The sequence below is a fragment of the Brienomyrus brachyistius genome, chromosome 5, assembly GCF_023856365.1.
Source record: "Brienomyrus brachyistius isolate T26 chromosome 5, BBRACH_0.4, whole genome shotgun sequence".
Taxonomy (NCBI): domain Eukaryota; kingdom Metazoa; phylum Chordata; class Actinopteri; order Osteoglossiformes; family Mormyridae; genus Brienomyrus; species Brienomyrus brachyistius.
In genome coordinates this window covers 967,202-1,253,691 of record NC_064537.1, presented here as the reverse complement: position 1 = coordinate 1,253,691, position 286,490 = coordinate 967,202, and the positions used below count along the sequence as shown (strand labels likewise).

The 286,490-nt window shown below is 46.4% G+C and overlaps 12 protein-coding genes across 26 annotated transcripts in view; 5 read left to right on the top strand and 7 right to left on the bottom strand.

The window, feature by feature from the left end:
• The window catches only part of LOC125741769 (tumor necrosis factor ligand superfamily member 14-like), an 8,099-nt gene extending 4,689 nt beyond the window's left edge, over positions 1–3,410 (bottom strand). Inside the window, exon 1 of the mRNA XM_049013085.1 lies at positions 1,869–3,410. Coding sequence (XP_048869042.1) covers positions 1,869–2,072 — 204 coding nt within the window. The 5' untranslated portion in view covers positions 2,073–3,410. The remainder of the gene's footprint in view (positions 1–1,868) is intronic.
• Positions 3,411–18,501: 15,091 nt separating this feature from the next.
• On the bottom strand, positions 18,502–49,738 carry LOC125741755 (dynamin-2-like). 2 transcript variants are annotated; one of them, XM_049013058.1, is made up of 20 exons: positions 49,277–49,738; positions 43,859–43,932; positions 40,528–40,677; positions 40,233–40,436; positions 39,916–40,014; positions 38,168–38,328; positions 37,740–37,882; positions 37,505–37,640; positions 37,142–37,209; positions 35,184–35,322; positions 33,400–33,486; positions 33,193–33,263; positions 33,057–33,102; positions 25,820–25,930; positions 23,341–23,450; positions 23,151–23,262; positions 22,566–22,730; positions 21,239–21,465; positions 20,349–20,561; positions 18,502–20,265 (listed from the first exon to the last, which is right to left on the bottom strand). In XM_049013058.1, the coding sequence occupies exons 1-20, from the start codon at positions 49,435–49,437 to the stop codon at positions 20,202–20,204; spliced, it is 2,541 nt and encodes an 846-aa protein (XP_048869015.1). In that variant the 5' UTR covers positions 49,438–49,738; the 3' UTR covers positions 18,502–20,201. The 2 variants fall into 2 exon arrangements, with proteins under 2 accessions (XP_048869015.1, XP_048869014.1); XM_049013057.1 differs by lacking the exon at positions 35,184–35,322 and adding an exon at positions 36,392–36,530 and having other exon boundaries at positions 49,277–49,733.
• Positions 49,739–69,924: 20,186 nt separating this feature from the next.
• Positions 69,925–138,171, top strand: LOC125741753 (potassium channel subfamily T member 2-like). The gene is made up of 30 exons (XM_049013050.1): positions 69,925–70,279; positions 95,209–95,288; positions 96,184–96,286; positions 97,880–97,933; positions 98,409–98,457; positions 102,728–102,787; positions 103,606–103,680; positions 104,025–104,108; positions 106,377–106,471; positions 107,770–107,950; positions 109,805–109,969; positions 110,603–110,739; positions 111,021–111,084; positions 112,666–112,774; positions 119,412–119,520; positions 119,907–119,963; positions 120,054–120,206; positions 121,776–122,026; positions 123,482–123,767; positions 124,343–124,448; positions 124,534–124,706; positions 125,483–125,554; positions 125,913–126,047; positions 128,410–128,521; positions 129,732–129,833; positions 129,941–130,024; positions 130,113–130,241; positions 134,461–134,809; positions 135,329–135,413; positions 137,260–138,171. The coding sequence occupies exons 1-30, from the start codon at positions 70,191–70,193 to the stop codon at positions 137,366–137,368; spliced, it is 3,657 nt and encodes a 1,218-aa protein (XP_048869007.1). The 5' UTR covers positions 69,925–70,190; the 3' UTR covers positions 137,369–138,171.
• Positions 138,172–149,994: 11,823 nt separating this feature from the next.
• On the top strand, positions 149,995–158,126 carry LOC125741760 (beta-1,3-galactosyltransferase 1-like). Its single transcript, XM_049013067.1, has 4 exons — positions 149,995–150,272; positions 152,055–152,113; positions 155,352–155,428; positions 156,800–158,126. Exons 3-4 carry the CDS (start codon positions 155,391–155,393, stop codon positions 157,878–157,880), a joined length of 1,119 nt encoding a protein of 372 aa, XP_048869024.1. The 5' UTR covers positions 149,995–150,272; positions 152,055–152,113; positions 155,352–155,390; the 3' UTR covers positions 157,881–158,126.
• Positions 158,127–161,395: 3,269 nt separating this feature from the next.
• On the top strand, positions 161,396–174,095 carry LOC125741767 (CMRF35-like molecule 9). 2 transcript variants are annotated; one of them, XM_049013081.1, is made up of 7 exons: positions 161,396–161,840; positions 163,428–163,751; positions 163,855–163,974; positions 165,239–165,313; positions 165,452–165,559; positions 169,855–169,910; positions 173,784–174,095. In XM_049013081.1, the coding sequence occupies exons 1-7, from the start codon at positions 161,804–161,806 to the stop codon at positions 173,955–173,957; spliced, it is 894 nt and encodes a 297-aa protein (XP_048869038.1). In that variant the 5' UTR covers positions 161,396–161,803; the 3' UTR covers positions 173,958–174,095. The 2 variants fall into 2 exon arrangements, with proteins under 2 accessions (XP_048869038.1, XP_048869037.1); XM_049013080.1 differs by having other exon boundaries at positions 169,852–169,910.
• Positions 174,096–181,805: 7,710 nt separating this feature from the next.
• LOC125741766 (CMRF35-like molecule 5) lies at positions 181,806–189,834 on the top strand. 2 transcript variants are annotated; one of them, XM_049013079.1, is made up of 6 exons: positions 181,806–182,129; positions 185,536–185,862; positions 186,759–186,914; positions 188,039–188,137; positions 188,576–188,628; positions 188,733–189,834. In XM_049013079.1, the coding sequence occupies exons 1-6, from the start codon at positions 182,111–182,113 to the stop codon at positions 188,979–188,981; spliced, it is 903 nt and encodes a 300-aa protein (XP_048869036.1). In that variant the 5' UTR covers positions 181,806–182,110; the 3' UTR covers positions 188,982–189,834. The 2 variants fall into 2 exon arrangements, with proteins under 2 accessions (XP_048869036.1, XP_048869035.1); XM_049013078.1 differs by lacking the exon at positions 181,806–182,129 and adding an exon at positions 182,155–185,412.
• A 6,788-nt stretch (positions 189,835–196,622) lies between these two features.
• LOC125741768 (CMRF35-like molecule 5) lies at positions 196,623–209,032 on the bottom strand. Of its 7 annotated transcripts, none has more exons than XR_007397847.1 (9): positions 208,738–209,032; positions 207,591–207,917; positions 206,811–206,933; positions 206,163–206,609; positions 205,106–205,805; positions 203,562–204,147; positions 198,224–198,328; positions 197,657–197,706; positions 196,623–197,493 (listed from the first exon to the last, which is right to left on the bottom strand). XR_007397847.1 is itself a non-coding variant. In XM_049013083.1 (7 exons), exons 1-7 carry the CDS (start codon positions 208,775–208,777, stop codon positions 197,320–197,322), a joined length of 855 nt encoding a protein of 284 aa, XP_048869040.1. In that variant the 5' UTR covers positions 208,778–209,025; the 3' UTR covers positions 196,623–197,319. The 7 variants fall into 7 exon arrangements, 2 of the variants coding, with proteins under 2 accessions (XP_048869040.1, XP_048869039.1); XR_007397848.1 differs by having other exon boundaries at positions 203,562–205,805; positions 206,163–206,405; positions 206,574–206,609; XR_007397845.1 differs by having other exon boundaries at positions 203,562–205,805.
• Positions 209,033–220,419: 11,387 nt separating this feature from the next.
• Positions 220,420–239,766, bottom strand: LOC125741764 (CMRF35-like molecule 3). Of its 3 annotated transcripts, none has more exons than XM_049013074.1 (6): positions 239,112–239,766; positions 226,771–227,094; positions 224,787–224,957; positions 221,986–222,084; positions 221,495–221,547; positions 220,420–221,390 (listed from the first exon to the last, which is right to left on the bottom strand). In XM_049013074.1, exons 1-6 carry the CDS (start codon positions 239,146–239,148, stop codon positions 221,142–221,144), a joined length of 933 nt encoding a protein of 310 aa, XP_048869031.1. In that variant the 5' UTR covers positions 239,149–239,766; the 3' UTR covers positions 220,420–221,141. The 3 variants fall into 3 exon arrangements, with proteins under 3 accessions (XP_048869031.1, XP_048869030.1, XP_048869032.1); XM_049013073.1 differs by lacking the exon at positions 239,112–239,766 and adding an exon at positions 227,218–230,143; XM_049013075.1 differs by lacking the exons at positions 220,420–221,390; positions 221,495–221,547; positions 221,986–222,084; positions 224,787–224,957; positions 226,771–227,094 and adding exons at positions 230,164–231,926; positions 232,031–232,083; positions 232,522–232,620; positions 235,491–235,661; positions 238,662–238,988 and having other exon boundaries at positions 239,112–239,741.
• Positions 239,767–242,028: 2,262 nt separating this feature from the next.
• LOC125741762 (dnaJ homolog subfamily B member 1-like) lies at positions 242,029–246,007 on the bottom strand. Its single transcript, XM_049013071.1, has 3 exons — positions 245,172–246,007; positions 244,115–244,665; positions 242,029–243,594 (listed from the first exon to the last, which is right to left on the bottom strand). The coding sequence occupies exons 1-3, from the start codon at positions 245,389–245,391 to the stop codon at positions 243,364–243,366; spliced, it is 1,002 nt and encodes a 333-aa protein (XP_048869028.1). The 5' UTR covers positions 245,392–246,007; the 3' UTR covers positions 242,029–243,363.
• A 569-nt stretch (positions 246,008–246,576) lies between these two features.
• LOC125741761 (very-long-chain enoyl-CoA reductase) lies at positions 246,577–262,136 on the top strand. 2 transcript variants are annotated; one of them, XM_049013070.1, is made up of 12 exons: positions 246,577–246,694; positions 252,870–252,920; positions 254,450–254,501; positions 254,684–254,728; positions 256,114–256,217; positions 257,837–257,952; positions 258,200–258,305; positions 258,551–258,623; positions 258,782–258,825; positions 258,921–258,978; positions 259,106–259,194; positions 261,666–262,136. In XM_049013070.1, exons 1-12 carry the CDS (start codon positions 246,680–246,682, stop codon positions 261,837–261,839), a joined length of 927 nt encoding a protein of 308 aa, XP_048869027.1. In that variant the 5' UTR covers positions 246,577–246,679; the 3' UTR covers positions 261,840–262,136. The 2 variants fall into 2 exon arrangements, with proteins under 2 accessions (XP_048869027.1, XP_048869025.1); XM_049013068.1 differs by lacking the exon at positions 246,577–246,694 and having other exon boundaries at positions 252,666–252,920.
• Positions 262,137–263,408: 1,272 nt separating this feature from the next.
• Positions 263,409–277,741, bottom strand: zgc:136908 (Transitional endoplasmic reticulum ATPase). 2 transcript variants are annotated; one of them, XM_049013059.1, is made up of 18 exons: positions 277,583–277,741; positions 276,552–276,663; positions 273,911–274,083; positions 273,597–273,739; positions 273,142–273,272; positions 271,514–271,645; positions 271,196–271,298; positions 270,752–270,885; positions 270,185–270,320; positions 269,762–269,874; positions 268,467–268,631; positions 268,093–268,215; positions 267,590–267,802; positions 266,757–266,935; positions 266,321–266,450; positions 265,965–266,123; positions 264,150–264,301; positions 263,409–263,848 (listed from the first exon to the last, which is right to left on the bottom strand). In XM_049013059.1, exons 1-18 carry the CDS (start codon positions 277,603–277,605, stop codon positions 263,743–263,745), a joined length of 2,427 nt encoding a protein of 808 aa, XP_048869016.1. In that variant the 5' UTR covers positions 277,606–277,741; the 3' UTR covers positions 263,409–263,742. The 2 variants fall into 2 exon arrangements, with proteins under 2 accessions (XP_048869016.1, XP_048869018.1); XM_049013061.1 differs by having other exon boundaries at positions 276,552–276,686; positions 277,583–277,714.
• Positions 277,742–280,843: 3,102 nt separating this feature from the next.
• samd1b (sterile alpha motif domain containing 1b) overlaps positions 280,844–286,490 on the bottom strand; it is a 9,824-nt gene continuing 4,177 nt past the window's right edge. For both annotated transcript variants that reach the window (XM_049013062.1, XM_049013063.1), the window contains exons 3-7: positions 285,937–286,049; positions 285,786–285,840; positions 285,576–285,681; positions 283,799–283,913; positions 280,844–282,821 (exon numbers count right to left, since the gene is read on the bottom strand). In XM_049013062.1, coding sequence (XP_048869019.1) covers positions 282,672–282,821; positions 283,799–283,913; positions 285,576–285,681; positions 285,786–285,840; positions 285,937–286,049 — 539 coding nt within the window. In that variant the 3' untranslated portion in view covers positions 280,844–282,671. The remainder of the gene's footprint in view (positions 282,822–283,798; positions 283,914–285,575; positions 285,682–285,785; positions 285,841–285,936; positions 286,050–286,490) is intronic.

Here is a 286,490-nt window from a genome sequence, read left to right as displayed (position 1 = left end):
CAGACATGCACACACATGATTGGACTTGGATATCCTTATGGGGCCTGTCTATTCATTTCAATGGGAAAACTCTACTTCCAACAATCCCAGAACTCCACTTTTCTGCTTTACTTCAGTGTTTAATTTAGTGTCATGTATACCAGATATTTAATCACTGGTCATGGAAGCTGGCAATTGGGAAGAGGATTAGGGGACATCTGAGTTACCAGGAAGAGAAAACCTCAGCTATGGCCTGAATTCCATCATTTCTCTCACTTTTTGTCATTTGTGGATGACGGCACAGACCTTATGCTCATCCGCGCATCACATTTTAATCTTTCTGACTGAGATTTTCATTTGTAGCAGCCAACACAGTTCAGACTTTAAGAATTATGGTGGTCTGTTGTCTGTCTCTCTGCCGTTCTCAGACTTCAGGTCAGAGCAGAGCTCATTATGTTTTCGGTGGTCCAGGAGCCCTCAGGTTTGGGGGTCTTGCTGAAGGACCCAGCAGTGCTATTACTATTGCTTTGCCAGCAATAGGATTTGAACTAGAAACCTTCTGAACAGACCCACATCTCATGCAACACCCCCCCAGGCCAGACCAGTGAGGGCATGGAGGGTCAAATCCTCCACCATTTTAATGGACCGTACCTCAACTCCTGCGATATTCCAGCACTGAACAGTCACAAAACCGCTAACTAGTAACAGCCAAGGTATATCTTCCTGCTGAAGAGCACATTCTCAGGAAATACAGTCAGCTTTACTAATAAACACGTGTGACCAAAAGCAGAAGTGCAGCGTTGGCTGCCCAGGCTCCACTACCTCTCCGCTGACCTTTGACCTGATGTCATGATGATAATCCAGTCACATTACGACACGAACGCCACTGTTCTCAAATTGCCTCGCGTGTTCACCCCGCCGCAGATGCCTTAGCCACTATCCTACCACAAGCGACAGCCAGGTGTCCGGAGCCCCTGCATTAACCACACGTGACACATATATCACAGCCCTCCTGACTCCCAGGTTTAGTGTGAAAGCACGACAGAAAACAGCGACATGCTTGTGTGTGGGCCATGCTGTCAAAACCCCACCTTGATTCAGGAAGCCGTTTCACAAGTGTGTCGGGCAAGTCCTGCCCCTGTGGGCGCCCTAGTAATGGGGGGGGGGGGGGGGGGGTACTGACAACAAAACAGACAAATGGGCTGATCTTATCAGTTCCGGGAAGAAGCCGCCTCCCAGCACATCAGTACTGATAAGGGCTCACCTTTACGCTCAGGGCCAGGCAGCCCTGCAGAACCTCAGCAAGACACCATGCTGGGCAAACAAATTCAGAAAATCTTACGTAAATCTTAAGTAAGTAGTTACACTTACTTACTTTCAGTTCTGGACACATTCAGTGTGACCTTGACCTCAGTGACACTTCCTTTTCTGCAGATAGCATCCAACAGATGTAATACCTTAGTAATAAGTCACACGGATTCTCACACCGAGACTCATACTCTAAGCCATTCATGAGCAGACGGTGAAGTTTCCAGTGGAATAAGCGGTTGGCGTGTGCATTGTCTGCCCGAGAGCACTGCCGCCTGATGCATGCTCACACCCCCACCTGCTGCACACTCGCACCCCCACCTGCTGCACACTCGCACCCCCACCTGCTGCACACTCGCAACCCCACCTGCTGCACACTCGCACCGCCACCCGCTTGCACCTCCACCCGCTTGCACCTCCACTTGCTGCACACTCGCACCGCCACCTGCTCACACCCCCACCCGCTTGCACCTCCACCCGCTTGCACCTCCACCTGCTTGTCCCACTGCTTCTTGCTCGCTCACACGGCCCCTGAAAAGCAGGGAGGCAGCATGAGCACCCTGAGAGACGGCTGGGCTCACCTGCAGCAGTGCTGGTGAGTGCTTGTAGAAGTAGTAGATGAAGCAGGCCTCCACAGCCACGCCGAGTAGAGCCAGGAAAAGCAGCAGCAAGAGGAGTCTCCAGGCCGTCTTACTGAGCTGCCAGGGAGAGGCGGTGGGGCGCGATGGCAGGCCGACCTGGCTGTCCACCACAAACACCTGGGGAGATACGGAGGCTCCCTCCATGGGGCCGACGGGCGGAGCAGGGGCGGTGGGTGCAGTGCAGTTTGTAAAAATAACAAATACAAATAAAGATGAATCCCCAGAAAGTGGAGATGATCAGCAGGCGTGAGAAGAGCTCCTGTCTGCAGTGCTGGAGCCGGGCACAGTGTTGTCTTTGAAAACACTGGTGTAGCCAGTGCGGTAGAGTTCGGCATAGAGCACGCTGTAGTGTGCACGGCGTACAGCAGGGCAGCGTGGAGTGCTAGCACATGTGCGAGTGTGTCTGCCGGCCTGACCCTGCTGGGCTTTTTTAAACCAGCCGGCCACGCCTTCACACTTGTCTCGTCCGTTTCATGACACTTCCTGTTTCACTCTCTCGCTCTCTCCTTCCGTCTTACAGCCTGAGTCTTTCTGTCTTGTTTCACTACCTATTCAGTAAATATGAGCTGGAGGTGGTATCAGTTGCGCTGTGTTGCTCCCTCCTGCCCTTCTCCCCCCCCCAGTAGGTCAATGATCAGCAGAGACATTCTGTGACCGATGAAGAGATACAGGGAAGAGACAGAGATGAAGAGAATGCTGGTGTGAATTTCACATCATTATAAAAAGTAATTTTACTTATTTATTTAGCAGATGCTATTATCCAAAGGGACGCCCTGAAATCAGCTCATAATCGGGAGCTACCTGCCTTGCCCAGGAGTCCATCAGTGACACCATTCTGCCGATGGGGGAATCCGCAGCACCGCCCTTCTGATCACAGACACACTGTCCTAATCATTTACTGTAGCTGCATTCATTTTACCATGTCTTCCTGGCAGCTGTTAGTGAATCATGCAGCAGAAATGTCCTGTAACATTTTCATACGTGGTACAATCACTAACATTAATGTAGTCCATCCATCCCTCCATCTATTATCCAACTGCTTAACCTTGTCCGTGTCGCAGGTTAATGCAATATCATATATTTAATATGCTTTTAAATGAGAATACCACATAATCTTTCCAGTGACTCCTTTGAAACACTGTAGTTTTGATAATTTCCTCTAGACTTTCCTATACAATTTTGACTTAATTTCTCTGTTTCACATCACTACGTATTTCAGTAACGTTCCTTAGGTCAAGAGCATCAGACCTGAATGCCTCAGGTGACTTCAGTCAGCAGACCTGCCAGTCCATCTTCTACTACCCACAATGCACCTCTGTGGCCCATGCCACGCCCTCCAGATGTAAAATGACAGTTTGCCAAAAGCGCCATCACAGCACCATGCCTGCTGGCCACCTCTGTGCCTATGCTCTGGGTGACAGATCCATCCCAGGATAACCAGTGCACACCCAGAAAAAGAGGCCTGCCGCACCCAGTGCACACCCAGAAGTGGCCTGTTGCACGCAGTGCACACCAAAAAGAGGGCTGCCACACCCAGTGCACACCCAGAAAAAGAGGCCTGCCGCACCCAGTGCACACCCAGAAAAAGAGGCCTGCCGCACCCAGTGCACAACCGGAAGAGGCCTGCCACACCCAGAGCATACCCAGAAGTGGCCTGTTGCACGCAGTGCACACCAAGAAGAGGGCTGCCACACCCAGTGCACACCCAGAAGTGGCCTGCCACACCCAGTTCACAACCGGAAGAACCCTGCCGTAAGCACTGAACACCCCTAGGAGGCCTGCCATAACTAGTACACACCCAGAAGAGGCCTGACATAACCAGTGCTGGCTTCTAGTTTATTCCATGTTGCATGGAAAGCATCCAAGCCAATGTCGAGCATGGTTCAGAGACCGGAATGTTCACCAACATCGGACTGAAACTGGGCAAAGTGAAGTTTCCTGGGTGGTGCTGAAGCTGGCCTTGGGCACAAAATGTTCACCAGCTGCTGTTAACCAAAGATGCCTATAGATCAGGGCCAGCAAAGAACATCAGCAAAGAGGGCATTTCCAAACCTCAATGCCCCCACAAAAGCCCTGTCAGGCAGGCCAAACCTCCTACTGCCCCCCGAACTCCCCCTCCCACTGCACGCTCACTGTGTGTTTTTTTAGATATGTGCCATTTCCTTTGCCATTGTGGCTGGGGTGGGGGGGGTGATCAGATTAGATGTTTAGAAACCCCCCATTGACAGGTGGTCACTACCCATATAACAGAGTGGGGCTGTGTCAGCTGGCGAGCTATATATGGGCGTCTGATCGTGACACATCAGAGTGCAGTGTGTCATCGCTGTGGGGGACAGTGCAGTGACTTGTGACAGACTGGGAAATCACACGTCACTGATCTGGAGCACAGGCACCTCATCTGCATGGACACTCACACATCACATCCTGCATTAAATATCTATAAATGGTCATCTAGATGGTCATTGGAGGGGGCAGATAACAATGTTTGGCCAGATCCAGGTCTTGGGGGGGGGGGTGGGTCCTCAAGGTCTGGGGAGGGGGGTCCTGAGGCTCAGGGATTCTCTGTCCTGTTGATTATATCTCTCTAATTCTTCTGCCTTTCCACCTTCTTCTGTGACTGTAGCTACTATAACTTTGCGCTCTGCAGGCAGACTGGACTTTAGACTGGTACCGTGTTACATTAATAAAATGATTGGCATGTACATTCACGTTTGAATGACCGCGGATTTCAGGCTAACCTCCAATGGGTGTCAGTACTGCATAATAACAATAACAGTAACAGTAATAATATTAATAACAGAGTAATGTGGCAGCAGTACTCAGTCATATGAGTATCTGTGGGTATAGCACTGGAGAGTGTTGTTCTTTGAAAGCATCACGGCGGAGATATGTAGCCCCCAGTATCACGCATCATGTCAGCCCCCACCCCCCATCTCCCTGCCAGATACTTTCTACTTTCTGGTTGCCCCCCCCTCCAAGTAAGGGGTTCCCCAACCTTTCGACAAGAGGCTGCAGAGGAATGTGAAGCGAAAACAGAAAGAGAAGCAAAAGCGAGACTCAGTCTCCCCTGCACACACGAGCGAAAGCCAGAAAGGAAGGTGTACAGGAGGCCCCCCCCAGCACGCAGGGGGAGTCACAGTCACACGAGGTCATCGTTAGCATTCAGCGACCTCTCTGTGCTACAGGAGTCGCATCACTGCACCACACTTCGCTAAACTCAGAAAGGAGAATCGATACTGCAGGGCAGCTGACTGTTTCTCTGGGGTTACTCTTTCTTTTTTCGGTCTAAATGTCACGTTTGGGAGATTTTGTCCTGGAAACACCACATGAAATTAGTTTGGAATCGAAAGTGTTACATGGAAAACACATTGTAGGTCTCGGGGGGCAGAAAGTCACAAACTGACATCATGCTGCAGGGCGTGGGGCAATGCCAGTATTATTATTACTGAGGTGGTGCATGCAAAATTACTGACATTAAGACTTTGTAACGCCACTTTTCAGAACAGAGATTAAGACTGACAGAAACATTGAGCTGCACTTAGGATATTATTATTGTTGTTGTTGCTGCTATTTATTAATTAGCAAAATAAAGGAGTGATTGAAAAGAGCAGTATGTGTAGCCTGTGAGGGTGGCAGCTGCGCTTCTCTCTTAGAGGTGGGCATGTCTTTGTGCCTGCATTGGGCATTTTACTATTGTATCACATGACATCTCCTTTGACATGACCAGCAGTTTTGTTGCCTTTCATTTGCAAATGCAGTGAGATTCCATTATGTTGGACAGCAAGGCACAAATTCATTCCTTCTTCACTTTACCTTTTTAGTCTGTTTTATCTTGCTACCCCTGACGTCTTCGGATTGTGGCTTTTCGTATCAGAATTGACACAAACAGACATTTCCAGAATGCACATTGACACACACACAATGTAATGAAAACATTTTTAGTTTTTTTATTGCATTCACAGATCTTTGTTGGGACCTGAAAAATGGAGAGAGAGATTCTAAGCGTGTGACTGTGTATGGAAGCACACACACGTGTGTCAGAGAGATACTGCAGTCACACACACGTGTGTCAGAGAGATACTGCAGTCACACACATGTGTGTCAGAGAGATACTGCAGTCACACACACGTGTGTCACAGAGATACTGCAGTCACACACACATGTGTCAGAGAGATACTGCAGTCACACATACGTGTGTCACAGAGATACTGCAGTCACACACACGTGTGTCAGAGATACTGCAATCTGTCTCTTTTTCCAAACATCTCAGCAGCTTCGCTGCACAGCAGCAACAGCAGCAGCCTCAGAGAGGATGTGACCATGCATCTCTGCAAACTGCACACCGAGCAAACGGGTTTCCATCAAGCGCATAAAAGAAACTTCTCCGTTTTTCAACATTTGGCTTCTTACTGTACTGCCTCTCGCTCACCTGAAGGAAATCTTCATTTTACCACACCATTCACTTTAATTTTGTACATGTGTGTTCTCAGTAATAAAGATCTGTTTATAATAAGACACCAATCTTGGATCCACCCAGCTGAAATTCTCAGGGACCAGGACAGAAGACACTTGTAGCCTTGGGTGACAGTCAATGTTGGACCAAGTCTTGTTTCATCCCATGAAGGATGAGATCTTTGTGTGATACAATCATTCCACCTCTGGAAAACATCGAGATCTTATTTTACAGACAGACAGCCTGCGGCATCTGTGCAAGTTAGGCATTTGTGGATGCAGATTTGATTTTTATGTGACTTGAGATGTTAATCATGATAGAACACTGTGTTAGTGGGATGTATGCAAAACAACAGTGTGCTTTTAATGAAAGTTTTTCAGATGACTAATGAAGTAGGTGTCATTCTATCATTCAGACTACGGCACAGCATCATGGTGAACCAGTGGAACTGTGTTGTCAGTTTCTCACTAAATTCAGTTTATGACCATAGTTGGGGTAAATGTCCCAATTCTGTGTAGCTTGTGCAAATAGTGACAGTCAGTCTGGTCACGTGCTTCAGGCGGTTTGCTCATTATTGTTCATTACTGAGCACAGTGCCTGATTAGATTAGGGAACCACCACATCCATGCAGAAGTTCATGTAATCCGTCAGACAGTGTGTCAAACCCTCAGTGTCCTCCGCATATGAGCCCTATATTACACTGCAGTCTGCAGATTCAAAGCAGTCTCTTAAAGCATCCCCAGCTTCAGGGGACCATCTCCTAACGCAGCGTGTAGCAATGGGCTGCCTTTGCACCAGGGGGATGTACAGCGACTGCAGATAGACTAGGCTGGATAAGACATGGGGTGGAAAAGACGCTTGTCCCTCGCTTCCTGGCTGGGACTAATGTTGCCGGTGATGTAGATGAGATTCTTTGGCCAGATCGATACCGGAGACACGATGCTGTCGCAGACTAAGTTTTTGATTTCTGTATTCACTTTTTTCATTTATACTTCACTGTATATTGGTTTTAAAGTTCTCTGTCTGGGGGAGTACATGAAAAATATAAAAATGTGTAAATATGAACATTTGTGGTGTCTTATTGAGTTCATCATGTAAAGCAGTTTCTGTGAAGCAACACAAGCAACATTAGTCATTGGTGGGTTTTTTTTGTGTCATACGGTGTTTTTTGAGGGCTTGTGTGTTACGTCTGATGGCAAAGTTTAAAGTTTCAGTGAGCATGCAACGAGGGCGCGGCAGGGTGCAGGTTGGAACAGAATGGAGACAACCCGCTTGCAGCTCACTGGACAAACGGGGGTTATTAACGAAAACAGAAAACACTAGGAACACGAGAAAATAAAAAGGACCAAGAGGGGTCAAAAGTAAAAGGGTTTAACAAAGACTAATGAGGAAAAGGGTCAGGCAGGTTACAAATAACAGAACATTCAACATCATCAAAGACTCCCACAAGAACCGAACAGGACCAGGAACTTAAATACAAAAAGTTAAGGATAATACAGGACAGGTGAAAACAATTAACCAATCAGAGAGGGAGCAGGACAACGAGCAATCAGGGGAGAACAAGGACTGGCACAAGAAAACATACAGCAGGTGAAACTAATAACGAACTCAGGGAACTAGGGAATCAAAGAGAGAACCTAAGAAACTAACAGAAACAAGGAAACAGAATCTAACACAGAGGTAAAAACACAATCACAGGCACAAACGCAGAAACCAAACACAAACAAATACAAAATCAAAACACAGGAGCAAGAAAACTGATACAAATGAAACGCAGGTGAATAAAATCCACAAAAATACAGAAACAATGGAGGTGAGATTAAACACAATGCTAAGGGGTTATAGCCACATGCTAAGCTCATTGAGCTCTGTGGCCATTGGGGAAGAAGGAGAAACACTAAAGACTTGGACAATAGGTGAAGACAGGAAAGACAAGCAGGTGCTGATCCTGACAACTGCATGGTTATGAGTGGAGGTTTGGTTTTGACCTGAATGGTGGAAGTTTCAGAAGTTGAATGAGCAGTTGTGTTCAGAGTTTCAGGAAATTGAGGTATAATTTCAAGAAATGTGCTTTAGAAATTGAGAAAAACTGCAAACCACAGACTAACACTGAGGGAGCCTAACCTAAGCAGGTACACGGGGGCATCGGCCCAACCTAAGCAGGTACACGGGGGCATCGGCCCAACCTAAGCAGGTACACGGGGGCATCGGCCCAACCTAAGCAGGTACACGGGGGCATCGGCCCAACCTAAGCAGGTACACGGGGCATCGGCCCAACCTAAGCAGGTACAACAGTTCTGATGAAACAACTGTATCGAGTGCCATTTGAGAAAATTCAGACAGGGTGAAAGTCCTGCAGCGTGAATATGCAGAGGTAAGTTTTGTTCACTGACTATGGTATTGTGCACTGCACACATAACCTTTTGTAACTGTACATGTAATTTTATTGGATGGCAGACCTACAGTATATATACAGTCACTGGCCACTTTATTAGGCACACCTGTCCAACTGCTCGTTGACGCATATTACTGATCAGCCAATCATATGGTGGCAACTCAATGCATTTCGGCATGTTGATATGGTGAAGACAAACCGCTGCAGTTCAAACCGAGCTTCAGAATGGGGAAGAAAGGTGATTTAAGTGACTTTGAACGTGGCATGGTTTTTGGTGCCAGACGGGCTGGTCTGAGTATTGCAGAAACTGCTGATCTTCTGGGATTGTCACGCACAACCATCTCTAGGGTTTACAGAGAATGGCATGAAATCGGAATTATCACAATTATCAGATTTTAAAATTAGGTTAAATCGGCAAAAAAATAAACCATGTCACCTTACTTTGTTTTACCTGCATCGGGGGCGTGTAGCACCGCCCTCACCTGAAAATCGCTATTCGCATTCTAAATAGCCGCATTTCCACGTATTCAAACCGCATTCGCATGGTAATTAGATGAACAGCGCAGCGGTGAAATGCGATCCAGATACATCCCCATCAGCACCATAAAGGGGGGGGGGGGTGTGTGGCCAGGTGTGAATGGCTCATTCATACACATGAGAGCTCCTACATATTCAATGGAAGGAGCCCCGAAATAGTGACATGAGTTCAGTTTTTCTTATTTATTTATCCAGCTGAATGTTGCAGCTACACCATTTAGTCATCTTCATGTAGCCAAGACTTTGGTGATCAGATATCTGGGATCAAAACAAGCTGGCACTATTGCTTACTATGTATTTTAATAATGTTTCCGCAAGTGTTCCAAAGTGCATTTTGCAATGTCTATACTTTGATGTCAAATTACAGATTTCACATAAATCTGACATATTTACAAAGTACACTAAGATTAACATAAGTTTAATGCCAAAGCAAATATATAAGAAATAATTTATTTGCCATGAATTAAATTTATGATATTGAATGAAATGTGTACCCGTGCCCCGGTTGTGTGAAAGTGTGTTTCTTACCCCTAGACCTCAGAGGGTCAAAGAGCCTCATAATGAAGAGTTTTTATTTACTTCAGCTTTCAACGTGACTCCAGGCATGTCCAGCATGTTCAGCAGCAGTGTTCGGTGCGGTCACTCTGCACCCATTAACCATTTACAAATGCAGGGTGTTTCTGTCCTTCCCTGGAGGTTTGTGTGAGCTTAGCCTACTCACTTTGCCTGTGTGTGTGTTGGCTGATTATGCATCATTCAGAGTATTCTATACTTACATCTAAAGCAAACTTAGCATACTGTATTTGGATAATCACTACCCTATTTAAATAATTAAGTTAATTACGTAAAGTGAGCTGGTGGTGAAATTTAAAAATTACATGAAATGGCCGGGCTGCCCCTGAGAAGAAGTTTGGAACTGAATTTCTGTTGACCTTTTGGAGAACAGAAGATATTCTTGTGGTTTTTTACTCTGCTACTCTTAATTTGGATATTGTGCTTTTTTGGAAGCATTCTCTTTGCTTACTTTGCCGTATGGAGATATATGCATGCGTGTGTGTGGAATTAGATGCTGTGAGAAAAGAGAGAGAGAGAGAGAGAGAGAGAGAGAGCTCACACAGAAAGCAGGGTACATGCTTGTTTCCCAATGTCAGTCAGTTTCATTTCGCTTTTCTGTCGCAACTTGGGTTTGGCTGCATTATTTACAAGCTTAGACTCTCTCTAGATATAAAGCATTATTCTTTCTGTGTATTACGGATTTTCTTGACTGCTATCACACATTTCTCAAATAACAATTAACATTTGCAAAACAACTAGTGTAATCCCCACACCATAATGTCACTTGTCACTGTAGAACGTCATTTCTCATTGCATCTGCCATGAAACTCACGCTTTCAGGTTCTCACGTAAGAAGTATTGCGACAAATGTATATTATTCCACTTATAAACCTAAAATTGTCAAAAGCTTTGGGGTAATTTTCAAACCCTACAGACTATTATTTATTATTATTGTTATTTATTAAGGTAATAAAATCATTACATACATGTAAATGCGTGTGCATGTGTGTGCAGACTGGTCTTGAATTGAAAATCTCACTCCAGCCAGCTGACCAAAGTTGGCAGCCCTGCACTGATATGAACGTCATGTTAAATACTGTAGAGTCCCGTATCCACGGGGGATGCGATCCAAGACCTACTGTGGAGATCCATCGAACACTTTATAGCAGCGAACATCATAAATTACTCGTTTTCCATGTGCTTACATATCCATGATAAAATTTTCTTTACCAATTACATTGAGACCATGGTTACCAACTCAGCAAATATGGCGGTTCCACTGTAATGTTCTAGTGAGCTTCCTAGCCAACAGTAATGTTAGCTAGCTAGTTAACTATCTAAGAATTAACTACACCACTACTAGCAAAGATCCTTATTCAACACAACATTGCAACAAACTACAGCAACAAAAGATAAATTTTAACAAGAAGGAGCTTTAATAATAATAAAGTGACATTACTCCTCCATCGTGAAACGATCCATAGAAGAATATCTGATGGGACTCGAAATAAACGTGATTAGCAGATTCAGGCGACACAGGCTAATGCTACCCAACTGGGTGGGAAGAGCTGAAATTTGTGTGAGCATTCTAATGTACTGCACAGTTCTGCGGGTTTCCATTACCTAGTATTTACAGGTAAAGCGGGTGTGCTATACTATAAATACTCACCTTTTGCAGGTGAGCTATGGTGTTGTGCCACTGCTTTACCTGGGCGTAGTAAGGTAGGGGAAACCCACAGCACTGTGCAGTGCACCAGGTGTAGTACACACCACAGCTTTATCTGCAAATACTAGGGAAGGGAAACCCACGGCATTTTGCAGTGCACCAGGTGTAGTACACACCTCTGCTTTATCTGTAAATACTATGGACAGGAAACCCTCAGCACTGCGCAATACAGCAGGTGTAGTATACACCACTTCTTTACCTGTAAATACTAGGGAAGGGAAACCCAGAGCACAGTATACTAGGTATAATGCACACCTATACTGTACCATATAAGCTGACCTTTTGCAGGTGTGCTATGCTGTACCATATAAGCTGACCTTTTGCAGGTGTGCTATGCTGTACCATATAAACTGACCGTTGGCAGGTGTGCTGTGCTGTACCATATAAGCTGACCTTACCAGGTGTGCTGTGCTGTACCATATAAGCTGACCTTTTGCAGGTGTGCTATGCTGTACCATATAAGCTGACCTTAAAAGGTGTGCAATGCTGTACCATATAAACTGACCTTTTGCAGGTGTGCTATGCTGTACCATATAAGCTGACCTTTTGCAGGTGTGCTATGCTGTACCATATAAGCTGACCTTCTGCAGGTGTGCTATGCTGTACCATATAAGCTGACCTTCTGCAGGTGTGCTATGCTGTACCATATAAACTGACCGTTTGCAGGTGTGCTATGCTGTACCCTATAAGCTGACCTTTTTCAGGTGTGCTGTGCTGTACCCTATAAGCTGACCTTCTGCAGGTGTGCTGTGCTGTACCATATAAGCTGACCTTTTTCAGGTGTGCTGTGCTGTACCCTATAAGCTGACCTTCTGCAGGTGTGCTGTGCTGTACCATATAAGCTGACCTTCTGCAGGTGTGCTATGCTGTACCATATAAGCTGACCTTCTGCAGGTGTGCTATGCTGTACCATATAAGCTGACCTTTTTCAGGTGTGCTGTGTTGTACCCTATAAGCTGACCTTCTGCAGGTGTGCTGTGCTGTACCATATAAGCTGACCTTCTGCAGGTGTGCTGTGCTGTACCATATAAACTGACCTTTTGCAGGTGTGCTATGCTGTACCCTATAAGCTGACTTGTTGCAGCTGAGCTGAAGTGTTGTACTATACACACGTGGACAAAATTGTTGGTACCTTTCGGTCAATGAAAGAAGAACTCACAATGGTCACAGAAATAACTTTAATCTGACAAAAGTAATAATAAATAAAAATTCTATGAAATTTAACCAATGAAAGTCAGACATTGCTTTTCAATCATGCTTCAACAGAATTATTAAAAAAATAAACTCATGGAACAGGTTTGGACAAAAATGATGGTACCCCTAACTTAACATTTTGTTGCACAACCTTTTGAGGCAATCACTGCAATAAAACGATTCCTGTAACTGTCAATGAGACTTCTGCAGCTCTCAGCAGGTATTTCGGCCCACTCCTCATGAGCAAACTGCTCCAGTTGTCTCAGGTTTGAAGGGTGCCTTTTCCAGACGGCATGTTTCAGCTCTTTCCAAAGATGCTCAATAGGATTGAGGTCAGGGCTCATAGAAGGCCACTTTAGAATAGTCCAATGTTTTCCTCTTAGCCATTCTTGGGTGTTTTTAGCTGTGTTTTGGGTCATTGTCCTGTTGCAAGACCCATGACCTGTGACTGAGACCAAGCTTTCTGACACTGGCCAGCACATTTCTCTCTAGAATCCCTTGATAGTCTTGATACTTCATTGGTTCCTGCACAGATTCCAGACACCCTGTGCCAGATGCAGCAAAGCAGCCCCAGAACATAACAGAGCCTCCTCCGTGTTTCACAGTAGGGACAGTGATCTTTTCTTGATGTGCTTCATTTTTCCGTCTGTGAACATAGAGCTGATGTGCCTTGGAAAATATACTGAACAAAAATATAAACGCAACACTTTTGTTTTTGCTCCCATTTTTCATGAGATGGACTTAAAGATCTACAATTCATTCCAGATACACAATATTACCATTTCTCTCAAACATTTCTCACAAATCAGTCTAAATGTGTGATAGTGAGCACTTCTGCTTTGCTGAGATAATCCATCCCACCTCACAGGTGTGCCACATCAAGATGCTGATCTGACATCATGGGTAGTGCACAGGTGTACCTTATACTGCCCACAATAAAAGGCCACCCTGGAATGTGCAGTTTTTTGCTTTATTGGGGGTCTGGGGACTCAGAACCGGTCAGTATCTGGTGTGACCACCATTTGCCTCATGCAATGCAACACATCTTCTTCGCATAGAGTTTATCAGATTGTCAATTGTGGCCTGTGGAATGTTGGTCCACTCCTCTTCAATGGCTGTGCGAAGTTGTTGGATATTAGTGGGAACTGGTACACGCTGTCGTATACGCCGGTCAAGCACATCCCAAACATGCTCAACGGGTGACATGTCCGGTGAGTATGCTGGCCATGCAAGAACTGGGACATTTTCAGCTTCCAAGAACTGTGTACAGATCCTTGCAACATGGGGCCGTGCATTATCTGTCTGAGTGGCTGGTCTCAGACGATCTTGGAGGTGAACCTGCTGGATGTGGAGGTCCTGGGCTGGTGTGGTTACACGTGGTCTGCGGTTGTGAGGCCGGTTGGATGTACTGCCATATTCTCTGAAACGCCTTTGGAGACGGCTTATGGTTGAGAAATGAACATTCAATGCACGAGCAACAGATCTGGTTGACATTCCTGCTGTCCGCATGCCAATTGCACGCTCCCTCAATGCTTGTGGCATCTGTGGCATTTTGCTGTGAGACAAAACTGCACATTCCAGGGTGGCCTTTTATTGTGGGCAGTATAAGGTACACCTGTGCACTACCCATGATGTCAGATCAGCATCTTGATGTGGCACACCTGTGAGGTGGGATGGATTATCTCAGCAAAGCAGAAGTGCTCACTATCACACATTTAGACTGATTTGTGAGAAATGTTTGAGAGAAATGGTAATATTGTGTATCTGGAATGAATTGTAGATCTTTAAGTCCATCTCATGAAAAATGGGAGCAAAAACAAAAGTGTTGCGTTTATATTTTTGTTCAGTGTAGTTCAATTTTCCTCTCATCTGTCCATAGGACGTTCTCCCAGAAGCTTTGTGGCTTGTCAACATGTAGTTTGGCAGATTCCAGTCTGGCTTTTTTATGATTTGTTTTTAACAATGGTGTCCTCCTTGGTCGTCTCCCATGAAGTCCACTTATGGTCAAACAACGATGGATGGTGCGATCTGACACTGATGTTCCTTGAGCTTGAAGTTCACCTTGGATCTCTTTAGAAGTTTTTCTGGGCTCTTTTGTCACCATTCGCTTTATCCGTCTCTTTGATTTGTCATCAATTTTCCTTCTGCGGCCACATCCAGGGAGGTTGGCTACAGTCCCATGAATTTTAAATTTCTGAATAATATGTGCAACTGTAGTCACAGGAACAGCAAGCTGCTTCGAGATGGTCTTATAGTCTTTACCTTTAACATGCTTGTCTATAATTTTCTTTATAATCTCCTAAGACAACGCTTTCCTTCACATACTCTGGTCCATGTTGAGTGTGGTACACACCATGTCACCAAACAACACAGTGACTACCTGCAGCCCTATATATAGGCCCACTGACTGATTACAAGATTGTAGACACTTGTGATGCTAATTAGTGGACACACCTTGAATTAACATGGTCACATTATTTTCAGTCTTTTCTAGGGGTACCATCATTTTTGTCCAGGCCTGGTCCACGAGTTTATTTTTTAAAAATAATTCGGTTGAAGCATGGTTGAAAAGCAATGGCTGAATTTCATTGCTTAAATTTCATAGAATTTTTATTTATTATTACTTTTGTCAGATTAAAGTTATTTCTGTGACCATTGTGAGTTTTTCTTTCATTGACTGAAGGGTACCAACAATTTTGTCCATGTGTGTATCATAAAAGCTATTTTGGCAAATGTACCCAGACTTTTGACAATGTTACCACTGTTTCAAGAAATGAGCCAAAGTGACTGAGAACCACTGTACAGTCAACGTGCTGTGCTACATGCAGAGACCTTTTTTAAGAAATACAGTCAAATACTCTTACAGTCATGAGAATGGTAAGTATGTTTTGACACAGTTCATGAAAAAGCCGAGAAAAACTGCAATGAGGTTTACTGGTGCACCTTTATTTACCTGTTGACTACTCCGTAGCTCCTTGATTAGGCTTCTGTCTGACTTCTTAAGAATTTCTCTGTCCTTTCCGCTGTTTTGAGGGACAACTGTGTCTAGGCAGCGTCGTACTGAGTTCCTGTAACTTCTGCTTCCTGATAACTGAAGCAACAGTGCAGTGCCCTTTATGACATTAAGAGCAGTGGGATTCCATTCCTTACTCTCTTTATAAGCCATGCATTCACTTTCCATTATCTGTGACTTCTCTGAAACCCTCTTCAGTTTCCATATTCAGAGCTGCCCTTCAAGATCACACACTGAATATAAAGCACTACACCAACTTATCCGGTGAATGAGTTCAGGGGCTTTAAAATAAAAATATTGCAGAAATTTCAATGTGCAATATGATACAGTAAGATGAGAAAAGAATTGTAAGATGAGTGTATTTAAAACTTTTCATTGCTTTTGTCAGCCCACATCCTCTGCCATTTAGATTTCCACACACTATTTTTCCACTTGTTAATGATAAAAAATGTTTTCTCCATCTCTCATACTCGTCAACTGCACATTTTGGTCAGGACGGAGTTTTCATAAAAATAGAAATGAATCCTTAAGGATAGCCCTTCTGAATCTGAAAGTCTGCAGAGTAGGTTAGGGTAGGTTAGGGTTATTGCTGATCATTTGTTTTCCTAGTTTCTGGTTCCATCTTCTGGCCATTTTATGATACTGCAGGCTGTCTAAACACATTTCATACGTTTTCGCCAGTCAGGCTATTTGGAAAAACATATCAGTGAAGAAACCTAATCATGCCCAAGTATAAATAATAAATGAAAATAAAACAAAAGTGATAACCAACGTCATATAATTAGGCATTTCAGAAACTATTATTAATCGGCACATTATTTTGCGTAAAAAAGTTATGGCATGATTTTTCCGAGATTGCTAAACAAGAGGAAACCTGGACAGTATAGGCATGGTTATTAACGACATGGAAATCATACAGACAGCGATGAACATAACTGGTACGCAAATACGCATTCACCTTTAAAAACCATACAGACAGCGATGAACATAACTGGTACGCAAATACACATTCACCTTTAAAAACCATACAGACAGCGAACATAACTGGTACGCATTCACCTTTAAAAACCATACAAGCCACAATCGATTGCGGTAACAGTGTAAATGCGCACATGTTTTATGTGCATTTGCGCTGATATGAAAAAATATAATGCATTTTAATCTTTATATGCTACTTCATTAATATGTAAGGCATTTTCTTGTCATAGCAGCACAAATTTACAATCGCACAAGTGCAAGAACTGAGGAGGCAATTTATTTATTTAATAGAAGGCTTTATCAAAATGACTCCGCTATAAGAGGAGGGTGAGCCAGTCCCTGGAGTAAGTGGGGGATGAGGGCCTTGCTCTGGGGCCCTAATGTGGCATCGCTTGGCCGACAATGGGATTTGAACCAGGGTCTTAACCCATGTCCTTGCCCCATGCGGTAGGGGGCTGGATAAATGCGTTTTCTGCACAATAAAATTAATCCAGCCTAAACAATCTAATTGTACACCATCTTACAGTAGGAATGAGATTGATGAGGTTAATCAGCCACAGTGGATGGGATAATCAGACTAGCAGTGCAGCGGTCAGATCACTGGCAGCCCGGTTCTTGTATGAAAAGTCTAAGGAGTTCTCCTTAAAGTGACTTATGTTCTGGCTGTATGAGACGTGCAATTCAAAACAAGAACAACAGAAACTTCCTTGGAGTTTGCTGAGCCCTAAGCAGGAAGAGCAGAGCTGTACACTCCCAAGGTAGGCTAGGTACTAACTGTAGGCTAGGTACTAACTTTGGACCACTCAGTACTACTGGATGTTATTGTTGGCTTCTCAGAATGGCAGTCATCTATGCTAAAACAAAACTGGAAAAACTACCATTAGTGACTGAGATACAATGGGATACAAGCTTATACCTACCTTTTAGCAAGCAGTTTTAAGTAATGTTAGTATGGCCCGGGGGGGGGGGGAATGGGGGGGGGGGGGGGCTTCCTGTCATGCCTTTTTATTTCCTTCCTTCTTCCTGTTCTGTATCTCTCCAATGATGTTTTATGCCTCACAACACAACCCTGTAAAGCACTTTGGGACTCTTGTGAAAGGCGCTATATAAAAACTGAATTAAAGATGCACGTGGCATAAATGAATTTCCTCTGTCGAGTGTCTGGGTTCAGCCTTAGAGATGGGGTGAGAAGCTCTGATGTTCGGGAGAAGCTCAAAGTAGAACCGCTGCGCCTCCTCATGGAAAGGAGCCAGTTCACGTGCTGCTGGCATTTATCTTGGATGCCTCCCTGAGGAGGTGTTTTGGGGATGTCCCACCAGACCGGAGGGCAGAACAAAAAATGCTTGAACAATTAGACCTATCAGCTGGCCTGGGAACACCTTGGTATTCCCCCGGTGGAGCTGGAGGAGGTGGCTGGTGAGGGAGGTGCGGCAATCGCTGCTTAGACTGCTGTCCCTGTGACCCAGATGGCCCATGGATGAATGGAAAGAATACAAAAAGACAATACGACTATTAACACTGCGTCTCACGGCTGTGGTACTGTCTGAACCAGACGCCATGCAGCGAGATGGCTGGTCCATGTGAGTCTGATAATACGGAATCTCATCATGGATACAGAAATGCGGTGTGAGGATAGAGATGAAAAAGGAGCTGAGAGTCAGGAGTCGTACTGGGGGGAGGAAGCTCTGGACCACTGAGCAGAAAGGAGACGACACAGACCAGTGACCATAAGCATTCCTTTATTGGACACTCTCCTTTTATATCAGCTTAGTTTCTCCAACTTTCATTAGAGTTTCAGGGCATTTTTTTCCCGGATGTAATATCTGACGTATCTGAAGGTCCTGCAATGGTCACACAGACACTCAGGAGCCACATTTGATGGACAGAAGAAGAGCTCTGGAGTAGGGCATGGGAGCTGAGAGCTGAGGATGGGGGTATGTGATCCTGAAGGCTGCAGAGAGCATCAGCGCCACACGAGGCAGCAGAGAGATGCAGCTGCGGCTGTCAGTGCAGCCTCATACCCAACACGCGAGAAGCCTGATGGGTAGTGCCAAACCACCAGGAATCAGAGCAGGGGCCCAGGCAGAGCACAGGCCTGAGGCCAGGGGCCTGCTTCTCAGAGGAATGGGCACGGGCCTGAAGGAAGCCAACCTGACGGCCCCCTAGGGTGGCGGGCAGCACCTCGCTCCACAGCATCAAAGCTCTGCATGTCCAGGCAGTGCAGTTACCGTGGATTAGCATGTTATATCTCCTAGTACTGTACTTGTTACTGGAAGTGGGCCAGCTGACCTCACTAATAATTCAGTGTCATTTCCGCTCTGGTAGCAAACGTCTCCCTAATTTTTCTCTACAACAGCACATGTGACTGACGGTCACTGGGGTGACAGAAGCAGGGAATCAAACCACTCAACCTGTACAGGCAAATAACACAATGACAGAATGAAAGGCAGCTCTTTGAAAATGTACGTATGCATAAAATATATGCCATAAAATTCCTTCAGTTACTTCATGTGCCAGTAACTGAGCATAAAGGCAAGTGCTGCCCTGTTTGAGGGAGGTGGGCTGACTACATGAAGGAGCCCATGTAGCTCCTCTGGGAATGTTCCACGCCAGTGTTAACGGAGGTACTGGCTAGTCTACTGCTATGCTGTGCACAGACTCTCCCAGAAGTGCTGCTGTTCCCAGGATCTACTCTGGGACAGGGAGAGAAGTCACTTTTGGAGTGCGTTGAAAAAGAACAGAAAAAGTTTTGAACACAACTGAGGAGTAAAATCACACCCCCAAATCCACCTAACGGACACCCCTTACTTCTCTGTCCTCTTACATCCTGGCATTTAGAAAACTGCTTTAAAGCTAGGGACAAGGTAAGCAGAAAGTTCACAATCTGAGCAAATGAAAAATAAAAAGAATCGTATCATGATAGTGTCGTCATCATCATCAACATCAACAACGTCTATTTTCAGTCTGAAAGAGGTTAGAAAACCAGGGGGGCTGGCTAATGCGTTTCTGAATGTTAACGGAGGTATTAAGGGTCAGAGGTCAGGGCTTTACAGAAGGGGGCGATAGCAGGCCAGGCACTGGGCAACTGATTTTGGGTTTTTTTTTGTTTTTAATGGTTAAATTTAAGAAAGGGCAGAAATGACTCACACAACCCACACTTGTATTATGACTATTCATTCAATCCAAATCTGTCACATTTCACTTTGGCCAGATCATAGGAACATCCCAAAATTAGTGTCTATTTGAAACAGATTACATGGGTAGAGAACTAGACGAATGGGTAGCCAGTAGATGTATGGTTAATTCCACCAGTGGAGTTCCTCACCCAGTGGTGACCCCACCCCTCCATGCTACAAGTCACTCCCCTTTGTAAGACCTGACCCTGCCCCCCATGGAGGTTATTAAGTGCCGAGGAGCGGGATCTAGTCCATCAGGGAGTCTGGCCGGATCATGGTGGGGCGGCTTGGAGCGGCCGGGGGTCTCCGGCTGTGGGGAGAGAAGCAACAAGTGAGTAAGACAAGTCAGCCAGCAGGGGGAGCTAAAGGAGGATTAAACAGCTGACAGCTCACTTGGGCACTCCAGGGGGGAGAGCGGGGGGAATGCGGGCAGGCCGGGAGGGGACCTGTGGGGTGTCCAAGCTGCCCCCTGGCCCGGGCCGAGAGGGGATGGGTGGGGCTCCAAAGGAGTTAGGGGTTGGGGGAGGTCCTGGTGTGGGGCCCCTGGCTGCGGGGGGACGGCTGGGGACTGGGGCAGTCGCAGGGGGCCGGTGCTGGGATGGAGGGCTGGAAAAGAATATAAGAGGTGTGAGAGAGAACCTGTGAAGTGCTGCTCCAATCACCTCAATCTTAGGTTTCTTTCTTTATGGAAGAACAAAATGCTCTCTAAGTTTTGCTATTGCTTATGTTTTGAACAAATAGCTTTTCTAAGCATCCAGTTTATTCAGGAAACAGTAGAACCGTCAGTAATGATAATGTCATCTTGACTCCCAACCGGAAGGCAATGGGATCTACTCCCAACCAGTAGACATTGACATCCAGTCCCAACACACTTTTCCAGAGATGCATTTCCACCATGACACTTCACATTGTGCAAATGCAGTTTAAATGCAGGACATGGGTCTTAGGTTTTTATCATCCTTCACTCAAAGGTCTCGCGCTTCTTTCAGAGTTTCTTCCGTTAGTAAGTACGTGACCCTGTGTCCCACTTAACCCAGAAGTGTGGGCTGTAAGTGCCACACCGTCACTCAGCTAAGGCAGGACCTGCTGCAGGTCTAAACACAGCAGTGAGTCAACAGACCTACTGGCATCAGCAGACAGTGCACAGAGTCAGATGGGACTTAATGCCAGATTGTCCAGCCAAAAGTCACAGCGCGGTCATGGGGAAGAGCCCATACTCATGCATTAAAGCGTAATGGGGGTCCGCAAGACCCCACACTGCTACTACAGGTGAGGGCCCCGACCTGGTGTCCCTCTGGAGCCAGCCGTCGTTCACAGGTGGGGGCACTGGCACAGACACGGTGGAGGTGCTGATGTCCCCGATGATGTGCAGAGCCTCCTTCAGGGCATGGTACATGCGCAGCATCTCATCACGGTGCTGGGCCTGGTCTGCGGATTCCTCCATCAGCGAGTTTTGGTCACCTGCCGAGTACAGGTAGGCCAGCAGCTCCGAGTGGATGAACTCCTTGGTCTGGGGTGTGGAGGGTGTTTATAACCATGAATAAACAAACATTTCTTGCTTTCGCTTCTGACACGAAAGCCCAGAAGGCAAAGCTTATCTACCTGGTATAGGAAGACAGTCATTTAAGACAGCAATTTGACAATAATAGTAATGATTGCTTAAAAAAAAAAAAAAAAAAAACACATTAGAAATTTCATAATTTAATTATATGTATATATATCATCTAGGCAGAAATTTTGATGGCTATAAAGATGGCTTCCTGTCTGTTATTGCATGAACTGCCTGCTAAACATGCTCCGTTTTATGTCGCAGAGGTTAGCAAAAGGGCAACAGCGTAATAGGAGTTAATGAAGAGCATCTGGACAGCAGACAGCACAATGCTTAAGGGAACAGACTGGGTCCAAGACGGCACAATGCTTAAGGGAACAGACTGGGTCCAAGACGGCACAATGCTTAAGGGAACAGACTGGGTCCAAGACGTCGCTGGTTCATGTCCAGTCTGGATTGCTGTTTAGCCCCAGAGCATGGCATTTACTAGTGGTAGGAAATGGATTTCTGATTTGATGTTATATCAAACACTTTTTGCCAATTCGATATGCATCATGAACAGCTTTTGCTGCACAGCACTTAAAGTCCACGCTTGATGTAAAGAAACGGGACATAACAGTAAACATGCCTGTCGTTGCCGATCAGAACACATCTTGACGTGAGCAAAACCTGAATTCCCAAAGCAGATGTTCAAAAAGGAAAACATGCTAACGGCAGCTGTGAGTTGGTTATGCCACATACTGTGGAGCTCAACCCCCCCCCCTCAGTCAGTAGCTTGGGGACACTTTGGTTTTCAGGTAAATTACACCAACACAGAGAACGCAGATCATGTTGGAGGACGCCAACAAGAAGCAGCCCTGGAAGACGTGCCGAGCCCCAGTGCATGCTGGGAGGGGTGGCACACTACAGCCGACTCAACAAGAAGCAGCCCTGGAAGACGTGCCGAGCCCCAGTGCATGCTGGGAGGGGTGGCACACTACAGCCGACTCAAGAAGCAGCCCTGGAAGACGTGCCGAGCCCCAGTGCATGCTGGGAGGGGTGGCACACTACAGTTGACTCACGCTGTTAATCATGATGTGCATGATAGTCTTCGGCATCAGGTCACGGATAGATTTATTAACGATGCCGATGTAGGAGTCCACCAGGTTCCGGATGGTCTCCACCTGCCGCTCCAGCTGGGGGTCCATGGAGATGGTGTCAGCTGGGGCCGCCTCTTCAGTCTCAACCTGAGGCCGGGGAAGAGCATCTCAGTGTTAATCCTCTCGTAGTTGGAGGCGACTAAGAAGAACTATGCTGACAAATGTGCACACCAGGTGTTCATGACTGTCAAGTACGTTAAGTAAGCTTTCCAAAGGCTACATAGGACCCACCTCCTAACCCTGTGCTACAAGAAACTGGTCACTTTACACCAGATCACGTTACAGTAAATACTGCAAGATGGTGAGAACTTAGAGTAACTGTCAGTGTTCCTAAAAGCAGCCACGCTGAAAACATTTCATATATATTTTTGAAGGAGTATGGAAGGAACAAGAACAAGCAGAATAACCACTTAATTTTCTTGATGGGGGGCCAAGTTCCTCCTGGCCATAGATACACAGTGGGGCTTGTGTTTGAGGGTGTATGGAAGGTGCTCGCTGTGAACATACTTGGTCCTTTTCAGGGTAGACTCCTGCTCTTAGGAAGGAGGCTTTCCAGCTGTCCACATCCTCCTGGGAGGCACAGGCCAGTTCAATCTGCCGTAGGTCCTTGTACACATTCCTGAGGACAACTGGCCATCAGGCTGAGGCAGCTCCACACACAAAGTCTAACAGGCCGGGCAGGAGGGCAGCACCATACCTCTGCTCCGTGTTGAAGATGGCGAAGGTGTGCTTGTTGGACATGAAGCCCTTCTCAATATCTCTGATCTTCAGGTTGTCAAGCAGCAGCATGTACTTCTTCTCCTTCTCCTGCAAGCATCCACCCAAACAGCATCACAATCACTTCTCGCTGGTTACCTGCCAGACCCCTTTCCATCTCCCCACAGATGCCACCTGTACCACCCCGCATAACCTACCCGCCAGGGCAAAGTACATCAAAAGGTGTGAGGAGTCAATATGAGGCTAGAACGTGCATTTCCTGCCAGTCCAGCTCATTGTTCTCAATTTCCTTTCTGGACAAGGCCACCCAGTTGGGACGATGGACGGAATGTGAGAGCAGCCCTGCCAGTGTGTGTGTGGGGACGCACCTTGACCTTTCCATTCGTCGGCGATGCCACGCATCTTTTTCGTGTATTTCAGTCCATAAAAATAAAACACGCTGACTAAATCCATAATCTGTCTTCTATTTAAAACGTCAATTGTTGGAAGTATTAAAGTTTTTAAAATTAGGTTAAATCAGCAAAAAAAATAAACCATGTCACCTTACTTTGTTTTACCTGCATCGGGGGCGTGTAGCACTGCCCTCACCTGAAGATCGCTATTCGCATTATAAATAGCCGCATTTCCACGTATTCAAACCGCATTCGCATGGTAATTAGATGAACAACGCAGTGGTGAAACGCGATCCAGATACATCCCCATCAGCACCATAAAAGGGGGGGGGGTGTGGCCAGGTGTGAATGGCTCATTCATGCACATGAGAGCTCCTTCATATTCAATGGAAGGAGCCCAGAAATAGTGACATGAGTTCGGTTTTTCTTATTTATCCAGCTGAATGTTGCAACTACACCATTTAGTCATCTTCATGTATGATGACTTTGGTGATCAGATATCTGGGATCAAAACAAACTGCCACCATTGCTTACTATGTACTTTTATAATGTTTCTGCAGGTGTTCCAAACTGCATTTTGCAATGTCTATACTTCGATGTCTTCACATAAATCTGACATATTTACAATATACATTAAAATTAAGATGAGTTTAATGCCAAAACAATAAAGAAGAAATAAATTTGCCATGAATTAAGTTTATGATATTGAATGAAATGTGTGCCCGTGCCCCAGTCAGTGAACGTGTGTTCCCTACCCCTAGACCTTAGAGGGTTAAGTCCGTACACAATGCACAGTATGCCCACGGACTGGTGACACACTTTCCCCAGTTGTTCAACCGAGCTGAAACCTGCCATGCCCACTGGTGGGTACAGCTAACTGAAAAGTTAATAACCGCTAATCCATTAACTTCAAAGTTTAATTTGATAAAACTAAACCGATAAACCACAACAAATAAATCAATAAATAGAGGAAGCTAATGATAACCTCTAACTGCCAACTTCATCTCTGCTCACTTACATTTAGCCCAGACTACCTTAAACGTCCTCCTTCAAATACCACGGGAGGAAAAGAACTTCATGTGACTCCATGTGAACTTGAGTGTGCACCATTTCCTACCACTCTCCTGTACCTTAAACCAGGTGTTTAAACATGAAAGCAAGCACTCATTTTTGCTGTCTTATGTCCATATCTCAATGTCATGTGTTAATGCCTTACATATTTATATCCATCCATCCACCCATTTTCCAAACCGCTTATCCTACTGGGTCGCGGGGGGTCCGGAGCCTATCCCGGTAGCAATGGGCACGAGGCAGGGAACAACCCAGGATGGGGGGCCAGCTCATCGCAAGGCACACTCACACACCAGTCACTCACACATGCACTCCTACGGGCAATTTAGCAACTCCAATTAGCCTCAGCATGTTTTTGGACTGTGGGGGGAAACCGGAGTACCTGGAGGAAACCCCACGACGACATGGGGAGAACATGCAAACTCCACACACATGTGACCCAGGCGGGAACCCGGGTCCCAGAGGTGTGAGGCGACAGTGCTAACCACTGCACCACCATGCCGCCCCCTACATATTTATATATTCCATTTATTAACGTTTCTTGCACTGTGACCCCCAAGATTGAAATTTCAGCCCAGTGTATGACCCATGCATCATGTAGCTGAAGATGACCAAGATGCACTGGAATATCGGGATGCCAGTGAGGATATTATGAGGAGGCATGCTGATGGACAGCGGTTGGCTTCTCATCAATACAGCCCAGATGGGGCTGTAGCCTTCAGTGAGTTGCTGAAAAAAAACATGTCAGCAACTGTCCACTGGAAAGCAATAACCAACCTCAACCAATTGGAAGAATGGAAAGAAACAGGACATCAACTCTAACCCATGAAGCCCAGAACTGCAGCAAGGCGAAAGGTTAATGAACTGAAGCCCAAAACCAAAGCAAAGATCCAGAAGGGACCTCTAACGCATGGACAAGGAGAATGTCACTATTAAAGGATAAACATTGTACCCACAATGCAGTGCAAGCACGCATGACGCTCCCCCATCCCTTACCTCGTCATCCTTGTACCAGGACAGGGACTCCGTGGTCAGGACAAACCAGTATTCCTTGGATCCTCCCTTCATGATGCTGATGTTGATGGTAAGCCACCCGCGACGGATCGTCTGTAGGGGGAGTGGGATGTGGGACATGTCAGCTTGAACTCTGGTCCTCACAGGACGCTCAGGGCAGCTATTACCTCAGCATCAGGGCTTGTTGGTGAGGGTGGAAGCCAGACAAATGCAAAACCATCAGGTTGCTGATATTTCAGCCCTTTCACAATTGGGGAGCAAATTGTATCGATTGCAGGAGAGAGTTACAATACTTTTAACTATATTTACAGTAAATCGGAAAACATTGGAAGCTGAACTCGAAGAACTGCACATTACATTCCCCTAACCTTGACCCTGCGTCTACATGGCAGCAGGTAAACCTGGACAAAAGGGCCGTTTTCATTGGTATGCACAATCAGTAAAGCAGCAGCACCACCAACTTTACTGATCCCTTGTGGGGAAATGATCTTTTTACCCACCCGTCTTACTCTCCATAAGACATATGTATACTAATGCGCCACAAACAGGAAGTTAATATTACCAACCATTCCCATTTTATTAAGGTGTATCCATATAAATGGCCCACCCTGTAGATTAAACATGATCTCTCTCCTAAAACAATGTCTGGCTATTCTCCAGAATGTTCTCTGAATCCAGGTAATCTACCATTTTCACTTGGATTATAGATTCCTATACTATACAGTTTTGCAAATTAAACTGATTGGCCTATACGTTGATGGATCACTTCTATCCCCTTTTTTGAGTACGTGTGTTATATTAACATGCTTACAATGAGAGTTACCACACCAGCAGATTAGGATTTCTGAAATAGTAAAGGTTGGCAAATAATATCCCTCATCTCTTTTAAAGCTATACATAAGAGGCCATCAGGGCCCTGCGATTTATTGATTTTGAGGTTAGCTGGGCTTTGTAGCACATCAGCTTCAGTTATAGATATATTAGTCAAAGACGAAGCTGGATTAGAAATGAGTCGACATGTTACTCATGTCCTCTGCAGTGAATACCCAAGCTAAACAATCATTAAACATTAATTATATTCAAGTTCATTTTCAGTTACACAACCCTTACTATCCAGCAGATTAGTGATTTCTGCTTTTAGGGCTCTTTTGGAGTTAAAATATTGGAGGAAATTTTAATGTCATCCTTAGCCTCCAATGCAATCTTCCTTTTGACATTCCTCTTAGAGAGTCTAATGTTGTTTTTTAACTCAACCTGTAGACTTGGATACTCCTGCTTTATTCAAAGTTCACTAGATATTTTAAATTTGTGCAACAGAGCCCTTTTCCTCCTGACTGTATCCTTAATTTCTGTAGTAAACACCTTGGTTTGTAGTTTCCTAGATTTAGTTTTGCTGGAAACAGGTATGAAATCCTCTTGCACTTGCAACAATGTGCTTTTTTTAAAAATTCCCATGCCTCTTCAAGTTTTGCTGTTTAACTCCATCCAGTTTACAGTTTCTAGTTTCAGTCTCATACTATTAAAGTTAGCTTTCCTAACATTGCATACTTTTGTTTTGGACTTCGCTCTTCGGACACTAAAATTAACCTCAATTCTAACCATGTTATGATAGCTACTGTCAAGTGGACCTAAAACCTGTAATTTTCCAATCCGATCCTGTTTATTAGAGAACACAAGATCGAGAATGGCTTCTCCCCTGGTGGAGGTTTGAACAAAATGAGTAGAAACACAATCCTGTGCCAGCATCTCAAGTTCATTTACAGAAGAGCCTGAGGCTATGGCCCACTATCCCAAACACATTAAAATCACCCATAACCACCACATCGTATTTATTGCTCATAATCCTGATATCATCATATAACATTCTGCTTCCCTCTGCAGCTACATTAGGTGCTCAATTAGTCCATTTGAGTTTTTAGCATCTGATTTTATCCATACAGCTTCTGTACTTTTATTTTTATCAGTGAGCTCCCTTGCCTGCAAGTTCTCTTTTACATATGCTGCAACACCACCTCCCTTCTCGCCTGTCCGGCCTCTATGGAACACGTAACCATCCATATTATATTCTTTTCCATCTTTGCCACTCAACCATGTTTCTGTTATTCATATAAATGTCACAAGAGTCTGACGAAATAAGAGCCTCTAAATAATGAATTTTCTTTGTAATCTCCTAGCGTTTAAGTACACACAGCAAAGAGTAGGCCTTTTACACTGCCCACTTTCATTATTATTTTGGGCTTTCCGTCTTCCCCCTCCTATATTCTTAACTAACCTCCCTGCTCCATAATCCCTAGTTTTAACACTCAACACAAAACAAGTCTTCTGTTGTAGTTTTAATGGGACGTGAAAAGAAATATTTAAATTTGGCTCTTGGCGGCATGGTGAGGCTCAGATTTGGCTCTGCTATAGAAAATCGCCCAGGCGTGATATAGAGCAACAAATTACTGCGTAAGCTAAATGCTGAAGACCAAGGCGGATGATGTTAACTTTCAACTAAATAAAATGAGGAAGTCGTCTGAATTACTTCTCACAGAAGGATTAAAAGCAGCAGCTTACTACTCTAAATTTGTATATTTAATTCATGTACATTACATTTAATTTCAAAGTGCAGTGCACAGTGCACTGGGGAAGGAGCCCATATTTAGGCAAGCCTGTGAGGTTCATCTCCAGTGCTGCTGGAGGTCCCCAGTGAAAACGCGGCAGGACCAGTACAAATGAGAAGCACAATGCTCAGACAGAGAAAAATCAGGAGAGGTTTTGCCAGACTTGATCTTTCCATCTTGTTTTTTTACACTTAAAATTAGACCATGTGCAACCTTGCATGATTGGGAGTGGCAGGTGTTAGGGGGCAGGGTCAGCAGAGCTAACAGGCTAAGAGGCAGAAGCCAACCTGCTGGCTTAGACAGTACGGACCAGGTGATGAAGAGCTTCAGGGAGCCACCTTTGCTGAGGTGGGACCTTCGGGGCCTATCCTCTTTCACAAAGTGCACGTTAGGCCAATGCTGGAATATAAAATGAAACCCAAACTGAACCTTAACTCAGAGTTTGCCTTGAGATGGAAATGCCTGACCCTTCGTGGTAAAGCAGAGAGTGACAGCATTTATAGTCAGAGCAGCAAACACTGGCAAGGCAAAAGGATCAGACTCGGCAGGCAAAAGAGGAGTAGAAGCAGAGGAGAAACAGATCCAGAGGACGACAAGAACATGACAAATGAGGAAAAAAAAAGAGGAGAGATAATGAGAAGTATAACCGAGATCCACACATGCAGTTTGGTATTCAGACCCATTGCAATGAATGTGACGATACCAACATCAAAAATGGGCCCTGCTGACTTGGGGGCATCTATTAAGACGAGTTAGGCATCTATTATGCATCGGCACATGGACATTTCTAAAGGAGCAAGTAAAAATTGGATTATTTATATCTGGGGTTGGTAACTTTAAGAATTTAAACTTTTTAAATAAAAAAATACTCCATTACTCCATGTATGCGCTTCATGTGGCCAACAAGTTCAAACGGTTCATTTCAAACAGGACCAAGAGTGTGGCAGAGTAAAATGGGTAAAATAGGAGGGGAAACTGCCTAAACTATGAATCACTTGCTGACACAAACACACAGGATTGAGGAAAGGGATCCGGGTTGGATCTGGCCTTTGACTTTCTCATCCCAGCTGTGTGCATGGGCGACATGGCAAAGGGCGCACCAGTGACCACAAGACCAGACATATAGCTGTATTACTGGGGTGCCACCACTGGGGGCACTGCAATGACAACGTTCCAACAATGACACATTGCTGAGGCATTGAAAGCAAACCGGGATTAAGAGAGGACATGAACTCACATACAACTCATTTTCTAACTAGACTCAAAGTGACAGTCATTTGTATAACTATGTAATACCCTAACAGCAACTCCGATTAGCTCTGACAGAGGACTGGTATTAGCAGGTTTTATCCAATTTACAGATCATAAACACAGAGGCACACAGTTATCCAAACATCGTCAGAGCGGTATACCTGCAGAACATGGAGAGTATATGTGTGTCTGTGCAGAGCCAAAAAAAACACCAGATGGCAGATATTTAAGATCAGAAGGGAAACTGATCTCAGTTTAAGTGACTTCCAATAAATGCAGTTTTTGAGAAAATGTGTTTTGTAAACAGAAAGAGTAAGTAGGCAATGACAGTATAAATCACTGCATCACTGAGGCGCAATGAAGCATCACACACGGTTTTAAGTTCTACAAAGGCAAGGCATGCAAGTGTTCAATTACATAAATGTAGATGCTACGGCAACATCTGGAAAGTTTGCCGCAATTATCACATTGAATTAGTGTAATCAGTTAGCTGCCATTATCAATTACAGGCAACTGTGGGGACTTTGTGAATTACACCATTACGTAATTGAACCCAAGTCACCAGCAGGTGAGATATGTGCTACCTTGTCCTCCGCGGTTGGTTCCTGCACGATTGAAATGTGGAAAAACAAACACATGGGAAAATAAATCAGCAATGTGGTCCCCAATTTTGTGCCACATTTCAGTGGTGGGGAGGGTCACGGGCTGGACAGCAAATAGGGCCAGAGCAGAGAGACCATAGGAAGAACCTCTGCCAGATTCAGGATCTTCATTCTCTACCTACAGGATGCAGAACTCAATCACATTACAGCATACAGGACTGCTAGGGGGACAAGAACACTGGCAACAGTATGTGCGGTTTGAAGAGCAGAGAAGACGATCAAACCAGGATGACTAGAGACTTCTTCTGGATTAGAACCAGAGAAGATGGAGCATGACTGGAATGTTCTGCCTTAACATATGACCGTCCAGTAACTAGAATTGGATTCGAACATCAGGGGTCACATTTATCAACCTTTGGTCCAAACAGTTTTGTGCTTAAATTTTTATGCATAAAATTATTTATTCTTCCTGTGCATAAGTCATAAAACGTCCATGGCCAAAGAAATATTACATCACTGTCACTGAATATATGCTTTACAAGACAACTGACCTGTCAGGCACAATTAATTTTCAGCAATACTGACTTGTTGGCATTTGACACATTACTTGCTGCAGCGAGTCAGACCCAGTGCACAAAGCAAGATCCATAAAGACATATTTGGGTGAGTTTGGTGTGGAAGAACTACTCTGGCCCACACAGAGCCCTGACCTCAATCCATTTGGGATGAACTAGAATGGAGATTGTGAGCCAGGTCTTTAAACCCAACATCAGTGCCTGACCTCACGAATGCTCTTCTGGATGAATGGGAAAGAATTCCCAGACACACTCCATAATCCTGTGGAACGTCCCAGAAGAGTGGCAGCTGTTATAGCTGCAAAGGGGGGACCAGCTCCATATCAAAGCCTATAGATTTAGAATGGAATGCCATAAAAATCCCTGTGGGTGTAATGGCGAGGTGTCCCAGTACTTTTGTCCATATAGTGTATTCCTGGTAGTCTGGCTTCAGTCTCGGGTGGTGAAGGTGCATTGTCAGGGTCACCATCTAGAACAGTGGTTCTCAAACTCGGCCCTCGGGCCCCACTGCCCTGCTCGTTTTCCAGCTATCCCTGCCCTACACACAAGTCCCAGCTGTCTTTCAGCTTCTGATTGACTGAACACACCTGATCCAGGTAATCAGCAGTGTGTTGGGCAGGGATAGCTGGAATACAAGCAGGGCAGTGGGTCCCGAGGACCGAGTTTGAGAACCACTGGTCTAGAATGATTCCTGTTAGAGTTGTTTCGCCTATGATGGCAGCAATGGGCTCTCCCTATGGGCCACTCTGTGGCACGGAGATGCCGTCTGGGCTGTGATCCTTTTGGTGCTTCCATTTCCCTAATCGTGTATGCTTTTTTTTTTGTTTTATAATGTTTCATTGCAAAACACAGTTGCAAAATAATACAAGCATATAGTACAAAATGTATTACAAACAGGAATAAGAACACGTCTCAACCGACCCCATTTTGGAAACACATTCTCCTATTTTGCGGTTTAGCGTGTGTTATGTGGAAGTTACATGTCCATATATGGGTCATTGAGAGTGTTTATTTAAATTAGTCTTGCTGTGCCCGTATAGCTGTTTGGTATTTATAACTCGTGGGTACAATTTGCCTCAGCGTACCAACGATGTGTACTTTTAGGAACTGTTCTACACACACTTCGATAAACGAGACCCCTATATGATACCACAGAACCTAAGTCATTACAGACTTTTGACCGAGCAGAACACTAAAGAAAATGGCCAAAGCATTACGATTGGAAACATCTGACTTAACTAGGACAGTAAAAACAGTTGGGTAAGAACAACAGTCAAGAATGACTGAAGCAGGATGACTGGAGACTTCATGGAGCAGAACAGCAGAGAATATGGCTGAAGCAGGAGGAATGAAATGCCCATCCCACTGATGACCCACTGGGGCCTCAGGTCAGTGCATGGTGGACACTAGGTGACATCTGCTGCAGTGTCACATCTATTGGGACAGGATGGGCAATAACATGCCCTGGGGTACTTACCAAAATCTCACAGCAGTGGGGAGAGTAGATATACAGTATCAAGGTGAATTTAAGAGTAGGGAAAGAATAAATGAGAGAGAGAGAGAGAGAGAGAGAGAGAAACAGATGATGCAGGTCAGGTTTAAACAAGGAATGAGGACAGAAGCAGCAACAGAAACAGTTTCATGCAGTTAGATCAGGTGCAGCGCAAGACAATACCAGCTGGTGGGTGGCAGAGGGTGAGCCATGCAGCTTATACACAATAAGGAAGGAATAATTAAACAAGCAAATTTAAGCCAACTGGGTCACATAGTTTTACATTTGCCGATTTGCCTGGCAATGCAAAGCGGTGCACACACACAGAGTGACATTACAGAAGCAGCACAGTACTGCAGGTCATGTGGGAATGTGCAGGAGACAGAGAGACAGCTTCGACGTCTGACTGAGGAGCGGGCATGGGCAACACTGAAGGGTCTCCTGTGCACTCCCGGGTGGTGGGGTGGCCAGGAATGTCCAGAGGGAATCAAACGGGGCCTTTAATTCTGGACAGGTAAGAGAGTCTTTGAGGACAGTTCCTTTAATTAAGGGCCAGGAGGAGGTGGAACAGAAGAACAGTGGCATAGTGAGCAAGTGAGGAGGGTAACCTGATGAGTGTAGGAACATGGTCTGAGCCAGACAGAAAAACTGGCTGAATAGTTAGGAGTGAAAATGGACAGGAATTATGAAGGGTACCTGGTTCGGCACGGCTCTCTTCTTGTTGTTGCTCTTTTGCTGGGCGCTGTCGGGTAACCAAAACGAAGAGAGAAAGGTATGATACAGGGACATAAAATGCATGAAAATGGAGAGTGTCAGGAACTGGAGTACATACTTGGCAAAGCCAATGAAGTCCTCATGGTTGGTGTTGATGTAGGAGACCTCTAGGTCAATCAATAGCAGCACCTACACAGCACAGGACACCCATTAACACTGAGGTGATCTCAGCTGGCACTTACCCATAGGAAGGCTCTTGCTTGTTGTGTGCTGCGCTGGGGCACACCCACCAACACAATGCCCAAGGGCACCCTTCCAGTCTCACCTGATCCTTGGTCTTGCTCTCCCTCTCTCGGACGAAGGTGCTGACAATCCTCTCGGTCTCCTCTCGCAGTTTGGGGTAGGATGCCAGCTGTGAGCGACACACCCATAGACTGCAGCTGCTGGAAAGGCCTCATGCCATCTCCTCTAATCTCACACTCACTCAGACAAATGCACACTATGGATATACACACTGTGTACGCACACACTGGTGCTGATGCGGGCACAACAAATGGCAGATGCATGCTGGACTTTCGCCATCCATTTGGAATGAACCTGCTTTTCTGCGTTTTATTTTATTGATACACCAGAGCAGCGGAACCTGCTTGAACCGGTTTCTACTCCAAAGGCAGGCCTCTGTCATAACATAGCTCATTCAGATCAACTGGAACCGACCATGCATGATTTATACAGCTAGGTGGAACGTGCATTTATTACAAATCATTCCAAGTGGATGGGGAAATTCTGATTAGGCAGTGTGTTAGCTGGGGAGGACAGGAAGAGGGACCAGAGGTGATTTTTCAGAGGAGCTGCAGTTAGAGAGATCATCTGAAAGGAAAGGCAAAGGAAACAGACCCTGCCATTCCATCATTTTCCACAAGGTGGAGACACATGCAGCTGTTGCCACGGCAACCACACAAGTAGAGCACCGAGAGAGAGCATGGCCTTTTGCTTTTTTAACCCACCCCAGAGGGAGCAGGGGAAGGCCCGTGAACTGGCATTTTTAAAACCAAGTTCAACTGTCAACATACTTTAAGCCATCAACGAGGCCATGATGAAAAGAAAGGGCTTTCTCTAGTGAACACTAAAGAGGAGACCTGATTTTCAGCTGAAACACATCACTATTCTCTGAATAGAGCTGAATAATAAAGCAGTCATTTTACCTACACTTAAAGTCTGACAGTGTCCTCTGGGCGCCTCTGAGATGAGTCGTCACTGGGGTTTAGAGTGTCTTGAAAGAGCTGGTCTACAGTTACAGCCATGAAGTAATTATTCCTTTCAGCCGAACTGACGCGTTTTCAGACACTGGCTTTCATCTGACCGTGTGATCATGGAAATCTCGTGCTTTAACGGAGAGCATGATTGACAACAATGTGATGAAGAATGCCTTGCCTAGAAAATCCACAGATTGGGGGCAAACGGCAGCCTACAGGAACGTCCTACAGCTCAACAAGTTGAGCATTCCACTAACAATACAAAGGTTGTGGGTTCAAATCCCAAGGAGTATACTTTAAAAGTGTCACACAGAAATGAAATTACCAAGCAGAAGAGACAGGAACAGTTAGTGTAAGGGGTTTGTGTCCAGGCCAGACAACAGACAACAGGGGGAGGTGTTTGTGGTAACTGATGTACTGGTCTTATTACACTGATGCTTTTTAGCATGTAAATGTAACAGTACAGACCCGGAAGGAACCTGAGCTCTAGCTACAGTGCAGGTAGACACACTAAGTAGACCGAGCAGCCCCTCTAGGTCAGGGAGGTAAATCCATCTGGCTTAGATTTGATTTGGGTCAGGAACAATGACCAGAGCAACAGGATAGCCTCTGAGGAGAGAGATCCTGTAGCTGCTGTGCAGGGATGAGCAGTGAATGACTTTAAAGAGAGACATCAAGGACCAGATAGTAAGGAGGAAGGTAATCAGCAGAGCCGGGGGGGGGGGGGGGGGGACTACACAGGAAAACAGGCCAGCCAAATCAAGGTTGAGGGAAGGCAGGATCTCTTTTTCCTGGTTGTCCTCTCATCCACTCTTCCCTTGACTTACATCCATTCATCCCTTCCTGTCTTTACCTTCTCAGTGCATTTTCTGATGAGAGTGGAGAGCTCCGACAAAACCAGGTCAACACACTTCAAACTAGGCTGTTTAAGTTTGAGGATCTGCTGTTTCACTATGGCCTCAAAAGCCAGGTCAGGCGTAAAGAGGCCTGTCCTGGGGAATTATGGGGGTTTATCACGTGGAATGAGCCGAGTTGGAAAGGTGAGCAGGAACAGAGCGGATGAATAAAATGTACTTACAGCAAAGATAGAGTGAGGACACAAGAGAGACAGAAGACAGCAAGAAAAATAGGAGACAAAAAGGTACTTTGTTTAGTTAGTTAGTTCGCACTTCCACTTCAACACAACACAAACCAACACGTGAGAACCATCACAGGCACAAGCTGCAGGTTCTCACATGAGACCTAATCTCCAGCACTAAAGGTATGGGTCAAGGGCTGAGCTCCTGAAAGGGATGCAACACCACAATAAGCCAAATTCCCACCATAGGAGATGCTGACGGAGGGTATGAACTGGGCTTGAGCCAGGAGCTGCCCAGGTGAAGACCCAGAAAGAGCTGGACTCAGAATACTTGTGGTCAAACTCATAGAATTTGTTTTTTCCAAGGACATAAATTCAGTCTAGACCCATAACGGGGTCATACACAAAGGGCTGGGCACCCCTCAAAAATAAAAGGGGGGGGGGGGGGGGGGGGGGGAACCTGCAGCCTGCCTGAGCAGATACAGTCCACTACTAACTTCCCCAAAACACAACTTTAGCTGGGGTGGGGCACATGGCGCTTGGATTTGTATTAAGCTCAAGATTTTAGAAGGTTAATTTCGTATTAGCTGGGGCAGCTTTTCTACACTGTACGGTAACATTTCCATTAGTGCTTCTCAACCCTGCTCCACTGTGAAAGCTACAATTCTCTCCAATAGCAGGTTATCACGCGGAGGGAAGAGTGTAGCAGTAATACTGTCAGTCACACTTCTGGGTGCACATACATACATCTCCATTAAGGCAGCGAGCAGCACACTGCGGTCAGGAACGCTGGTGCCCCAGACCGGTGCTGAATTACTGACCAACTAACTTCTTCCAGGGACTGTGGGTTGAGAAACACCGATTCATGTCACATATGGAGGAACTGCCCTAAACGGACACACCAAGAGAAGGTATTCGGGGCAGCACGACTAGCTGGCCAGCCCCTGGTGCCCCCCTTCAGCAAAGCCTCCTTGCGGAGATACCTTCATGGTGCACTGCCTGACCGTATTGATGAGCTCTTGAATGACCAGATCAATGCATTTGATGCAAGGCTCTTTCAGTTTAATGATCTGCTTTTTCACAATGGCCTCGAAAGCCAGGTCTGGAGTGAAAAGGCCCGTCCTACACACAGACCAAAATATTTACACATGCGTGTGTGTAGAGTAAACATTTACACAACCAGACATGCAGACAAAACACAGGGGTGCAGACCAAACATTTAAATAACCCCAGTCAGAGGCCACATATTTACACGACATATGTAGAACACAGACAACATACAGAAACAGACAGGTGGACACACAGACAACCAAAGCACATGTGCACACACACAGAAAAAAAAAAAAAAAAACACATGAATGATCACACCCAAACATTATAGACAAAGAACATACAGACAGCAAAGTGGGCGGCGGTGGAAAAGAAGAGGAACGGGGGTGTGAGAGAAGAGAGAAAGGTTTAGAATTCACACAAAAGACAAACTCATTTGTCAAAGCTGGACTGTGTTCAAAGACGACAAACACGGTGGTTTAACAGAGGAATAAGCAGCAAACTCTGGGGTGACAGAGGTGGGGTCAGAGGAAGAGGGAGACGGAGACAGACGGAGACTGGAGGCTGAGGCAGAGGCAGAGGCAGAACAGGAGAGGCCATGGCACAGAGATGCAGAGGGGCTGAGGTGATGGGAACTGTGCAGGACGTGGCAGCGAGATGGCCCATCTAGACCACACACTTGCCTCACTCCGTGGATGTTCTTAATCGCATAGGTGATCTCCCGCCTCAGCTCCTTCTCATCGAACTCCATCTGAAGGTCAAAGAAAAGATCTCTGGCAGCAGAGACAACCAATCAGGGCTTGGGCTCCCACAGCACTGTTTATGTAGCCGTCAAGCAGGCGGTACCTGCTGCTGTCCTGTGGACTGGCAAGTCTACAACGCTCAGCACCCACTCTGAACAGGTGTCAGGGCAAACACAGGCAGTGCAAGGAGACTGTCCAAGCCCCACTAGCAGTAAACACGCCGTATTCACTTTACTACAATGTCTGTTAGGTGTAACTATAGTAACAAACACCAGTACTAATCGGGGGTAACTGGGGATGTACCTTGACCAACTCGAAGGGGAAGCGCTCGTGGAAGATGCGGTTGATCCTGGCACCTCCTGAAAGCTCCACCGTATCCACCTGGTCCCCAGAGCCCTCAATTCGCTTCTCAAAGTCCACACCAAACTGCTGTACCATCCTGTGGGGCAGCATTTCCAAATCCATGCGTGTGCGTCTGCAGACCTCCACAACAGGCCATCAGCATAACAGACCATCGGCAGACCGCTGGAGCACTCACTGTAGCAGAGCTTTGGTCTTGCGTGTGGGGTCATCAGGCCGGAAGTTCTTGTACTGCTCCACCTCCTTCTCCAGGGACAGCAGCTGGCTCTGCAGCTTGTTTCGCAGCCCTGGCAAGGTGTCCCGGATGTGGTTGGTCAGTTGCTATAGTGGTGGGGGCACCGGGGTGGGGGTGGGGGGGCAAGAGGGGGTGAGGGAGGCACCTTCATTCCCTTAAACCATCACAATCAAACACGTCTGTATGTCATCAAAACCGCAGCCGAGTGTCCAAATGTCCATGAGTGGTATGAAAAAGCTGATGATTTAACATTTCATTTTAAGGGAAACGATGGATTAAGACAGCAAGAGCTACGCAAACCATGAGGATTAAATGAAAAAGAGCAGGTCTCAGAAGGAAAAGGCAGTGCAATCACAGGCAGCACCCTCTACCTGGTTGAGGGCCTTCTGTAGGTGAGGTGTGCCCATGCGTTCAGCCATATGTCTGTAACTCGGGTGCGAGAGGAAGAACTTCCTCTCAGCCGCCAGTGCAGCTCGGATATCCTTCCGTCCATCGATGTCCTTTTGGCTGCGGTTGACAACCCCAATGTAACCTGTGGGTGGCAGCATTGAACCTTGAGTCAGGCCTTTCGCTTCCAGCAAATGTGGAAGGGCAGGGCACAAAGGAGCTGGAACAGGGTCTTAGTCACCCTGGGCGGCGGCAGGAAGATGCCATTTATATCAGTTAGCAAAATGGGAAGAGGGAGCCATTACAGCTAAGGCTGTGCGGGAATCAACTAGAACAGGATGTCACCCCTGAAAGGCTTCGCTGACACACGGTTCAGATGACCTCAAGCTGTGGTCAAAAGTTTATATACACTTACAAAAACTGACAAGCTTGTTATGAAAAGTACTGGGCTTTCGATATTCTCCACAACTCCATCGCATTTTCGGTGGCAGAATGATTGTACAACATACATCTTTAATAATAATATTATTATTATTATTATTATTAACAACAACTTCAGATTTAGTTTTATTATTTTCATTTATTGTGGGATTTCTTTTTTTTTTAGCAAAATTTTACTAAATTTTACATTTGCTAAATGGGATCGAAAATACACATATACCTACTTGGATTATTAATTAAACAGCGGTGAAGGTTCCATAATGTCATTTAAACTGGTGTCAAGGCCAATGCGAACGTCCATGGAGTTCAGTGTTGACTGGAGAAAGGGGACTGTAGACTTACGCAGGTCATGAACGTCTCTTGGAACCATTTCAAAACAATTTCAGATGCCAAGATAAGTTGTACTAACAGTTATTAACTGATCTGGTGCTGTAGTCCTTTCCCCAAGGTCTAGAAGAAGATTCAAACCATCACCCTCAGATGACGGGACATTGTTCTGGATGGTCAGATGCAACCCAAGAACCAAGAACCAGGTCTGCTATGAAGTGCAAGCTGCTAAAACACCAGCAGCACTCTGCACAGTCGAGGGAGTTTCACGTCGCCATTGCCTGAGAGGCTGCGATGTAAGAAGTTCAGGCTCGACAGAAGTTTGTGGCTGATCACAAGGACAAAGAAAACGACTCCAAGTGAAGGGTTTTAAGGTCAGATGAAACAAAACAGAGTTGCTTGGAGGTGGAGAGGTAAACCAGCTGTTAAGCTTGGTGACTGCATCATGCCCTGGGGCTGTTCTGCTACATAATGAAGGAGGATTACCCAAGAGTTCTTCAGAACCTCAAACTATCAGCTAGAAGGTATTTATAAATTATGACCCTTTGGTTTCAGAAAGCCCACAAAAAATTCTAAATGTGTGTGACATGTTTAATAATAAAAAAAACGAAGATTTGTGGTTCACAATTATTTCACAACAGAAAAAGAACAGTGAAATTCACTGATACGAGTAGTGCAAGACTGCCACGACATAAATATCTGTGCAAACTTTTGACCACAACAGCATAGTATGTGTGTGTAATCATTTGACGGTATGCGTGTCAGTGCGCAATCAGGCCAGTGTGACCGACACGGTCTACATACCCCTGTTTAGCAGTGCGCAGACATGCCAGCATGACTGACACTGCATTTACGTACCCTTGCACAGCAGGACACAAACATGACAGTGCAAAGGACACTGCGTTTACATACCCCTGCGCAGCAGTGCACATACACGCCAGCATTAGACACTGCGTTTACATACCCCTGCGCAGAGGCAGCAGCTTGTTCTCTAGCACGTCCTTGGCATCCGTACCCTCGTCCATCAGGTCCAACTTGGTAATTACACCGATGGTGCGCATCCCTGAGACATGGGGGGGGGGGGGGCATCAGATACATCACCACCATCACCATGGCAACAGTATTTCTCCCCTAATCATTACATTAAATATAAAGAACAATACTCCTGACATAATGCAGACAAACAGCCCAGGAAATAAGCACTGTCCTACTCGTATATTAATTCTCTTAGGTCCTGTGGTTGCCCCCAGTCCTGCTTCAAAGCCGGGTGGTGAATCCTACCCTGTGGGTCGACCTCCTTGGCAACCTTGAGGGCGTCGGAATTAGCCAGGTCAGTGTTGGCAGGTGTGACAGCCAGGATGAGGCAGCTTTCCTTGGTGATGAACTGCATCAGCATGTCCCTGATCTGATGCTCAATGTCAATGGGCTGGTCACCCACTGCCACCTTGGTCATCCCGGGCAGGTCGATCAGGGTCAAGTTCAGCACTGCGAATGAGCAGGGGCATGACCTGTGTGTGTCTGACTTCAACAGTCGACTGTAGAGGTGATGCTTATGAGGCATAAGGGTGTGTGTTACCGTTGGGGGAGTACACCCTCAGGTTGATGGGGACAGCCGAGATGCCCTTGTTGGAGCCCGTGATCCTGTCCGTCTCGGCCTCAATCTCCAGTCGCACCTCATCAAAGTCGACAAACTTGCGGCCTTTGCAGTGCAGGAACTCAGCATACTCTACAGAGGGCCATCCAGACAGGTGGGTGAAGGCAGGAAAACACACTGACACTTCAATACATGCATGCGCATCACTGTTTGTGACAAACTTGGCATTAAATGAGAGAACGAAGGCCACAAATTTGTTTTGTCGGGTCAGCCCGACAGCATGGCTTCTGTTGGGGTCTTTCAGCACCACCAGAGCTGAGCTTCCACACCCCACAGAGTCTAAATGTTCTCCCAGTGTGGCACCGGTTACGCTGCTGCTATTTTACCTGCAGTCAGGTTAACTGGCACTTCTAATGCAGGGGGGACCCCAGCCCCAAGCCCTATGCTGACATCCTGTGACCCACACAAAAGACACGGCAGGAAGAGAGACACCCAAAGAGAGCAAAGAACTGCACTCAAAACACACAACCAAAATGAGAAAGGGTGACTAAAACTTCATGATCTTTACGGAGCAATGATGTTGTCTGAGGAAGTTCAAGTCAAAGCAACCAAGTTATCCTCCCCCGCCCACAGAATAAATATCTCTTGCCAACATAAATTCTTGAATATTCTTTTGCAGTAACTCATCCCCTGCAGGAGCTTCTGGGAACTGGAAACCTTCAGGGTCCCTAATGAGTGCGCCACCTGCTGCCCTGGATAGATGAGAATCATGACTGAAACACTAATGGCTGACTCCTCTGCGAACGGGATCACGTGACCAGGCTGGGAACACGCAAGAGAACATGTGGAGATGCGGCTGTAGAAACCAACTTGTGGAGACGAGGACTGCTAATCGAAGCCTTCATGTTGCACCCAAAGTTGAAACTCCCGTCATTCTACCAACTTAAGCACAGATTTCCCCAAATAACAAAAGCAGTGCAATTTGGGGACACCAACAGCATACTGGAACACAAGCTTAACACAGAGCAGAGAGTGTCTCGCTCTGCAATCAGAACTGCACCTAGAGGTTACCAGTGTCGAGCCACGGCTGATGGCCTGCCAAGGAGCACAGCCCAAAGGTCATAGCTCTGGCTGACCGGCTGTGAGTGTAAACCAAAACCTGCACCACCGTGAGAGCTGGAAATGGGGACAAGGATAGGCTTTCCATCAACATATAAACAAAAAGGTGTTATGTGACCTGATCCAAATTTAATCACCACCTAACAAAAGGGATGCAGCTTGCAGGGAGAGAGAGCAAGGACATTTGGCCACCAGGACAAACGAGACCACCAACATTGAAGAGAGTAATCATCCGCTTTAAAAAAAAAAAAAAAAAAAAAAAAAGCAATGCAAAAGGTCTCCAGCAATAAAACCAGTAACTGCCCAATTCCTTTATCCCTTACATAACAAGGAAACACCATCACACAGAAAAAGCCAAATAAACAGCAGAGAGAATTTATGGTAAACCTCATATTATGAATAAATAGTATTTATTTATTATTCATTATTTATTATTATTCATTATTTATTATTAGGGCGGCATGGTGGTGCAGTGGTTAGCACTGTTGCCTCACACCTCCGGGACCCGGGTTCGAGTCTCCGCCTGGGTCACATGTGTGTGGAGTTTGCATGTTCTCCCCGTGTCGTCGTGGGGTTTCCTCCAGGTACTCTGGTTTCCCCCCCCACAGTCCAAAAACATGCTGAGGCTAATTGGAGTTGCTAAATTGCCCGTAGGTGTGCATGTGTGAGTGAATGGTGTGTGAGTGTGTCCTGCGATGGGCTGGCCCCCCATCCTGGGTTGTTCCCTGCCTCGTGCCCATTGCTTCTGGGATAGGCTCCGGACCCCCCGCGACCCAGTAGGATAAGCAATTTGGATAATGGATGGATGGATTATTTATTATCATCATTATTATTATTTATTATCATTATTATATTATTATGTATTATTATACAGGGCTCACAAAATTGCTATCCTAATGTCCTTAGACAATCAAGCTCTCTCGTCGCTATTTGCCTGTTGCCGCCACCGCCATCTTGGTGCATTGTCAGTCATGATAATAGATTACTCCCAGCACATTAAGACAAGCAAAATAAGTCAAGTATGGCCATATTAATACACCAATCATATTCAGTACACTACTAGGTGTACTGAACTAACATATAAAAGCAAATTAAAAGCAAAGTATATGAAGAGAAAATGGATATTAGTGGATGGGACTCACACTGAAAGCAAAATGGTTATGAGCCACCCATTACGTGATAAAGATATTGTTAATTAGCTGCTTTTTAAACATCGTGGATAATACCGGAGGTTTTATTCATTTATGGCTGGGTATGAAAACTGGAGTACAAAATTTTTCAGTGTGGACATAGGAAAGTACAAAATAAACCGCCTGCTTATTATTCATTTATTACACACAGACGCTTCTCTACTTACGACTGAGATACGTTCCGAATGGCTGTTCGTAACTTGAAATGTTCATACGTCGTTATTCCACATCATTTTAAGGGTACATGCAAGTACGAAGAACTAGGATGCTGGGAGTACGCACGCTACGCTGCTGCGCGGCGGGAGTAGCAGGCAGAAGTCGTACTGGGCGGAATTGGCACACAGCTGCTTCGGACAGGAAACGGGAGCCCAATGAACACAATTTGGACTTACAGTCCTCATCGTTTGCATGTCTGAAAGTTCGTAAATTGAAGGTTTGTAAGTAGAGGAACATCTGTATTGTTTAGTATCATATTATTTTCATCATGTAACGGTAACGCTAAGAAATTATGCTGCCTGTTATTACAACAAATGTGGCTTAATCACACATAAGTGAATGTGTTTTAAAGGCAAATTCTCAATCGAAATATTATCCCTGGATGTGCAGCTGCAGGGAATGAGGAGTTGTTTCTTTAGGCGTTCCTGTGATGTCCGTGATGCGGAAGGACGCGTCACCACGCTGTGCCCCAGGTTTTTATTTTATCTTTTTATTATTATTATTGCTTTCGAAAATAAATCTAAGTTTTAAATAGTCTTTATTTGGGCCAGTCAAAATTCGTTTTGGGCTACCAAAATCTCAGTAATACCAGGCCGAAAGGTTACCAGGGATTCAGAAGGGATAATTCCTGTAATATGTATTATGAAAACGTAAGTAACCCAGATTATCTGTGATAGGTAGTGCTACATGGGACACAATTAAACCAGGCAGTGGTGCAGAAGGACAAGCAGTGGGAGAGCAGGAAGCCGGGTGAGCAGGCAGGTAGACGTGGGGCGGCAGAAACCCACCTGTACCGCAGTTGACCAGCTGGAGGATGAGAGGCCTGCGGGTGACGATGCCGGAGCCCCGGGGAAGGAAGTCCCTACAGTGGAGCAAGAGGGAGACACAAGGAAGCCCTTTGTCACAGAGCATGGAAGTGCACAGTGAGCCCATTTAGGAAGGCCGGTGCGTTTTTCACCAAGCGCTGAGCTCGGGCTGATAGCCTGCGCAGCCAGCATTCAGCTGGGGCTTAGAAAGCACAGGCGGCCGCATACATCTTCAAACAGAATGGACATGCTCCGCACACCACCAGCTGAAGCCACACCTCCAGGACCACGTGGTGCCGTAACAGACAAATTCCCCACAAAAAAGCGCCACATTTTGCATCACGCAGAGCTTAAACAAAGGACTGCTTAGTTTCCTGGTAAGTATCACCCACTAATTGCCATGACGCCATTGAATCACCACCCACTTTGTGTATCGGACGACGTTCTACAAGTGCGTTCAGTTTTACAGCACAAATAAAATGATACGATACTGACACACACTGACAATGGAGTAAAGCTAGTATTTAACCCCCAAAATTTTTTTTTTTTAAAACCTATAACTAGGTGATATAGGATATTTCTGTATGATAATTTCAGATAAGGCATGACCCGGTTATCTAAAATAACACATTTCCCAAAACAAAAATGGATGGTTCCTCTACATGAATGATGGCATTTATTTACTAACTGCACACATGACCAAATAGCCTGACAAAGGAGTAGAGCTGCTGCTGGGCAGAAACAACCAGACAGGTTGCATGTCCCGAAGCCGCAGAAGTGGGGGCTGGAGTTTGGCCTCCACATATAGCGAGTGATGGTGTCACATAGTCATTGATTGGACAGCCTGATCGGAATTTGAATTCCCATCTCCCTCCCTCCCTCTCTCACACACACACACACACACACACACACACACACACACACACACACACACACACACACACACACACAGTTCTATGACTCTCAGTTCATTTCCATGGGCATAACCCTAATCCCAACATTGACAACATTAACCTCTACCCAGCCATAACCTTAACCATAAGCTACCAAACAAAAAATAGAAGACATTTTTAGTTTATTTTTTTTTTTTTTTTAAACTGGAGTCACAGATGTTTCATTGAGTTTCCCATTGTGGGGACTGAAAATCATAACAGGTTACTAATCATACTGGGGGGACCAAATGTCCACATAAATATGACCACACATGGACAGACAGAAGGACAGACAAACATGCGCGCGCGCGCACACACACACACACACACACACACACACACACACACATTACTGGGCAGCGAGGCGCACAGCTGTGAAAAGTGCTAAAACCCAGTCACCCACCTGCTCTGACAGCCAGGGCGAGTACCTGAAGGTTAATCTAACTTCAAACCAGTCAGTCCCACATAACACGTGTGGAGGATTACTACTGATACAGCGGATTAAGGACACACATTCACATCAGTCAGACATGAAAATAAAGGCGCATGACGTTATATGAGGTTCCCTGGAGAAAAACCATGTTGAGCGTTTCTACAAATGTGTAGTTGATTTAATGATGACCCTAACTGCCAAGAGACTCACACACACTAAAGTACATTATTAATACTAATCCCTACATTGCTGTTAGCTACTTCTCTTTTGTCCTGATCTGTCCCAGGCTCGTAACTTTGCCCCAACACTTATTTTACCATTACTTATTACCAATTCTCTAATATTGCTGCAGCTTCTCTCTCCTGAGCCCTCTCTGCCTGCCCTCCTGCCTGAGACCCCTCTCACTGCCCGCTCACTGTCTGTAGTCTGTGGAGAAGGCATTCAAGTGAGAATTTTATTGTACTTCATACACTGTACAATAAACAAAAAATTAAAAAATCTTGCTGTGCTGCCTGCAGAAAGGGCCTCCAAGTGTCTCTCAGGGGAGATAGGCCTTAATGATTGCAGCCACGATGCTTGATGAACGGCAATGCATGCAACAGCGGCGATCAACCACAAATATTCAGCAAAGATGAAGAGTGTAACAGACATGTAGCTAGAGTGCTGTGACTGGTCAGACTGGAAGGACATCCACCCCAGAGGCGGTATACTGCCCCACCCACTTTTCCACCATGGTTTGAAGACTACCATGCCATGCAAAAAAAAGGCAAAGCATGAACCAAACTGATGCCATCTACAGCTGTTTTCACCATGCGCATATTTTCCAAAAAACATTCCAACTGAAACTGAACTGCATTTTTAAACGTGCTACAGATTAAAACATGCAGAATAAGACTTGCAAACCAAACTCAAACCAGTCAATGCTGGTTTCAATCAACCTTTGTCTTCTCTTCCCTGAAAGAGGGCCATTTTTACACAAACCACTTTAGAGAGCCTCTGAGCCTATTGCATTTTAAGCATCCAGAAGCACAATGAATTATACATGGAAACGGTCACTTCAGACAGTACTGGGACGTGCATGCCATGATGGGAGCAGCACTGGCGGGACCCATTATGGCATCAAGCTGCCGGTCTTCATTCAGACCAGACTGACACGTGGACCGAATGGACAGTCGAGGGGACAGGGAGGAGTTACTGCAGCCCAAAACCAGATGAAAGTGGAAAAGCAGGGAATCCTTTAACGACAATGGATAAGAATGTGAAAGGGAGCGAGGGACTGAAAACAGCAAAACCCGAAAGGCCATCATGACTGATACTCGTGTGTGACAGTTAGCACTCAATGGTGCATTTGCTTTGCATGTCTCTCTCAGAGAGATGCTTTTAACGCCAGTGATGTTCTCCCCTTGAGAGAGATTGCGTCTCACACCCAGGAAGAACGTAAAAAGGCAGGGAAGCCTCCAAAAGCAGCCGGGACAGGGTAACAGCATTCTGATGAAATTCATCCCTTGGTCCTAGACCCAGTTAATGCGACATGCACAGTGCCAAAACTCCAACATCTAGAGCAAGAGGGTCCTCATGCAAATCTTGGCAATACTAGTGCAGAAATTCCATTCCTCCCTATATGCACCCTTTCCTTCCTTGCTCTGGAAGTCATTATTTACGAAAGTCTGATTTTTAGGCTACAGACGGTTAAAGTTTCTACAGTGATGACAGAATTACACCCAGTCAGTCAACATTATAATCCAGGTCAATGGTGCTAAAGGGAAAAACAATCACCACCATAAGCACTGCCAACTGCAAAACCTGGAATGTTCAAGATGGGTCTAACTCACAGAGTATGACACTTCCCTCACATCACAAAGGCAAGAGAAGTACCCAAAATACAATGACTTCCACATAAGTCAATTTAGGTTAGTGGTAAAACATTTTTAAAAAGCAACTTCTCTCAAAAAAAAGAAAAAGCTCTGAAAAAAAAAAACATTTAAATATTTACACTTGGACAGATTAAACAATTAATCTGTGCAAACCAAGTTAGTCCATTCAGCACCATGTCAAATGAACATAGTAACATATACAAGTATGGCCAATTATGTTCAATGTTGTGATAATGCGCTATATAAAAATAAATTTGTTGTTGTTGTTATTTGCACAACCACTATGGCAGCAGCACTTTGCGCAGTTAAGAATCACGACTGAACATAAGAATAGACAAACAAAAAACAGAAGAATCAAAGAGTAATTATACAAAGAAAGACAGAGGCGGCAGACTGAAGGGTCATTGTTCAGGCCACAGTGCCCAGCCAGCACCGCGAAGGGTTCTGACCTCAATCTGTCCAGTTAGTGGCATTATGGGGCTGTCATGCAGATACTGCTGCATCACCTCAGACCGAGGGCTCTGCACATGTGAGATGATAAATCAAAGACACACAGGTAGCCAGGTGATGCATGAGAACGCGCCGCACTCCAAACACGGGTGACCAGCCTGAGGCAGATTAGTTCCACAGATGAAGAGTTTTGCCAGTTATGTATGATTCATTTGAAAAGTAGGAGAGGAAAAAAGAAATGGTTCCAAGAACTGAGAGTCAGTAGTTTCAGAGGTAGGGAGTGTCTGGTTAAGGGTCATTGCTCTTTGTAAAGAAACACCACAAAGAAAGAGAAAAAAAACAAAACAATAAAAGGCACACAGGACAGCATCAAATATGACACCTACAGAGGGAAACGTCAGAACAACAAGCTTACACTGACACTGACCCATTCAAATATACATTTAGACACTAGAGATGGTCCTGAGTCAGTGTCTTCCTCCCATGACGTCACTGTTCATGTGCGCCAGGACCGGGCTGTTCTAGGCCACCAGCTTCTGGGCACCAGGCCCAATCAATTTCCCCGTCACTCACTGATCAGTGCAAACACAAACCATGTACGTAAGCCACCACACCGGGTCGCATGTGCGGCAGTGCACTAAAATGCAAAAGTACAGCAGTACAGTTTCCTTCAAGCGAAGGAGCCGTATTAAAACACTGCTACTTATGCGACGTTGGCCAAAAGTGTCTAGGGGCATTAATTCTTTTTTTTTTTTTGTCGAATGCCTAATATCGACGCGTTTTTCGCTCTACATGCAGATGTTAAATGAGTCTCAGTACACCGTGTTGTGATATGGCAGCATCCGACTTTTCACAGCGTCACAGTTAAGTTTCAGTTAGGCAATTAGATGCCCTTCAAACGCCATCAAGCCTATGTGGTGCGCTTGGGTTGGCAAAAAAAACGACAAACACAAACATTAAAATAACTCAGGTAAATACCTCAACAGTTTGCATGTGCAGCTGTAAAACCGTAAAGGAAGCTTCGCTCACCGCGACCTTCGGAAAAGCTCACTAGGCACGGGGTGGCCGCGGGGACCCGGCTCGAGCCGGGCAGAGAGACCAGAAAGCTCGTGAGTGCAGGCTGGGAGCCGCCAGGGACAGCAGGAGGAACGAGCGTGAGAAAAGTTCCTTAAAACTGAGGAGATGCGCTTACGCCGGCCGGCCGAAAAATTCTAGTCCACTTTAACGGTAGTATATTCAGTAAAGAGCCTTTACTTCAGTAATATATCTAACTATTTAATTTCTACCGTCACAGTTACACTGAGTCCGCTACTTAGTACACTTTAAATTACCGGCGACAGCCAATCTTGCATTATCCGAGAACCCACGCACAACACCGTGCGTGTATAACAAAACAAAAATCATGCCATATTCCCCTTCAAACTTTTTCATAGTTTTCTCATTTTAACATATGCGTAAACAACCACGTCCAGTTTTTTTCCGTTATTTTTAAACCAGCACCCCGCTCCAGCCCGGAGCCCTAGCGCAACTGTGACCCAGGCGGCCTAATACTTTCCCGAGGATGAGAGAAGAAGCGTGGGATACGACCGTGAATAGGGACGCTTCGAGACGGACAGCAGCTCTCCCAGGACGCTCAGCTCGAGGGAAGAATCCGATGCGCCCCGAACGCCATGTCCGCGCTCCCCACGTCAGCACTCGTTCCCCTAATTACCTGCCAACAAAGTTTTCCAAGACTGAGCTTTTCCCGGCACTCTGCCCGCCGACCACGGCGATCTGTGGCAGATCCAAGTTACAGCTCTGCCCGATGGAGCTGAAGGCGTCCTGGAGCTTGTTGATAAGCGGGATCAGATCTTCCATACCCTGGTTCCCCATGGCTTCGCTCGCCTCAGCTGGATTCCTGGCTCACAGTCGGTAGGGGTGCAGAAATATTCTCCGCCTCTCCGTTTTTGTCTCAAGCGTACCCTCCGACGAGGTGGGGATGACGTCGAGGGACGTTTGCAAAGTTATCAAAAGATGCCAGTATATAATTTGCAAACTCCAGGGAATAAAAAAAATATATAAAACAAAACTCCAGTCAGTACCCAAAACTTCAACCATCCGGTCAGGCGACACCCGACCTCCGCTTGGATACTGCGACAACGCCTTATGTCAAACGACCGCTACCTGATTGGCCAATATGGCTGAATGTCTAGCCGATCAGCTCTGTTATTGGCGAAGTGAGGGAGAGTATTATATTTAGCCCAGGACCGCGGAACTCCATAGAGTCTCACGATTGGCCATTTCTCCTGTCACTCGCGTCCTCGGGTGTACATTTTACTTGGGGTGGTTTTGCCTTTTTTTCCAACTAGTTTAATGTAACAAATGAACTTCGATCAGGTTTAGTCAAATTTACAATCTGACATAATTATAGATTACCGGTGCTGTGTTTATTGTACACTTTGGTATTTATTATCAACGATAACCTTTCACTATCCTTTCTGGATGTTTACTAGAAATCTAAGAAGTTATCCATACATTATTCATGTTCACCGAAGTCTCAGTATTTCAAAGACAGTACGTTACCCGTGACCTTTAATTCTAATATGTTCACTTATCTGTATTTTAAATATCAGCGAAGATCCTGTATTGATCTGACAGCAGATATTTTCCTTTGCGATTCAATGGAACATTCTGCCTTGTGTTTTCTGTTTTCTGTGTCCACACGGTGGCAATAAATGACACGTACAATCAGTGGACTTGCAGGTGTTGGGAACCTCGGGTAATATTCAGTAGCGCTCTAATGAAGAACTTGCGCAGTGCATGATGTGCCCTGATATATATAGTCTACTGGAAAGCGCATATTTTCCAGTCCTCGCAGGCGTCAGAAGTAACACAGCAGGTGAAGTTATTTTCTATTCAGATGACGACTTTGAATAAACAAATAAGACATGCATCATCTCCACACAGTGCCGGACTGTGGCCTGAGCTTGGGCTGTGCAGATTATGTTTACATACATGCATAGCCATGCATACATATGTACATGCTTACATACACATGCTTACAGTCATAGTGCAGAGCCGGTGTTCTATCGACCAATGCTGCCTCCAACACCATTGTGAAGTTTGGGGACGACACAGTGGTAATTGGACTCATCACCAACAACGATGAGTCGGCCTACTTGTCGGAGGTGGAGAACCTGCCGGTATGGTGGAGCTCCAACTGCCTCAGTCTGAATGTCAGCAAAACTAAAGAGCTGTTTGTGGACTACAGTAAGAAGAAGCAGCGCTTCTTTTCACCCCTCCAGATTAACAGTGTTCCAGTGGAGAGGGTTGACAACATCAAGTACCTCGGGGTTCTGCTCACTGAGGACCTCACTTGGCACTCACGTGTCAGCACTCTGGTCACCAGGGCGAGAAAGCGGCTGTACAAACTGAGGCAGCTGATGAGATTTAGGGTCACTCCAGTGATCCTAAAAATCTTCTACTCAGCTGCTGTGGACACCTTCTTGACCATGAATGTTACAGTGTGGTTTGGGGACTGTTCTCTAAAGGACCGCAAAGCCCTGCAGAGGGTGATCAGGGTGGCTGAGCGTTGTGTCAGATCTCCTCTGCCCTCCCTGCTGGACACCTACAAAAAAACACTGCAGGTCCAGGGTAACAAAGATAATTAAGGACTCCTTACACCCCGCAAACTATCTGTTCCGCAGGCTGAACTCAGGCAGACGGTTCCGTTGCCTAATGTCTAGGACAGAGAGACTCAGAGAGTTTTCCCCCGGGCCACAAGGCTTCTCAATTCAGCCTAATTCTGGTCCTTCTGTAGGCTTATGTATGTTTGTACTGGAATTCACATATACTGCACATGTTCACTTTACTGCACAAATAACTTTAGTCTGTACATCATCTTGCCATTGCACTATATTTAGATTGTATATTTGATTTGATAGGTTATATTTATGTAATTTTCTTTGTTTTACTTGTACTTTACATTTTACCTCTTCTATTTTTGCACAGCCAAACAGGGTGACTCAGATACACTTCACTATAAGTTGTACTGTATGTGACAAATAAACCTCTTGAATCCTCCTATCGAGAGGCGTTATCGAGCCTTTATGCGCATGTGCAGTTCCACCGTCTTGGGAACAGGGTTAGGTTTTAGGGTTTATTTTCGGGGTTATGGCAAGGGTTAGGTCTATCGATTAGCACTACGGTAGCCTAACTATACAAAGTAGTTCAACTCGTCAGAACACCGGCATGACGGCTCTGTATACCAGAGCCCAGGAAGTGCACTAAGCAGGTTGAGAGGTGTAAATAGCTCCTGCGTTGCTCTTAGTGTTCATACTTTTTGTATCTCCCCTATTGTCATGTGTACATTTACCTGTGTTGTGTAACCCTGACATGTCCCTAGCTGCTGTGTAATTTACCCACCATGTGTGTGCTTTACTACTGTCTAATTTGCAACCTCCCCGCGTTTCCAAGGTAGGTGGGTGTGTCAGGGGTGCTTTACTGCAGTTTTTTTTACTGACTACCGTTAAAAACAGTTTCGTGTTGCACTGTGTTATCTCTTTTATTTCTCGCCAGCGCGATGCCTCAACGTGCCCGATGCTGCAGTATATTACACAAGTATTTATACGTACATGCATGCCTACATGCTTTTCCTAAAATAAGCTCAACATCAGGTACAAATGAATCGTACCTATGTGACTTAGTGACTGAAAGTGTGTTTGGGGGAGTGGGTCATGTGTGTATTACATTTGTTTCATACGCACACACATATATATGTGAGGGACACGAGAGGTTCTGGAACGAGGATGAGGCATTGTGCAGGCGGGGAACAGAGTTTGGAAAATCCACTAATGGCTCGAGGAAACACAAGGGGTTTATTAAGAGAAGCAGAAGACAGTAGGAAACACTAAAACAGAGAGACCACAAGGGGTAAAATAATCAAATAGGAAAAAAAAAAAACTACAAGAAGTCCAGGGAACTAGGAGCAGGCAGGGACACAAAGAAACATCTAACATTTTTAGCAAACCGATTGAAATACACATGCAGATTCTGACATTCAATGACATAACAAGGAACTAACCTAAGGCAGGAATATAAATATACAAAACCTGACCGGGTAACGAGACAAGGACCGTGACATGAAACAATCAACAAATCAGGGAAGGTGCAGGACAACGAGTGATCAGATGAAACACACAAGGATGCATTAAAACAGGCAACAGATGAAATTAATAATTAAATCAAGGAACTCAGAGACTAAGAGGGACAATAAGAAACAGAATCTAACACCAGGGGACTAACAAAGACAGGAAAAACACAATCATGAACACAAAGCAGGAAACCAAAACCAAATCACAAAACACAACTTAAAAAACTGAAACAAATGAAACACTAGGGAACAAAATTGACAAAAAACCAAAACAGAGAAGGAGAGATTTGAACACACAAGTGAGGGGGTTTTTTAGTTGTTGCATACTCAGCTGATTGAGCTATGCATCCATCTGGGCAGGGAGGGGAAACACACTAAAAACTGACATGAGAAGGACAGGCTGGCCAGCGACACCTGCTGGCCCAAACGAAGAAGACTAAGACAAACAGGTGCTGACTCTCACATACACACACACACATATATATATATATGTATCCATCACCGCTTAGTCCCAGCTGGGGTTGCAGGGGGGACCAGAGACTTTCTCAGGAACAAGGGGTACAGGTGGGAACCAACCTTGGGCTTATAAACCTAAATTTAGGTACATCAAAAGCATTGGGGTAGCTTGCAAGGTAAGAAGACTGTGACTGACATACATGTTATACATTGCATTAAATTATGCAAACATGAGTTGAGAACTTCAGTTAATGGTTAAATCCCACATCAGGGGAATCAGTGTAATCAATGGGGAAAACAATGTAATCAAAATGACTCTCCCGTGGCATGATTATTGCCAGTAGAAGGGGTGGTTTGAGTATTACAGAACCCAATCATTTCCTGGGATTTTCACTCAGCAATCTCTAGAGTTTATGCAGAACAGCACACAAGCATCAAATGAGAGGTAATGCTGTAGGTGGAAATGCCTTATCGATGAGAGAGCTTGTATGAAAATGTTGGCGACTGGTTTAAGCTGGCAGGAAGGCTAGAGTAAGTCAGAGGTCCACTATGTACAACAGTGCTGAGCAGAGAGGCATCTCTGAATGTTCAGCACCACAGAGCAAACCATGTTGAATCCAGCTCCTGTAAGCTAAGAACCAGAGACATGGTGTGTCACAGGCATGGACTCACCCAAACTGGACAGCTGAAGACAGCAAACAGTGGCTGGTGTGATGAATCTCAATTTCTATTGAGACATTTGCTTATCGATCAGACACTTTTATCCAAAGCGATGTGCAGTTGAGAATGCATGCTGGGTTAGCCAGTCCCCAAAACAGTTCGGGTTTGGGGCTTCATTAAAGGGCCCAACAAGCAGATTCTTTCAGGATCTCATGATTCCCATCCAATTGACCTTCTGATCACAGGCACTGCACTACCCCATTAAGCCACACACCTTCCTAGCCAATGGTGTGGCCAGCACAAGTCTATGGCTGTAACCTGCCTTATTTCAATAGTTCAGGCTGCTGCTGCTGTAATGATGTGGCACCAATTAAGCATTTTTAATGCCAAGGCCTGCCTGAGTATTTTGTATTTTGACTGATTATGTGCATCCCTTTATGGCCACAATTTGCCCTCATCTTAATGGCTATTTCTAGCAGGATAATGTTGAACTTGAAACGGTTTCTTTGATGCTAATGTGTAGCAGCTAAGCGAGATCTCTATTTATCTCCTCTACAAACATGCAATTTGTGAGTGATGACCTAGTCGGAAGTCCCAAAGTAATGCATACTGGCACCATTCATCCATTACTAAGATGTAACTAATAAATGAAATGATTAGTGATTCAGGTTATGTAAGGCTTGGATGCAGCTGCTCAGCCGTGGAAAGCCATTCCATGAAGTTCTCCATATAATGTTCTTGAGCTAATCTGAAGGCCACATGAAGGTTGGAGGTCTGTAGCTATTGACTCTGCAGACAGTTGGCGATTCTGCACACTGTGCGCCCCAGCATGCGTTTTCCCCGCTCTGTGATTTTATGTGACCAACCACTTCATGGCTGAGTTGCTGTTGTTCCCAATTGCTTCCACTTTGTTATAATACCACTAACAGTTGTCTGTGCAATAGGTGCCCTTTATTACTTTTTTGCCCCCGCCCTACAAACAGCCTGATTTTGCCACTGCATTCCTCAGTCACTGCACTGCCTCATTTACGGTTAAAGCAGGTGGTGAGTGAACATTCAGAGTGAGCTTCCAAGCCTTATCTGTGCCAAAGAATCAATGAAATCATGTTAGGAGATGAGTGCAAAATGTCAATATGTCAGTTTACACGCTCACTGTGGGGTGAGTCATGCTGTTCAAATACGGTCTAGATCCAGCTGAATCTGTTCCAGTCAAAATGTCTAGGAAACGTAAAGCTGGTCACAGAAAGAAATTTGGTGGGGACTAGTTAGACCAGTACAAAATTTCTTCTTTCACGCAATATGAAAGTGTTTAGATGATGGCCTAGCAGTATAGTGAAGTGACAGTCCACTTCATGTGCCTTATAAAATTTGATTTTCTGTGCTTCTGAGTACAGGCACAAGACTCCGAAATGTGAATCACACTGATCAGACACTCCCTGCATCGGCTGTCCCTCCAAGCTGAGAAGCAGGGGACAGGAATAAACTAGTGAGAGGTGTCGAGGTCAGTGGCAAGCCTGAAACAGCTACAGACTGCAGTGTGTGAGACTGGAAATGATGCACATCAGTCAACACGATGCCCAACATGCTTCATAAAATGAGTCTGTTAAAAGGGGCCGAGGAGGAACCGTTTCTTCGGTCAGCCGCATGACTTCATGGAGGTCATAGGAAATCACTTGAGTGATGCTTGAAAGGTTGGTTATATAACAAGAAACTGGAGAACAACTTGGAGTTGAAATGCGTTACTTGGTTTTGGGTGCAGCGTAATGCTCTACTGATGCTATTTCTCGTTAAACACTGGAAAATTTGGAGCAAAAGGTTTGGCAGGAAAACAATCCAAATCAAACTGCATATTAGACAGGTAAAATAATAATAATAATGCATATCATCCTTTGATTGGCGAAATCAAAATTCCCATTAAGTAAACTGCTGTCCTGTTCTTCGGCATTGTAGGCAGCAAGCAGTATTTATCATTCCATCCATCCATCCATCCATCCATCCATTTTCTAAATACTTATCTGGGTCAGTAGCACTGGGCTTAAGAATTTTAGTTACACAATAATAGTTTATCTTGACATTCCTACATGATACATTTATTTACAGCCAGTGTATGTGAACATCTGCCTAAACTGCAGTAGCTTTCTGTAACATGGCATATGTCTAAAAGAGGAAGAGTCATTTGCTGTATTGCGTGTCTGTTCCTCATTCTCACCTCATTCTTTATCAGCATTTGATGTGGTTATTAGCAGAGGTTAAGCTGATGTTGTGACAGCACTTGTCCTCACCAAGCCTTCACTATCGCCGCTTAATTTCTCCTTGTTTGAATACACACTATGCATTATGCATTAACACAGCTCTGCCGTGATCTTGTGGATAATTTAACACTTTGCAGGAGAGCACTGTCAAGGACACTGGAAGAGCACAGAGTTGATAGCTGTTGGATAGCGGTTATGGCCTGCCTTTTTCACTGAGATTACAAGCCATTAATATGTATAGACACTGAAGTGAGCTCGTGTTGTTCCCTGTGAAAGCAGGAGGGCTCTCCCAGGACGCAGTCCATGGTGTTCCCCTTGGAAGAGGACGGGAGGGCTCTCCCAGGGCGCAGCCCGTGGTGTTCCCCTTGGAAGCGGACGGGAGGGCTCTCCCAGGGCGCAGCCCGCTGTGTTCCCCTTGGAAGCGGACGGGAGGGCTCTCCCAGGGCGCAGCCCGTGGTGTTCCCCTTGGAAGCGGACGGGAGGGCTCTCCCAGGGCGCAGCCCGCTGTGTTCCCCGTGGAAGCGGACGGGAGGGCTCTCCCAGGGCGCAGCCCGCTGTGTTCCCCGTGGAAGCGGACAGGAGGGCTCTCCCAGGGCGCAGCTGTGGTGTTCCCCGTGGAAGCGGACGGGAGGGCTCTCCCAGGGCGCAGCCCGCTGTGTTCCCCGTGGAAGTGGACGGGAGGGCTCTCCCAGGGCGCAGCCCGCTGTGTTCCCCTTGGAAGAGGACGGGAGGGCTCTCCCAGGGCGCAGCCCGTGGTGTTCCCCGTGGAAGCGGACGGGAGGGCTCTCCCAGGGCGCAGCCCGCTGTGTTCCCCTTGGAAGCGGACGGGAGGGCTCTCCCAGGGCGCAGCCCGCTGTGTTCCCCGTGGAAGCGGACGGGAGGGCTCTACCAGGGCGCAGCCCGCTGTGTTCCCCTTGGGAGCGGACGGGAGGGCTCTCCCAGGGCGCAGCCCGCTGTGTTCCCCTTGGGAGCGGACGGGAGGGCTCTCCCAGGGCGCAGCCCGCTGTGTTCCCCTTGGGAGCGGACGGCAGGGCTCTCCCAGGGCGCAGCCCACTGTGTTCCCCTTGGAAGCGGACGGGAGGGCTCTCCCAGGGAGCAGTCCGTGGTGTTCCCCTTGGAAGCGGACGGGAGGGCTCTCCCAGGGCGCAGCCCGCTGTGTTCCCCTTGGAAGCGGACGGGAGGGCTCTCCCAGGGCGCAGCCCGCTGTGTTCCCCTTGGAAGCGGACGGGAGGGCTCTCCCAGGGCGCAGCCCGCTCTTTTCCCCTTGGCAGCGGACGGGAGGGCTCTCCCAGGGCGCAGCCCGCTGTGTTCGCCTTGGAAGCGGACGGGAGGGCTCTCCCAGGGCGCAGTCCGCTGTGTTCCCCGTGGAAGCGGACGGGAGGGCTCTCCCACGGCGCAGTCCGCTGTGTTCCCCTTGGAACCGGACGGGAGGGCTCTCCCAGGGCGCAGCCCGCTGTGTTCCCCTTGGAAGCGGACGGGAGGGCTCTCCCAGGGCGCAGCCCGCTGTGTTCCCCTTGGAAGCGGACGGGAGGGCTCTCCCAGGGCGCAGCCCGCTGTGTTCCCCTTGGAAGCGGACGGGAGGGCTCTCCCAGGGCGCAGCCCGCTGTGTTCCCCTTGGAAGCGGACGGGAGGGCTCTCCCAGGGCGCAGCCCGCTGTGTTCCCCTTGGAAGCGGACGGGAGGGCTCTCCCAGGGCGCAGCCCGCTGTGTTCCCCTTGGAAGCGGACGGGAGGGCTCTCCCAGGGCGCAGCCCGCTGTGTTCCCCTTGGAAGCGGACAGGAGGGCTCTCCCAGGGCGCAGCCCGCTGTGTTCCCCTTGGAAGCGGACGGGAGGGCTCTCCCAGGGCGCAGCCCGCTGTGTTCCCCTTGGAAGCGGACAGGAGGGCTCTCCCAGGGCGCAGCCCGCTGTGTTCCCCTTGGAACCGGACGGGAGGGCTCTCCCAGGGCGCAGCCCGCTGTGTTCCCCTTGGAAGCGGACGGGAGGGCTCTCCCAGGGCGCAGCCCGCTGTGTTCCCCGTGGAAGCGGACGGGAGGGCTCTACCAGGGCGCAGCCCGCTGTGTTCCCCTTGGGAGCGGACGGGAGGGCTCTCCCAGGGCGCAGCCCGCTGTGTTCCCCTTGGGAGCGGACGGGAGGGCTCTCCCAGGGCGCAGCCCGCTGTGTTCCCCTTGGGAGCGGACGGCAGGGCTCTCCCAGGGCGCAGCCCACTGTGTTCCCCTTGGAAGCGGACGGGAGGGCTCTCCCAGGGAGCAGTCCGTGGTGTTCCCCTTGGAAGCGGACGGGAGGGCTCTCCCAGGGCGCAGCCCGCTGTGTTCCCCTTGGAAGCGGACGGGAGGGCTCTCCCAGGGCGCAGCCCGCTGTGTTCCCCTTGGAAGCGGACGGGAGGGCTCTCCCAGGGCGCAGCCCGCTCTTTTCCCCTTGGCAGCGGACGGGAGGGCTCTCCCAGGGCGCAGCCCGCTGTGTTCGCCTTGGAAGCGGACGGGAGGGCTCTCCCAGGGCGCAGTCCGCTGTGTTCCCCGTGGAAGCGGACGGGAGGGCTCTCCCACGGCGCAGTCCGCTGTGTTCCCCTTGGAACCGGACGGGAGGGCTCTCCCAGGGCGCAGCCCGCTGTGTTCCCCTTGGAAGCGGACGGGAGGGCTCTCCCAGGGCGCAGCCCGCTGTGTTCCCCTTGGAAGCGGACGGGAGGGCTCTCCCAGGGCGCAGCCCGCTGTGTTCCCCTTGGAAGCGGACGGGAGGGCTCTCCCAGGGCGCAGCCCGCTGTGTTCCCCTTGGAAGCGGACGGGAGGGCTCTCCCAGGGCGCAGCCCGCTGTGTTCCCCTTGGAAGCGGACGGGAGGGCTCTCCCAGGGCGCAGCCCGCTGTGTTCCCCTTGGAAGCGGACGGGAGGGCTCTCCCAGGGCGCAGCCCGCTGTGTTCCCCTTGGAAGCGGACAGGAGGGCTCTCCCAGGGCGCAGCCCGCTGTGTTCCCCTTGGAAGCGGACGGGAGGGCTCTCCCAGGGCGCAGCCCGCTGTGTTCCCCTTGGAAGCGGACAGGAGGGCTCTCCCAGGGCGCAGCCCGCTGTGTTCCCCTTGGAACCGGACGGGAGGGCTCTCCCAGGGCGCAGCCCGCTGTGTTCCCCTTGGAAGCGGACGGGAGGGCTCTCCCAGGGCGCAGCCCGCTGTGTTCCCCTTGGAAGCGGACGGGAGGGCTCTCCCAGGGCGCAGCCCGCTGTGTTCCCCTTGGAAGCGGACAGGAGGGCTCTCCCAGGGCGCAGTCCGCTGTGTTCCCCTTGGAAGCGGACAGGAGGGCTCTCCCACGGCGCAGTCCGCTGTGTTCCCCTTGGAAGCGGACGGAAGGGCTCTCCCAGGGCGCAGTCCGTGGTGTTCCCCGTGGAAGCGGACGGGAGGGCTCTCCCACGGCGCAGTCCGCTGTGTTCCCCTTGGAAGCGGACGGAAGGGCTCTCCCAGGGCGCAGTCCGTGGTGTTCCCCGTGGAAGCGGACGGGAGGGCTCTCCCAGGGCGCAGTCCGCTGTGTTCCCCTTGGAACCGGACGGGAGGGCTCTCCCAGGGCGCAGCCCGTTGTGTTCCCCGTGGAAGCGTACGGGAGGGCTCTCCCAGGGCGCAGTCCGCTGTGTTCCCTTTGGAACCGGACGGGAGGGCTCTCCCAGGGCGCAGCCCGCTGTGTTCCCCTTGGAAACAGACAGGAGGGCTCTCCCACGGCGCAGTCCGCTGTGTTCCCCGTGGAAGCGGACGGGAGGGCTCTCCCAGGGCACAGCCCGCTGTGTTCCCCTTGGAAGCGGACGGGAGGGCTCTCCCAGGGCGCAGTCCGTGGTGTTCCCCGTGGAAGCGGACGGGAGGGCTCTCCCAGGGTGCAGCCAACTGAATCATTCTTTGGATTAATATTGTGTTCCTTTGAAAGGCCTTCATAAGAACATAATAAATTTACAAGCGGGAGGAGGCCATTTGCCTTAAGTTTGTTTGGGGAGAACTCAACTAACAGCTCAGAGTTGTTCAAATCTTATATAATCCTGATTTAAAGGAACCCAGCATTTTAACTTGCACTGCAACAGGAAGACTATTCTATATTCTAACTACACGCTGTGTAAATTAATGCTTTCTGAAATCAAGTTTAAAATGTTCTCCCACTAATTTCTACCTATGGCCATGAGTTCTTGTATTAGAACTAATACTGAAGTAACTATTTAGTTGAACAGCATCAAGACCAGTTAGAATATTATATTCCTGGCTCATATCCCCCCTTTGTCTCCTTTGCTCAAGGCTGTACAGATTCAGCTCAGCTAACCTCTCCTAATAATACATTCCTCTAAGACCAGGAATCATTCTTGTAGCCCTATGTTGAACCTTTTCCAAGGTAGCAATGTCCTTTTTAAGGTATGGTGACCAAACCTCCACCCAGTTTTCAGATTTCAGTGGAACCCATAAAATATCTGTACTTTATATTTCTGCTCTCCGCATGGATTACCTTACATTTATCTACCTTAAATTTCATCTGCCAGGTATGAGCCCAGTCGGTAATTAAATGAAGATCTCGCTGTAGCCTCTGTGCTGCTAGTTCAGTATCTGCTACACCCCCCACCTTGGTGTCAGAGAGCTGGTGACAGCATGCAACGTCCTTAGAGGCCGTTTCACATCCACTGCCTGAGGACCAAGGCAGGAATCTGGGCTTCCACTGGCTCAACGCGCAACAAAGGTGAAAGGGGACTGTTACCCACAATGCTCTACAGCGACTGCTCAGCATCACCAGGGCACCCATGGGCACCCATGGGCACGTTCACCGCGTGGCCTGACTCTGTGCCATGGACAGATTGTGTCGTCCAGGGAAATATGTAAATGAGTAAAGTAACGATGATAATGTTTTTTGAAAAAACCTGCTTGCGTGTCCATGCTGAGCCAAGCAGGGTGACTCATTGCCGGCAGTGTGCAGACATCTATCTGTACAGCAGGCACAAAGCTGTGCTGCAAAACACAGTGAATGCTATGAATTACCACCAACAGTGCACTGCAGGCGAGCTTCACACAACTATAATCATTTTAATGCTTTATATAACTGCAGCCTTTTTATATAGACATTTCTTCATACATTTTAGTTCAGACAGTAATACATGCGAGTACTGTACAGTGAATGCTTCTCCTATGTCACCAGGATCGCATTGCCCAAGCTCAGCTGTAGGGGGCACCATATTTCCTAAAAAATACAAATATAGATGAATAGGTAGGCATGCTGAAGGGCATGTCTGTGTACATTTAAAGGAATATAATTTTTTGTTTCATTGGATGTGCTTTCATAAAACATTTTTGTCCATTATGTTAGAAGCAGGCAAAAAAAGAAAACTCTGGCAGAACATTATTAATTTTAATATTAGCATTGTTCTGCTTTAATGCTACAAGTCCGTTAATACGCCAGATTTTGTGATACGCATAAGCAGTGTGTGACTTTCCACATCAAGACTCCCCAATGTGTGCATGTATATTCATTATGAAAATGCCTTTTACTTTGATGTTTAGCATTTTCTAGCGTTTAAACACCAGAGACAAAGACCTTTGAATGCTTAAAAAAGCAGAATCTCGTGGATCAAAGTCAGCTCTGCTCCGCATGCAGCTCAGCCGTAAGTGCCATTGTGATGCTCTTCACTGCACTGACAGTTTACCATTTCAGCCCCATCAAAGGCTTCCTTTACAGGAGATCAAAAGTGTACCAGTGTTTCTCTCTAGGAAGCCAGAACAGGCACAGCAAATGCTCATATCAAACACGCCTTATTGGTGGAGGTGATCCTGAGAACCTTATAAAAGAGCCGCCCGCTTGCATCTGTACTGTTTTTGCCGCAGTGAGGAGTGACGGTTGCATAACAACCGTGAAAGAAAGACAGACATGTTCTTTTGTTTTACTGTTTGTCTGAGAGGTACCTGTGTGCCTCCAGCATCACTACAGCTTATGCAAAGGGATGTGTGCCCAGTGAGCAATCTGGGTGGGCACTAGGACCTGGGAGATGCTCACTGTGAGCTCAGCAGCCACAGCCCCCAGTGGGTTGCCCAAAACTTCATAGCCGCGTCTGGTTGGTGCTGCTTTTCCTGTGGCAAACCAAAACAAAGATTCTCCACATGCTGAAACATTGGAGGAGCACGGCCAAATTTGGACGTGATGCAGACTGATCCGTTTTTGCCAAACACCTGCTGCTCTCAGGTGTAGACCGCGTGCTGTGGCTTTCTCTCCGTGTCCTGGAATGCCGAAGCTCCACTCCTGCCCACACTCCTATCCCTGCAAGCCTGACTCCGCTTCCCCTTTCCTTTGAGTTGCTCCAGTTTGACTAGGATATTGGTCAATCTCCTTTTGAAGACTTGTTGCTATGGAAATCACCTTTCGGCCGGCAGCATAGGGCATGCGTTAATGGTACCTCTAACGGAACTCCTTCAAAGTGTGTAACTGCTAGCATTTAGCACGGTCCTGGAGGGTGACACGCAGACATTGGGAATGCCTTATCTGCCTGTTGGGGGGGGGGGGGGGGCACAGCAGAAGGTGAACAGGCACTTTGGTGGCATATAGGCAGGTGAGAAAGAACCCATTTGACGTAATGTCTTAGAAACATGGAGGAAATGACATATCCATGCATGCGTAGCCAGGCGCAGTAGAGAAAAGCACGGCTGAATCCTACAGACACTCAGAGCATGTGAATAGGCTCCTCCCCATCTGCTACTGAACGGCGCTCCGCTCCAAGGCGGGCTAGCAGGCCACGCTCTTCCTTAGCTCATATCCCATCCCTTTTTTGTGGGATTTCATTTCTCTGCATAGACTATATCCCGTCCTTCCCCAGACATCCGTTTGTCGATTTAATGTGACACGCTGCACACGCTGGTGGATGCACAATAATAAGAACCAATGGTATTAATCATCTGATAAGGCAGAGCATGGTGTTTTAATATCTTTCCTGGATGCTGTTTGTTTAATAAGACAAACGTATATTTCCCTTTTCTTGCATATAAAAATAGATGTGGAACAGGAGGCCCTGGTTTTAAGTGTATGGAAAAATGAAACATCAAAGCTCGCAGTTAAGACGTTTCCAAAAAAACTGTCCAGCACACAGTAATCTGAGGCTCTTCAGGCGATGTCTGTATGTAGTTCTCACTGCTTACAGCTACCCACTGTCACCACCGTTAGCATTTATACTGGGCTAAATCTCTGCCTGTGATCGGAAGGTTGCCTGTTTGAGTCTGTGGGCCCCTGAGTGAGGCCCTTAACCCCCAGCGCCAGGAGCCCTGCACACTACCTGACCCTGTGCCATGACACCCAAGCCTGCTCATATGTCTGTGTGTCTCATGGAGAGCAAGATGGGATTGGAAAAAAGAGCGCTACTGCCACAGGAATCAATAAAGTATCATAATTCTATTCTCTAAAGCAATATACAGTAGGCAACTTAGAGACCGATGAACATGCTGGGTAACACAGCAGACTATGTGAGGTCAGTGCCCAGGCCTGGTCTCTGATTCTCTCGCAGTGACTCAGTGGCAGTCATGGAATCTGTGATGTGACTGCTGAGCAATCTATCTGATAGCCCTTAGCGCTCAGGCACATGCTCAAATGAACAGGAACAAACACAGCCCCTCTCATGCCAGTGCTAGAAAAATATTAACAGAAGGATTATACTCACTAAACAACAGAACCACTGAAATGTATTAAAATTTGACTGCATATTTTAAACAATACCAGTACAAAGGTGTTGCCTACGATAAGACTATCCACACATGAGAATGAGAAGAGTGCTGCCCTCGTAGGTGCCACTGGCAGGTAATCACTGGCAGACCAGTTCCAGCCTGCCCTGTCTACGCTATAACGAAGGCCCTGGGGCCCGTTGGAGCCACCTGAGCTGGAAAGAGCCTGCCTCAGTGTCCCAGCAGGGGGTCTGCCTCAGTGTCCCAGCAGGGGGTCTGCCTCTGTGTCCCAGCAGGGGGTCTGCCTCTGTGTCCCAGCAGGGGGTCTGCCTCAGTGTCCCAGCAGGGGGTCTGCCTTAGTGGGAGCACCATCCTTCTGGAGCTAAGCGGCTTCCCAACATGCCTCTTTCACACCCATTTTTAATTACAAAGGATGTGTTGAATTTCCTGGAAGGATGCTTTTTTTAAATGAAACACTTTGCCTGTTTACTTTTGCAATTTTAGCTTTATTCATCCTACCCTGGTTTAAAATTGGCTATAATAAACGGCACCCTTCCTCGTCATCACATCCACACGTACGCAGCTTTTGAAACCCTCCCGACTGAGCACTGTGGGAGCCAAAGCAGAAGTGGGGAGAGTGCGTGCACCCCCAGCACCCCCATGGGGAGCCCATGTGGAATGCCGACAGAACACAGCCAGTGGCCACTAACCCTCCCCGCAGGACAGAGGTCCAGAGAGCACTGCTGTCTCTAGCCTGGACCACCAGTGACCCAAAAGTGCAGGGAAGGAGCCAATCTCTCTCCCCCAGGTCTCTCCTAAAGAAAAACTACCCTGAAGCCCATCTGCTATGCCTTCCCACCCTTCACAGTCATCTCAATGCACATGGCCGCTGTACCAGCCTGTGGCGCCCGGCCAGCTACAGAACGTTGCGTGAATCTCCTTTTTATTTTATATGAGAAACCCAGATTTACTGCAGGTCAGGAAATCAGCAGAATTTATGCTCACCCAGCTGTAACAAGCATGCACTTACTGAATTCATGTAGTGGTACAAAAAGCTGCAAACAACGTGTTTTTAGATATAACAAAACATTTGTGAAATATGCCAGTGGTTAAGTATATCATTTCCAAATCCATATTACTGAAATTGGAATTTGGTTCTTTTTTCTTGTAATGCACAAATACAAACATAATTGAAAAATAATTACTGAGCAATGAAAGCAATAGGGATCATGAGCTCAAAGGAAGCAGAGAACATGGGAAGAGCGGTCGTGACCATGATCAACAAGAAAAGCACATTTAGGCACCTGACAGCCGCTGGTGGGGGGAACAAGGCCTCAAACCTGGGCCCGGGCATAAGCATGCATAATCAACCGCTACTCAATTCAGTCTAATTGTACTTTACAGCATGAAATTGGCTAAACTAGAGCTCAGTGACTGGCAGTTCCCAGTGACCGCTCCCATCAGAGGTCAGTGACTGGCAGTACTCAGTGATCCTACGCACTAGCAGTCAGTGACTGGCAGTGCCCAGTGATCCTGCCCACTAGCAGTCAGTGACTGGCAGTACCCAGTGATCCTGCCCACTAGCAGTCAGTGACTGCCAGTGCCTTGTGTCTCCTCCCACCAGAGCTCAGTGACTGGCAGTGCCTGCTGATCGCTCCCACCAGAGCTCAGTGACTGGCAGTGCCTGCTGATCCCTACCACCAGAGCTCAGTGACTGGCAGTGCCTGCTGATCCCTACCACCAGAGCTCAGTGACTGGCAGTGCCTGCTGATCGCTCCCACTAGAGCTCAGTGACTGGCAGTGCCTGCTGATCACTCCCACATGCAGTATTTTGCCTTTTCTTTGCTGCTATGAAGATTGCAGAGACGATGTTGCCTGATACACTGTCAGTTTGGTAGGAAATGTACTTCTTTCTTTGATATTTTGGGCACGTTACGCTGTTACCATGGCTACTGGGCAACTAACTTATCAAAGAACATCCAATTTCCAAGGATTCCACAACAGCCTCTCCTCAGACGATGGCATCTGCAGTGCTTACGACCGGACTGCTTTTGCACATGTGCGTTTGGCCCTTAAACGGGTAAGACAAACACATCAAGCAGCTGTCTTGTGACTTGTGTCCTGGCCCTCCTCTGATACATCTCTGGCACTCAGAAACCTATTTTGTTCTATTAGTTCTTTCTTAGCATCACAGAGAATTCTGATTCAATGCATAGGTTTTAATTCTCAGTGTAGCATCACCTAAGTGTAACTGGTGTTTTTCAGAACCACTGCCAAGAAACAGATTAATGATCTGACATGACAAGCTATGAATAATAAGAACATTAATTTTTCATGTACTCTTTGGCATCTGCTTCCCCCCTCAAGCTAGCTAACAGCTGGAAGAGGTATCTGAGTTTTCAAGGCGTGGTTTTTATATGGTCTAACTGCAAATCCACTGCTGTGACGATTCTTCTTTCGGAAACAGGTGTTTTATTAAAACAGCATGAGAAAAATGTATACAGATATGTGGGTATATGGCTCTGTCATGCATGTTTGCAGCACCGAGAAAAGTGCCCATGTTCCCCCCTCCCTTCATTATTATTTTCACCTTTGCACATTATTCTGGGGTCTTGGTGCCCCGGTCACTGTCTCTGAATGAGCCCGTCAGTGAAACAAAAACCTCCAATGGATTTGGTGAATAATGGACAAGAATCTATAAAGACTATATACTATGTTATACTTCCATATTTATTTACTCTACATTTCAACTCACAACACGGACCTTGAAAAGTGTTGAGGAAATAATATAGCAGCTATTACCATCACTTATCAAGGGTGTGAAAATAGAGGAATTATTCACAGGCGTTCTGTCCACAATGGACCCCGGCATTGTGCCCTATGCTTGCTGGAACCGTCTCTGATCAGGATAAGCATTTGTGAGCTAGAGAGATGTTTTTATTGAAATGAAACTATTATGCAAAGCAACTCCTGTGTTACAAAGAGAGTAATACATGACTGTTACAGGTGTTATCAACACCAGAAAACAGCAGCAAACTGTGAAATTCCAGTTAGGTGCAATTAGTCATGTATTATGGGGTTGCAAAGGGAGTAGGATCATCATTTGGGAAAACAATGCCTTGTTTCAGGCATCACAGGGATTAGGTGCAGATGTGATGGAAAGAACATAGATTCCTTTGGCTGTTCTCATCTTCATCTACCGGTTCTCAATGCAACAATCACGATCATCAGCATGTCTAGACGGTCAACCAAGATTCCAGCTTCAGGTTCTGGGGATCCCAAGGTGTGACCAGACCTGTGGTGGAGTACAGAGCATATCGTATAACCCCAAAGACTTCTCATGGGATGTAATGAAACCTATGAGCAACATCTCATATAAATCTGCACAGAAGTAGCATCTCTTATTAAATTGCAAACAGAAGTTAAATAGGCAAATAATCTTAAACATTAGATGAGATGTGCCTTTGGATCGATATCTACACATCAGACAACCCAAAACCAACTCTTACACTCTCAGACTCATTCTTTCACTTTCTGATCCGCACCTATACTATCAAATCCACACTTACACTCTCAGACCCACATGTACACTCTCAGGATCACACTTAGACTATCAGAACCACATTTTCACTTGGAGACTCACTCACAGATTCACTTTTACACTCTCAGACTGACATTTACAGAAACTCCCACTTACACTGTCAGACCCACGTTTACACTCTCCAACCCACACTTACACTCTAGGACTCATGATTACACTCTCAGACCCACACTTACACTCTAAGACTCATGATTACACTCTCAGACCCACACTTACACTCTAAGACTCATGATTACAATCTCAGACCCACACTTATACTCTGAGACCCACACTTACCCTCTCAGATTTACTCTTATGCTCTCAGACCCATGTTTACAGACTCCCACTTACACTCTAAGACTCATGATTACACTCTCAGACCCACACTTACACTCTAAGACTCATGATTACACTCTCAGACCCACACTTACACTCTAAGACTCATGATTACACTCTCAGACCCACACTTACACTCTAAGACTCATGATTACACTCTCAGACCCACACTTACACTCTCAGACCCACACTTACCCTCTCAGATTTACTCTTATGCTCTCAGACCCATGTTTACAGACTCCCACTTACACTCTAAGACTCATGATTACACTCTCAGACCCACACTTACACTCTAAGACTCATGATTACACTCTCAGACCCACACTTACACTCTAAGACTCATGATTACACTCTCAGACCCACACCTACACTCTAAGACTCATGATTACACTCTCAGACCCACACTTACACTCTAAGACTCATGATTACACTCTCAGACCCACACTTACACTCTCAGATTCACTCTTATGCTCTCAGACCCATGTTTACAGACTCCCACTTACACTCTAAGACTCATGATTACACTCTCAGACCCACACTTACACTCTAAGACTCATGATTACACTCTCAGACCCACACCTACACTCTAAGACTCATGATTACACTCTCGGACCCACACTTACACTCTAAGACTCATGATTACACTCTCAGACCCACACCTACACTCTAAGACTCATGATTACACTCTCAGACCCACACTTACACTCTAAGACTCATGATTACACTCTCAGACCCACACCTACACTCTAAGACTCATGATTACACTCTCAGACCCACACTTACCCTCTCAGATTTACTCTTATGCTCTCAGACCCATGTTTACAGACTCCCACTTACACTCTAAGACTCATGATTATACTCTCAGACCCACACTTACACTCTAAGACTCATGATTACACTATCAGACCCACACTTACACTCTAAGACTCATGATTACACTCTCAGACCCACACCTACACTCTAAGACTCATGATTACACTCTCAGACCCACACTTACACTCTCAGATTCACTCTTACGCTCTTAGACCCACTATTTCACTCCATATGACACCTTCTTCTGCATTGTCACTGTTACCCTTATTTCAGAACACAGGAGAGAATAAATGATGAGTGCTTAATGAGTTGTATGTTTGATTATCAGCCATCTTTAGCCATATGTTCAGAAGGAATTGCTTGAAAGAACTGTAATTAAAAACATAAAGTTAGTTTTTAATGATCCAGCTGAACACGGATTATTGCGGGTCTGCAGTGTCTTGACTGGGCTTGTACTTACTCTAATTTCAGTGTTTATTAAGCTGCTCCCTGCCTCTCACTGTTTCATCTTGTATAATTCATTATTTGGATGTGATGTTTTCATAGGTTTATATTTCTATTTCTCATTAACTGGCTGGCTTTGGCCGGAAGACCCTTAAAAACAGAGAATATTCTGGTATTGTAAATAATAAAGAAAATGACCTCCTGTGAGTCAACTGCGGGAAACTTGTCTCATCAGCCATGCTGAATACAGTTATTGATTATAGTAAACTACTTCATAATTTCTAACAAGAAAGTAAAGATGGCTTGAAAAAAGAAATGAAAATGAAATTGTATCCAAGTGCAAGCGGATGGTGGATAGATAGAACCCAATGTGTTTCTAAGCCCTGCTAGATGCCTGTGTGAATGGAAATTCATTTATACTGAACAGCGTGGAAGGCAGACACCACAAAGAATTCCTGTGGGAGGAGAATGAGATGTGCTGGGAGGAAGGATGCACGAAAAGCGGAGGGGCAGCGGGACTGGAAGCCGGCTCTTCAACTGAGCAGCCTGGCGGTCTGCAGCACTGAGCAGCTCATCAGCCTCCCAGGCTTCAAAATCTTAGTCGTCTCAATGGTGCCTCAGACAGCCCCAGGATGTAGAAACATTCGATATTTCTGTTTCCAGATCCTGTGCTGGCCAATAAGGGCTGAAAATCTGTAAGCAGCATCAGATCATCTCTTGTGGTCCACCTTCAAACACACAAAATGCCCCATTGAAAGACTAAGCTGTAAGCAGTGCAGTGCAAATCAAGTCACATCATGAGATACAATAAACTAATTAAATGAATAATGCCTGATGGGGCCGATGCAGACAATACAGTACATCGCAAACACAACAGCACAACATGACAGCATGCATGCAAAAAGGAGCATTTGGACTTTAAATCCATTTCGTACAATAATATGAACGCCCACCCCCCCACCCCCATCTCTTGCTGTGTGCGTGGGTGTGTGAACTTTAAAAGAAAGCCGGCCACTGACAAGTCCCACTGACTGTCTGTCGAGTGCCGCCGTGTGAGTTCACAGCCCCCCGGGCGCCTCGATAATGACGCCCAGCGCACCGATCGCACGTAACGATGGGCCGCTCCGGGGCACCGGGCGCCGCTAGAAGAGGCGCGCAGCTCCGATCTGCGGCACATGGGACCAGCCCCGACTGGGGAGGAGACCCTCGCTCATCGATGGTCTTAATCCAACAGCACATGAGCTGAGATTTCGGGAGTGAAGAGAGACACGTATCTGCGCCTGCCGCTTATCAAGCCGCCAGCTGTCCGGCAGCATGGTGGAGCTGGAGAAGGACGTTCTGCCGCTGCCGCCGCGGTACCGCTTCCGCGACCTGCTGCTCGGTGATTGGCAAGCAGATGACAGGTAAGAATCAATTCACGCTAGTTCTGTTCTGTTCTGCGTAAAATTAATATTTATTTCAAGATCTTTGTATTCCCTGCATGGAATACACTTCAACCATATGTTAAATGACTTGATCGCGTGGAACCTCTTAAAAGTGAAATGCCCAAGGATTTGCGGCACGTCGTGTACATGTATGTGTAGGGTACATGGAATATACATGATTTCTGTGAGTGTTAATCACACTGCAGCGATGGCGCTCCTTTTTATGGACCGTATTCGTGCAACAGGTCCCAGTCTAGCAGGCTCAGATTGCGAGAGAGATGCGTACGAGAAGCCGCTGCGCAAACCCTTGTGCCGTTTATTGCTCTGATTTAAAACGTTTATTTATTTACTCCGATTTAAAACAATTATTTTACTTTTATACTGTCAGAGCAAGTTTAAACCGTGATGTCGGTGGCCTCGGTTCATGTGCAAAGTCAGTCAGGAGTAAGTGCGACTACCGGGAAAGGCGCACTGATGCCTTCCGATCTCCGCTTTCATTTTCCTCAAAATGACAGAATTATGACCGAATACAGCTGCTATTTAATGCACTTCATTGGGCGCTGGCATATTATACGCGAAAGGGTATTGATATTACAAGTGATTACCAAAGCTTCTTTATGTTATTTTGCAGTCTCCATGAAGTAGAAAGCTAGACTGTCATTGACACTGGGAATGTGATCGACGCTTTGTAGATACAGTAGACTGTATTCATGTTTTATGACGGTTTGCATCAATAACAGGGAGATGTTATAAATGAAATAAAACCAACAACGTTTATTTTTCTCTGGTGATTTCCTATCTAAATCTTACCCAGGATTACCAATGGTCTATTTAACTCTTCATCTTCTCGTAAAAAATATCAGTATTATTTCAACTCCCTGCCTGGTTGGAAAATTAGACCACTTTATGGGCTCTTTGACGTGACCACAGCAAACTTTATGAGGTTTTTGTGATTTCGCGTAAGATGCCATTGATTAAATATCTTGTACATGTACAACATTTAAGACAAATATTTCACTTTCCAGAAAATATTACATAGTTTACGGTGATCTATCAGCCAGGATCGATATCTTTGTTTGCTTTGTTGAACCTACTATTAAAACGGTGAGTAAGAAATGTGTATTTTTTTAGAAGTATCCTGATGTCCCCTTTAATAGTAAAATCTGACCATGTATAGCCAACCAAACATTCAAAATACAGGCAAGAAGAATATATTTTTAGACATAATATGGCTTTCCTTCCTGCATACGGAAGTGGGCCACTATCCATACCACGTGCTTCTTCTGTCAATTTATTTATTCATTAATTTATATCTTTTTCATTTATCTACTACCGGATGGCAGTGTACAATAACTGCCCTGCCTGTCCGGAGTTAATGCACCTTTGCCCAGACAGCAATCCCGTAACACTGGCAGTTAGAGGCCAGCAGGGAAGAACATTCATATGCTGACTGGAGATCCAGGTGTGGAGCTCAGCCAGTCCTACCTGTGCCTGCAGAAGGCTGCTCAGAGAGAGAGACTCAGCTCACTGTGGTTCTCTCAGCCCAGCAAAGACTCAGCTCACTGCGGCTGTCTCAGGCCAGCCAAAGACTCAGCTCACTGCGGCTGTCTCAGCCCAGCCAAAGACTCAGCTCACTGCGGCTGTCTCAGGCCAGTCAAAGACTCAGCTCACTGCGGCTGTGTCAGCCCAGCAAAGACTCAGCTCACTGCGGCTGTCTCAGCCCAGCAAAGACTCAGCTCACTGCGGCTGTCTCAGCCCAGCCAAAGACTCAGCTCACTGCAGCTGTCTCAGCCCAGCAAAGACTCAGCTCACTGCGGCTGTCTCAGCCCAGCCAAAGGACCTAACTCAGGTTTTGACTTAGGTTTTGAAAATAGATGATAAAAGGCTAAATTTGCCAAGAAATAACTAGACTTTTAAGTAAAGCATCTGTGTTAGAGGGAGGTTAGCAGAGGTATCACTTGAAATTTCACAATAACAATCTAATTTCAAAGTGTGCTGAGATGCTTCGTTTGGGGAGAGGGAATCATTTACATCCAGATGGTTTTCCTGCAGAAAAAAGGAGTGATGAGAATCCCAAGGAGGCCTTTCATTGTTGTGATATGCTGGTCATTGTTATATGGTAAAAGTGTAAAAGATTTGCTCAAGATCCCAGTACATTTTCCCTGTCTTCTGGGCACCATCACAGCTCCCTCACAATTGTTATGGCTTTTTAATGATGCTGTTGAAGATGCTCTGAATTATATTCTGCTTCTAAAATATTCGGCTCTGTTATAAACTGTTTAGATGGTGCACTGACTAGCCAATATAACATCATACGGTTGCATTGTGTAAAGTAGGAGGCCTGTCTGTCTCTTGGGGGACGTCGATGGTGATTTGCACAAGAAGTGCACATGTGTGTGCTTTGTGAATAGTGTGTGATTGTGCTTTGTGAATAGTGTGTGTTTGTGTTTTGTGAATAGTGTGTGTTTGTACTTTGTGAATAGTGTGTGTTTGTACTTTGTGAATAGTGTGTGATTGTGCTTTGTGAATAGTGTGTGTTTGTGTTTTGTGAATAGTGTGTGTTTGTACTTTGTGAATAGTGTGTGTTTGTACTTTGTGAATAGTGTGTGATTGTGCTTTGTGAATAGTGTGTGATTGTGCTTTGTGAATAGTGTGTGATTGTACTTTGTGAATAGTGTGTGTTTGTGCTTTGTGAATAGTGTGTGTTTGTGTTTTGTGCATAGTGTGTAATTGTGATTTGTGCATGGTGTGTGTTTATGCATTGTGAATAGTGTATTTTTGTACATTGTATATTGTTTGTGTTTGTGTTTTGTTTTGTGTGTGTTCATACCTTGTGTTTATTGTGTGTTTATGCTTTGTGTTCCCAACTAATGTGACAGTTCTCGGTTATTAAGTGTGAAAATATTTTGTTGTCCTCTTCACACTGTACACTTACCCATTGCCACACTGTGATTCCCCAAATAAAGCTGTGGTCTGTGCTGAAATCCCAGTGTGGCCTGGCTGGCTGAAGCACCCCAAACCCTGACACACTCTTGCCGAGTGTTTCGGGTCCGTAGTTTGCTCACCCTGTGTATTAGTGTGTAACTGCAGTTATGCGCTCACTCTCTCTATGTCTAGCTGCTGTTCCGCATGTGTGTGCTGTGTCAGCTTTGCCTTTACCTGATCTGCTTTAAAGGCTGGAAGGTGATGGCCGACAGTGTGTCTCTGGGTAAACCACCGCCTGTTCCTCCGTATCAATGCAGGTGCACCTGCTTTACCTGCAGTAATACTATTAAATGTCTATTAAGCTGCGTTGTAGTATGCTCCACGGTTTCTAAACACTGCACAATTACCCAAAATGCACTTAAAAATCATGCATCCATGGATTCATCCATCCATCCATTTATTGTAACTGCTTGTCCGGGTTGTGCGGGCGGGGGGGGGGGGTACGAAGTTTATCCCAGAGGCTATAGCTGCAAGGCATTAGCATGAGTTGAGGAGCGTAATGTTCAGGTAGTTCTCCTTACTCCAGGATGTCAGTGTCTCCACAGTGTGAAACAGCATGCAAACAAAACTCCCGACTGTACTGACATACTAAAATGTGATTTCCAGCGGATTAAGGCGCAGTCTGCCCTGGGCTTCACAATGCAAGCAGCACATTCTCCGGGCTACTTTTTTAGCTTCCTGCATGGAGTGTGGAGGGAAGGAGCAGCTCTGGGAGAATTCCTGAATGGGTGGTGTGAGATTTGCGTAACGGGGGAAACGACAGCGCAGTGTGTCATGGTGGAAATGTGGTTTCTTACTAGGTACAGGGAGAAGAATGGGGCAGAGGGTGAGAGGGGCAGGGAGAGATTGTGTGTGTAATGGATGCAGCATGAGTGAGAGCACTACGGCTGGGCTGTCCGTGACCACTGGGGGAGGAGGCAGGCTTACACCCCAAAGCGCCATCAGAGTTTATTACTGTGTGCCCCCCCACGGGTATGAATAAACTCCTGCTGTTCTATTAGTGTGTGTATTTGTGTGCGTGTGTGTGTGTGTGTGTGTGTGTGTGTGTTTGTGTGTGTGTGTGTGTGTGCGTGTGTGTGTGTGTTTGTGTGTGTGTGTGTGTGTGTGTGTGTGTTTGTGTGTGTGTGTGTGTTTGCGTGTGTGTGTGTTTGTGTGTGTGTGTGTGTTTGTGTGTGTGTGTTTGCGTGTGTGTGTGTGTGTGTGTGTGTGTGTGTGTGCCAAAAGTCTCTTCTGTGTGCCAAAAGTCTTGTATTTAGTTTGCTTACTTATGGTTAAAGTTAGGGCTGGGTAGGGGTTGAGGTTGTCATTGTTAGGATTATGGTTGTACCCATAGAAATGAATAGAGAGTCCCCACAAAGGTATGAATATGTGGACTGTGGTAGCAATAGGAAATTACATATTTGAATATGTGAAGGTCCAGCCAGTGCTGCTCTCAGTTACGACATTCTGTCCCTGCTACCTTCGGGATATAGTCCCCATTTTTGTCTTTGTCTTTCTTTTGCGTATTTGCTGACAGTTCAGCCTGTGCTCTGGGCTGCGTGACATGGTAGCCAGAAGAATGCGGCCGGCCCACAGAGAGAGCCGTGGGGAACGCCGGCCGGCAGCCCTGCTTAGGTGGGCCCACACATGTACTCGGCGTCTTGAGAGACTCTGAGGGATGACTCACCATGAGACTGTCCTCGACTCTCCATGGATCGTGTTTCTCACCGTAATCTGGTGTTTACGCGCCATTGCTCTGCCTGGCACCAAGCTTCCTCTGGCCTGATGAGGCTGCTTGGGCCCATGAGGCCTCCTGCATACACCTTAGACATAGCAGTCCTCTCAATGGCTCCTCCCCATTTTTTTCTTCACAAATCCACATCAACGTTGGATGATGATGTCATTCTCCCCCAATTAAGCCGCGCCTGCATTGCCGTAGCCCTTGCAGGATGAGCCACTTTTTACATAGAAAATGTACCCTACTGCCAAATGCTAAAACAGGAGGGGGGGGCAGGCAAAGACAGTAAGGTTGGGGTTATAAGAGTGGGGGGCATTAGACCTTCTCCCTGAGACCCTAAGCCATCAGTGATAGCATTTACCACCTTTCAAACCACTCATAAGAATTGCCCCCCAAAGGTTTGCCCCCCCCGGACACAAACAATCACTGCACTAAATATTAAATAGGAGTTGCTGAAGCAGTCTGTTCTGCTAACCAGCTAGCTAACTATACCATCTTCCCACTCTCCTTGCTTGGCCGTTTGTCTGGTTTGCGAAACATCTCTGGGGAGGGATGAAGCGATGTTTTGAGTAGGGCTCCTGAAACAGCAGACCCGACCCTGCCTGCGAACCTCCTTGGTGGGCGGTTCTGGGGGGCGGGGCTTCTTACCACACCTCCTGCCGTCTTTATGTATGCCGAGTGCCGTATGTTTTCTCACATTTCCACCCCATTCAAAATGGCAGTTTTCCTTTTGTATATCGACCAGTCTTTGTTATTCCTCTGATCAACCCCTGATTCCCATCTGTCCCTCAAAACAGAGGCACACAATAAACCTTTACAGGGTCCTCAGGGTCTGCCTGCGGCTTGGGGGGTCGGGGTGCTTTTCTGCTTTTCCTGTCGAGGTGGTGGTTAATCTGCTTAGCCTGCTTTCTGAACTTCTCCTACACTTCGGTTCAGCATTTATCAACAAGCTGCCATTTCCCCTCAGGGGGGAGGGGCTCTTTAACAGCAGGCTACCGATTGCTCTGCCATAGCAGCTGCTGAGGCACCTTGTGCTGGAAATACTGTTCTGCTGTTTCCATCGTCCTGGACGTGAAACCCAGGAGGAGATGTGCAGCCTGTGTCCTGGCTGATGTTCTCCTGCCTTAATGGTTCTTAAATATACACTTTATAATATGATATCCGTCTGCCGGTCAGGTTTTGACACCTGGACTAAATAACGTTATGATTCTGATACTTTCTGATGTGATACTAAAAAAATCCAGCCTTGTGCTGCCACATTGTTGGCCCATGGACATGTCTATGTGTATAAAATACATGATTGACACTTTGAAGCAGCCAATGGAAACAGGGCTTCTGTTTAAATAGCCCCGTCCATTCCACTTTGAGTATCCAATAAAGGGCTCTTTCGCCCCAGAGCTCTGAGAATGTGGGGCCATAAAGGATGTTTTTAAGCAGACGTCAACGCATAGTACTTCACCCTCATCCCTCTTGTCATAGTTTGCTTCTTTGTTCTGGCGATACAATTGGATAAACCCCCTCACCCCACAGTTTTACACATATCTACTTCATTGCTACTTCTTTCGCAGTTTGTGCTCCTTCGATGCCCTTCCAGTGGCAACAATGTGTTGCAACATAAGAGGAAGTGCGAACGATGTGATTGTGTGAAAAGTCTCAGGGAAATGGAGACGTGGGAACAGAAATTGCCAAGGTTAATGAGCACTGGTTCTGGGCTACCAAGGAGCTTGTGTATGCAAATGGAAGTGTATTCAAAGTAGTAAACTGAAACTCCTTATTTACTTAAGTATTAAGACTTTTCCTCCATGTTGAGCCTGGAATCTCTTTGAGATCTGTGGTCTCATACTTAGATACTTTAAATATCTTGGGGCTATTGGTGCAAGTGGGTCACATGAGCAATTTTTTTTGAGCCTGAAGAGAGAGTCAAAAATTCTCGCCAATCATCTGCGCCAGGGGAGTCAAGGTGCCCCCTGGTTATCTACCTCAGAGAAATTCAATTGATTGGACCAGACAGTCTCACTCCTCTACATATAAAACAACAAGCCATGAATTCACAGGGACTCTCTGTAGTGCTCTGAGATATAATTACTGTCATTGCATAGAACTGGAGAAGAGGTTGAAGAAGATTAACCAATGCTCAAAAGTTTTAAGGAGTACAGTGGAAGAAGTTATGAACCGCCAAGATTATTCCCAGAACTGTCTGTCTGAACTCTGAGAACACAAGGAAAACGATTCTCTGGTTTGATAAGATAAAAATTGAACTGTCTGACAAGGTTCAGGTAGTGCTTGTCATCTGGAGAATAATGTTCGTACAGTGAAGGAAAGTGCTGCTGATATAATGCTGTAATGTATCTCAGCAGTACAGACAGTGACACTGGTCAGGACTGAGGCAATGATGAATGGAGCCACCTACAGAGTGACGGAACATGCAGCGAGAACCTTGGACCTTAGCATGAAGCACGTGGCCAAGCCTGCTTTCGAGTAGCTGTAGATCCCTGATTGCATGTGATGGGGGGCCTGAGGCCCCCTCCCAAAGAGCGGGCAGAACACCATAAGAACACTGTGCAGAGACGTGAAGCTCGTCGAGACCACCCATCCAACCTGACAGAGCTTCAGAGGATCTCAATGTCGATAATTATCACATTATAGTTATAAGTCATTATTTCTTCACTTTCAGGCTCAATTTTTGCTTGAAATTCCCTTATAATTTCCCTTCAGAACATGCAAACAGGTGGCAAGTTGATAGAACTGCAAGCTGAACTCTACTTTTAATAAATCATACAAAATAACATCTTTTGTCGTAGGGTGTTAGTGCCGGCAGTACTGTTTGTTGCTGGGTTTTACAGGGGTGGGTTTAACATTGCTGATAGAGTGTAACACTAGTGATACATTGACAGTACGGTATTGCTGATAGAGTGTAACACTAGTGATACACTGACAGTACGGTATTGCTGATAGAGTGTAACACTAGTGATACACTGACAGTACGATATTGCTGATAGAGTGTAACACTAGTGATACACTGACAGTACGGTATTGCTGATAGAGTGTAACACTAGTGATACACTGACAGTACGATATTGCTGATAGAGTGTAACACTAGTGATACACTGACAGTACGGTATTGCTGATAGAGTGTAACACTAGTGATACACTGACAGTACGATATTGCTGAGATTTTTTCTTTGGTCTGTACCATATTTCTAAAGATTGAAAGTGGAAAACCTAATTTCTGGTGTTTGTGACAATAAATATTTGCATTCTGTTTGTTCTACTGTGTGGCAGTGCATCAGCTGGTGAAGTAAGTTCACAGCATTTCCAGTTTTAGTTGTCATTATTAGTCGTTTTCTGCAGGCTCTACAGTGCACTGCACTAGCCTGTTGCCTGTCTGACTTTAAATATCCAGAGTATCACCACACCATAAACAGCTTTTTAACTTGTTTGCTATTAAGTGATTTTCCTTATTGACAGTTTATTGAAGTTTGTCATTTTTATAATTTAAGTTTGATATGACGTTAAATCGATATATTGGTTATATTACCCAGGCCTGCCTTTTTCTGAGGAGACCAGTTGCTGGGGTCTAGCTGAAATGAACTCCTTTACTGCTCTCTCACAATCTCCATCCTCTCCCCGTGGCTCTTGTCATCTTCACAGAAATAACAGCCCAGCTGCCTTCTCTCAGTCGGGAAGGGGGGGCGGGGGGGGGGGGCATGCACTATAATATCACTGTCTCACATGCCCACTCACTCTCTGGGTTCATCCCAAAGCTGGTTTGAGCCTCATCAAACAGTTTTCTACACAGTTACCAGCATCTGCTTTAGAGAGAAAGCTTGTTTGATTTTTCCTGAACTGTGTGACCCCTTTACCCAGTATGCCTCACTGGTGGCATACCGACGTAGTGGCCGCTGGATGCCAGCCAATCTTACCGGCTTCTTTCCAGACATCACTCCTCAGTCATTGACGTTACCACGGTTACACAAACTTCAGCTACACTGCAGCCAGCTGGATACGGGGTTGATTTGCCTTCATGTATTAATTAAGACATTCAGATCTGCAGCACCGTACAAGCAGGTGATAAGCTGGGAGGAAAGCTAATATGCATCCATCCAGTTTCCAGACCGCTTATCCTACTGGGTCACGGGGGGTCCAGAACATATACCGGAAGCTATGGGCATGAGGCAGGGAACAACCCAGGATGGGGGGCCAGCCCATCGCAGGGCACACTCACACACCGGTCACTCACACATGCACTCCTACGGGTAATTTAGTAACTCCAATTAGCCTCAGCATGTTTTTGGACTGTGGGGGGAAACCGGAGTACCCGGAGGAAACCCCACGACGACATGGGGAGAACATGCAAACTCCACACACATGTGACCCAGGCGGAGATTTAAACCCAGGTCCCAGAGGTGCTAACCACTGCACCACCATGCCTCCCAGGAAACTAATATTTTTCCGAAAAATAAGTTGAACTACTGTAAGTTGAACTACTGTAAGTTGAACTACTTTGCAGCTCTACAACAGGTATCATTTAAAAGATCTCTAGGGCCATATCTGGGGGGGATGGGGGGGGGCTTATTGAGTTTCATCTTAAGAGATGCCACGTCACATCGCAGTTGAAGTCAGGGTGCTGAGGTCGGAGGTGGACCCCACAATTTGTGAGAGTTTACAGTTGAACACATTTGCTGAGCCCTCCTTTAGGGGCATGGAGCAGCCAACCCGAGGCAATCCTTGGCATCCCCAACACATGCCTTGTTCATCCGAGCACCAACCAACACCAGATTTTCTCCTGTCTTGCATGAAACTCTACTCATGGCTCCAGTCGCTTTGCCCAGGTTGTAAGCTGTCACATGGGGGCAGTTTGTGTCGTGATAAATGCTCACAACTTAGCTTCATGGCTGAACTGTTGCATGTCGGTGCTGCACATTATTCCCTGCCCAGCCTCCCTTGTTTCTCCACCATGGCATCTGCTACCAATTCAAAAAACCGTGTCCATCACCTTCTCCTGGCAGAGAATATTCAACCCCCCTTTAAATAAATCCAAGTCGCCTTCGCTGCCCCCTCTCTCGACTCCCCATGTCGCCATTTTTAGCTCAGTGCTTGCCGCGATGTAGAAACCTGCAACCACTGCTACCTCTCATTCCAGGCTTGGAGGCAGAACGTGGCGATTTGCGATGTGGCGTCGTGGTGTGACAGTGGCGAGACTGTGTGGGCGTGTAGGTAGGAGCAGGATTTGGCTGCTGGTCACATGGGAGCACATCTCTACCTCTCAAGTCTGGAAATGCAGGAGAAGCCCGGTTTCACAACTGCCATGATTGAGCAGAAGAGGAGGTGTTGGGTCAGAGTAGCTAAGTATTAAAGGGACTGGGCATGGCTCTGTAGTCTCAAGGCCAGACGGAGGTGCTATAGTCTCAGGGCCAGATGGAGGTGCTGTAGTCTCAGGGAAGGATGGAGGTGCTGTAGTCTCAGGGCCAGACGGAGGTGCTGTAGTCTCAGGGCCAGTCGGAGGTGCTGTAGTCTCAGGGCCAGTCGGAGGTGCTGTAGTCTCAGGGCCAGTCGGAGGTGCTGTAGTCTCAGGGCCTGTCGGAGGTGCTGTAGTCTCAGGGCCAGACGGAGGTGCTGTAGTCTCAGGGCCTGTCGGAGGTGCTGTAGTCTCAGGGCCAGTCGGAGGTGCTGTAGTCTCAGGGCCAGATGGAGGTGCTGTAGTCTCAGGGCCAGTCGGAGGTGCTGGAGTCTCAGGGCCAGTCGGAGGTGCTGTAGTCTCAGGGCCTGTCAGAGGTGCTGTAGTCTCAGGGCCAGTTGGAGGTGCTGTAGTCTCAGGGCCTGTCGGAGGTGCTGTAGTCTCAGGGCCTGTCGGAGGTGCTGTAGTCTAAGGGCCAGACGGAGGTGCTGTAGTCTCAGGGCCAGACGGAGGTGCTGTAGTCTCAGGGCCAGTCGCAGGTGCTGTAGTCTCAGGGCCAGTCGGAGGTGCTGTAGTCTCAGGGCCTGTCGGAGGTGCTGTAGTCTCAGGGCCAGTCGGAGGTGCTGTAGTCTCAGGGCCAGTCTGAGGTGCTGTAGTCTCAGGGCCAGTCGGAGGTGCTGTAGTCTCAGGGCCTGTCGGAGGTGCTGTAGTCTCAGGGCCAGTCGGAGGTGCTGTAGTCTCAGGGCCTGTCGGAGGTGCTGTAGTCTCAGGGCCTGTCGGAGGTGCTGTAGTCTCAGGGCCAGTTGGAGGTGCTGTAGTCTCAGGGCCAGATGGAGGTGCTGTAGTCTCAGGGCCTGTCGGAGGTGCTGTAGTCTCAGGACTAATATAACACTCTGGATTATATGTTCATTTAGTGTCCAAGTTCATTCCATACAGCACTCTGACAAATGTATTTGTTCCAAGGCACTAAACAGGAGTGTGCACTGATATGTTGTTAGATCACGCATATGGGAGAGAACACAAAATCTAGTAGAGGAGGTAAAAACTCTATAGTCAATAAAATAATTGTTAGGAATCTGAGGCTTGTGGGCTCAGTTAGAAAGGGCTAGTGGACACGCATATACACATGCAATGCACACACACACACACACACACACCATACATACATACAGACACACACATTCCGTATGAGTCAGAAGTGCTCATGAGGTTTTCATGCCGGATGTCGAGAAGCCGGTCTGGAAGCTGTGCTTGGGAAACTGACATTTAGCCTTCTGGACACACTGCTGCCGGTGTGGCGCCGAACACTGAAAGGCCAGAGCCATCAGGGGGCACCATTTAGGGACCTCATATGAGGAACGTGGTCCCGGGGGTGTTAATTATGCGTACTCCAGCACATAAGCCTTCTAGGGGACACAGCGCAGGTGATGACACACTCACACCTGAAAACGCACCGTTATCAGTCCCAGTTACATGTGAGGTCTCTTCAAAGGCCCTCAGTCTGAGCGTGAATGCAGCACAGCCCCCATCAGATCATCATGCTGCTAAGCCTGCCCTCTGTCACCTGAGTATCTCATGCTGAGTCCTTAAAGGTGTCCTCGGCTCCAGGCTGGTGTACGCTGGGGAGATGCTGGTCACTGGCCCTGCGACTTACAGAGTGAAGGGACTGTGTACCAGAGATGCTGTCCCTGCCTGGAACATATGCAGAGTATGAAGGATGGGGACTGATGTCGGAGAATATAATAAGCAATGAATGAATGGACAACAAAAAAGTTATTACCAACAATTGGTTGTGTCATTTGCTTTATCAAAAAGCAATCAATCAGATATGATTGCAGGGCTCTGCACAACAGTCACACAGCTATCTGTCTCTTATTCTGTCTCTCTCTCTCCCTCTGTCTCTTATTCTGTCTCTCTCTCTCCCTCTGTCTCTTATTCTGTCTCTCTCTCCCTCTGTCTCTTATTCTGTCTCTCTCTCCCTCTGTCTCTTATTCTGTCTCTCTCTCCCTCTGTCTCTTATTCTGTCTCTCTCTCCCTCTGTCTCTTATTCTGTCTCTCTCTCCCTCTGTCTCTTATTCTGTCTCTCTCTCCCTCTGTCTCTTATTCTGTCTCTCTCTCCCTCTGTCTCCTATTCTGTCTCTCTCTCCCTCTGTCTCTTATTCTGTCTCTCTCTCCCTCTGTCTCCTATTCTGTCTCTCTCTCCCTCTGTCTCTTATTCTGTCTCTCTCTCTCCCTCTGTCTCCTATTCTGTCTCTCTCTCCCTCTGTCTCTTATTCTGTCTCTCTCTCCCTCTGTCTCTTATTCTGTCTCTTTCTCCCTCTGTCTCTTATTCTGTCTCTTTCTCCCTCTGTCTCCTATTCTGTCTCTCTCCCTCTGTCTCTTATTCTGTCTCTCTCTCTCCCTCTGTCTCTTATTCTGTCTCTCTCTCTCCCTCTGTCTCTTATTCTGCCCCCTCTCCCTCTATCTATTACTTTGTCCCTGCCTCTCCCTGTCTCCTATACTGTCCCTCACTCAATATCTCATTCTGTCCCTTCTCCTCTGCAACTCTTTGACCTTTATTCTGTCCCCTTTCTCCTTTGACTGTTTGACTCTTGTTCTGTCCCTGCCTTGAACAATTGCACTCTCATATAAACTATTTCAGTTTTCTGGGTTTTTTATATTGAAACAAGAGGCTTCGATAAGATGAGTTTTTAATTAGGAGAACAATGGTTTAGCCCTTCTAAGCTGCCTTTGAGATTGTCTTTAAACCTGACAAATGAAACAACAGCCATGTTACCCACTCTTAATTAAGGAGAGCCAAACAAAAACATAATTAAAAAAAGTCAAACAAGGCAGGCAAAGGGAGAGTAAAAGGTTTATCAGCTAGCTGACTAAAACAATCATCATCAAAAAACAATCTTTCTCATGTAAACAATCACATACAATCATTCAGTGACAAATGACATTCTCGTCAACACATATCCCTCTACACTCACTGCCAGTTTTTGACACGCAAACACATATGGAAAGATACACACATCACACACAGGAACACACATTGAAGCAAACATATACACAAAGCATTGCGCTCAGTCACTGGCGAGTAACTGGTTTTCAGAGACGTGACCTGTGAAGGGTCCAAAGCTGAGGTGCTGATTCGCTCTGCTGTCTAGTGCGCATCAATGTTTTAGTATTATAGGAAATCTGGGCTGAATAGGTTAGTATTACAGGAAATCTGGGCTGTATAGGTCAGTATTACAGGAAATCTGGGCTGTATAGCTCAGTATTACAGGAAATCTGGGCTGTATAGGTTAGTATTACAGGAAATCTGGGCTGTATAGGTTAGTATTATAGGAAATCTGGGCTGTATATGTTAGTATTATAGGAAATCTGGGCTGTATAGGTTAGTATTATAGGAAATCTGGGCTGTGTAGGTTAGTATTACAGGAAATCAGGGCTGTATAGGTTAGTATTACAGGAAATCTGGGCTGTATAGGTAAGTATTACAGGAAATCTGGGCTGTATAGGTTAGTATTACAGGAAATCTGGGCTGTATAGGTTAGTATTATAGGAAATCTGGGCTGTATAGGTTAGTATTATAGGAAATCTGGGCTGTATAGGTTAGTATTATAGGAAATCTGGGTTGTATAGGTTAGTATTATAGGAAATCTGGGCTGTATAGGTTAGTATTATAGGGAATCTGGGTTGTATAGGTTAGTACTATAGGAAATCTGGGCTGTATAGGTTAGTATTATAGGGAATCTGGGTTGTATAGGTTAGTATTTTAGGAAATCTGGGCTGTATAGGTTAGTATTATAGGGAATCTGGGCTGTATAGGTTAGTATTATAGGAAATCTGGGCTGTATATGTTAGTATTATGGGAAATCTGGGCTGTATAGGTTAGTATTATAGGGAATCTGGGCTGTATAGGTTAGTATTATAGGAAATCTGGGCTGTATAGGTTAGTATTACAGGAAATCTGTGCTGTATAGGTTAGTATTACAGGAAATCTGGGCTGTATAGGTTAGTATTACAGGAAATCTGGGCTGTGGAGTTGGTTAGTATTACAGACAGCCTGGGATGTAGAGTAGGTTAGTATTACAGGCACTCTGGGCTGTGTAGGTTAATATTACAGGAAATCTGGGCTGCGGAGTAAGTTAGTACTACAAGCACTCTGGGTTGATAGAGTATGGGGTAACATGGAGGTACAAGGTCTGCACAGGGCATGTTTGAGGAGGGTGTGGTGATGGTATGGGTGAGTTACCTTTTATCAGTACCTTACACACACTACAGAAATATCCAGACAGGCATAAAGTTTACATGTTCAGCATGCGTTGCATATGTTTCCTCCCATGTCTCCAGTTTCTGTTTGGCTAATTGGTGTCTGTAATGTGTGATTTTATGTGGACTGGCATCCAATAGACCAGGATAAATGGTTAGGAAATAGATGGATGGATGGAAGGATGAATGGATGGATGGATATTGATACAGTCCTTATATACTTTAGATTGTGACCCTCAGTTTTTAATTAGTATGCTGCCTGCATTCTCCACCAATTCCACTGCTATTTTTGCCAGATTATTACAGCAGCGTGAAAGTGAGAGTTAGAGTGATGCGGAGGGTGACTAACAGAGCAGCAGGCTGTGAAGTGGGTGTCTCTTGGCGGTCTGTCCTGCTCCATGTACTGTCCTGGGTTACTGAGTCCTGCCTTGGTTTTTATGCCAGCCTGTTTGGGTCACATTGTGCCTTAAGTGCCTTGCTCTGCTCCAGACCTGGGAGCCTCATTTACGCCTAGAGTCATTGGTCTTCTTATGCTTATGGCCCAATTAGGCAGGAAATAAACAGCTAGAGAGAAATGTTGTCTTGCACACAGGCCTAGGATAGTAGATGAGCTGGTGAGCTGTTGTCATAGTAGCCCCTCTCCTCCTGATCGTGTACCTCTTGGAAAACATGCTGAATGGTGGAGAGAAATCACAGATGATACTGAAACTCGGCACCACATTTTTGGTGTCTTTCAAAGCTTTGAACCTCAGATGAAAGCCAGTATAGAAACCCAATCAGCCGAGGCTGGTTGGCATGATAAAGCCCAGGCCTTTGCTTCAGAGTCCTCCTTCATAATAAAGGCTGACAGCAGAATTTAGCGTAGAAAGCTTGAGGATGTGTTGCTGAGGATGTATGAGACAGAGGACATTTGAAAAGGTGTTGGGGCATTCGAGCAGGTGTTGCAGTAGGACACTTGAGCAGGTGTTGCAGTGGGGCACTCGAGCTGGTGTTGCAGTGGGACACTTGAGCAGGTGTTGCAGTGGGGCACTCGAGCTGGTGTTGCAGTGGGACACTTGAGCAGGGGTTGCAGTGGGGCACTCGAGCTGGTGTTGCAGTGGGACACTTGAGCAGGGGTTGCAGTGGGGCACTCGAGCTGGTGTTGCAGTTGGACACTTGAGCAGGTGTTGCAGTGGGGCACTCGAGCTGGTGTTGCAGTGGGACACTTGAGCAGGGGTTGCAGTGGGGCACTCAAGCAGGTTTTGCAGTGGGACACTTGAGGAGGTGTTTCAGTAAGGCACTTCAGCAGGTGTTGCAGTGGGACACTTAAGCAAATGTTGGAGTGGGGCACTTGAGCAGGTGTTGCAGTGGGGACTTGAGTTTCCCATGATTCCTCTGGGTGCAGAAGTTGTAAATCTTGTGTACCAGGTCTCAGGAGGGACACAAACAAGACACTATTCTGCTCTTTCCTGATGTCTGTACTGTGATGTTTACACTCTATGTATTATTTATACTTGTTATGAGCACTTTATGTTTCTTAATCCTCACGATGACTTTCTTCTGCTTTTTTTCTAAACCAGTGATTATAATCTGTGTACTATCCATACTTTTTTCTTCTCCTCATTTATAACATAAATGTTGTCTTTGAACTGTTGTTTATAATCTGTGTTGTTTATATCCTATATTTTTTACATTCAACTGGTGGTATATTCAAAATAATTTTTATATAGCACCTTTCATAACAGAGTTACCCCAAAGTGCTTTACATGGGTGTGTTGTAATTCATTCCTTCATCATTTATACAGAAAAAAACATCAAAAAAGGGAAAAGGGAAGAGATGTAAATAAAAGAAAGAAAGATGACAACAGAAAAGAGGAACCAAAATCTTCCAAGTAGGGAAAAAGAAATCCTCTGGGGGTCCAAGGTCAGCTGGCTGCCCCCCCTGGGCATGCTAATATTATAGAAAAAAGAAAGAGTAGGCCTGCTAGCTAAAAGCAAGGTGTAGACTGCGCTCAAGGTCAAAGCCAAAACTCTTTTGTGAAATCAGTTCTCTACCATTCTCTACATTGTATGTTTATTCTCGGTTTACCAGCAGCATAACTGAGATTTTTGAAAAGTGAGGATGAGCCTTGACTGGGGGGTCTGATTTTAATGAAAATAACCCCTGGTCTTTACTCCTCACTATCACGTCGCAAAAGTGAGGGAGGTAAAAGCCAGGATTTCGGGGGAACAAATGAGCTGTTATTGTACTTAGGCAGAGGCTGTGAAACAAAACAGACCTCAAGGGGTCAATAAACAGGGAACCAAGAGCGGGAAGGACTTGGGCATGCATGCAGACATGACTTCAATCACAGGACTGGGGGGCACAGGACTGGGAGGCACTCATACAGAACAGACGAGGGAGCAGACGAGGGGAAGCTGGAGTGATTCACATGAAGGCTGAAATGAGAGGTAAGACAAACAAACAATGGGTATGGCTTATTTAGGCCTGTCACATAGTCACCTGATCGCGATAATTGGAACTGACCGAGATTATTTTTTGCAAGAATCGCTTCCATTCATCTGGATAAAAATAGCTAGTTGAGACAGAGCCGTCATATTTTCCACACCATTTTCTACAGTGTAATGCTTGGCTGGCTTTTGTTTAACACCCACCTGCCCTATTTGTACCTCGCACTATGTGCAGCATTATACTTCACGTCAAATCGTATGACAGTGCCCGATGTGTGCCGCTTCGTTCCACAACATGTTCATGACCCTGCCTCATCCTGTTAATATTTCTTTTCACTACTTTTCCTTTCATTTCACGGGCTGGCTGCTTGCTCGGGATCTCCACCAGCCTAGACTATCAGACAGATATTAAGAGTTTGGATTCTTTGTGTTCTCTGTCTGTTTAATAAAAGTTCTGCACGGCACCTGCACTTGTGAGTGCGTGTTTATGCATCTCGTTATGGTGGGATGACTGTTTATGTCCCTGACTGCTGCAAACTGTTATGCTGTAGCAGAGTCAGTATATTATGGCAACAGGACAAAGAATTAGAGAAATGTGTTTTATTTTCCCATTTATTTCTGCTCCCACTCTTTTGGAGTGATATAAACAGGTGCACAGGCTTGCTAGAGCCTCGCTAGGGAGAGAACGAGGAGGCAGGAATGTGGGGTGTGACAGTATTTCCTCCCCCCCCCCCCCCCCCCCAAAAAAAAACGCATGCACTGCTCCCTTTGAGGAGGGGACCCATAGGGACCGAACAACAGGGCAAGGGATAACAGGAACGCTGCCCCGGGGGAATGACAATCATCAGGACAGGAGACAGAACACTAGGGAAGCAGAAGGAGCTTGGGCAGGACTGGGGACAACAGGGGAGACAGTAGGCTGTACATGCACTAAGAGGGCACCTGCAGCAGGACAAGGGCCCAGAGACAGAACACCACTAGGGGCAGAAGATAGACTAGGGTAGATAGGGGTGACACCAGGACAGGGCCCCAGACGAGTGATAACATGGTACAAAACACCGGGTAGACAAGACAGGGTACTACAGGGGCCAGGAAGTGGACACAGTCAGAGCTAGGAGCAGCAGGAACATGGCGGACAGGTAGAGGGACAAACATGGTCAGGGACAGTAGGTAGGGCCACAGGGGCAAGAAAAATGGAATAGGGCAAGGGGGCAAAAGCAAAGGCAGGGTTCTTAGGAAGGGGTCTTGACAAGGGGGAGCCCTGGAGTTCAGGGGGCAGGGCGCCAGCCCAGGGACATACAGGAGGCCCTCCTGGTTCTCAGTGGGTTAGTGGGACTGTGAGATCAGGCAGAGCTGGGGAAAGGTCCTGCAGGACAGAGGGAAAAGGGTGCCGAGGGGACAACTGAACTGAGTGGCAACGAGAGGAGAGCTGGACCAGGTGGCACTGAGGGTGACAGGGAACGGGAGCAGCCGGGTCAGTGCTGGACGGGGGCAAGGGACGAATAGGACTGGGGAAAAAGGTGCTGCTGGGATAGCGGAACCAGAGGGTACTGAGGGAACTGTGTGGTCAGGTGACGCCAGGGGACCTGCAAGACATGAAAAAAGCAGAGAGGATCTGCAGGATAGGGAACAGAGGGCACCATTGGGTCCTGGCGGAGGGTGCCGGGTGGATCAGGGGTTGCGCGGTTGGCCCGAATAGACACAGAGACCCTGCCTGCTCCTCTTCTGGGCCTCTGTATACTGTGGCGACTGTTTTGGGACTTGTGATGGGGTGTACGAGTGACGGGTACATGGGGCTCCGGACTGGACCGAGGGTTCCACTCAAGGCCCCCTAGCTGGGTCTTGCTTGGGTCTCTTCTCTCCAGGCTGGTGGTGGCCCAGGGATCAGATACTGGGCAAGTGGTGATCTGTGGGGGATGGGTGAGACACCAGGGCATCGACTGGAGATGAAGCGGGCGCCAGCATGACCACCAGCGCTGGTAGGCCAGCAGGAAACAATGAAGTAGGTGCCAGTGGGACCTCAGACATGGATGGGACATCTGGGGACAATGAAGAGGGCTGGATCCGGATGACCCCGGGCACCAAGGTGGGCGCCAGTGAGGGACCAGGAGATGGAGCTGGATCCTGTGTGGTAACTGTAAGCGAATGGGGCCGAGCTGCTATTCCTGGCAGCAACATTGGGGGAGCCACCTTCTCTGGGTCTGAAGTGCTAGCAAGAATGGATCGAGCTCTGGGCACCACAGAAGCATGGACGGGTTTTACAGACTCGGTGGGGCTCTGGAGTGGAGTGTCGTTAGAGCCACACTAGGGAGACAATGGGGGGGCAGGAATGTGGGGTGTGACACTCAGTTTATACTGTACTTTCAGTCTTTACTCTTTTGTTTATTTTCAGTATACTATCATTACTGTGCTGTTTGCATTGTACTTCCTCGGTACTCTTTGCACTGTACAGTCTGTCTGCTTTCTGTATTGAGTTTATTCTCATTACTCTGCTGTTTCCACTGCACATTCCATCTTTACTCTGTTGTTTACACTGTACAGTATATTCGATCTTTGCTGATTACTCTGCACATTCTGTCTTTGCTATTTACTTTATACATTCTGTTATACTCTGCTGTTTACACCATGCTTACTATCTGTACTCTTTTGGCTGTGTGTTCTGCCATATCCCCGCAGTAATGCAGCTCCTTTGAGTGCTGTGTTGCTTGTGCGTTTTCGCATCTTCCGTCTGCCTGTGATGCTGGATCTGCGACCTCTGTCTCATTTCTGGCTGATGGACATGTGCTTGGGCTGTGTTCCCTAAATGGTCCACGCTTTGGTTATACTGATGCTCTGCCACGGAGGGGAATCCTGGGGAAGCCCTCAGCCCCAAGGTAGAATGGGGCTGTGGAAGTTCCAGCTACACAGATCTCCTTGCTGTCACTCCTCCGCAGGCGGCTTCTCGGGGGGATGGACTCCGCAGATGCCGATGGTGTGTTTCATTCTCGCTCCGTTCGCAGTCATTACCACGTTTGCTCCTCTTTTCCCCGCCATGGGGCCTTCAGTGCCAGGGAACCATGATTGTGCCTGAGCACTGGGCAATTAGCGAAAGCACGTCTGGGAAGAAGCCCAGGAGAGAGTGAGGGAGGGGAACTGAGGTGTAGGAGCCTCTTGAATACAATTAATAATAAAGCAAATAATTTGCCGTCTTATATATTTATCTTCTTGTAGGATTAGTCTTATATTTTAATTGCGAGTGAGAGTCCTGCCAAGGTGTGGCCTCCTGGCCTGTGGATGGCGCTATGGAGCTATTTACTACCTGACTAAAAGGCTTCACATATGGCCTCCTGGCCCATTTTTTTCAGCCTCGACCTTGTTTTCTGCTGAGAAAAGAATTAAACAAAGGATAAGGCTAAAGTGCTTGACATTCAGCTGTTTTGTGAGAGTTTTTTTTGCATCATTGTATAGGCCACAGCTTTTAATTAAAAAGATTTAATTAAGGTTATACATTTACACGACTCTAAAGAGCATGAAGTGAGGGGTGTGGCTTGTGGGCCATTAGGAGCTGAGCCTTTGCAGTGTATCTCGATCAGTCTGTCCCGCAGTGCTGTTTCCTTCCTGCCTCTCTGAGTCCTCCTCACTGACATTTCCACACACATACAGATGGGTCTCCTGATTCCCTCCAAATCACTTCCCCCTGGTCTACCTGAAAGAAAAAGGAAGAGTGACAGAACGTGAGAAGAGGGCATTTAACACGTAGCAAATGCAACTTGGTAAAAGCCATTTCCACTTGGGATCATCAAGCTATGATGGATGTTTTTTATATTTATATTCCTATTCGTCTGAGATGCAGTAAACGGGCAGTACCATTTCAGGATAGGGGGGTCTGGCTAAAATGACTGTCATGTGAGGTTTTTAATGGCCATGTTTTAAGATATTCAGCACTATATTTTTCATATTAAAAGCTATATTTTCCCATTGGAGTCTATAAATTCGTTACCTGTACAAACAATAATGTTCAGAAACCTTATAAAAATTTTGAGGGATTGTCAATTTCACCCAGGCAGTGAAGCACAGTTAAGGCGACCTTCACAGACTGTGGGTGTAGGGGGTGTGTCTTCTTGTTATAATAGTATTATTAATTACCAAGGGGGATGCCGTTGTTCACTGCTAGCAGCCCTGGATGTGATTAGTGGCAATGGCACACCTGTTTATAAACGGTGGCGAGGACAGTGGTACGCAGAGAGGCACACTGAGCAGAATATAATGTGAGACAGAGGGGCACACTGAGCAGAGTATTGTGGGAGGCAGAGGGGCAAACTGAGCAGAGTATCCTGAGGGGCAGAGGGACACACTGAGCCGAGTATTGTGGGAGGCAGAGGGAGACACTGAACAGAGAAAAGTGGGAGGCAGAGTAGAAAACTGAGCAGAGTATTGTGGGAAGCAGAGAGGCACACTGAACAGAGTATTGTGAGAGGCAGAGGGACTCACTGAGCAGAGTATTGTGGGAGGCAGAGGGGCAAACTGAGCAGAGTATTGTGGGAGGCAGAGGGGCAAACTGAGCAGAGTATCCTGAGGGGCAGAGGGACACACTGAGCCGAGTATTGTGGGAGGCAGAGGGGCACATTGAGCAGCCCTTTGGGGATGATCGGTGATTAACACAGGAGGAGCTTGTCTGAAGCAGTCTTGGGGGGGGGGGGGGTCACAGAAGAATAGGCTTCCTTCCTCACGCTGAACCAGTGTAGATGCAGTCATTGATGTAGTAGCTGCATAATTGTCTTACTGTGCAAGGCATCATGGGAGTCTTCTTCTTCCTTTATAATTGGCTCCTTTGGTCACCTACATAGCCTATTGTGGAAACCTTTCATTTCTTTCTTTATTTGTTTGTTTAGCAGACTCTTTTATCCAAAATTACATACATTTTTGAGAAAGCAGGGTCTAGATGTCGCTCAGGGCCCAATCGTGACATCACTCTGCCGACCCCAGGACTTAAACAAGTGACCGTCAAGGTCTACTGAATCCGGAATTCTCCCAGATATTAATACATCTTAAATGTCCTTTATCCTGAAAATTTCACAATTTCACATATCTTTTTATGCATAAATGATTTATATTTCTATAAGTGTATCTGATCGTCTCAGACTTGGAAATGAGGCTGCAAACCTCAACTCAATCATTCCTGAATACATAATGAACAAAATCAACGTGAGGTTTCCGTGCTGCTTTTGTAAATAGCCACTTGTTGACTGACACGACTCAGGTGCCTTATCTTGATGGGCACCACAGGGAATAGGATTTTCACCAGTCAGGAGGAAGCATGAAAATGTGGGCACACTATATATGTGAGTGGATCAGTCACAGGCCCCTCTGAGTCAAACCTCTATAAATAGTGCAGTTCTGTGATCTCAGGGGCAAATGCCCAGGAGAGGGAGAAAGGAAAAGAACCAAAATAATGGTCTGATGTTATGCTGATTATTAAAGTGTTGGGGAAGCAGGATAAGCTGCCCTACTGTGGGGGCGTTGCAGTGCGGGGGGGCTGAGGGAGGCAACACAGAATCATCGCGGTGAAGCACTTGCTGGGCCCTCGCCTGTAACGGCGCAGTTACATCTCAGCGGCGCACTCAGGCTCCATCTCGGGCTCAAAGCTCTAGGCCACTGGGCAAGAGAGAGGCATGGGACAGAGAGGCACCACCATCGTACGAAAGGAGCAGAGCAGCTGAGGTCATCAGGTGATTCAGGTGCACAAAGGCTATGTGAGCTTGCCGCATGCTTCTCATGTACATGAATTGCGGAGCGTGATGTTTTATTTATAGATCACAACCTGTCCTTCCTAAAGGGTGGCACCTCTACAGCCAGTGCACATGCTCATTCTGTCCAGAAGACAGTGGAGCTCCACCCCTTTCCTTTGCTGTCCATTCTCAGGTGTCAGGTGGCTCGAAACACATGTTACTCCATCATTTGTGTAGGAAACAAGCCTAATGTTTCCAGGGTAAAGGAAAATAAAATAATAATAAAGAGACACTCACGGTCTCTGAGATGAAATTCAATCTATTGTTCTCAAAAGGGAATGCAGTGCATTTCTTAAAAATATTTTTAAATTTGTGCATGCGAATGGAAGGAGCGATCTCCTGCATGTTTCTGCTGGCCCAGGGTGCTCTGTGTAAAGCGTGTGTGTGGGTCTCTTTCTGCTCATCCAGGGTGCTCTGTCTAAAGTGTGTGTGTGTGGGTCTCTTCCTGCTGACCCAGGGTACTCGGTCCAAAGAGAGTGTGTGGGTTTCTTCCTGCTGATCCAGTGTGCTCTGTCCAAAGCGTGTGTGTGGGTCTCTTCCTGTTTACCCAGGGTGTTCTGTCTATTGTGTGTGTTTGGGTCTCTTCCTGCTGACCCAGGGTGCTCTGTGTAAAGTGTCTGTGTGGGTCTCTTCCTGCCGACCCAGGGTGATCTTTATAAAGCATGTGTGTGGGTCAGTTCCTGCTAAACCAGGGTGCTCTGTATAAAGTGTGTGTGTGGGTCTCTTCCTGCCGACCCATGGTGCAGTCTTCGAATCTGTATTGCTGACCGAAGTCAATCAAAGCACAAATCAGAGGACTTGGTTTCTTACTAGCCTTTATTTAAATGTTGAGTATGATGTTTTCAGTTTCCCAATGAATTTAATGATGGCTGCCAATGAGCTTTATTCTTTTTTAATGCACTCACAGCTTTGTTGATTATTACTTGAGTTATTTTACATTTCATTAGGAGGATTTCAGACTGTCATGCCTGGTATGGTAATATCCCATACACTTCGACACACGGACAGCCACACACATACGCGCGCACAGACACACACACACACAGACACACATACACACATCAGTAGGTGGGCTGATTTTATAATGTTTGTGGACACAGCTATGATTTGTCTTCTTTTGTTCATGACCTTCCATCTTGAGGTTACCTGCCATCAGCCGAGCTATGCTAATTAGCAGTCGGAGCTGATTAATTGGCTGTAATAGGGTGCCGTATGTGTGGTGCTGGCCGGGTCCGAGCTGACCCGGAGCTCTCTGTGCTGCCGTAATTAGCGCATGTGGCTGTTACTCTGATGGACTGCTCTTCCCCCCACGGCGCCCCCTGCCTTTGTCCATGCTGTGGTCGAGCTGATCCTCATGCATTTTCATGCTCTTAATACATCTGATAATTGCTTTCTGTTTGCACTCCGTGCCTAACAGCAAAATGCACCAATAACTACAAAACAAACACATTAGGAATCATGTGATAAAACACAATACTATTTTACTTTTATTTTCATCCTTAAGATATAATGTGTAATTCTCATGCAAATTCCTTACTGTGTATCTGTAAGAACACATAACATGAAATATCCACATATTTTCCTTAATTCAATTAAACTCTCTAAAATAGTGTGAAATTTTACTCTAGTCACCAAGATTTTATCTTCGGGACATTTTCTATAAATGTAAAATATCCGCTAAGAATAACCAGTGTGAGAATTTTATGAACTATGATCAGTCGGCGCCCCATCCTAGGTTGTTCCGTGCCTTGCACCTGTAGCCACAGGAATAGGCTCCGGACCGCCTGCAGCCCTGAATAGCACAAATGTTTTCAGAAAATGGATGGAGAATTTTAAGAGGTTATCATCCATCCATCCATCCATCCATTTTCCAAACCGCTTATCCTACTGGGTCGCGGGGGGTCCAGAGCCTATCCCGGAAGCAATGGGCACGAGGCAGGGAACAACCCAGGATGGGGGACCAGCCCATCACAGGGCACATTCACACACCATTCACACCTACGGGCAATTTAGCAACTCCAGTTAGCCTCAGCATGTTTTTTGACTGTGGGGGGAAACCGGAGTAGAGGTTATCATGAATCCTTGAAACCACATCTGTGCTCTGCATCCCTGTGTACTCTGTATATCCATACATACACACTGATTGTATATTTAGGGGGTTTAATGGTACTGTCTTAAGCTACAAAACATATGCATCAAAGCCCATCAAGGGATCGCCACCAAAGGAGGGATGTAATGCTACCACTAGATGGAGTATTTTTGAGTGTTTTGCCACTTACTACATTTGCCCTTATAACCTCTTTTTCTACCCCCTTTTCTACATTCCTTAAATCCCATCCCCGTTCCCCAGAGTACAGGTGGAGTTCTACGTGAATGAGAACACTTTCAAGGAACGTCTGAAGCTGTTCTTCATCAAAAACCAAAGATCCAGTGAGTGATGCAGCGCAGTGGGCCGAGTGTGAGGGACAGATGTGAGAGGTGTTTGTGGGTGTGTGTGTGTGTACACGTGTGTCTTTGTGCATGTGTGTGTGTCTGCATGTAGATTAGGTTTATATTGTAATTTGGGGACAATGTAATAAAAACCTGTTATTTTGACGTGAGGATAATTTTTTCACAAAGTCTTGTGAATGCAATAAAAAAACAAAAAATGCCAAAAGTCTCATATTTTGTTTGGTTAATTATGATTAAGATTAGGTCTGAATGGGGGTTAAGGTCATCGTGTTGGGATTAGAGTTTTCTCCACAGAAATGACTGGAGAGTCTGCACAAAGATATAATTACAAACCTGTGTGTGTCTTCTGCATGTCTGTGTGTATGCGTGCACGTGTGTGTGTGTCTCTGCGTGTGTGCTTCTGTGTGTGCATGTGTGTCTGTGTGCATGTGTGTATCTTCTGCACACAAATGCATGTAGAAGACGACTTGGGGTCTGCGAGTGTGTCTGCGTGTGTGCTGTGCATGGGTGTGTGCGAGTGTGTCTGTGTGTGTGCTGTGCATGGGTGTGTGCGAGTGTGTCTGCGTGTGTGCTGTGCATGGGTGTGTGCGAGTGTGTTTGTATGTGATAATGAAAGCAGCTAGGCCACGTGATATTTGTATCTTTATGGCGACATTGTGGGGTGACAGTTTGTTGTACTGTACCTTTGTTGGATGGATAACAGGCTTCACGGGCAATTGCCCCTTTTGTGGACAGATGATCGCTTTGCCCTCGATTTGTGAATGGTTTCTAAAGTTCTGAATAAGTCCCACTTGCTCTCATTGTGTCTGGCTGCTGGGCTGACCTGCTCCTCCTCTGTGCACTGTTTCCACTACATCTCTTGTTCCTCCTGCAGGTCTGAGGGTGCGACTGTTCGACTTCTCCCTGAAGGTGCTCAGCTGCATACTCTACATGATGCGGGTGTTGCTGGATGACCCGCGGGAGGGGCGGGGTGGATGGTGAGAGTGGGGCGGGGACATAGTGTGTGTGGGTGGAGCTAAAGTGAGAGTAGGGAAGGACATAGCATATGTGGATGGAGGGATAGTAGGGCTAAGTCATATCATATTGATATTATATTGCTCATGCACAGTAATCACCAGGGCTTCAGACGACAGGTGAAACATTTGGATTTTTGGGATTATATGGATGTTTATTTATGTGCACAATTTGGTAAGCAGTTTAGTAGTAATCAGTATAAACTAATATTAATGAGGTATTTTAAGACACAATAAAGCTAGTGATCAGTATAAATTTGGCATATATTTATGTTTAATAAACATGTCAAACATTAAATCGCTTTTTACCTTTCCACAAGGTCCACAAGATCTCCTATCCAAAAGATCTATTTTAAAAGATGTTGCGACTGCTGAGCTGTTCCTTTCTTCACCACCACTGCATATCACACTGAAGTATACCAAACCATAGTATACCAAAACAGTGTTATGTGGTGTGCTGCACTACAGTGCATGTTGCACTGAAGTATTCCAAACCATAGTATACCAAAACAGTATTTTGTGGTATCCTCTGCTACAGTTCATGTTGCACTGAAGTATACCAAACTATAGTATACCAAAACAGTGTTATGTAGTGTACTTCGCTACAGTGCATGTTGCACTGAAGTATACCAAACCATAGTATACCAAAACAGTGTTATGTGGTGTGCTCCATTACAGTGCATGTTGCACTGAAGTATACCAATTCATAGTATATCAAAACAGTGTTATGTGGTGTGCTCCACTACAGTGCATGTTGCACTGAAGTATTCCAAACCATAGTATACCAAAACAGTGTTATGTGGTGTGCTTCTCTAACGAAATTTGATAAGTAAATAGATATGCCAAGTTTATACAGATTACCAACTTTTGGGCATCTCATTATCTCTGTACTATTTTAGCTGTACTCATAATTTCCTTACCAAATGATGGTCGTAAATACACGTCCATATAGCACAAAAAGCTGGCATCAGAGCAATGGTCTCATCTGTCATCGGAAGTGCTGGTGATTTTTGCGCATGCTCAATATAATATCCATACGCAATATTTCCAAAAGTAACACCTGCCTTTACACACACATAAGCTTTAATGACATCCTGTCATGAACTTAGGTGCCCGGAGTGCAGAGAGAAGCGCAAGAAGCCAGGAGTTGAGGAAACATGGGATTTAATAAATGACACGGCAGGCGAACACTGGTTGAGACGACAGTGACAGAACTGGGGAAGCAAACTCTGACGTGGACTTAAATGAACCGAAACAAAGAGGACAATTCAAAACAGCTGGCCAACACGGAGAGTCCACACGGGGTTAAGGAGGGGGGCGTGGCACACAGGAGGATCGGACGAGCTGGTCATGACACGTCCCATGCTTTATACATGAGCTTTAATAAGTTGGCCCACCCTTTGCAGCTATACAGCTTCAGTTCTTCTGGGAAAGCTGTTCACAAGGTTTAGGAGTGTATATGTTATTTGCAAGTTAAAATAGATGTTTAAACAGTTTTATATAATTAGATGATAATAGACATGTGATGGTGTGACTGGATATTTCGCTCTTCCTCAGCTGGGAGTGTTCTAGGCTGAACTCATCTGCCCAGCTCCGGACTCAGTTTGACTGGTAAGTCCTGCATCAACGCATAGACTCATAGGCCCAGAGCAGAGCAGAAGGGTTACCTTAGGATAGATACAGCTATAGGATAGGTAGCATATACCCCAATGAAGGGCATTTCAGAGAACAGAAGCACTTCCAGTGATATCGAGTACCCACTCATCAGCATACAGATTTGAAGTATGTGCTGACATCTTATAATTGGCTACCATCCCACTGGGTGGAGGTTCTGGGGCAAACCCAGGTCATGCTGGAGGTATTACACTGACTCTCCCAGCTGGCTTGGAAATGTCTGGGAAGGGCTCTGGAATGGCTAGAGTGCCTGGCCATGGAAAAGTGAGGTTCTGTCTGATCTGCTGCTTTGAGCTTCCAGAAAGAAAGTGTAAAGATGATTTTAATGACGACGATTGACATCTCGTTTTTATGCGTCTTGAGCCCTCTGTGTGTTTCCTGCTCTGTATTTGATGCCTCTCTGTGGGTGCAGGTCGCTGATTCTCTGGGTGGACAGACCTCTTCCTCTCTGGGCTCTACAGGTGAGTCCCATGGAGATTCCGTGCTCAGACCCCAGTGTGGCTTGTGACAAACGAACACAGACTTCGGCATCCCGGGAGGAATAAGAGGCGGGTATCAGCACTGGGCCATTGGGGTTGCATGTCAGTCCTGCGCTGCTGTGACTACTCAGGTCATGTATCAGATATCCTGGGCATGTGTGACTACTGCGGGGCTGTGGCTGCAGAGGTGAGTGTCACTATTTCTGTCCAAGTGCCAGTGTCATCATATGGTTGTGCAGTACTGGGACTTAGTGACAGTGTCATCATATGGTTGTGCAGTACTGGGACTTAGTGACAGTGTCATCATATGGTTGTGCAGTACTGGGACTTAGTGACAGTGTCATCATACGGTTGTGCAGTACTGGGACTTAGTGACAGTGTCATCATATGGTTGTGCAGTACTGGGACTTAGTGACAGTGTCATCATACGGTTGTGCAGTACTGGGACTTAGTGACAGTGTCATCATACGGTTGTGCAGTGCTGGGACTTAGTGACAGTGTCATCATACGGTTGTGCAGTACTGGGACTTAGTGACAGTGTCATCATATGGTTGTGCAGTACTGGGACTTAGTGACAGTGTCATCATACGGTTGTGCAGTACTGGGACTTAGTGACAGTGTCATCATACGGTTGTGCAGTGCTGGGACTTAGTGACAGTGTCATCATACGGTTGTGCAGTGCTGGGACTTAGTGACAGTGTCATCAGACGGTTGTGCAGTGCTGGGACTTAGTGACAGTGTCATCATACGTTTGTGCAGTGCTGGGACTTAGTGACAGTCTCATCATACGTTTGTGCAGTGCTGGGACTTAGTGACAGTGTCATCATACGGTTGTGCAGTGCTGGGACTTAGTGACAGTCTCATCATACGTTTGTGCAGTGCTGGGACTTAGTGACAGTGTCATCATACGGTTGTGCAGTGCTGGGACTTAGTGACAGTGTCATCATACATTTGTGCAGTGCTGGGACTTAGTGACAGTGTCATCATACGTTTGTGCAGTGCTGGGACTTAGTGACAGTGTCATCATACGTTTGCGCAGTGCTGGGACTTAGTGACAGTGTCATCATACGGTTGTGCAGTGCTGGGACTTAGTGACAGTCTCATCATACGTTTGTGCAGTGCTGGGACTTAGTGACAGTGCTGTATTTCCTGGGATAACTGTTACAACACCAGGTCACCTAAAGTCGCTGCTGCAGGGTTGAGGTCATTCAGAGTCATTGATGCAGTGCCGAGGTTACTGGGAATCATTGCTGCAGTACTGTGTTTATTGGGACTCATTTCTGCAGTGTTGAGGTCATAGAGAGTCATTGCTGACACATAGCCTGGTCTGGAATCTGGGACCACACCTATTTACCCTTTCATTCCTGCCCTGCCCAGACACATTATGGAATCATGCCTTCGCCTTGGCTGTGTGTGAGTATTTTAGGTGACATGGCCATATTTGTATTGAGATACATTTTCCGTAGCAGTTGTTTTTGTCTGGCATGCATGTAAATTTTAAAGATCATCACCATCCTCACAGGCCCCTATCATATAATGAGCATCTCCATCCTCACAGACTAGATCAGGGAGCTCGTCCCAGGCCCCTGTTACATAATGATCATCTCCACCCTCGCGTGCTAAACCAGTGAGCCCTGCCCAGGCCCCTGTCACATAGTGATCATCTCCACCCTCGCGTGCTAAACCAGAGAGCCCTCCCCAGGCCCCTGTCACATAGTGATCATCTCCATATTCGCCTGCTAGACCAGAGAGCCCTCCCTAGACCCCTGTCACATAATGGTCATCTCCACCCTCGCCTGCTAAACCAGAGAGCCCTCGTCAGTACACTATCACGTAATGAAATTCTATAGCTAAATATTTTGAGTTTGTGTGATAATGGTTTCCTGTAACTACTTATCTCTAATTGTTGGGCTTGTCAACTTCCTTCTACTTGTTTTTGTTAACATAAATAATACAGACGAAAAACATATATATTTTTGGTAATTTGTGGATTTTTTCAGACCTGCGTGTGTCTGGGCAGGGGCCTACTGTCCGGGCCGACCTCACTCCCTACGCAGAGCACTGGGTGCTCCTCTCCAATCGAGACTGTCACGCTCAGGAATCGCTTGGATGCACCCAGAATTTAAGCTTGGTGGTACTGAGCTAACACATAATAAGCACTGTGCAGAACGGCTGTTCTGTGTCTGATATTATCAGGCTTTGCGGCATAATGTTGGTTCCTTTACTCAAGAACAGCTGCTTCCTTTCAAGGGCAGGAGATGGGAATCTCCACAAGGACCCGAAGAGCTGGGGACTTTTGTTGTGAAATGGCACTCAGTGGATTAATTAAAGCCATTCGGCCAGAAATGCAGTGTGAGTTGTTCCCTGACTGAGCCACTTTCCAGCTGGCAGCTAATTTCTAACCTTGAAAGCCAGGTTTTGTGGGGAAATGATTTTAATTGGCCACCGATTTCTTTGACGGATTGGCTGAGTGTTGAGGAACAATGAAATGCCACATGTACTGCGTCCTACTGGGCAGTGACCTCATACCCATTGATTCTGCGAGGGGTATGTCCTGGGCAGTGACGTCATACCCATTGAAGCTGAGAGGGGTGTGTCCTGCGTCCTCCTGGGCAGTGACGTCATACCCATTGAAGCTGAGATGGGTGTGTCCTGCATCCTCCTGGGCAGTGACGTCATACCCATTGAAGCTGAGAGGGGTGTGTCCTGCATCCAACTGGGCAGAGACGTCATGCTCATTGAAGCTGAGATGGGTGTGTCCTGCGTCCTCCTGGGCAGTGACGTCATACCAATTGAAGCTGAGAGGGTTGTGTCCTGCATCCTCCTGGGCAGTGACCTCATACCCATTGAAGCTGAGATGGGTGTGTCCTGCGTCCTCCTAGGCAGTGACGTCATACCCATTGAAGCTGAGAGGGGTGTGTCCTGGGCCCTCCTGGGCAGAGATGTCATGCTCATTGAAGCAGAGAGGGGTGTGTCCTGGGTCCTCCTAGGCGGTGACCTCATGCTCATTGAAGCTGAGAGGGCTGTGTCCTGGGTCCTCCTGGGCAGTGACCTCATACCCATTGATTCTGGGAGGGGTTTGTCCTGGGCAGTGACCTCATGCCCATTGAAGCTGAGAGGGGTGTGTCCTGGGCAGTGACCTCATGCCCATTGAAGCTGAGAGGGGTGTGTCCTGGGCCCTCTTGGGCGGTGACAATTAATGTATATTAAAGCTGTTAAGCTACAGTTAGATCCATATCAAGTATTTGGACATTTTTGCAATTTTTGTAATTTTTTGTAACCATCATGATGGATATGAAGATGTATTGGAAGTATTGGCTTTAATTTAAGGGGTTTAACAAAGGTATTGCATTGTGCTATCAGAAATTACTCCTCCATTTTCAAAATCTCAAAAGTAATTGGACATGTGACTGAGACAGAGTTTCTTGGCTAGGTGTGACCTTTTCCCTCGATACTCCAAGAAAAATTAAGAAAAAAAAAAGGGTTGGAGTTTATTCCAAGCACTGAATTTGCATTTGGTAGCTATTCACTGGAACTCGACATGAGGTGCAAAGAGGTGTCAATGCAAGTGAAGGAGGCCATCATTAGGCTGAAAAAAACAAAATAAACCTATTAGAGAGATAGTTAAAGCTTTAAGAGTGCCCAGCTTAGCAACACCACAAGGCCTGAGAGACCGCGGAAGACAGCTCATGTGGATGATCTTAGAATTATTTCCTTTGTGAAGAAACACCCCTTCACAACATCTAGCCAGGTTGAGATCACCCTTGAAGAGGTTGGTGTGCATTATAATGGAGGGAGTTTCAGAATGTTACAGTATGTGGAGTAATAGTGCTACAGTGTCGGGAGTATCAGTGTGATAGTAAGGGGAGTTACGGTGTAGGAGTATCAGTGTTACAGTGGAGCGAGTTTCAGAATGTTACAGTATGTGGAGTAATAGTGCTACAGTGTCAGGGGTATCAGTGTGATAGTAAGGGGAGTTACGTTGTACGCTGTATCAGAAAGTTTCAGTATGTGGAGTATCTCAGTGTGGGGACATTTGGGAAATACAAACCTACACATACTCCAGGTGAGTAGCAGCAATGCTGTCGTTGTCTTCCTAACATTGAGAAATGTGCCATTGTCCCTAATTAAAGTTTTGCTTTCCTTATGACTGTCCTGAGAAATCCCTTTTGTGGATCTGAAGTGTGTTTTCTCTCTCTCTCCAGCTTTTTTGAGGAACCTCTTACAGATTTTGTCTGTTTTTCCCCTTCAGGTGTTGGTGGCATTTATCAGCCTTTCAGAGACCATGCTACTGGTGTATCTCAGCTATAAGGTGAGAAGAAAAAGGTGTACAGTGGAATAACACTGACTTCTGTCTGAAGCTGGCATCGCGTTTTCATGTGCCCATGAATATTACAAGTAAACAGCCAAACACCCTCACAGTGTTGATCATCAGCGTTATGTATTGAGGGCTAATTTTTCATACATGATACTGTATCTATGGCAGATTTTAATAATGTTACACAATATAATGTTACATACGGTATTAGTATCACAGACCAGGTAAATCAGTGTCCTGCTGGTATAACTCTGGTGTGAAAGGCAGTGAAAATGCATAAAAACTGCCCCCACCCCCCCATACCCCAGGCCAATAAATCCAGGCTTCTGGTTTGGAGAGGGCTGCCCTCATGGAGGGCCCTGATATCGGGATGTAGCTCTTCACTGAGTACACAGAGTCATTGACAGCCATTCGGAGATGGGTAACAAACCACCGCGGATCTATCTGAATCTGAACACCTTCTCTATCATGCACTGAGTGGCTCCCCCACGGCGCGCCCCACACACACTGGAGGAAAAGCCCCGAGGTGCCTTTCAATGCCTCTGTCCTCCCACAGTGATGCTCCATGACACGCAGGGATCAGAAAGTAAGTTGCAGTGCACTAATGTACAAAGAAGGCATCAAAGGGCTGCACTCACATCTCACACCTCCGCTTTGTGCTGCAAAGGGCTTCCTGTCTGAACTTTCTGGCAAAGCCTGTGGGACGCCAGTCTAGCCGCTCTCCCTCTGCATTAACTGCAGTAGTCATGGCAATGCATGGCGCTCCCTGACCTCTGACCCCTGACCTATGTGTAATTATGTGCCTCCTCCAGGGTAACGTGTGGGAGCAAGTTCTGAGAGTTCCCTTCATACTGGAGATGATCAGCACTGTTCCCTTTGTCATTACTGTGAGCAGCCCGACCCACCCAGCAATACGCACACACAGCAATACACACATGAAGCAATACTCATACACAGCAATGCACACACACAGCAAAACGCACAGACAGCAATACGCACACACCGCAATACACACATGAAGCAATACTCATACACAGCAATGCACACACACAGCAATACGCACAGACAGCAATACGCACACACAGCAATACACACATGAAGCAATACTCATATACAGCAATGCACACACACAGCAATACGCACAGACAGCAATACGCACAGAAAGACACCCACACACACACACGCATGAGTTAGATGGCCGTTTCCATTGCTGTACTGTCTCTCTCTTCAGGTGATCCTGCCTTCTCTGAGGAATCTGTTCATCCCTGTCTTTCTCAACTGCTGGCTGGCCAAGCATGCTCTGGAGAACATGATCGTGAGCATAACCAGAACCGGAAGCAGTATCAGGGCTTGGATTCCCATGTCCCCCTCTGGCCTCATGCCCTCTAACAGCAGAAACGCATCAATGCACAGCCACACACACACACACACACACAGACCGAATCACGCACACACACCGAGTCACACACATAAAGACACACACCGAATCACACACACACACACAGACACACACCGAATCACGCACACACACCGAGTCACACACACTCAGACACACACCGAATCACGCACACACACCGAGTCACACACACACAAACACACACCGAATCATGCACACACACACACAGACACACACCGAATCACACACACACACACACCGAGTCACACACACACTGAGTCACACACACGCACACACCGAGTCACACACACATACATACAGACACACACCGAATCACACACACACATACACACACACACCGAGTCACACACACGCACTGAGTCACACACACATACACACACACACCGAGTCACACACACTGATTCACACACACACGCACACACACACAGACAAACACCGAGTCACACACACAGACACACCGAGTCTCACACACACAGAGACACACCGAGTCACTCACACACACACACACACACACACACACACACACACACACACACACACACACATACTCTCCGGCTACATACATGCCACATATGTATTTTTGTTGTAATTACTCCCTTCACTCTCTCTAGCTCCTCGACCCTCTCCCTGTAAGCCCTGATTCTGATGTAAATTCAATTAATTTATTGAATCTGTGAGCCCATTTCCCAGAGCTCAGTAATCTTTGACTGGTGTTCCCTCAATTCAATTTCATTTTAAAGATGCCTTTTTGATGCGGAATAATTGGCGTTGCCAAGGCAGTGAACTGCAAACAATAATACAAAGCAAAACCTCGACATGTAATGATTCATAATTAATCTGGCAGTACACATAAGGACATGAAACAGAGACATAGAGATAATCACCGGCAGACGACACTATCTACTTTGTTTTGGTGTGTGTGTGTGTGTGTGTGTGTGTATTATCACATAGTTCTGGTTTAAATGATGAATACCATAAATATTAACATTAAATGGTACGTACCATAAATCACTACACGTCATTGAGGCAAGCCAGAATTTACTAGACATAACATTATGTCTTTGTTCTTACTGAAACTGTCCCACATATCCTGTCTGTATGCCGAACTCTGTGCTAGAGGATTTTTGAGGCCTGGCCTTCTGTATCAGTCCTGCTGAAGGATTCTCGGTATCTTAAAACTGCAGAGATCCAGGTATGCCAGTCTGTCCTTGAGCAGTTAACCCTTTAAGAGCAGGAGTTATCTTTGTGGATCGTTACAGAGCTCATTCTGAAGCTGAAGCAGCTCTGATGAAACTGGCAGGTGCAGGGCTTCCCTGTAAAGTCTCTGAATTGCAACACCTTGACATCTTAGGATCTAATTTCCTGTATGTTTACTGTGATACGAAGTTGATAGCTGCACTGAGGCATCCATGTAAACAGACTTTTTTTCCCCGACTATCCAAATATACTGTTTTGCCATGAACACTGAATTCAAAAGACCACCCACCCCGTAATTTATCCATCCTTTTTCATCTATTCTGTGCTTGTTTACACCAACTGATTTTAAATGGCCTCCTTTCATTTAGCTATGTTAATCAGTGATAACTCCAGCACAGAACTCGGCTAATGACTCTGGCTAATGTGGACTCTTCAGCATCACTGCTGGTGTCCTGGTTCTGCTGTCCAGTTCGATATGACTTTGGTGAATATGAACTCTACGGCATTAAATGCTGGTGCCCTGGTTCTACTTTCCATTTCTACACACGTCAGTCGCCACTGCAGTGTATTCTGGCTCCTGCTGCTTTTCCATGATGTTTGGGTATTTGTAGAAATTAGATGCTCTTCAGTGGTCAGAATGTATCATTGCATAAACTCTTCTGTTCTCAGCAGCCTTTCTTCCATATCCAGAGTAATCTCGGGAATTGGCACACTGGTTCTGCGATACCTCAGTCCGCTTTACAATTCTGTCTGAAACGGCAGGGGGCAAAGTAGATTGGTAATTAGTCTGTCCTATGCATAGTGTCAGTTTGGCTTTTTCCAGATCTTTTGGTTAAGGTTTCTGTAATAAGATTTCCAGTCACCTGTGACTAATGAGGCCTTTCCATGTTGAAGGAGCTGGGAAAATGCCATGATGCTGCTGGGCTTCATGTACCTACACGCTATCTCCCCCCCCTCTCCCACTCTCAGAATGACCTGCACCGGGCCATCCAGCGCACGCACTCGGCTATGTTCAACCAGGTCCTCATCCTCATCTGTACCCTGGTCTGCCTCATGTTTACCTGGTGGGTCTGAGGGACACACATGCATTAATTTCACAAACATGTGAACAGACTTACACTCCTTAAATATATATGGGACACTGGGGTACTGCTTCACACCGAATTTTTGCCCATTACTGCAGGAATTTTTTCCAACAAAGTTGGAAGCGTTGAATTGTCCAAAATGTCTTGGTATGCATATGAATGAATGAATGAATGAATGAATGAATGTCACATTTATATAGCATTTTTCAAGACACGCAAAGCACTTTCCAAAATGAATGGGGAGCCATTAGTTGCTCTCACCTATAGAGGGCAAGTTGGAGGAGGCATAACGAGAATTTCCCCATGGGGATCAATCATTATTATTCAACCACCACCACTGTATAGCCCCTCACCTGGATGATGCGGCAGCAGCCATTATAGGCCAGTATGCTCACCACAAAGTAGCTAAGGTGCTGAAGGAGCAGGAGAGAATTCACCAGTAATATATACAGGGTGATTAGGAGGCCAGATTTGAAAGGACCAGAGTTGGCCAGTTTATCCAGGACATCAGGGTATCACCCCTACTCTTTCAAACAATGCCCAGGGATCCTTTATAACCTCGGGGAGTCAGGACCTCAATTTTACTTCTCATCTGAAGGCCAGTACCATTTTACAGCACAGCGTCCCCATCACTGCACTGGAGATCCTCACAGATCAGGCTAACCTGTCAGCTCTACCCGGAAGCAACCTAGCTTTCCTAGTTGGTCTCCCCTTCAAGTACTGGCCAGGCCCAAACTTGCTTAGCTTCAGGTGGATTGCCTAGTCTGACCTGCAGGTGGTAGGGTTGCTAACAAACCACATCAGGCACATCTATGCTTTCTGGGAACAGTTAGAAGACCCGTTTTTGTTCCAGCATGTCTGTACCCCAGTGTACAAACCAAGATCCTTAAAGACATGGTTGGGTGAGTTTGGTGCGGAAGAATTGGCCCACGCCAAGCCCTGACAACCTCATCAAGTACCTTTAGGGTGAACTAGAATAGAGAACGAGAGCCAGGCCTTCACATCCAACATCAACGTCTAACTTCACACGCGCTCCTCTGGATGAATGGGCAAAAATCCCCACAGACACTCTCCATAATCCTGTGGAAAGCCTCCTCAGAAGAGTGGCAGCTTTTATAGCTGCAAAGGGGGGACCAGCTCCATATTGATGCCTATAGATTTAGACTTGGATGTCATAAAAGTTCCTGTAGGTGTAATGGCCTGGTGTCCTAGTACTTTTGTTCATATGATTCCTTCCACTATCACGCTGTTTGCTCCATCTTTTCCCTGCTCCACAGCATCTGTGGCATCCAGCACCTAGAACGCGCCGGCAACAACCTGACACTCTTTGACTCACTCTACTTCTGTGTGGTGACCTTCTCCACGGTGGGCTTCGGCGACGTCACGCCCCGGATCTGGCCCTCGCAGCTTCTCGTGGTCATCATGATCTGTGTGGCTCTCATTGTTTTGCCTGTGCAGGTGAGCCAATCACTGAGCTCGCTGTCATGTGACACGCAAGCATTCTCCTGCCTGGAAATGAGCAGCATGTGGGTTGCTTTTTTGAGAATGGTCTAATCCTCCATCTTTATGTTCCCAAAATACTCTGAGAACATCGCGGTTAAATGACCAGAACACTGAGCTAGCAAGAACTGGAGTATCTCAGAGAATTAAGGGCAAACAATGCTCAAAATGTGTTATATCTCCAAAGTACATCATTTTTAAATAAAAGCCTCTAAGCAAGCAATGATAATGATTATTCTTATTAATAATTATAGTAAAACAATTATAATATTTTTCAGATGTTTTTAGGGTATTAGCTGAATGTTGTTCTAAAAACGTTATGCAAAAGTTTGGGCTTATGGGTTATCTTGGCATGGTGTGCTGTCACTTGGGTGTAGGCCGGGGCCGGGTAAAGCGTAGGCTGGAGGCTGTGGGTGGATGTCAGGTGACCTTGGCATGGTGTGCTGTCGCTTGGGTGTAGGCCGGGGCCCGGTAAAGCGTAGGCTGGAGGCTGTGGGTGGATGTCAGGTGACCTTGGCATGGTGTGCTGTCGCTTGGGTGTAGGCCGGGGCCCGGTAAAGCGTAGGCTGGAGGCTGTGGGTGGATGTCAGGTGACCTTGGCATGGTGTGCTGTCACTTGGGTGTAGGCCGGGGCCCGGTAAAGCGTAGGCTGGAGGCTGTGGGTGGATGTCAGGTGACCTTGGCATGGTGTGCTGTCGCTTGGGTGTAGATCAGGGGTCAGGTGCAGGGCAGGCTGGGGGCTGTGAGTGGATGTCAGGTGACCTTGGCATGGTGTGCTGTCGCTTGGGTGTAGATCAGGGGTCAGGTACATTGCAGGCTGGGGGCTGTGGGTGGATGTCAGGTGACCTTGGCATGGTGTGCTGTCGCTTGGGTGTAGATCAGGGGTCTGGTGCAGGGCAGGCTGGGGGCTGTGGGTGGATGTCAGGTGACCTTGGCATGGTGTGCTGTCGCTTGGGTGTAGATCAGGGGTCAGGTGCAGGGCAGGCTGGGGGCTGTGGGTGGATGTCGGGTGACCTTGGCATGGTGTGCTGTCGCTTGGGTGTAGATCAGGGGTCAGGTGCAGGGCAGGCTGGGGGCTGTGAGTGGATGTCAGGTGACCTTGGCATGGTGTGCTGTCGCTTGGGTGTAGATCAGGGGTCAGGTACATTGCAGGCTGGGGGCTGTGGGTGGATGTCAGGTGACCTTGGCATGGTGTGCTGTCGCTTGGGTGTAGATCAGGGGTCAGGTGCAGGGCAGGCTGGGGGCTGTGGGTGGATGTCAGGTGACCTTGGCATGGTGTGCTGTCGCTTGGGTGTAGATCAGGGGTCAGGTGCAGGGCAGGCTGGGGGCTGTGGGTGGATGTCGGGTCACAGAAGGTGTTCTCCACCCTATAAAGCTAGAAAGCCATGAAAGAGACAGCTCCCTGTTAACAGCCGAGGCCTGTGATCTCTGGCAGAAAAATCTATTTCAACATTTGACACAACTGAGCCCTCTACAACCCCCCCCCCAGTAGTGGGCCCCCACCTGGGCAGAGACAGCTCTTTCCACGTATGCATTATAGGAACCACGCCAGGGTGAGAGGTGATGCCGAACATCGTCACCATTTCAGACGCAGATAGACCTCCACCTGTTGATGCTGTTCCCAACCATCTTCTCCCCTTTCTTCCCAAAACACCCACCCAGCCCGTTCAATTTTGCGGTGCTGTTGCCTAGGCGACACAGTGGTACAGACAGGTGCTGTACTCATAGGCCAAATCACAGCTTCCGCCACCACTCTCGCTGACGGTGGCCCCCCCAGGTAGCTACACCACTGCTGTCTCACTGTGCCCCCAGTTCGAGCAGCTGGCCTTCCTCTGGATGGAGCGGCAGAAGTCAGGCGGTAACTACAGCCGGTACCGGGCGCAGACGGAGAAGCATGTGGTGCTGTGCGTCAGCTGCCTGAAGATTGACCTGCTCATGGACTTCCTCAACGAGTTCTATGCTCACCCACGCCTGCAGGTGAGACTTTAGGGGGCGCCAGACTGCACCTGGCACCTTCCATTATTCATGGCCTCCATTATTATGCTACCGGTACCTCAATGTGATTCAGTTCAGAGCTTTATTGTCATGTTCAATGTGCCCAGAGTGTAATGTACTACGTACAATGAAATTCTCCTTTGCATACCTTCCTCACAGACCACAGAATGACTAGACGACAAGTTTGTAACGGTGCAGCTCCATAAAAACTATACACAGACACACACAAACACAGACATACACACCGACACACATACACACGGACACAGACACACAGAGACATACACATGGTGTATAGTATGCATTCCTGCTACGCATGATATATAGTGCAAAGGATTAGCTGGTGTTTCCTGCATTGGGAACAGAGTTGCAGTGGGGTAGTACTATGAAAGAAGGGTGACAGGGACACATGCAGAAATCACTGTGCTTGCTTATTGTTGGTGAGCAGGTGGTACTTAAGTCCTTGGGTACAGGGCAAACATGACAGGCAGGGTTATCTGGGGCCAAAGCAGAATAGCAAGTAGGACAGGCAGAGCCAAGGTAATTACAGGTAATCCCAGTGACCACCCCCTCCACCACACTGGGCCACGTGCCCGGTGGCTCTGGGTTTCACAGGACTACTACGTGGTGATCCTGTGCCCGGCCGAGATGGACGTGCAGGTTCGCCGGGTGCTGCAGATCCCGCTGTGGGCACAGAGGGTCATCTACCTGCAGGGCTCTGCCCTTAAGGACCAGGACCTAATGAGAGCGAAGTAAGTTTGCTGTGCAGCCTGGTGTTTTCCAGTAAGGGGGGCGGGGGTCCATGTCACATTAGGGGCTGCATGGTATGACGCATATCCTTGATATATGTGCTTTTTATTATATACTGACGTAAATAAAAGGTCTTGTGTTTTTTACATGCCACAGTAAAGGAGAGATGCTGCATGTGATCTTCTGGATATGGCTGTTTCTTACTAACCAGATTTATTTTAATCCCCCCCCCCCACCCATGACCGCATTCTGCCCTGGGACCCCCACCCTACCGGATGCACAGGATGGACGACGCAGAGGCCTGCTTTATTCTCAGCAACCGCTTCGAAGTGGACCGTGTGGCTGCTGTATGTCTCCCCGCCAATTTGATGGGAACCTCTCCCATTACCACGTGACCCTCATCATCGGCCCACCATCAACTTTCGCTCCATCACTCTCTTGCTTCCTCTCTTCCCTTTCTGCTCACCCAGCCTCTCCTCTGTTTCCACCCTCTGTCATGCTCAGTGGCCTCTGATCACGAATCAGTGTAGCCCAGGTGGGCATTTGGAGGATGGAGGATACTGTCTTGCACAGGCTGGGGGTGCAGGGGTGGGGTGGGGGGGGGGGTGATATAGCTCCACACAAACATTGGAGACCCAGAAAGAGTGAGTGAATAGATAGATCCGGTAATCCTGCTTCTCATTCGCTCACATTCTGTCAGGCTTTCTCCTTCCTGTGATTGTTTTATATCACTCCAGGAATAGTTGGCTTTTAGCTCTTTACTTTAATGATTTAAAAATGCTGAGTTCCACCAGGGCACTGCCTTGCTGATCACTAGCCTTAGCTGTTTAATTTTCGCTTAACTCAATTTTCGCTTAACTAATGTTTATGGGCGGAGTGGTGGGGTTAGGGGGGGGGTCATCAGGTCAGGCTCCTGCACCTGAGACTTTGGGTGGTGGGGGGTGGACTCTATCACTAGATAATGGCTGTCTTCCCAGTGGAGTAATCATTTATTATTCACATTACTATTTATTTTAAGTTATTTTAGCTATTATTAATTATTTAAATTATTTAAATTGAAATTTGAGGTTAGCTACACTGTAACACCGATACTCCATACACTGTAACAATGAAACTATGGGGACACTGTAACAATGATACTCCCCATACTGTAATACTGATACTCCATACACTGTAACAATGATACTATGGGGACACTGTAACAATGATACTCCCCATACTGTAATACTGATCCTATGGGGACACTGTAACAATGATACTATGGGGACACTGTAACAATGATACTCCCCATACTGTAACACTGATACTCCATACACTGTAACAAAGATACTTAGAGGTGGGTTGAAAACTTAAATAAATGACTATCAAGTAAATGGATCTCCTAAAGAAACTTGTTCATTTAATATTTAGTGTAGTGTTGATACTCCACTTATTGATGAACCATACACAGTCAAATTATTACTACCCATAGTGTAACACTGATACTCCCTCCACTGTAACACTGACACTCCTACACCATAACTCCCCTTACTATCCAACTGATTCTCCCGACATTGTAGCACAATTACTCTCCATACTGTAACATTCTGAAACTCCCTCCACTGTAACACTGATACTCCTACAGCGTAACTCCCCATACTATCACACTGATACTCCTGACACTGTAGCACTATTACTCCCCACACTGTAACATTCTGAAACTCCCTCCACTGTAACACTGATACTCCGACAGCGTTACTGCGACAGCGTAACTGATACTCACTTTTCACACTGTAACTGACATGTAACTGCCAGGAAATGACCAAAGCTGAATACTGGTGAAACCATTGTTTTGGTTTCTTGTGCATTGTAATGATAAATAAAATAATTAAGAATAATAAATAGTAAGTTCTTCTTGCTGTTTCTTTCTCCACATATTTCATTTTCAGGACCACCAGACCATTCTGAGGGCCTGGGCAGTGAAGGACTTTGCTCCAAACTGCCCCCTTTACGTCCAGATCCTCAAACCCGAGAGCAAATTCCATGTCAAGTTTGCTGGTTAGCATATATGTGTGTGTGTGTGTGTGTGTGTGTGTTTGTGCGCTCCAGGTATACCTTACGTTGTTTAAACTTATTTTGATGTTGTGGTGTCCATTTTTCAGGTCCCCATAACGGTAACCTCAATTTAATACAAATCGGATGACTGCAATCAAGAAACGAAAAATGAAAAATGACAATAGCTCCCAAAGTGCTTGTTTTGGGGAGTCTGAGCCATTGTTTTGGAAAGAACATTTCTTATGGGCTGTTTTGAGTCTTTATACATCCCACCATGATTATCATGGAAAAAAGAGATTGGTCCTGTTCTCGGCTTTAATAAATACCCAAGGAGGTTGCGGGTGAGCTTATCGACCCCCTCCTTTCCATGACATTTATCTGACCCTGTGGCCTGATGCTGACCTCATACTCTACTGTGCATTGCTGCCCCTAGAGCCTGTAATGTAACCAGGCACAAACGAACAGGGAGAACTACACTAAGGCATTTCCTATCTCAGTACAGGAGATCTGTCACTCTCACGTCTCCTTCTATCATTTTCTCCTGGATAAATATAGGTCAGTGCATTTTGCCAAATTAAGAGAAATTCTAATTAGCTTTGTAAAAAATAAAATCGAAGAACACTGGTAGCCTGTGGTTTCTGAGAAGTGCTTCTGTTTAGAAGAATCACGAGGAGCCATTACTTTGAGTGTCCAAGGCAATTATCCTAATTCCCGCCCAATTAGCACCTAATCCACAGCAAAGACTTGACTCGACAGGACCTGACTTACTAGGGGTGCTGCCTTTCCTACTCGAGCTCTGTCAGACATGGAGGCGTAGGGGTGCCGCCTTTCCTACTCAGGCTTTGTCAGACATGGAGGCGTAGGGGTGCCGCCTTTCCTACTCGGGCTCTGTCAGACATGGAGGCGTAGGGGTGCCGCCTTTCCTACTCGGGCTCTGTCAGACATGGAGGCGTAGGGGTGCCGCCTTTCCTACTCGGGCTCTGTCAGACATGGAGGCGTAGGAGTGCCGCCTTTCCTACTCGAGCTCTGTCAGACATGGAGGCGTAGGGGTGCCGCCTTTCCTACTCGGGCTCTGTCAGACATGGAGGCGTAGGGGTGCCGCCTTTCCTACTCGAGCTCTGTCAGACATGGAGGCGTAGGGGTGCCGCCTTTCCTACTCGGGCTCTGTCAGACATGGAGGCGTAGGGGTGCCGCCTTTCCTCCTCGGGCTCTGTCAGACATGGAGGCGTAGGGGTGCCGCCTTTCCTACTCGGGCTCTGTCAGACATGGAGGCGTAGGGGTGCCGCCTTTCCTACTCAGGCTCTGTCAGACATGGAGGCGTAGGGGTGCCGCCTTTCCTTTCTCGGGCTCTGTCAGACATGGAGGCGTAGGGGTGCCGCCTTTCCTACTCGGGCTCTGTCAGATGTGGAGGCGTAGGGGTGCCGCCTTTCCTACTCGGGCTCTGTCAGACATGGAGGCGTAGGGGTGCCGCCTTTCCTACTCGGGCTCTGTCAGATGTGGAGGCGTAGGGGTGCCGCCTTTCCTACTCGGGCTCTGTCAGACATGGAGGCGTAGGGGTGCCGCCTTTCCTACTCGGGCTCTGTCAGACATGGAGGCGTAGGGGCGCCGCCTTTCCTACTCGGGCTCTGTCAGACATGGAGGCGTAGGGGCGCCGCCTTTCCTACTCAGGCTCTGTCAGACATGGAGGCGTAGGGGCGCCGCCTTTCCTACTCAGGCTCTGTCAGACATTGAGGCGTAGGGGCACCGCCTTTCCTACTCGGGCTCTGTCAGACATGGAGGCGTAGGGGCGCCGCCTTTCCTACTCGGGTCTGTCAGACATGGAGGCGTAGGGGCACCGCCTTTCCTACTCGGGCTGTCAGACATGGAGGCGTAGGGGTGCCGCCTTTCCTACTCAGGCTCTGTCAGACAGCTCTGTTCCTACTCTTCTTTATTATAGAGTTATTACTCTATACTTATCATACGAGGGACATTACACTCTGCCCTGTGAGATCATAGTTACTACTCTATACTTTATCATACTTAAGGCACTGCATTCTGCCTTGTCAGACTTACTACTCTATACTCTATTATATAAGGGACACTGTTCTTTGCACTGTGAGATTGGAGTTACTACACTATGCTCTGTCATATTAGGGACATTGCATTCTACCCTGTGACCTTAGACTGAATTCTCTGTATTCTGTTATACTATGTATTCTGCATTCTTCCCTATAATAAAAGCTTCTGTTAAATAATATGTAAATATTCCACCAAATTTAAATAAACACAACCCAGCTAAAGTGATTATCTATGCTTCCAAAAGCAACTAGTGCTGGTTTATTGGTTTGATGAGGCCACTCGACAGATCTGTCCTTCCTCTGTAAGTCAGTGGTATCTTCCTGTCTCCCCCTCCGGTCTCCCCCTCTGGCCTCTAATCCCCCTGTAACAATGGCCACATCCCTGCTGGTCCTTAGAGCCGTGATATCCAGCTACATCACACAGGCAGATGAGTAGCTGACCAAGGTGCTGAACTGTGGAAGTTAAGCATTTGAGAAATGGTCCTCAGGACCTAGTTTCCATTTCTTAACCGGCTAATCTGCAGTGGGATGTAATTATCAGTGCTGCCTTTAGTTGAGCCTGGGCCCCTGCAATAGGAGGTCATGCCTCGTTTCCACCAACACAGAGTCGGTGATAGTGCCAATGCTGGGTGTGTTCTTACTTGGTGTCTTTTGAGAGCCTGTGTTCCCATCGGTTTCAAAAAGAATGAAATGGAAATTTTATTTTTTTTTACCTGCGACATCCATCCATCCATCCATCCTCTACCAATTTTCTGGGTCGGGTCATGGGGGCAGCAGTCTAAGCAGGGAAACCCAGACTTCCCTCTCCCCAGACACTTCATCCAGCTCCTCCAGAGGAATCCCAAGGAATTCTCAGGCCAGCCAAGAGACATAGTCTCTCCAGCATGTCCTGGGTCTTCCCCAGGGCCTTCTCCCAGTGGGACATGCCCGGAACACCTCACGAGGGAGGAATCCAGGAGGCATCCTGACCAGATGCCTGAGCCACCTATCTGACTCCTTTCGATGTGGAGGAGCAGCAGCTCTACTCTGAGTCCCTCCGGAATTACAGAGCTCCTCATCCTATCTCTAAGGGAGAGCCCAGCCGCCCAGCGGAGGAGCAGTGGCTCTACTCTGAGTCCCTCCTGAATGACTGAGCTTCTCACCCTATCTCTAATGGAGAGCCCAGCCATCCTACAGAGGAAACTCATTTCGGCCGCTTGTACTTGCGACCTCCTTCTTTCGGTCACTACTCACAGCTCATGACCATAGTTGAGGGTAGGAACGTAGATCGACTGGTAAATCAAGAGCTTTGCCTTTTGGCTCAGCTCCTTATTCACCATGACAGACTGATGCAGCGCCCGCATCACTGCTGACAGCGCACCGATCCACCTGTCGATCTCCCGCTCCACCCTTCCTTCACTCATGAACAAGACCCCGAAATACTTTAACTCCTCCACTTGGGGAAGGAATCCCACCCCGAACTGGAGAGAGCACTCCACCCTTTTCCCGCTGAGGACCATACTCTCCGATTTGGAGGTGCTGAGACCTAATCCTGAGGTTACCAAACCGGACACCCTCAATGCCCTGGCTGCGCCTAGAAATTCTGTCCATAAAAGTTATGAACATAATCGGTGGCAAAGGGCAGCCCTGGCGGAGTCTAACCCTCACCGGAAACAAGTCCGACTTACTGCCGACAATGCGGACCAAGCTCTGACACCGGTCGTACAGGGACTAACCACCTCTTATAAGGAAGCCTGGCACCCCATACTCCCAGAGCACTCCCCACAGGACTCTCCGAGGGACACGGTCTAATGCCTTTGACAAGTCCACAAAGCACATGTAGACTGGTTGGGCAAACTCCCATGAACCCTCCAAAACCCTGCAGAGAGTATAGAGAAAACTACACTGCTCCTCCTGAATCCTGAATGACCCTTCTCTCGAGGACCTCTGAATAGACCTTACCGGGGAGGCTGATGAGTGTAATCCCCTTATAGTTGAAGAGGTGAACCACCAACCCACTAATCTAGAGGCATTTCCACTAATGTCGGGGATTGAGGAGATCTTTGAAGTATTCCTTCCACCAACTCACATCCCGAGCTGAGGTCAGCAGCGCGCCATCCCCATCATAAACACTTTTGATGCTGCACTGCTTTCCTGCCCTGAGTCACAGGATGGTGGACCAGAATCTCCTCAAAGCCGTCCGGAAGTCGTTCTCCATGACCTCGCCAAACTCCTCCCACACCAGAGTTTTTGCCTCAACAACCGCCGAAGCCGCATTCCACCTGGCCTGCCGGTACTCATCAGCTGCCTCTGAAGTCCCACAGGCTAAAAAGGCCCGATAGAACTCCTTCATCATGTTAACGGCATTGCAACCACCGGTGTCCATCAGTGGGTTTGGAGATTGCCATCGCGACAGGCACTAACCACCTTACAGCTCATTCGTACTCAATATCCCCCGCCTCCCCCGTGACATGGGCAAGGTTCTGCCGGAGGTAGGAGTTGAAGCTCCTTCTGACAGGGAATTCCACCAGATGTTGCTAGCAGTCCCTCACTATACGATTGGGCCTGCCAAGCCTGACCGGCTTCCTCCCCCACCAGCGGAGCCAACCCGCCAGCAGGTGGTGATCGGTTGATAGCTCTGCCCCTCTCCTCACCCAGATGTCCAATACATGCATCCGCGAGTCCGATTACACAACCACAAAGTCGATCATTGAACTGTGGCCTAGAGTGTCCTGGTGCTAAGTGCACATATGGACAGCCTTATGTTTGAACACGGTATTCATTATGGACAATCCAAAAGTCCGATAATGAAATAGCACTCAAGTTCAGATCAGATTGGGGGCGGGGTGTTCCTCCAAATCATGCCCTTCCAGGTCTCACTGTCATTCCCCACCTGAGCATTGAAGTCCCTCAGCAGAACTCCAAAATGTGTGCATATTCGGAACTGCCATTTGATGCATAAACGCAAACAACAGTCAGGACTCATCCCCCCACCCCAAAGGTGAAGGGAGGCTACCCTCTACTCTACCGCGGTAAACTACCCCTGTTCAGCGCCTCTCCGCACAAGCAACTCCAGAGTGGAAGAGGGTACAACCCCCCTCACGGAGACTGGTTCCAGAGCCCAAGCCATGCCTTGAGGTGAGCCCGACTAGATCTAGTCAGAACCTCACAACCTCGTGCACCAGCTCAGGCTCCTTCCCCACCAGGGAGGTGACATTCCATGTCCCTAGAGCTAGCTTCTGCAGCCGAGGATCGGACCGCCAAGGTCCCCACCTTCGGCCACTGCGCAACTCACACTGCACCCAACTACTCCTACAGGTGGTGAGCCCATTGGAGGGGGACACACATGCCTTCTTCGGGCTGTACCCGACCAGGCCCCATGGACACAGGCTTGGCCACCAGGCGCTCGCCATCAAGCCCCACCCCCAGGCCTGGCTCAGTGACCCATGTCCAGACGAGGGAAAACATGAATCTAATGAGCCACACTTCATCTGGTTCCTCACCCAGGGCCTGTTTGCCTTGGGTGACCCTACCAGGGGCATAAAACCCTGGGCAACATAGCTCCAGGGATCATTGGAACACGCAAACCCCTCCACCACGATAAGGTGTTGGCTCCAGGATAGGGACCTGTGACATGTTTATAATTTATTGTTAAATCTGGCCAGCAAATTGATGTTTTGTTTTCCACAGAATGAAAAAAATGGTGTAACGCTAATCCACTAATAAACTGGCAATTTGTTTCACTGCTAGCATCAGCAATATAAGTTGAAACTTTATCGGTTATGGAATGAATTTTCCGGGGTCCCACTTTCACTGATGCCAAATTCTGAGACTAGCATTTCTGTAGTGCCATGCTGGAGTCATTTTTTCTGGTCCAGTGCCAGTTTTTGCAGTGGAAATGCACAGAAATAAAAAATTTGGATATTTGCTCTGGCACCACATTGGTAGAATTGAGGCAAATGTCAGTGCTACCTTTAGTTTGGCCCTCCGTCAGCCTGGTCCCCTTGCGGAGGAAAGGAGGGAGGTCAGCGTCAGTGCTGCCTTTAGTCATTCCCTCCATCAGCCGGGTCCCCTTGCGGAGGGAGGGAGGTCAGCGTCAGTGGGCCTTTAGTCTGGTCCTCCAAAAACCTGGTATCCCTACAGAGGGAGGTCAGTGTCAGTGCTGCCTTTAGCCTGGTCCTCCAAAAGCCTGGTACCCCTGTGGAAGGAGGTCAATGTCAGTGCTGCCATTAGTCTGGCCCTCCAGTCAGCCTAGTCCGCTTGCGGAGGAAGGTCAGTGTCAGTGCTGCCATTAGTCTGGCCCTCCAGTCAGCCTAGTCCGCTTGCGGAGGAAGGTCAGTGTCACGGCTGCCATTAGTCTGACCCTCCAGTCAGCCTAGTCCCCTTGAGGAGGAAGGTCAGTGTCAGTGCTGCCATTAGTCTGGCCCTCCAGTCAGCCTAGTCCGTCTTAGCTCTGGTCTTTTATATGCTTTCATGTGACGGATGTCTGTGTGTGGACTTTTACATCATTTATGTATAGCTGACCCATGTGCCTGCTAAGTTCATGGGTGATACAGGGCTTTGTTGTGTTTATTGATTAACATGTGATTGTTATTTGGTCATAGATCACGTGGTTTGCGAGGAGGAGTTCAAATATGCCATGCTGGCTCTCAACTGTGTGTGTCCGGCTACGTCCACGCTCATTACACTGCTGATCCATTCCTCTAGGGGGCAGTGAGTACAGGCACACACATAGACACTGGCACAGACACACACACATACACACTCACACACACATGCCGCCCACAGGCAGACACAAACACACACGAACACACAGAGATGCAGACACATATGCACACACACACACAGATACACACAAACATACACACGGACACACACACACACACACACAGACACTCAAAGAAACACAGGCACACATACACACGCATTCACAGATACACACATTCATTCAGTGACACGGATGCACACAGACACACAGAAACACACAGATAGACACCGACCACAAACACACAGACAGTTTTTACATTAAGTATCTATGTTGACCTGCAGTGCCTCCCTCTGACCCCGAGCTTCTGCTCCTGTGTCCCGGTTGCCTACAGGGCAGCACCTCAGCAGGCATTTCGGCAGCGCCCGGGGGCCTTCCCGTCCCTCAGCAGGTCAGTGCCAGAACGCAAACACCACAGCGCAACATGCAGATACGTAGCCATGAAGCTTCCATTAAATCCATTTTTGGATTCCCTCCTCAGGGAAGGTGGTGCTAACTCCGTGGACCAATGGCAACGCACCTACAGCCGCTGCTCAGCCAATGAGGTGTACCACATTCGCCTTGAGGAGAGCAAGTTCTTTGGCGAGTACCAGGGCAAGAGCTTTACCTTCGCATCCTTCCACGCCCATAAAAAGTGAGAAAACCAATGCTCCTAATTTTATATATACAGTGAGATGGGACTGTGTGTGAGTGAGATACATTTAACACTGAGTGACTTAGCATGCGGCACCGTCACACTCAGTCACTCACAATCCTTCAGGTTAATGCAGTGACAGTAACAGACAGCCCACAGTACCGTCACACTCAGTTACTCACACTCCTTCAGGTTAATGCAGTGACAGTAACACACAGCCTACAGTACTGTTACACTCAGTTATTCACACTCCTTCAGGTTAATGCAGTGACAATAATATACAGCCCACGGTACTGTCACACTCAGTTACTCACACTCCTTCAGGTTAATGCAGTGACAGTAACACACAGCCTACAGTACTGTTACACTCAGTTATTCACACTCCTTCAGGTTAATGCAGTGACAATAATACACAGCCCACGGTAATGTCACACTCAGTTACTCACACTCCTTCAGGTTAATGCAGTGACAGTAACATGCAGCCCACAGTACTGTTACACTCAGTTACTTACAATATGCTCCTTAAAGTTAATGCAGTGACAACACACAGCACATGATACCGTCACACTCAGTCACTCACAATCCTTCAGGTTAATGCAGTGACAGTAACACACTGCCCACAGTACTGTCACACTCAGTCACTCACAATCTTTCAGATTAATGCAGTGACAGTAACACAAAGCCCACAGTACCGTCACACTCAGTTACTCACACTCCTTCAGGTTAATGCAGTGACAGTAACACAAAGCCCGCGGTACCATCACACTCAGTCACTCATACTCCTTCAGGTTAATGCAGTGACAGTAACACACATCCCACAGTATCGTCACACTCAGTCACTCACAATACTTCAGGTTAATGCAGTGACAGTAACACACAGCCCACAGTACTGTAACACTCAGTTACTCACACTCCTCCAGGTTAATGCAGTGACAGTAACACAGCCCACAGTACCATCACACTCAGTCACTCACAATCCTTCAGGATATTGCAGTGACAGTAACACATATTCCACAGTACTGTTACACTCAGTTACTTACAGTATGCTCCTTAAAGTTAATGCAGTGACAATAACACACAGCACGTGATACCGTCACACTCAGTCACTCACAATCCTTCAGGTTAATGCAGTGACAGTAACATGCAGCCCACAGTACTGTTACACTCAGTTACTTACAGTATGCTCCTTCAAGTTAATGCAGTGACAATAACACACAGCCCGCGATACCATCACACTCAGTCACTCACAGTCCTTCAGGTTAATGCAGTGACAGTAACACACAGCCCACAGTACTGTCACACTCAGTTACTCTCACTCCTTCAGGTTAATGCAGTGACAGTAACACAAAGCCCGCCGTACCATCACACTCAGTCACTCATACTCCTTCAGGTTAATGCAGTGTCAGTAACACACATCCCACAGTATCGTCACACTCAGTCACTCACAATACTTCAGGTTAATGCAATGACAGTAACACTGTACAGGTATACTCAGTTACACTCCTTACAGTCCTGACAGTAACCTATTCTGATGTGGTGTGTGTGTGTGTGTGTGTGTGTGTGTTGCAGGTACGGTGTGTGTCTTATTGGGGTTCGCAGGAAGGATACAGCCAACATTCTGCTCAACCCGGGCCCCTGCCACATCATGACATCTTCTGATACTTGCTTTTACATCAACATCTCCAAAGAGGAGAACTCTGCCTTTGTCCGGGGCCAGCGGGAATCTTCACGAGGCCCAGGGAGGGGCTCTGGCGGGGTGCCCCAGACCATCTACCATGGCCTGACACGCCTGCCTGTCCACAGCATCATCGCCAGCATGGGTGAGTCCCTCCCAGTTACATGCTAATTCTCACTATTATGAAATGATAATACAAATACAAAACGCCTAAAATAATAAAATTGTTCATGTTTTAAATGCAAATACACTGAATTGCTCATTCTGTAAGATTACCCTGTATGGGTCTAATTACATTTTTGACGCAAGTGCTCCCTCTGCTGGTAATAATCGGAACTGAATTAGGCGGTGAAGTAATTCTTGAAGAACACCTTTACGTCTCAGTCGTTAGGTGATTTTGCCAGGGGTGCAGTTTCATTCCTGACCGGTCAGATGAAAATGCGAAAAAGCTGTCTGAACATATTAGACTCTCATTAGGACAAGTGGGTACAAGAAAAGGATGGATGGAAGTACAATAAAATTTAATTATATTGTAAAGTTATATTTGGAAATGTCACTCATTTAAATCATGTCAATGTGTAATAATAATTTATTGTAAATGTATACACTATTTTGTTTTAAGAAATTAATTTATCTGGATGAATGACTGATTGGACTCCTGCAGCCTAGAGTTGCCTATGATTCAGTATGTCCCCTACCTGTCTCCCTCCCCCTCAGCACGATGGAAACAGTCAGAAAATACATCAGTGGGTGGGCATTTATGCTTAAACTACAACCGAATTTTGTTGCCCAGCAGTTCTGCTGAAATTGATCGCATTGGTAGTGGACACAGAGTACTTGTGATTGATCCCATTAGTAATGGATACAGAGTACTCATGATTTATCCCATATCTAATGGATACAGAGTACTCCTGTTTCATCCCATATCTAATGGATACAGAGTACTCCTGTTTCATCCCATTTCTAATAGATACAGAGTACCCATGACTGATCCCATTGCTAATGGATACAGAGTACCTGTGATTCGTCCCATTGCTAATGGATACAGAGTACCTGTGATTCGTCCCATTGCTAATGGATACAGAGTACCTGTGATTCGTCCCATTGCTAATGGATACAGAGTACCTGTGATTCGTCCCATTGCTAATGGATACAGAGTACCTGTGATTCGTCCCATTGCTAATGGATACAGAGTACCTGTGATTCGTCCCATTGCTAATGGATACAGAGTACCTGTGATTCGTCCCATTGCTAATGGATACAGAGTACCTGTCATTCGTCCCATTGCTAATGGATACAGAGTACCTGTGATTCGTCCCATTGCTAATGGATACAGAGTACCTGTCATTCGTCCCATTGCTAATGGATACAGAGTACCTGTCATTCGTCCCATTGCTAATGGATACAGAGTACCTGTGATTCGTCCCATTGCTAATGGATACAGAGTACCTGTCATTCGTCCCATTGCTAATGGATACAGAGTACCTGTGATTCGTCCCATTGCTAATGGATACAGAGTACCTGTCATTCGTCCCATTGCTAATGGATACAGAGTACTCATGTCTCTCCTCCCATCCCTCCACTCCCCCACCCCCGTTAGGCACTGTGGCCATGGATCTGCCCGACTCCAGCGGCAGCAGTCCAGACAGTGTGGAAGGTGGGGGCGGCGCAGGCAGCAAGCTGGGTACCAATACCTTGGTGCTACCTGACAAGGAGGCAGGGGAGAGACGGCAGAGCATCGGCCCAGTCCTGGAAGTTGTGGACGGGGTCAGCAGCCCCTCCCTGGATCTCCTGAGTGACCAATCGGAGGATGAGAGCGGAGAAGGCGGCGAGGGGGAGGATAGCAAAGGAGGAGCTGAGGGGCACAGCTGGGCGGGACATTGCGAGTGAGTGGGGGTAACGGGGTTCCAGTAGTAATTGGGGGACACAGTGTGGAAAGACCGTGTTACATACCGGAGAAGGACCTAGCTGGTGTCAGGATGACTGAGTATTTTAAGGCGTCAGGCACAAGGACAGTCACCTTGTATAGTGGGTGTTTTGGCCTGCACATGGAGGACTGGCTTCAAATGCCTCTTCTGATACAGACATTTTGGGTGGGGGAAGGCATATGGCACAGCAGGTTAGATCTCTCTATCTATGATCAGAATTTCGCTGTTTTTAATCCCCCCCACACATACCTCAAAATACTGTAGAGCTCTAATGCTAAATGAATGAATGCCCTGTGCACAGGCCCAGAACTGCGCCCCCACCTCTACGCGTCTTAAAATATCAAGGCCCGCAAGACGGAATATTCGAAAAAACATTCCTTCATGTGTCTGTGTCATACATCTACAAAAGGCAAATTAAGCAGCACAAACTCTTCAGGGAGGATTAGGTATCTTGGTGTTTCTTTCATCGGTGTCAGAAAGGTCCCGCAGATGTGAGGGTGCCGTGTCACAGTCATGCTGTCTCTCTACGGCAGGTGGGTGAAGGGCTACCCCCTGAACTCGCCCTACATCGGCAGCTCGCCCACACTCTGCCACCTGCTGAAGGACAAGGTGTCCTTCTGCTGCCTCCGCCTGGACAAGGTGAGGTACCTCGGCCGACATGTTCCACCACTGGCCCCTCTGGGTGAGCAGCATCCCTTCTCAATCTCATCATCGTCTCCTGCAGGGCTGCCACCACGTGCCCTATGAGGACGCCCGCTCCTACGGCTTCAAGAACAAGCTGATTATCGTATCGGCAGAGCGCGCTGGAAACGGTCTCTACAACTTCCTGGTTCCCTTGCGGGCATACTACAGACCCAAGAAGGAGCTGAATCCGATTGTGCTGCTGCTGGAGAGCCCGTGGGTGGTTCTGCAGGGAATGGGGCGGGATTTGGGAGGATTAGCCAATGAAGAACTGCGTGGCCTATGTGTGCCAGTAGGCAGGTTTAGGAAGGTTAATGTCACTGTGTTTTAATGTAATGTTTACTTTTTTGGGTTGAATGTTGGGAATGGTGCTGGGCTGTGGCCTTTCGGATCCTTAGCTGGAGATGCACTTAGATACATAACTTAAGCACAGCAAAAGCGTGAGTTACTCCCAGCTCATAATCAGGGTGCAGTAGGGGCATGGAAACCCTGTCAGATTCAGGGCGGCCAGCCCTTTACAGGGGTCCCAGTGTTTAACGTTGGGAGCCTATCACTTTACAGGAGCCATCGGATACAAAGCTTGGGTCAGCACACTGCTGCAGTGCTTACTAGTCAGAGAGCTTGGGCCTGTATCACAAAGCTGGATTTTTTTTGCTTAACTGGATAGCTCGTCAGGATTGGGGAACCCCTGTTTAAATGGATTTTATCTTTGTTCATGTGTGTTTAGCTCAGACTACCTTAATCATAACAAGTTATCCTGCTAAGCAAGAAATCTTGCTTCATGAGTTTTGTTTTAGCTTATTTACCATTCAGTGTTGATTGTGAATTAATTCCAAGCAAAATGCCTTGTAAGTGTGAACTTACGTGGCCTGTAAAACTCATTGTGATTCAGATAGATCAAAGGCATTGGTCCTCAAGTGCAAATTAAAGAAGCTGTGGTCATATTCCTGGAAGTGCTGCTGTGACTCTGTGGGGCGTCTCTCTGCTCGCAGGCCTGAGGCCTACTTCCTGGAGGCCATTTGCTGCTTCCCCATGGTCTTCTACACCGTGGGATCCATTGACAAGTAAGCGACCTGTCATGCCACGCCCCCTCATCTACCCTGTGTGGATTCCCCGTGTCATCAGCTGTTTCTTGCTGTAGTCATTAGTCAAGTATTTCAGTCCTCGTTCGCGTGTGTTTCCCCATTGCTATCATTAATGTTGCATTGTAGTTTCACGTTCTGTATTGCTATCTCCCAATTAAACCCCATATTTTCTGATCCTCAGTCTGCCTGCTCCTGATATGACTGAGATCTCTCGTAGTCGCTTCTCACCAAAGTTGCCCTCTCTCTAGTTAGTCATTGAGTAGCCATTGTCATATCCATCCTACCTCTGACCCTCATACTGTATCTCCAGCCACATCTCCCTCCTCTTGCCCTTCAGTCTGGACAGCCTGCTCCGCTGTGGCATCACATTTGCTGACACCATGGTGGTGGTGGACAAGGAGAGCTCCATGATTGCCGAGGAGGACTACATGGCTGACGCCAAGACCATTGTCAACGTGCAGACCCTCTTCAGGTGGGCCTTGAGTGTTGGATCGAGCTGAGCCTCTGTATATTTCATTGAATGTTTCTTGTGTGCATGTATTTTTGTGTGTATGTTTTTTCTGTCTCTTTACTTTACTTGTGTCTCCTTACTAAGTACAAAATCAAGGGACTTACATGCACTTTTCACAAATTAGTCCAGGGCATTTATTTTTAAAACAGCTTATCACATGAGACCTAAAATAGGCCGATGAATCTGTGTCCGGTTGGCTGTGAATGGAGCTTCTTCTTAGGGAAACTGCAAGAAACACTAATCACACACCAGGAATTCAACACACAGAAAATAAAGGAACATGTGGAACAAGGCACAAGCTTCACAAGGAGAACACAGAACTAATAAACACTAGGAAGAAGAGAAAAACCAATAATTAAATGAAACAGCAGCGGTTGGTTCCTGGCCAGCCTTGAACCCATGACCAGAGGGTCCCAGTCTCCCTAACACACACTCAACCCACTGAGCCATGCAGCAGTGCCAGGAATGGGAATAACACCCTAGGGACAAAAGACAATGAAACGACAAAAGGAATTACCAGCAATGGTTGCTGGCCACATGGAGAAGAGACATAAGGACAGGGACAGGCAGGCACTGACCCTGAAAATATCCCGTTAAGACAAGGTGACAGTCAGCAATGCCAGACTCACACGGACACCATCGCTTCCTAGTAGAGCATGTTCCATCCCACCAGTCAGGGACATGTACTTTAGCAGATTACAGGAAAAGTAAGGGAACACAACAGCAAGCAAATTCTACAACCAGGACATTTTTACATTATACTTATTTAGCAGGCACCTTTATCCAAAGTGACAAAGACTTTTGTGAAAGCAGGGTCACACAGTCCCAGCAGCAACTGGGGATTAAGGGCCTCGCTCAGGGGTCTGACGGTGACATCACCCTGCTGACCAGGGGATTTGGACTGGTAACTTTATAATCACAGGCACAACATCCTCAAGATTCAAGATTTTTTTTTGTCACGTGCATGAATGTACCAGATCACCAGCAGTGAAATGAGATTGCCACTACTCCAGAATATGTAATAAAGGATAACAAAACAAAAATAAGTTCACACAACACAAGTCTTGAAAATACATAAATATACTTAAAAAATATCTAAAAAGTAAAGATGTCCTTGAGTGTCCCTCTCCTCTCTCAGTCTGTCTCCTTGTGTCCCTTTCTTTCTGTCCTTGTGTGTCCTTCTCCTCCCTTCCCTGCCTCTCCCTGTCCCTCTGTCTCCTTATGTCCCTTTCTGTCCTTGTGTATCCTTCTCCTCCCTTCCCTGCCTCTCCCTGTCCCTCTGTCTCCTTATGTCCATTTCTGTCCTTGTGTGTCCTTCTCCTCCCTTCCCTGCCTCTCCCTGTCCCTCTGTCTCCTTATGTCCCTTTCTGTCCTTGTGTGTCCCTCTCCTCCCTTCCCTGCCTCTCCCTGTCCCTCTGTCTCCGTGTGTTCCTTTCTTTCTGTCATTGTGTGTCCCTCTCCTCCCTTCCCTGCTTCTCCCTGTCCCTCTGTCTCCTTGTGTCCCTTTCTGTCCTTGTGTGTCCTACTCCTCCCTTCCCTGCCTCTCCCTGTCCCTCTGTCTCCTTGTGTCCCTTTCTTTCTGTCCTTGTGTGTCCTTCTCCTCCCTTCCCTGCCTCTCCCTGTCCCTCTGTCTCCTTGTGTCCCTTTCTTTCTGTCCTTGTGTGTCCTTCTCCTCCCTTCCCTGCCTCTCCCTGTCCCTCTGTCTCCTTGTGTCCCTTTCTTTCTGTCCTTGTGTGTCCTTCTCCTCCCTTCCCTGCCTCTCCCTGTCCCTCTGTCTCCTTATGTCCGTTTCTGTCATTGTGTGTCCCTCTCCTCCCTTCCCTGCCTCTCCATGTCCCTCTGTCTCCTTGTGTCCCTTTCTTTCTGTCCTTGTGTGTCCTTCTCCTCCCTTCCCTGCCTCTCCCTGTCCCTCTGTCTCCTTGTGTCCCTTTCTTTCTGTCCTTGTGTGTCCTTCTCCTCCCTTCCCTGCCTCTCCCTGTCCCTCTGTCTCCTTATGTCCCTTTCTGTCCTTGTGTGTCCCTCTCCTCCCTTCCCTGCCTCTCCCTGTCCCTCTGTCTCCTTATGTCCCTTTCTGTCCTTGTGTGTCCCTCTCCTCCCTTCCCTGCCTTTCCCTGTCCCTCTGTCTCCTTGTGTTCCTTTCTTTCTGTCATTGTGTGTCCCTCTCCTCCCTTCCCTGCCTCTCCCTGTCCCTCTGTCTCCTTGTGTTCCTTTCTTCTCCATGTCCCTCTGTCTCCCTGTGTCATTTTCTCTCTGTCTTTGTGTGTTCCTCTGCCCACACCTCCCTGTCTCTCCCTTTCTCACTATATTTCTTTCTTTTTCCCAGGCTCTTCCCTGCCCTCAGCATCATCACAGAGCTCACCCACCCAGCTAACATGCGCTTCATGCAGTTCAAGGTGAAGGACCACTATTCTCTGGCCCTCTCCAGACTGGAGAAGGTGGGTGCTGGACATTATGCCTCAGGAACAGCAGGTGGTATAAAGTGACATTAAGTATGAGCAGGACTTTAAAGAATAAAGTTACAGCTTCCAGAAGCAAGCACAAGTCTTTTGTATATCTTCTGGACTGCAGCCATTATCTTTCAAAATAGAATACCAGTCAGAAGGTTGGACACACTTACTGAAAATCATTTGTTTTTCAAGAAGATGATGACACTAAGCACACCTCGGGGTTATGTAAGAACTATATTATATTGTGAACAAAGAAAGTGATGGTGGAGTGCTGTGACAGATGAGCTGCCCCCCCACAACCCCCCAACTTAAACCCCACAGAGTTGGTTTGGGATGAGTTGGATTGAAGACTAAGAGCAAGGTAGCCAGCTTGAGCCCAGAATTTCCGGGGTCCTGCTTTGTGTTACAGGCCTCCGAGATGCTGGCTGACAGAATACCAAGAGTCTGCACTTCTATCATTGAGGAAAATGGGGGCTGTTTTGGAAAATCTAAAATATGAGAAAACTTTGAGATATTGAACAGTTGTGCTAGTTGTTGAGATATTTGATACGTATTACTTCATTGCCTTGAGGTCTATTATTATAAGGTGAACAACACTAAACTCTACATCAATGCATTAAAAGCAGGTGTGTCTGGTTTATTTAGTGCGTCAGTAACAATAAAACAAAAGTATGCAAAGGCTATATAGATTTATAATGCGTGCATGGTGGTTAGTGGTGAGCTGCACTTTATCATGCCCTGCGCTGATTAAATATCGAGCCGCTGACGTTAATAGGCCGAAGCAGCATTGACCTTCAGAGTTCCACCTGGCAGGTAAACAGTGCAGGTTCACCGAACGTGCATGTTAATGCGTCAGCTCTACGTTTCCCTGTTTTGCTTCAGATATTAAAAATCTGCAAAGGCTTGCAGGATCTTTCGCTCAGCTGAGTGCTTGTGGTCACAGGCATAGGCCCTTTTTCTGAGGCTATGCATCTCTTAGCCTGGTGCGGGCCTGCCGTTTATGGGGCCCTTTGGGGCCCCGTGTCCCCTAGTGTAGTGACTGCTTGCAAGCGCATGGTTTGAGTGATGCAAAACGTGGTGAAGCCTTGTGTTCCTTATGCCAGCTGCTGTTGAGTGTTTGGATGAATCTGGCTCCATTTCGGAGACAGTATACCTCCCTGACACTGATCCCACCCCATTCCACCAATCTCCCACACAGAAGGAGCGAGAGAAAGGCTCCAACCTGGTCTTCATGTTCCGGCTGCCCTTCGCAGCGGGGAAAGTGTTCAGTGTGAGCATGCTGGACACACTGCTTTACCAGGTAAACCTGCTCTGCGTCGCTGTGCCCGAGGCCACGTCCCTGTACTGTGTTGCGATAGTGCTGGAGCTGCTCTCTCTCTCTCTCTGCATGTACATACATGTCTGCAGTCCTTTGTCAAGGATTATATGATCTCCATAACCCGGCTGCTCCTGGGACTCGACTCCACTCCGGGTTCTGGCTTCTTGTGCGCCGTGAGTATTTACACAAAGCACAAACACACAGACCGTGTGGGGCAAAAACAGAGGTGGTGGATCAGGTTCTTCTGCCTCTGTCTGGCAGATGAAGATCACAGAGGAGGACCTCTGGATCCGCACATATGGCAGACTCTACCAAAAGCTCTGCTCTTCTTCTGGGGACATCGCCATTGGTATCTACAGGACAGAGTCACGCACGCTGCCTGTGTCAGAGGTACACGCTCATACACGCTTGCAATGCAAATGTGAATCTCTACAGTGAGAGGCTCTGTAAGCTGAACAAAGAAGAAAGGTCTCGGAAGACACACCTTGAGAGAAAATACACACCAATGTATGTTTTATTTTACAGACTTAATCCCATTAGTCAACACAACCTTTCGGTATTTATTTAGAAAAGTAATTTATCAGAATCTGCTAACAAGAGAGAACCCTGTAATCTCCTGGTCAATGTGAAGCCGGCACGTAATAATTCATGGTTTGATTCTGTCTAACTCTTATCAGCTCAAACCGCTTAAGTTTAAGGATGAAAGAGCCGGGATGTACATTACAAATGGCCTCAGCTCATTCTGGCTATTTCATAACTAAGTGCTAAGAAGATCTTAATGGAAAACCCAACCAACATTTTCATACAGAACTTTTTTCTTCTTAGTGTTGCCTTCACAATATTGGGCAATATTGTCCTTATATTTGAATATCCAGCAAGGGAAAAAAATGAGACCACAGCAGAATTTTCAGTTTCACGCATTTCTGAGTTTACACCTGTATAAGATACACATTTTATTACAAACTGTAGCCTGGTTCTTGCCTACTCCTCATCGATGAAGGGCTTCTTCCTTGCTTTATGGGACTGTAGTCCTGCTTCTTGGATCCTGTTGTGAACTGACCTAGCAGTAGACTTCACAAACAAATAAATTTTTCTATAGCGTGTTATCACAACATTACATTGTCTCAAAGAGCTTTACAGCATCCGCACCCAAAGCCCCCAGTGAGTAAGCCAAAGGTGACAGTGGCAAGGAAAAACTCCCAAGAAGGAAGAAACCTTGGGAGGGACCAGACTCAAAGGGGGAGCCCATCCTCCAGGGGGCAGCAGAGGAAGCCCTAACCCTGACCAGACCCAAAGGGGGAGCCCATCCTCCAGGGGGCAGCAGAGGAAGCCCTAACCCTAACCAGACCCAAAGGGGGAGCCCGTCCTCCAGGGGGCGGCAGAGGAAGCCCTAACCCTGACCAGACCCAAAGGGGGAGCCCATCCTCCAGGGGGCAGCAGAGGAAGCCCTAACCCTGACCAGACCCAAAGGGGGAGCCCATCCTCCAGGGGGCGGCAGAGGAAGCCCTAACCCTAACCAGACCCAAAGGGGGAGCCCGTCCTCCAGGGGGCAGCAGAGGAAGCCCTAACCCTGACCAGACCCAAAGGGGGAGCCCGTCCTCCAGGGGGCAGCAGAGGAAGCCCTAACCCTGACCAGACCCAAAGGGGGAGCCCATCCTCCAGGGGGCAGCAGAGGAAGCCCTGACCCTAACCAGACCCAAAGGGGGAGCCCAGGGGGAGCCAATAGGGAGTTCCTATTTGTCCTTACAAAGCAATCCTGCTGTTGCAAGGAAGCTCCTTCAGGCCATATATTAACACTTTGTAGTGGTTTGAACTTTGCTAGCAGCTTCAACATTACTTTTAAATGGTTGTGAGGCTTCTGTTTTTAGAGCAATGCCAAGGCTTTTTGCAATCGTGAAAAAGGCTATACTGAATAGTTATAGATGTATATTTGCAAACAATGAAGGAAACTCATGGGCAGATGGAACTGAAGACGCAGGAACAGGCATTTGGCAAACAAAGGAAGGTTTATTAATAAGGAACAAATGGATATAGAAAGAAATGGGATCCCTGGGGATCAAAATAAAGGGTTAGGAAATAGGAGACAGGTCCACACAACTTCAATGAACAGGACAGGGAGATACTTAAATACAGGAGTAACAAGGGAGCATAACAAGAGGCAAGTGGAGTGAGTCACGTAACGGCTGGATAAGAAGTAAGATGAATGAGAAGTAGGTGTGACTTGTTAGAGTATGGGGATCCGGCGGGGCAGGACATGACTGTACCCTCCTCCCCAAAAGTGTGACCTCTGGAAATGAAGGACAAGCAGGGAAGGGGGCACAGAGTGTGGTGGACTGAGAGGCTCATTATGCTGGACTGGACACAACAAGACAGGACAAAAGCCAGACAGAACGGAGGTGAACAAAACCTCAAACAATGGCACAGAATGACTCAAGACCAAGGGAACAGAGGACAAGACTAGATACGCCATGCATGAGACCCAAGACAAACTGCAACACAGACCTAAAACAATGAGAAAGAATGCACAACAGCCTCAGACCAAGGACAACCCTAGGCAAGGTGCAAGGAACCCCATGGGGACAAAGGACAATGGGACACACCAGACCAAACACACACCAGCATAGAGCTTGAACACACTAGGGGACCAGGGACACCGACAAGAACAGTAGGGCCACCTCAAATTACAAATCCAGATGAGATGAGACAAACTTTTAGTGGGAGACACCATCAGGCACAAGACACAGCTACTGGGAATAAACAAACACTGGCAACTCTAGGGGCCGTACAAACACCAGACAATCAAATCTGATGTTGATCACTTACTGCAGAGAACAGGCTAGGGTAGAGAACGGGAGCAGGGCATGGGATCAAAAACTGCGGCAACACAGACGGAAGCCAAGGTAGGCCGGGGTTTCTGTCAAATCCTGGGATGCGGGGCGCCGACCCTAGGATGTGGGTCTTCTCAAGTCTTGGAAGAGCTTGGGGATCAGATGACACTGAGGAGTCCAGAGAGCTGGGGAGGACTGACAGGTCTGTATGACCAGAATCCAAGCAGGGGGTCGCTACCGAGTATGCAGGATAAAGGGGTGTCGCCGGAGCAGCAGGACCTCCAGGGCAAGAACAGGGACAGGAGCAGAAACTGGGATTGATGGGCCCTGAGCGGCCTTGCAGGGCAGGTGTGGGCACTGGAGTGCCTGTTATGAATGGCATGCCCCTGTCTCCCTCTTTGGGAAATGGAGACTCCAATCATTCTTCTCGTTCTTCCCTGCCAACGCCGCTGACAAACCCTTAGCCTGGGATTTGAGGAACCGAGGCAGGGGTCCATAGAGCAGGAATCAGGATGAGGCCTCATTTATAACACTCCAGTTCCTCCTCAGAGGAGACTCCTGGGTCCCCTCTTGCCAGCTAAGTCATTGCTAGGAGGTTGAGGTCTAGACTGGAGGTGATTGGCGGGTTGGAATTGGGGCTGCCGGTGGCTAGCGGGTTGGATCCGGTGTTGTCGGCGGCCGGAATCAGGGAGGGCAGCGGCCACGTGCGAGCAGACAGGGGCTATAGGTACGACGCCAGGGGAGCAGACAGGGGCTGGAGGGCTGGCCACAGGTGAGCAGGCAGAAGTTGGAGGGACATTGAACTTTTGAGCAGCAAAAACCATGTCTAAAGTTACTTGGGTATTATTAAACAATATTTAAGTGGTGCCTTTTAGAAATTTGTAGGTGGGATGCTCGTACACACACACACACACACACACACACACACACACACATATATATATATATATATATATATATATATATATATATATATATATACACATATGGGTATTTAAATACACCGCCAGGTTTATCAGCACGTTTCCATTTCCCCGATCTTCTGACATCATTAAACCGCTTTCAGCAGTGAGCAAATGATCTAGTGATGCCAGAGAACAAGGACACACCTGCTGATCCTTCATCCCGCTCCTGCTTCACCTTCAAAGGCCTGGTGGAATAGTACTGCTATCTCACACCTTTTCACCTTGCGCACGTGCACGTGCACTTCCACAGCGGAAAAGCTCGCTGGGCAAACGCACCAATGTAATAGTGATCTGCAGTAGATCATGTGCTGCTGCTTTTCAAAGGTGATGTGCTGTTCTGATTGGTTTGCAGCATGTCACAGAGCACAGCTCTGAATAACTAAGAAATATAGCACAACCTTTTTGCACCTTGCACTGGTGCAAAGTCTGTTTTTTTCTGTCATCAAATTTGGAGAAGGCCATAAACATTAGCTGTGCTTTGCGCTTTACGCTTTGCGTTAGACTGCCAGAATAGAGTCCAAGTTCAGAGGAGGCTGACGGATTCAGAAAAGGAGGTGATTTGCAGACAATCATCTAAAAGATCCTTAGTGCTTACACAATCATCATATTGAGACCCTTCAAGAGAGAACAAGAAGAACTCAAAGAGGGCCTTCGGGGTACCTGCATCATCTGGAGGGTGTTTGTTTCGTGCTGAGCTGGATGAAACTATGGCTGGTTCCTTATCTTTGCAGAAAGGGTTGACTTTTGTTTGTTGAAAGATGCCCCAGGTGAGGAAGCCAGTGTCTGTGTGCCAATGTGGCCTTTTCCAATCCACAGTCGCAGGTTTCCATTAACGTGGAGGAGTACGAAGACACTCGGGAGCCCCGAGAGCCGCTGCTCTGCCGCACGGCCCCCTCCCACCGGAACTCCACCTCCTCCGAGCCTCTGGCCCCTCCCCCATCCTCGGTGCCCGATCACCCGCTCCTGCGACGGAAAAGCATGCAGTGGGCACGACGGCTGAGCCGCAAAGGCGGGCGAGGCCCCGGGGGGGCCAAGGGTCCCGCGGGTGCCGCCGAACGCATCACCCAGCAGCGGCTGACGCTGTTCCGCCGCTCAGAGCGGCAGGAGCTGAATGCGCTGGTGCGCACGCGCATGAAACACCTGGGCCTGTCTCCTTCGGGATACAGTGAGTCTGCAAGCATTTATCTGTTTGTTTCCTTGTCTTTCTCCCTAAATCTGAAACCCAAAACTTCTGAAATGCCCAGAAAACAAATCACTTTTTTATGCTCGTTATATCCCCTGCTTTTGTAAAAACAGACATTTTTGTTCTGTTTGTGCAAAATGTCTCTTTTCTTTTGAGATTATTTCATAGTTTCTGGTTAGAGCTTCTTGCATTAAGATCAGAGGCGTGTCCTGCTGAAATGTACAAGAAGATGTTTTTGTGTTGATATTGGTGATTGATCATTCAGTCAGCATTGCCGTCCTGTGGATGGACATCGTTATCCTGGACGATTCCACATCCTTCAGGATAACCATGCTCACTTATAATGGACTCACGTTAATTGCTATTTTACCTTTCCCTCTAAGGGCTAAATGACTAAATGCACCTGGCCCATAATTCCTTTTCTATGTGAAGTATGACTTCCTGTATGTTGGTGTCAAGCTCTGTGTTTCACCGAGTCCCATGTGCCTTCTTTGCTGTCAGATGAAAAGGCGGACCAGGGCAACACACTGTCCTACATCCTCATCAACCCCTCCCCCGATACCCGCCTGGAACTCAATGACGTTGTGTGAGTACAGAGAGCCGGGCTGCTGCTTTAACACTGAGTACTGAGATTATCAGCCAAAAGGACCCGCTTCACAGCAGTTACCCTAAAGCGCTGTACATGGGCGTGTTGTGAAGCCTGACTACATTATTTATACAGAATAATTACCATAAAGAAAGAAAGAAAGAAAGAGCAGAATGTAGCAGAATGCTTTATGCAGAGTGGATGATGCGGCTTGTAAATATGCAATAGTTGATCAATTAACTAAACTGATTAGACAGGTGCTAGACCTTTAAGTGCCTTATATACTGTATAAGTAGCAGAGCTTTGAAGTCAGTCCTGAATCTAACAGGAAGCCAGTGCTGGGAACTAAGAGCAGGAGTTATGTGTTCAAACCTCCTGCTCCTGGTGACAATTCAAGCTGCTGCATTTTGATTTCGCTGCAAAGTGTTTAGTGTGCAGTGTGTGCTCTCAGATAACAGAGCATTACAATAGTCTAAGCTATTGTATACAAAGGCATGTATCAGTTTCTCAGGCTAGTGAGGAATTGTCATAGTCAGACAAATTTACGCATCTGCAGGAAGCTCACCTTCGATTCTGCATCCGCAAGCCATTTGGATGCGAGGCTTGTACCAAAAGTGACACACAGGTTAAGGGCTGAGCTGCTGGGGAAGTCTGTTAATCTGTTTGTCTGCAAGTTTGCTTCCACCCCCCTGGCTGGGTCAAATGTATATATATAAACACTGCAAGAGATAATCATGCGTGTTACACATGCAAAAATGTCCTAAACACTTAAGGTGACTGAACCTGAATGGATGGGACTTGCTTCTCACTTTTTGAATGCAGGTGCTGCTTTTGGTTTGGTTTGGGTCACATGCAGCTTGATAAGATGCGACCAGCAGCTGGTGACCGAATGAACCTCCCTGCTATTAATGACTTCAGGGTGTGGCCTTTTATTTTGGTATCAGAATCACTGGGAGAGGAAACTCGCAGGGTATTTCACTCCACAGTGTAACAAAAAGAGGTTGAAAATATGGTGGGAAAGTTTCAAAGCAGCGCAAAATGTGTTCAGATCTGCAAAGACAAGAAAAACGAGATAAGCTGGGCGAGGACTGCAGAAATGAAATGGGTCATTTTGCTGTGGAGGGAAAACGCAGCCGGCCATGCCAAGCAGAACCCGGAATTCCACTGGAAGTACAAAGACACATGGAAAGCTAGCAGGTGCTAAGAAACTACAAGCAGACTGGGAGAAGAAGGTCTTTGATGTCATTCTGGACATAGAGTGAGAGAGCAGGCTGTGCACTGTAATCACTGTAACTGTGATTACTCAAAGCAGGCTGTGCACTGTAATCACTGTAACTGTGATTATTCTGAGCAGGCTGTGCACTGAAATCACTGTAAATGTGATTATTTTGGGCAGGCACTGATACACAGCTAATATACAAAGTATATTATGTGAAGGTATGTTACTCTTATGTTCTCCCCATGTCGTCGTGGGGTTTCCTCCGGGTACTCCGGTTTCCCCCCACAGTCCAAAAACATGCTGAGGCTAATTGGAGTTACTAAATTGCCCATAGGAGTGCATGTGTGAGTGAATGGTGTGTGAGTGAATGGTGTGTGAGTGTGCCCTGCGATGGGCTGGCCCCCCATCCTGGGTTGTTCCCTGCCTCGTGCCCATTGCTTCCGGGATAAGCTCCGGACCCCCTGCAACCCAGTAGGATAAGCGGTTTGGAAAATGGATGGATGGATGTTAATCTTCCTTTCTGTTGACATGGAAGAGAGGCATCACACACCCCATCCAGCCAGGATTTGTCCTCCCTCCCTGAGCCGCTTAACCCCTTCTCGACCTGCTGGCTGTATCATCCCACAGGTACCTGGTGCGACCGGACCCCCTGGCAGCAGTGCCGAGCCGCGGCGCCGCTGGAGCGGCCCGACCAGAGGGACCCCGGTTCGGCTCGCGGGACAGCACCCACTTGTGATGGGCCTGGAGCAACGCTCACCAAAAATTGGATGCTTTTCAAGTCCCTGGTTTTGTTTATTTCTTCACCTGGAGATCAGATGTACCATATTTTTCAAAGAAAAGAGGAAATGAAACAGGACACAAGCGTGTTTAGTATTTATATATAAATGATAGTGTATGTATGTATTGTAAATGTATGTACATTATGTATATAGATATATAGTTTCTATACAGATGCAGCCACTTCAGTTTTCCCCTCCCAGCCGGCTGCCTGCCGGCTGCCTGCCAAAAGCCAGCCAAAGGGACTAACCCCCCTCCTTCTGGGGGTGTGCCTAAATTCTCATCTAAACCCGCCCATTTATTCACTTGCAGGGTGTTACCATGAGATAGCGCTTTCTTTACAAAAACACTTTTTAGTTGTGGTCACAAGTTTACATACAACAGGTATCAACCAGAATCTTTTGGTAGCCATTAGCAAGCCTCTGGCATAATTCTGGCTGAATATTTGACCACTCTTCTCTGCAGAATTTCTACTTCATTTAAACTAGTTGGGTTCCAGGCACAGACCTGGCTTTTCAGCATAACCCACAACTGTTTTGAAGCTTGGCATCCTGATCAGGAGTGACAATTTATATAAAAACATAAGAACATAAGAAATTTATAAACGAGAGGAGGCAATTCAGCCCGTCAAGCACATTTGAGGAAAACTTTAATAGCTCAGCACCTAATAGCTAACTAATTTGTTGTTCTAATATTCATTTATTGTTTTGTATTATTCCTGTAATATAATGTGATTGCACATTTTATACATCAATGTTTAATCTGTTGCATGTTATAAACTGTAAAAAGGCTAGTATTGTGTGTTTTCTTACAGTTTTTTTTTTCAATTGCTGACGTACTGTCTTAGCAATTGAAAAACAAAACTGTAAGTAAACACACAATACTAGCCTTTTTGCAGTTTATAACATGCAACAGATTAAACATTGATGTATAAAATGTGCAATCACATTATAGATTCTACTCTGTCTCTTCACATACATGATCCATCCTTGGCATTGCTCTGGAGAAATATCTTGGCATACAGCATTCATTGTTTGATCTTGTGTCAATTAACATAATTTGTTTATTTTATGTGTTTTTTACAATCTATTTTAGAAAGGGTCTTGAACATATTTCAGTTTTAACTGTTTTACTAGCAGTTTTAGGGTCAGTATGTACTTATGTGCAAAATGGCCTCTGAAAATTGAATGTCGTGAGTGAGACAGGAATCTGTTTAATATTCATATACCACACTGTCCCTCATTGCTTGACAATATCAATCTTATTACTTTGTTTAGGTCTGTAATTATTATACTGCACACATCATGGGTCCGCCTCATCTCCAAAATGTGAAATAAAATACAAAATTCTAATTTCATCAATAAACTGACTAAAAACACATTTTGCTAGTTTTAGGCCATCTTTGCCTCACAACAGAAACAATTTCTTAAATTTCAGACCATTTATTGCAGTGTAGTCAGTTTATTAATGAAATTGGAATTTTGTCTAAATATAAGAAAATTATACTTGCTTAGATTTTCATTTTTCAGTTAAGATACCTGATCTCAGGTACTGTTAATCACTTCAGCTTTCATAATCACTGCTCTCCCTGGTGGATGGATAAATCATTGCAAGTACTTTACACAGAGAGAGGCAAGGGGCGGATCATGCCGACCCCCTTGTTCATTACATCATCATGGGGATCTCATTACAGTCAAGGTCCCACCCAGAACCCAGCAGGGGCCAGCCAAGGACCAGCCAAGGACCAGCCAAGGACCCATCATGGAAACAGGGGAAAATTCAAGTGGCTACATCTGTATGTGTAAATTGACAAACAAAATTGAGAAACTTTGGGACTGGCCAGTGGCAAAGTCAGATATTATCCGCTGGGTAATGAAGAGGTTTTGCTGTCGTCAGCTGACAGGGGAGGGGGCTGGGTCTCCTGGAGGGTGGGAGGAAGAGCAAGGCTTGGAACAGGAAAAAACAATGGAGTTGGGGCAGCTTGCCCTGCCCCTTCTGAGCAACAAAAATCTGGCCTCACCGCATTTTTCACATGAACTCTATTGTCACTTCAGCAGTCTGTGTGTTCCTGGTGCAGGGCCAAGTGCTGTGTGTGTCATAGTCAGCATTAGCTGTGGCTGGAGATGGAGAAACATTGAGGGAGTTCTGAGACTGCAGAACACGCAGACACATGTAGACATGCACAGAGACACACGCAGACACATGTAGACATGCACAGAGACACACGCAGACACATGTAGACATGCACAGAGACACACGCAGACACATGTAGACATGCACAGATACACATGCAGACACATGCACACAGCAACAGACACACACACACAGACATACACATACATACACACAGAAACCAGACATACACATAAATTAGGTATCTGTATCTTTGTGGGGACTCTCCATTCATTTGTATGGCCAAAACTGTAATCCGAGCAATGACGACCTTAACCCCTACCCAGCCTTAACCTTAACCAAAAGTAACCAAATAAAATACAAAACTTTGGCACATTTAGTTTTTTGATTGCAGTCACAAATTTTTATAAAATCTAGATTATTTTTGTGGGAACAGAAAAAAACATCCCCACAAGGTAAAAAGTTACATATTCTGTGGGGAAATATGGTCCCCACAATGTAATAATTACAAAAACACACATACACACATGGACACACACCAGTGTGCGCGTGCACACAGACACATAAATGTACTGGGAACAAGTTAGCACTTGCTGATATTTCAGTCAGCCACTGGAAGCAGACTGTGGTGCTGGGGGCGGGTGGTTGGGGGGGAGGGTTGTTTAAAAAGATAGAGTCAGTATTTCAGGAAGTGAAGACAAAGAGGATGACTGACGCCTGCCTGCAGAGGAGCCGTATGGAACTTCAGAGCTGCTGCGTTGACTGAAACAGAAACATCTTGATAGTATGTGAATATTAAAACACCCCCAAAAGCCCTCGTCAGTTCCCTTCTTTCTGCACTCTTCAAATATTCAACAAAATGTCCTGGATCCTTCATACGTGCCACACTGAAATTTGAATTTAGTTGAGCTTGGCTCAGTTCTAGCAAACTAAATGTTCTGAAGATTATGGAGCTCCAAAGCACGTAGCAAAGAATCCACCACCTTCATCAGTGACCGACATACGATTGCTTAGAATAGCAGAAGTGAAACAGGATACTGACTAAAATTCATTATCATAGCAGAACAGACAGATATCCAGCTTCTCCAGGCACGGTAACAATAAACTTGGCATAGAGTTGTCACAGGGTGTGTGTGCCTTGGTGGGTGTGTTTTACATTTATTCCATTCATTTTTATTTAGCAAACACTTTTGTTCAAAGTCACAGAAGTGTGGTTTGTGTCTGTCTGGCTCTATGAACATTTCTGTGTGGTACTCCGCCTGGCAGGCATTCAGCAGCTCACCCCTGCCATCAGGGGCCTGCTGACCAGGGTCTGTGCCCTGCTACGTCTGTGGCAGGTGCAGGGGGAGAATGACACATCTGCTCGAAACAGATACTGATATGCCACAGACGAAAGTGAAGATAAAGACAGACAGCAGCGGCCGACAGTTAATGTACTTATTTTGGAGACTAAACTAAGCAGACTGGAGCACTGAGGGGTCCTGGGTCTCATTCAGGGGAGTGGGGGGAGAATGTGGGAGGAGCCTGGAATCTGGACCACCAGGCTTTACATCACAGGCGCAGTGAGGTCTGGATTCGCCCTTTTTTTACAGTTGTTTTCAGACTCAATACCATGTCCCCTGTTTCAAAACACTTAACACATGCACCATGTCAGTAGACTATGTGATCTAAACTGTGCACGCCTTTGCATTGCTGTGAAACAGAACGCATACAGTACAATCACCATTTCTTGCACATGGACACCCCTCTCAGTCCATGTGCTTCACCACGTGATTTACAGCCCTGCTTCCTGCCAGTGCTGGTTCCAGTGCTGTGACACTAGTGGCAGCCAAGCTCAAACTTTGTAGGCATATTCTTTAGCTTCTGGATGTATTGGGTGGCAGCCATTTTCTCAAAGATTTTGAAGAGGAAGGGAACATTTGAAATGGGTCATAAGATGTTAAAAACATGACAATCTACACTCGGATTCTTAAGCTGTGGTCTGATTATCGCCATGTAGTGGACAACACCAGGAGATAGGCAGGTGTCAACTGTTCTAAGCTTGGCTGGTTCCAGTGAATATTTCGGTCTTTTGGGGACAGGATCCATTGTGTATGTAGTAGGGTTGCTTGTTGAATTCTAGCTTATTGGCCAGCTGTAACTTTCTAGAAGTGTGAACACAGTCTGCTGAGACTTGCTTTGCAAATTAATATTTATTGACTGAATATAAATCACAATGGATGACGCTTTACATTAACTGCACCTTCATAATACATCCACAGAACATAAGGAGCATGTAAGTACACCAGCACTCTGGCATACCATAACTGCTTATATATACATTACTATATTAACAAATATTATATGACAATAACAAAAATTATAATCCTGTAATCGTATAATGTTTGTTATTAATGTATATTAAAGCTGTCTAGGTATGTTAGGATGTTGAGGTATATTTTCATACTTCTTCTGAATGATCTTTTAATGCATAAGTGTGAGTGAGTGGTGTGTGAGTGACTGGTGAGTGAGTGACTGGTGTGTGAGTGAGTGGTGTGTGAGTGACTGGTGAGTGAGTGACTGGTGTGTGAGAGACTGGTGTGTGAGTGAATGGTGTGAGAGTGACTGGTGTGTGAGTGAATGGTATTTGAGTGACTGGTGTGTGAGTGCGTGGTGTGTGAGTGACTGGTGTGAGTGAATGGTGTGTGAGTGAATGGTGTGTGAGTGACTGGTGTGTGAGTGAATGGTGTATGAGTGACTGGTGTGTGAGTGAATGGTGTGTGAGTGAATGGTGTAGGAGTGACTAAAAAAGACTATGGGCTACAGAATTGTAATGGAATTTCAATTTCAGGGAAATTTTGTAAGCTCACAGCCGTGTACCTTCTTACACCTATTAATAAAAACACATTTCTCGTTGTTTGAAAGCAGGTAAAGAGCCAATAAAGCCAATATTCTTCCCAATAAAGTGAAAGATGACCCTCTCCCCTACATGCCTTTTTGAGGCTGAAAAATATCATAAAAACTGTACACTTTTGGAGTTCTTATCTCATGAAGGGACCAACTAATAGGCAATTGTTTCTATAGAGACAGTGCACATACTGTACATAAACTGGTCAGCCGCAGCATTAATAACATTGATTATTACCATAGCTGCTTTCACATCACTGCAACTGTTTCCTAGGTACTCTTCCTTTGAACACAAACTACTGGGGAGGCACTTATAGCTATAGCTTGCTTACTAGTTTGACCACAAGCACTAGCGCTAACTTGGAAGTTACGCAGAAGAGCATAAAAAGAGATGTAGTGCAACAAAAACTGAACAGACCAACTTCCTTTACCCAATAATCTCCATACTCTACCTCAGGCTCCACTCAAACCACAACTTGCTAACAGCATTTCTGAACATTTCCTCCTTTTCCACTAAGTCATCTCTATTCCATGAACTGCTCATGGATAATAATGTTGACCTGCTGTTTCTCAGTGAAACCTGGCAGCCACCAGGTGACTTTTACGCACCAAATAAATCCACTCCCTTTTATTTCAGCTACATCTATAAACCTGGTGGGGGGTCTTGCTATAATTTATAATAACAATCTCAGGATCACTAAAATTAATCTTACTATGGTTACATCGTATGAATATCTTGCATTTAAATAACCCTGCTCTGTTACAGTATTGCTGATTTATTGTCACCAAAACATAGCCCTATATCAAACAAGACAGAAGACTTGACTGCTGGAGATGGGGGTTTTCATTGGGGGTCACCAGGACAACCAGAGGCAGAGTTAATGGGCAAGAGATGTAGTCCAGGTAACAGAGCGTGGCAGGTTGATATCCAGTGAGTTCCGGGCAGAACAGGTGGGTAAACAGCAACATGTAGAGCAGGACGAGGCAGGACAGGCGGGAGGGGTGAGGCAGACAGGGCAGCCGAGACAGGAAGAGACAAGGAGAGAGAGGGTAAGTACGATGCTTAGTAAGGCTCATCAGCAGCACAATGCTCCACACTGTGCGTGTGGATGAGTCCTCCTTTTATAGACTGGAGCCTGGGACGTCACTGGAGATCCTCTGGTTGGGATGCCCCGCTGCTGCTGGACGGGACACCACACATTTCTCTCTGATCTGTCACTTTAGTAAAAGTTTTAAATGATCTACTTGTTGCAAATGACTCTGCTGCAATAAGCCTCCTACTTCTGCCTGACTTGAGTGTGACCTTCGACTGGGTCTCCAACCCTACTGTGATCCAGAGACTCCTTAGCATTGGAGTTTGTGAGACAATGCTCTACTTTCATTGGTTTACTTCATATCTCACTAACAGAAAACATCTCATCACCCTATCAGGTCCAAATCAGACACACCGGTTATCACGTGTGGGGTACCCCAAGGCTCTGTCCTGGGACTACTGCTCTTCATCATTTACAATTATCCTCTAGGCTAGATCATTCGCCACTTTAACCTAAATTTCCACCTCTGTGCCGACCCAGATCTGCGTCAGTCTAAACAACCTGCCACTTGCACATATTGAGTCTTGTGTTTCTGAAATCAAACTATGGATGAGGCAAATTTTTGGATCCTCCCCTCCTGGCTCTCTCCTCTCACACCTTCCACATGACAGATCGTGACCATGAATTTTCCCCATTCATCTCATATTTCAAAATCAAGCTAAAAACCTTCCCTATCCATAATGTTTTGTCATTTTTGTTTCTTTGTTTACTCTGTTCTATGTAAGCATCTTTGAGATCTCGTAAAAGCACTAAGTAAATAAAATTATTATGTATTATTGGATGATGTGGAGATCCAGTTATTTCTGTAGCCCAATTACATCAGTTAATACATTTTTTTTCGTGCATCTCCATCATATTTCTGCATTAAAAAATGTGATTGCTAACTGTTACTGTCACGCCCGGCTCGTCCGCTCCTCCTGTGTGCCACGCCCCCTGCTTACCCACGTGTGTTTCCCGAATTGTACCCAGCTGTTTCCGTTTGCTGTCATTCAGTCTTGTGTATTTAAGTCCTGGTCTCCCCAGTTTGCTTTGTCTGTCATTGATGTTTCCTGATGTCTGATGTCCCTTGCCCCGATTCCCACGAATAAACCCCTGTTTTCCCGTATCCCGCTTGCCTGCCTTCTCCTTACCTGCACGATCGCCCGTCAGCTACACCCCGGATCGTGACAGAATGACAGACCCTAAAAAGAAGCGGAGGAGACGGAGAGTCCCGCAGGGGACGATCCGTCTCGGCGCCTGCTCGCTCTCCAGGCTTTGGCTCCCGATTGAGGACGAGAGGGAAGTACCCGCCCTACCTCCAGCCCGGAGGCTGACCACACGCGACCCCGATCCCGTGTGGAAGTACTGGTTCTCCAGTGAGGACGAGGACGAGGAGCCCTTCCTCTACCCTTACCCGGAGCCGGAGGCCTTTCTTCCGCCGTCCGTTTTCACGGACATCGCGCCGCCTCCCGCCACCGCCAGGCGCCAGCGGGGGAGAAGGAGGAGACCGGCGATCGCCAGTACGGAGGACCTCCCTCCGTTGCTGCCGGCGGACCCCGCTCCCGTGCGGCCGCCGCTGCCGGCGGACCCCGCTCCCGTGCGGCCGCCGCTGCCGGCGGACCCCGCTCCCGTGCGGCCGCCGCTGCCTGCGCAGCCGCCTTCGCTGCCGCCGCTGCCTGCGCAGCCGCCTTCGCTGCCGCCGCTGCCTGCGCAGCCGCCTTCGCTACCGCCATTGCCGGCGGACCCCGCTCCCGTGCAGCCGCCATTGCCGGCGGACCCCGCTCCCGTGCAGCCGCCATTGCCGGCGGACCCCGCTCCCGTGCAGCCGCCATTGCCGGCGGACCCCGCTCCCGAGCAGCCGCCATTGCCGGCGGAACCCGCTCCCGGGCAGCCGCCGCCGCCTGCGCAGCTGCCTTCGCTGCCCCCTTCGCCTGCTGCAGCTCCCGGGCAGGCGCCCCCACTGCAGCCACCTGCAGCTCCCGGGCAGGCGCCCCCACTGCAGCCACCTCCAAGTCCTGACCGCGCTCCAAGTCCTGACCGCGCTCCAAGTCCTGACCGCGCTCCTGTCCCTTCTCCCCCTGTGACTGTTTCTCCCTCGCCCCGGCGAACTCGACCCCGACCTGGGGTCATGTCTGTGTCACGTAAAGGGAGGGGACACAGACGCAGGGCTGGGGTCCCGCCCGCCCTGCCCCCTGGCTCGCCCTGCCTCGCCTGCGCTGGGGCTTGGATGGCGCCCGCGGGTCCTGGCCCTCCGGGTCGGCTGTCGCCTGCGGGTCCCTCTCCGGTGCCTCGTCGCCCTGCCTCGCTCCCCCCTCCGGTGCCTGGTCGGTCGCCTGGGGGTTCCCCGACGGCGGCTCCTCGGTCGCCTTCGGGGCCCCTACCTTCGGCCCGTCGGAGGACGTCGCCGCCTGCAGCGGCTCCCCCCCTCGCCTTGCCTTCGCCCTGGCCCCTTCCAGCTCCCTCGTCCCCTTCCCTGGTGCTCCCTCCTGCTCCCTCCCTGGCCCCTCCGCGGGTCCCTCGCCCTGTCTCCTCGGCCCCTCCGAGGTCCCCTCCGGCTCCGGCCTCCCGGCCGCCTGCGGCCCCTCCGGCTGCCTCCCGTCGCCCGCTGGGGCTCCCTCGGGCTCCCCTTCGTTCCCCCTCCTTCTCTCCCTTCTTCCCTGCCTCGGTCCCTTCTCTCTCTGCTTCCCCTTTCTTTGTCCCTCATCCCTTCGCTCCTCCTGTGCCTCCTTCTCCCTCTGGGTTCCCTCCGTTCACTCCCGGTCCTTTTGTCCCGCCTGTTCCCTCTGTGTCCCCTTTTCTGGTCTGTTTGTCCGCTTTTCCTGTCCTGTGTAGTGTCCTGTCTTGGCTTCTGCCTTTGTGTCAGTTTTGCCTGTCTGTCTTGTTCCCTGTCCCTCGTTGATGGTTTTGGTTCTTGTTTTTCAGGTTTTGGTTCCCTGGTCTCGTCCCGTCCTTCGCCTCCTCCCGGGCGCGCCCGGTGCAGCGCGCCTTTGGGGGGGGGGTTCTGTCACGCCCGGCTCGTCCGCTCCTCCTGTGTGCCACGCCCCCTGCTTACCCACGTGTGTTTCCCGAATTGTACCCAGCTGTTTCCGTTTGCTGTCATTCAGTCTTGTGTATTTAAGTCCTGGTCTCCCCAGTTTGCTTTGTCTGTCATTGATGTTTCCTGATGTCTGATGTCCCTTGCCCCGATTCCCACGAATAAACCCCCGTTTTCCCGTATCCCGCTTGCCTGCCTTCTTACCCGTACGATCGCCCGTCAGCTACACCCCGGATCGTGACAGTTACGGACTCAAAATATCAACAAAATATCAAAATAACAAAAGAATATATACAACTTATTACACAAAAGACTGAGAGTTTCAAAAGACTTTCAGACCATCAATTATTCGTTTAGTCTATGTCGGCCTGGGGTACGCAGCAGCCCCAAATGAAATAAAACCCCTCCTCCACCCTTAACCCGATGTCTCTAGGACTGCTTTGAGTGCACAGACTACTCAGTGTTTTTGGGGTCTTCAGGTGATATAAATGAAGTGATATGTAGCTACAACCCCACAACAACACAGGGACAACATGCAAAGCCACACACGCAGAGCCACAGTGGAGACCCTAACCCTGCACGCAGAGAAGTGAGGCATGGGGGCTAACCACTTCATTACCGTGTCACCCCCTGGGAGCCCCCAAATAATAAAAAAACAAATTAAACATTTGATGAGCCAAAGGTAAGCTGCGTTATATAGCGGTGATGTGGGAAATGTGAAATATGGTGAAAGCAGAAATCAAGAAAGCTAAAATTTATTATAAAGACAAGCCGAGGGAATGAGCAATAACCTAAGAGCTGGAATGGAATGAAAAAAACGACCAGGCGTGGTGGTAAGGCGCAATAAGGCAGTCAGAATCGGTGGTTTTAACGCTGATAGACAATTATCTGATAGTATGCATGAGTTATATTTGACGAAACCTGATTTTACAGAGCAGTCAGATGAGCTGAGGAGCATGACTCAAGAAAAACAAGATTCAAGATAAAATGACCTTTGATGGTCACTGACTAGAATCCAAGCCCTGATCAGATTTGTGCTGTGGTGCTTAAGACCCGTGCTGAGTAAGTCTGCCGTCCAACGACAAATTATTTATTCTGTAGGTGACACTGCAAATGTTGCATTCTTTCATTCTGAATCAAATGACACATTTATAAGAATAATACATTTTACATATTAAGCTGTATTGTTAAAAGCTGCACCTATGATATGATCGGGGATTTCCTGGCTGTTCTCAGTTCAGTTCTGAATGGTGCAGATCCCTGCTTTACTAGCTCATTTTCATGCATTTATTTTTTCTTACTTGACAAGTGTCAGCTTACAGTCATTGCATTTCTGTAATTTATTTTTCTGTATTTTTTTGTTGCATTTATCTTCATGAACCCCAAGTGTTTAGGTTTTATTTGCCCCATACACAGACACACACAGACACACACAGACACACACAGACAAACACAGACATACACAGACACACACAGACATACACAGACATACACAGACACACACAGACATACACAGACATACACAGACACACACAGATATACACAGACACACACAGACACACACAGACATACACAGACACACACAGACATACACAGACACACACAGACACACACAGACATACACAGACACACACAGACACACACAGACATACACAGACACACACAGACATACACAGACACACACAGACAAACACAGACATACACAGACATACACAGACACACACAGACATACACATACACACACAGACATACACAGACACACACAGACATACACAGACAAACACAGACACACACAGACATACTCAGACACACACAGACATACACAGACATACACAGCGTGTGTGTAGTGTGATGCTGTCTGCATGTTTCCTGTATTTGTTCAAATGGAAATATGCAGTACAAGTAATAAAAATAATAATAATAATAAAAGGATAAATGATAACAAATCAGATGAAAAACATAAAAATAACAGAATTAAAATAATAAACAGTAACTTATGACATAAAGAATAAAAGGCAGTGTAACAGTTTAGTTGAGAGTCACCTACAGTACAGTGCACAGTGGAGGCCGATTAGCTGATGCGTCCGACAGCCTGAGTGGGGAAGCTTTCTCTCAGTTTCTGTCTGCTGGCAGTCTTCAGCAGTGAGAGGGGGCTGTTGTTGGGGGGGGGGGATTAGACCTTTGATTATCCTTTTGTGGCCGGCGGGTTCAGGAGAACACCCCCTGCTGAGGGCTGTGCTACCCTGCTTTGTGTGACTCCCAAAACAGCTGAAGTTCCAAGCCAGGATGCTCTCGCTGGTGAAGGTGTAGAAGACCTTCAGGGTCTAGGGAGCCAGCCTGCAGTCATGTCGCACTCTGAGGAAGTGGGGGCGCCAATGTGCCTTTTTAACCCCTCATTTTCTCCATCGTGTCTGAGTCTACTGTGACAGGGTCACCAACGTTGGTCAGCTGGCTGGCATAAGATGTTCAATTCAAGACAAGTCTACACACTCATTTACATGCATGTAACAGTTTTATTACCTTGTAAATAGTCTGTAGGGTTCGCAAACTACCCCAGTGCTTTTTGTAGCTAGTTTTAGCTTCATAATGGAATAATATAGATTTACCGTAAAATTTCTTGTGTGTGAGTCTGAAAGTGTGACCGTCGCCCCAGATGCGTGTGAATGCCCTAACATTTCTGGAGTTTGCGTTTGACCTTCTCCTGTTTGCTCATAAATTATTCGTTTTTTTCCTCCTCATAGTTCCATGAAGAGCCACGCAGCATGTTAGCTTAGCGGGCAGCAGAGCGGCAAAGATGAACGCAGTGTCAGTTTAACAGAAGGAAAGCAGCTGTGGACCGACAGAGAGACAGAGGCAGGCAGACAGACAGCGGCTCTGAGTGCCACCTGTCTGCCTGTCACACAGCACGTACACTGCTGCCATTCGCCCCCCGGGATCTTATCTCTGCTTCCATATGAGACCATTCTCCAGTCGGTCCATCAACGTCTCTATGCTAGTTTCCCTGTGTCAGGAAATACATTAGGGGTTCAAACTCATACTTTTGCTGCCTTTCTTGGTGCCTGTTGGCCTGTCATACACTTTGGTTAAGTGCCTTGGGACAACTGAAATAAACTGTATTCACACACTCTGGGCCTCACCTCAGTTCCAAGACTAAACATTTCTTTACTTATGTATTACCCAGTTTTAATACTTTAATTGGATTTCCATTTTTACGTAAAATTTCATATATGATTTCCCCTACATCCACATTCCATAACTGCTTAACCGGTACACGGTCTGGGTGATAGCATTATTATTATTACTATGAATATTAAGATTATTATTATTATTATGAATCTGCTTCTTTGCAGAGGTGCCTACACTGTTATCACTTGATGCGGCCAGACATATTCAGCCGAGGAACCGAGCGACCCCCGTCTTCGCGCCCCGGAGCCCTGGCTACTTCGCGCATTTGCACGGCCCTCGAAGGCAGTTTTCGTTAAGGAAGTGGAACAGAAGAGGCGGAGACCGTGACTCGAGCTGCCTATAAGTCTCCCGAGTAACACGGGCAAAACTAGAGACTGACAGGGCGTTTTGTAGATTTACCTTAAATCTAAATCGACACCCATACAGTTTACGACAAATATAGTGACGAGCAGTTAATCACGGGGGTTATTTAAGCTTGCGGTCTGCGTAGTGCGGTACAAATAATTTTTAATTTTCTTTTTAATGGTTAAATAACAGGATTCCGCTGAGGGGTAAGTTACGTTTATGTAAAGTATGATAGTGCATCTGTTCAAATAAATGTCGTGAAAGCGTTTGAAATGTTATTATTACTCATTTTAGTAATACACGTAAGCTACACTAGGTACGTCTTTTTCAGTTTTTACTATGTGTAGTAAAGAAAGTAGAAAAAGTCTGTTTTCATGCCCATATTTAATACAAACCCAGTCTGAATGTGTGGTTCTAAGTTGTAGAAATCTACTAAAACGAGACAATGGGCACCTTTTCCAGGATTAAAGAGAGTTTTACTGAGAAGTTGCGAAGTATGGTACGTTCCGGATGTAACGAACTTAGGCGAGGGGATGGAATGCTGTAAATGAAGCTGCCTTCTTTTGGTTCTCCGGGGTCGGGTCGCTAATATCCAGAACTAATATCCGAGGTAGCGGCACTAACCAGAACTATCCGCTCTAACTCCGAGGTAGAAGATGACCGTTACCCAGAATTTGCGGCCCAAAAGCGAAACTGAAAGTAAGAGTCGACGGGACAGAAGCACGCAGAGGACTCGCGAACTGCGCTAATACTGACTAATAGCTCAGCAGCGACGGGTGGCCAATTTGCGCGAGTTTCGTGGGCCCTGGTGCCTCCTGCTGAGCAATAGAAGTCGTGACATCCCGAAGCCACACGGTGTGTCCAGTTAACGGAAATTCGGTTACAGCCATGTCGTCATCGTGGCTCAGGATAATATTGTGCTAAATACTGAAAAAAACTGGGGCCAAGGGTGTAGGAAATTTCCCCTTGAGGGTCCAGGTTTATCTTCTGGGATATGCATGCATGTCTGGTTTGACCTTTCTCTTTTCCCCTCTGCGTCCGGACTACTGAAAAGCTTCTGCCCAAGTGCTGTCAAAGACCCGATCTCTCTTAAATAACTGTTCATTGCATCTAAGTGCTTGGTTCTGATCTCCCGTCATTCACTGTCACCCATCAACTGTAAATACTGCACTGCATACAGAGGGACTCAGTGTTTCGTTGGTTTATATTACTGTTTCTGTTTTTACTTTTATGTGTGTGTGTAGTTCAGTATGCAGAGTATTTATACGTGTTGAATCTGGTTAAATATTATCTATTTATTATACCATATACTATTTATTGTGCCATTCAGGGAGACACTAAATTTCTTTGTACATCTGTACAATAAGAATAAAAGGCATTCTATTCTATTCTATTCTATTCTATTCTATTCTATTCTATTCTATTCTATTCTATTGTTTATCTATCAAGAATAAATACATATCCCAATCAATACCCCCAGGCCGTGTAGCAGCTGTTCAAATCCTGCCTCTGCAGTTTGCATACTCTCCCCATCTTGTGTAGGCTTGCTCCTATAGGCTAATTGGTGCATTTCAATAGATGGGTGTGTCTGTCTGTCCTGTGCTGCCCTTGACAGACTCTTGACCATACGATCTGTGATGAGTGGCTGGATACTCAAGATGACCGTTTAAAACTCACTGGAGTAGTAGGGTACACATTCTTTCTTTTGTTTGAGACTTTCACATATTCGGCATGATATTTCTCTTCTATTTAATCTGGCCAGAGATGACATTCTGGATACCTTTTGCACACCAAAAATGAAATGTAGTGGAGTAATTTACATAAAGATGTCAGAAACGTCTAGTAGCCATAGAATTGGTAAAGTGACTAAATGGCTTCGGTTTTCTTATCTTGGCCTTGATTCATAGAGTTAAACCATAATAAATGACCTTGAATTTTGTTTCCTGTGTTATTTCCTTCTACTAAAGCTTTGCTGGATTTTTTTTCAGGGTCTTTGACTTAACAGAAGTCAGCAGGACCTTCGTTCCTCCTGCACACTTACTTAGAGGTGAGTAAACACTTGCCCTCCAACTTTGTCCATCCGGAAACACGGTAACGTCCCCCCCAGTGCCAGGCGAGGCCATGTGGCTCCCAGGGCAAGCTTCACCGCTGGCACCTGGCGTCCGAGACGAAGCGATAGTGAAGCTGACTCCCCCTGAGCATCGTGCCCTGGCAGCTGTGTGTCGCCTAATGGGTGCCCAGCTCTGGTCCTCCCTGACTCACAGTCTCCTTCCTGGATTTAATTGGATTCCCATTTTAATAATCCTGTAGTATGGTGCACCATTTCCAAAAAAGAGCAACTTTAATGTTACAATTCAAATATCTCTCGTCAGTAGTGGTTACTAAAAAACAGAGTGCATCACGAGTTTTAAAACAACACACCCGTCTTTGAGTTAGAGTACCACACTGCTGACAGATGCAAACATTTATCTCCAAAAATCATTCTTAAATCAAAAATTGAAAAACACATTTTCTCAGAAACTACTTTATGGTATAAACATAAAACAATGTGATGCGACACGGTAGGACACAAACAGACTGCTATCTTTACACAACCATGAGTAAACAGTTTAATGTTTTACATGGTGTTAGAGAAATATGTACTTTTTTTACTGTCATTTTGGTAACTCTTTGAGTTACCAAGCACATTACGTATTTCAGAAAGGTCCAGACTCACTTTTCCAGTTGTACTGTAGCACTGCTGCTGCCGCCTTTCTGTTGTTCGCACCAGTACATTATTTGGTCGCACCCCCTCTTTTTTTTGGTACAGCATGGTATTAATCAGTGGCTTTGCATGCTGTGGATAGTTCTCCTAATTTGCATACCCTGGTTTTTGCATTGATGAAAGACTGACAGAACTGTTTGTTTTGCTATGTGATGTATTTGGGTCGGCAAAGGAAGGTGGTGTAATTTTTGTAGTCATTTATTTTTTAAGCCATATCTTTATTTTGATAAGCCCTGTCAGTTTACACAGAACTTGCGATACGTTCACTTTAGCTTGATGCATATGCTTTATATAGTTGGAATGGGGATTGTACTGGTGCTTACGGTTCATCGCAGGTACGTGCGAAGAGTTAAAGCTTCGCTGTGTCATACTTTTCTAAAGCAATGGCCATAAGTGACATATTTATGACTAACTTATTTATTTTCTGGGCGCCGTTTTAGCTCAGTAATGTGCAAAAGGACAGTAAGTGACTCATTGGATTGCAGTGATGCTAATTAGCGGTACATGTCTACAGACGTTAGCGTATCATTTGTAATTCCGGTGATGATTAGCATTAGCACTTATCAGTCAGCTTATTGCTGTGCTGGAAATGAGATCTGCTAAGTTTTTTCTATGTTTGGTTTATTAGTCTCGCATATTTAAACCCTGTCACATACAGAGAAAACACGTACACACCCAGGAACTGTGACGCCCGCTCCGTCCGCTCCTCGTGTGTGCCACGCCCCCTAATTACCCACGTGTGATTTCCTGATCGTGCCCAGTCGTGTCTTGTTTCCTGCTGCCTTGTTTAATGTATTTAAGTTCCTGATTTATACTAACCCGTGTCTGTCATTGATGTTAGTTTGCGTCTTCTGTTCGCTGCCCCGGATCCCCTGAATAAACCCCTGTTTGCCCTGATTACGCCTTGTCTCCCGCTACCTACCCGCCGATCCGCACGATCGAGGCTTCGCTCGACCGTGACCCGTGACAGGAACAGTACACTTTTTATTACAGTATACAGTACACTACTGTATAAATATATATATATATATATATATATATATATATATATATATATATATATATATATATATATATGTGTGTGTGTGTGTGTGTGTGTGTGTGTGTATATATATATATATATATATATATATATGTGTGTGTGTGTGTGTGTATATATATATATATATATATATATATATATATGTGTGTGTATATATATATATACACTAAACATGACCACTCTCCGCTGAACATCAATGGACAGCAAAACAATGGAGGATGAACAAAGCATTTTATTAGTTATTGGAGGAAGTGATTGTGATCAAAAGCGGACACAGCCTTTTATTTGTGTTTATTGACGTGCAACATGTTTCATTATTAAATCTGCCCCACGGATCAATCTTTAGTTTTCCGCAGAATAAAAAAACTGTGTAACTATTTGATTAATAAGCGCTGGCAAGTTAAACTGCTAGCACCGGCAATATTAGACAAAAGTACAGTGGCACCTCAGTTCTCGAAGTCATTAGAACTCAAATTTCGAATCAAGTCGAATCAACCAATTCGAAAAAGTGGGTGCGGTACACGGAGGGAGCGGACGATCGGGGCAGGACAGGGGTAGCGTTGGGGGGCGCGGCACACCATTTCTGAATGGTTTTTTGTCCTCCAGGTCTCTGAGCCAGTCACATGACAGAAAACTGCGAATAGTTAGCCATGCTACTGCGGTTTGAACCTTCAGTGTTCTGAGAGCACAGACTGGCAGACCTTCGGGTAGGAAGTTGCAGCAGTCAAGTCATGGGGTAACAATTGGCTGGAGTAGAAGCTGGGCTGCATACTCAGGCAGAAAAAGCCCGAAATGCGCAGACACAGCTTCTCCCGCGAAATCCCGGATTTATCAAACAACTCAATGGGGAAAAAATATGGGTATCACTTTACTTAAGACCATGTTTTTAGTAGTTTATAAACACATTCATAAAGCATTATAATCCACTCATAAAGCATTATAAACATGGTTATAAATATTTATAAAATGCGCAACACATTATAGCCATGTTTATTATGCATTACGACATGGACCATCAATATTATTTTTACTTGTTTATTTGTGCTGTGTGTAGTGTCTTTGCAATTTGTCGGTTTTTCATTGAGTTTATGTCTCCCTGCATTATGGGCGAACAGGCAAACATGAAAACTACATTTGCAAGAATGTCCAGTTTTCTTAATGTAATCGGGCAACAGCTACACTGCCACTATAAGTAGACAAGAGAATGGGCCAGTTCTGTCTGTAGTCAGAATTGTCAAAAAGCGGACATGTGGCTTTCGCTGGACAGTGACAATAGTCATTAATGATTGTGATCTATGAAACTTGCCAAAGAACATCCGTGTTTAAAGTAGAGAACTTTTTTGTCTCACCTGCTTAACTGTTTAAGTTTAAAGTATTTAAAAAAATTTTTTGGCAGTCCAACTGGGAATTTGGTACCTTTTCATTCTTTATACCTCAGTGGCCTGTCAGAAGTAGTAATCGCTCTCCATCTCTCTCCAGATACCTCAAGCTTCTTGGGCACAAACTCAATGCGTGCAGATGACCAAACCTATCCTTCTCACAAAAAAGGGCAAAAGGTGAGTCGAATTCAGGAGGCTGTCATGCATGTGGCATTAATTAATACCCCAGAACAAAATTTCAAGCCGTGGGTGGCAAAGTGTCAAGTGTAGAACCTAATTGGATACGTTGAATTGGATAACAGCCTCGCACGGGTGTAGTAAATGGCGATCAGTAAACTGAGATGCACACCGGTGTAGTAAATGATTATTAGTAAACTGAGCTGCTCTAGGGTGTAGTAAATGGCGATCAGTAAACCGAGATGCACACCGGTGTAGTAAATGATTATCAGTAAACTGAGCTGCTCTAGGGTGTAGTAAATGGTGATCAGTAAACCGAGATGCACACCGGTGTAGTAAATGATTATCAGTAAACTGAGCTGCTCTAGGGTGTAGTAAATGGCGATCAGTAAACCGAGATGCACACCGGTGTAGCAATTGATTATCAGTAAACTGAGCTGCTCTAGGGTGTAGTAAATGGTGATCAGTAAACCGAGATGCACACGGGTGTAGTAAATGATTATCAGTAAACTGAGCTGCTCTAGGGTGTAGTAAATGGTGATCAGTAAACCGAGATGCACACCGGTGTAGTAATTGATTATCAGTAAACTGAGCTGCTTTAGGGTGTAGTAAATGGCGATCAGGAAACCGAGATGCACACCGGTGTAGTAATTGATTATCAGTAAACTGAGCTGCTCTAGGGTGTAGTAAATGGTGATCAGTAAACCGAGATGCACACCGGTGTAGTAATTGATTATCAGTAAACTGAGCTGCTCTAGGGTGTAGTAAATGGCGATCAGTAAACCGAGATGCACACCGGTGTAGTAAATGATTATTAGTAAACTGAGCTGCTCTAGGGTGTAGTAAATGGTGATCAGTAAACTGAGATTCACACCGGTGTAGTAAATGATTATCAGTAAACTGAGCTGCTCTAGGGTGTAGTAAATGGTGATCAGTAAACATAGCTGCACATGGGTGTAGTACTTGATCAGTGAGCCTAACTGCACACAGTTGTAGTACTTGATGATCAGTGAACCCAACCGTACATGAGTGTGGTTTGACAGTTGGTGAACCTGACAGCAGACATGGAGGTGGGAGGACTATTTGCTTTTTTGCCACATTTAAAAATGACAAGGGATATTTAAATGTTACATGCATACAGTACATAGTTATATTTAATAATGTCTTTTGGTGGCTTTCATGGAGAAGGATGTCATGAACAATTTAGCACTGGTTTTGTATGAGGTTTGGCCAAAAGGTTCAGAGGATTTTTTTTTTGGTTTTGCAAAAATAAACTACGAAAAACACACTAAGATGAAATGGAAAACGAAGCAAACTGCGGAGGACAGGCTCACTTGTTATGCTCTTACAACTTGTTCTCTCCACGTACAGCCAGGAAGTTCAGAAAACCAGACGGTCCAAGTGCTGTCGAATATGCCTGCCCTTGACCCTCCTGGTTCTTTGTGGCTTTGTCATTTTCTACTACATCAGCAAGGATTTTCAGAGGAGCCTTCTGAAGACTTTTCACAATAAGCCAGAGTCCTGGCAGAATCAGAAGGAGCAGGAGAGGGCTGTTCCAAAGGCTCCCTTGAAGGAGAGCCCCTCCGTTACACCTCCAGTGGCTAAAACTCCGGGGCCCTATGAGATAATTTACCCGCACGCATACCAAATCATCCTGAATGAGCCGGAGAAGTGCAAGGGCCAAGGTCCTTTCGTGGTTTTGATGGTACCTGTCATACCCGAAGACCAGGAGGCACGGGATATCATCCGCAGGACCTGGGGCAATGAGAGTGCAGTGCCTGGGGTCGTCATCCGCACACTCTTTCTGTTGGGTGTGACCAGCAGTCAGGAGACGTTACAGAAAAAGCTGATTGCAGAGAGTCAGGAGCACCGCGATCTGCTGCAGTTTGACTTTCATGACAGCTATCGCAACTTGACCATCAAGACCATGCTGATGATGGAGTGGCTGAATACCTCCTGCCACAATGCCCAGTATGCTGCCAAGGTTGACACAGACATGTTCTTCAATGTGGACTTGCTTGTGAATACACTGCTGAATCCCCAGTCAGCACAGGCCAAACGGGACTACATCACAGGGGCAGTGATCCGTGGTGGAATAGCACGGAGAGACCATGATTCCAAGTGGTACATGCCCGAGGAGGTGTTCTCCAAGGCTACTTATCCGTGTTATGTCTCCGGGAATGCTTATATCTTCTCCATGGACCTTCCTGATAAGATCCTGACAGCATCCAGTCATGTAAAGCCTATCCATCTGGAGGATGTGTACCTGGGTATGTGCCTGGAGTCCTTGGGAATCTCTCCCACAGAGCCGCCTAGTCCTGGCTTGTTTCAGATGTGGCCCCGTTCTTATGACCGCTGTCTCTTCTCTGGCTTCATCTCTGTCACTGGCATCCAATTGAAAGATCTGGAGAGGAACTGGGCCAATTTCCAACAGCCAGGGTCTTATTGCTGATGACAATATCATTCATTTGTTTTTGTGCACTGGGAAAACCAAGCAATTTTAATGCTCACTGCCTCATGTAAAATGCGATATGCAGTAAACAGATTTCATAAATGACACGGAAGAGACTGCAATTTATGTTGTTGGCTTGTCTTTCAAAACATCTTTGTTTCATGGCTCATTTCTACAATAGAATTAATTGTTTGTAAGATTTTATAAATGTGATGTTTTTTTAAAATAAAATGTTTATACATTTCATACTAAGTGGCCTGGCTGGATGGCTGATTCCTGATCTGTATGCTAAAAGCTTTAGTGTGAGCCAAACCAGCACTGTACATATATTTTATGCATTTGTGAGTCGCTAAACTTTTTGTCACCTGCTGACCTTCATGTGTTGTCTGCGGGTTTCGCGAAACTAAATTTAGTCCATATTGACCCACGATATATCAAAACCTTCATGGGGAAACGAAGCCGAGTCAACCACACTGAACCTATACCATCCAACCATCCATTTTCCAAACCGCTTATCCTACTGGGTCGCGGGGGTCCGGAGCCTATCCCGGAAGCAATGGGCACGAGGTAGGGAACAACCCAGGATGGGGGGCCAGCCCATCGCAGACTGAATTTACACGATAATCATAAATAACCATAAATATCCCCTTTTCTGCTTTTTACCATTTCAGTTTCATGGTAGATCAAGGTGCTGGAGTACCAGTGTGGCTAGTCCTTCTTGTTAATATCAGTGAAAAGATGGCTGATTATACCCTTTTGGGGGGGGGGGGGGGAGGGGGTGATTAGTGTCTGCAGGCAGAGTTCCTGTGTGGTGTGATTGGTGATTAGTGTCTGCAGGTAGAGTTCCTGTGTGGTGTGATTGGTGATTAGTGTCTGCAGGCAGAGTTCCTGTGTGGTGTGATTGGTGATTAGTGTCTGCAGGCAGAGTTCCCGTGTGGTATGATTGGTGATTAGTGTCTGGTTGTTATGGTAAATGCAGCATATTGGTATTGACGCTCAAATTGTTTTTATGTGGAAGTAGCCTACCACATACTATACACCCACAAATACACATAGGCAGTTACACACTCACACTCGCATCAGTCCATATTAACTTTGGATTGCATTCAGTTAGGACAGCATGAACTCATTACGCTTTGTCACTTGGAACGTGGGTGGTATTGGCTCATTTGCTAAATGACATGAAATCTTACAATATCAAACATTACAGGCAGACATTGTCCTACTGCAGGAAACTCACTTAACCAAAACAGGACAGTATACATTAAATTCACCAGAATTTCCACATGTATATTTAGCTATTTATAATTCAAAATTAAGAGGAGTAGCAATTTTAATTAACAAAAGAATATGTTTCAACTGTAAAGACACTATCACAGACCCAGAAGGAAGATTCATAATTATAAAAATTTCGACACATGTATTGCCAATATATATGGTCCAAAAAGTGACGACCCCTCCTTCTTCCACCACCTTTTTGCTACAATATCATCGCACTCAGACACAGAACTTCTATTGGGAGGGGACTTCAACTTAGTACTTAACCCAGAATCTGACAGACGTAGTACAGCAGCTAGTTACCGGCACCTAGTTACTGTACTCATCAGTCATCTGAAAGATTGGACAACAAATGACCTGCCAGGTATCTCTGTGCTTTTTCTGGGAGACGGCAAAGGCTGTAATACGAGGCAGAATAATTTTATATTCAGTCTATAAAAATAAAAAGGTAAAAGCACTCGAGACGGAACTAGAACAGAAAATTAATACTTTGGAATCAACACTTGTTTCCTCCCAAGAAAAACACTGAGCTGAGAAAATGTGAAATGGAACTGCAAGAATTAAGAGACAAAAAAACTCAGTTTTACCTACAGAGGTTACACTTGGACAGTTTTGAACATATTAATAAATCAAGTAAGTTTTTAGCAAACCAACTAAGACAGAATAAAGATAAAGTAGCGATCTTCAGTTACAGACCCCAATGGGAAGCCAACTCATAGCCCAGGAGAGATAAATAGGATGGAACTGGAAAATTCTACTGGCAACCTTACTAAAATTTGGATTTAGCAAGAACTTCGTAACCAGGATTAAAATTTTATACAGTTCACCTAAAGCCTGCGTAAAAACGAATGACCAAATCTCCCCAAGCTTCATTCTCAGAAGGGGCACTAGGCAAGGTTGGCTACTTTCTCCATCACTATTTGCTATATTTATCGAACCATTGGCAGCAGCAATTCGGAAAAATAATAATATCAAAGATATCCAAACAGCAAATATAACCCAAAAAATTAGTCTTTATGTGGATGATGTGTTACTTTTTCTTCAAAATTCGCAGGGCTCTCTCTCTGAGGCTATAAGACTCATTGATAAGTTCTCCTCCATCTCAGATTTCTCTATTAATTGGAACAAGTCAACTCTTCTTCCAATATCCTGTGACTTCCAGTCCAATCCAACTATCCCACTTCAATCTGGGAACATTAGATACCTTGGTATTCACATTTCTGCAAAGCTGTCAGATCTAACTCAATTAAATCACAGTCCTCTGCTAAAAAAGATATTAGATGACCTTGCATAGTGGAATAATCTGCCCACGTCACTTTTGGGAAGAGTAGCAACAATCAAAATGATGATCTTGCCAAAAATTAGCTACATGTTCTCAATGGTTCCGAGTCAACCTCCGCTGGCTTGGTTCAAATCCCTGGACTCCTTAATTTCAAAATTTTTATGGAGATCCAAGCCACCACAAATAAGTTTAAAAACTTTACAGAAACCCAAAACCTGTGGTGGTATGGAACTTCCTAAATTGTACAACTACTTTCTTGCCAATAGATTGATATTTGTCCTAAAATCGACTACGCAAAACAACTCAGACCTTAACTGGCTGGATATTGAGCAAACTTTCTGTAACGATATTCGAATCCAGGACCTGCCATTTATCAGTCATATACTTAAACAACATTGCTGTTTTAAGAGCATTAACATCAGCACATGGCTGACAGCCTGGTAGGAATTTCATTAAATGAACCAAACTTCACTGGTCCCATGCAAACTGACCCATCTGGAACAACCCTGACATCTTGTTAAAAAAAAATGATAAACTTCTTTGCATATAAATCTTGCATGCTTCTCACAGTACTAACCATTGGTAAGAAAACAATCCTTCTGAACTGGAAGTCAAAAGAGAATTTACACATAACTCAGTACAAAAATATACTCTTGGATTATGTTTCCATGGAGAGGATGTCTGCCTGTAAGAAAAATCAATTGATCGAATTTTACCATAGTTGGACACCAATAATTAACTTTTTAATGTAATGTTGTTGGGGGTGGTGGGGTCTTGCCCCCCCCACCCCGGGATGGGGACTGGATGGTTGGGGTCCTCTGGTGTCTTGGCTGAGGTCACATGGTTGGTGTCTCTTGGTGGCCGCTGGCCCAGCCTGTTGGGGGCGGTGTGGGGGATGGGGGGTTCTGCCCCCCCCCCCCCCCCCGGGTGGGTGGCACGCTATTGTAAAGTGGTACTAATTATTTTGTTTCTCACCAGTACAGCAGCTAAGCGTCCCAGTGGGAATTCTCCTGAGTCTCCCGATTTCCCACTCCAGGCCTGCTTGTTGTGATCATTCCACCATCACCTGTGGTGGATTATTTCGGCATCAAGATGAAGTAGGTTTTCACTCATTGATTTCCACCAGGGGGCAGTATGACGCTTGAGATCAGGCATAATGAGAGAGACAAAAAGAGAGAGAGAGCTAGGAGGTGGGGAATACAAGCCAGTGCATGCAGAGTTGGTGAAAGAAGAGGGAGGGAGAGCAGTACTAAGGATGTGACTGGGAGACCCAGGAGCAGGACAGAGAGATCTTGTGGGAGACATTGAGAGAAGTTTGGAAACGGCAGGGAAACACCAAGGATTAGGTGACCTTCAGGCAAGCATGAGGAACCTTATAGTCGCCATCTGCCTCCTTTCAGGTGAGTTCAGTCTGACTTTTTAAACTCCAGTATACTGAGCAGAGGGAAACAATACAAAATATGGATTCACTACTCTTGGAGGATGTTCAGTCAGCCGTTTTACTTTGTAGTCCAAAAAACAAACCACAGATATGGCACAAAACCATTTTAGCCAACAGCTGAACGTTCTGGCTTTGCAAAACATCCAAGCCTCCAAAAAATAAAATGACATTGTTGCAATTAATGGCACATCTTTTCTTCAGATCAAGTAGAGGAAAAACATATGGAATCACTCAATGTTGAGGAAAGAATTATGGAATCACCCTGTAATTTGCATTTCTGAAACAAAAAATCTCCACAGGTCTAAATAGGAAAATTAGTCTGCAGTTAAAAGAGAGTGATGGCAGACCTTAACGAGCTGTTGCACCTGACTGACTGACAGGAAACATGACCCCAACAAGTCAGTTGAAACAGTGGAAAGGATTATAAGCAGAGGTTTGAAACATGCATGTGTTCATCTGGTTCATTTATCTGTTCTAATTTGTGCTGTCGTCTTATGTAAGTTTTCAATACGTTTTTTTTTTTTGTGATTTTATATAAGTGTGTTTAATGTATATTTTTACTCTGTATTTAAATTGTATCTCCAATTTCTATGTAAAGCGCCTTTGAGTACCTTGAAAAGTGCTCTATAAATAAAATGTATTATTATTATTATTATGAAACTCCTTTAAAAAGGTAAATTGTGACAACGATGATGGTTGTTCCCAGTCAGTTCTGTCTAAAATTTGGAGCAAGTACAAACAAAATGGGAAGGTTGTAAAAGGGAAACATACAAGCCGACCAAGGAAGACATCAAACGTCAGGACAGAAAACTCAGAGCAATATGCCTTGAAAATAGAAAGTGTACAACAAAACAAATGAAAGCCAAATGGGCAGAAACAGCAGCCAATGTTTGTGACTGAACTGTAAGAAATCGGCTGAGGGAAATGGGATTTAGGTACAGCAAAGCCAAACCTCAACCATCATTAACACCTAATCAGAAGAAAATAAGGTTAGACTGGGCTAAATGAAGCAATCGTGGATTGGATGATTAGATGAAAGTGGTATTCAGTGATGAATCCCGAATCTGCATTGGCCAAGGAGATGAGGCTGGAACGTTTGTTTGGTGCATATCAACTCAATGACATGGCCAGCAATCAGTCCGGATCTCAATCCGATTGAAAATTTATGGTGGAATTGAAAAAAAAAATGGTACAGAACAAGGCTCCATCCTGCAAAACTGATCTGTCAGCTGCTGTACGAGAATGTTGGAACCTGACTGATGTAGAATATTGTCTTTCATTAGTGAAGTCCATGCCTCAGAGAATTCAAGCTGACATAAAAGCCAGAGGAGGAGCAACAAAGTAGTTTAAAACTAGTACAAATTGTGTTCGTGTTTTTTGTTCTTGATTCCATAATTTTTTCCTCAGCATTGAGTGATATTTTTTGCCAGGGGTTGTATATTCATTATATAATACTTCCTGTGTCAGTGTGGCTATAAAGCTTGGATGTACATGACTTGTGAGGCAACTGATCCTCTCTCTTGTTTTCTGTGTTTATGTGTCACAGCTGGATGCTGGGTGGTGTCAGGTGTGGTCAGAGTGTCTGGATATGAAGGACAAAGGGTCACAATCAGATGTTCTCACGGTAATGCAGGAAGCAACAGCAAGTATTTCTGTTTGGGGCACTGCTCTTCTAAAGACATTCTCGTTAAGACTGTTGAAGGTCATATATACCAGCAGAAGGGGAGATTCTCCCTGTATGATAATAGATCAGGAACCTTCACTGTAACCATCACTGGACTGAGGAAGACCGACACTGGGAGATACTGGTGTGGAGTAGAGCGAACAGGCGCTGACACCTACACAGAGGTGCACCTCAGAGTGACAGAAGGTCTGGTTTATCATCCTCAGTAATCTCATTCGGCCAGTTATGAACTTGTCCAGCGATCCAGCATTTCTACCATGAATCTCAGATTGTCTGTCTCTCACTACAGCCTCCTCTAGAGCCTCCAGTGCCCCCCAGCTGCCATCGCGTGTCCCTGCCACCTCTGCGCACCCCCAGGATGGAGCAGACCCCCCCGGCACTTCTGGGCCTCTTCCCCAGCACTCGTCAGGTATTGCTGATCTCCTTTCACACTGATTATTTCTGTCTTCCCATTCTCATTTAATGCAGCTCTCACTTCCAGTTATTTGACCAATAAATAAGAAAACAAGCAAATAAATATAACAGAGGATTCTGCTGCAAAACAGTTATTACTTTAAATGCCTTATACTGCAACATTTTGTTGTGCTTGAACTTATTTTCAATTTATCTGCCTTTACATTACAAGATCAAAGTTTGACAAATTATTAATAATAATAATTGATACTTTATTGATCCCCGTAGGGAAATTGTCTTTACGCCTCCCTCAACTTGCTCTTTTTTCATAGAGTAAGTTGTCTGTGAAGGGCTGCCACCCGTAGCGGTGCCCAGGGAGCTGGGGGTTAAGGGCCTCGCTCAAGGACCCACAAGCTGAGGCTGGGTTTGAACCTGTGACCTTCTGATTACGGGCACACAGGCTTAGCCCACAGAGCCACACGCTGCCCCCGCACGCTGTGGTTAGCAGTCTGTTTACATAGTCATAAGTAAAGGAAATTACAATTAAATGCATTTTAAATGAATATAAATATTTATATTTAAACATATACATATATTGAAACATGTAATTTCAAATATTCGATTTACATTAACATATAAGGTATTCTGGTAGAAACAGCATGTGCATCAAAACAGTTACTAAACCAACAAAAATCTAAAAGACATTTCCATGCAGTTCATCTATGAACATTTTACATTAATTATTAGACATGTTCTTTACTTAATGTAGGGATTTTAAAGGTAACCATTACTGTTCTTCAGTTACATGAAACAGACATAAACCACATCAGTGTTTAATGTGACCAAAGAAAGAGAAATTATTTTTGATCATGTTTTTCCTGTTTAGATTAGCATAAAGGCTAGAGCTATGGTTAGGGTTAGGTTTAGGTTCGGCATTAATACTAGAACTAGGGACAGGCTTAGCGCAAAGGCTAGCTCTAGGGATATCACTAATGCCCGAGCTATGGTTACGGTGAGCATGTAGGTTAGACCTAGAAAAAGATTTAGCAAAAAGACTCGAGTTGGGTTAGCTTTACGATTAGCAGACATCCCACTTTAGGCATACTGTTAGGGTTAAGGTTATGTTTAGGGATATGTGTTAATATTAATGCTAGGATAAATATTAGCAATTGGGCTCTCTTAGACCTAGCATGTGAGCTAGAGCTACCCACTTTTAAAATTAAAATTCCACATATTATTGTGTTTTAAAATAAACTAAGACCTGTCTTTAATTTTCCCAGGTGTTCCCAGGCAGTTCCAAGGTCATAGTACTACAGAGACAATGATGGCCGTCCAGAATGCTGTTAAATTTACACGTACTCTACCTCCTGATTTAAATTTAAGCATATTGTACCTCCTGATTTAAATTTAAGTGTACTGTATCTTCTCTAAATGTGGTAGATGATGATGATGATGATGAAGTGATTTTGTTCAAATCCTGACTTCCTTTCAAGATTATGTGACCTTCATCACTGCGGCAGTGAGCAGCACCGCACTGCTGTTTGCACTGTCTGTGCTGATAATCTACAAGCAGAGGAAGGGCGTCTCAAAAAATTCACCAGGTATTTTTATTGATAAATGTGAACCAGCAGACAGTCATAGACATACACGTGACCAATGATACTCACACAATCAATGGTGATTTTGCACGCAGGCAAATGCACAAACAATACTGAATAACAGTTACACTTTGACAAGGCTACCAGCACATTTTGCCTTCAGTGTAGTGCTCACTTTTATTAAACAAAAACAAAGGTTCCACAGTATAATATGAGCGCTCCTCCTGGGGACTCTCTTGTTCTGCTAGGGGACTTCAATGCTTACGTGGGCAATGACAGTGAGACCTGGAGGGGGGTGATTGGGAGGAACGCCCCCACCCGATCTGAACCTGAGTGGTGTTTTGTGGTTGGACTTCTGTCCTGGTCACGGATTGTCCATAATGGACACCATGTTGAAGCATAAGGGTGTCCATATGTGCCCTTGGCCGCAGTTCGATGATTGATGTCTTGGACACTCGGGTGAGGAGAGGGGCGGAGCCATCAACTAATCACTACCTGGTGGTGGGTTGGCTCCGCTGGTGGGGGAGGAAGCCGGTCAAACCTGGCAGACCCAAGCGTATAGTGCAGGTCTGCTGGGAACGTCTGGCGGAATCCCCTGTCAGGAGGAGCTTCAACTCCTACCTCCGGCAGAACGTCTCTCATGTCACGGGGGAGGCGGGGGACATTGAGTCCAAATGGGCCATGTTCCGTGCCTCCATTGTGGAGGCGGCTGACCGGAGCTGTGGCTATAAGGTGGTCGGTGCCTGTCGCAGCGGCAATCCCCGAACCCGTCAAGCTGAAGAAGGAGTGCTATCGGGCCTTTTTAGCCCCTGGGACTCTGCAGCTGATGAGTACCGGCGGGCCAAGCGGAACGCGGTTTTGGCAGTCGCTGAGCAGAAACTTGGGTATGGGAGGAGTTTGGAGAGGCCATGGAGAACAACTTCCAGACAGCTTTTGAGGAGATTCTGGTCCACCATCCTGTGACTCAGGGTGGGAAAGCGGCACAGCATCAACACTGTTTATGGGGCGCTGCTGACCTCAGCTCAGCACGTTATGGGTTGGTGAAGGAGTATTTCGAAGACCTCCTCAATCCCACCGACATACCTTCCAATGAGGAAGCAAAGTCTGGGGACTTGGACGTGGTCTCCCCTATCTCTGGGGTGGAGGTCGCTGAGGTGGGAAAAAGTCCCGGGGGTGGATGAGATCCGCCCGGAGTTCCTCAAGGCTCTGGATGTTGCAGGGCTGTCATAGTTGACATTCATCTGCAGCATTGCGTGGACATCGGGGGCAGCCTCTGGATTGGGCGTTGAGGGTGTCCGGTTTGGTGACTTCAGGATTAGGTCTCTGCTTTTTGCAGATGATGTGGTTATGTTGGGCTCATCAGACTGTGACCTTCGGCTTTCACTGGAGCAGTTCGCAGCTGAGTGTGCAGCGACTGCAATGGGAATCAGCACTTCCAAATCTGAGACCATGGCCCTCAGCCGGAAAAGGGTGGAGTACTCTCTCCGGGTTAGGGGTCCTTCCCCAAGTGGAGGAGTTTAAGTATCTTGGGGTCTTGTTCACAAGTGAGGGAAGGATGGAGCGGGAGATCAACAGGAGAATCAGTGTGGCGTCAGCAGTGATTTGGACACTGCATTGGTCCGTCATCGTGAATAAGGAGCTGAGCCAAAAGGCAAAGCTCTCAATTTACCAGTCGATCTACGTTCCTACCCTCACCTATGGTCTTGAGCTGTGAGTAGTGACCGAAAGAGCTAGGTCACGAATACAAGGGGCCAAAATGAGTTTTCTCTGCAGGATGGCTTGGCTCTCCCTTAGAGATAGGGTGAGGAGCTCAGTCATTCGGGAGGGACTTAGAGTAGAGCCGCTGCTCCTCCGCATTGAGAGGAGCCAGATGAGGTGGCTCAGCCATCTGGTCAGGATGCCTCCTGGACGCCTCCCTAGTGAGGTGTTCCGGGCATGTCCCACTGGGAGGAGACCCCAGGGAAGACCCAGGACACGCTGGAGGGACTATGTCTCCCGGCTGGCCTGGGAACGCCTCAGTATTCCCCCAGAGGAGCTGGATGAAGTGGCTGGGGAGAGGGAAGTCTGGGTTTCCCTGCTTAGACTGCTGTCCCCGTGACCCGACAGCAGTAGCTAATGGATGGATGGAGTATTATATGAAATTTCTTTTTCTTCCTAGTTCGGCTGCTCCCGTGAAGGGTCGCCACAGTGCATCATCTGTCTCCATTTCATTCTGTCCTCTGCATGTTCTTCAGTCACCCCAAACACCCACATGTCCTCCCTCACCACATCCACATATTCCCTCTTTGGCCATCCTCATCCCCTCCTGCTTGACATCCTAATCTCAGCATTTTTCTCCCGAAATACGCCACCCCTGGCCATTATTCAAACATGTTGGAAGGAAAGCAAAGAACATGGGTTGTCAGAACATGCATAAACACATTAATGCGTTAACAAATTAGATCAAAATGCCGTGCACAGCAGCACCAGCAGCCATAGTTACAGTCTGTTAAGTTGCAGGTAAGCTAAACTGAAGTAATACAGTAGATCATCAGTCGAGATTTAAAGACTTAGACCGATTTGGAATCCCGAACATAGACTGGCAAACCATTCCACAATATAGGGACCCTGTAGCAGAATGCTTTACTGCTAACTGTCACTTTATTTCTATGTGCGATGACAAGAAAACCTCCATTCTGTGATCTGAGTAGTAATGAACTGAACAGGAAGCCAGTGCAAGGAACTAAGAGCAGGGGTTATGTGTTCAAATTTCCTGCTACTGGTGACAATTCAAGCTGCTGCATTTTGAATACACTGCAAAGTGCTCTCAGATAACAGAGCATTACAGTAGTCTAACCTACTTTATAAAAAAACATGTACTGGTTTCTCATTGTCTTGAATAGTAAGAGAACATCATAGTTTGGCAATGTTACATAATGCTGTAGGAAGCACATCCCCGACACTGCATCCACATGTGAGTTGAATGAGATGATGGCTGGGTTATGGGCTGAGCTGCTAAGGGAGAAGCCCGCAGAGCGGAGTGTGGAGATTATAGCAGGCCTGTCCACAGACTGGCCTCCAAAGTTATCTCCGCCTTCTCTCCAGTACTTGCCTCCACATCTCCAGGCTCATGCCAGCCTGCTCCCTATTCTCACCACAGATCACAATGTCACTGGCAAACACCCTCTCTAATCTCACCCGTGACTATGGCAAACAGGAAAGGACTAAAAGGCGAAGATTAGTCCCACCTCAACATCAAACCAACATATCATTCCTACGACATACCTCACCACTGTCACACTGTTTTTGAACCTGTCCTGCACCCTCACATGCTTATATCTTTCTTATTACCAGTACATTACTCCACTCCACTGATATCCTCTCACTTTCCCAGATTTTGCTAAACAATCTGGCTAAAACTCCTCTAAGCATTTTCCACATTCACTGTACACTGTATGTACCCTGATGATATGTATCTCTGGACACTTCCCCCTCATCTTCTTCTCCATCACCCAACGTCCAAAGCCCTGACTCTCACCTCCACACTCATATCTTTCTGCATCTCCTGCTGTCTCTGGACACTTCCCCCTCATCTTCTCCTCCGTCACCCAACGTCCAAAGCCCTGACTCTCACCTCCACACTCGTATCTTTCTGCATCTCCTGCTGTCTCTGGACACTTCCCCCTCATCTTCTCCTCCGTCACCCAACGTCCAAAGCCCTGACTCTCACCTCCACACTCGTACCTTTCCTCATAAACTCAGGTTTTATGCCAGATGCTCCTCTTGATGCCATCCTACCCATTTTATCCGGACTTGGGACTGGCACTAATACTACACTGGCTTGTACAACCCTGGTGACTGGCTTCTCAGTACCAAATAAAATTATTAAATGAAATTCCATCCATCCATCCATTTTCCAAACCGCTTATCCTATTGGGTCGCGGGGGGTCCGGAGCCTATCTCGGAATCAATGGGCACGAGGCAGGGAACAACCCAGGATGGGGGGCCAGCCCATCGCAGGGCACACTCACACACCATTCACTCACACATGCACACCTACGGGCAATTCAGCAACTCCAATTAGCCTCAGCATGTTTTTGGACTGTGGGGGGAAACCGGAGTACCCGGAGGAAACCCCACGACGACACGGGGAGAACATGCAAACTCCGCACACGTGACCCAGGCGGAGACTCGAACCCGGGTCCCAGAGGTGTGAGGCGACAGTGCTAACCACTGCACCACCATGCCGCCCCCTTAAATGAAATTTTACGTGAAATATTGTTAAAGTTGCAACTAACTTCTGGCATTCTCCATAGAAGCTACCTTCACAAGCACTGTCAACACCGAATATGGAGTCTCAAGAAACAGCATAAGGGTGAGTAGGCCTCCTGTGGGCAGGAAGGTCAGCGCACTGTGCTGTAGGGACTCTGGGAAAACTGAATGCGGCTTACATACTGTGACACTGTTGGTGCTGTGCCTTAAGGGACTCTGGGAAAGCTGACATGCTGTGAATGTGGCTTACAGACTGTGACACTGTGAGTGCTGTGCCTTAAGGGACTCTGGGAAAGCTGACATGCCGTGAATGTGGCTTACAGACTGTGACACTGTTGGTGCTGTGCCTTAAGGGACTCTAGGAAAGCTGACATGCTGTGAATGTGGCTTACAGATTGTGACACTGTGAGTGCTGTGCCTTAAGGGACTCTGGGGAGGCTGACATGCCGTGAATGTGGCTTACATACTGTGATACTGTGGGTGCTGTGCCTTAAGGGACTCTGGGAAAGCTGACATGCTGTGAATGTGGCTTACAGACTGTGACACTGTGAGTGCTGTGCCTTAAGGGACTCTGGGAAGGCTGACATGCCGTGAATGTGGCTCACAGACTGTGACACTGTTGGTGCTGTGCCTTAAGGGACTCTGGGAAAGCTGACATGCCGTGAATGTGGCTTACAGACTGTGACACTGTTGGTGCTGTGCCTTAAGGGACTCTGGGAAAGCTGACATGCCGTGAATGTGGCTTACAGACTGTAACACTGTTGGTGCTGTGCCTTAAGGGACTCTGGGGAGGCTGACATGCTGTGAATGCGGCTTACAGACTGTGACACTGTGGGTGCTGTGCCTTAAGGGACTCTGGGAAAGCTGACATGCCGTGAATGTGGCTTACATACTGTGACACTGTTGGTGCTGTGCCTTAAGGGACTCTGGGAAAGCTGACATGCTGTGAATGTGGCTTACAGACTGTGACACTGTGAGTGCTGTGCCTTAAGGGACTCTGGGAAGGCTGACATGCCGTGAATGTGGCTTACAGACTGTGACACTGTTGGTGCTGTGCCTTAAGGGACTCTGGGAAAGCTGACATGCTGTGAATGTGGCTTACAGACTGTGACACTGTTGGTGCTGTGCCTTAAGGGACTCTGGGAAGGCTGACATGCTGTGAATGCGGCTTACAGACTGTGACACTGTGGGTGCTGTGCCTCAAGGGACTCTGGGAAAGCTGACAGGCTGTGAATGTGGCTTACAGACTGTGACACTGTGAGTGCTGTGCCTTAAGGGACTCTGGGAAAGCTGACATGCTGTGAATGTGGCTTACAGACTGTGATACTGTTGGTGCTGTGCCTTAAGGGACTCTGGGAAAGCTGACATGCTGTGAATGTGGCTTTCAGACTGTGATACTGTTGGTGCTGTGCCTTAAGGGACTCTGGGAAAGCTGACATGCTGTGAATGTGGCTTTCAGACTGTGACACTGTTGGTGCTGTGCCTTAAGGGACTCTGGGAAAGCTGACATGCCGTGAATGTGGCTTACAGACTGTGACACTGTTGGTGCTGTGCCTTAAGGGACTCTGGGAAGGCTGACATGCTGTGAATGTGGCTTACATACTGTGACACTGTTGGTGCTGTGCCTTAAGGGACTCTGGGAAAGCTGACATGCTGTGAATGCGGCTTACAGACTGTGACACTGTGGGTGCTGTGCCTCAAGGGACTCTGGGAAAGCTGACATGCTGTGAATGTGGCTTACAGACTGTAACACTGTTGGTGCTGTGCCTTAAGGGACTCTGGGAAAGCTGACATGCTGTGAATGTGGCTTTCAGACTGTGACACTGTTGGTGCTGTGCCTTAAGGGACTCTGGGAAAGCTGACATGCCGTGAATGTGGCTTACAGACTGTGACACTGTTGGTGCTGTGCCTTAAGGGACTCTGGGAAGGCTGACATGCTGTGAATGTGGCTTACATACTGTGACACTGTTGGTGCTGTGCCTTAAGGGACTCTGGGAAAGCTGACATGCTGTGAATGCGGCTTACAGACTGTGACACTGTGGGTGCTGTGCCTCAAGGGACTCTGGGAAAGCTGACATGCTGTGAATGTGGCTTACAGACTGTAACACTGTTGGTGCTGTGCCTTAAGGGACTCTGGGAAAGCTGACATGCTGTGAATGTGGCTTACAGGCTGTGACACTGTGGGTGCTGTGCCTTAAGGGACTCTGGGAAAGCTGACATGCCGTGAATGTGGCTTACAGACTGTGATACTGTGGGTGCTATGCCTTAAGGGACTCTGGGAAAGCTGACATGCTGTGAATGTGGCTTTCAGACTGTGACACTGTTGGTGCTGTCCCTTAAGGGATTCTGGGAAGGCTGACATGCTGTGAATGCCGCTTACAGACTGTGATACTGTGGGTGCTGTGCCTTAAGGGACTCTGGGAAAGTTGACATGCTGTGAATGCGGCTTACAGACTGTGACACTGTGGGTGCTGTGCCTCAAGGGACTCTGGGAAAGCTGACATGCCGTGAATGTGGCTTACAGACTGTAACACTGTTGGTGCTGTGCCATAAGGGACTCTAGGAAAGCTGACATGCTGTGAATGTGGCTTACAGACTGTGACACTGTGGGTGCTGTGCCTTAAGGGACTCTGGGGAGGCTGACATGCCGTGAATGCGGCTTACATACTGTGACACTGTGGGTGCTGTGCCTTAAGGGACTCTGGGAAAGCTGACATGCCGTGAATGTGGCTTACAGACTGTGATACTGTGGGTGCTGTGCCTTAAGGGACTCTGGGAAAGCTGACATGCCGTGAATGCGGCTTACAGACTGTGACACTGTGGGTGCTGTGCCTTAAGGGACTATGGGAAAGCTGACATGCCGTGAATGTGGCTTACAGACTGTGATACTGTGGGTGCTGTGCCTTAAGGGACTCTGGGAAAGCTGAAATGCTGTGAATGTGGCTTTCAGACTGTGACACTGTTGGTGCTGTGCCTTAAGGGACTCTGGGGAGGCTGACATGCCGTGAATGCGGCTTACAGACTGTGATACTGTGGGTGCTGTGCCTTAAGGGACTCTGGGAAAGCTGAAATGCTGTGAATGTGGCTTACAGACTGTGATACTGTGGGTGCTGTGCCTTAAGGGACTCTAGGAAAGCTGACATGCTGTGAATGTGGCTTACAGACTGTAACACTGTTGGTGCTGTGCCTTAAGGGACTCTGGGAAAGCTGACATGCCGTGAATGTGGCTTACAGACTGTGATACTGTGGGTGCTGTGCCTTAAGGGACTCTAGGAAAGCTGACATGCTGTGAATGTGGCTTACAGACTGTGACACTGTGGGTGCTGTGCCTTAAGGGACTCTGGGAAAGCTGACATGCCGTGAATGTGGCTTACAGACTGTGATACTGTGGGTGCTGTGCCTTAAGGGACTCTGGGAAAGCTGACATGCTGTGAATGTGGCTTTCAGACTGTGACACTGTTGGTGCTGTCCCTTAAGGGATTCTGGGAAGGCTGACATGCTGTGAATGCCGCTTACAGACTGTGACACTGTGGATGCAGCCTACAATCTGCTGGGTCTCAGACTCATTTTCCATGAAATCATAATGTTTTAATGTCAAGCAGCTTGACTTTGAACCCCCAGAAGTATTTTTGGCTATTCTCCTCCATTGTCTTCTTCCTTCCTTCCTTCCTTGCTTCCTTCCTTCCTATATTTCCTTCCCTTTTCCTCTTTCATGAACAATTTTTAAAAATTAATTAAATAGGCTCCAAAATCAAAGTGAGTTGCTGTTGTCTAATTGTGTGTTTGGTCCTGTGACCCCACATCGGACAGGCAGGTATACAAAATCAATGTGGAAATTAACTGCCATACACTCTTCTCAAGTACCTTGAGGTGATTTTAGAGCAGTTATCTTGTATGATGAACGTTCTTCTGTGCATGACAATGAAAAAAACAATCAGAATCACTTATTGTGTCTATTTGTTTTGACACTGTTTAGGCTGAGCAGAACAACGGGATGTCTGTGAACGAGCCTGATGCAGATACCTTCCTCACTTCTGACTTAAGTTCCCTAGAAAACAATCACATCTATTCAAACATTCAATGCAATCCCCTTCAAACTGATTCCATCTACCTAAACATCAACCCCCTAAATCCACTTTTTACACACTAAAATTTATGCAGCAGTTATCAACCCGTTACTGATTTGTTCATTTTTGCAAATGAACCAAGTAATGTTGAGTAAACAAATTTCAAGACTTAAGAGTTCTTTGTTGTCAACACATCCGTGTACAGCCCCAAATCAGGAAAAGTTGGGACGGTGTGTAAAATGAAAATCAAACTGAAAACAGTACTTTGCTAAATTATCTTTGACCTGTATTACAATGAAAACAATACAACAGCACATTGTTTAATGTGTCCCTCATGAATTTGATTGTTTTTCTCAAAATAAACACGTATTTCGTTTTTTTTTTTTTTTAATTCCCTCCACCCCCCCCCCCCCACCCCCCCCCCCCCCCTGCGGAGGACTGCTTTATTTCTATTCATTTATTTTTTATTTCCTCAAGAGAAGGAGAGGGAGAGAAAGGGAAAGGAGGAAGAAAATGGAGAAGAAGGGGGATAGAGAGAGAGGGAGAGAAAAAACAGATAATCTGTAATACAGGTCAAAGATAATTTAGCAAAGTACTGTTTTCAGTTTGATTTTCATTTTACACACCGTCCCAACTTTTCCTGATTTGGGGCTGTACATGTGCACAGTGCATTGAAAGGATGCTTCCCCAGGGGCTCCCTGTGGTGCAAATAAAATAAATAAATCTACAATATCCACATGCACATTACATTATATGCAATATAAGTATAAATATTTTGCTTTCTTAATGTAATGAATGTGCCCTGAAACTCTTTTTGTGGTTGGATACAAACAACTAGCAATTACCATCCATTTATATGGGGGATTTTTTTTAACGTTCCCGAACCAAAACAATAACCTATCAAATCATACCAAATGACACATAAATCATAAAATAACAGCAAAACCAGGAATGATGCGTGTACAGTGCAGTTTAGCGTTAAAAGTAGTCCTTAAGTCTGGCTGAACTCAAACTCTGAGTCACTGAGACCAGTCCACAAACAGTCAGAGAATGGCTGCAGTCAATCCACAGCACAAAGCCTTGGAAACATCAAATAAACACTGAACTGTTTAGAGGGCGCAGCCTCAGTGGGGAGGGAGTAATGACTGTTGTGGAGCTTCTGAGGGATGCAATCGCATCTCCAACAATCCGAAAGAACCCGGTCATATGTACAGTGGAACCTGCTTATGGTGATAATTATAACAGATTTTATTTTTTTATTTTTCTTTACGTCTCAGGCAGATTACCATCCAACTGACATTTGTATATGTATTACATGGATATTAGGTAATAGAATAGACAGCATCACTATTGACTGAATGTTATTGAGTCATTCAGAATACGGTACAGCTGTTTCAAATGCTTTTTAAATTACTGAACTTTATATAATTCAAATATGCTATAACACTGTACATAAAATGTACCTTAATGTAGTTTCGCTGTTGTGTCTCATTAGCAGTTTATCATAAGCTTTTATGAGTCTATATTTATTATTGACAGAAAATCCATCCATCCATACACCCATCCATCCATCCATCCATACACCCATCCATCCATACACCCATCCATCCATCTATACACCCATCCATCCATCCATACACCCATCCATTTTCTGAATCCGCTTGTCCATTTCAGGGTCGGGGGAGTTCCAGAGCCTACCACAGAGGCTAAGGGAACAAGGTGGGGGACCCAGGATGGGGCACACAAAATCATTACATTTTGTAGTTTTTCAAGCAGGGACACCACAGAAATGGCATAAGAAGTTTTGGAATTATGATACACATTTATATTAAAGTATTTATCAGACATTTCTGTCCATAGGGACTGGTACATCACAAGAAAACCGCTTTCAAGGAGTCAGCTAAACATGACTCTGGCCTGAACTTCCAAAAAATGACAAGGAGCACGTGCAAGTTCTCACTGGACTGAGAGCTATACATCCATCCATTTTCCAAACTGCTTATCCTATTGGGTCGCGGGGGGTCCGGAGCCTATCCCGGAAGCAATGGGCACGAGGCAGGGAACAACCCAGGATGGGGGGCCAGCCCATCGCAGGGCACACTCACACACCATCCACTCACACATTCACACCTATGGGCAATTTAGCGACTCCAATTAGCCTCAGCATGTTTTTGGACTGTGGGGGGAAACCGGAGTACCTGGAGGAAACCCCACGACGACATGGGGAGAACATGCAAACTCCGCACACATGTGACCCAGGCAGAGACTCGAACCCGGGTCCCAGAGGTGTGAGGCAACAGTGCTAACCACTGCACCACCATGCCGCCCCTTGAGAGCTATACAGTTTGCTATAAAATATTTCATGAAAAAGATTCAAGATTTAAATCACAGAGACAAAAAGACAAAAATCTAAAACAAGAAAAGCAGGCTGTTAAGGTGTCTGCAGAATCGGAGGCAGCGACTCCAGTAGCTGCACAGGAAGTTGGTTTGGATGCGTATGTTAGAATACAGGTCAGAGTTTGCGCCCCCCCGCTACCACAAAAGCCCCCCAGATGGGCACCACAGCAACGGTTTTACCAGAGCAAAGTTAAATATGCATTTCGTTCAGGTTTCAGTTTCCTCTTTTGAATTTCTAAATTCCCCCAGACAGACAAAAAGTTTTTGTTTTGAACATAATTATAATAATGACAGTACATTTAATTCATATAGCGCCATTCTCAAACTGACGGTCACTTTAAACGTGCAGTAATACAATACTACAAGTTAGCAGAGGCAGTCTGTGATTTGTATTTATTAATGCTTATGCACTGCTATCTATCAGAGAGCTATGAGATAAACCGAGGAGAGTGCAGGACTGGTAATGCCGATCGATGAAAGACATCCATAAAGACATTGTGATGAATGTTGTCAAAATCAGAGCTTATAACCAAAAGAAGATCACTGGCAGCCACTAAGTGTAAGTTTTGGCAACACTGTGCCTTGGCTGCCCATGCTTGTTAAAACTGCAATCCTAACAGCTTATCACAAGACAACGACTTTATCACCTGAGGCAGCTACAGTAAGTAGGTTTAAGGTCTCTTCTGTGATCTGCAAGACCTTCTACACAGCTGCTATTGGGACCGTCCTGACCATGAGCATCACAGTGCAGTTTGGTAGCTGCTCTCTGCTCCACAAAGCCCTGCAGAGAGTGATCAAAGCAGCCAAGTGCAGCTCCAGATCTGACCTACTGTCTGACCTACCTCACAAGAAGAACTGAGAGACTCAAGAGGAGCTTTTACCCTCAGATCATAAGGCTCCTCAATCAACATATGCCTCACTTTCATTAGTACAGTACCCGTATTAGACAATGCACTTCTGCATTGTGTATTGTATATTGTACATTCATTCACGTTCTACTTGAAGTTTACTATTATTATGGATAGATTACTGGTGCTGAGTTTATGCGGAATAAAATCATTTGTAGCACTTTGGGATAAACTGAATTGCCGAAATATTAAAAATCATTTTGGGTACAAAACTGAATGCCAGTTGCCAAAAGTCATTTATTGAATCAGTCACTTGGCAAAACTTTAAACCATGCTCACCTAGTTAGACACAATTTGCAGATCTCAGTCACCCTTTTTGCAAAACTCGAAACACATTCTCATTCATCAAAACACATTTTGCGCTATGATGAACTTTGATGCAAAATAGAAAACACAGGCCACAGAGGTTAAGCACAGCAAGCACACAGTAGCCATTTAAACACAATGACTCAAAACTGTTCACACACATTTATAAACATTTGAAGAAGCCAAAGAGTGACTAGAACATACATTACGTGCCATAGGTGAATAGGAGCTGAATTTCGACGTCAAGGTACAAATGGGTCACAAAGAGGATTCTTTCTTTCCGTGAATCTGGCTTGGCAGTTGCACAACATTATACTGTAATATGCCTCTCATTTGTTTATTTTTTGGCTTTGTTCTTTACAGTAACTTTTCTGGAGTACTGAATACGGCAAACGTTACATGTTAGTTATCAGTCATAACTGTACAGTATACAAATATTTTTGGTAGACGACCATACATTTTTTTTATTATAGTCTTACAGTTTCTAATTTACATGCCAACAACTATTTTGACTGGTAGTGTTTACATTTTTTGTGGGTTTAGCTTGAATTTTAGGGTTTGTGCTTAGTGGTTTGATTAAAGGAGAGGAGATTTTAGGAAATGTGTTTTAGCAATTCAGAAAAACTGTAAAATGTCAAGGCATATCAGACTACTGGGTGAGAGGCCTCAGACTCCAAAGGGTCACAGTAAATACTTATTATGCTATGTTTGTTTTATGTTCCTCTTTTTGAGTCTGGTACTATGACAAAAAATTCCCAATCTATCTATCCAGTGCTACTTCATCATTCCATCCTCTTTGTGCAATGTAGTGATGTAAAGTGCTGTCAGCAAAACAGCATGATACTACCACCACCCTGCTTGACCATTGGTTCAGTGTTCTTAGGTTAAGAAAACAACCTCACCATGATCCCCTGCAAACATATCTCTTTTCATTGTGGCCAAGCAGAGAAGTTAATGACACATTTACACGTCATTGTAACTGTCCCCCATCCCCACCCTGTGAATATGCAGCCATCAGCAGCCTTTCAGACTTAGCCAGACAGAACACACTAAGGAATGTGTCTGTTTTATTCAAGCACAGTACAGAACCACATGTTTTTTATTTTTCATTTTCCACTCTGTCCACCTTTATTCTCCACAATCTACCTTATTACTTTGTTTAGGCCTGTAATTAGTCTGTTACACACATCTTGGGTCACTCTCCTCTCCCAAATTAACTCTATTGCTTGGACACGGTGCTGTTTTGTACCTGGCTTGGCCTCCTTGCAGATGAAGTATTTCATCATGTGCCAAACAAGCTCGATGGGCTTAAAATCTGTTTCATTGTCATATACCACACTGTCCCTCATTACCTGACAATATCAGTCTTATTACTTTGTTTAGGTCTGTAATTATTATACTGCACACATCTTGGGTCCGCCTCATCTCCAAAAGGTGAAATAAAATACAAAATTGTAATTTCATCAATAAACTGACTAAAAACACATTTTGCTAGTTTTAGGCCATCTTTGCCTCACAACAGAAACAATTTCTTAAATTTCACAGGCCATTTATTGCAGTTTAGTCAGTTTATTAATGAAACTGGAATTTTATCTAAATATAAGAAAATTAAACTTGCTTAGACTTTCGTTAAGATACTTGAAATCAGGTACAATACAGTTTTTTACAATCGCTATGACAGTTTTTGCAATACATTTAACAAGTTCCCTAAACTCTTAACATGATTAGCACAACATCCGTCTTTGTAGGCTATACAATGAACACATTTCTTGTTGCTATCATAAAAAATGCGTACAGTTAATACCAATTTAAAATACTTGAACTTGTTTTACACACAAGCTCAACCAAGACCAAAACAAAGTAATTTTACAGTCAAATCTACAAATGCTTTCACACTGTATGTCAGAACAGATAACATCATGTTCTAAACATAATTTATATAGGCTAAAGTCAAAGTATGACAGCTGTTCATATTATGAATTGAAACACAAATATATTCCCTGTATTTTATTCCATTGCCAATTAGAAACAGCTTATTGCAGTTATGGAAATATATAAATCACAGCTGATTCCCATCTAGGAACCACAACCAGGTGTTGAGGTTTTTCCAATCACATGATCATATGTTCTAACAGAGGACTCTTTGGGCTGATCTTGTGTGGAAAAGGAAAAATATAGAGCAAGAGAAAGAAAGAAAGAAAGAAAGAAAGAAAGAAAGAACCTGTACGAGGGAGAGGAAGACGAGTACCAGGACAATTGAGAGAAGTGGGGCAAGGTAGAGGGAGAGGAGTTAGAATGCAAATAGAAGTCTGTACTGCAGCAGTTCGGTGTCTGTATTTTTTTACATAAACTGTACATTTTATAAAGCTACTCTGAGATGGTAATTAATTTTTTTGTATTGAATTTCTGCAGCAAAGGAAACAAAATGCATGCATTTATAAATGCAACAAAACAAAAATGTAGAAAGGCTTCAAATATAAGGGCAGACCTGACACATAAAATAATGCAGTTTCTGTAATTTCAGCTGATGATAGTGTTTTTTGTCAGTGTGTAATGATTGACTAAATGTTCCTGTTGGAAGAGAACATGTGTTAGTGTTTTCAATAATTATTCGATTTTAAAACATGTCTGCAGTGTTTTGCTAGACATAGTGTACTGTGGTGGTTTATTATTGTATTTTGAAAATTAGATTTGGGGTTTAGTTTACAATGTGTGATTTTGAGCATGAAATTAACCGTTTTGCCAATTGTGTGTTTTAGGTGTATTGGTGCGTTAAGAGTTTAGGGAACTTGTTAAATGTATTGCAAAAACTGTCATAGCGATTGTAAAAAAACTGTAAGTCACTTCAGCTTTCATAATCACTGCTCTCCCTGGTGGATGGATAAATCATTGCAAGTACTTTACACAGAGAGAGGCAAGGGGCGGATCATGCCGACCCCCTTGTTCATTACATCATCATGGGGATCTCATTACAGTCAAGGTCCCTCCCAGAACCCAGCAGGGGCCAGTCATGGACCAGCCAAGGACCAGCCAAGGACCAGCCAAGGACCAGACAAGACCCCATCATGGAAACAGGGGAAAATTCAAGTGGCTACATCTGTATCATCATTGCTGTCCTACATGTGTCTCACCGCGATGCCATTCGCACATCTATCCTAACAAAGCACAATGCCACTTTAAATTGCAGAACATGCAGCCATGGGCAAAAATATTGGCACCTGTGCATTTATGTCAGAAAACGCACCACTTCTCCAAGAAAATTGTTGCAATTACAAATGCTTGGTATTGTCATGTTTATTTCTCTTGTTGGCACTGGAAGCACACAAGTAAGCAGAGGAAAAACTGCGAATCTGAGACATTCCACACAAAATGTCAAAAATGGCCTGGACAAAATTATTGGTACCCTCAACTTAATACTTGGTATCACAGCCTTTGGAAGAAATAACTGATTTTAATAATTTTCTGTAAAAATTAATGAGTCTTTTAAATCTCCATACTAGAATTTTGGACCACTCTTCCTTTGCCAGCTGCTACAGGCCTCTCAGGTTTGAAGGGTTCCTTCTCCTGCTGTTTTTAGGTCTCTCCACGGCTGCTCTATGGGATTTAGATCTGGACTCATTGCTGGCCTCTGCAGAATTCTCCAGCACTTTGTCTTAAACATTTCTGTGTGCTTTTTGAAGTTTACTTTGGGTCCTTGTCCTGCTGTAAGACCCATTACCTCTGACTGAGACCCAGCTGCTTGACACTGGGCCCTACATTGCGCCCCAGAATTCTTTGGTAGTCTTCAGATTTCATAATACCATGCAAACAGTCCAGACTACCAGTGTCTGAAGCAGCAAAGCAACCTCAGAACATCAGTGAACCTCCTCCATGTTTGACTGTAGGGACCATTGTGGAAGAAAAATCAAAGATTATGCAAATCATATACTGATCCAATCAGTAATTACTAATGAAACTTATGTTACTACTTATATTACAACTGTCAATTTAAGATATATGATGATGTAATGATTGAATTATAATAAAAAATTTAATATGAGTATTCATATAAGTAAGAGGAAGTAACATGTTTTGGCATAAGGAGCTTGCTTTTGTTAGGTCAAGGTAATTCTTTGATATAAGAAATTGTTGCTACTGGCGGTAAACAGTTATAAGGAAGTTGTTTAATTATAGCGTCAGGAAAAGGGAAATAAAAGGTACATATAGAGAAGTGAAACGTGCTTGAAGGAGATGATGTAATCATAAAATGATTATGAAAAGGTCAAGTTGTTTTTAATCTGATAATGTCTCGTGCTTAACTGAAGTAATTGGTGTCTAAAGATATCAGACCCCTCCCTTAAACTCTCTGTAAACTGTTGCATTTTTTGCTATAAAAGATATAAGCACCTGTTGTTCGGGGAAGAGATCAGGAGATGCGCGAAAGATTGCTGAGTGCCTGTTCCACAAAGCTTTGGAAAAGGAAATTAAGTTTTGTCAGACTCTTAAACTAAACAACTTCTTCCAAATTCCTTCCACACCATGATCATTTCTTTGAAGGCTTCTTTGTTTTTGGTAAACAGTAGAATGATGTGCTTTACCGAAAAGATCTGTTTGTGTCTCGTCTGTCCAGAGGACATTCTCCCAGGATGATTGTGGCTTCCACAGGTACGTTTTAGCAAACTCCAATCTGGCTTTTTTATGTGTCTGTGTCAGCAGTGGGGTCCTCCTGGGTCTCCTGCCATAGCGTCCCTTTTCATTCAGATGGTGACGGATAGTGCGAGCTGACGCTGTTGTACCCTGTGCCTGCAGGTCAGCTTGAATTTCTTTGGAAGTTGGTTCTTTATCCACCATTCGAGCAGTTCTTCATTGTAACATTTCATCAATCTTTCTCTTTCGTCCACGTCCAGAGGGATTAGCTACGTACAGTGTCATGGGCTGTAAGCTTCTTTACAATGTTGTGCACAGTGGACACAGGAGCATTAGGATGGACTTGTAGCCTTGCGATTCTCCAAGCTTTTCCATTCTTTGCTCTTCTGCCTTTTCTCCGTGCTCATTGTGATACATACAGACGCTCAAAAACAAGACTGAGGCAACATTTCTCCATTTTAAATGGTTGTGAGTGGGAATTTCCATATTGCCAGCACCCGGTAATTGCTACAGGCGATTGGAAAGAATCACATGCTTGAAATACAATTATTTCTTACAATTCTGATAAGCTGCCAATAATGTTGACCAGGCCATTTTTCACGTTTTGTCTGGAATGTCTCAGATTCGTTTTATTTCCTCTGATTTTTTGTGTTCTTCCTGTGCCAACAAGAGACATAAATATACCAAAGCATTTGTAACTGCAACAATTTTACATAAGAAATTTGCAAACGAGAGGAGGCCATTCGGCCCATCAAGCTCGTTTGGGGAGAACTTATCTAATAGCTCAGAGATGTTAAAATCTTATCTAGCTCTGATTTACCAGAACCCAAGGTTTTAGCCTGCACTACACTAATAGGAAAACTATTCCATGCTCTAACTTGTTAAAGAAGTGCTTTCTCAAATCCACTTTAAAATGTTCTACCACTAATTTCCATCTATCTGAACTAATATCGAAGTAACTATTCGGCTGAACAGCATCCAGACCTGTTAGAATATTATATACCTGGATCATGTCCCCCCTTAGTCTCCTTAGCTTGAGGCTAAACAGATTCGGCTCAGCTAACCTCTCCTCATAAGACATTCCTCTAAAACCAGGAATCATTCTTGTAGCCCCACATTGCACCCTTTCCAAGGTAACAATCTCCTTTTTGAGGTATAATGACCAAATATGCACACAATATCTTAATTAACCTGCAGAAATCTTAGTTATTTGAGTACATATTGTTTATTAAAAGTACATAGTGCTTATTTGTTATTCATCTATTTGTTAGACTCAAACTATAATATTTTTAGTTTTTAATCTGTTTTTATTTAAACCAACACACAATCTCTAGAGTAATTTGAGGTTACATTTCAGTGCCTGTTGTACATGTATAAATGCACATGTGAGAAATAAATTTCTTGAATCTTGAATCTTGAAAGGTAATCAGCTCCAGTCCAAACGCAAACTTGGTTAAAATCATTTTTAATCTCTAAAACTCAGTTGCGGCAAATAGGAAGTCACTGCACATGTAGGCTATACACTACACCAGCAGATGGCGTTGTTCAGTCACAACCGAGGTACAGCTCTGTCACTCAGCAGCCTACCAGATAATTGTTTACTTGGCAGACATGATGAGGGGCATCGAAGCTAATATACTCAGGGGGTGGGGTCATTAAAGCGGCATACAGGCTGCAGACATAGGCTAGAGATTCAGACATAGGCCAGGGACTCAGACATAGAAAAAGGGACTCAGACATAGGCCAGGGACTCTCAGACATAGGCCAGGGACTCTCAGACATAGGCCAGGGACTCAGACATAGGCCCGGGACACTGACAAAGGCGAGGGACTCAGACATAGGCCAGGGACACTGACAAAGGCGAGGGACTCAGACATAGGCTAGGGAATCTCAAACATAGGTTAAGGACACTGACAAAGACGAGGGACTGGATGGATGGATGGATGGATGGATGGATGGATGGATGGATGGATGGATGGATTTTTTTTCAGTCACAAATGTTCTAGTGCAAGCCAAGACAGAATAAAAATTCACCCGTGTGTGTGACAAGACACAGAGAGAGTCCAATCATTCAGTGCCTTGCAAAAGTATTTACCCCCCTTGGCATTTTTCATGACTTGTTGCCTCGCAACCTGGGATTAAAATGGACTGTTTGACAGTTTGCACCATTTCATTTACAGAACATATCTACAGCTTTGAAGATGTCTATATCTTTTATTGTAAAACAACAAATAGGACAAAATAACAGAAAACTTCAGCATGCATAACTGTTCACCCCCCCTACAGTCAGTACTTTGTAGAGCCATATTTTGCAGCAATTACAGCTGCAAGTCGCTTTGGATACGTCTCTATGAACTTGCCACATCTTGCCACTGGGATTTTTGCCCATTCCTCAAGGCAAAGCTGCTCCAGCTCCTTCATGCTTCAAGGTGAACCTCCGTCTGAGTCTCAAATCACAGGCAGACTGACACAGGTTTCGCTTAAGAATATCCCTGTATTTAGCACCATCCATCATTCCCTCGACTCGGACGAGTATCCCAGTCCCTGCTGCTGAAAAACATCCCCAACCTAACCCTAACCCTAACCCTTTGAACACCTTCGCTTTGGCTGTGGGTACTTGTTATCACTAGGTGTGTGTAAGGAGTGACTGCTTTTGGTTTATGTGCTACGTTTGCCACTGTAGTTTCCCTTAGTTTAGTTAGTCTGTGCTGTTTGTATTTGGCAGATGTTTTTTTTTTGTTTCTTTGGCCTGTGTTACTCCCAAAGTTTGTTACCTCGTGTTTGTGAGTGAATATTTAAAAAAAAAAAAAAAAACATAAAAAGATTCCCTTAGTGTCCCGCGTTCCCTTTTTCTAGCCCCCGGTTGTCCCGACCTTCCCTTTCCCTTCCCCTACTGTTGCGCTCTAACCCTAGACTGGAGCGTAACGGGGTCAGACGTGCTTGGGCGTGGCACAGATTGCTTAGGGTGAGTACAGCGTTAGATACTGGGGAGAGTCCGTCCTCAGCTGCTCTGCTATTCTCAGTGCAGCCACATGGTGTCGCTGTGTCGAGTCCAGCATGGGGCAGTGAATCAGAGTGAGGAGGGCAGGGAAACAGAGAGGGAGGAAGAGGACAAGGCTGCAGTTTGTCAGACATCTGCAGACCATCGATAGGAGAGGTGCTGTGAGAAGCGGCTGAGAGTAATTAATCAGAAGGAAGTAAGACAGGCAGAGAGTGACACACATTTGCCGCGGGACGTGGGGTAACTGGGGGCCGCAGAGCAGCATGAAGTACCTGCTTGCCGTCGTCTGCCTCCTGCGAGGTGAGTGCTGAGAGTGTGACCCTCTGTGTGAACAAAGTGACACTCTGCACCGCAGTGCTGCCTCTGAAAGCTGCTCTATGTCACTTTGTATTAAATACTAAACTCCTCTCCTTTGATTGACAGCTTGGCGTGATGCAAACTGCACTACGGTGACAGGATATGAGGGAGGTGGGGTCAGCATCAGGTGTGACTACTCAAAAAAGTATGAGGACAACAGTAAATACCTGTGTACTGGTGGCTTCTTATCATGTACGGATCTCATTACAACCAATAAAAAGAATGAGTGGGTGACAGAGGGGAGATTCTCACTGTATGACGACCCTGAAGGAGGATTCTTCACTGTGAACATCACCAGCTTACAGCTAACGGACACTGGGACATACTGGTGTGCGATATCTAAACGGTACTGGCCTGGTACATTCACTGAAGTTTCTCTGCAGGTTCTGAAAGGTAAGAGTCTGAAGCAGGAATTCCTGTGAGTTTTTCTGCATAACCTCCCTCTCTGCTTGTTATAGATTATTATTTGTACATATTCACCATATATACAATGTGATATATTTGTAATATAAGTTATGTGTAGTTCGAACCATTACCTTAGTTTAACCCTATTTGTGATACAGAGCAAGAAACACATTAAATATATATATATATATATATATATATATATATATATATATATATATTTAAAATGTACATAAGATTGTTGTCTTTCGACATTACATTCTTACTAACATGGTTTTGCCCTAAAAAACTTCTCATTTTTATTACTGAAGAATGTGTCTACAAACTGTACTCAGGCAATCAAGGAAAATTTTGTTAAAATATATTCATGTTGGTGTGAATTATATTATGTCTATCAGCGTGTGTCTGCTTAGCCATTGCAAAACTAGTTACCCCTGTATTAGCAATCACCATTCACCATTAGCATGCCATGTTTGTCTAATCGATACTTAATAAAATTAGTTTATTAATTACAGTAATCAATTACCTTCCTCCTGTGGTCCAAAAGTACTCAGTTTAGGCCGGATGGTGTCCCTAAATCTGTAACCTGATGACGACACAGTAGAGGAGGTCAATCATTCTCACTTAAGTACAAATTTGACTTAAAGACCGACTTAAGGATGGGATCTTGTTCGTATCCTGGGGCTGCCTGCACTAATTCTCCAGGCTCAGATTTACCCCATCAGCTAATTTCATGCATCTGCACTGGTTACACTGGGCAAGCAGCTTTGATGTGCTGTCAGGTGTTTTCATGCAGAAAAGCAGGACACCACAGGCAAACCCCTTTACTTGTGCTGCTGCACATTTTGTCTTGGTTCCGGACTTTTTCTGTCTTCCCTTTGAAGGGCCAAACTCCACAAATACCGCACAGCCAACAGTAACAGCAACAACAGCAACCGACACAACAATTATACCAACGGTAACATTCAGCACACCGGCGATTTCGGTGACTGCATCAGCAAAGCCTTCTGGAAGCACAGCCCGAAATACAACATCAGCAGGTAAGCAGGTTAACCGTCATTAATACAGACTGTCCCTGACTTATGACTGGCTTCCACGCTAACATGACAGGTCGTAAGTCAAAATGGACGTATGTCAGTACGGGATAATAATCACACTGACTTTTGGTGCAAGTATGAGACCGGGAGATGCGTGTGACGCTGGGATGGTCACGCTGCCATTTGCTGCTGTACTTCCCCACAGCGACTATCGTGCAGTGTGCAGTGCACACTAGGTTGCATAGCGCCACCAGGTGTATGAAATTCATTTTTACATACATTTGTTTAATTTAAAAAACAAGCGTTGTAAGTCACATAGGTTGGGGACAGTATTTACTGGGTGCTATGAAGTTGCTGTCGACTCCTTGTGACCATACAGACGGTCGGCATCCAGAATGTCTGGTCTTCTTTGGAGGTCTGCAGGCTTCCTAGTGGTATGTTCATGGATGAGATAACTGATAACCCATAAACATACATGATTACATTCATAGGAACCGTTCAAAAAGCACTGTAGCACTCAAATGACATCATGCTGAAATTTTTCATGGCTTAATTAAAAATGATTAAGGTAGCAGAACTCAGTTTTAACAAACTTCGGCTGCACAAATTAGGCTGAGAATCAGGTGGTGTCGCCCATATAGTGAGTTACCTTGTGCTTTTGACCCTTTGCCCATCTGCCTTCGGTTCGACCCTTTCTGGCTTTTGAGCTGTTCTGTAGACATCAGGGCGTCATACGAGGTACTAGGTAGGTGAACCTGATAGAGTCCACTGAGAATATGACCCAAACCGTCACCCTGACTCAGGTGCAGCACTATAAAGAGGGGGACCCAGTGTCTAGCTGGTATAGACTTTGGGATGGAGTTCAACTTCATATCTGACCTTTCACCTTTCCGGAGGATCCCCTACATGAACAATCGAATGTCGTTTGCCTAAATTTCTAAATTATAAAATATTATTCAGTCACATTTGACCTCATCTCTAAATTAAGCCAATAATAAAGTCTTTCTGTATTTTATCTCATAGAGAAAAGGGGAATGGCATACATGACCTGGTAAAACTCTACACTTATGTTACAGTGTGTAGCCAGTTCTGTGAGAATTAGAAGGTCCATATTTCCTGTCTTTCAGAAACGCTGCTGCCCATAACTGTGGGGCTGACTGTGGTTCTGCTCTTGCTTGGACTCGCTCTGCTGATCTTCTACAGACAGAAGAGGAAGAAACCAGCAGGTGGCTGTTAGACACTCTCACCCAACACTGGCTGGAAACACAAACCTTCAGTGCGTCTGTGACACGCACACCAATGCACATGCACACGTGTGCATTATAAGCCACCAACATGCTTCAAACAGCACGCAACATGTTTTAAACCGTCAGTGATACCAGCTAGGCTCTTTTTATTCCTGTACAGGAACTATCTTACTGAACTTATTTCGATTCCCCATTTATAAACTGTCCCATGAATGATAATATTTAAGTATATGGTTTAACCAGTTTGATATGTAATACTACAACAAAACTGAACACTACAGCACTGATGTGAGGGATTTTATCTCTCTAAAGTAATAAATGACATAAGACTTTTCTCTCAAAACAGCCTTTTAATCTGTGCTGAAATGTAAAAGCTTGTGGTGTTTCTGAGCTCTGGTCTTGCCGTTTGTTCCACAGCATCTAAACCCCTCTCTGACCGGACAGATACTGACAGCAGACACCCAGACACAGTCAGTATTCCTCATGTATACAATCCTCATCTAAATGATACTGGCACTGATGGCTCATGTCCTGTAAGTGGAGTAATGTGTGTTTTTTATACTCTGTCTTGTAGATCCAGTGTAGCTCTGAATATGAGGAGATAAAAGACCAAATTGCTGCGGTTCCCTCCCTCTATTGCACAGCGGACTTACCTGAAAATGCTTCTCCCATGACTGTCTACTCCACTGTAGGTCCTTCCAAAGCCTCATGTTCAGATTCTGTCAGCTATACCGCTGTCATCTTCACTGAGAATCCAGCCTGTACAAACCAGTCAGCTATAAACTTCACGAATGACTCTGAGTATGCCACCGTCAAGCTCTAGGTCACACCGGGTATAAATAATACTCAAAGAATATATCTGCGAGTATGCTGTTGGCTTTTCCCTAAAAATGTGAAACTGTAAGGGAATCAATGTATGATGTAAGACACATCTGTACTGGGAAGACCTCAGCTCGCCCTCCAACCTCTGACCCTAACCCTTCCCTCACCTGTGAACTCCAACCTCTGACCCCAACCCTACCATCACCTGTGACCTACAACCTCTGACCCTTACCCTACCCTCATCTCTGATCCCTCAGCTGGTCACGTATCCTGTACCTTTCTTTGCACTTGTCTTTCTTTGAATAGCTTTTCTCTCTTAAATTTTCTCACTTAAATTCCTATGTTTGCAGTGTACATTGTATTGTATTTGTTATATTGTTCCTGATAGAATGTTAACTTGCACTTGTCATGGAAGGCCTTTCTGCACGGCACGTGGTGGCCTATGCTGGTGACCTCTACCCCTTGCTGGAGACGTTCATTTTCACATCGACCCAGTCTAGGGAAAAGCCAGCCTGGAGTCTATCCCAGTAATCATGGATCAGAGGATGTTCTGGATGTCATGCCTGCTTTACTATATGTGCATCTGTAAAACTGGCTTTACAGCAGAATGACTGACACAAATGAGAATAATACTGTACCTGAAAGAGTGCATGTTATATTAGCAATATGAAAGGTCATTTTTTGGGAGAAGGTCTTACAAAAAAGCACATAACTTCAGCTTTTTGCAACGAGTATAAATAGTTTTGCAAAATGCATGGGCAGGTTTTGTCACACCTAAGTGCTGAGTGTTCTCACCTAGAGAGAAAATGGAAATGGAATATTCAAATAAAATATTTGCTACAGGTGTGAAATAAGGGCGACATTCTTCTGGGTGGCATGGTGTTCTGCAAACCTTCTACAGCAGGGTTCCCCACTTCAAGCCCTGGTGGGACAGAATTCAAACCCGTTTACAGATTTTTCTGCTGAAGCACAAAACTCACTGATTAGTTGATTAAGATGTATCTGGAAATGTGTCAGTCTTGCTGGGGTCAGGCTAGATTGAATTCAAGATTGAATACAATCCTCTAAAGCTAGGGAACAATTGTTAACTAAGAGAGGGTAGCTCACTGTGACCAGAATATTCCTGTAGTTCCCTTTGTGAATTTGTCCTTCCCCTAAGATGTCAGAGAGCAGAAGATACAGCTTCTTGTTAAAATGTATTTCCCACAGTGCTTTGTAAAGATACTGATCTGGCTTGTTTTAAGCTACTGTAAGTGCCGTGAGATCAGGTGAGAAAAGGTCAATAGGGCTCAGAAAAGGCTCAGAGGATGGAGTGTTGGTTTCTTTGTGGGAAGCATGAACATCATTTGTAGGTTTGGACAGTGATGTAATGAATATTATCTGTTCAACACACCATGGCCACTGTGCCCCACAAACAGGTCATGGTACAAATGTGTTTGTGTCATTTTATGATCAGTACAAGGTCAGGAATCTCCGTCTCTGTCTCCCTCCCTCTGCCTCCTTTGCTCTGCTCCCTTCGTCATAAAACATTTACATTTATTTAGTAGATTCCTTTGTCCAAAGCAATGTTCAGCTAAGGCAAAAAGCCCATTACAGACATACATGCTGTCATGGAGTCAACTATGCACAAGTGCAGCTAGGATAAGCTTCCAATGAATAATCAGGTATGAACAGCTCTGTTACTGCAACCTGTAACTAAATCCATCCATCCATCCATTTTCCAAACCGCTTATCCTACTGGGTCGCGGGGGGTCCGGAGCCTATCCCGGAAGCAATGGGCACGAGGCAGGGAACAATCCAGGATGGGGGGCCAGCCCATCGCAGGGCACACTCACACACCATTCACCCACACATGCACACCTATGGGCAATTTAGCGACTCAAATTAGCCTCAGCATGTTTTTGGACTGTGGGGGGAAACCGGAGTACCCGGAGGAAACCCCACGACGACATGGGGAGAACATGCAAACTCCACATACATGTGACCCAGGCGGAGACTCGAACCTGGGTCCCAGAGTTGTGAGGCAACAGTGCTAACCACCACCATGCCGCCCCCTAACTAAATCAGTTAACCTATTTATTAGAATTTCAGCAGATATAAGCAAGCCTCCTTCATGGGTCCAGCATGGTTAGCCTGTGTTTTTGGACTGTGTCTTAATAAAAACACTGACATTAGAACACGTATTAAGGATTTCCAGCAAAATACAAACTCGTCTGCAGAACAGTTTCAAACTTATACCCAAGGAACTATGAGAGACAAGTCAATTCAGTCTTTATAAGCCTGTTTAATATAAGAAGCAAAGTGCAAATAATGCCGAATAAGTCATCACGTGGAACAGCTTTGTGAAATGTGTTTCACATTTACAGAGTATAATGTCAGAGGGAAAGAAACACAATGGAACACAATAAAACACAATGGAACACAATAAAACACAATGGAACACAATAAAACACAACGGAACACAATGCAGGAATGGCTTCACTGAACCAGAGGCCAACTCTGTATTAAAGCCTATATATTAAAAATGGGATGTTAGTAAAGTTCGTGTCTATCTAAAGCCAGCCGTCCCAATACTTATAGCAATATAGTGTATGTTAAGCGAAGAATAACCATATCATTAAAAAACCTTTCGAGTTTATTATCAGGATTAAGCAGATACTGTAACTGAAAGGGCATTTGGATTGTTTAAAATGTGTTTGAGATATTTCGATAAGTCCGGTGGAACACGGCAGTGCAGCCGTCAGAAGGTCACGCCATTCTTTGCGGCATGTTGTGTGCTGCGTAATATTGATGTCTGTTGGACATAAATGAGGACACACTGGAGCACTTTAGAAGGCTGATGCTGAACTGCATGCATCGTTGCCAACAAAGCAGTGTCCGCCGGCAGCAGCGCAGGCAAGGAGGGATCAGCTGGCAGAAGAGCTGAATCGTCTGTAGCCTGGTAAGGAATGGAAGTTGGGAGAGAAGAAAAATAACAGCCCCATTAGCTTTTATTTGAACATCTTAAAATACCTTCAAAACTGTAGGCTTTGCTTCCTTTAAAGAAAAATTGCACTTTTATTTGTTTTGCGAACTGCAGACCAAAAATTAAAATAAATCATACAGGCATAAATAGGTCCCCATCAGGCCCAGATGGAGGCTGCTCAGGTTGGGGGGCAATTAGAAATGGGAGCTGGGTGGGCAGCTTTTCACACAATGGACTGTAATACAGTGCAGTGGGGGGCTTGTGACCAGAGAAATAGGGGGGGGCAGATGGGAATTTTCATATTTTATCTTTCAACTATTTATGATGCTCTCATGGTCATCAGGAAAGACAAATTATTATTATTATTATTATTATTATTATTATTATTATTATTATTATTATTAATAAAATAATCATAGTAATAATAATTCTGTATGGTGCTTTGGATAGAAGTCTCTGCTAACCAAACATAAACTTAACATAAACATAAACTGGATTTTAAAGGCAGATTTGGGACTCAAACTCATGAACCGGTATATCAGAACATCAGAGCAGAACATGTACAGTAACAGGAACAGTAATATAGCGGAAGGATGCTCCTGTCAGAGTCAGCGCCTGTTTATCTGAGTCTTTCATGTCTCCTCCCTGTTTGGCCAGCAGATGGCGCTGGCCATCCTGCTCTCCCTATTGTCAGTCTTCATGCGTCACATGGCTGCATAGCTGACTGAGTTGAGCATGCGGTTACCTATAATCCCCTCAGTCGTGTGTTCAGATCCCTCCTCCTCTGTTTGTCTTTTTGTAGATTTTCTTCCCTAGTGTTTCATTTGTGTCAGTTTACTAGTTCTTGTGTTTTTTGTGGTTTGTTTTCTGTTTTGGTTTTTTGCTTTGTGTTTGGCTGTATTTTACCTGTCTTGGTTTATTCCCTAGTGTTTGATTTTGTTTCCTTGTTTCTCTGTCAGTTTCTTAGTTTCCCTGTTTGATGTCCCAGTTCCTTCACTTAATTATTAGTTTCACCTGTTGCCTGCTTTACTAGGCCTTGTTAATTGTTTTCACCTCTCCTGTATTACTCTTGTTAGCCTTTTTGTATTTAAGTTCCTGGTCCTGTTCGGTTCCTTCTTGGGCCTGTACTACAAAGCGGGGTTACTGGCTTATTGAGGTAACTTGTCAGATTTAAGGTAGTCTGGGCAAAATGCAAGTAAACGAATATGAAGCCCATTTAAACTGTGGTACCTTAAATCTGGCATGTTACCCTGATATGCCAGTAAGCCCACTTCACAGTAAAGGCCACTGGAGTCATTGCATGTCAGTTGTGTAGCTCTATTGTGTATTTCAGAGTGGTGTGTATTTTGTACTTTGCCTGACAACCTGCCTCTTGTTGCCCTGATCCTTTTGTACTATAGTTGGTCTCTGTTATCCCTTTTTTAGTTTTGACCCCTCGTGGTCTGTTTTAAGTTGTAAGTGTTTGTAGAATTTTCAGTTTAGTTAATAATCCCCCATTGCGTCCCACGAGCCGCCAGTGGCTCGTCCACCTGCCTGCCTGCACCGTGCCCCGCCCTCGTGATGAGTATCCTCTGAGTGCCTCAGAGCGCCTTAAAGAGAATAAACGGCACCACTTCACAATAAGGCTCCCATTTGCCACTTGTAAATGGTACTAACTCATTTATAAAAAACTGTTATAACTTGTTTAAATAATTTACAAAGCATTATAACCTGATTAATAACCAGATTATAAACCATTCATAAACTCTTTATATGGGGAGCCTTATTGTAAAGTTGACGACACCAAGGTGGGGGGTGTAGCAGATACTGATTTAGCAGCAGAGAGGCTACAAGAGGATCTGGATTTAATTAGCGACTGGGCTGATACCTGGCAGATGAAATTTAACACAGATAAATGCAAGGTAATCCATGCAGGGAGCAGAAATATAAAGTACAGATATTTTATGGGTTCCACTGAAATAAAGGTAACTGATTATGAGATAGACCTCAGTGTGAATGTTGATGCCTCCATGTCCCACTCTCGCCAGTGTGGGGAAGCAATATAAAAGGCCAATAGGATGTTGGGTTACATCTCTAGGTGTGTGGAGTTTACGTCAAGGGAGGTGATGCTACGATTATATAATTTCTTGGTAAGACCTCACGTAGAATATTGTGTGCAAGTTTGGTCACCATACCTAAAGAAGGACATTGCTGCCTTAGAAAAGGTACAACATAGGGCTACGAGAATGATTCCTGATCTTACAGGAAGGTCTTACGAGGACAGAATTTCTCAAATGTGGTTGCACCCCTGACTGAGTTGCTTCACAAAAGGATGAAGTTCGCTTGGTCCCCCGCGTGCCAGGCCGCTTTCCATTACTGCTTAGCAGTTCCCCTGTTTTGGCTGCCCCAGACTTCACTCAGCCCTTTAAGCTGGAAGTAGACGCTAGTGGCGTGGGTGCCGGTGCAGCCCTTCTGCAGGAGGATCACCTTGGACTTGACCACCCAGTATGCTATTTTTCTAAGAGATTTCTGAAGCACCAATTAGCCTATAGTGCTATTGAAAAGGAAGCGCTAGCCCTCTTGTTAGCATCGCAGCATTTCGAAGTGTACGTGGGAGAAAGTATTCAACCAGTGGTCGTGTACACCGACCATAACCGTCTTTTGTTTTTGGAACCCATGTGTAACTCTAATCAGCGTCTAATGCGCTGGGCTCTGATACTCCAATCCTTCAACCTAGAAATAAGGCATAAGAAGGGAGTTAGTAACTTGGTGGCCGACGCCCTCTCCCGAGCTTGACCGTTACCCCCGATTATTCTGCTCGTTTTGTTCTCCTTTTCTTTGTTGTGGGTGTTCTTGATTGTAATTGTGAACTCCTGCCGCGTTCACACTTGTGTGGTGGGGTGTTATGTGCCAAAAGCAATTTGGGGGTGTCCCTACAGGTCCTCTGGACTTCCCACCCTCCAGTTGCCATTCGCCAGTCACTCCCTTCAGCTCCACCTCCCAGACCTGGCCACGCCTCTCCCGTCTGCGGCATCACTTCCTGTTTCTGGTTTGTCGCACAGAAAAGACCACGGCTAGTAACTTTGAGAGGTTTATGCTCATTTGCTTGGATTATTGTTGTATAATCCTCTTTGTTGACCATTCTCTTGCTCGCCTCCTCGGACACTGTCGTCTTGGATTGTGTGTTTTCTGTGTGTTTGTGCTGTAGGTGTGTACGGAGTGACTGCCATTTTTGTTCTACGTGACGAGTTGCTTAATTGTTGGTTTGGTTAGGCGGACAGGACTTAGTATTGTTGTTTTGTTTGTGTTTTGTTTTCACGTAGGACTAACTTATCTTGGGTTTCCTTCGGTAGCGGTGTTTTGTTTGTTATATTGGCCTTTGTCACTCCCGAAGTCTGTTGCACCTATTGTTGTGAAGTATCTGTGTATAAAATACAAAAAAACTATTAAAAAAAGATCCCTCTGTGTCCCGTGTTCCCTTCCCTCTGCCCCAGGTTCTCCTGTCTTTCCTTTTCCATATTCCGTCTCCATTCTGCTCCAACCCTAGACTGGATCATAACATTAAGGAACAAACATGAGATCAGTATTTAACTTGTGTTACTCATGACTTGTTCCTTCATTAGTTAACAAAGGTTTACAGAATTAACAGGTATAGTAACAAATGTAGTAACTGCTTGAGGTAAAATGTCATAATTCATTAACGATGTATTAACATGAGATTAGTAGGTTTTGGCAGTTTTTCTTCTGAATGCTGCCCCTGTACTCACCTCTTCTCCTTTGTACCACCAGCACGTGATACTTACACATTAATTGCTGCAGTTTTACTTACAGGTATCATAGCATCCACATGGCAGCCAGATCTGCAGGCAGCTCGCAGGCCGCAAAGACACTGAAAAGGGCCGCGTCTGGCCCCCGGGCTGCTGGTCCAGTAGGCGGCCGAAGGACATCGTCTGCGATGCATCGTCTGTGTTCTCACTTCCCTTTTACTTCAGTTCTGGCTTCTGAAAGACCTGTGGTCTTCTTCATGTCATTAAATGAGGATTTGATCTTCCAAAGATAATTGCATGCAGATTCACTTTTACCAAATAAGGAAAGAGCCAGACTGAACTGAGTGACTGAGACATGAGCCTTTAAACTGTAGGTAACACATGCAGTCTGTGTGTAATGAGGGAATATTGTGGCCGTTTTAGGGTGACCAGCTACCATCTTCCTGCTGCTGACTGAGGACAGAAGATTTCCTCACAGAGACAGAGACCAGTAAGAAAAGAGATATTTTGTGTAGGATGGCACAAAAGTTTATATTTTTTTAAGCGTGTTTGACTGTTCGTGTTTGTCAGTTTCTATGCTGGAGTGACTAAAATGTCCAAGTGAGATATACAAAGATCATTTAAAATTTTATTTTGAGACATCCAAGTGAGATATTGTGGTTTGAGCATCAAAGCTAAATTACATGAGCAGCCTAATTCACTTCTGCTTTTATGCAGAGCTCTGTGACACAGTCTTTGTGCAGCGGAAGGCAGCTGTGTGTGTGACACAAAGGAGAGATGAAGCAGCATTGAAATCTGCAGATGAAACGTGTCTTTTGGGGGCTCATGTGTAAACAGAGAGCCAGAGCATAGCTGTGCAGTGGGAGCATGTCTGCAGGGCACCTGAAATATATTCAAAGGAACAAGAAAATGAAAGTGGAATGATGCTGTATTTGCAGTGGTACAGTACAGTGGAATGATGCTTTATTTGCAGTGGTACAGTACAGTGGAATGATGCTTTTTTTGCAGTGGTACAGTACAGTGGAATGATGCTGTATTTGCAGTGGTACAATAAATACAGTACATTGGAATGCTCCTTTTTCATGTATCCCATCATGCTCTCTTCTGTGACACACACAATAGAGACACCACTGGCACAGAGGCCTGACCTGCTGAGCCACCCCCACCACAGAACGTCCGGTATCAGTGTGGCTGATGCTGCCATCTCGACCCCTGTTGTCATGGCAGCCATTTGATCATGCCTGTGCTCAAATCAAACACTATAAGGGAGTGTAGGTTTGGAATGGCTAAGCTAACACAACAGATATGGCTTAATAAAGCTCGACTGCAATTAAATGGCCAGGAAAGCAAAAAGGCAAGGAAGGTCTCAACTGCTGAATGAAGGTCAAAAAAGGATTCATTAGAACTTCTGAAGGAGATGATGTGATCATCTTTGTGTTGCGCACTGAGATGTCTCTGATTGGAGGAAATTCATTTCTTACAAAGATATGGGCCACAGGAATAAGACAAGTGTGAAGTTCAGCTTGTGGGCTGATGCCCGTGCTGGAGAAACTCTGTGTTGTTAGACGTTTGGTAAAGCTGCAGCGTGTAGTTTTCTGATCTTTGAATCTCCTTCATGCTGAAGCCTCTTATTGGATGGTGTTTGCATAGATGAGATCATCATCTAGGGGGCTTGTGGTGAAGTTTTCATAGATACAGTCATTCTTGCAGGATGTAGAGGTGACGCGGTTAGGGTCTTTGTGTAGGTTTACAGCAGTATCTGCAGCAGGCTGTTGGAGCATCATGTCATAGTCATCCACCCTCTGAAGAACGTAACAAGAGTTAGAGGAACAGAAAGGCTGAACATCACTTCTTAGAAGGATGGAGGACTCTCAACAGAACCTGTGCTACAGGAACAGCTCTGCCTGTACCAAGTTACACATAGAAATTACTGGTCAAGGATGATAAATTTAATGTCCTGATTACCTTTTCTCTTCTTCCAGTGCCTATGGGTGCCATGCTGGGATTCTGTATTTCTGTGGATCACATCAATGACATTTCTGTTGTGTTTTTGTGGAGTCAGTAGGAACATGTATTATTCTGACAAAGAACATGCATGTACTTGTAGATTGTGTCTCCTGATAATACACAGTGGTACCAGCTGGGGGCGCTGTGGAGTGAGGAGCCATAGAGGGGGCAGTTTGGGGAGTGTTAATAAGAGTTAGTCTGTCACACAGTAGGTATCACACTCACAGCTTCTATAATCATGTAATGTCCCCACAATGGGATAAAAACTTTTTTTTGACATTGTGGGGACCCTTTTCAGATCCTCACAAAGATCTGTGAATGCAATCAAAAAAATAGAAATACCAAAAGTCTAGTATTTTGTTTATTTACTTATGGTTAAGGTTATGGCTGGGTAGGGGTTAGGGTCATCATGTTGGGATTAGAGTTTTCCCATAGAATTTAATTGAGAGTCATAAAGTTATAATTACAAACCTGTGTGAGTGTGTGTGTGTGTGTGTGTTATGTGTAAAATTCAGATGTACTTACCCTCTGATCTCCCAGCTTTGAGTCGTACCTTGATGATTGCAGCCACAATCAAGCCAAACACCAGGGCTGCGACACCCAGACCCACAGAGATGTAAACCAGCTGATCTGGGAACAGTGATCACAGGTCATCTATAGAAACCATCACTGAGATCATGAGGGGCTACATGCTGACAGCCCTCAGAGACACACAGGAAAGGTTTCCATGAGGAATACGTGTCATTAGCATTGAATAAACAGACAAACACGGATGCTGTGATATTCTGGACAGACTCATACGAAATCCAGGGCTTATATGAAAACACTGACAGGCTGGACTTTACTCAGCGTCCTGCTGCAGTTTCAGGCATTTCTGTCTCTTATCAGGACTCTGTGGATATTCTTCTTTTTCCAGTATTATAGAGGTAACTGTGTGCTATAACTACAGGGAATCAAGTGTACCTGAAACAAATCTGTCAATGTAACACAAACATCTTTATTATTATTTCAGATTATTCATACTTATTATGGTTATGCTATTCTTACTGTTAATTATTACTAGTCACGCTTAACAGTTGCACAGTTATCACAGTTTGCAGTCTAAGGTTACATTTCATTTCATAATCGTTCCTGATCGTTTAGTCCATTTCTATATTTACTCTGGGGTACGTTTCCCGGAACCTTCGTAACGCTACATCGTTCGTAAGTTTTACCTTAAGTTGTCTATTAACACTTGTGTTTCCCGAAACGTTCTTAGTTAAGTACATCTTCCATAAAATATTCTTTTGTTGGATCTGAGCCGGGGGCGGCATGGTGGTGCAGTGGTTAGCACTGTCGCCTCACACCTCTGGGACCCGGGTTCGAGTCTCCGCCTGGGTCACATGTGTGCAGAGTTTGCATGTTCTCCCCGTGTCGTCGTGGGGTTTCCTCCGGGTACTCCGGTTTCCCCCCACAGTCCAAAAACATGCTGAGGCTAATTGGAGTTGCTAAAATTGCCCATAGGTGTGCGTGTGTGAGTGAATGGTGTGTGAGTGTGCCCTGCGATGGGCTGGCCCCCCATCCTGGGTTGTTCCCTGCCTCGTGCCCATTGATTCCGGGATAGGCTCCGGACCCCCCGCGACCCAATAGGATAAGCGGTTTGGAAAATGGATGGATGGATGGATGGATGGATGGATCTGAGCCTCTCTTTGTCTGCTCATACTGCTCATTTAAAATAAGACCAACATTGGTAAGGGTTTCATAACCAACATCACTTAATTAAAAAATAACTGATCCGTATGATTAAATGATTTTGTCTGATACTCCTGGAGTCTGTATGAAGACCGTGGATAAAGGGCCTGTTTCCCTCAAGGGAGGCAGAGACAGACACAGACAGAAACAGATAGACACGGACAGACACAGACAGAGACAGACAGACACAGATAGACACAGACAGACACAGGTAGACACAGACAGAGACAGACAGACACGGACAGACACAGATAGACACGGACAGAGACAGAGACAGACAGACAGAGACAGACAGACACGGACAGACACAGACAGACACAGATAGACACAGACAGACACAGACAGACAGTGAACCGGCGGTGTGAAGCATCTTTCTATAGCATTTTCATTCTGTCATAATAAATTGCTTATAAATGAGGATTCTGCCTCATCATTCAAATGTAAAAGAACCTGAGGTTTCACTGAAGAAATCAATCAAAAACTACAATCTTTGTTAGGTTTTGTCCCTGCACTCTGAATGCGCAGCAAATTGGCCTCAGTAATGCATGGATTCCTAATGAAACATAAGAATATATTCATGATAGATTACAAGATGGCGCCGCGGATGGCAGCCTCGGTACTGCGCTCTCTCTCACTTTCTCTGTTTTTCCTTTTTTTTCTGCGAGTTTGGTCGCCCAGAACACATTACTTTCTCCAGAGATCAACTGCTAAACATCAGGCAGTCATCTCACAACAATTTTGGTCCTTTTTTCACAAACCCGGAAAGTTTTTTGGAGATTTTAGTCGGAGGAGCAGCTGCGATCTGCGGGGCTTGGCGAAGACTCAGACGAGGGACGCGCGCTGGCGCACTGAAGAAACTACGTCAGCGGGGATTCCGCACTGCGCTCCCCTCCATTCACCTGGCGAACCTCCGCTCCCTTCCAAACAAAATGGACGAGCTGCTGCTTCTTAACCGGATTAACAAGGACTTTGCACGTTGTGCTGCCCTTTGTTTTACTGAAACTTGGCTCAGTGATCGCACCCCCGATGCTGCACTAAACCTGCCGGCCTTTCACCTCCATCGCGCGGACCGCGTAAAGGAGCTCTCGGGGAAATCAAAGGGAGGCGGAATCTGCTTCTATATTAACGAAGGTTGGTGTACTGATGTCACGGTGTTACAGAAATTCTGCAGCCCAATCCTGGAAACTTTTTTCATTGACTGCAAACCGTTTTATTCACCGCGAGAGTTTTCTTCCTTTGTTCTGGTCGGAGTTTACATTCCTCCTCAGGCCAACGCGAACGACGCGCTGTGCACGCTGGCTGACAAAGATCACCTCCCTGGAAAGGAAATTTCCTGATTCCCTTTTTATTGTCCTTGGAGACTTTAACAGAGCAAAACTAACCCATGAACTTCCTAAATACAGACAACACATCGACTGCCCCACCAGAGACAAAATCACACTGGACCACTGTTACACCACTCTAAAAGATGGCTATCGCTCTGTCCCCCGGGCAGCTTTGGGTCATTCTGATCACTGTCTGGTCCATCTTATTCCAGTTTACAGGCAACAACTTAAACGTGCCAAGCCTGTAGTCAAAACTGTGAAGAAGTGGACCAATGCAGCAAAGCAGGAACTGCAGGACTGTTTTGACTGCACTGATTGGACTGTTTTTGAGGCTGCATCTGATAATCTGGATGAGCTCACAGACACGGTGACATCATACATCAGCTTTTGTGAAGATGTATGTGTGCCAACCAAGACCTTCTGCACTTACAACAACAATAAACCATGGTTCACTCCCAAACTGCAACATCTTCGCCGGGCCAAGGAGGATGCCTACAGAAGTGGTGATAGGGCCCTGTACAAACAAGCCAGGAACACGCTGACCAGGGAGATCAAAGTGGCTAAAAGAAGCTACTCTGAGAAGCTGAAGGAACGGTTCTCAGCCAACGACCCTGCGTCAGTGTGGAGAGGTCTGCGAACCATCACCAACTACAGACGACCCCCACCCCCTGCTGCAGCAAACAAAGACCTGGCAGACGAGCTGAACACCTTCTACTGCAGGTTTGAGACGGACAGATACACACCCCTCACCCACCCCACCCCAGAGTCAACGACCCCCATCACACCTCTCAACCCCCTACCCTCCCCCCTGGAACTCAGAATACACGTAGAGGATGTGAGCCGACTGTTCCAGAAACAGAAGACCAGGAAAGCCGCAGGTCCAGACGGTGTCTCCCCCTCCTGCCTCAAAGCCTGTGCTGATCAGCTGGCTCCCATCTTCACCCGCATCTTCAATAGATCCTTGGAACTGTGTGAAGTTCCCACCTGCTTCAAACGCTCCACCATTATTCCGGTCCCCAAGAAACCCACCATCTCTGGACTGAATGACTACAGACCTGTTGCCTTGACGTCTGTAGTCATGAAATCCTTTGAACGCCTGGTGTTAGCCCATCTGAAGGACATTACAGGACACCAGCTGGACCCCCTGCAGTTTGCCTACCGGGCAAACAGGTCGGTGGATGATGTAGTGAATATGGGGCTGCATTACATCCTACAACATCTCGACCGCCCGGGAACTTACGCCAGGATCCTGTTTGTGGACTTTAGTTCGGCGTTCAACACCATTGTGCCTGAACTCCTCTCCTCCAAACTCTCCCAGCTCAGCGTGCCACCAGCTACCTGTCAGTGGATCACCAGCTTCCTGACAGACAGGAAGCAGCAAGTGAGGCTGGGGGAGATCACTTCTGTAACACGGTCACTCAGTACTGGTGCCCCTCAAGGATGTGTCCTCTCCCCACTGCTCTTCTCCCTCTACACAAATGACTGCACCTCCAGGAACTCAGCTGTAAAACTCCTGAAGTTTGCAGACAACACCACCGTCATTGGGCTCATTCAGGATGGTGATGAGTCTGCATACCGGCAGGAAGTGGAGCGGCTGGTACTATGGTGCAGTCAGCACAACCTGGAGTTGAACACTCTCAAGACGGTAGAGATGGCACTGGACTTCAGGAGACATCCCACGACACTGTCCCCCCTCACCATAGCAGACAGCCCGGTGTCTATTGTGGAGACCTTCAAGTTCCTGGGCACCACAATTTCCCAGGACCTGAAGTGGGAGACCAACATCTCCTCCATCCTCAAAAAGACCCAGCAGAAGATGCACTTCCTGAGGCAACTGGAGAAGTACAGTCTTCCACAGGAGCTGCTGATCCAGTTCTACACTGCGGTCATTGAGTCTGTCTTGTGCTCCTCCATCACTGTCTGGTATGGAGCTGCCACTAAACAAGACAGGAACAGACTGCAGCGGACCGTACGGACAGCAGAAAGGATCACCGGTGCCCCCCTGCCCTCCATCCAGGACCTGTACCTCTCAAGATCCAAGAAAAGGGCAGGAAAAATCATCACAGACCCCGCACACCCTGGACACAGACTTTTTGACCTGCTGCCCTCCGGCAGACGTTATAGAAGCCTGCAGACCAGCACCACCCGACACAGGAACAGTTTCTTTCCCCTCGCCATCTCCCTCCTAAACAGCTGAACTGACGCACTGCCAAACACCTTCAGCACTGCACTGCACTTTATGTACACTCCTTGGTATATATCTGTATATATTCTGGTATCTATTCTGTAAGCTCTGTTTTTTTTTCTGCTTATAAGATTTAGATTATTTTATTGTACTGTTCATTGCTCATTTATACACACATATATATACTATGTACATACATGCATATATTTATATTTATTATATATATATTTATAAATAGAATAAACATATTATTATACAATATGTACAAACAACACTTACATACACCTGTTAACACTTGTCTTATACTGTAGAACAATCCATATTCACAGTCATATTGTAACTGTATATTATAGTATTTACACTTGCTCTGGATATTGTTCATTGTATCCTTACACACTGCTGTTTTGTTTTTTGTTTTCTTTTTACACTACTTGAGAGACAACATCTACCGGAATCAAATTCCTTGTATGTGCTTGCACATACTTGGCCAATAAACACGATTCTGATTCTGATTCTGATTCTGATTGGGAAGGGGATTTTCCGTCGATATTGACCTATTAAGCTCTCCATTAAGCAATCTTTTCAGAGATTGTTTAGGAAACAGATGTAGGAAAAGACATACCTTTCATAAGATTTTAAAATGGATAAACAAATTAGCTGCGATGGGCTGGCCCACCATCCAGGGTCGGTCCCTTCCTCTTGCCCATTGCTTCCGGGATAGGCTCCGGACCCCCCGCGACCCAGTAGGATAAGCGGTTTTAAAAATGGATGGATGGATGGATAAACAAATTATGTCTGTAGTTAAATAAAGCTTCTTTCAGCTAAGACTTTTATCCAAAGTTAAGCCCTTTCTGTCATTCAAAAATTTAGAAAAATAAATACATGCATTTATTTAATCGAGATTTGACTATTGTAATATACTTTATGCAGGTATTAATCAGACCTCCCTTTCCTGTCTGCAGCTTGTACAGAATACTGCAGTGCGTCTTTTAACAGGAGCTAAAATACACACCCACATTACTCCAATACTTGCCTCTCTCCACTGGCTCCCTGTACAGTTCAGAATTAGCTTCAAGGTTCTCTTGTTCACTTTCAAAGCCTTAAACGGACTGGCCCCTTCATACATCACCGAACTCATAGCTCCTTACACACCACCGAGATCACTTAGGTCAGCTGATCTGTCTTTATGGAGTGTCCGGAAGTCTAGGCTGAAGCAGAGAGGTGATCGTGCCTTTCCTGTCCTAGCCCCTAAACTGTGCAGTGCCTAACCTCTAACTGTCAGAAGGGCCCCTTCACTGTCGGTTTTCAAATCCCGTCTTAAAACGCATTTTTACTCACTGGCTTTTCGCTCGCCTGGTCACTCCAGGTTTTACTTTCTTTATAGTGTCATTGTTTACTGATTGTTTTATTGGTTTCTTTTATTTTCTTTTAGTTTTTTGTTGATTCTGTGTTATTTGCTTTTTCTTCAGCACTTTGGGATCAACTCCTGTTGTTTAAAAAGTGTTTTATTAATAAATTTGATTTGATACAGTTGTGTACAAAATTATTCAACCCCCACTGAAATTGAGTGTTTTGGCCAGTTTGGCATTGATTTTGATCATTTCAGTCATCTTGTTTACAATTAAATCAAAGAGACACTTGTAAGTCAGAGAAATATAACATAACATTTATAATGAAATAACCACAAATGTCTTTTCTGTGCTCACATCATTATCAGTTTTATTCAACCCCCAAGTGACATTCATTCTTAGTACTTAGTACAACATCCTTTTCCAGTTATAACAGCTTTTAAACGTGAAGCATAGCTTGACACAAGTGTCTTGCAGCGATCTACGGGTATCTTAGCCCATTCTTCATGGGCAAAAGCCTCCAGTTCAGTCACATTCTTAGGCTTGCGCGCTGCAACTGCTTTCTTTAAGTCCCACCAGAGGTTCTCAATCGCATTTAAGTCTGGTGACTGCGATGGCCACTCCAAAATGTTCCAGCCTTTATTCTGCAACCATGCTCTAGTGGACTTGGAGGTATGCTTGGGATCATTGTCCTGTTGAAAGGTCCAATGTCTCCCAAGCCTCAGGTTTGTGACGGACTGCACCACATTTTCTTGCAATATTTCCTGGTACTGAAGGGAATTCATGGTACCTTGCACACGCTGAAGCTTCCCTGTACCTGCAGAAGCAAAACAGCCCCAAAGCATGATTGACCCCCCGCCATGCTTCACAGTAGGCAAGGTGTTCTTTTCTTCATAGGCCTTGTTCTTCCTCCTCCAAACATAGCGTTGATCCATGGGCCCAAACAGTTCTAATTTTGTCCACAGAACACTATCCCAAAACTTTTGTGGTTTGTCCACATGACGTTTGGCATACTGCAGTCGACTCTTCTTATTCTTTGGAGACAGCGAGGGGTTGCGCCTGGGAGTTCTGGCATGGAGGCCTTCATTACGCAGCGTGCGCCTTATTGTCTGAGCTGAAACTTCAGTACCCGCATCTGACAAATCTTTTTTCAGTTCCTCAGCAGTCACACGGGGACTTTTCTCGGTAGCGCACAGCAGTCGAAGTCAGCATCTTCTTTCTGCCACGACCAGGTAGCGTTTCAGTGCCCTTTGCCTTGAATTTGCGAATGATGCTTCCTATGGTGTCTCTTGGAATGTTTAACATCTTTGCAATCTTCTTATAGCCATTGCCCTTCCCGTGAAGATAAATCACCTCTTCTCTTGTCTTCCTGGACCATTCTCTTGACTTCACCATGTTTGTAAACACACCAGTAAATGTCTAGAAGGAGCTGAGTATCACAGTCATTTTAAATCTGCCTAATTGGTGCTTATTATGCTTGATTGCTGCTCGTTGACATCCACAGGTGTTTTCAATACCTGATTGAAAACACTTGAATGAACCTCTGTTCTTAAGAGTGGTAGTCTTTAAGGGGTTGAATAATTGTGTCAATGAAGAAATCACAAAAAAACATTTAATACTGTTTTACAAAAACAATTGATGTCCTTTTAGTTGCATTTGGTTCTTTAAAAAGTCCTTGTAAGATTTCATTCTGAACACAATTACAAATGTACACTGAATTCCCTAAAACCCTTTACAGCATTGGGGCTTGAATAATTTTGAACACAACTGAATATCTTCAGAGTCTTAGTAAGACGCCAAGAATGATCATTATCATGAAACTCACCCCTGATTTAGCTACTGTAGGTACAGAAGCCATTTAAAATGTGCTTCACCTCATTGGTCGTTCTATCTATCTGAAGACTGGAAAAGTGTGGCTATGATCACAGACTAGGCAGCACAGCCAGGAAACGACGCAGGCTGGTGACATACACGCTCCCATCTCCCTCCAGTGGATAATCTCCTCGTCATACTTCTGTAAACTCATTCCTCTAAAATCATGTGATTTCTCAGTGCTGCCATATTTCTGCTGCTGGTCAGCTTCCTCTTTCCCAGTTGGGCACAGGAAGTGAATTTCGCTGAACGAAAAGATTATAAAAAGTTATAATTTATTATATGCACATTTCTGACACTCAGAAAACAACCCAGACTCCATGAATGTTGAATTCTGTGTGAAAATGCATTTGAGTGTATTTAATGTAACTGATGTTACTAATGCTTAGAGTGTGGAGGTGAGTGAATCTTACCATACCATGCCGCGGTCATGCTGGTGGACAATGGAGCTGAGAGGAACAGAGAAATGTGCAGATGGGAAACATACCAAAACAAACCGGAAAATTCGGGAGAAGTAAAGTTCACATCTCTAAGGTAAAACGTTTCCAGTTTGTGACGACTGCATCAAACATAAAGCATTATATAGACATATGGATAAACTGCAGGGTCAAATGCAATATGTACTATTCTGAGAAAGAACACGCAGGTACCTGTAGAATTTGTCTTCTGATTATACACAGTGGTACCAGGTGGGGGCGCTGTGGATTGAGGCGTAGTAGAGGGGGTAGTTTGGGGAGTGGTGGTAGTTGTGGTGGTAGTTGTGGTGGTAGGAGCTGTAGGATGAAAGAGGGAATCTGTCACGCCTGTTATCACCTTCAGGGATCATGCAGTCAGCTTTTCTGCACTAACTGTAGTAAATATTTCTCTACAGTAACATCCATCCATTTTCTGAAACCACTTATTCTATACAGGGTAGTGGGGGGGGGGGAAGCCTATAGACACAAGGCAGGGAAAAACCTAGAATGGGGAGGCAACCCAACACAGGGCATACTCACACACGCACATACGCACACTCACATACGCACACGCACACACGAACAACAAGGGCCAATTTAGCAACTCCAATTAGCCTCAGCATGTTTTTGGACTGTGGGGGGAAACCGGAGTACCTGGAGGAAACCCCACGACGACATGGGGAGAACATGCAAACTCCACACACATGTGACCCAGGCAGAGACTCAAACCCGGGTCTCAGAGGTGTGAGGTGACAGTGCTAACCACTGCACCACTCTGCTGCCCATAAGGTAACATGAGAGGAAGATTTCATTAATAAAGAGTAAAGTACAATTTTAAATACAACTGTCATTAAAATAACACTTGTAGTCTCTACAGGTGTAAGATACCTTTAGGAAAACATTGGCTTTCAATAAGGAGGATGCAGATATTTAAGGGACTGAATGAGATTACTGTATGAATATGATAAACCAGACCTTCTATCACTGTGAGGTGCACCTCTGTGTAGGTGTCAGCGCCTGTTCGCTCTACTCCACACCAGTATATCCCAGTGTCGGTCATCCTCAGTCCAGTGATGGTTACATTGAAGGTTCCTGATCCATGATCATGCAGGGTGAACCTCCCATTCGTCTTGTTTGGATGATTATTTTCGGTCTTGACGAGAATGTCTTCATACCTTGTACATTCGCTCCCACAGAAATACTTCAAGTTAGTTCCAGCGTTACCATGAGAACATCTGATTGTGACCGACTGTCTTTCATATCCAGACACTGTGATCACACCTGACACCACCCAGCATCCAGCTGCAACATATAAACATACAATACAAGTTGTAGCCAAGCTGCAAAGTGTGTGTTTATGAGGGTGCATGTGTGTGTGTGTGTGTGCATCTCTGTGTGTGTGTGTGTGTGTGTGTGTGTGTGTGTATGCACAATATGTTTTGTTTCTGTTGTATTTCCTGAAATACTTGCGTTTGTTGTGTTTTTTTTTTAATTACTAATGATTATTGGTCATTGATAATTGATTATTACGCTACAGTAAGGAATAAAGGCCATTGAAATGTGCTGCATTCCTGCACGTTTTATAGAGTGAAGAAATTTTCTGTTTTGTAATGCAATGATTATGAGAAATGACATCACAGTTACTTTACCAATGATCCTTTACAGATGATCCAAATTACCATTTATGTTGTGCTGCCTGTTAGTGTTTTGTAGGTCATTCTTTAGTGTGAGATATAGTGTTCTTCTAGAAAGATATTAGGTGCTAATGTTTTGTTGGTATGAGTCTCTTGAGGCATGGATTTACTGTTTTGTGGCTGTAATGCATTTTGGAGGAGAGATTAACTGTTTGGCCAAGCTGAGTGTTAAGTTACCTCAGTGTTTCAGAATGTATCTGTAAATTTCCCCATCTCTCTATGTTAGTCCTGACATCTGCATACATTACCAGAGTGACAATGTCGCTGCTCTGCTCTGGAGACTTTAACAGAACATTCAGGAACTTTAACCTCTGCTACCGTTACTATTGATGCTGCCTCAGATTCAGCCCTGAATCCAGGCATGTAGGTGTGAGTGGACTTTGCAGTCAGTGTCGAGCAGCACTCCTCTGAGGTCAGGCTGGACTTACCTGAGCAGAGACAGAAGGTGACCACAAGGAGCTTCTTCATGCTTAGCAGTGCAGTCTGTCTCCTTCCAGCGTCTCCGGTTTCCTCCCAGAGATCCTCCCTTCTCAGCTTTTTCTTCCTCGATTGTATTTAATGCAGATGAAGCTTCACTCAGCTCCTCTGCTCAGTTTTCTCTCCGTTTCTTAGTGCTCTTGTTTGCATTAATGTGTCAGATGGTTTTGTTCTATAAGTTTCTCTGTTACTTGCCAGTGTAACTGTTTTGTGACAGCAGCACTGCCCACTTCCTGTGGTCTCATTTTCATATATGTTACCTCCCTTATCACCCCCTACTGACAAACCAGCTCATTGCACATTTGTGGGATTAAAACTGCGAAAGAAAATGGTCAAAAAAATAAGATTGTCGTCCTCTTGTGTTGGTCCCAGGAAGCAATAAATTCCAAGGGAAATTAACACAGGAGGGAATCTGTCAGAATCAAGGTAACTGACCCCCAAATTGTGATGAAGGAGCCAGCCATGATCAGTATGAACCACCCACCTTAAATATAAAACTCTGACCAGAAAGAACTCTTTGCATTTAGTCACCACAAGCCATCCTGCTCACTATGATCCGGAGCAGACATAAGACAAGAGAACATCATATAACATCAGATATACAGTATATGGATAGTTTAAACAGACAAAGTATATCTACAGTGTAACAGACACAAAACTTCAAGGGCTGCACAAACTACAGTGTGGCTAAAAATAGCTCATAATGTGGGCAGTGAAGTGCAGTGTTCATGTGTATCCAACTACGTTTGATAGGTTCAGTACAAGATTCGCAAACACTGGATGTGGTGGACATTCCTTTATTCTGAGATGCATCAGATAGACTATCGAAAATTTAAAACTTAAACCAGTAAAACAGTATCAGAAGATGCTAAATAACTATTATTCACATCCAACTTTTGTCATATTCAAACTAGCAAACGAAACCAGTGAAACTGTCTCCTGACAAACAATAAGAAGCATTTTAATGCCTCAATAGGGTGACAGGCTATGTAAGCATTTATGTGTCTGTTTCAGCATTTATGTGTCTGTGAGAATATCAATATAATTTCAATATAATTCGGACGAAGTGCAGCTCAAAAGACCTCTTATGATGAATAAAAACATGGACTTTCATTTTCCCTTGGCAAACGCGGGTCACGCCCGGGGTGGGGCTCAATGGCGAGCGCCTGGTAGCCTGGCCTGCACCCATGGGACCTGGTCGAGCACAGCCCAAAGAAGGCATGTGGGTCCCCCCTCCAATGGGCTCACCACCTGTAGGAGGGGCCAAAGGGGTCGGATGCAGTGCGAGTTGGGCAGTGGCCGAAGGCGAGGACCTTGGCGATCCGATCCTCGGCTGCAGAAGCTAGCTCTAGCGACATGGAATGTCACCTCTCTGATGGGGAAGGAGCCTGAGCTGGTGTGCAAGGTTGTGAGGTTCTGACTAGATATAGTTGGGCTCACCTCGATGCACGGCTTGGACTCTGAAACCAGTCTCCTTGAAGGGGGTTGGACCCTCTTCCACTCTGGAGTTGCTCACGGGGAGAGGCGCCGAGCAGGGGTGGGCATACTGCTGAGTGGTGTTTTGTTATTGAACTTCTGTGCCCATCACAGATTGTCCATAGTGAACACCATGTTCAAGCATAAGGGTGTCCATATGTGCACTTGGCACCAGGACACCCTAGGCCGCAGTTCAATTATCAACTTTGTAGTTGTATCATCGGACTTGCAGCCGCATGTCTTGGACTCTCGGGTGAAGAGAGGGTCGGAGCTGTCAACCGATCACTACCTGGTGGTGGGTTGGCTCCGCTGGTGGGGGAGGAAGCCGGTCAGAACTGCCAGACCCAAGCGTATAGTGCGGGTCTGCTGGGAACGTCTGGCGGAATCCCCTGTCAGGAGGAGTTTCAACTCCTACCTCCAGCAGAACTTCGTCCATGTCCCGGGGGAGGCGGGGAACATTGAGTCCGAATGGGCCATGTTCCGCGTCTCCATCATAGAGGTGGCTGACCGGAGCTGTGGCCATAAGGTGGTCGATGCCTGTCATTGCGGCAATCCCCAAACCCGCTGGTGGACAGCGGTGGTAAGGGATGCCGTCAAGCTGAAGAAGGAGTCCTATCAAGCCTTTTTGGCCTGTGGGACTCCAGACGCAGCTGACAGCTACCGGCAGGCCAAGCGGAATGCGGCTTTGGCGGTTGCTGAGGCAAAAACTCGGGTATGGGAGGAGTTTGGTGAGGCCATGGAGAACAACTTCCGGACGGCTTCGAGGAGATTCTGGTCCACCATCCGGCGGCTCAGGCCGGGAAAGCGGTACAGCATCAACACTATTTATGGTGGGGATGGTACGCTGCTGACCTCAGCTTGGGGCATTGTGGGTCGGTGGAAGGAATACTTCGAAAATTTCCTCAATCCCACCAACACGCCTTCCAATGAGGATGCAGTCTGGGGACTTGGGGGTGGATTCACCTATCTCTGGGGCAGAGGTCGCTGAGGTGGCTAAAAAGCTATATACTCTCGGCAGGGTCCTGGAGGGTGCATGGGAGTTTGCCCAACCACTCTACACATGCTTTGTGGACTTGGAGAAGGCATTCGACCGCGTCCTTCGGACAGTCCAGTGAGGTGCTCCGGGAGTATGTGGTGCCGGGCTACCTTATAAGGGCTGTTCGGTTCCTGTACAACGGGTGTCAGAGCTTGGTCCGTATTGTCGGCAGTGAGTCAAACTCGTTTCCAGTGAGGGTTGGACTCTGCCAGGGCTACCCTTTGTCATCAACTCTGTTCATAACTTTTATGGACAGAATTTCTAGACGCAGCCAGGGTGTTGAGGGTGTCCAGTTTGGTGGCCTCAGAATTAAGGCGCTGCTTTTTTTATGTCTGTTTGCCTCATCAGACCGTGACCTGGAGCAGTTCACAGCTGAGTGTGAAGTGGCTTGGATGAAGATCAGCACCTTCAAATACGAGACCATGGTCCTCAGCCGGAAAAGGGTGAAGTGCTCTCTACGGGTCAGGGAGGAGGTCCTTCCCCAAGTATAGGAGTTTTAGTATCTCAGGGTCTTGATCACGAGTGAGGGAAGGATGGAGTGGGAGTTCGACAGGCGGATCGGTGCGGCATCAGCAGTAATGCGGGCGCTGAATTGATCTGTCATGTTGAACAAGGAGATGAGCCAAAAGCCAATGTTCTCGATTTACCAGTTGATCTACGTTCCTACCGTCACATATGGTCATGAGCTAAGAGTAGTGACCGAAAGAATGAGATCGCGAATACTAGCGGCCGAAATGAGTTTCCTCCACAGGGTTTCTGGGCTCTCCCTTATAGATACTGTAGAGTGAGGAGCTCCGTCATTCAGGAGAGACTCAGAGTAGAGCCACTGCTCCTCTGCATTGAGAGGAGTCAGATGAGGTGGCTTGGGCATCTACTTAGGATGCCTCCTGGACGTCTCCCTGGGGAGGTGTTCCGGGCATGTCCCACTGGGAGGAGGCCCCGGGGAAGACCCAGGACACGCTGGAGGGACTATGTCTCTCGGCTGGCCTGGGAACGCCTCAGGATTCTCCCAGAGGAGCTGGATGATGTGGCCGGGGAGGGGGAAGTCTGGGTTTCCTTGCTGAGACTGCTGCCCCCGCGACCCAACCTCGGATAAGCGGAAGATGATGGAAGAATGGATGGATGGATGGATGGATGGATGGATGGATGGACTACTGAGGTATAAATCATGAACAAATATAATTACTGCTTGAGATAAAAGCAATCATTAATGATTCATTAATGATGAACAAATACGGCATCGGTATTTAACTTGTGTTACTCATGACTTGTTCCTTCATTAGTTAACAGAGGTTTACAGAATTAACAGATATAGTAACAAATATAGTAACTGCTTCAGATAAAATGTCACGATTCATTAACGATGTATTAACATGAGATCAGTAGGTTTTGGCAGTTTTTCTTCTGAATTCTGCCCCTGCACTCACCTCTTCTCCTTTGCACCACCAGCACGTGATACTTACACATTAATTGCTGCAGTTTTACTTACAGGTATCATAGCATCCACATGGCAGCCAGATCTGCAGGCAGCTCGCAGGCCGCAAAGACACTGAAAAGGGCCGCGTCTGGCCCCCGGGCTGCTGGTCCAGTAGGCGGCCGAAGGACATCGTCTGCGATGCATCGTCTGTGTTCTCACTTCCCTTTTTCTTCAGTTCTGGCTTCTGAAAGACCTGTGGTCTTCTTCATGTCATTAAATGAGGATTTGATCTTCCAAAGATAATTGCATGCAGATTCACTTTTACCAAATAAGGAAAGAGCCAGACTGAACTGAGTGACTGAGACATGAGCCTTTAAACTGTAGGTAACACATGCAGTCTGTGTGTAATGAGGGAATATTGTGGCCGTTTTAGGGTAACCAGCTACCATCTTCCTGCTGTGTATGTGTGGTTATGTGTCTGTATGTGTGTGTCTCCATCCATCCACCCATCCATCGTCACCTTTTCACTCAGCCAGTACAGTGTGGCAGGGCGGGGCGATGGATCCTATTCCGGACACCATGCCGCGTGATGCAGGATAGCCCCCAGGGTGGGAGGCAGGCAAACACTGTAGAGGTGGCCCTGTAGTAGAAAAATTATAAATCAAACTCTCTGATAATTCTGGTTGAGCTCTCGGTTATCTCTTTTATTTGAGCGATCCAGGAAAACACTCCCGTCACACTCTGGCACTCGGTACCAAGTCACCCGGAGCACACAGAGCAACCAGTTGATAAACCATAACTCCCAATTCCCAATAAGGACTTATAAGTACTGATTGGTCACAAAACACCAACAAACTGAGCTCAAACGTATAACAAACACAATTCTCATGCTCTATTGGTTCACCTTGGTACCATTTTGCCCATTTTACCGGAATCTGTCTCGGCTTCTAGACTCTACTTGAGATATTTATATAGATATTGATTATATGACATTGAATTAATGTTTGGGTGTACTACATTATAACTATAACTCTTTGTGCACCAGTTGGGGCAGCTTCCAGCTTCGAATCCCTTCCAGTAGGTGGTTCTCCCCCCCTTCCCCCCCCCCCCCCCGCCACCCCGTCTCCAAGGTCTGCTCTCTCTTCAGGGTCCGTGGAACTAACCACATACAGCTAACATGAAGCGAGGACACAGTATTTAAAACAGTCTCTTCTTGCCCTATGGCCCTATGGCCTAACACAAAACAGACCCAACGCCCCCCCTCCCGGGCTACCAATGTCCAATTTTCCTATACAAGCCCAGCCCAGTCCAGCCCAGCCACACTCTATGCACCTGACATGTATGTTTCTAGCTCAGGTTCATAGCTCAGATCTCTGTACAAACTTCTCTATTTGTACATCTTACATCCATAGATTTGTCATATGTCTTATGTGTCATATATTTATACTAATGTTTTGATTAATTTACAATGTCATACTACAGCTGCTTCACATGTATAGTACCTGTGTTCTGGTGACAAGTGAAGTGACATTAAAAGTCATTGATCTGATCTGACCTGATCTGACCTGATCTGACCCGACTGTGGTTATAATATTCCTGTAGTTCCCTTTTTAAATATGTTCTTCACTACGACAGAGAGCAGAAGAGACGGCTTCTTGCTAAAATGTATTTCCCACAGTGCTTGCTAATGGCACTGAGCTGGCTTGTTTTAAGCTAATGTAAGTGCTGTAAGATCAGGTGGGGAAAGGTCAATTATGAAATCGGCTCAGAGGATGGAGTGTTGGTTTCTTTGTGGAAAGTATGAACGAACTGTTGCAAAGAATAATATCAGAGGGAAGGAAACAGCAGCAGGAATGGCATCACTGACCCAGGTGTGAAACACAACCGATTAGACAGTAGTGGGGGGGGGGTATTCGTGAACCTGGGAATCTAAAGGACAAAGGACACTTTCAGTATATTACAGTGCTGCAAGACATCCAGAGACCGGAGCGGATCTATTTCTTGGAGGTAACTGCTAATGTGCTAAAGGATCCGGGTTCAAGTCTGGGGTTGGCAAAACCAGTTCTTGGGGGCTCCATGTCTGTAAGGACAAGTTACCGATTTGAATCCTGTGCTCAGCAAAATAGTCACATACTGTTAAGCCCTTAATACCTCAAAAGTACTGCAGGCATGTTGGATGGACTGCCAACCCTGCAATCAGACCCCAAGCTACACTCTCACCTGTGTGTCTGTGTGTGTGTGTCTTAAAGAAGACGGGCTCAGGCATGGCTGTAATTAAACAGCAGAGTAGATTACCAGGCACTTTGTTGATCTAGCGTCTTTGATGGAGACCCCTTCATTAAAGCGGGATGCAGTGTGGCCTCTAAGATTTACAATGTTTCTTCCTCATCCTCAGCTTGCTTCTGCAGTTGTGGGGTGACCATACTTCTTAGCTCATTCCGTCAGAGTAAGATCCTTGACCCGGGGGGTGATGTTGATTCTCTTATATTCTTTCTGTCTCCTCTTTTTCCCTTGCATTTCAAGTCTCAGATCAGAGGCTAAGGAGGACAGACTTTCAGGAGGAGCTCAAAGTAGAGCCGCTTTCACATCAAAAGGAGCCACTTGAGGTGGTTTGGGCATTTAACCAAGGATGCCCCCTGGATGGCTCCCTGGGGAGGTGTTTCAGGCAAGCCCAACCGGGAGGAGGCCCCTGGACAGACCCAGGACACATTAGAGAGAGTAAATCACTTGGCTGTCCTGGGAACACCTTGGTATTCCTCCAGAGGAGCTAGAGATGCTTGCTTTGAAAGATCATAAAGATCTGGAGATACACACAATTACAATGTGTCAGATACAGAGCAAAAGAAGACTGTAGGAGCTATGAAGGTAACAACTACTATGTGACAGACTTATTCCTATTAATACTCCCCAGAATGTATGTTTGGCCCTGCAAAAGCACATCATAAACGTCATTGATGTGATCCACAGAAACCGTCTCCTGCAGCATACAGAATCCCAGCATGGCACCCATTGGCACTGGAAGTAGAGAAAAGGTAATCAGGACATTAAATTTATCATCCTTGACCTGTAGTTTCTATGTGTAACTTGTACAGGCAGAGCTGTTCCTGTAGCACAGGTTCTGATGAGAGTCCTCCATCCTTCTAAGAAGTGATGTTCAGCCTTTCTGTTCCTCTAACTTATGTAGAGGGAGGATGACTGTGACATGACGTTCCATCAGCCAGCTGCAGATACTGCTGTAAACCTACAGTACGCAAAGAATAATTGTATCTGTGAAAACTTCACCACAAGCCCCCTAGATGATGATCTCATCTATGCAAACACCATCCAATAAGAGGCTTCAGCATGAAGGAGATTCAAAGATGAGAAAACTACATGCTGCATCTTTACCAAGCATCTAACAACACAGAGTTTCTCCAGCACGGGCATCAGCCCACAAGCTGAACTTCATCCATCCATCCATCCATCCATCCATAATCTTCTGCTTAATCCGGGGCTGGGTCGCGGGGGCAGCAGTCTCAGCAGGGAAGCCCAGACTTCCCTCTCCCCAGCCACTTCATCCAGCTCCTCTGGGGGGATCCCGAGGTGTTCCCAGGCCAGCCGGGAGACATAGTCCCTCCAGCGTGTCCTGGGTCTTCCCCGGGGTCTCCTCCCAGTGGGACATGCCCGGAACACCTCCCCAGGGAGGCGTCCCGGAGGCATCCTAATCAGATGCCCGAGCCACCTCATCTGGATCCTCTCGATGCGGAGCTGAACTTCACACTTGTCTTATTCCTGTGGCCCATATCTTTGCAAGAAATGAATTTCATCCAATCAGAGACATCTCAGTGCGCAACACAAAGACATCCATCCATCCATTTTCCAAACTGCTTATCCTACTGGGTCACGGGGGGTCCGGAGCCTATCCCGGAAGCAATGGGCATGAGGCAGGGAACAACCCAGGATAGGGGGCCAGCCCATCGCAGGGCACACTCACACACCATTCAATCCTACGGGCAATTTAGCAACTCCAATTAGCCTCAGCATGTCTTTGGACTGTGGGGGGAAACCGGAGTACCTGGAGGAAACCCCAGGACGACATGGGGAGAACCTGCAAACTCCACACACATGTGACCCAGGCAGAGACTCGAACCCGGGTCCCAGAGGTGTGAGGCAACAATGCTAACCACTGCACCACCATGCCGCCCCACACAAAGACATGTTTTATCTTAATTTATCATTTTTATTTTTTATGTAAGAGTTGAGGCCTGCTTCTTGTGGTGGTATTCCTGGCTCTGACTCTAACTGAATGAGTCACACTGCTGTGGATGAGAAAGACAAGTTGGGTAGATGCAGGAGGGGTGACAGCCATGACGATAATGTACATGTACATACGTACGCGGATGTGAACATGTGACAGGTGATGCGTGTCCTATGTTCAACAGCTCACTATGTATTTAGTATCTCCATCTCTGCTCTGAGCAACTTCCTGTTACAGCAGCTCCTGTGATTTCTGGTGACTTTTTGCTACTTTATGTGGGCTAAGTTCACGTTTTTCTCAGTAGCTTTTTACATACATGTACTTTTCTCCTGTTACCATAACATGGAATAGGAATGTTTTCTTATTGCTTTTTATTGCTCTTGCTAAATGCTTTAATCAAGCATGCCTGAACATGTCAGAAGGGACTATCTCGTAGCGATGCCTTAGTCATCGAAAACATTGTGGCACAACACATTACTCACGTGTTTGTGGTGATATTGGTGTTAACAAACCTACTGTGCTGCCAGTCGTGTAAAACTACAGCACATACAGTTATGTACAGTACGTGACACTAAAATGATACTAAGCAACTTTGTTACTGGTTTTGTATTTACTGTAGTGTATTGTTTATCACTATTCAGGCTATTGCATATAGCCCAGGTGTGTAGCAGGCTATAGCATGTGGCCCGGGTGTGTAGTGCACTATAGGATGTAGCCCTGGTGTGTAGTGGGCTATAGCATGTAGCCCCGGTGTGTAGTGGGCTATAGCATGTAGCCCCGGTGTGTAGTGGGCTATAGCATGGAGTCCTGGTATGGGCTATAGCATGTAGCCCAGGTTGTGTAGTGGGCTATAGCATGTAGCCCTGGTGTGTAGTGGGATATAGCATGTAGCCCTGGTGTGTAGTGGGCTATAGCATGGAGTCCTGGTGTGGGCTATAGCATGCAGCCCTGGTGTGTAGTAGGCTATACCATCTAGGTTTGTGGAAGTACACTCTATGATGTTCTCACAACGGCGAAAACGCCTAACGATGCATTTATCGGAACGTATCACTTTGGTTAAGCGACACTTGACTGTACCATCACTGCAGCCTCGTGTGCATCACAGAAACCTGCCTGAGAGCCTAAACTCTGCGACCGCAGTGGACAGTTTTAATATGGATCATTTAGACAGGAGCAAAAGAGAAAGCGCTCTTTTGACACCCCGTGTCTCAGTCGCTTTTTCTGAAGCCCTCAGAAAGACACGCATTTAGAGCCATTGGCTGCCCGCCTGAATTCCATTATTGGGCCACTGGGTGGTTTCTTACACGCTAATGGTTGAAAATAGCTGTTTCCTTCCTGTCTCTTTCCTTCCTCTTTTAGAAACGAGGTGCAGCATGCACACAGTTAGTAGCACTTCTTTGGTCTCCTGTTGCCTGTCTCAGGGAGACAGCTCCTCTGTGCTTGAGCCCACTGCCCTCACCTCTCGAGAAACTGCATGAATTATGTGGGAATGAAATAGCCGTGTCCATTGGTCACTGGGAAGTAAGCTAGGAATTAGGCTGTCCAATCACAAGAAAGAAAACAACTTGCAGATCTAGTTTCTTAGCTCGGGATCATCATGAGCAGGATGGCTTGTGGTGACTAAGTGCAAGGAGTCCTTTCTGGTCAAACAGAAGAATAAGAGGAGTTTTGTATTTAAGGTGCTTGGTCCCTGGTGATCACGGCTGGCTCCTTCATCATGGTGTGAGGGTCACATACCTTCATCACTGCAGATTCCAATCTGAGTTCACCTCACTTCAAATGTATTACTTTCAGATCAAATACAAATAGACTTCTCACTTTCACATCTTAAAAATAATCAAAAATAAAAGTTAAAAATGTAGTTAAATAAAAATGTAATTAAATATTTAGATATTTACAATTTACAATTCAGATACCTATAATGTTCATGTAAATATGATGAGGATTCTCGATGTAAAGATTTTCATCTTGGAATGTACTTGATACACTTTGTGGTGTTGAATACGTAGCTATCCTTAAGGAAATTGCTCCTAAATATGAAAAGCAATTTTAAAATTCTGGTAGGTGGCATGTGGCTCAGCATGTACCCGTGATGGGAAGGTGGGACTTTGTGATCCCGTGCTCACTGTTGGGCCCCCTGAGCAGGGCCCTTAACCCCTGCTTGCTTCCAGGACTGGCTGACTTGGCTTTCCCGAAAATGTATGTTGTTTAGAATGAGGGTCTAGTAAATAAGCACATTTATACATATATAATGTAACCATGTGCGCACATGTGCTGTCTTACTCCCATAAACACGATGAACTGACTGCCAGCAGAGGGCAGTATACACCTAGGAGCAATGTACACCCTAACACATAGACTCTCTCTCTCTATATATATATATATATATATATATATATATATATATATTCTCTCTCTCTCTCTCTCTCTCTATATATATATATATATATATATATATATATATATATATATATAGAGAGAGAGAGAGAGAGAGAGAGAGAGAGAGACACTGTTGGATAAGCTACCATTAGAAAGTCACTTGGCTAATTTTTACTTGTTCCCAGTGTCTCCTGCTTCACTTTGCTCTTGTGTATTGCGGTCTTAGAGATTTTGAGCCTGGAAGCTGCCTGCCCCTGAGTGTAACATACATGTGTGTGTGTGTGTGTGTGTGTGTGTGTGTGTGTGTGTGTGTGTGTGTGTGTATGAAGTGTTATGGTTAAAAACAGCAGAGTATTCGTCAAACCCAAGAGCTCTCTGCCTTTGTCTTCCGAGTCTTTCTTATAGACACACAATGCTGTGCTCTTGTCCCTCTGTCACTGCGAGACCCATCTCCAGCATCCACAAACATCTGTATATGCAAATGTCTCCTCAGTTCCTAAATGAGCTAATTCCCTTTTGGGTTCTTAAGTTGCTTTCTGCTGACCTCTTCTCTTCCTCTTTCTCGTTCTGCGTCTCATCACACTTACAAACCTACCCAAACAGTATGTTTTGCAGAAGTACTTGTGCTCAATTTGTGATGCAAAATACCAGGGCACAGTCACAGGAGAGAGAAGAAATTGTACTAATCTCACGGCCTTGCATGTGATAGAGATAGAAGCCGTCAGCTTTGTGTGAAGAGACATACTGAGTCGAACATAATCAGGGTCAGTGCAGTAACTGGGGTCAGTTACCTTGACTGAAATGACCATGCTTACTGTTGTATTTGTGAATATGTTATGCAAGTAGCTGAAATCAGTAACTGTTGCTGCCTTAGAATCTTTGAATCTGTCTGACTGTCTGAGCAGCTGATTCTCGAAGTGATCTGTAGCACTGCACTGCAGGAACACTGTTAATCAGACCAGATGAAAATGAATTGAATTTCTACAAAAGTTGCATAAATGAGAAGCTATGATAAGATTTTGAGAATCTGTGTCAGTGTCAGTCATCCACTGTGAAGCCAGACGTTTCATTCTGGTCATGGTACCAGCTTTGGTGTATGCAGAGTTTTACTGATGCACATATAGTAAAGCAGGCATGACATCCAGGACATACTCTGCTCCATGATTACTGGGATAGACTCCAGGCTGGCTTTTCCCTAGACTGGGTCGACGTGAAAATGAACGTGAGGTCACCACCACTGGCCACCACATGCCCTTTCATCACGTATATGCAGGAAGTGAAGCAGACTTCCTTATTACAAATTTACACATTTAAAAAAAGATCCATTCTGGACAGAGTTACGCATCACTGAAAGTACTCAGTGAATCAGCTCCACCTAGAAACAATAGATTCAAACCCACATTTCTGCATAAACATGTGAGGCAGACAAAGGTTAGAATTATAATGCATATTTTTTTCCCCATCTCCGCATAATGATTTTTTAGAGAAATATCTTGGTTCAGCTGCTGTTATGGTGAGTTTCCAATGAATGAGCAGCAACACGTGAATGTCAGCACTGGAGCAGGAGTTGGGAGTGACCAGCTGAGGGATCAGACATGAGGGTAAGGTTAGGGTCAGAGGTTGGAGGCCATAGGTGAGGGTAGGGTTAGGGTCAGAGGTTGGAGGTCAGAGGTTGAAGGGCGAGCTGAGGTCTTCCCAGTACAGATGTGTCTTACATCATACAGGCTGATTCCCTTACAGTTTCACATTTTTAGGGAAAAGACAACAGCATACTCGCAGATATATTCTTTGAGTATTATTTATATGTGACCTAGAGCTTGACGGTGGCATACTCAGAGTCATTCGTGAAGTTTATAGCTGACTGGTTTGTACAGGCTTGATTCTCAGTGAAGATGACAGCGGTATAGCTGACAGAATCTGAACATGAGGCTTTGGAAGGACCTACAGTGGAGTAGACAGTCATGGGAGAAGCATTTTCAGGTAAGTCCGCTGTGCAATAGAGGGAGGGAACCGCAGCAATTTGGTCTTTTATCTCCTCATATTCAGAGCTACACTGGATCTACAAGACAGAGTATAAAAAACACACATTACTCCACTTACAGGACATGAGCCATCAGTACCAGTATCATTTAGATGAGGATTGTATACATGAGGAATACTGACTGTGTCTGGGTGTCTGCTGTCAGTATCTGTCCGGTCAGAGAGGGGTTTAGATGCTGTGGAACAAACGGCAAGACCAGAGCTCAGAAACACCACAAACTTTTACATTTCAGCACAGATTAAAAGGCTGTTTTGAGAGAAAAGTCTTATGTTGTTTATTACTTTAGAGAGATTAAATCCCTCACATCAGTTCTGTAGTGTTCAGTTTTGCTGTAGTATTACATGTCAAACTGAATAAACCACATACTTATATATTATCATTCATGGGACAGTTTATAAATGGGGAATCGAAATAAGTTCAGTAAGATAGTTCCTGTACAGGAATAAAAAGAGCCTAGTTGGTATCACTGACGGTTTAAAACATGTGACGTGCTGTTTGAAGCATGTTGACGGCTTATAATGCACACGTGTGCATGTGCATTGGTGTGCGTGTCACAGACGCACGGAAGGTTTGTGTTTCCAGCCTGTGTTGGGTGAGAGTGTCTAACAGCCACCTGCTGGTTTCTTTCCCTTCTGTCTGTAGACAATCAGCACAGCGAGTCCAAGCAGGAGCAGAACCACAGTCAGCCCCACAGTTATGGGCAGCAGCGTTTCTGAAAGACAGGAAATATGGACCTTCTAATTCTCACAGAACTCGCTACTGTGGAGAGCGATATCTGCAGGGGAAGAAGGACATATAGGGAGGCTCTGTGCGACCAAAGTTTATTTATTCATGCAGGCTGCGGTGACAGTCGCTAGGCAAATGATATAGGGGTGACGCAATAACTAGGAACGTGCAGAACTACATGTTGCACGAGATAAGCTGAAATTGGCAGAAAGTGTAAAAGTACGGACAGGGGCGGGGGCTGCTTGGAGTAGGGGTATAAGACAAACGGTGAACAACGAGGAAGTCGAACTCTGTGGAGGTTACAGTGCGTCGCAAGATTCCCACATTGATCTGCTGGAATAAAAGCTATTGGACAACTCATCCACGCCTCCAGGTGATCTCTTCTCATCTACGGACCCGGTGGAGTCGGCGTACTCCAACACTGCACACTATAAATAAGTGTAGAGTTTTACCAGGTCATGTATGCCATTCCCCTTTTCTCTATGAGATAAAATACAGAAAGACTTTATTATTGGCTTAATTTAGAGATGAAGTCAAATGTGACTGAATAATATTTTATAATTTAGAAATTCAGGAAAACGACATTCCGATTCTTCATGTAGGGGATCCCCTGGAAAGCTGAAAGGTCAGATATGAATTCAAACTCTATACCAGCTAGACACTGGGTCCCCCTCTTTATTGTGCTGCACCTGAGTCAGGGTGAGGGTTTGGGTCATATTCTCAGTGGACTTAACTGAAGGCAGATGGGCAAAGGCGCAAAAGCACAAGTCATACACGTGGTCAGGAAATGGTAAAAACCCAGCAGGCACGGCAATCATGCAGAAGGCATTAGGCGGAATTGCAAACCGGAAGCGCTAAATTCTTTAAGGGTCCAGAGCCTATCCCGGAAGCAATGGGCACGAGGCAGGGAATAACCCAGGATGGGGGGCCAGCCCATCGCAGGGCACACTCACACACCATTCACTCACACATGCACACCTACGGGCAATTTAGCAAGTCCAATTAGCCTTAGCATGTTTTTGGACTGTGGGAGGAAACCGGAGTACCCGGAGGAAACCCAACGACGACATGGGAAGAACATGCAAACTCCACACGCATGAGACCCAGGCAGATACTTGAACCTGGGTCCCAGAGGTTTGAGGCAACAGTGCTAACCACTGTACCACCATGCCGCCCCACATAAGAACCATATATGGGAAGATGGTGGCACAGGAGGTAGTGCTCTCGCTTGCAGGTTCGAGCCCTGGTTCCTCCTGACCCCATCAAAGTGTCCTTAAGCAAGACACTGAACCCCAAATTGCTCCCGGTGAGCAGGTTGGCACCTTGCATGGCAGCCTCCGCCACCGGTGTGTGTATGAGTGTGTGGATGGGTGAATGTGAGGCATGAAATGTAAAGCGCTTTGAGTATTCGTAGGAGTAGAAAAGCACTATATAAATGCAGTCCATTTACCATATATACATACATATGGGCGACACCACCTGATTCTCAGCCAAATTTCTGCAGCCGAAGTTTGTTAAAACTGCGTTCTGCTACTGTTACGCACGGCTCATCCGATCCTCGTGTGTGCCACGCCCCCCCGATTATCCACGTGTGCTTCCCTAATCATGCCCAGCTGTATCCTGTTGTTTCGCCCTGTCTTGTCTATTTCAGTCCACGTCTTGCCCTGCTTGTTGTCCATCATTTCAGCATGATGTCATTTGAGTGCTACAGTGCTTTTTGAACGGTTCCTATGAATGTAATCATGTATGTTTATGGGTTATCAGTTATCTCATCCATGAACATACCACTAGGAAGCCTGCAGACCTCCAAAGAAGACCAGACATTCTGGATGCCGACCGTCTGTATGGTAACAAGGAGTCGACACCAACTTCATAGCACCCAGTAAATACTGTCCCCAACCTATGTGACTTACAACGCTTGTTTTTTAAATTAAACAAATGTATGTAAAAATGAATTTCATACACCTGGTGGCGCTATGCAACCTAGTGTGCACTGCACACTGTACGATAGTCACTGTGGGGAAGTACAGCAGCGAATGGCAGCGTGACCATCCCAGCGTCAAACGCATCTCCCGGTCTCATACTTGCACCAAAAGTCAGTGTGATTATTATCCCGTACTGACATGCGTCCATTTTGACATACGACCTGTCATGTTAGCGTGGAAGCCAGTCATAAGTTGTGACGAAGGCCAGAATAAAGAGACTGGGATCCAGAAATGCACACCAATGGTGAGTTTATTGCCAGTACAGGCGCTGAGGTAACCAAGGGGTAAGGCGAGAAGAATGGTCGTTGTCCGAAAGCAGAGGTCCAAAGCCGTAAGGTCCGTCCTACACGCACACACGGGACATGAGCACACAGGGGAAGGGGAACGGGAGGAGCCGGTCTCAGCAGGAAAAGCGGGTCAGGTGCGGGAGCGAGTCTGGGGAAAGGGAGAAGACAAGGCAAGGTAAGTACAATAGGTAAACGGAACAGGTTGGGAACAGCGGGACGACAGAACACAAGTAGTTGCTTAGTAAGGCTCAAGTTCATGGCACACGCATCTGCCGGTCTCATACTTGCACCAAAAGTCAGTGTGATTATTATCCCGTACTGACATGCGTCCATTTTGACATACGACCTGTCATGTTAGCGTGGAAGCCAGTCATAAGTCAGGGACAGTCTGTATTAATGACGGTTAACCTGCTTACCTGGTGATGTTGTATTTCGGGCTGTGCTTCCAGAAGGCTTTGCTGATGCAGTCACCAAAATCGCCGGTGTACTGGATGTTACTGTTGGTATAATTGTTGTGTCGGTTGCTGTTCCTTTTATTGCTGTTGTTGCTGTTACTGTTGGCTTTGTGGTCTTAGTGGACTTTGGCCCTTCAAAGGGAAGACAGAAAAAGTCCGGAACCAAGACAAAATGTGCAGCACTACAACTAAAGGGGTCTGCCTGTGGTGTCCTGCTTTTCTGCATGAAAACACCTGACAGCACATCAAAGCTGCTTGCCCAGTGTGACCAGTGCAGAGCCATGAAATTAGCTGATGAGATAAATCTAAAGCCTGGAGAATTAGTGCAGGCAGCCCCAGGATACAAAGAAGATCCCATCCTTAAGTCGGTCTTTAAGTCGATTTGTACATAAATGAGAACGATAACAGTGCAGTACATAGTAAGAATAACAATAATAATGTAGTACATAGTGATGATAATAGCAACAATCCAGTAATAATAAGAGTATCTACATCTGGTACTGTACTGTACCTTGAGCCAACAGACTGCTGAACCACAATGATTTCATGAGCGTCACAAAGTGGTGTGTGTGTCTCTTATGACAAACCATTATATTTAACCAAAATTTTTTAAATAACAGACTTCATGGCAGTTCATTTGTAAGTATGTTCTTAACCCAGGGACGTCCTGTGATTTAATCAGCCCTGAATGATTGACCTCCTTTGCTGTGTAATCATCAGCTTATAGTTTTAGGGACACCATCCTGCCTACAAGCTGAGGAAGGGCGAGGCCACAGCTACACGCTGAGATGGGACGAGGCCACAGCTACACGCTGAGAGGGGGCGACGCCACAGCTACACGCTGAGGAGGGACGAGGCCACAGCTACACACTGAGGAGGGACGAGGCCACAGCTACACGCTGAGGAGGGGTGACGCCACAGCTACACGCTGAGGAGGGGCGAGGGCACAGCAACACGCTGAGGAGGGGCGACGCCACAGCTACACGCTGAGGAGGGGCGACGCCAGAGCTACACGCTGAGGAGGGACGAGGCCACAGCTACACGCTGAGAGGGGGCGAGGCCACAGCTACACGCTGAGAGGGGGGCGACGCCACAGCTACACACTGAGAGGGGGCGAGGCCACAGCTACACGCTGAGAGGGGGCGAGGCCACAGCTACACGCTGAGAGGGGGCGAGGCCACAGCTACACGCTGAGAGGGGACGACGCCACAGCTACACGCTGAGGAGGGGCGAGGTCACAGCTACACGCTGAGAGGGGACGAGGCCACAGCTACACGCTGAGAGGGGGCGAGGCCACAGCTACACGCTGAGGAGGGGCGAGGTCACAGCTACACTTTGAGGATGGGCGAGGTCACAGCTACACGCTGAGAGGGTGCGACGCCACAGCTACACGCTGAGAGGGGGCAGAAGGGTATAGAAGAAACCCGCCAGTGAGGTCTTGGGTGTACCCTGTCCGATCCTCGCATGTTCTTCGTCTGTATAACTCTCCCACCGTGTGTTAACTTTAGGGCCTCGAGACTCTCTCTCATCGGCCGTGAGGGGAGCTTCATTTCCGGTCGTTCACATTACCTGGTGATGCAGCTCGCTGGACGAGCCTTCTAACCCAGGTTACTAAGCGATACTGGTTATTAGTGAATCCCATTTAAGTCTCACATTAACAGACTCACAGGGATTCGCAATCGAGTTTGGAGGAGCCGACATAACAACATAACATCGGCATAACAATTGGTTAATAATCAGCATTAAATAATAATTAATTAAAAGTTAATTAATTTCAAAACATTTTGGTGGAGATATTAAAATTTACCTGAGCTAATAATTCCTGCAACTAATACGGTAAAAATGTACCAAAAAATAATCTATAACAATGTAAAGATATGATTGGACAAGCAGAGAGGGAGGTTATGCAGAAATACTCACAGGAATTCCTGCTTCAGACTCTTACCTTTCAGAACCTGCAGAGAAACTTCAGTGTATGTTCCAGACCAGAACCATTTATATTCCGCACACCGGTATGTCCCAGTGTCCGTTAGCTGTAAGCTGGTGATGTTCACAGTGAAGAATCTTCCTTTAGGTTCGTCATACAGTGAGAATCTCCCCTCTGTCACCCACTCATTCTTTTTATCGGTTTTAATGAGATTCTTACATAAGAAGCCACGTTTACACAGGTATTTACTGTTGTCCTTATATTCTTCTGAGTAGTCACACCTGATGCTGACCCCACCTCCCTCATATCCTGTCACCGTAGTGCAGTTTGCATCACGCCAAGCTGTCAATCAAAGGAGAGGAGTTTAGTATTTAATACAAAGTGACACAGAGCAGCTTTCAGAGGCAGCACTGCGGTGCAGAGTGTCACTTTGTTCACACAGAGGGTCACACTCTCAGCACTCACCTCGCAGGAGGCAGACGGCGGCAAGCAGGTAGTTCATGCTGCTCTGCGGCCCCCAGTTACCCCACGTCCCGCGGTAAATGTGTGTCACTCTCTGCCTGTCTTACTTCCTTCTGATTAATTACTCTCAGCCGCTTCTCACAGCACCTCTCCTATCGATGGTCTGCAGATGTCTGACAAACTGCAGCCTTGTCCTCTTCCTTCCTCTCTCTGTTTCCCTGCCCTCATCACTGGGTTTACTGATACAGCGACACCTTGTGGCTGCCCTGAGAATTTCCGTGTGGGTGAGAAGCTGATCTCTGCACGCTATGAGGATCAAATTCCCACACTGCTTAATTCTTTCTTTATTCTCATCCACGCTTTTCGTTCCTGTGAAGGCCCTGTATTCTGACTGTTTTGTACATTTTTCAGGAGCTACGTCAGTCCACAAGCTGATCTGATCAATTTTGAAACATCTGGAAGTAATCACAGTAAATCACACTGTGATCGCGTCGAAGCACCCTGAAGGCAAATTAAATTACAGTTGTCATTTTTTTTGACATGCACAGAAATGTCGCAGAAATGCACTGGGGAACAGAGAGCAAACTTTGGAGATCTAAACCTGAAATAAATAAATGCACAAAAATATCATGACACATAAAAAGCGTCATGTCCATCAGGGGGCAGTGCGAGAAAACCATCTTGGTCGGCTTCCCAAAAGAGTGGAAACCGTCAGAGAGCCAGTAGGGTCGGGCCTGTTGGGGATCGGGGCTGGTGTAGCGCTGAGGCATCGCCTGTTGCATGGCGGCACTCGGGGCCCAGTTTGAGGCGCCCCATTCGGGTCGGCGTGTGGGACGTCTTGTCTCCCTGGCAAGATGACCATCTTCCTCTGCTGTGGGGGGAGCTTTGTAAACTCTGAATTTTTTTGGCAGCACTCTCTGAGGTATGCAGACTGGGGAGTGGTCAGATCTCTGCAGGTGGGTACATCTACTTTTGGTCTGGTCCGTCTGATGGCTGCCATACTCAGGAAGTAGCTGATGCTGTAGCAGATCGGCTCCATCCGATGGTGTCTGATGTCACTCCTTTCAATGTGCGTTTTATGAGACTCAGGCTAAGGGACTCCTTGGGTGTCTTGTGTCCTGTTCTCTCAGTTTATGCTCCGACCGCGGTGAGTGATCTCTCATTGAGGGAGACATTTTATTCGCAACTTCGCACGATGGTTGATTGGTGTCCACGAGGTGACGCTCCTCTGGTCATGGGAGACTTCAATACGACCACCGGCACTGGCAGGGCTGGCATTGAGGATTGTGTCGGTCCCCATGGGTCTGCAGACCGTGGTGAAAGTGGCTCCATGTTCCATAACTTTGTAAAACGTCAGGGACTGTGAGTCGCCGTTTCCTGATTCCAACACCCTGAGCTGCATTGTTGGACTTGGTCCTCCAATACTGGTGGTGTGGTGAAGGGGATCCATCACATCCTCATGAGCAGATGCTGGAGGCTCCTGCAGAACCGTAGCGTCTACAGAAGTGTCCAGATTGTGAATTCTGACCACAGACTTCTTGTTGCTACTCTGAAGATTCAGATGAGGCTGGACTCTACTGTCCATCCTGCTCTTCAATATTTGACCTCCGAACAATAAACTGGACTAGCAGTTTGAAATAAGGGACTGCCGTATCCATATTTTCATGGAAACATGGCTACACTTGAGCATCACGGACTCGGCCATCTGGCTGACAGGCTAGCATGCTACTAAGCCAACAGACAGGCCTCATTGTCCGGAAAAAGCCATGGAGGTGGTTTGTGCGTTTACATAAACAAAGCCTAGTGTGTAAACTCTGCTGTAGTAATTTGCCACTGTTCACCACAGGAAGAGTTTACTTCAACATGGACTTAATAATACAACCATAATAAGTATGAATAATTTGACATTATGGTAAAGATGTTTGTGTTACATTGACAGATTTGTTTCAGGTACACTTGATTCCCTGTAGTTACAGCACACAGTTACCTCTATAATACTGGAAAAAGAAGAATATCCACAGAGTCCTGATAAGAGTCAGAAATGCCTGAAACTGCAGCAGGACGCTGAGTAAAGTCCAGCCTGTCAGTGTTTTCATATAAGCCCTGGATTTCGTATGAGTCTGTCCGGAATATCACAGCATCCGTGTTTGTTTTCATTTTATGAATGAGTTACTGCCATTTACAAGTGGCAGAATGGAGCCTTATTGTGAAGTGCTACTCTGGATATCTTATATTATTGAATTATTTTGACTTTAAGCAACATGTCTCAGATGCCACATACATGGGTGGTCATACTTTGGACCCTGTCTTTGGGACTAGATATTGATCATGCCCATTTACTTCATGATGATAAATGTATTTTCTTTGAGCGTTCTGTAAACGCAGACCTATTGTGTATCAATAGAACGTTGTGGTCTCGTATCAGAACGGCAAGTATGGCTGAGCAGTTCTCAGCATATTTTTGTGGAGGCAATACAAATCTCAGTGGTCTTTTAGTGAACATTGCTGCACTCTGCTGGATAAAGTAGCACACTATAAGACCAGCGCCATCTGCAACACTTCTCCGTGGATGACAGATGCTGCTCACTGTTTGAGACTGAAGTGTCTCAGGACAGAGTGACAACGGAAAGCCACTGGGCTAGAAGTATTAAAGATCTACGAATTTCTTCAGTAAAGGAAGCCTGGACTGCTTCTTTCATTAACATGATTGATCTTTAGTGGAACCATCAATGACATAATTCCTCAGCTTTACCACATTTTTCTGTTAACGATTGTAACAAGTTTCCCTCTGTCCTTGTTGATAAGTTAACGCTGATTAACTCCAGCATCCACTTGCCCATTGAGCTCTAGCTCTAACTCTGACTGTTCATGACTCTTATCAGCTTAGAAGATCTGATGGCAGCTGCTCACACACATTTACACACACACACACACACGCCTGCTGCTCAAAATTTTGCAGAAGTATTTATGCTGTTTTCTTTTGCTGCACTTGAGACAGATTAAAAACATTCATACGACAGTTATTTACGACCAAGAAATCTGATTGGACAATAGGCGTTCTATGGCCACCATATACAGTGTAGAAAGCCCTTGCATATGCAGGAAGTGAAGCAGACTTCCTTATTACAAATTTACACATTTTAAAAAAGAACCATTCTGCACAGAGATACGCATCACTGAAAGTACTCAGTGAATCAGCTCCACCTGATTCAAAACCACATTTCTGCATAAATGTGTGACGCAGACAAAGCTTACGATTATAATGCAAATTTTACTGCAGTTTCTCAGACAGTATAACCTATATTATTTCAGATTCTAATATGAACACAGAAAACAAAGAAGGTGCGGCCACTTTGGCCTAATGACAGAAGAAACAGGAACTAAAAAGCTGATAAATGCTTTGGAGGGAACCACAGTTAAATGTCAAACACGTTGTAGATTTACTCCGGTCTCCCCCCACAGTCCAAAGACATGCTGAGGCTAATTGGACTTGCTAAATCGCCCGTAGGTGTGCATGTGAAAGTGAATGGTGTGTGAGTGTGCCCTGCGATGGGCTGGCCCCACATCCTGGGTTGTTCCCTGCCTCCTGCCCGTTGCTTCCGGGATAGGCTCCGGACCCCCCGCGACCCAGTAGGATAAGCGGTTTGGAAAATGGATGGATGGATGGACTGTTACCCAGGATGGCATGGTGGTGCAGTGGTTAGCACTGCTGCCTCGCAGCAAGAAGGTCTTGTGTTCGATCCCCGGGTCGGGCGTAGGACCTTTCCGTGTTTGTGTGGGATTTGCGGTGTGTTGGCACCTGCCCAGGGTTGGTTCCTGCCTGTTCCCGTTGTTCCCAGGATAGGCTCCGGTGACCCCAGCTGGGATTAAGTGGTGATGGATGGACTGTTACCTATAATTCCATTGTCTGAATAGTAAACAATGAACAAACTGCTAAGCTGCTTTCCCTGCAGAAAAGCCCTCTGCTTACGGTGACTGCAGGGCACATCAAGACCTCGGGGCAGATGGCATCACCAGCCAGGTGATGAAAACCTGTCCAGCAAGCCTAGGAGTGCTGAGGTCCATTCCCTCCATGCCCCCAAGAACATCACACCTGAAATGACACTTCACCCTCACCCTCAATAACCAGTCTGTCCTGTGTTACAGTACAGTGGACCTGCTTTGATTTTCCCACCTCAGGATTGTCTAGTTCTGGTCAAAGAGAACTATATAGATTTGACCGTGTATTGGTGGTAGAAGAAAATAATGATGAGATCATTTTAACAGAAATGTCTTGGTTCAGCTGCTGTTATGGTGAGCTTCCAATGAATGACCAGCGACATGTGAGAGTCAGCATTGGAGCAGAAGCTGGGAGTGACCAGCTGAGGGATCAGAGATGAGGGTAGGGTTAGGGTCAGAAGTCTGAGGCTGAGCTGAGGTCTTCCCAGAACAGATGTATCTTGAAGCATGATATGGGCAGATTCCTTGGGAATCCCTTACAGTTTCACATTTACTTGAAATCTCTTGTGAAACTTGTGGTTGAATCTTTTGCATTCATTCTCAGTGAAGAATACAACAGTATAGCTGAGAAAATCTGAACATGAGGCTTTGGGGGTCTGACTGGAGTAAACAGCAACAGAAAAAGCATTTTCAGGTAAGTCCTCTGTGCAGTAGAGGGAGGGAACTGCAGCAATTTGGTCTTTTATCTCCTCATATTCAGAGCTACACTGGATCTATAAGACAGAGTATAAAAAACACACATTACTCCACTTACAGGACATGAGCCATCAGTACCAGTATCATTTAGATGAGGATTGTATACATGAGGAATACTGACTGTGTCTGGGTGTCTGCTGTCAGTATCTGTCCGGTCAGAGAGGGGTTTAGATGCTGTGGAACAAACGGCAGGACCAGAGCTCAGAAACACCACAAGCTTTTACATTTCAGCACAGATTAAAAGGCTGTTTTGAGAGAAGAGTCTTATGTTGTTTATTACTTTAGAGAGATAAAATCCCTCACATCAGTTCTGTAGTGTTCAGTTTTGCTGTAGTATTACATGTCAAACTGAATAAACCACATACTTATATATTATCATTCATGGGACAGTTTATAAATGGGGAATCGAAATAAGTTCAGTAAGATAGTTCCTGTACAGGAATAAAAAGAGCCTAGTTGGTATCACTGACGGTTTAAAACATGTGACGTGCTGTTTGAAGCATGTTGACGGCTTATAATGCACACGTGTGCATGTGCATTGGTGTGCGTGTCACAGACGCACGGAAGGTTTGTGTTTCCAGCCTGTGTTGGGTGAGAGTGTCTAACAGCCACCTGCTGGTTTCTTTCCCTTCTGTCTGTAGACAATCAGCACAGCGAGTCCAAGCAGGAGCAGAACCACAGTCAGCCCCACAGTTATGGGCAGCAGCGTTTCTGAAAGACAGGAAATATGGACCTTCTAATTCTCACAGAACTCGCTACTGTGGAGAGCGATATCTGCAGGGGAAGAAGGACATATAGGGAGGCTCTGTGCGACCAAAGTTTATTTATTCATGCAGGCTGCGGTGACAGTCGCTAGGCAAATGATATAGGGGTGACGCAATAACTAGGAACGTGCAGAACTACATGTTGCACGAGATAAGCCGAAATTGGCAGAAAGTGTAAAAGTACGGACAGGGGCGGGGGCTGCTTGTAGAAGGGGTATAAGACAAATGGTGAACAACGAGGAAGTCGAACTCTGTGGAGGTTACAGTGCGTCGCAAGATTCCCACATTGATCTGCTGGAATAAAAGCTATTGGACAACTCATCCACGCCTCCAGGTGATCTCTTCTCATCTACGGACCCGGTGGAGTCGGCGTACTCCAACACTGCACACTATAAATAAGTGTAGAGTTTTACCAGGTCATGTATGCCATTCCCCTTTTCTCTATGAGATAAAATACAGAAAGACTTTATTATTGGCTTAATTTAGAGATGAAGTCAAATGTGACTGAATAATATTTTATAATTTAGAAATTCAGGAAAACGACATTCCGATTCTTCATGTAGGGGATCCCCTGGAAAGCTGAAAGGTCAGATATGAATTCAAACTCTATACCAGCTAGACACTGGGTCCCCCTCTTTATTGTGCTGCACCTGAGTCAGGGTGAGGGTTTGGGTCATATTCTCAGTGGACTTAACCGAAGGCAGATGGGCAAAGGCGCAAAAGCACAAGTCATACACGTGGTCAGGAAATGGTAAAAACCCAGCAGGCACGGCAATCATGCAGAAGGCATTAGGCGGAATTGCAAACCGGAAGTGCTAAATTCTTTAAGGGTCCAGAGCCTATCCCGGAAGCAATGGGCACGAGGCAGGGAATAACCCAGGATGGGGGGCCAGCCCATCGCAGGGCACACTCACACACCATTCACTCACACATGCACACCTACGGGCAATTTAGCAAGTCCAATTAGCCTTAGCATGTTTTTGGACTGTGGGAGGAAACCGGAGTACCCGGAGGAAACCCAACGACGACATGGGAAGAACATGCAAACTCCACACGCATGAGACCCAGGCAGATACTTGAACCTGGGTCCCAGAGGTTTGAGGCAACAGTGCTAACCACTGTACCACCATGCCGCCCCACATAAGAACCATATATGGGAAGATGGTGGCACAGGAGGTAGTGCTCTCGCTTGCAGGTTCGAGCCCTGGTTCCTCCTGACCCCATCAAAGTGTCCTTAAGCAAGACACTGAACCCCAAATTGCTCCCGGTGAGCAGGTTGGCACCTTGCATGGCAGCCTCCGCCACCGGTGTGTGTATGAGTGTGTGGATGGGTGAATGTGAGGCATGAAATGTAAAGCGCTTTGAGTATTCGTAGGAGTAGAAAAGCACTATATAAATGCAGTCCATTTACCATATATACATACATATGGGAGACACCACCTGATTCTCAGCCAAATTTCTGCAGCCGAAGTTTGTTAAAACTGCGTTCTGCTACTGTTACGCACGGCTCATCCGATCCTCGTGTGTGCCACGCCCCCCCGATTATCCACGTGTGCTTCCCTAATCATGCCCAGCTGTATCCTGTTGTTTCGCCCTGTCTTGTCTATTTCAGTCCACGTCTTGCCCTGCTTGTTGTCCATCATTAATGTTAGATGACGTTAGTGAATGTTCGTTTGTCGCCGTCTGCCCTGGCTCTTCCGTCCCTAAATAAACCCGAATCCCGTGCCTGGTCTATCCCCTCCTCCTGCTCGCCCGTCCAACCCGCAACCTGACAGCTACCTTAATCATTTTTAATTAAGCCGTGTAAAAATTTCAGCATGATGTCATTTGAGTGCTACAGTGCTTTTTGAACGGTTCCTATGAATGTAATCATGTATGTTTATGGGTTATCAGTTATCTCATCCATGAACATACCACTAGGAAGCCTGCAGACCTCCAAAGAAGACCAGACATTCTGGATGCCGACCGTCTGTATGGTAACAAGGAGTCGACACCAACTTCATAGCACCCAGTAAAGACTGTCCCCAACCTATGTGACTTACAACGCTTGTTTTTTAAATTAAACAAATGTATGTAAAAATGAATTTCATACACCTGGTGGCGCTATGCAACCTAGTGTGCACTGCACACTGTACGATAGTCACTGTGGGGAAGTACAGCAGCGAATGGCAGCGTGACCATCCCAGCGTCACACGCATCTCCCGGTCTCATACTTGCACCAAAAGTCAGTGTGATTATTATCCCGTACTGACATGCGTCCATTTTGACATACGACCTGTCATGTTAGCGTGGAAGCCAGTCATAAGTTGTGACGAAGGCCAGAATAAAGAGACTGGGATCCAGAAATGCACACCAATGGTGAGTTTATTGCCAGTACAGGCGCTGAGGTAACCAAGGGGTAAGGCGAGAAGAATGGTCGTTGTCCGAAAGCAGAGGTCCAAAGCCGTAAGGTCCGTCCTACACGCACACACGGGACATGAGCACACAGGGGAAGGGGAACGGGAGGAGCCGGTCTCAGCAGGAAAAACGGGTCAGGTGCGGGAGCGAGTCTGGGGAAAGGGAGAAGACAAGGCAAGGTAAGTACAATAGGTAAACAGAACAGGTTGGGAACAGCGGGACGACAGAACACAAGTAGTTGCTTAGTAAGGCTCAAGTTCATGGCACACGCATCTGCCGGTCTCATACTTGTACCAAAAGTCAGTGTGATTATTATCCCGTACTGACATGCGTCCATTTTGACATACGACCTGTCATGTTAGCGTGGAAGCCAGTCATAAGTCAGGGACAGTCTGTATTAATGACGGTTAACCTGCTTACCTGGTGATGTTGTATTTCGGGCTGTGCTTCCAGAAGGCTTTGCTGATGCAGTCACCAAAATCGCCGGTGTACTGGATGTTACTGTTGGTATAATTGTTGTGTCGGTTGCTGTTCCTTTTATTGCTGTTGTTGCTGCTACTGTTGGCTTTGTGGTCTTAGTGGACTTTGACCCTTCAAAGGGAAGACAGAAAAAGTCCGGAACCAAGACAAAATGTGCAGCACTACAACTAAACGGGTCTGCCTGTGGTGTCCTGCTTTTCTGCATGAAAACACCTGACAGCACATCAAAGCTGCTTGCCCAGTGTGACCAGTGCAGAGCCACGAAATTAGCTGATGGGATAAATCTAAAGCCTGGAGAATTAGTGCAGGCAGCCCCAGGATACAAAGAAGATCCCATCCTTAAGTCGGTCTTTAAGTCGATTTGTACATAAATGAGAACGATAACAGTGCAGTACATAGTAAGAATAACAATAATAATGTAGTACATAGTGATGATAATAGCAACAATCCAGTAATAATAAGAGTATCTACATCTGGTACTGTACTGTACCTTGAGCCAACAGACTGCTGAACCACAATGATTTCATGAGCGTCACAAAGTGGTGTGTGTGTCTCTAATGACAAACCATTATATTTAACCAAAATTTTTTAAATAACAGACTTCATGGCAGTTCATTTGTAAGTATGTTCTTAACCCAGGGACGTCCTGTGCTTTAATCAGCCCTGAATGATTGACCTCCTTTGCTGTGTAATCATCAGCTTATAGTTTTAGGGACAACATCCTGCCTACAAGCTGAGGAAGGGCGAGGCCACAGCTACACGCTGAGACGGGACGAGGCCACAGCTACACGCTGAGAGGGGGCGATGCCACAGCTACACGCTGAGGAGGGACGAGGCCACAGCTACACACTGAGGAGGGACGAGGCCACAGCTACACGCTGAGGAGGGGCGACGCCACAGCTACACGCTGAGGAGGGGCGAGGGCACAGCAACACGCTGAGGAGGGACGAGGCCACAGCTACACGCTGAGGAGGGGCGACGCCAGAGCTACACGCTGAGGAGGGACGAGGCCACAGCTACACGCTGAGAGGGGGCGAGGCCACAGCTACACGCTGAGAGGGGGCGACGCCACAGCTACATGCTGAGGAGGGGCAACGCCACAGCTACACGCTGAGGAGGGGCGAGGTCACAGCTACACGCTGAGGAGGGGCGAGGCCACAGCTACACGCTGAGGAGGGACGAGGCCACAGCTACACGCTGAGAGGGGGCGACGCCACAGCTACACGCTGAGGAGGGGCGACGCCACAGCTACACGCTGAGGAGGGGCGACGCCACAGCTACACGCTGACGAGGGGCGAGACCACAGCTACACGCTGAGGAGGGGCGAGGCCACAGCTACACGCTGAGAGGGGGCGACGCCACAAGTACACGCTGAGAGGGGGCGACGCCACAGCTACACGCTGAGGAGGGGCGAGGTCACAGCTACACGCTGAGTAGGGGCGACGCCACAGCTACACGCTGAGGAGGGGCGTGGCCACAGCTACACGCTGAGTGGGGGCGACGCCACAGCTACACGCTGAGGAGGGGCGAGGCCACAGCTACACACTGAGAGGGGGCGAGGCCACAGCTACACGCTGAGGAGGGGCGACGCCACAGCTACACGCTGAGGAGGGGCGAGGCCACAGCTACACGCTGAGAGGGGGCGAGGCCACAGCTACACGCTGAGGAGGGGCGACGCCACAGCAACACGCTGAGGAGGGGCGAAGTCACAGCTACACGCTGAGGTGGGGCGACGCCACAGCTACACGCTGAGGTGGGGCGAGGTCATAGCTACACGCTGAGGAGGGGCGACGCCACAGCTACACACTGAGAGGGGGCGAGGCCACAGCTACACGCTGAGGAGGGGCGACGCCACAGCTACACGCTGAGGAGGGGCGAGGCCACAGCTACACGCTGAGAGGGGGCGAGGCCACAGCTACACGCTGAGAGGGGGCGACGCCACAGCTACACGCTGAGGAGGGGCAACGCCACAGCTACTCGCTGAGGAGGGGCCAGGCCACAGCTACACGCTGAGAGGGGGCGACACCACAGCTACACGCTGAGGAGGGGCGACGCCACAGCTACACGCTGAGGAGGGGCGAGGTCACAGCTACACGCTGAGGAGGGGCGAGGCCACAGCTGCACGCTGAGGAGGGGCGAGGCCACAGCCACACGCTGAGAGGGGGCGAGGCCACAGCTACACGCTGAGAGGGGGCGACGACACAGCTACACGCTGAGGAGGGGCGAGGCCACAGCTACACGCTGAGAGGGGGCGAGGCCACAGCTACACGCTGAGAGGGGGTGAGGCCACAGCTACACGCTGAGAGGGGGTGAGGCCACAGCTACACGCTGAGGAGGGGCGACGCCACAGCAACACGCTGAGGAGGGGGCGACGCCACAGCTACACGCTGAGAGGGGTGCGACGCCACAGCAACACGCTGAGAGGGGGCGACGCCACAGCTACACGCTGAGAGGGGGCGACGCCACAGCTACACGCTGAGGAGGGGCGAGGCCACAGCTACACGCTGAGGAGGGACGAGGCCACAGCTACACGCTAAGAGGGGGTGACGCCACAGCTACACACTGAAAGGGGGCAGAAGGGTATAGAAGAAACCCGCCAGTGAGGTCTTGGGTGTACCCTGTCCGATCCTCGCATGTTCTTCGTCTGTATAACTCTCCCACCGTGTGTTAACTTTAGGGCCACGAGACTCTCTCTCATCGGCCGTGAGGGGAGCTTCATTTCTGGTCGTTCACATTACCTGGTGAATCAGCTCGCTGGACGAGCCTTCTAACTCAGGTTACTAAGCGATACTGGTTATTAGTGAATCCCATTTAAGTCTCACATTAACAGACTCACAGGGATTCGCAATCGAGTTTGGAGGAGCCGACATAACAACATAACATCGGCATAACAATTGGTTAATAATCAGCATTAAATAATTAATTAAAAGTTAATTAATTTAAAAACATTTTGGTGGAGATATTAAAATTTACCTGAGCTAATAATTCCTACAACTAATATAGTAAAAATGTACCAAAAAATAATCTATAGCAATGTAAAGATATGATTAGACAAGCAGAGAGGGAGGTTATGCAGAAATACTCACAGGAATTCCTGCTTCAGACTCTTACCTTTCAGAACCTGCAGAGAAACTACAGTGTATGTACCAGGCCAGTACCGTTTAGATACCGCACACCAGTATGTCCCAGTATCCGTTAGCTGTAAGCTGGTGATGTTCACAGTGAAGAATCCTCCTTCAGGGTCGTCATACAGTGAGAATCTCCCCTCTGTCACCCACTCATTCTTTTTATTGGTTGTAATGAGATCCGTACATGAAATGAAGCCACCATTACACAGGTATTTACTGTTGTCCTCATACTTTTTTGAGTAGTTACACCTGACGCTGACCCCACCTCCCTCATATCCTGTCACCGTAGTGCAGTTTGCATCATGCCAAGCTGTCAATCAAAGGAGAGGAGTTTAGTATTTAATACAAAGTGACACAGAGCAGCTTTCAGAGGCAGCACTGCGGTGCAGAGTGTCACTTTGTTCACACAGAGGGTCACACTCTCAGCACTCACCTCGCAGGAGGCAGACGACGGCAAGCAGGTACTTCATGCTGCTCTGCGGCCCCCAGTTACCCCATGTCCCGCGGCAAATGTGTGTCACTCTCTGCCTGTCTTACTTCCTTCTGATTAATTACTCTCAGCCGCTTCTCACAGCACCTCTCCTATCGATGGTCTGCAGATGATGTCTGACAAACTGCAGCCTTGTCCTCTTCCTTCCTCTCTGTTTCCCTGCCCTCCTCACTCTGATTCGCCCCATCTTGCGCTTATGTATACAGTGCCACCAAGTGGCTGCACTGAGAATAGCAGTGCAGATGAGAAGCTTGTTTCTGGCAGAAAGACACGCTACGAGTAAGAAACTCCCACACTGCTTAATTCTTTCTTTACTCTCTTCCATACTTTTCTTGCTTGTGAAGGCCCCCGTGTCCCTCTGTTCCAACCCTCTTGTGAGTTGTGAGTTTTCCTGAAGGTACGTCAGTCCTTAAGCTGATCTGAGCCCATATTCACAAAGTATTTTATCTTACCACTGGGTACTCCTAAATCACACTAAACGTTCTTTAACTAAGAGTTTTTTTCCCAAAAATCTATTCACAAAGTGGCTGAGAGCAAGTTTTAGTTAAGAATAAAGCCAATTCCTAAGCTAAGCGTAAGACTGTCGCTGTGGCTGATGTCAGTTCTCATGCATGAGCTGCCTACAATAACCACGGGAACTGGTTGACGAGAGGCCAGTATGTGCTGGTGAAAATGTACAGAATACATCCCATAAACACAGATACAGTGGAAACCATGGGAATCGTTAGGTTCAGATTTTAGTACCGATGTCAATCTTTCTTCTTCAAAAAAAAGGTTAAGCCCCAAGTTATCTTGACTTTGATTTTTTTCACTAGCTAGAAACGCCCCTGGTGGAAACCATTTACAGGGAAACGGCTGTCTTCCATTATTTTATTAATGTCATGCCTTTATAATCATTTTCATGAATAATTTATTTTAGCTGCATAAACCGCCACCTATGCCCTGCGATGGGCTGGCCCCCCATCCTGGGTTGTTCCCTGCCTCGTGCCCATTGTTTCCGGGATAGGCTCCGGACCCCCCGCGACCCAGTAGGATAAGCGGTTTGGAAAATGGATGGATGGATGGAAACTGCCACCTATTGACGCTTACATGTACTGTTACATATTTGGCTCCATTCAGTTCTCGCACTTCAGTTACTCTGGGTCTAACGTGACAAAAGTGTTTTGTGTTTGTTAATGTTTATTTGTGAGTAAATTCTTCTTTTTTTTCCCCCCCATCCAGGCCAGTACCGCAGTCCTAGCACCGAACCCCCCCAGCAACCCACCCTCAGACACCCCGAGCCAATATGCCCCCCCCCAACGCCCCAAGCGGGACAAAACTGTGACCCCTAACCCCTAGATGGAGCTGATCAAAGGAGCCCAGAGAGATTGCTCTAGTGTGGCAGAAGCTGTATCAAGACTAATATGGTTCAACAAACTGTCTCTATATTGGTTGATATTAAGACTATTGTATAATGCATAAGGCAGTGAAAGCCATGTGGATTGTGTTAATCTCTGTAGTGACGCCATCTATGTCGCCCAACAAGCAGACTGAAGGAGAGGCTGGAATGGTACATTTCAGACACTTTGATAAGTCTTCACAGATCCTGCGCCAGAACATCTGAGTAGGTGGACAGAACCAAAAAGCGTGGATGTAACTGTCAGGTGTGTCGCCTTGACAGTGTGAGCAGTTGTTAGAAGACGTAACACCCATCCTGAACATCCGATGTCTAGTATAGTGCACTCTATGCAGAATTTTGTATTGTATTAACTGTAAACTGGGATTTCTAATCAGTTTAAAGGTTTTTAAATATACCTTAGACCAGAAATTGTGGTCCCAGCTGACTGATAGATCTGCCTCCCATTTTGCAATAGGAAGGGCTATTGATTCATCCATTCTAGAAAGTGTCCTGTATATTTTATACAGTAATCCGGGGGGTTTGAGATTAAGGAATTCTGCCACACTTGGTGGTATTTGTAACTTGATTTGATTAGAACTTAATTCCTTTTTTACTATAGATTTAACTTGTTGATATTCTAAAAATCTATTCTTGTTAATCTCATATCGTTTAACTAATATGTCAATTTAAATTTATTTTAAAGTGACTGTGAGTAAAACCGATGCATATACAGTGAAGTACAGAACCCGAGAACGGATGTACTTGCAATTACAGATAAGAAGATCATTTAGCATGGCAGCATAAGCTGTGTGTTTTAAAATACTTGCAGCTTTATTCTACATTGATATCTAAGGGTCGCTCTCTATATCTGCCGCGGTGTCGATGGAACAGTGTCAAGCGGTCAAGCATAGCACATTTCGCTAAGTGACCCCCCAAGGTTTGCTCAGATTTTAATGTGCGTGTGAAGGTTTGTTAATGTCATATGTCAGTATTTATATCATCTGCACATGTGTACTGTGATATTACATAAGATTTCCCCGGACCATGGTGCAGACAGGACACTATATGCACTTCACGGTAAATCTCCCCATGGCGTCACAAAATCCTTGGAATTATTCAGAGAAAATAATCTCGAGATAACAGCAAAAAAAATAATTCTCGGCTTCCATATGACCGTCTCAATTAAAATGCAGACATGAAACACATTAGGCTAATCAAATGTTTGTTATTAGGCTAAATGACACAGACTGGCTAACGATGCATCTTTGATTAAATGTAAATTCATCGATGGCATAGGAGAGAACTTCATATTAACTTACAACAATGGTCTGTTTATTGGGGGCATACATGAAACCAAGTCATTTATATTCATGTGTATATTATTTCTGTTTTGTATTTTCAGTTTTACAAGTTAAACCTGCACAGGGTTTAATAACAGCTCCATTTCCAAAGTCTGAAAAAAGGAAGAATAAGGCAACAGCACTATGTACAATAATTTTATTCTGTAAAATAAGCTCTCTTTAATAATAATAATACACATGTATGATACAAAAACAATGACCTGGAAATGAAGGATGGCCAGGTTTTAACCAGCTGACACTAAGCTGGCTTTCCATCCATCGGTGACTCCCAGCACTGGGTCTTCCTGGATTTAAGGTTTAAAAAATAAAATTGAATCTGTAGGAGGCAGCTAGCAGAGCCTTGGCCACTTTTGACTTCTGCAGTAGTTACCCTCAAAGTGTCAGAACTATCCAAAATATGATGCAAGAACCAACAGATACTGGAAAATAATTTTATACCATGGGAAAGTTTGTGCCTAGTGACGGAATGAAAGGATCTCAAAACAGCACTTTGCTCCTCCCTCTAGTGGCCATGACTTGGCATTAACAGACCTTGGTCCATTACAGCTTCACAAGGAAATGGTCTGGAGACCACTGTTATGCTAAAAAAAAAACATTATCAACTGTCACACTGTGCCTCAAATCCCCTCTATTGAAAAACATATCAAGAAGGTGAAAAAGCCAGCATAAACGAGAAGACTAGTACTTTCAAGTTTGCATTAAAGTAACCCTACACTCCCACAGGGGTGGGAGGAGCCTGTTCTCATCCCTCTCATTTCAGAGGTACCATCGCCAACAAAGCCACCCTCGCCTAATGAGCCCCATGTTAGGCCTTCCCACTTAATCCATCCCCTACTGTCTAACAATCTGTATGTACAGCATCCGTTTTTGGGGGGGGTGGGGGCTTTGAACCTGATTAGTTAAAACTCTCAGCCACAAGGGGCTGACATGAAACCGATCAGCTGTGACCCCATCCAGTCTGACCCACCATGACCAAAAGTTCCTGTACATCAAAGGCACCCCTCAGATGCCACCGGCGCCAACCTGTAGTAAGAGTCTTACTGTAAGACAGCCCTAAATGGAGACGCACCGGATGCATAGTGAGCAGCTGGGATCCTACGAGTACAAGGGTTTGGAGAGTGGATGACACAACTGCCTGTCCAGGCCAAATCAAAGGGGCCATTCAAGGACCCAGGAGACCTGATGAATGGACACCATCATGGTGTCGACTGAAAATACTGTGCAGAGCGACTCGAGACTGGGGATGCAAATGTAATATAGAACAGTTCTTCCAGCAGCACATTCTGGGGGGGAAGGGGATCCGAGGAATGTCAAGGATAATGGGGTTATGGGCAACTGAGTAATGGGGGACTGTAAAGCCATGCACAGTATGTCCACCCCTTATCCCTGACCTCAGAAGTTTTACTGGGGAAACTGCGACAGACTCCCCCTGCAACCCGCCAGCTGGGCACTACCCTCAGGCTGGGAGCACCCGCTTCAGTGCCTCGCGTGTGCTCTGGTTCAGCTGGTCGGGGAACTTGATCTCGTACTCCACCACGAGGTCTCCTCTCCGCTCTGGGCACTTGGGTAGTGGCAGTCCCTCGCCGCTCATTGGCTTCCTCATCCCAGGGCGCACCACATCCTGGGTTGTCACGGTTACCGTCCGGCCATCCAGTGTGGGAACCTTGACTGTGCTGCCACACAACGCCTGGGGAATAAAACGTGAAACATTAGTCACAATAGCAACACAGACCAAGAAATTAACATTGATTATAAAAACGAGAACTATCATTAAGCCCGCTAACACTTTCCTTACAGAATATGTCTAACATACATTACTGGTCTTCGCTGATCTGAAAAAACAGGAAGCCAAGAGAGAAACAGAGGGCCAGCTTTCACACTGTTGACTGCTCACAATGCAGGAGAAGATGCAGCTCACAGCTTCTCACCACCTCTGCTCCTCCTTATTTCCTGAACAGGAACCAAAGGAAGCCATGGCTCTACTCTTAAAAATCACATTGTTGCTATTTTGTAACCAAATGCTAACTCCATCACAAGAACTCTGGCACTACATGCATCTTGGAAGTTAGAGCTGCGTCTCTGAACCGTTTGGGGAAAGAGGGGGCCTTCCTTACACAGATCTGTAGTTTCACACAAGCAGTATCAGTATTAAAAATACAAAGTAACTAAATACCATGGCATCCCCAAGTGACAAGATAAATGCTCACATCTCTGAGGGAGATCTTGGCTGTGTAGATGATGTCCGAGCCGTCTCTGCGGAACACGTTGTGCGGTTTGTCCTTCAGCACGAACACCACATCAGCGGGGATGTTGGTGGGCGTTTCATCACCCTCCTTGGGGAACGTGATCTTCGTACCTTCTTTCCAGCCCCGCTTGATCTCCACCGTCAGGATCTTGTCCTCTGTCCGTGTGGTGCGCCCATCTGGGTTCAGCCGCCGATGAGAGATCTTCATTTTCTTTGTGCAGCCCGAGAAGATCTCCTCCAGGGTCACCCGGAGCTCATGTACCACAGGAGGATCCTGCTTCTTCTCCAGGCCTCCACTCCTTGATCCGAAAGACCTCCCGAACCCACCCATGCCAAAGCTGGCGAAAGGGTCGTCCACATCCATGTCCTCATCTGGACCCCCATTGCGGAAGAAGTGATCGAAGGGGTTACGCCCCCCAAAGAACTCTGCGAACATGGCGTGCGGGTCGCCATGGAAAGTGTAGTTGAAGCTGGTCCCGTTTGGACCGCCACCACCGGGACTTCCCTTAAGTCCTGAGGAAAAGTGAGAAGACAACGGATAAATGTCACGTCCGTCACCAGTACCTGCGCGCATGAAATCGGCCGGAGCTTGTGGATTCAACAAGCGGTGGCACGTTCCGGGAAGCTCGCCGTCATTCCTGTTCGGGGCGTGACGCCTGTCAGAAACTTCCAGAACCCCCTGCACTGAGTTCGGCTCCAGAAACGCAACTCACCGCTTAGGTTCACCCTCAAACTTAAACTTAGTATAATTAGAATATCGGAAAACTTCAGGATTCATAAGAAACTTAACAGATTGTACATGTCTAACGTAACATCTAAAAATACTTTCACTTTTTTTGACGGAATATGAGTCACGTAAACCCGTTTAAAGGACACAACCGGCTCCATCGAATTTTCTGGAAAACCAACTCGGTAACGTTCAGAGTCGCAACATTGTAAAGTAGCGAGACCCGCTGTGATACGTACTGCGCAAACTTCAGCCCCTCCACCAGCCAGACCTGCTCTTCTCGCGCACTCACCTTCCTCTCCGACGCGGTCGTACACGTCCCTCTTCTTGGGGTCGCTCAGGACGTCGTAGGCCTCGGCCACCTCCTTAAACTTCTCCTCAGCCCCCGGGGACTTGTTTTTGTCCGGGTGGTATCGCAAAGCCTGCTTTCGGTAAGCCTTCTTGATCTCGTCGTCGGACGCCCCCTTGTGTATGCCCAGTACGCCGTAGTAATCCTTACCCATTTTCACCATCTAGATAACGTTAAGCCCACCGTTCTCCTTCAAAGTCCCCTTCTGACAAAGTCCTTTATTTACGTCGCCTCCGCTCCGTCGACTTTCGGTTAGTTTCGTGACTCCCAACTTACTACGCAGCTGAAATAACAAGCCACCCTCCGTGCCGATATATAGTTTTTATCCCGCTTTACTCTTCCAGCTTCTTTGGGAAATGACAGGCAGATCTGAGCGGTGGCTCGCGACAGCGCGCTTTTTGTACCGATGCAGAAAGTTCGAGAGCTTTCTCTCAGGATCGCGAGCATTCAGCACGCCCTGGCGCGCGCTGCCACGTCACGGGCGCGCCCCATTGCCTAGCGCCTTGATACGGGGGCAGTCAGCTGTCAGCCTTTATGTGTGTTATGTACACAGGTCACTGCGTTATGGAGATAAATATACACGTGGTTACGCTACAGAGATATGATATGCAGGCGCATCTCTCCCCACGACACGCCGCGCCTTACAAACTTTCTGTAATGGTTCTCCTATGATTCCAAGTCTAAACATATGCACTCATATAGAGTAGAGATATTGCATTTCATCAACTTAACTTGCGCTTCAGTTGCGTGTACGTTATACGTTAAATACTGACATGAAATATTAACACATAGTACAGTACACGTAAGAAATTGTACAAAATAAAACAATTCACGATAGTATATAACTTGTTTAATTTCACGTGGTATTCTTACAAATCATTCCATCGTAAATCGTTATTTTAAATATTGAATCATAAATAATTAAGAAATGAGAAAATGTTACACTTAGAAGCTCTGCTCTGCTAATTTGAAACTGCCTCGTCTACTATGGCCCCCTAGATACGATTGGTAAATCGGACGTATACAGGACTCAGGAAAGACTTGCTTGGCTGGCTAACTACGAGAGACATTTTAGCAGCAAAATTACACAGCGCAGAATCAAAGAACAGAATAGATACTACTTCACACCGTACTGCGGGCAACTGTAGCTCAGCATATCCGCATTACAGCGCTTAGGACGCCGTTGGAAGCTGCTAGAAAGCCTTGCCTGAGTTTCAGCTCTCAATCCCTATTAGCCCAAATCCATCACTCCATATCGGGCCGCTGCTCTCCGATTGGCTAAAAAGAATTTCATAGGACGCGCTTATTGGTTGCAAACAATGCACGGATAGGTAACTTGCCGGTCTTCCCTTCCCGTTTCCTATTAGACGAGCTCGAAGCTTTCCCCGCTCTCTGATTGGACGTCTTGGCCGCGAGCCTAGGTACAGGAAAGGGAGTTTGTAGCAGCGAACATGAAGCATTACGAGGTAAGATGTTGTCGGCTGCAATTTGAGCAGTTGCGGGGTATAATTTCAGGTTTGCATTGAATATCCGGGATGCGGGATGAACGTGGGGATGTGCGGCTCACTGCAGGTTATCGGAGTAGTAATGCAGTACGCCGTACTGAGCGGCGTTTGGCGGCCGGCCGTGGCCCTGCGTGAACGGGCGAAGTGCAATGAAGAGATCACAACGAAGCTCATCTGTGCACGGCCTTGAGCCGGAGGCTATTAATGGCTTATTTAATTTCACTAGAGAGGGCCCTGAAAGCAACGCTGCTATCCCGGGCCGGCCACCCGGACTATCCGGCTGTAGCAGGTGCTCTACGGGCCCATTCGTGCAACGCCGAAGTTTCTATGCGGGGCGAGTGGTACCGCGCTCTTACGTGACGTTTAATCTCATTCATTGAATGAATTCGTGTCATTAAACCTCGTTCACTGCACGATGGCATGCTGTGTAACGCCTTTCAATGGCCGAAATGCTTTGCTTGTGATGTCTGTACTGTTATTTTAATAGGGTGTTAGGTATTTGAGTAATATTAATTATGAAATGCTTTGACCTGCTACCGCATATCTCCAAATGTAACGGACTTTAACACCATTAAATAAAGTGAGCCGTCTGATTGCAGCAAAATGTAGTGTCCGGAGAAGGTGTTGCAAGCGGTTGTTATGGACACTTGAGCCTTTATAATATACCTTTCTCCACGTGTAACCTATACCACACCTCCTGCTCAGTCTTGGAACCCCTCGTTCATTTAACTGTGAAACCAGCGGGGCCTGGAGATTCTGCAGATGGGGGCCCATCACGCGTGTCTTCGCTTTTTCTCTTATTTACTATTATTTAATCTTTCTTCCGTCGGGGTCAGACGGTGGTACACGGTATCCATAGTGATGTCTTCTGGCATCTCCGTCCTCCAGCTATGATGGATTAAGTCATTTATGTACATTAATTAATTGATCGGGAAATGTTTTGATTAAATGCAGTTAATAGTTGTGTCATTTTTAATAGACAACTGGTTAATGACAAAATGAGAGCATTCTTAAGCAGCAGCTACCAGAATCTCAGATTTATAGAGCTTATTAATCCAATTATCTCTGTTTATGGCGATCTACAGCATTATTTGGTTTGAGATAACTTTGGATCAATGAAATTAAGCTTTTTTCCATTGATCATGGGTCATGGACAGCAGCTGCATTGGAAAGTTTAGACATTCAGCCTCACCCAGTACAAAAATAGCTAACAGTATAGAAATACATCAATAAATAGGCCATACATGTGTAATAGTGCAATGACAACAAGAACAACTTCGGCATTGCAATTTTATAAAGTGTAATGTGCCGGTGCACTGTATGTGGCTGCTTTGAATGCAAAAATGAATGGTAACTGCCCACTAGGGGGCAGCTGTAACCCACCTGCCTCCGATAACCATGTCATCCCTTTCGTTTCCCATTAATGTAAATCAGAGGTAGCTGTTTCTCCGAAGAATTCGTACCTGTTACTACTTTAAAACAGTGACAGGTGTTTTCTTAATTGCGCCATCTAACAGTGTAAAAGCTTGTAGTACCTAGAGAATTCGTTTTTTTTTTTTTTTTTTTTTAACCATGCTGATTGTTCATGTCAGTCTCCTTTTTTGCGTTAAATATATGTACCAAGAGAAAAGACTGTTTTGGTTTTATACTGTTTTTGATTATCGGACGTCTTTAAGCCAGCATCAAAATGAACATATTCCACTTTGACTTGCATGAGTTAATGTCAAACAGACTAGCGTCCCACCCAGGCTGTACTGCTGCTTGGTGCCTGGCTTAGGCTCTGCATACCCATGCATCCCTGTCCAGGATAAGCTTTTGAAAGGTGCGTTACACATATCACATTTATTCCAGTTTGCCTTTGGCATGAGATTGATATTTATTATGTATTCTGTCCGAACAATCACAATGACATACTGACAAATTTGACCGGCTACAATTACAGATTCATACACTAGAGGGAACCCTTGTGATGTACTCTGTTTTAACCCATAAGCTACAACTTACTAGCTGTTACTGACTTAGCTTATTCAACAATTAAGAACCTTTACAAAATACAACATGAAGTACTTAGAGCTCTGGAAAACAAGCATGGAGTGTTATTGAATTGATAACATCCATTTACAAAATGCAGTGGATGAAAGAGAGCACGCTGTGGTGTGAAATGCAGTGGGTGAAAGAGAGCGCGCTGTGGTGTGAAATGCAGTGGGTGAAAGAGAGCGCGCTGTGGTGTGAAATGCAGTGGGTGAAAGACAGCGCGCTGTGGTGTGAAATGCAGTGGGTGAAAGAGAGCGCCCTTTGGTGTGAAATGCAGTGGGTGAAAGAGAGCGCCCTTTGGTGTGAAATGCAGTGGGTGAAAGAGAGCGCCCTTTGGTGTGAAATGCAGTGGGTGAAAGAGAGCGCCCTTTGGTGTGAAATGCAGTGGGTGAAAGAGAGCGCCCTTTGGTGTGAAATGCAGTGGAAGCCCCAAAAAGGCAGGGTGTCCTTTAGGCTAATGAGACAAAACTGGAGCTTTTTGGCCAATCACATCTGCTCTATGTGTACAGAAGGAAAAATGAAGCTTTGAAAGAAAGGAACACCATGCTTATTGTGAAACATGGAGGGGGCTTGATTTTGCTTGGGGCTGCTTTGCTGCATCTGGCACGGGAACCTTGAATCTGTGCAGGACACAATGAAGTATGAAGACTATCAAGGCATCCTAGAGCGAAACATACTGCCCAGTGTCAGAAAGCTCAGCCTCAGTCACATGGGTCCTCCAGCAGGATAGTGACACCAAAACATACAGCTAAAAGCACTCAAGAATGGCTGAGAGCAAATCATTGGACTTTTCTTAAATGGCCCTCCAAGAGCCCAGATCCTAATCCTGTTGAGCATCTATGGAAAGATCTAACACCTGCAGTGTTGAGACGCCGCCCTTCAAACCTGAGACAGCTTGAGCAGTTTGCTCAGGAAGGGTGGGTCAGACTGCCTGTTGGCAAATGCAGACATCTCACTGTGAAGTACAGAGATCACTTGTTGGCAGTGATTGCTGCAAAGGGTGGTGCCACAAAGTATTAATTTAAGGCGACCATCTTTTGTGTGTGAGCCATTTTCATTTGTTTGATTCAGTTGAATATTTTATACATTTAATCAAAAGCAAAGTCTGATTTGTGTTAAATATGGAATGAAGACTAAGGGATGCCGTTAAACTTTTGTCAGTTTCAAGTTACAGTATTTCAGATAGAGTTCTGTTTTGTGGAGAGATACCAGCAAATTGGCCCATGTCTGTGCATGGCTGCTGCCCTGGGTTCTGGGACCTCCAGCCTGTAACAGACCCAAAAACAGGGTAAACAAGCCACCCCATACAGCTATACCATCTCTGACAACCCGACCTGTTTTTACAAACGCTTGTCCCCTTCCTCACCGCATGTGTCCCTCTGGCACGGAGGGCTCTCTGGGTGCTATTTCCTGGGTGGGGGGAGGGCTTGCAGGTGTTTCTGGCTGGTGTAATCCTCTCAGTGCCAGAGTGTGATCCCCAGCGTCCCTCCCCATGGCTCGCGTCTACATTTATATTTTGTCCCGCCGCTGCCACCCCCATGACCTTTCGCTTCTGGCTGTCTCCTCACCCCCACCCCTGCTGTGGCCAAAAGATGTCAGCGTGCCTCTTGGAAAGAGCCCTGCCTGCCTGAATGGCTGTGACCATCTGCCTCCTGTGACTTTGTTTCCAGGAAGGAAGCAGTCATGTGACCGCGCGATAGCGCCGTACTCAGTCATGTGACCGCGCGATAGCGCCGTACTCAGTCATGTGACCGCGCGATAGCGCCGTACTCAGTCATGTGACCGCGCGATAGCGCCGTACTCAGTCAGGTATGTTACCCACCAAGAAAACTGCTGGGTTTATATACGAGGCGTACTCTCTATAGCGTACGGTGCTGTAAAGCTGTCAGCTAGCTTGGTGGATGTTATCCCCCCCTTTCTTTTTTAAAGAAACTATTGTACCAACTCTGCCAGCTATCATGAACAGCAGCCTTACGTCAGGGACCGTACCAGCACTGTTTAAGCAAGCAGCTGTGTAACCTCTGATTAAAAATAAATAAATCTGAATACTTAGGTGTAAAATTACACAAAATCTGTCTCTACCTTTTCTGTCAAATTTTTAGAGAAAATTGTGTTTTGCAACTGAAAGATTTCCTCGTGCATGTAGTTTGAGCCATTTCAGTCCAGCAATGCTCTGCATAGCACAGAATCTGCCCTGGTAATAGACCATAAAGTACCAATCTTGTATTAGTGACTGACTGTGGCTTCTGCTGTCCTTTATTCTTTTAGATCTCTCAGCAGCTTTCGACACAGTAGACCACAGTCTTATTATTTCTTGATTAGAGCACTGTGTTGCTTTGAAAGATATTGCCTTAATGTGCTTCAGGTCTTATTTGTTGGATAGAAGTTTTCCCTTCAGCATTGTTCACCGTGCCATCAGGACCGTTGTCCTGTGGGGCTCCTCTGGGCTTTACTTTGGGGCCAGTATTGATGACATCAGCACCGTTGTCCTGTGGGGCTCCTCTGGGCTTTACTTTGGGGCCAGTATTGATGACATCAGCACCGTTGTCCTGTGGGGCTCCTCTGGGCTTTACTTTGGGGCCAGTATTGATGACATCAGCACCGTTGTCCTGTGGGGCTCTTCTGGGCTTTACTTTGGGGCCAGTATTGATGACATCAGGACCGTTGTCCTGTGGGGCTCCTCTGGGTTTTACTTTGGAGCCAGTCCTCTTCTCCTTGTACATGCTTTCTCTAGGGTCAGTTTTTAGAAGATATAAAATTCCCTTTCATTGTTAATATAGGTGATAGACTTGAATATCTATCTTTAAATCAGGATAAAGGGGATTCGCTAAATAGATTGTTGGACTCTTTTGAGGACATTAGAGGCTGGATGGCCTCTAATTATTGAAAATTCAATAAGAACTAGACTGAGGTGCCCTGCATGGGACTAAGTGATGCCCATCAAACAAAATTAGGCTCCCTGAAGGACTTTTTGGAAGCTAAAATTAGAGTCTTAGGCGTCATGATGGATTTTGTGTTTGAATTGATTCCCTGATCTGGAGAAGCTTCTGCATCTGCTCATTTTGTTTCGTCTGGATTATTGCGATACCCTTCATGCAGGTAAGTATGAGACTTGCATCATGTTGTTCTGTCCTTTGGTCGATTTATTGCTTCATAAATAAACTTGAGCTTGATCCTGAACTTGAACCTTCAGTTATTGTGTAATATACTTATGCCATTTGCCCAGGATAGAGATTTTATCGTCGTTATCCGTAGTGCCGTTTTGTGGTTGGCCTGCAATGGCAGGGACTGGTCATGTTGGCTGGATGTGGAAGCTCTGTCCCCCCCTCTGTGCTTGGTGTCTGTCCATCCATCCGTCAGTCCAGTGGCGGCAAGCTGCTCTTCCGTTTTGGGGGATTATCACCCCTCTGCTGTCATTTGTCCCTGAGCATTTGGTGGGGGGGGGGGGGAGTACGACACCTTATAAGCTGGACATGAATGACCGTGAGGGCCTTCCTCCTCGACCTCCATTCTCAGCCCATGGCAGAGCTAAAAGTGGGTTTATGAGAGGGCGGGGTCTGTGAACAGAGGGACATTTGCAGGCAGGGTAAATTTAGACTGGGGGGGGGGGGGTGGTGTGTTCAGAGCAAGAGGGTGGGTTGCCTGTACTCTGGTTTCCTTGCAGTGCTCGGTGAGGTGGGGTGGGTTTTTAGGTCTCCAAAAATCTTATTTCCCTGCCATAACTGTTTAAATCTATACCCTGATGAGCCAAACTGTGCCGAGTCTGCAGCACCCTCTATATGTGAGCAGGTGAAGTTTGGGAATAGGGGCAGTGAGCACTAGCTGGATAGCCAGGAATTGCATAAAGTTCTGGGGGGGGGGGGTGTCTTCATATCAGCACCACCCCTTTGGTCCCGCCTTGTCCCTCTGTGGTTTGAGGGAGCGGTTTGTGAGGCCACAACGTGGTCAGAGAACACGCCGAACGACAGAGGTCATGGACACTCTTGCGCTGGAGGCCACGCAGCCCAAACGGGCTGCCCCCCCACCCGTGACACCCCCTTCCGCCCCGGTTAAGCGGCCCAAACCTGCCAAGAAAACTAAGAAAGCTGTGGTTTTCTTTGAGGTGGAGATTCTGGATGCCAAGACCAAGGACAAGCTTTGCTTCCTTGACAAGGTAAGCGGTCTGCACTCATATACCATGTGTCAATCTCCTAGACAAAAGAAGTTTCTGGAAACCTTACACCTTAACTTGCCTTTTGCCTCCTTGCCTCTTTGGATATCGTTATGATTTTTCATATTTATTGTACATACTCTTGATAAATGTCACACTAGATAATTTGGTTTTGAATTACAATGTGCTCCGTGTGAGCATGAAACCAAACTCAACAAAAGATTTAGGGCTTCAGGGCATGTTCCTATCCTATTATCCGTTAGTAAAATGTACTGCTGTTGGACAGTTATTTTCCTCACAGATATCTGATTTGTGCATCTACATTGCTAGCCGAAGTAGGACTCCTGCCATTCAACAGACACCAAGAGTGTCTCAGTGGGGGGCGTCTCTAATGTCTTCAGTGTGGCCCCGGGCCAGCCCGCCTGACACGATCTCCCACAAAGGCTCCCCTTTTCCCGTTCTTAACAGACCAGTAACATTTTTGCATGTGTTTAATTTTTATGGGTTTTAAATTGGCTTAAAATATTTTAAGTCCTATTTTAGTTTTTTATAATCATCCTATATTGAACATTTTTTGCCCTCTGTTTGCGTGTCCTTGCAGTACTAGACTGGTAACTATTTTTATATGTCTGTCCCTCAAAAGAGCTGTGTGAGGAAACTGCTTATTTAGCATTTGAGCTCATCAAGGAGAGATCAGCATGTGGAGCCAGCTGTGATCTTTCATGATTTAGCTGGGAAATGCAGCCGTTGGGAGTGGCAGAGGTACCTGACCATCTCAGCCCATCTGGCGGTCAGATTACAAAAGCTAATTGGTGAGAATCACGCTGATCCTGAGCGTACGCCACAGCACAGTAGGACACGCGGCCTGGGCGAGAAGTACTTCCTTTGGCAAGTTGGGCCACAGCAAGCAGGTGTCTGGAGTTTCTCAAAGCAGCAGCTTGAAGTGCAAGCTGACAGCACCTTTAATCACCTGCCTGGGTGCTGCTGCCCCAAAGAGCCTTAAAGCAACATTAAATATCATCTCTGCTGCACCTCTTTCAACAACAACAACAACAAATTTATTTTTATATAGCGCATTATCACAACATTACATTGTCTCAAAGCGCTTTACAGCATCCCCACCCAAAGCCCCCAGTGAGTAAGCCATAGGCGACAGTGGCAAGGAAAAACTCCCTAGAAGGAAGAAACCTTGAGAGGGACCAGTTATTCTTTCATAACAGAATAGTGCATTTTCTGAAAGTAAAGTAGAATTTTGTGATGGGAACTGTGACCACATGCTGGCAGAATGATTTGAAAATGGTAGTTTAACCAGTGGTCATGATATAAACGTGCAGAGAAAGGACCCCATATTTAGCATGTAGCGTGCGAACGGATTAAACCGTAAATGTAGTGTATAAACTCTATGCTGTTCTTTAAAGGAAATTTCTGTTTGTTTTGAATAAGCCAGTCTAGTCCTTCAGTGTGCTGTTTAACATAAACACTAATTGACATGGTCATGTCAGTGATGGTTAACGAGGGCTTTGTTTTGACAGGTGGAGCCCAATGCTACCATCGGGGAGATAAAGTCTATGTTTCACAAGAGCCGTGAGTATGACGCACACATGGTGAGCTTCAAGCAAACATGCAGATACCAAGCATCTGAAATGAGGAAGGCTGTGGACACGCCAACATACCACAGACTAATATGCCATTACTGTTTATTGTACACCATACATTAAATGAAGTGTGGTTCATGACTGTGCTGTTGTGCCTTTGTTTTTGTGTAGACCCTCAATGGTATCCTGCCAGACAGTCCATTCGCCTTGATCCTAGTAAGTCCTTATTCTCTGATTCCTGAAGACGCTGTCATGTATTTCACATGGCACACTTGCAACTTACCTACAGCCAGTGTGTTGTTCTTGGTACAAGCAGTGTTTTTTGCATTATTTATATCTTTATGATATTTTATTTTTCGATATGGTACAAGTTTCATTTGCTGGTTACTTTCACACTTGCATTGTACAATCAGTAGCTTTTTACAGACACATTATTCTTGCCAACCTTCTTTGACAGGCTACGTGATTCTCACTTAACATAGCAGTAGCTATTGACAGTACGAGTTATTCTCGCCTACCGTCCCAGTAGGCTTTGGCAGGGAACGTGATTCTCACCTACTGTACCTGTAGGATTTAGCAGGAGATGTGATTGTTGCTTAACCTACCAGTATTCTTTGGCAGGGGCTGTGAATGTCATCTACCATCTTGGTAGCATTTAGCAAAAGACGTGATTCTTGCTTACCGTCCCAGTAGCCTTTGGCAGGGCACGTGATTCTGGCCTACCATCCCGGTAGCCTTTGGCAGGGCACGCGATTCTGGCCTACCATCCCGGTAGCCTTTGGCAGGGCACGCGATTCTGGCCTACCATCCCGGTAGCCTTTGGCAGGGCACGCGATTCTGGCCTACCATCCCGGTAGCCTTTGGCAGGGCACGCGATTCTGGCCTACCATCCCGGTAGCCTTTGGCAGGGCACGCGATTCTGGCCTACCATCCCGGTAGCCTTTGGCGGGGCACGCGATTCTGGCCTACCATCCCGGTAGCCTTTGGCGGGGCACGCGATTCTGGCCTACCATCCCGGTAGCCTTTGGCGGGGCACGCGATTCTGGCCTACCATCCCGGTAGCCTTTGGCGGGGCACGCGATTCTGGCCTACCATCCCGGTAGCCTTTGGCGGGGCACGCGATTCTGGCCTACCATCCCGGTAGCCTTTGGCGGGGCACGCGATTCTGGCCTACCTTCCCGGTAGCCTTTGGCAGGGCACGCGATTCTGGCCTACCTTCCCGGTAGCCTTTGGCGGGGCACGCGATTCTGGCCTACCATCCCGGTAGCCTTTGGCGGGGCACGCGATTCTGGCCTACCATCCCGGTAGCCTTTGGCGGGGCACGCGATTCTGGCCTACCATCCCGGTAGCCTTTGGCAGGGCACGCGATTCTGGCCTACCATCCCGGTAGCCTTTGGCAGGGCACGTGATTCTGGCCTACCATCCCGGTAGCCTTTGGCAGGGCACGTGATTCTGGCATACCATCCCGGTAGCCTTTGGCAGGGCACGTGATTCTGGCCTACCATCCCGGTAGCCTTTGGCAGGGCACGTGATTCTGGCCTACCATCCCGGTAGCCTTTGACAGTTGCAGTTATATGTCCTTTTTTTCATTTAAATTCCAGAGGGAAAGTCTCTGAAGGATGAGGATGTCTTACAGCAGCTTCCTGTCGGAACAACTGCTACTTTCTACTTTCGAGACCTGGGGGCCCAGATCAGCTGGGTTACTGTGAGTGAAACTTTTCTCTCAACCTTTCATCTTCTTTCATTTACATTTCACCCCAAAAAAGTGTCTTATTTTTCTGTAAATGATACAGTACAAAGGAAGGGAGAAGAGCTGGCAGGAGTGAAGGGGGGGGGGGGTCGTACTGGTTTAGTCTCCAGGCGGTGTTGTGGGTCTGATTTGACGTGCCAGTAGTTTGGTAAGCAGATTAATAGAGTGCCTAAAATATTAATGAGATGTGTATCACGACGTTTCCTTATGTTTAATAAACGTGTCAGACTTTAAACTGCAAAAAGTACCAGCTTTTAACTTCACCACAACTTCGGTGCTTATCGCCTCCATGATGTACAAAAACAGTAGCATGTTTTATGTGTTATATTTGTTAATTCGCGTCATACTACAGCTGCTTCCAGAGGCTTTGCACTCAAGCATTTCACTCATGTGTCGTACCTGTGTACTGCTGACCAGTGACAATAAAAGTGATTAGATTTGATGTGGCGTTCTCTGCTAACCGAATTAAATAAATATAAGTGTACGCTGAATTTATACAAACTATTGACTTTTGGGGTGTCACAAAACGCATCTCACGCCGCTAATCCGCTTACCAAATTGTTGGCATAAGTAAAGATGCGTATAGCATTGAAAAGCTGGCATCTGTACAGATGTAATCGTCATCGAAAGCCCTGGTAATTATTGCACCTGTGCCATATAACGGCGATGACATCATGAGGCGACGACCCTAGTTGAGGTCATTGGCATGTTCTCTTGTTATGCTGGTGGGCAGCATTTCCCTCCTATATGCCATTTTTAGTTTTAACTAATTAATTTTAATGTTGTCCTTGATTGTGCTTCATCAGTCAGTTTTTCTGGTTCTTTTTGTAAATAGATTTTTATTGTGGTGATTTATGAAGGGACAAAATGGTCAGATTTCCTTTCTTTAGTTTTTAAAATAATTAATTAGTACTTTTTAGTACTATTATGTAATGGTCCAGAAACCATAAACGTTTTGTTGCCTGATTTATATTGTTGTTTGAAAGGTGCGAATAAACCTCAAGTTAAGGGAACGTATTTTACTTCCTTGCCTAAGCAGACCAGCAGAATGACGGCCACCTTAAAGGAAGTTTTCCCTACAGCTGCCCAGTCCTGTCTGGGCCCTGAGTCAGGATATCATGCGTCACCTTGAATGTCAGCTTCTGCAGACGAGACCTCTGAACTGCAACTGGTGCTGCAAGTGATGACAGTTCAGGGTTTCAGTAGCGCAGAGGAATGGGGGTGGGGGCAGGCCTGCAGGACATGCCTTTTGGAAGAGGGAGGGTCTCAGACCCCAGCCGGGCCTATATTTAGCTCCTCTTTAAGGTCAGGAAGCCCCTGTGTCTTGGAGATGTTTATACACAGAGATATTTCCTCAAAGGTGGGGCAGGTGGGTGGCAGTTTGGTCATCTGATCTTTGCTGCCTGGCATACGCTGTCATTCACTCACACATAGGTTAGGCCTGCGGGGGCTTCTTCCGGGGGTCTAAGCAGCTTCAGAAGACCCATGTTTGGAATGTTGTGGTCTCACACTTGCAGCAGTATTGATGAGGTCTGACTGACGGACATGTTACCTACTACTGTTGCCCTCTCCAGGTGTTCCTGACGGAATATGCCGGGCCGCTTGTCATCTATCTTTTGTTCTACTTCCGAGTCCCCTTCATATACGCCCCCAAGTACGACTTCACCACGAGCAAGCACTGGGTCGTACAGTGAGTATCACCTTCAGATCCAATACTGAATGCTGGGTGCTGTGGGTAGCTTTTCAATAACTAACCTCCAGTTTTAGGCCTAAGTCTAGATTTGAAGTTTAGTTCGGTATCCTGCCTGGCTGTTCGAACCCAGCACAGGACACTGCGCCTGATTCCAGGTGGATCCACTTGAGATCCAGCCTGTAGGTTGTCTTGAGTAAGTGTTGCTGGGAAACGGACTGGTTAAGCTCGTCTCTGTCTCCGCCAGCCTGGCCAGCATGTGTCACTCCTTCCACTATGTGAAGAGGCTCTTAGAGACACTGTTTGTTCATCGCTTCTCTCACGGAACCATGCCACTGCGCAATATCTTCAAGGTGAGACCAGACGTGGGCTGGCCTGGGGATGTAGGTCTCTCCTGGGGATGTAGGTCTCTCCTGCGCCCGGTGCCTTGAGCCACCTTAATGCCTGGTGCTTTGGGTGGGGTCTGCTTCCCCCTTCAGGGTGGGACCCTGAGTCAGGGCAGTGCGTGGGGTTTGGGGAACAGCTTGGGGCCTGGGCTTCACGCCCCTTACACTGAATGCAGGCTCTGTGAATGCAGTGTGACTTTCCCATGTTCCAGAACTGCGCGTACTACTGGGGCTTTGCAGCATGGATGGCCTATTACATCAACCACCCGCTCTACACACCGCCCAGTGAGTACGCTCTGTACCACATACACGCAGACCCCCACACCCACGACAGACACACTTTACACATCTCACTCCAGCAGCACTTTTTGAGCCCGGCACCCCGCCACGGGCGATTAGCGATGTAATGCCAAAGCACTCTGGTCTGCCACTTGTGTTCACAGTCTACGGCGAGCAGCAGGTGACCCTGGCCCTCGTCATTTTTCTGGTAAGATCTGACCTTTTGAGCCACAGTGCAGTCAGTCATAGGCCTGAGCTGTCTGACCCTGACCGGCTGTGTCCTCTCTGTCACCCGTTCTGCAGTTCTGTCAGATTGGGAACTTCTCCATCCACATCACCCTGCGCAACCTGCGGCCTCCCGGTGAGTGCGACCCACAAGCGTTCAGGCGCAAATCCTCCCGACAAGCAGACATCCAGACATGCTTAGTCCAACTTCTCAAAGTTTTATCATAATGTATGAGGTGTTCCTCATGGTCATCGTCTTGCAGGCTCTAAAACGCGGAAGATTCCTTACCCCACCAAGAATCCCTTCACTTGGATCTTCCTGCTCGTGTCCTGTCCCAACTACACATACGAGGTGAGCAGCAGCAGCTCGCCCGTCCCAATCCTGAGATTCTGGAGTTTTCACTGTGTATCGCAATTTTATATGTGTGTGATTTTAGTGGTGTCATTCAATTATAAAAAACCTGGTACCACTGTTGTGACGCCCGCTCCGTCCGCTCCTCGTGTGTGCCACGCCCCCTGATTACCCACGTGTGCTTCCCTGATCGTCTCCAGCTTTGTCCATTTACTTTGCTTGGTCCTGTCTTATTTAAGTCCTGGTCTTACCTGTTTGCCTTGTCTGTCATTGATGTTAGTCGGCGTGCCATGTTCCCCAGTCCGCGGTCCTTTAATAAATCCCCGTTTGCCCTGATTCTGCCTGCTCGCCTGCTTCCTGCCCGCTCGCCCCGTCCGTGCGCCTCACCCGCAGACGCCGAGCGTGACAACTGTACAATAAGGCTCCCTTCTGACACTTGTAAATGGTTTTAACTGATTAATAAATAGAAAAGTGTTATAACTTGTTTAAAAGTATCTATTAATAATTTACAAAGTGTCGCAACCTAATTAATAACAAGATTATAAACCATTGATAAACCCTTTATATGGGGAGCCTTATTGTAAAGTGGCACCATTTATTCAGTTAATGACAGTAATAGACTATAATCAATCATGATTAATCACAAGTTTAAAATGGTGGTTGGCTATTTGCTTGTGTGTTTTGGATGATGGAACAGATACATGTGTGGTCTTGGAACAGAGAAATGCAGGGGAAACTGGTGAGAGGAATGACGTGTTTTTTTTATTAATTTGTTAATCTTGGTTTTGATAGTTGAAACCATTAAAGTTGCATGGTTCCAAATGTGCAAGTCGATAGCATAATTAGCAGCTATGGTTTTGGGAAATGTTTTTATTTTTTAATTTTGTTTTTGAACAGAGAACATGTAAGTTGCATCATTTATGTGAAAATAAAGGGTTGAAGCTGCTCAGTGTAAGGGCATGCCCTCTTGTTTGTCAGCTGAATATATATAATGAATATGTTGATTTATACTATTAAGCTAAATGTAAATGTTTTATTAATAGTAATAATAATAAAAGAATACTTAAAACATTTGTAAACCTATTTTATACCTGGTAGTAATCAATAAAACGTTACTGAATATACATTCTTTAACAAGCTAAATAAGTGGTTATAATTCATAAATTATATCACTATTGAGCAGTGTATACATTGATAATCTAACAAAACGTTGGTTATACTATGAAGCTAAATATAAACTTTTATAACAATCACTACAAAACATGTTTTGAGTGTTTAAAAAAACACTCGTAAATGTATTTTATTTCAGTAAATGCTTGCAGCTGCAGTAAGGGTGAGCTTGGGGGGTGGTCTGAATCCCATGAGTGCGAATGTGTGGTGTGTGTGTAAGTAAGATTTTGTTATTCATTGTTTATGCGACGTTTATCACGCATGTTCATATCACGATGATGATGATAAATCCGATTTATTGGACAGCCCGTCCTGCCCTGCACTAGTGCTGCTTATTGAAGGTGTGTATGGAACCGTGCAGCTCATTGAAGAAAGCGTTGGAGTGCCCTCTGCTGGGTTGAAGGAGTAATTCTGTGACATTTATTAAAGAGAACTGTGATGAAGTCACATCGCATAGCTCTGCTGTCCTGGTCATAGGGAGCGGCCGTCTTTGCAGGCCCTTACGGGGTCTGGCTACTGAATAATCAGATTCTGTCTCCATTCTGCACTTCACCAAGGCAGCTTGTTTAAAAGCTGCTGACCTTCAGCTGTAGGTCCAAGTTTGATGAACGAGGTCTGTTGGCACTAACTGGATGCTACTGGGTTAGCGGTTTCCACAGAGGAGTTGTGCTACAGAAGCTGACAGCCTTGGACGTGTGTAGCTATGGACTTTACCCTCGAATAAATGAAGCTGATGTATTGCACCCTGGGCTGCATGGTGGTGCAGTGGTTAGCACTGCTGCCTCACACTTTTGGGGCCAGGGTTTGAGTCTTTGCCAGGCTTTCATGTGTGTGGAATTCGCATGTTCTTCCCATGTCATCGTGGGGTTTCCTCTGGGTACCTCAGTTCCCCCCCATAGTTCAGAAACTGATTCTAACTAGAGTTACCAAATTGCCCATAGGTGTGAATGGTGCGTGAGTGTGCCCTGCGATTGGTCGCTGCCCATCCTCGGTTGTTTCCCGCCTTGTGCCCATAGCCACAGGGACAGGCTCTGGACCCCCTGCAACCCTGAATAGGACAAGCGGTTTCAGAAAAAATGATGGATGGATGGATGGATGAATATTGCACACATTTGCTAAGCATTAGCTGCCATTTGCAAATAATACAACAGTGACTCCCATAAACATGCTGCGCTAAATATGGAAAATTGGAGGAATTTGCGGTGCCGCTTGGGTTCTCTAGGGTTTGCTGTTTGAGGCACCAGTGAGGCACCCCCCTGCAGGACTGACTGACCCCTGTCTCCTTCTGCTCTTCTCCCCAGCTGGGATCTTGGGTGAGCTTCACAATGATGACCCAGTGCTTGCCTGTGGCCTTCTTCACCTTTGTGGGCTTTGTGCAGATGACAGTATGGGCCAAGGGGAAGCATCGCAGCTACCTGAAGGAGTTCCGCGACTACCCCCCTCTGCGCTCCCCCATACTGCCCTTCGTCCTGTAGAAGCGCTCCCCAGCCCCCACCCCACTGTCTGCTCGGCATCCTCCAATAGCGGCCCCGCACAGCCCCACCACTGCTCCCGTCGGATTCGCCATTCCTGGGGCTCTTCATCCATTGGCTGTCGATGCATCTCTTGGTATGACCATCAATTTCCGTGAGAGGAGGATCACCGTAAAATGTCCATCTCCTAAAACCTACAAAGGCTAACCCAGAATTGTTATGACAGTGATGACTGCTCTGTAGGTAGGACCGGTTTCTAAAATAAACCATTTGGAAGTCCAAATAAAGTTCCGAGTTTGATCTGTGACTCCATGTTTCATGTACATAGAGCTGGTTTCCCTGAGAATGCCGTGTGCTGGCATGTAGGGTGAGTGCCTGCTGTTATAGCTGGCGGAGTAAACAGCGCTTGGAGCGCACCGAGCTTCTCACAGCAGTCCCAGCCCTTCATGAGCCGGAGGTGCTGCAGCAGCTCCCACATGGCCGTCAGATGCTCCTCACATGCCAGCAGGTCCCACTCGCTTGTGATATGTAGCAGCTATCAATGATAGCATCAGGTAAGCAGGTAGGGCTGTGTGAGTTTACAGAGTGTTTTGAGGAATATTCATACACAGTTACCCGGTGAAGGACTGCGCAGATTTTTCTGTGTCCATTTAATTTATTTAGTTCACAAAACGCAAGTCTCTTGAAGACTTCTTTTGAAGTTTATAATCAAACCGGGTTGTTTGGAGTTTTGCTCTCAGTCCAAAGGAATGGAATGGAATGGAATCTCAATTTCCTAGAATGTTTGGGTGTGTGAATGTGAGCAGGGCAGCTGACTGTTTCCTGTTTTCCGTGCCTTTTGAGCTGTGCTGACTGGGATCCTGTCCTGTTTTCCTTGCCTTTTGAGCTGTGCTGATTGGGATCCTGTCCTGTTTTTCCATGCCTTTTGAGCTGTGCTGACTGGGATCCTGTCTTGTTTTTCCTTGCCTTTTGAGCTGTGCTGACTGGGATCCTGTCCTGTTTTTCCTTGCCTTTTGAGCTGTGCTGACTGGGATCCTGTCCTGTTTTTCCTTGCCTTTTGAGCTGTGCTGACTGGGATCCTGTCCTGTTTTCCTTGCCTTTTGAGCTGTGCTGACTGGGATCCTGTCCTGTTTTTCCTTGCCTTTTGAGCTGTGCTGACTGGGATCCTGTCCTGTTTTTCCTTGCCTTTTGAGCTGTGCTGACTGGGATCCTGTCCTGTTTTTCCGTGCCTTTTGAGCTGTGCTGACTGGGATCCTGTCCTGTTTTTCCGTGCCTTTTGAGCTGTGCTGACTGGGATCCTGTCCTGTTTTTCCTTGCCTTTTGAGCTGTGCTGACTGGGATCCTGTCCTGTTTTTCCGTGCCTTTTGAGCTGTGCTGACTGGGATATGCTGCAGCTTCCCTACCGTAAGGGACGGTCTGAGAATAATGAGAGGTAAACTCTGCAGGGTCATTAGTATGAAGTTGCACACAGTGAGAGGCTAAGAAAAGATGACCAGCCACAAAAATGTTTGCGTAAGACTTTGTTTCTTTTTGCTTATAAACCTACAGAATGATTATTTTATCACAAGAGAAGAGAATGTGAAATCCCTTTATTATCAGACTCCAGGCTCTCAGGTCATAGTCCTGCATGCTCCTAGTCTGTGTTTACATGTTGTATTAATAATGGCAAAATTGATTCAAAAAAGCATGTGCTAACATCTCCGTGGTTTGTTGCCCAGGCACTCATGCACGCAAGCACGCGCGCACACACACACACACACACACACACACACTCATACAGTAGCTATGTAACGTAACCACAAGTCGCTGATGATTATGGTTCTCTCTCAGGTGCAAACTGCCCCGTGTTGCAGAGGTGTGGGGTCTCCATGAGGGTGTCAGGAACACTGGCGATGTCGCCCCACACTCACTGGTACAGGTCATCCTCCCCCTCGTCTCTGTACAGGTCCCCTGGGTCCCTGCCCCCCTGTCCTGACCCTTGACCTCCGCTAGACTGTGACCTTGAAGGGAATCTGCAACAGGTCATATGTAAAGATATTTGTGTTTTCCAGAAAAAAGAATAAGCTAGAAAAATACCTATAAAGGAAGAAATGGATACTGCTTTCACTACATTCTGACATACCTACTAACACAAGCCAATGCCATGTATGGTAAAGGAGAGTCACCAGCCGGAAAAGGAACATTTCTCTGAGGAAAATACTCTGTGTGTGTGTGTGTGTGTGTGTGTGTGTGTGTGTGTGTGTGTGTGTGTGTGTGTGTGTGTGTGTGTGTGTGTGTGTGTGTGTGTGTGTGTGTGTGTGTGTGTGTGTTTACCTGAAGTTACCGAATCCCCGACTCTGCTGCAGCGTCTGGGCAAACATCTCATACTTGCGGATATCATTGTCACTGACAGAACGACGAGCAAAACGCATGGCCTCTTCAAAGTGGTCTTTGCGGATCTCAGGTACCGGGTCGTAATCTTCATCCTAAACGGGAAACAGTGAACGGAGAGAGAGAAACCGAGCACAATAAGTGTGTGAGAGTGAGAAAGAAGTGTGTGTGTGGTTGTGAGTCTCAGAGCACAGTGTGTGTGGTTGAGAGTCTCAGAGCACAGTGTGTGTGGTTGAGAGTCTCGGAACACTGTGTGTGTGTGTGGTTGAGAGTCTCGGAACACTGTGTGTGTGTGTGGTTGAGAGTCTCGGAACACTGTGTGTGTGTGTGGTTGTGAGTCTCAGAGCACAGTGTGTGTGGTTGTGAGTCTCAGAGCACAGTGTGTGTGGTTGTGAGTCTCAGAGCACAGTGTGTGTGGTTGTGAGTCTCAGAACACTGTGTGTGTGTGTGTGGGTGTGAGTCTCAGAGCACAGTGTGTGTGTGGTTGTGAGTCTCAGAGCACAGTGTGTGTGTGTGTGGTTGTGAGTCTCAGAGCACAGTGTGTGTGTGTGTGGTTGTGAGTCTCAGAGCACTGTGTGTGTGTGTGTGGTTGTGAGTCTCAGAGCACAGTGCGTGTGGTTGTGAGTCACAGAGCAGTGTGTGTGTGGTTGTGAGTCACAGAGCAGTGTGTGTGTGGTTGTGAGTCTCAGAGCACAGTGTGTGTGGTTGTGAGTCTCAGAACACTGTGTGTGTGTGTGTGTGTGTGTGTGTGTGTGTGTGTGTGGTTGTGAGTCTCAGAGCACAGTGTGTGTGGTTGAGAGTCTCGGAACACTGTGTGTGTGTGTGTGTGTGTGTGTGGTTGTGAGTCTCAGAACACTGTGTGTGTGTGGTTGTGAGTCTCAGAGCATAAGAACATAAGAACATAAGAACTATACAAACGAGAGGAGGCCATTCGGCCCATCAAGCTCGCTTGGGGAGAACTAAACTAACAGCTCAGAGTCGTTAAAATCTTATCTAGCTCTGATTTAAAGGAACCCAAGGATTCAGCTTGCACTACATTATCAGGAAGGCTATTCCATACTCTGACTACACGCTGCGTAAAGAAGTGCTTCCTTAAATCCAGCTTGAAATGTTCTCCCACTAATTTCCACCTATGGCCACGAGTTCGTGTATTTAAACTAATGCTGAAGTAACTATTTGGTTGAACAGCATCCAAACCTGTTAGAATCTTATATACCTGGATCATGTCCCCCCTCAATCTCCTTTGCTTGTGACTGAACAGATTTAGCTCAAGTAACCGTTCCTCGTATGACATTCCTCTAAGACCAGGAATCATTTTTGTGGCCCTACGCTGCACCTTTTCTAAGGCCACAATGTCCTTTTTAAGATATGGTGACCAAACCTGCACACAATATTCTAGGTGAGGTCTCACCAAGGAATTGTATAATCTTAGCATTACCTCCCTTGACTTAAACTCCACACACCTGGAGATATACCCCAACATCCTATTGGCCTATTGGCACAGTGTGTGTGTGTGGTTGTGAGTCTCAGAGCACAGTGTGTGTGGTTATGAGTCACGGAGCAGTGTGTGTGCGTATTCCTTTACCCATTCAGTCATTAATTTGATTTACTTGACCACACGATTGATTAATTCACTTGTTTCAGTCCCCTCAGGACTTGTTTAATTATTCCTACATTCATGCATTACTTGCACTCATAGTCAGTCTGGCTGGCATACTAATTCCAGGTGTTTCATATGGCAGGTGGGTTGGGCCTCACCATGGCAGTGTCCGCCTTCGCCTGCCGCTGCCTCTCCAAGCGCATCTCGGCCTCGATGGCTTCCCGGATGGCCAGTTTACACGCACGCTGGCAGATCTCTGTCAGGTCAGCCCCAGAGAAGCCCTCTGTGATCTGGGCCAGGTACGCCAGGTCCACGTCCTGGACAGCATGTTACAGAGGGACACGCATGTGTGGTGTTCTCAGTCAGCCAGCACACCGTCACCTCATGAAGGTCACCCCTCATACAGGCGGTCCGCTCTGACTGAAGAGCATTTTTATGAAATGTGGTCAATCTCATTTGTAGTTGTGTCCCCAGAGCAGGTACCAGCTGCTCCGGCATGCCGGCGGCCACGTACTCGGGCAACAGGCGACTTGCGCAGGTTGGCAGACAGGATGGCACTACGGGATGGCAGGTCAGGCAGCGGGATGTAGATCAGCTGGTCCAGGCGGCCCGGGCGCAAGATGGCTGGATCGATGATGTCTGGGCTGAAGGGCCAGAAAGGGGCATGTTCACACACACACACACATTTGTATTCATGTCCTTGTGGGGACCATACATTCATTTCTATGGGAAAAACTTGCCAACAATGACGGCCTTAACCTCTACCCAGCCCTAACATTAATCATAAGTAACAAAACCAAATACGAGACTTTAGACATTTCTAGATTTTTTTGATTATAGCTACAGTTTTTTTATAAAACTGAATTTTGGTCCCCACAATGTAATACATACATGACCACACACACACACGCACATATATAGGTGTGTATAAACCTGTGTGGACTCCTCACCGGTTGGTAGCGCCAATTATGAAGACATTCTTTTTGTTGGTCATGCCATCCATTTCTGTCAGGATCTGGTTGATCACTCGATCAGCTGCCCCCCCTGCATCCCCGGCACCCCCCCCGCGCGCCTTGGCGATGGAGTCCAGCTCATCAAAGAAAAGTATGCAGGGGGCAGCCTGCCGCGCCTGGAAACGAGAAGGCGGTGATCATGGAGTGACGGAAGGAGCACAAAAAGCAGGCCCTCAATTCCACAAGTCCATGAGCGCCATAACTGACAGGACTTCACACATCGTGTATTTCAAAAATGTGTTGAGTGGGATAAGAAAAGGGGGCGGCATGGGGTTCGAGCCTCCGCCTGGGTCATATGTGTGTGGAGTTTGCATGTTCTCCCCATGTCGTCCTGGGGTTTCCTCCGGGTACTCCGGTTTCCCCCCACAGTCCAAAAACATGCTGAGGCTGATTGGAGTTACTAAATTGCCCGTAGGTGTGCATGTGTGAGTGACTGGTGTGTGAGTGTGCCCTGTGATGGGCTGGCCCCCTATCCTGGGTTGTTCCCTGCCTCGTGCCCATTGCTTCCGGGATAGGCTCCGGACCCCCCGCGACCCAGTAGGATAAGCGGTTTGGAAAATGGATGGATGGATGGATAAGACAAGGTCCTTCCTGGGTGGGTTTAGGTCACTGCCATCCAAACACCTAATAGCCTCACACCATCTCCAGCCACATGGCCATACCTCTTGCCGTTTGCATAGCACTACCCCAACAGACCATCACATCAGTCCCTGCCTTGTTTCCTATCCACGATGCCCTATCCCTATTCACTGTCACACATCAAGCCTCACCTTGTCGAAAACGTCCCTGACGTTGGCCTCTGACTCTCCGAACCACATGGTCAGCAGTTCCGGCCCCTTAATGGACACAAAGTTGGCCTGGCACTCATTGGCGATGGCCTTGGCCAGCAGAGTTTTGCCGCAGCCAGGGGGCCCGTAAAAGAGCACTCCACGGGAAGGGGTCATACCGAATTTCAAGAACTTGTCCGGGTACTCTACTGGGTACTATGCAGGATGAGAGAAAGCAATGCAAAAGCAGAGGCAATTTGTGAGTTGCTGGTCAATGCCTAGACAATGAACATATCTGAGGGACCCCCAACTGCAAATATTTTGATTTACTAAGAATATGATTAAAACACTGTGCAGTTGGTAAACTGCTCAGGTATGGTAGAATATCTTTGGCATGAATTAGAATCCTATATTGGGATAAGATCAGGTCTGCTACATTGAGTTGAGAGCTATACTTATTGCGTGGATACCCTACCAAGTGGTTAGAACTCTCAGAAGGAGGTTACCTGCACCAGTTCCTGCAGCTCCCGCTTCACCTCCTCCAGACCACCTATGTCCTCCCAGTTCACTTGTGGGACCTCCACTACTGTCTCCCTCAGGGCAGAAGGGTTGCTCTGGCCCAGAGCCCACTGCGACAGACCCACAAGCACGAGTTCAGGTGGATGGAGTGACATGGAGGAACACAGACAGATGGAGATGGATACAACTCCCAGACAGACACGTAATAATCAAGAAACATAGACATACGAGGATGGGAAACAGGGTCTGTTCGAGTCCCTTACATCCATTACTTCGTTCTTGGGGGAGTATGAGTCATTCCCAGCTATGGTTGAAGACTATTATTCAATATACATTTGCAGGAATGGCAAGGCAGACTGACCCGGAAGTCGTCCATGGTGACAGCAAGGGAGTTGAGGAGGTCGGCATCAATAGTGTCATCCTCCAGGTCAATAAGAATCATCTTTTTTCGGATGGCCTGCAGAGCTGCCTCTGAGCAGAGTGCCGCCAGGTCTGCACCCACATGCCCGTGGGTCTCCATGGAGATCTGACGTGGGACATAAGGTTTCTTACACTGCCACACGGTCGTTTCTCCCCATTAGCGTGGTGACTCCGCCTCTCTCTGAAGGGCCACATTGCATGTGCTCTCCTATTGTTTACCCTCTACTAGGGGTGTAAATTGTGGACCCCAAGGTGATTTTATGTGAATATGATTACTTAGGGAATGATTCAATGCATCAGAAATCTTTCATTTCTACCACAATTTGATTTATCAGTTATTTGATTATTTTGATAACCTAAATTGAATCCTCTTTAAATTTTATTCTATGGAAAATGAAAGATCTATCAGCTGGCCAGATTAAATAATGAATTATAAACGTCATGAGCTGTTACCTTCAGACCTCTTATAAGTGCTGAATGAGCTGATGAAATCCTTCATTCTTCACTACAGAAAATTATTGATAGTCCAGTACAATTATCACTACTTTTTTTTTTTTTTAATTGTGTCTTCAGCTGTCATCATTGCTACTGTGGCCAGCAAAAAGAATGACTTACAAATGAGATGCATTTCTCAAAAGCATAAAGATTTTCTTAACCATTAAGAGCACTTTATGCTACAAAACAGGGGTGAGTTTCCCGAAAGTACTGTATGGTAACGATAATCAAGTAGCACTTCCTTTAAGAATGTTAATGTGCCTCCCACCCAATCATACATTTTGGAAATCTGCATGCTGGCGCTGATACTTTGTGCATTTATCTTCAGCACGAGAGCACACAGCCTAGGAGTATAGGTGTATCTTTAAGGATTCCCCCCCAAAATCAATTTTGACATTACAGATCGATGCAGTTGAATCTCCACCTTGATAATTGATTCATCACAATGTATCTATGCATCTTTACACCCCTACTGACTTCCCAATGACAAAGAGCTCCATACTAAGCATTAAACCCATGATATATCACATTTCTCTGTATTACAGAAAGACCCTGACCACCTGTATACCAGCCTCCCTGCAGTGCCATCTCTTACAGCTGGTCATTATTTTATTTCTTAACATCTAGAATCTCTTCTTTCATTTTCCTCTGCTTTCCCCCCATCTTTCCTGTTCTTTTATGCATTTCATCTGTCCCTTTTACTCTTTCATCTGTCTCTCTTTCCCTCCTATCCTCTCTCACCCTCTCTAAGTCCACATCGTCGGCCAGCTTCATGTTCTTGGTGTGGATCTGAAGAATCTCCAGCCGTCCAGTGGAGTCGGGAATTCCAATATCAATTTCACGGTCAAACCGCCCTTGGGGGGGGGGGGAGCAGAAAAGTGGACAAGATCAGTCAGTGGCTGCTGTCTCTCTTTGTGATGTCATCACTGTCCCTCTGTTCATTGGTGACTCCTGTCTATCACTGAGTCAAGCCCAGTTCTTACTGATTGCTTCCACTCATATTTCCTGTAGTTCTCTTCATTGGTGTCTAGTATATTTCTGTGGCCTGCTTTTGTCTCTGGGTCATCAGTGACGCTTCTGTCCTTCTGGTCATTAGTGACGCCACTGGTCATAACCCCTCTTCCTCTGCCTGTCACCAGCTCGAGCCCCCAGACTGTTCCTCACCGAATCGTCGCAGAGCAGGATCCACACTGTTGGGCCGGTTAGTAGCTGCCATGACAACTACGTGAGCACGTTGCTTCAAGCCATCCATCAGGGTGAGGAGCTGTGACACTATTCGCCGTTCAACCTCACCATGTGTCTGCAAGAACACACCCTCAGTCATTACCAACCTTAACACTGTAGAGCTCACAGCAAGACCACACCCTCAGTCATTACTGACCTTAACACTGTAGAGCTCACAGCAAGACCACACCCTCAGTCATTACTGACCTTAACACTGTAGAGCTCACAGCAAGACCACACCCTCAGTCATTACTGACCTTGACACTGTAGAGCTCACAGCAAGACCACACCCTCAGTCATTACTGACCTTGACACTGTAGCATTCACAAGAAGACCACAACCCCTTGTATTAACAACCTTAGCATTACAGAGCTTATGGCCTAACCACACCTGCAAAACTCTTTCATATAACTCTGTGAAGCTGTTGAATGATGTGACCTTACATTGCACATCACAAAAGACAGAATGCTGAAATGAAAGGTGCAGCAGAACACAGTGACACTCTACCTTCTCCCTTTTGGGTGCGATGGCATCCAATTCATCTATGAAGATGATTGCAGGTGCATTCTTCTCTGCCTCCTCAAACGCTTTCCGTAGGTTGCTCTCAGACTCACCAGCCAGCTTGCTCATGATCTCAGGCCCTTGGGGCAGCGGGTCACAGGACTTAGGGCTGAACAATATTTCCATCAGTAAAGCAGACCACAGCAGAACAGAGCATGCAGGATGTATAACAGCAGGTGTACAGCAATGGGGTCTGAACCAGAGGTACAACGACAGAAGGATGTTACGGTGCACCAGATTGATCTGACTTCAACTGATTGATGCAACATGCAGTAGAAACAATCCTTGAGTGACTTGAGATGATGATACTGTGCACAACACACAGAAAGGAAAACTTCCACAAGTTTAGTTAGCAGAGCTACCTGAGCAAGGCTAAGGTGACTGACTCACCGTTGATGAGGAAGAAGAAGGCGCCTGTCTCATTGGCAACTGCGCGGGCCACAAGGGTCTTCCCTGTTCCTGGGGGCCCATATAGTAATATCCCACGTGGAGGCTACAGGGAAGGATGTGACAATAGCATGTTAGGTCTTGGGGATCAAGACAAGAACAGCGGAGTACCAAGCAATACAGTCACTGCCTTGTTTACATCTATTCACAAGTGTGAATTTTAAAGCTATCCGCTCTCTGCTTACATGTTGCCACAGGGATAACTGCAAAAGAGCAGTTTCTAGCATTCGATGCCACTGGCTGACAGGTTGCCTGCCTCACCTTCACACCAATGGCCTTGAAGAGGGTGGGGTGTCGTAATGGAAGCTCCACCATCTCCTTGATTTGGGCCAGTTGCTTTCGGCACCCACCGATGTCATCATAGCCGATGTCATTGAGGCTTTCCTCCTCATCCTTGACCAAGGCAATCAACAGCTTCATTGTTAGACCATGATGTCATTAATCAGGAAAAAGCTGTTAAGTTAAGCCCTCATCTTGAGTATACGTAGCTGATAGAGTTGAGCCGGATACTCGGCTGAAACGAGTATCCGGTACGGATAAAGCACTTCTGACGAGTACGAGTATCATACGAGTAATACGAGTCAATATCTGTGCTGGGATTGAATAAAAATTCTCATTGGGTAGCTGACTGTGTCTGTGTTCTGTGATGGACCAGTCACAGCGCCCCTCCCCTACACACATACAGATTTATTGTGTTGCTGTTTCCCGCTCTGCTCACTCACACACAGAACACTGAGAAGAGAACAGCGCTCTCCCTCTCTCTCCCTCAGTCACTCAGGTTCGCGGGTTTTTTCCGTTAACGTTCAGGGTTTCTTCAGCTTCAGGTTTGTTTTTTACTTTGGTTTGTAGTACTTACTTATTAACCAGTAGAGTTTTGGTAAACGTGGGGTTTGTTCAGACGTGGTGCTTGGTAGAATGCGACTCGCATCTCTGCCTGTCAGAGATTTTTTTTTCTTTTTTAAACCGTCAGCTGGCTCTAACCAGTTTTTTTTTTTTTTTACTTCACGCACTGAGTGTCTGACACTTTCTTGCTGTATTTCATAAAAAAAAATTTAAAAAGGAAGTAGTGGTATAAAACTATATTACAAATTAATTAGCTACACACACACTCTCTCTCTCCCTCTCTCTGCCGGTCATCAGAGTTTTTTTTTTTTTTTTAAACCGTCTGCTGGCTCTAACCAGTTTTTTGACTTAACGCACTGAGTGACACTTTCTTGCTGTATTTTATTTAAAAAAATTAAGGTAGCTGTGATATAAATAATATTACAAATTAAGCTACACACACTCACACATACCTGGTGTGGAAATAAAAAAAAATTAAAAAGAACCAAAAAAAAAAGAAATCACACTGATCATAAAAAATTAAAAGTTAAAAAAAGAAAGTTATGTTGAGATGAAAACTCTTGTTCATTACATTTTACTTCATGATTGCAACCGCATGTGTTGTATTCATTGTTGCAAAACTTGTTCTGTATATAGTTTGTTTGTTATCGTGATCAAAACCACTGATCTGAAGCTCAATGCTGATGCTGTCATGTAAATAGTTTTCTAATCAGCAATAAATATAACAATTTCTGATCAACCCATATCAATTGCATGCTTAAAATAATATACCGGTGATTTCAAGACAACCCGACCCACTTCCAGGTTAAATCCCCTCCGCTTCCGGGTTAGGCCCCGCCCAGTCCGAGTACAGATACAGATAATTCATATGGTTAACAGATACAGATAATGCTGTACTCGCTCATCCCTAGTAGCTGATAGGAAAGTGAATTATTCACATGCTATCAGGAACTGTTGGCCAAAGGCAATCCAGTTGTAAATCAAGAAGATTTGCAGACCGGTATTACGTGATGCCACATTTTAGTCATATGACTTCTTTCTCCCACCTCTCTTTTGATTGGCTCGCCCTCGCAGTGAATGATGGTGTCTGGAGCAACAATGCAATGTGGCGCTGGGTCTGTCTCCACCACTTTGAATTCTACAGCACGCATGCCGCCCCGCACTAGGAAGATGTCCCCTGCGGGAAGAGCGGAGACATGTTGCCTCAAGGTAACTGTACAGTGTACTGGACAGTGTCACAGCAGGCTGCAAGGTGCACATGCTGTTTCACCAGTATGAAAGCATTAGAACAAAAACTATATGCTAGCTCCATAATGATGGGTACTATATACTGAAAATGTCCATACAGTCAGTAAAAAGATTCTAATTTCCTCCAATTAACTTACTCAATTAACTACCCTCCAGCAGGGAATATTAATGAAGGGGTTTACAAAAAATCCAAGAGTGTTAATAGCATTTGTAATTGACTGCTTTTTGGAGGATAGATCGATGAACTGCATGCCTTTGTGCACAGGTCGGTAAGCCTCCAGGAAGTAGGGCTTCAGGAAGACCTCGAACAGGTTGCCGGTCAAGCCCTCAATGGTGTCATCAATGGGCAGCACATGGATGCGTTTTCCATATTTCACATCTGGGCATGCCTGAATACTGTCGATGTACAAACACTGCAGTCAAGCGATCTCAAGTTACCTGCGCCACAGATTCTGAGTGTGGTCCAATCATGAAGTGAACTCCGCCCTGCACACTGCTAGCCACACACAATGCACTGCCCCTCTGATACCTGACAAACCTGCTCCTTGACCTCCTTTTCCCAAATACCTGATCACATCCCCGAGACGCACACGCAGGTTGTTGCGTGTCACGCGGTTCATCCGCACACGTTCATCAGCACAGGAGTCATCAGTCAGAACAATGCAGACAGTCTGCTTGCGCTTTCGGCCGCGAAGAACCACGGTGTCTCCCCGAAAAAGCTGCAGCTCCTCCATCTTCGCCTGAGAAAGTGAAGGAACCCACACCAACACAGCTGAGAGTTACAGGTGACACCAACATGCCTGAGAGATACAGGTGACACCAACACAGCTGAGAGTTACAGGTGACACCAACATGCCTGAGAGATACAGGTGACACCAACACAGCTGAGAGTTACAGGTGACACCAACATGCCTGAGAGATCCAGGCATGAGCAACACGCCTGACAGTTACAGGTAACACCAATGCCAAAGAGTGACAGGTGACACCAACATGCCTAAGAGTTACAGGTGACACCAACATGCCTGAGAGATACAGATAACGCAAGCCTACCTGCGAGATTCTAGGCAAGGAAATTTTGTTTACATAGCACAGTTTAGATGAAAGGCAATACAAAGTGCTTTACTACAGTATAGGGAAACATTAAAAATAGAAAACATTAAAATTACATTTAAAAGACAACAAACACAAAAATGAAAGTTGAAAACAAACAAGAAGTTAAAAAAAAAACTAAAACATGTAACATTGCAGTGACAGTGCATTACCCCAGGTCTTCAACATGCTGATTCCACATCCTGGAAGCCTAGACACTAAGTCCTACTTCAGTTGCTCTTGATTGTGGGAACATTGAGTAAACCTTTCCCAGATGGCCTCAGAGGTCTGGATGCCTCATAATGTTCAAGTAAATCAGAAATGTATGCAGGCCTGGGACCATTTGGTGCTTTGTAGATAAGTAATAATATCCTAAAATGAATCCTGTGGTGCACAGGAAGCCAGTGCAATGATTTAAGGACTGGTGTGATGTGCTCCACTCTCTTGGTGTTAATGAGGACTCTGGCTGCAGCTTTCTAATTGATTTTGAGCCACGACTATAAAGACACCATCACAATAGTAGCCTGCTGAAATTAAGTGCATGACCATTTATCTTGTTTGGACAGAAATACTTTAATTCTTGGTATGTTTACGGTGATTTTGTAATAGTCTTTATGTGGCTGTTAAAATTTATGTCTGAGTCCAGAACTACAGCAATATTTCTAGCTTCATTTGAGGCTTTAGCTTCATAGATTCAAGGTGAGCACCATCTTTTAGCCTTTATTTTATGGGGGCCAAAAACAACTATTTCAGTTTTTTCTGTGTTCAGTTGTAGAAAATTCTGACACATCCAAACATTGATTAGTTCCATGCACCTATTCAACAAATTTAAGGAACTGCAGTATAGTGGGGACATTGTAATGTAGAGTTGAGTGTCATCTGCATAATTATGGTAAGAGATGTTAAAATGCTCCATAATCTGGGCAAGGAGCTACATGTAGATGTTGAATAGAAGAGACCCAAGAATGGACCCATGAGGAACTCCCCATGTGATTTTTCTTTGCTCAGATTCATAATTACCTATAGACTAAGTAATCCCTATCTTTTAAATATGACTGAAAGCATTTTATAATGGTCCCAGAAAGATCCACCCACTTGTCCAGTTTGTCTAGCGCAGTGGTCCCACACTTTTTCAGCTTGTGAGCTACTTATAAATGACCAAGTCAAAATGATCTACCTACTATAAAAATGCAAAACATATATTTATTTATAGATATACTAAGTATTCTTTATTATTATACTTTATTATTATTATTATTATTATTATTATTATTATTATTATTATTATTATTATTATTATTATTATTGTACTTCAGCTCCCTCATTCATTTTCATACCCTCTCAAGTTTAATAGAAATAAATTGGAGGTGACTCGGTTGCTTGCTGGAGTTATATCATCCATGCTCTATTTGTTATGCCATGCGATCTACCCACTCTGCCTTTGCGATGGACGTGCTGGGCACCCCTGATATAGCGGTATCTTATGGTCAGTCATGTGAAATGTAGACCCAATGATATCAATAATAGAACTAAGTTGCTAAAAATCATTGTCAATGACCTTTCCTAAAAAGGTAAGTTTGATATGGGCCTACAGTTATTCATTACTGAGGCCCCTCAGATTCAGGCAACCAGCCAATCAGCATGCCCGAAAGATACAGGTGACACCAACAAACCTGAGAGATACAGATAACACCAACATGCCCGAAAAATACAGGTGACACCAACAAACCTGAGAGATACAGGTAACACCAAACAAACCCGGGAGATACAGATAACACTAACATGCTAGAAAGATACAAATAACATCAAACAAACCTGAGAGATACAAATAACATCAAACAAACCTGAGAGATACAGGTAACACCAAACAAACCTGAGAAATACAGATAACACCAAACAAACCTGAGAGATACAGGTAACACCAACATGCCCGAAAGATACAGGTGACACCAACAAACCTGAGAGATACAGATAACACCAAACAACCCTGAGAGATATAGGTAACACCAACAAACCTGAGAGATACAGGTAACACCAAACAAACCTGAGAGATACCAGTAACACCAGACAAACCTGAGAGAAAGGGGTCACACAATTTGTAAAACATGCAAACACTGACCTGGGACAGGCATACTATGCTGTTGTCCTCATTTAGAGCCTCATCCACAATAAGACGGTTTGGCCTCTGCTTCTGCTTGAGGATAGCTGTGGAGTAGTCCTCCGCCTTGGGGCTGGGAAGTGAGTGGGGGTGAGCCTGTTAGACCCCACAACCATCAGAGAGCTCAGAATATCTGAAAACATCACACCAGCGTCATGCCAATAAGGCAGCTTTACAACAACGAAGGAGGAGAGACCCAGCTGACCCGCATTACACTGATACTACATGGGAAATGTGTGTCTGCATGCAGGAGTGTCAGTCTCTGTTATGTCTGCTCTTAACCAATATGCCTGCATTCAAATTTTAAAAGTAACAAGTAGGACTGTGTCTTGTTGCTTTTATTAGGAAATTGGGTAAGATTTCTTGCAAAATCAGTAGGATCCAAGTGAGTTTCTGCTGTTTGTGAATGTGTTTGCGCTCCCTGTCCAAAGGCCATGTGTTACAGAACACAAAGCCGCCCTTTACGGAACCTGCTGTGTGCCACAGTCTGTGAACGTGTCCGGCACCGACAGCAAGTCACTACAGCACAAACCCATGGTCTCTTCTTCTTCCATCCATCCATACTTACATGCAGCATTTCATGCATATAAGCACACGCGCACACACACACACACACACACAGACACCATGCCTGTCCTACTTCAGCTCTTGTTACTCCATGTGATGCTGAGAGTCTGAAATTAGCCCGGCACACAGCCCTGTTTACCCCCAAGATAGATCAAGCACTAGCAGCTCCATTACCCTCTACAACACAAATCTCTCTCTCCAACATTCTCTATCTCTCTCTCTAACTTGTCTTTTTTATAGCAACAGCTTTAAAACATTTTTATAATCATAGATTTACGAAACCCTTGAAATTCAGGAAACGTCGTCGACAAAAACAGGACCCCAGATTCTATTTTTCCTGAGATGCACAGGCGTCACCATTCAAGCCTGTGCAAACGAGCGCACAGGGACACACACTGAGAAGTTCGCACAGAGTAAGCACTCACTCCGCTCTCCCTGTGGCTGGCATTTTAGGGCAAATCCCCGTGGAACAGACCGGGCGCCCGCTGTGGGTCCTGGGTACTGAGGACTGTGTGTTGGAGCCTGGGTTGAGGCTCTCAGAGCTGAGTGAAAATGGCAGGTCTTAAGGTGGCTGTGTGCCTGCTGCCAATCATGCACTCACAGGAATGCGCCCCCTCCCCTCCCCGCCCACTCGGCTGTTTGCCCTTCCCAGCCCTGGAGAACATCCCAGCACATATAGTATGTCACCAGACACCCCCCTTCGTGTGCGAATGCACATGCCATCTCACTCTCACTCTCCATATCCCTTGGCTTGGTGCTTTTGAATAGGGACACATTTTGTTGGTGGGGTGGGGGGGTGCTGCAGAAATGACTGAGTGCCACATTCCAGCAATAATCTGGTCCCCAGCCGTCCCAGAATCATCTGCATTCTGCTCTGGGTTCTCGAACTTCACGCACACTCACTAAGGCGTAACTACTGTGGACGTAATATAATACTGCAAAAACGGAGACATAGCAACTTCCTTTGCGTGATCCTCAGATTCAGGTGAACAAACCACACACAGAGGTGATACACAGTCCAGCAGCACGTCCCATATTTACTGTTTCTGTTGTGATTATAGTCAATACATGATGTCAATATATGTTCACTTTAGTGAATGTTTTAATTACACTATATGGGCAAAAGTATTGGGACTCACCTCTGAACCATTGAATTCACTCAGACCCATTGCTAAAGGCATTTAAATTCAAGCATTTAGCCATGCAGTCAGGTATACAAATATCTGTGAAAGAATGGGTTGTTCTGAAGAGCGCAGTGAATTCAAGGGTGGTGCTGTCATAGGACGCCACCTTTGCAGTAAGTCAGTTGTGAAATATCTTCCCTGCTAGATACTCCATGGTCAACCGTAAATGATACTATTGCAAAGTGGAAGCATTTAAGAACAACAGAACCTCTTGTGTCCGACAGCGTGAAGTAACAGGCCAGGTCGCCGGGTGCTGGGGTGCTTGGAGCGTAAAAGCTGCTGATGCTCTCTTGACTCGGTAACTACGGAGTTCTGAACTTCCTCTGGCATTATCTCCAGCACCGAAACTGTGCACCAGGAGCTTCATGGAATGGCCTTCCATGGCTGAGCAGCTGCATGCAAGCCTCACATGCAAGCGCAATGCCAAGCGTCGGATGGAGTGGTGTAAAGCATGTTACCACGGGAGCAGTGGAAGTGCTCTATGGAGTGACGAATCACACTTCTCAGTCTCAGACATTCAAGTCAATTCAAATAAATTCTATTCTATTCTATTATTGTCATTTTCTTGAGACAGCGTGCAGTGTGGCTGGGGTCCCGCCTGATGCAGGTCACTTTCCTGAGACAGTGTGCAGTGTGGCTGGGGTCCCGCCTGATGCAGGTCACTTTCCTGAGACAGCGTGTAGTGTGGCTGGGCTCCCGTCTGATGCAGGTCACTTTCCTGAGAGCGTGCAGTGTGGCTGGGGTCCCGTCTGATGCAGGTCACTTTCCTGAGACAGCGTGCAGTGTGGCTGGGGTCCCGTCTGATGCAGGTCACTTTCCTGAGACAGCGTGCAGTGTGGCTGGGGTCCCGTCTGATGCAGGTCACTTTCCTGAGACAGCGTGCAGTGTGGCTGGGGTCCCGTCTGATGCAGGTCACTTTCCTGAGACAGCGTGCAGTGTGGCTGGGGTCCCGTCTGATGCAGGTCACTTTCCTGAGACAGCGTGCAGTGTGGCTGGGGTCCCGCCCGATACAGTTCACTTTCCTGAGACAGCGTGCAGTGTGACTGGGGTCCCGTCTGATGCAGGTCACTTTCCTGAGACAGCGTGCAGTGTGGCTGGGGTCCCGCCTGATACAGTTCACTTTCCTGAGACAGCGTGCAGTGTGGCTGGGGTCCCGCCTGATGCAGGTCACTTTTCTGAGACAGCGTGCAGTGTGGCTGGGGTCCCGTCTGATGCAGGTCACTTTCCTGAGACAGCGTGCAGTGTTGCTGGGGTCCCGCCTGATACAGTTCACTTTCCTGAGACAGCGTGCAGTGTGGCTGGGGTCCCGCCTGATACAGTTCACTTTTCTGAGACAGGGTGCAGTGTGGCTGGGGTCCTGCCTGATGCAGGTCATTTTCCCGAGACAGCATGCAGTGTGGCTGGGGTCCCGCCTGATGCAGGTCACTTTCCTGAGACAGCGTGCAGTGTGGCTGGGGTCCCGCCTGATGCAGGTCACTTTCCTGAGACAGTGTGCAGTGTGGCTGGGGTCCCGCCTGATGCAGGTCACTTTCTTGACACAGCGTGCAGTGTGGCTGGGGTCCCGAGGTTGTTGTCCTGACACCATTGTGCCAGGAGTCTGACCTCCTCCCTGTAGGCCATCTCATCGTCCTCGCTGATCAGACCTATTATGGTGGCATCATCAGCAAACCTGAGGAAGGTGTTAGAGCTGTACTTAGCTACCAGTCATGGGTGTAGAGAGAGTAAAGCATGGATGAGTAGGTTTGGCGGATGCCAGGAGAATGTTACCTGCCTGACTGCATTGTGCCAACTGTAAAGTCTGGTGGAGGACAGATAATGGTGTGGGGTTAGATAAGGCCTCTTAGTTCCAGTGAAGGGAACTCTAAATGCTTCAGCATAGCAAGACATATTGGACAATTCTATGCTTCCAACTTTATGGGAACAGTTTGGAGAAGGAAGGCCCTTTATGTTCCAGCATGACTGTGCTCCAGCGCACGACGTAAGGTCCATAAAGACGTGGTTGGGTGAGTTTGCTGTGGAAGAACTGGAGGGGTGAATCCCTGAGAGACGTGTACTGCTTCTCCCTGACAGTGTGGTCTGATCTGTGCTCCTCCATGACAGATGCTGGTATATCTCCAAGGAATGACATTAAAAACACTGCAAACAGCCTGCTGTCCATCCTGACGACTGGGCTCCTCTATCCCATCTTCCAAGGAGACATTGGCTCTTGCGGGGGTTAAGGCATCCTCTTAAAAAGCTCTTCTTATAGCACCCGTCTACCTCCCATACCAAAACATGGGGGGGTAAGTGGTGTGAGACTCTCCATGTTTTCCCACGTTTTTATGGGAACACAGGTATTCGGATCTGCCTAAACCAGTAGTCTCTCAATCACACATGTACAAACACGACGACAGATGGCAGCTGAACCCTCAAAACATCTGCACTCTGACAGAAGCATCTTGACACTCAAATAATGTGATAAATTAAAATAAGTTACACATATATTTTTATTACATACCTTTTATTCAAAAAAGCATTTCCTTAAAAAAATGAAAACAAGCAATATAATTTCAAGTGTGACTGTAAAAAAAATGTAGATTAATACGACTGTACATTGTTTTGACAACAAAGGAATAAGCCAGTTAGAAAACATGTTGTGCCATTTCATAGCAAGGGGCAATATTCCACCTGCAAGAACACGTTTCTGTGGGAAGTTACAGTCAGATCTGTAACAGACAAAGACTCCTTTAAATAAAATTTACAGCTCAAAAAGAACATAAAAGACATAATCATGTCACATGTCTGTGACATCACAGAGACACTGCAGAAAGCAGCAGGCAGCCCAGCTAAATGATTCTAACCTGACATTTGACATTTAAAACTCTTAAGTCATCCAACATTACCTGGTCCTCGTTTGCATCAGAATATCTAAATCTGCACTGAGAAAACCACGTCCCACCTTGTATTTCACTCAATGGGGGCAGGAAATGCTTGTTATTGCTGCATATGTTGTTACGTAAATGACTATAGATGGGTCATGGGGCCACCTGACCTTGAGGGACATGGGAGGCTCCATGCCGATGACACGCTGGGCCAGAGTGTCGCTGATACCGTGAGATGCCTACAAACCAGGAGCTCCATGAGGCTTGTGGTGACGTTCACCTTTCAGGGATGACGTCCCCAACAAACACACAGCTCTGCCTTCCATTTCCTCTAAATCGGCATTTCTCCTTCCAGCGCTCAGCACACCCGAACCAAACACTCTGGCACTCATGCACACAGAACGTCCAACACAAGATGGCTGGGTGCCGAGTTGGAAAGTTGCTCTAAATGTATTCCATATAAACATATGTGGGGAAGACTCCAGTATAACCAATACTCTGCAATTTGTAAACTTGTGACATAAATACAAAAAAATTACATGGATAAAATCCAGAGATCTAGAGCGCCATCTGCTGGACTCCTGGGTTGGGGCACAAACCTGAAGCTACTGTATCCTCATGTTCTGGTAGCCTTGATGTAGGCCTGTCAATTTCACGCAGTCTGTTTTCAGCCAAACACTCTCTGTCTGGACTCTACCTGACAGTTACCTATGGAGGCAAGTGATGATGCTGATGATGACGGTCTCGCCCCCTGGTGGACAGGCTAGAAACTTCACTGCGCTTCAGACACAGGCAGTGGTGCAGTGGTGAGAGATGCCAACACTCATCTGAACAACAGGCTAACTACGAGTTTAAAAAGCACATCACACTGCTAAAAATGTCTGTGAAGAAGCAGAAGACCATATCTGCCCCCCCCACCCCCATGTCATCCTTCCCTACCAAAACAACAGGCTGCACAGACAGAAAGTCAGCATATAAAAACAGCATAAGTATAAAACTGGATGGACAGTTTTGTTCAATTCCATGAGTCAGCTATAATCCACAGGGTGTGCGGTTGGGGTTGGATTGTTCTGGAAGAGGGTGGAACATTCCTCAATCATGGGGGAGGTGCTTGCTGGTGTCAGCAGCTGGAACGAGAACTGGGGAGGGGGGGGGGTTGGTTTGCACTTCCCAGGAAGGAAGTAGCACTGACTGGGTATGAGGTTGTGGACTCACACCTCCCCAGGGCAGAAGCGTGACCATGTGCTACCGCCAGTTCCACGCCGGCTTGTGCTCCATGACTCGGGTCGAACGCGTGCCAGCGGGGCCCCCCAGCGGGGCCCCCCAGCGTCGCCATGTGCATGTGTGCGCATGCATGAATGTGTCTGCCTCCGCATGTGAGACGTGTGTGCACACGCCCCCGCGGGAGTGTGTCCCTGTACCGGCAAACTGGGCCGCCTCCAGGCGTGTGTGCGTCTCCACCTGTCAGGTCAGCAGAGGGCGCTCTCATCCTGGAAGTGGGTCCTCTGCAGCACCTTTATGTGTCGCTCGTATATCTTGAGGGCGGGGCCCAGTCTGATGGACAGTCCGGTCAGCACGTCGTTGCGCTGCATGAGGAGGAGGGACTTCCCATCGATTTCCTGTGGGTGTGAACGCAAAGAGGCTCACCCACCCCACCAGCAGACAGAGTGCAACGAAAAGTTTGAACTACACCTCCCACGACCAGCGAAAGACTCATGCAAACCCTGAGGGGAGGAGTCTCCCCACACATTAGTGGGACTCCCGTAGATGGGTGGCCAGGGTGTGGAGGAACCTAATGTTCGCCTCTGAATACCAGAATTCCCAGCATGCGACCCACAGATGGGACCTGCACAGGCCTCAAATGTCAGCCCATTAACAGGATGTCTCCGCCCCAACCCAAACGAACCCAGACGTCAGCTGTTACGATGTTATGCTGCGTAAACTCAAACACAAATGTCAATAACAACCACATGGGCGCGCTCTAATGCACATTGATGCAATGATTCAAAACAATACTTAGGCAGTTAAAAGAACCAAATCCAAAAAGTCATGATGCTACAATAAGCCCGAGCCGAACCTGGCCAACGCAGCATAAACCGGCCTAAATCTGAGAGCCAAGCGCACCAGCATCAGGCCCAGAGACCTATAGTCTCCATCTGCCTTGATCTGTTGGCCTGCTTTGGCGGGACAGCCCTGAATTCACAACATGGACGTGTGCTCCGTCTGGCCAACACCAGCCTGGACCAGACACTTTACACAGGGTCACGCAGGGAGGTGCCATCTGCCCCCTGGTGGAGAACCGGTTCAGGATTCAGAGAAGACCGTACAGGACAAAAGGGCACCGGATCTGCCTCGGGATCTGATTTCATGGGCTCCTTCAGTGTTACATCATCCAGTATTTATATCCAGATGTGACAAAAAAAGCACTTTTCCAGTGTCCCCAGTAACAGTCAATGCCAGGCACCAGGATTGACCAAAACCCACTTTGCAGTTTTTCCTGTTAACTCTTCCCCCTACTGGTGTATAAGCGACATCTCACGTGTGACAGAACATGCTGCATGTTCCCGCTGCCACCGCTCTGGTCCAGCAGGCGTACCTGCGTCCTGAAGGCTGCAGCTTGTTCCGGAAAACCAGCGGCAATGAAGTAGCTGGCCACGTCCGCCACAGTCCACTCCACCAAGTTCTGGGAGCTCTTTTCCATCTTCACTAAGCTGCAGAGATGGAACACACAGACATATTACAGCTTTTTTCTGAACGATTAAACACTAACAGTGGTCCTTGTAGTACGACCTCTGAAGACATTGAGCATTGAGCAGAGATGAAGTAAGAAGACGAGGAGTAGAAGGAAGTGGTGAAGTAGGACACGATAGAAAGAGAGGATGGGGAAGAGGAAGAAGGGGGGAGAAATCAGTGCGACTGGGCAATGGGTTCAACCAAATCCGAGCCACTACACTGTCGCAGGGATCACCCGGACATTTCGAAATGAGAATCAGTAAGTTACTGTAAGTACTGTAGCATTACTGGTAGAGTAACATGTACTGTACTTTCATAATGAGAAGATCCATCACTAAATCAATTCAAATGCTACAGAACTGCAGGAAAACCAGCATCTGGTAGAAAAGGCCTACTGTTCACCCCAGAGCAGGAGACTGACATTGTAAATGTGGTCATTGCAAATAACCGCATCAGAAGTTCAGGACCACATAATGATAGATAACACCATATTCCAAAATGTCAGAGTGAGTCTCTCTTCTCTGTCGTCAACTGAAAGGCAACAGAATTAGGATGAAGAAGCTGTACAGAATCAATCCCTTTGGAAAGAAACTCAAACCATGTAAAACAGCTGAGATATGAATATGTGCAGGTAAACTATGCTGTCCTGTTACTGGTGCTGAATCTGGAAGTGTATGGTGCTCAGCTCCATCTTTTTGTACTGTGCTACATTGTTTCACTGTCCTTCACCATCATGCAGTTGTAGTCCCATACAACACTGCACACACTATTACCTTTCAGGGCACCTTCTACAACAGACTCATTCGTAATGACAAGGGGCCAGAGCAGCCCATGTTATCTGGGACGATGTTTGTTTCCACCAGACTGCTGTGGTCTGCAGTTGGTTCACGGTTCCCCCACTTTTCATGGCACTCAGTCTCCCCCCGTAAAAAATAAAAATGTGGTATGTTCCGAATACACATCCGTACTTTACACAGTGGAATACCTGTGTGTGTTTACTGCATGTATGATAGCACTTTGTTGCAAACTGTGCAACAAGCCACAAGGGTTTGTCATTTATACCGTCAGTGTGTAGTGTGTTGGTGCTTTGTGTACAAATTTTAATGATGGTTTGCATACACTGTATTGATGAGAAAATGTTTAAAATAGTTTGAAGGGTTTTGCAAGAACTGAGATGAGTAATGTTAGCTGATTTGTTGTAAGGTTTTGTGGTGAGTGTGTAGAGTTTTGCAGAAATAGCCTATAGTTTCAAAAAAATAGTTTCAAAGATGGTGCCTAAGCAAAAAAAGAAGAAACTGACATGTTAAGCTGCAGGTTTGCCCTGGCAGGGGACGGCACTGGCTTGCCCTGGCAGGGGACGGCACTGGCTTGCCCTGGCAGGGGACGGCACTGGCTTGCCCTGGCAGGGGACGGCACTGGCTTGCCCTGGCAGGGGACGGCACTGGTTTGCCGATGATCTGCAGATCAGTAAACTCTCTGTATCCCCAAGGGCCAAACGAAGCCGACTGCGTATCTCAGAAGGCAGCTGGCATGAAGCTGAGGGTGCTGCTCTTCTCCGCAGGGCTTCCCTCCAATGGGAGATCACCGCTTTCATTTCCTAAGCTACCGTGCCCCGCACACCAATACCCCCACATTCTTACACGGCTCCATTGACGGTCCGCTCCTCCACGGCACCGGACTCTGGCGGGGAGGCTGTGGGGGTCAGCAGGCAGGACGCTACGCCGGTCTCCACCCTGCATCCAGAACCTCGGAGGGAAGAACAGAGATGGTGCCTGTAAGACTAGACATGTGCTGAAGATCATGCTGCCCCACTCGTCACTCGATGGCAGCGGCAGAAGAGCTGGACTCACAAGCCTGAGCTGAACGTGGCGGTGAGACACTCCCTCCATCAGCCAGCGCTGCCCCCTAGTGAACAGACAGGGAAAGGTCTCTGTAGCGCGGCACTGTCGGGTGGGATGGCGTCACGCATGCTCCGGAGAGGGGGGCGCAGGCTGCGGTTACCTGTGCATCTGAAGCCATTGGCACGGGGGTCACCACTCTCCCCTCTGTTCCCTCCTCTTCTCCTGGGGCCAGTGGGGACGCAGGCTGTGGCGACTGCCCACCTTGGGGTCCCCCTGTTGGTAGAAGAGAGGTTCCATCACCCTGCTGTCCCTTTGCCGTCACCCCGAGTTGCAGACAGACGTTTGGACGAAAACTGGAGGCTGTGCTACACACTAAGTCTGCTCCACTTCCCTGTAACGTACCATACTTCCAACACAACCTATGAATTGATCTTCTTCTCTGGATAAACCTTCAGGTAATGGACATTCCGTACATTAATAATAACAGTAATAATAATAATGCACTTTATTGATCCCTGTGGGGAAATTATCTCCTCTCCTTCCCCATCCTTGACACACAGACACATAGGTAAGGCAAGACAGGCAGTGAAGGGCAACCACCTGCAGCAGCACCCTTAGAGCTGGGGGTTAAGGGCCTCGTCAAGGGCCCACAGACATGTGACTATTGTGCCGAAGCTGGGCTCCAACCAGCAACCTTCCAGTCACAGGCATGCA

What these genes read in the sequence shown, in the direction of transcription:
- LOC125741755 (XM_049013058.1), bottom strand. Translation starts at nt 49,437, where the DNA reads ATGGGGAACCAGGGTATGGAAGATCTGATCCCGCTTATCAACAAGCTC. An exon ending in CAAGGAGGTCGACCCACAGG is followed by an intron (nt 40,015 to 40,232) that starts GTAGGATTCACC and finishes CCCATGTCTCAG; the next exon opens with GGATGCGCACCATCGGTGTA. An exon ending in TGCACATCATGATTAACAGC is followed by an intron (nt 21,466 to 22,565) that starts GTGAGTCAACTG and finishes TCCACACCCCAG; the next exon opens with ACCAAGGAGTTCATCCACTC.
- LOC125741753 (XM_049013050.1), top strand. Translation starts at nt 70,191, where the DNA reads ATGGTGGAGCTGGAGAAGGACGTTCTGCCGCTGCCGCCGCGGTACCGC. An exon ending in CTGTTCCCTTTGTCATTACT is followed by an intron (nt 103,681 to 104,024) that starts GTGAGCAGCCCG and finishes CTCTCTCTTCAG; the next exon opens with GTGATCCTGCCTTCTCTGAG. An exon ending in GCTGCCTCCGCCTGGACAAG is followed by an intron (nt 124,449 to 124,533) that starts GTGAGGTACCTC and finishes CGTCTCCTGCAG; the next exon opens with GGCTGCCACCACGTGCCCTA.
- LOC125741760 (XM_049013067.1), top strand. Translation starts at nt 155,391, where the DNA reads ATGACCAAACCTATCCTTCTCACAAAAAAGGGCAAAAG. An exon ending in CTCACAAAAAAGGGCAAAAG is followed by an intron (nt 155,429 to 156,799) that starts GTGAGTCGAATT and finishes CTCCACGTACAG; the next exon opens with CCAGGAAGTTCAGAAAACCA.
- LOC125741767 (XM_049013080.1), top strand. Translation starts at nt 161,804, where the DNA reads ATGAGGAACCTTATAGTCGCCATCTGCCTCCTTTCAG. An exon ending in GAATGCTGTTAAATTTACAC is followed by an intron (nt 165,314 to 165,451) that starts GTACTCTACCTC and finishes CTTCCTTTCAAG; the next exon opens with ATTATGTGACCTTCATCACT. An exon ending in TCTCAAGAAACAGCATAAGG is followed by an intron (nt 169,911 to 173,783) that starts GTGAGTAGGCCT and finishes GACACTGTTTAG; the next exon opens with GCTGAGCAGAACAACGGGAT.
- LOC125741766 (XM_049013078.1), top strand. Translation starts at nt 185,376, where the DNA reads ATGAAGTACCTGCTTGCCGTCGTCTGCCTCCTGCGAG. An exon ending in TTCTCTGCAGGTTCTGAAAG is followed by an intron (nt 185,863 to 186,758) that starts GTAAGAGTCTGA and finishes TTCCCTTTGAAG; the next exon opens with GGCCAAACTCCACAAATACC. An exon ending in ACAGCAGACACCCAGACACA is followed by an intron (nt 188,629 to 188,732) that starts GTCAGTATTCCT and finishes TCTGTCTTGTAG; the next exon opens with ATCCAGTGTAGCTCTGAATA.
- LOC125741768 (XM_049013082.1), bottom strand. Translation starts at nt 207,984, where the DNA reads ATGCACCCTCATAAACACACACTTTGCAGCTTGGCTACAACTTGTATT. An exon ending in CATGACCGCGGCATGGTATG is followed by an intron (nt 198,329 to 206,573) that starts GTAAGATTCACT and finishes CACTGTTCCCAG; the next exon opens with ATCAGCTGGTTTACATCTCT. An exon ending in CAAAGCTGGGAGATCAGAGG is followed by an intron (nt 197,707 to 198,223) that starts GTAAGTACATCT and finishes TGTGATCCACAG; the next exon opens with AAATACAGAATCCCAGCATG.
- LOC125741764 (XM_049013074.1), bottom strand. Translation starts at nt 239,148, where the DNA reads ATGAAGTACCTGCTTGCCGTCGTCTGCCTCCTGCGAG. An exon ending in CCGAAATACAACATCACCAG is followed by an intron (nt 222,085 to 224,786) that starts GTAAGCAGGTTA and finishes CCTGTCTTTCAG; the next exon opens with AAACGCTGCTGCCCATAACT. An exon ending in GAAGGGAAAGAAACCAGCAG is followed by an intron (nt 221,548 to 221,985) that starts GTGGCTGTTAGA and finishes TTTGTTCCACAG; the next exon opens with CATCTAAACCCCTCTCTGAC.
- LOC125741762 (XM_049013071.1), bottom strand. Translation starts at nt 245,391, where the DNA reads ATGGTGAAAATGGGTAAGGATTACTACGGCGTACTGGGCATACACAAG. An exon ending in CGACCGCGTCGGAGAGGAAG is followed by an intron (nt 244,666 to 245,171) that starts GTGAGTGCGCGA and finishes ACTTTTCCTCAG; the next exon opens with GACTTAAGGGAAGTCCCGGT. An exon ending in CCAAGATCTCCCTCAGAGAT is followed by an intron (nt 243,595 to 244,114) that starts GTGAGCATTTAT and finishes TTTATTCCCCAG; the next exon opens with GCGTTGTGTGGCAGCACAGT.
- LOC125741761 (XM_049013068.1), top strand. Translation starts at nt 252,741, where the DNA reads ATGGACACTCTTGCGCTGGAGGCCACGCAGCCCAAACGGGCTGCCCCC. An exon ending in AGCTTTGCTTCCTTGACAAG is followed by an intron (nt 252,921 to 254,449) that starts GTAAGCGGTCTG and finishes TTGTTTTGACAG; the next exon opens with GTGGAGCCCAATGCTACCAT. An exon ending in CCCGCTCTACACACCGCCCA is followed by an intron (nt 258,624 to 258,781) that starts GTGAGTACGCTC and finishes TTGTGTTCACAG; the next exon opens with TCTACGGCGAGCAGCAGGTG.
- zgc:136908 (XM_049013059.1), bottom strand. Translation starts at nt 277,605, where the DNA reads ATGCCAGCCACAGGGAGAGCGGA. An exon ending in TCAGGGACGTTTTCGACAAG is followed by an intron (nt 266,936 to 267,589) that starts GTGAGGCTTGAT and finishes TCTCGTTTCCAG; the next exon opens with GCGCGGCAGGCTGCCCCCTG. An exon ending in ATAATTGGCGCTACCAACCG is followed by an intron (nt 266,451 to 266,756) that starts GTGAGGAGTCCA and finishes CTGGCCCTTCAG; the next exon opens with CCCAGACATCATCGATCCAG.